Here is a 284,978-nt window from a genome sequence, read left to right on the forward strand (position 1 = left end):
TTATTTGTATTATTTAATTTTTTGAATTATTTATACTTTTAGATTATCCAAGGCTGTATCAAAGCAGGTACTGTAAAGTTGATTCAAGAAGAGATGTTGCCGTCATGTAGTTCTGACTTTTGTAACTTTGCTTTTTCTGGTATTCTGGTAATAACAATAGCTACTACCTATATATGCTAGGTACCATGATAACAATTTTAAGTTTGCATTTCATTTAATCCTCACGATGGAGAGGGAATTGAAATTTAGTAAAATTCAGAGACTTGCTCATGATTACCCGACTACAATTTGGACTTCGATCTGTCTAAATCTTAAATTCACTCCTTTTCTGTTTGGTAAACATGTTAGATGTATTTGCTGTTTAATAAAATATGAATGTCATCAAAATCAAAGTTTTTTTTTCTTTTTTCTTTAGAACCCTTAAAATAGATGCCATGATACACATCTAAACCTTAACACAAAACTTTTAAAGTGCTTATAGAAGAGCTCATTCTATAAAATTATATATTTTATAGATTTTTCTACCTTTCCTTAAACAGAGATAAAATTTTACTTTGATAGGGTTCCCTAACTAGCATATTTAATGAACAATTACATCACCCTCAAGACTTTAAAATTAAAATTATTAAAATGTATAATTATTATGAGTAGCTTAGTTATCAGAAATAGGTAATTTTACTGTCTGATATAGGAAAACCTATAGATATATTAATTACCTGGTTATCTAAGTAGGTTTTCTACATAATTCCATTTTGTCCCATTAGTTCTACTAGAAATTGAATACAATAAGTCTTCAATGTCATCTATAGCTTCTTAAAAAGTACAACTTTGGGCAAAACTACATACAACAAAAGCAATTTTTTTCTTATCAACATTATAATTAAACAACGATGAATGAAATGCCAATATTCAAGAACCCACTGTATGTCATTTCACTTAAAGTCACAGTTTCCACAGGACTCACTGTACATTGTTTTGTCAACTGAAGGCAAATTGCTTTTTAATATTAGAGTAAAAATGCAAACAAAGAGGATACAGAAATAAACCTGTTGATTATGTGTGAAGAAAGATCTACTAATTTAATTTGGCTCTTTAAGACACAGTTCACTTTCAGTAAACAAGTCATAGATATAATTTTTTTCCATCTAAAACAGATGAAGGGAAATTTTTAGAAAATGGCTAATTACATTGAAAGGGAATGTTAGGGAAAAAAAGGATTTCATTTGGCCACTGGGTGTCAATCTTGATCTATATTTATAGGTAGTTACGGAAAGAAAAATCTCCTATGACTCCAGCTTTTCAATTTTCTCTCCAGAGAGTGAGAATGATTTTATTTAATAACAAATGGGACACATTTTTCTCTTTTAAAGCTTTTGTGATTTCTCTTTCACCACCATGAAGATTTTAATCTTCAAAAAATTTGAGAAGGAAAACGAGACTGAAAATAGCAAAAGAAGACTCTTTAACAAAAGTGGACTGATATTTGTATTTTTAAAATTATTCTGGGCTAAGCTTGACCAGTTGTGTAATCGGGTGACTTGATTTCTGTATACTACTAACTATATAAAATTTCAAAGTTCCACAGGTCAAACATTGGTCTGGAAAATCTAGCTCTCTTAGTAAACTAGTACATTTTATTTTACGATTACCTTTTAAACTAGGAGACAAGGTAAAACTACAAAAGTTTGTATAATATAAGGGGACTTCTTAGCCTCTCACTCTACTTACTATTGCATTCTTCTAGACCTAGATATACTCTATGCATACATAGCATTTATGTATACATAGCTCTTCTCTTTTTTATATACAAATGGCACTGAGACTTTTTTTGCACACTTAATGTATCTTGGACATTGCTTTGTATGAGGTAATATAGATCTGCCTCATTCTGAATTGAGATCATACCTTTTCAAAAAGATTATGAAGAGTGCTCTGATATTCTCATCTTTTAGGATTTTAAAAGTGGCACTGAAGGCAAGAATCTGGTCCTACATGCCAATCCAGATTAGAGGAAATGGAACACAGAGAAGCTGACATCTTCGCCTCTGATGGTCTGCAAGTCTCTGCTGCCCCCTCTCCTCCTCCTCCTTCCAAACCCCTCCACCAATCCTGAACATACATCTGACTTTTGTTTATCTTACACTTGCTGATAAATCTTAGAAGCTGGTGGTCCACTTAAGCCAAGCCACAGCCATATCATGGTCCCCAAGACACACCACAGCCTTATAAGGGTGCAGGAGAAAACATACCATAAAATTAGATAAAGCTGAATATTTGCAAATACACTTTTTAAAAATCCTCATTTGAGTAAAACAATGCAGTTTGATTTCATTCATTTCTGAGCTATTTAACTGGATTGAGTGTATTTCTATTTTTCAATATTTAGTAGTTTAGGACTTGAACAACGATGCCCCAAATAAATCCCTGTGATTATTATGAGTTTCTGTAGCCCCAAATTCACCTTTCCATTATGTTGGACTGACACTGAAACAGTTCTGGACAAAATGCTACTAATCTTTCTAAAACCAATGTGATTATGATGTGTTGAAATATACCTTCAACAGGCGGCCGATGATTCCTAACTCTCTGGAGTTGTTGCACTCTGCTGTTGGGTTTCAGCATCCCCTCCCATCCCAAGCACTGTGGGCACCTATACCTAGGTTTTGAATTCATTTGGTTTTAAGCACTTTCACAATATTGCTTCATATCCCTGGGGACCATTAGACATACCCCGGCTGTTAAATGCTGGGGATTACCTGTCACCAAGCTGTGTTCTCTTTCTCAGCACAGTATTTAGAACCCTTGTGCAGTAAATGGACCTTCAAAAAGCCTCAGGGTTTTGTAATTCTACAAATGGTATATAACAGTCCCCTCTGGAGCGACTCTGCAGCACTGCCTTCTGACAAGAGAAATGGTGGGTACTTCTGTCCAGAGGAGAGTAAGCACTGGATGTTTTATGTCCTGGTAGGATGTGCAGAAGCTTCACTTGATTTGCAGCCGAAGTCCTCTTGGCTTCAGACGCTTCAATAACGTCTTAGCTAGGAGCAACTTTAAGTCAGGGCTGCTGGCTCTTCTGCTGGCCTTCCTGAGCAGTATTTCAATGCACCTTTAGAGGCTAGCTGCTGTTTAACTTACAGGGTCATGAAAACATTACTGCAGCATCTGAAGGTCCAGCACAAAGGAAGAAGGGCAAAGGTGCCGGCAGCACAAAAAGGAAGGGCTGTTCCTTGCCTCTGAGACCTTCACCACCCGTGACCCAGAAGAATGAGTTCCTTTCCTGGGTCCACTCAGGGAACTTTGGTCTCTAGTTTCTACTTTTGCTTTTGGCTGGTGTCTGCTGCTAAACCCAGTGTCAGACCGGCCTTTGGGATGGGCAAAGATGGGATTTAGTACCATTTGTTGTGTCCCCTTGGGTTAGAAACTAACAGTTTCTTCATCTGTGAAATAAAAATGATGATAATGATACTGCCTGTGGAAAGAAATGAGATGATGTATGTAAAGGGCTTGGCACAATGTTGGCCCATAGTAAGTGCTCAATCAGTAGTGGCCACCAATATTGAGAGAAAAGGTTGCTTTCGTGGTTACCTGCAAAGGATGATTTTAGTTGTTCCTTATGTAAGAGAGGACCTACTCTCCTGACTCTGACACGTGAAATTCTATAACTAGAGATTACCTCCTTAAAATCAAAATGTCTTGGTAAGTGTAAATACTTCTGTGAAAGAGAACATTCAGGCTTGGTAACCATTAATGAAAATAAACTTATCTTAATAACAGATTTCAATGGGGAGGGATAAGGGTACTGAGCACTTTGGGAAGAGAAAGAGTTCCCGCTGAGTAGGGGAGAAGTGAAGATTATTAAGGCTTAGTACACTAAGGGTCAACTTCCTCTACTTTGGAGTTCTAGCGAGGCCAGTCTGTCCTGTTAAGTAAGCTCCTCTATTTCCCTGGGTTTGTGCTTCTTTGAGAATTGTCACCTAGTGAACCATATATATTTAGTCCTATGGGTCCTTCTCTCCACTATTAACCATTTATCGATTTCTTTGCTTGACTTAGGTAGAACAAGACTGGAAAGAGTATGAGGGCAGGAACCCTGTATGTGCTCATACTACTGCATGCGCAATGCCTTAATAAATACTTATCTTGGAAGGTAAGTAGGTGCATTATTATATAAATAAAATTGAAAGTGATACGCAGTTGGAAGTATATATCCTTAATATTTCCATTCTGATGAGCATATTTTTTCAGAAAAGAATGTATAGTTTTTCTTGTTTAGTGTACTTTTTTTAAAAAGAAGGAATTCAAGGGCCAAAATGGGGAAGCGACTCCCTCTAGATTTCACAACTAATTTGTTTAGTTGTTTGTTTTTTGAGAGAGGGATCTCACTATGTTGTCCAGGCTGGTCTCAAACTCCTAGGCTCAAGTGATCCTCCTGCTTCTAAATCTGGGGTCTTTTGTTCCAAAATGGTATTTACTATGTAGGACTCAGTACAGCCAAGTAGTCAAATAATGAATGTCTGGGACAACTAGGTTGATCCAATACATACCTGCAGATTTTATCTGGAGCCAAATATACAAAAAGACACAATTCAATTATGTTAAAAATATATTTCCTAAAATGAATCTACATGGTTATAAGTCAGAATATCAGTTACCCTTGGGAATGAGAATGACAAAAAGGGTCGTGAGGAGAGTTTCTGGGATGTTGGTGATGTTTTGTTTCTTGATCTGGTGCTAGCTGCATGGATTAATCTGTGAAACATTCATCTAACTAATGAATTGTGTATATACTTTACTTTTTAATTTTAAAAGTATACTTAAAAGTATATATATAGGCTAGGTGCCATCTATATGGAAGACTTTGAGGTTCTATGTTTTATCCACATTAAAGGCAGGATTGAAACAAGTAGTGGTAAGACTCACATTTTAGAATGGTCATATTTAATCGTGTACCTTGGTCCTTTCACTTCTTCCAGGAAACTCAGTTTCTCCAAAATCAGCAAATTTATTTAAGACTGTAACAGATACAAATCTACCCCATGGGAATCTTTTGTTCCAATTGTGTGGAAAAATACAGGGGGCTTATAGGCTTCTGGTTATTGCTATGAGCTCAGGGTCAGAAATGCTTGTACCCTGTTTGGTCACTGTATAACCTTTTTATGTACCCTTATCTGATCTTCTTTCCACCCCAGGCAGTAAAGGGAATGATAAGTCCTCCTCAGGGCCTTGTGAGAACCTCATAGGTGGATGGAGGAGGGGCGGAGGTGCCAGATGCATCATGGAGTTGAACAGAAGTATTTCAGATGTTCAGTGTGTTTCTACACTTCTGCTCCTCACAGTGTGAGTGGCATGTAGGTGCTAGGCAGGTCCAAGCATATTTTTCTTGAAATGAATGTTAGCACAGAAGGGAGTGGGAATTAATGGGTTTTTATCTAGAAATAGAAGGAGGAGGCGGCTGCATGCTATTGATGTAGAACTGACCACAGGTTACAACCTAGTTCTCATTCTTTGATCTTTTGCCATGATTTCTACCTTTAAAAGTTTCAATTAAGGCTTCATTGTGGAAAACACAGCATGCTTAATGGCCCACCAGAGTAAATGCAGCCCTTGCAGTTTTATAGATCTTTAAAATATAAATTAATTATAGAAAATCTGGGCCATTTTATATTTAAAATAGCTGTCAGCTTTCTAGAAATATAGTGATAGTTGTCTCAGAGTTCTGTATTTCCATTCATTGTATACCTCTTTTAAAAAAAATATGACAACTCACCACATGAAGTTATTCTTTTTCTGTGTATCCAGAGTTGCTCAAAAATTCTTTTGAAGTGTATTAACAATTCCTTCAATTTTGCCTCTCCTTTTCTGGTTGGAATAAAAAAGTTATTTTTAATGTATAGGTTGATTCTAGGAATGCAAAAATGCTCTCCTTACATAGTTGAAACATTAAGAAGTGGCAAGAACCCTTATGAACATTTTAATTTGGTTCATATAATCATTTACTGACTTTGGCTCCCTATTTAAGGTGCGCAAAAACTTCTAGGTTCCAGCTCTCTGCATCTGAAGGCGGCCAAAGATACCTATGAGTAGATAAAACTAGACAGAAATTCAAAGAGCAAACATTTGAACTTAATACTGTTTAATAGTTAGACTTTACAAAATCTTTGCCATACAATTCAGCAATTCCTACTCATGGTCTACTCATTATGTATCAAGCTCCATGTTGGGCATTACAAAAAATAATGACTTCTAAAGTTGCATTTTTGGATGTGATTCTTCCTTAACTTGAGAATGAAATTATTGTATTAGACATAAATTCAAAGGGAAAATGGGTCTCCAAGGCTTTTTTGTTCTTAGCTTTCACTCTTTTAATCTTTCAGTATATATTATTTGAAAGCCATGCTTTTACAATTGCAGTGATGCATCCAAAATAATTTAAGTTATAAAGCTTCAAACACAACTATGGTTTAAAAAATTATAGGTAGCTGAGAGGAAAAAACAAAAGAGACAAACAAAAATACTATAGTTACTAATGTGAGTGGCTGTGTAAAGGAAATGGAGACACAAGTATTGGCTCAGTACTTATTTTGAGGCCCAGAGGTTAAATAATACATTCTTTTCCCCATTGAGTGATATTGGGAAACATCTTTTTAAAAGTCATATGCTTAGAAGCACATCCATTGAATAGATTCTGGCACTACTACTCCCAGTCCACATCTACATTCCATCCCTATCTCTAGTTCAGAGATCTGAGAGCCAGAGTTAAAGAGAGATTTTAGAAAATAGGAATTTTTTTCTTTTTGCTGTAATGCAACCTGAGGGCTTTTCATTTAAGTTGTCATTCCTGGGGGAAAACAAAAACCTACCTCCAAACCTGATAATGCTTCCCTGGCTAGCTGCAGATAAGAGAGCTTTTGCCATAAAGGAATTTGTTGATTTTCATTTAGCTTTAAATTGCTCCAGTGAATTTGTTGTCAAAGGAGATAGTCATAAATTTCATATAATACCTATATTTGCAGTAATTGGTACACAGTATTTTTATATGCTAACCTTTGCCATCAAGGCATAAAATCTGATTTAAGATCATCAAAGGTTATCTTTCATGGTATATGTATAAGCAAGGCTCGGATTAATTAATGAACTGACTTTTTTTCCCTAACAAGGACTTGTGGACATTGCCCCTTTCTTTTACTGTGCTGTCTAGAAAGTCATTTACTTGCACCTAAACCAACTGACGTCTGTCAGAAACCAAAAGACAGGAATATTGAATGTCTCCTTTTTTCTCCCAAACTATGGGTCACGTAGTTTAGCCTGCTCAGTGTTGTCCCATGTAATGTTTTTTAAAAAGCAATTACATTTATGGCCAACATTTAAAAATTGGGGTGTTTCTCATAAAAATCCAAATTTCTGTCTTCTGTTACAAGATTAGCAGAACCGGTGAACTAGGATTAACTTCTCCCAGGACAATAACTGGCTGAGGCTGAGCAGTAGGCAAGTTACACGCTGCGGAACAATGTGAGTTTTTTTCTTCTATATGATCCATATTAACTCATTTGTGTTACCTGCCAGGCCCCTGTAGGTCTTTGAGTTTGGACTCCTGTTTAAGGCAGGGCTTGGGTTGGGTGAGATAAGACTTTTAAAGGAGCAAACGAGTTTTGGTGCTGTTGTTCAGAAAGTTAAAAGGACCCTAGAGCTTCATGGTCAAGAGTGTAAACTTCAAATCAGGCAGGTTTGGGGTCAGTCCCCGTTCTGCCAATTCCTACCTTTTGGAACTTGGGGCGAATTGTTTAAATGTTCTTAAGCAGCTTCGTCTTGTGTAATTTAAGCCACTAACAGCTCCCTCAGAGGATTGTTGAGGGGAATATCAGAGAGTGATTATTTCCAGTACAAAAAGTTTCATTAATTAAGAGATCTCTTAGCTACTTTTAAGAAATTGTTTATAAACATTTACTAAAATTTTGAGAAGGGAAGTACATTTGTATATTTTAGACACTCATCTAAATGTTACCTATATTATCTGATTAGCTATAATCAATTAAGTAATTCAGGATTGTCCTTTTTAGTCTTGGAGTCAAATTTTTTTTTTTGAGACAGAGTCTTGGTCTGTTGCCTGGGCTAGAGTGCTGTGGCGTCAGCCTAGCTCACAGCAACCTCAAACTCCTGGGCTCAAGCAATCCTCCTGCCTCAGCCTCCCGAGTAGCTGGGACTACAGGCATGCACCACCATGCCTGGCTAATATTTTTCTATATATATTTTTAGTTGTTCAGATAATTTCTTTCTATTTTTTAGTAGAGATGGGGTCTTGCTCTTGCTCAGGCTGGTTTCCAACTCCTGAGCTCAAACGATCCTTCCGCCTCGGCCTCCCAGAGTGCTAGGATTACAGGTGTGAGCCACCACACTGACCCCTTTCAATATAATTTTTCCGAGAGAGTCACAACAGTGGCTTTCAGGCTGAATAAAGACTCTTACATTGTTTGGCTAGATTTCTGCATTTACTATAAGCATGCTTAAAAGTCACGGGAACTTCAGAGGTCATCTCTAGAGTGGATAGTAAGAGAAATGTTAAAACAAACAAACAAACAAACAAATACCACAAGGAAGTATTAAGAATCCTTTGTTATGCTGGCAAGCAATTGCAAGACAAAGAGAAACAAAAACAAAACAAAAAAAAAAAGGAAGAAAAAGAGTAAAAAAAAAAAAAAAGAATCCTTTGTGTGTGGGTCAAAAATAGGGTGAAATCAATTTCCCCAGACTAGAAGAATAGACCTGACCTAAAGAAAACCCCTTTCATAGGTACATATTTTACAAATGAAATTCATAACAAAGCCAACAGGAATCTTACAATAATTGTTTGAAAATTCAACCTGCTTCAAATCCTTCCTTTAATATCCTGTCTGCACAGCCCTATGAGGTTATTAATATTGTCTAAGCATCCCCCAAATCAGAGTTCTCCACTGGCTGCACATTGGAATCATCTAAGATATTTAAAAAATTAGTACTGCTGAGTCCTTACTCCCAGAGACTCTGATTTAGTTGGTGTGGGGTGAAGCTTCTGCTCCATGGTCTTATGTTAGCATTGGGTGTCCGCGTGCGGAGGGAAGGTAAATTTCAAAAGAGCAGAGGCTTGTCCATGGGTCTGCCTCCTTTTCCTGACATTCATAAAACTACTTTTGCTGGCTGCAATAAACTGAGCCTTCACTTACTGGAGTGCAAAAGAGACAGATGACGGTGGGGCAAGTGGTTAGTCAACACTCCAGCAAGGCAAGGCAGGTCCGTGCTAACCATGTCTAAGGGTATCTATAATAGCATAAGAAATATGTGAAGCACTCTTTACACTCTACACAGTACATCTCATTTTGCCATACCAATAATTTTTGGGATGGATACTATTATTATTATTCCCATGTTGTGGGAGAGTAAAAGAATCTATAATAGCCATGAATTTTTCCATAACAATTTGCCATTTTGTTTTGATTTTTTTAAATAAAATTGAATCTACTTCTGAATTTCAACTTGTCAAGGTTGACAAACAATTCAATATAAATCATCTACCTGCCATTGGCTTGCACAAGAACCCTGCCCTTATGGACATGGTGGGGAGAGCTGGGTCTTTGAATCATAGTGGTCACCACTGTCAATCTATTCCTTCCACTGCTTGATGTCCCTGTCATGTCCTGGTCCTTCACTGTTTGGCTCCAGGTAGACCGCAGAGGTAGCCTTCACCAAGGTCATCTCTAACTTCTACAAGTTTGGCTATGGAAAGCCTCATTGTTATTCCCAAGGCTCGGGTCCATCCGTGTGCCCAGCCCCACCTTCCACATCCAGAGCACTGCGGGAAAGCTGGTGTAGGCTTCCCTGCCCCAAAACCTTGTTCCACTCTGCCAGTATTGCAAGGGTCCAACTATACTTGAGAGTCCAGGGGAATGAAGCTTCCTTGGAAGCATAGAAGCTTTAACTCCATTTCCTTGGATGGGCTGGGCTTTTCCAAAAGAATGTTTAGGAAACACACAAAACACTGTTATCTCTCCTAGGGCAAAGGAACCCAAAACTCAAAACTCAAAGACCTGGCTGTATTTTTTAAATGGAAATCAGGAAATAGCATTCATTTTCTTTTTTGTTGCTGAGTTCATGGCAGCCCAAACGGCACAAATTATTTATAATTTATTCTGATGTAGTGCTAGAAAGCTTTTAAAGCAAGTGAGACTGCTTTCTGGGAGGTTTCTCTTTTCACCAGAATTAATCCATTAACCCAAATGGATCTTTGACACTTCATAAGTCGAGAAAAAAAAATGACACATTCACTGAAGAAGTTTGAAATGATGCTATATTAGATCTCTGATAAGGAAGTATAAAACCTCAATCTTTAATGAAGCTCCTTTGAAAAAGTTGGTTTTTTATGGACAATTCTTCAACAAATCTCCCCTGCCTGCTTTTTAGCTTTATTTTTATGAGACTTTTTGAGTATTAACAGTTAGTGGCCTCTGTCATTGATTCTTATTCAAATAGCCACATATCTAGTTTTTGAGCCAGAAGAATATCAGCTTAGTCACTAAGAGCTTAGAGATTTTGGGACCTTTGGAAGATCTGAGAGCATGTAAGGTCCCACTCTCTGTTGTGGAGACCCCCGCTGTCAATATAATATAATTCAGATGGCCTCTAGCTTGACTATCCAGTAATAGATAGGTAACTCTAATAATAGACATCTAGTCTGTTCATCCTTCTTGCAAATTAAAAGTGTAGACCTTTCCTGAGGCTGAAGTTTTTACATCTCACAGAGGACTCCATGGGGTTGGATGAATGGTGGTAAGAAAGAAAGTCCACAGAAATGGAAGTTTATACTATATGGTGAGACATGTGGAGTCACTAACATAATGGACCCTAGAGAAGACTGAGGACTCCCTGACAGGAAGAGAAGAGTGAGTACCTTGATTTTCTAAAGGCTTATATGTTGAAGCCATTGATAATAACTAATACTTATAAAAACCTATGGGGTAAGCACTATTATTATTCCCATTTCATAGATGAAGAGACTGAGTCACAGGTAGGTTATAAACCAAGGTTGTGTTGCCAAGGTTACAAAGCTGGGGTAGTTGAGTTGGGGTTTGAAGTTAGGTAGTGTAGCTCTTGATTGTGATGGTTGTCTGTGATAGGCTCATTGGCTTTATTATTGGAAGGATCTGGAGGAACTTGTTGAAAATATCATCTTTCTGTGACACCAGCAGGGCCCCCTGTAAAGTGCTGCCCAGCCCCAGCACTGGCAGAGCTGCACAGCCAAGCTGGCCCATGAAGCCCTGTACACTTACTGTGCACAAAGGTAGCAGCAAGAGGTAAATATTGCCTTTTCTAACCTCCTTCATGGTTTATCAAGTAAAACAGTTACCTTAATCGTCTCAGGGTCCAAGGTTTGGAACTTTGCTTTTTCCCTAAGAGATGATTTTCTGGGAAGGTTCTTAACTAAGAAAAACACCTTGGCAAAGGGGTAAAAAATTGACTACCTTGTGACCATCAAACTGGAGGGGCGGCTCTCGACCTTTGGATTACTGACACAGTTCATCTACTTTGGCAGTCATGTAGGATTTCTGGAAACTAGCGCATTTTTATTAACTGTCTTTTAAGCCACCAGACCTGCAGATACAGACTTGACATACTAAAATATGATTATAATCCTAGCACTCTGGGAGGTCGAGGCAGGTGGATCATTTGAGTTCAGGAGTTCAAGACCAGCCTGAGCAAGAGCGAGACCCTGTCTCTACTAAAAATAGAAAGAAATTATCTGGACAACTAAAATATATATATAGAAAAAATTAGCCAGGCATGGTGGCGTGTGCCTGTAGCTCCAGCTACTCAGGAGGCTGAGGCAGGAGGATTGATTGAGCCCAGGAGTTTGAGGTTGCTGTGAGCTAGACTGATGCCATGGCACTCTAGCCTGAACAACAGAGTGAGACTCTGTCTCAAAAAAAAAATTTTTTTTAAATAAAAAAAAAAATACGATTATAAAATGGTGGGCATTTTTTGGGTAAAGTGGAACATCTGAAGAAAAAAAATCATAGAGGTTCATATCCATTTTATTCAAACCACCCATAGTGTGGCTATCAACCAATCCAATCTAAGTACATCCTATTCTCAGACTATGTAATTTTCAATGTGCTTCGTTCTAAAAATTCTTAGAATGCATGGAATTCCAGATGATACTGTTGAGTGAGAATTAAAGTGGTACTATATTTAACATTTGGTGTTTGTAATTATTAATAATTTGTAGCGTGCAATAAAGAAAGAGTAACAACTGGGCTATTTACATTCTTTGCTCCCAATAATTCCTTTTGACTGTAGAGTTGGGATGTCTTATGCCCAGAGCCTTTTCTGGCTTATACTTTTCCTTCTTTCTCTGTGCAAACTCTCCTCTTTGTTTAAAATCTTCTTTTCTGAATTGTCACTTACTGAAACTCTCTTTATCCTTCAAGGACCAGCTTCATGATGCCTTCTTTGATCACTCTGTTCATTGTAGTCCCCCAACACTCAGCACAGGGTGGGCGTCACTGATGTGGTGTTTACTGCATCCTCCCTGAATTTGCTGTTATTTACATATGCATTTCACTTCACCTTCTAGATCAGGGCTTTTTGTGTAAACAGCCTAATGGTAAATATTTCAGGCTGTGTGGACTATATGGTCTCTGTTGTATAATAACTATTCAACTTTGCTGTTGTAGCATGAAAGTAGCCACAGTCAGTGAGTAAACGAATAGGCGTAGCTGTGCTCTAATAAAATTTGATGTGTAGAGACATTGAAATTTGAATTTCATACAGTTTTAATATGTCATGAAATATCAATCTTTTGATTTTTTGGAATCACATAACATTGTAAAAACTATCCTCAGCTTGTCTGCTGTATAAAACAGGCAGTTGGTGGATTTGGCCCCATAGTTTGCTGAATTCTATTTTAAGATTATTGGTTCCTATGGCTGGGCGCGGTGGCTCACGCCTGTAATCCTAGCCCTCTGGGAGGCCGAGGCGGGTGGATCGCTCGAGGTCAGGAGTTCGAGACCAGCCTGAGCGAGACCCCGTCTCTACTAAAAATAGAAATAAAAATTATCTGGACAACTAAAAATATATATAGAAAAAATTAGCCTGGCATGGTGGCACATGCCTGTAGTCCCAGCTACTCGGGAGGCTGAGGCAGAAGGATCGCTTAAGCCCAGGAGTTTGAGGTTGCTGTGAGCTAGGCTGATGCCACGGCACTCACTCTAGCCCGGGCAACAGAGCAAGACTCTGTCTCAAAAAAAAAAAAAAAAAAAAAAAAAGATTATTGGTTCCTGGAAGGCAAGAACCACATATGAGACAACTTTGTGTCTACCCCTTACAATGCCTACCACAAAACCTTTCATTTCATAGCCAAGTCAATTGTTATTTGTTGAATTGATATGGAATAAAAAGAAGACACACCCACATCATTGAAAAAAATCAGAAAACTTGAGTTTTCATTTATTTTCTTAGTTTTCAATTATATACAAGGAAGTTTGGAGAAATAAACAAAAGTAATGGATTTTGCTTGTGCCACTTTATATGAACAGAGTCAACTCATTGAAATACTATTGCCATTTAAAGAGCTTAATGGATAAGGTAGTCATCCTTGCACCTGGATGTTTACCAAAAAACCTCCTGAGTTCATTTGGAGTATAAATGTTTTAAATTACACATTTGCTTTTGAAAAGTGGGTGAGTATGGGTTTGTCTTAGTTTGCAGGAAAAAAGCAAGAAATTCTGAAGCCCCTAAGGAGGACAAAAACATGAGAAGTTTCGAATGTACTTTTTAGTCTATGTTGATTGCCAAATAGATCCTCTACAAAAAGAAAGTAGGGTAAAGCTGGCTGTCTATTGTTGACTTCCATTTTATTTTTTGTTGTTGTTTGAATTGTTTTGATTGTGTTAAAGTATACCTAACATAAAAGTTCCCATTTTAAAATATACAATTCAGTGGCATTAAGTACATTCACAGTGTTGTGCAATCATCACCACTATTCATCTTCAAATTTTTTTTCTCATCCCAAATCGAAACTATGTACCCATTAAGCAATAATTTCCCATTTCTCCTTCCCTGCAGACCCTGGTAACCACCATTCTATTTTCTGTCTATTCTAGATATTTTATACATTGCCTAGTCTAGATATCTTATATATAAGTACAACCATGTTTGTTCTTTTGTGTCTGACATTTCACTTAGCATAATGTTTTCAAGGTTTATCCACATTGTAGCATGTATCAGAGCTTCATTCATTTGATGGCTGAATAGTATTTCATGTATGTAATATACCACAATTTTTTATCCATTCATCTGTTGATGGACATGGGTTATTTCCATCTTTTGGCAATTGTGAATAATACTGAAATGAACTTCAGTGTACTAGCATTTGAGTCTCTGTTTTCGATTCTTTTGCATATATTCCTAGAAGTTAAATTGCTAGGTTGTATTGTAGTTTATGTTTCACATTTTGAGAAACCACCGAACAGTTTTCCACAGGGGCTGCACCATTTTACATTCCTACCAGCAATGCACAAAAGTTATAATTTCTCCACATCTGGCCAACAATTATTTTCTGGTTTTAATTCACTATTATATGATCATCCTAATGTATGTAGCAGAAGGTCTCGTTCTGTTGCCCAGGCTGGAGTGCAGTGGCGTGATCATAGCCCATCACAATTTCGAACTTCTGGGCTCAAGCAATCCTTAGCCTCCTGAGTACCTAGGATTACAGGCGCATATGCCACCACACTCGGCTAACTAAAAAAAATTTTTTTTTGAGAGATGGAGTGTCACTATGTTGCCCAGGCTGGTCTTGAACTCCTGGCCTCAAGCAATCCTCCCACCTCAGTCTCTTCTTTTTCAAGGTTGTTTTGACTATTTGGGGTCCCTTGCAATATGAATTTTAGGGTTGGCTTTTGCATTTCTACAAAATATGTCATAGGGATTTTGATAGGGATTACGTGGAATCTGAGGATTGCTTTGGGGAGTATTGTTATCTTAATAATATTGTCTTCTCTAGGAGTTCAAGACCAACCTGAGCACCATAGCAGACTCCATCACTACAAAAAATAGAAAAATTAGCTAGGTGTGGTGATGCATGCCTACAGTCTCAGCTACTCGGGAGGCTGAGGAAATAGGATCCCTTGAGCCCAGGAGTTTGAGGTTTCAGTGAGCTATGATTATGCCAATGCACTCTAATCTGGGCAATAGAGCGAGACTCTGTCTCAAAAAAAAAAAAAAAGTGCTCTAATCCATGAACACAGAATGTCTTTCCATTTATTTGTGTTGTATTTAATTTTTTTCAACAATATTTTATAGTTTTCAGTGTAAAAGTTTTTGCCTCCTTGATTACATTTTTTTGTCAGTATATTTGTGAATTTTGTCAAATGCTTTGTCTGCATCAATTAGATGATCATGTTGTTTTTTCCCCCTTCATTTTATTAATGTGGTCTATTATATTGATTGACTTTTGTATGTTAAGCCACACTTCCATTCTGGGGATAAATCCCACTTGGTCATGGTGTGTAATCCTTTTAATATGATGTTGAATTCAGTTTGCTATTATTTTGTTGAGGATTTTTCTGTCTATATTCATAAGGGGTATTAGCCTGTAATTTCCTTTTCTTATAGTTTAAGATGGATTTGGTATCAGGGTAATGCTAGGTTCACAGATTGAGTTAGGAAATGTTCTCTCCTCTTCAATTTTTTGGAAGAATTTGAGAATGATTGGTGTTAATTTTTCTTTAAATGTTGGTAGAATTCACAAGTGAAGGGTGAAATTGTCTTTGTTGAGAGATTTTAAATTATGAATTCAATCTCTTTTACTTGTTATAGATTTATTCAGATTTTCTATTTCTTCTTGAGTTGATTTTGGTAGTTAGTATGCTTCTAATAATTTTTCCATTTCATTCATTGCATTTTTTTTCCAGGTCTAGGAAATCTACCAAATTTAGCGAGAAGCTAAAATGACCATAATATATAAAAGCCATTGCTTTAGGAGTCTCAAAGTTTTCTAATAATGTTAAAAAAAAAATCTCTTGAATAGGTAGGGAAATTTTGGACTAAGTAATATGCCTAGTGTATAAATATTTAGGGTGTTTTTAGGTTGCCCTTTTACAGAACTATCATTTTCTAAGACCTTAACTTTTTGGGATCTGTTAAGTATCTAGTAAATACTTTTATCAATGGAATATTTTTTTGAGGGAATCTATAACATTGGTTTCCAAAAATAGATTCAAGATAAGAACTTGGATATAAATAATATGTAGCAAAAATATTGTGGATGCATCAAAATACCTATTACATAAGGTTGTTGACAACTATGATGCACTAAGTAAATGATTTTTATTATGTTCCTCCTTCCTCATTTTCAGCCATGTGAATTATTTATCTTTTAATATTCAGCTTATGGATATTTTTTTCTCCAATCTTTCTTTTTTCCTCCAATCTTTCTTTTTTCCTCCTATAGGAGAGTTAAGTGTTCCCTCTATATGCTCCTAAAATACTCTGTGAATATATTGATTATAATATTTATCAGGCTGTATTGTTTTATTAGGTAAATCCTCAAAAATCCTCAAAAAGGGGGGCAAATTTTTATTCGTCTCTCTAACTTCAGTGCCTGTCACATAGATAGTCGGTAAATATATACAGGCTAAATGTAGGGCCAAACAACTTTAACCATCTTAAAAGTCCTTTCCAGCTTGCTTTCAGGACTTATTTATGTATTCTGTGAAAACCCATGTCTTTATGCCTTATGAAAATTTTGTCAAAAAATTTTTTTTTCTGGGGCTGGGCGTGGTGGCTCACGCCTGTAATCCTAGCATTCTGGGAGGCCAAAGCGGGCGGATTGTTTGAGCTCAGGAGTTCGAGACCAGCCTGAGCAAGCGAGAACCTGTCTCTACTAAAAATAGAAAGAAATTATATGGACAACTAAAAATATATAGAAAAAATTAGCCAAGCATGGTGGCGCATGCCTGTAATCCCAGCTACTCAGGAGGCTGAGGCAGGAGGATTGCTTGAGCTCAGGAGTTTGAGGTTGCTGTGAGCTAGGCTGATGCCATGGCACTCTAGCCCAGGCAACAGAGTGAGACTGTGTCTCAAAAAAAAAATATTTTTTTTCTGAAAGAAATAAAGGATTTTTTATGACGAATATATAAAATGTACATACAAGTAGAATGAAAGATATAACACCTGAGCAAATGTATTAAAAACCCCAGATTCTTTGCTTATTCTGAGATTGCTAATACAGTCTTTCTATTCCCTGTTAAAAGTGTGTTTCTGAAGGATCATAGGCCAGAGCATGCCTATATGTGTGGGCCCTTGGTGACTACCATTTGTTGTTGCTATAAATTACGGAGTCAGGACAGCCATAAAATAGACGAAGAGGGTTAAGGGGGTTCTGATGCCAAGATCAGTTGTAGTCTATTGAGAATTAAATTCAGAACTTATATTTTTGCTGTTCACATTGGTTTGCGTTCACTATAATGTGTCTATTGCTGAAGACTAGGGTCAATCTATTATCTAATGGGAAAAAGAATTAATACTTTCATCCTTTTCCTCCATCAAGGTGCCCCGTATTTCATCTTAGGAGAGATTTAAATGACTTACATGTGACTTACAGAAAAATGACAAAAATTAGCAAAGTGAAGATGTTATCTTAAGGAGAAAATGTCAATCCTATGGATCTTTTAAGAGAAGCTCTATAGTGTCATAAAATGTCAACCCAGGGACTTTGGGGAAGGGCTTATTTTTATTTCCTTAGGGTCCTGGAAAAGTCAATTTCTGCAGTAATTTCCGTTGCAGTGCAAAAACAAACAAACAAACAAACAAACAAACAAACAAATAACAGAACAAAACAAAACAAAAAACCCAGCAGGAACATATTAAGAACCCCAGTTTAACTGCCAGAATATCTGTATTTGGGTTCTGGCTGTTTCACCAACTTGTTGGTGACTTTAGGAAATTCCCTAAATGATCTTGAGAGTAAGAGTAGGATAGGTGACCAAATAAACTTTGGAAACTATATGATGGACTCTAAATGTAATTTAATTGTTTTCTTTTTTCATAAAGAGAACAAGTATTCATTGTAGATAAGTTAAACAATATAGAAAAGCTTTAAAAAAAATCATCCCAAATTCCACCATTTGGAGCTAAACTCTTATTGTTTCAGTGACCATTCTTTCATAGTAGAGCTCAGTCTTGGCCTCGATCTCATGCGCCTTTCTCCCTCTCTCCACACATAGACACCACCCCTCCCCACACCCCATCTAACAGAGTAGTGCACATAATACATGCTACTTTGGAAAATGATTTTTTAAAACATTATTATGAAGAGAAAATAATGTTTAATGTTTATAAAAAGCTAACCTTTAAATTAGTTTCTTTCTTTTCTTTTCTTTTTTAGAGATGGGTCTCACTGGAGTGCAGTGGCATGATCACAGCCTTGAACTCCTGGGCTCAAGTGATCCTGCTGTCTCAGCCTCCCAAGATGGGACTACAGGTGCACACCACTGTGCCTGGCTAAAGTTTTGTAGAAACACGGTCTCCCTATGTTTCCCAGGCTGGTCTTGAACTCCTGGGCTCAAGCAATCCTTCTACCTCAGCCTCCCAAAGTGCTAGGATAACAGGCATGAGCACCACGCCCAGCCACCCTTTAAATTTCTAATAACTGAAATGACATGGCAAGAAAATTAGAGCCAATTTACAAATAAGGATTTTATAAGAGGTAAACAAAGTTTTTTAAATTTTAATTTATAAAGTTCTAGTCCCAATACCCTTTCTCTTCTTTTATAACTGAGGCAATTGTCTAATTACTGGTTGAAATAACTACATGAACAAGAAGGGATAATAGGGAGAAGTCTTCCCATGGCTGGTGAGTGAAGACAGGAACCCAGATGAAAACCAGCCAACTCAGGCAGAGGAGGCAAAGGCACTCAGGTATGGAAAATAGCCTTATCTTAATCTGCCCACTCAAAGGGGCTGTGCTAAAAGAAAAGAATTTGCAGGGCTCTTTTCTAAAACCTGTGCCATGAAGCATCTCCAGTTTTCCAATTTGAGAAATAGTAAGGATTTTCATTATAAAGAGTCACATAAGCAATAGATCAGTTTTAAAGAATGAATTGTGGAGCTACTTGGTTAAAAAGTTTTCTGTCAATTTACTCACAATTACCATGGTCAGTGAGGACAGATGGCAGGAGGACCCATGTTCCTCTGTTACCCACTCTCCTAAACACTGTTAATGGTACATGGTATTTTATTTTTACTCTAATTTAAAAATCTTCTCTATGTAGCATGATTTGCCTTTCAGGTTGGGGTATTTCTAGGGTGAAATATTACTTTAAAGTTGTCACCTTTATGTTGATAGAATGTACAAATTCTATGATATATTATCCAAATGTTGTCTTGCAATATATTCAAATATAGCAGGGTTTTTTTTGACATATATTTGTTACTAAAGAGGTTCTTTTTGGGGGGGTGGGGTGGACAGTCTTTCTCTGTTGCCTGGGCTAGAATGCCATGACATCAGCCTAGCTCACAGCAACCTCAAACTCCTGGGCTCAAGAAATCCTCCTGTCTCAGCTTCCCCAAGTAGCTGGGACTACACCACAGGCGCACGGAGACGAGGTCTCACTCTTGCTCAGGCTGGTCTCGAACTCCTGAGTTCAAGTGATCCTCAAGCCTTGACCTTCCAGAGTGCTAGGATTGCAGATGTGAGCCACCGTGCCTGGCCTCAAGGAATTTCAAATTTGTAAGTTACATTACTAAAATAAAGTGGAAACTAAGATGTTAAAAGGATTAATCAGAGCTTTAAGTAGTGTCATGATGCTGGTGAGATAAACACTGGAGTTTAGAGCCTACGAAGGAGGAGGAGCAGTCCATGTTTTCTACTGAGATACCTGAGGGATTATACCCGAGTAGAAAGGACGAACAGGAAATAGTTCAGCTCTCTGAAAGACTGAAATCTAGTTTTAAGACAACTCATTCTGATTGGGTCAAGGATTGATCTCTATTCTAACTGCCTGCTGGAAGGAAAATAAATCCTCTTTGGAGAAGATGGCATCATCCACGGCTTACGTAGTTTTTCATATTCAATGTAAATTATTCAATTAAAATTTGCCGGGCATACCAGAACCTAGGATGAAAGGATTGAAAATAAAGACAAATAACAGACACAGACAATCTATATCTTAGAGTTATCAGGTACAGACTTTAAAATAATCATGATTGACATGTTCAAGAAAATAGATGACAAAATGAGAGAATTTCACAGGAGTGCTGAGCTCTTTAAAAAATATTTGAATAGAAATTCTGGAACTGAAAATATAATGACTGAAATAAAAAATTAATGTAGATGGATTTGATAGTATTTTAATATACAAAATCCTAAGTGAGTAGAAAGAAGGACATAATAAAAGAGAAGATATCAATGAATATAAAACAAAAATGTAATCGATTGAAAACAAACCCAAAGTCGGTTCTTTCAAAAGACCAACAAAACTGATAATATGTATAAAGATAAAACAGAAATGGCAGCAAATAACCAATATAGCAATGAAAAGAGTGATAAGGTTGGACGCGGTGGCTGATGCCTGTAATCCTAGCACCTTGGGCGGCTGAGTTGGGAGGATCATTTGAGCCCAGGAGTTTGAGACCAGCCTGGGTAACATAGCAAGACCCTGTCTCCACAAAAAATGAAAAAATTAGCTGAGCGTGGTGGTGTGTGCCTGTAGTCCCAGCTACTTGGGAGGTTGAGGCAGGAGGATGTCTTGAGCCCAGGAGTTTGATGTTGCAATGAGCTATCATGACGCTCCACTGTACTTTTAGCCTGGGCAACAGAGTGAGACCCTGACTCAAAAAAAAAAAAAAAAAAGAAAGGAAATGTAAAAGAAAAAGAAATGCCAGAGGGATAATGCTATAAATCATGTAGATTCCAAAAAGATAACATGTAATGGAAAAATTTATGGCACTGTATCTGAAATTTTGGGTGAAATGGAAAAATTCCTAGAAAAGCACAAATGTTCAGCACTGACATGAGAAGCAATAGAAAAACCAGCCTTTTGGTGGCATGTTGATTACATTGGACCCTTTCCATATGGAGGGAGAAGTGATTTGTCTTTACTAGAATCAACAGATATTCTGAGTATGTGTTTGCCTTCATAAGCAACTCACTTATAGTGAAAGAGGTGTAAACCTAGGTGTATGACTTTGGAAAGCCTTGGTCCTTTTATACATCTCATAATTAGAAATAGCCACTTAAAACAATGGAATGATAAATTCTCATTTAAATCACCAGTTCAAGAGCAAAACTGCGGGTGTCCTCTAGGATGCGGTATATGAAGCTCTGTCTTCAAGAAGTGAAAGAGAGATTGGTGCCTCTCGCCATCAGCTCAGGAATTTGGTTACTACTCCTGCCATTTTAGGCTCTGCTGGATTAGAAGTCCTGATTCCTAAGTGGAGCAATTCCACTAGTAACAGTACCACAAAACATTAAGGGAAGACAATTGCCTGGCAAGTTGGCTCCTCATATGGGCTTCAACTCACCTTAGACTGAAAGCGTTAAGCTTCAGTTGCCCGTGGGATATACTTTCTTTTTCTGCCCAAGAGTGTCTCCATTGCTGTAGACAGTGGTGGGCTCAATAAGCACACATGCATACCCCAGGATACAGAGAAGCTAATGTCCTGAAGATAACTCTTAACCAATAGAGAATGGGAACTGATGGGTAAATACTTCTGGTTGATCTTCAGGTGGACACTTCTGAGAAGCATTCTTAGAACTAAGTACCATGAATATAGCACTCCTATCTAGTTTCTCCTCCTTCCCTATCTCACTGTATCTGGTCCTTCACTATTGCTCTTTGGTATTATTTCCCAAATAAATGACATCCACCCAAGTCTTTATAGCATGGATCTGCTTTCAGGGAAAATACAAGCTTTGATACCCTGGAGCTGATAAGACTGAGAGACTCAAATTCCAGGTCTGCTACTAACTAGCTGTGTGACCTTTGGAAAAGTCACTTAAATTCTCTGGGCTTAGTTTCTTTTTTTTGGGTGGGGGTGGGGGAGTGGGGGGTGGGGTGGGGGGATCTTCTGGTGAGGACCGGAAAACCTGTTATACAAATTCTAAAAGCACTGTAACACTTGGGCTTAGTTTTCTAATCTGTAAAATAGGAGTTATCTTGGTAACTACTTCATTGGGTTGCTATGAGGATGATAAATAAGATGATATTCATGAAGCACTTTGAACTGTGTCTAACACATAGTATTAATAACTGGGTCTATTTTTTTTTTTTTTTACTTTGTTGTCTGTCCCAACTTGTCCTAATAACTGGGTCTAACACTACATAAATGTTAGCTCTAACTGTGTTTGCAGATCATTCTTCTTTTTTTTTTATTTATTTAATTGCTAATCTTCTCTGTATAGTTCCAATTTTAGTATATGTGCTGCCAAAGCAAGCACTGCAGATCATTTTTCTACTGCGGTACTCAATTTTTTTATTAGTTTCTAAGAACTTTTCTATATGAGTAAATATTAACCCTTTTTTGGTCATTGGTATAAAAACTATTTTCTCAGCTTGTCTTTCAACACAGTTCATTGTGTTTTTTGCCTTATAAAAATCATTTGATTTTTATATAGACAAAACTAACAATCCTTTCCATTCTTGATTATAGCCTTCCTTAGGCAGGCTTTCCTATCCTAAGATTATAAGATAAAATGTTTCCCCAGGCAATTCATTACAAACAAGGTCTCTCCATTACACTACTTAGCTGGAATTTTGTTTGATGTCAGTAAGTAAGTATATCCATGTAAGAATCTTAGCTCATGTCTGGCATATAGTGAATGTTCAGTAAATTTTGGTTATTATGTTCATGCTTCATAGAATGAAGAGTAAAAGAGGAAGACCTTGGCTGATTCTATGACCGCGTAGGAAATATCCAAGATGAACCTGGAGAAAGTAAGGAAGTGTTTAAAAACAAAACAAAAGAACAAAACTAAAACCCCACAATGATGAAGGTGTGTCAAAGGACATAGGAGCCAACTGAAAGATCTCCCAGTGGCCAAAGCGGGAACAATTTGGGCAACAGAATAATGTACTATTGGGATATAATTCAAAGTAAAATAAATGTCCACAATTCTGTATTGATATAAATAAATGATTGAACAAATAAATAAACGGGAACAGACTGACAAATCTATCCATGCAGGGGAATTCCCTCACTGTGCTCTCAAGGAGGTGGAGCCTAACTCTCCAGTTCTTAAGTGTGGCCTGCACAGAGCGACTTGCTTATAAAGGGTACAGAATGAAAAGGAAGAAAAAGGAGTGACTGTTCGATGGAGAAACCTGACAAACACTACTTCAGCCAGGTGATCAAGGCTGACATCAATTTGTCAGAAGTCATGTTGATAATATGTACCCTTGATACAATGTAAGGAGAATGGCACTTTATCTCTGAGATTTTGCCCCCAAACCCTATAAGCCCAGTCTAATGAAGAAAACATTAGCCAAATCCCAAGTGAGGGACATTATACAAACCACCTGACCACTTCTTTCCAAAGCTGTCAAGGTCATCAAAAAAAAAAAAAAAAAAAAAGCAACAAAAGGGCAATATCCAAGAAACTGTCACAGCCAAGAGGAGCCTAAGGAGACATGATGACTAAATGTAATTGTGGTGTCCTGGATGGGATCCTGGACCAGAAAAAGGACATAAGGTAAAAACTAACGAAATCTGAATAAACCATGGACTCTAGTTAATAATCATGTATCAATTATGGCTCATTAATTATAACAAAGATACCATACTAATGTAAGATGTTAATAATAGGCTAAACTGGGTATGGAATATATGGGAATTCTCTATAATTTTTTAGTAAATCTATTCCACAATTAAAAATGTTATTTAAAAAAGAAGACCTCAAGGAGTATCAAGTTTATTGGGGGAGACATGAATGTAATCAAATAATTTATTCCATCTGGTGACAATCCTAATGAAGGTAAGTGTTTGGTGGGATAGAATTACAGAAAAGACAGAGGCTCTCTGGGAGAGATGGAGGAGGTTTTACCATCAAAAAGGAAACACTTGAGCTGGGGCTTGAGTTAAAAATAGCAGTTGGTCAACCAGAGAGGAGAGGGGAAAGAAGTACTTTTCTTGTTTGGTTTGTATTTAAGTATCGCTGAAGCGCAGAAACACACATGTGCCTTCTCCATTTTAAAATGCTTTTTGGCATGCTTCATCTTTGTCTGTTTCTTTTGACTGGAGTTTGATCTATAGAATTATAGTTCTTTGCCATTGTATTGTCCAGTTATTGGAGAGAGGAAATTTAGCAGAAGTGGTTTTTTTAAATGGGTTTTATGATTTTGTTCTTGATCTAAAAGTCTGAAATACAACTGAAAGATTTTATTGTCAAAATCTTAAAGATTTGATTGTTGTATTTCAGGGTTTCTTCACCTTGCACTATTGAAATTTGGGGGCAGATAATTTTTTGTCCTGTGCATTGTAGGATGTTTAGCAGCATCCATGGCCACTTCCCACTAGATGACAGTAGAACCCCTCAGTTGTGACAGTCAAAAATGTCTCTGAATATTGCCAAATGTACCCTACGGACATTAGAGAAACACTGTTCTATTTCAACTCACATTGCACAGTTAGTTGTAGACCCTACAGGCAAGTATTACTCAGAAGAAATTCAAACTCTGAGATACCCTGAGGATGATTCTCCTGGAACTCAAGATCTCAAGATCTTTTCAGCATAAGTTGTATCCTGTAAGGTCAGTGAAATATTTAGATTCTGACTTGGGTGAAATGCCAGAAGCCAAATGCGGAGTTTATGCTGTTTCATTTCATTCATTCATTGACCAGACATTTACTGAGGGTCTGCCATGTATCTGGTCCTATGCCAGGTTCTGGGAATTTGGTGGTGAACAAGACAGACTTAGCTCTTTAGACAGGGAATGTGGCTGAATTCTGGTGCATGTCGCCAAACCTGTGAACACTGAAGACTAGATTCACACGTAATGGTGACTTGAGGTAGTTGTCCACATTGCTTTTACTCGAAGGATCATATACAGATGCTGACTTTATATAGTTGTTTTCTTTGTGCATATACTACTCCTTATCACATTACCTTTCTACAACCTCCAGCCCTTTCACAATCTCTGAGATAAGAGAGGAACTGTGGGACTGATGGAATCATATTGGTCTTCTGGCCCTCAAGACTCATTATCTAGCCAGGTGTTTCCACTGACCTTTACCTGAAGAAATTGCTCTTAGGAGAGAGGAATTTAAAAACAGTGAGGCTGACCATTTTGACCCTGGTATTGTATTGCTAGCCTTCTTCACTGTGCACTATGATGTCTTCCTGCACAGGTTCTTGACTTTAGTGCCGGTGGTACTGGCCTGATGGGAACATTTGTGGCTGCCTTAGCCCCAGGTGACTCCCAGGACTTCCTGCAACGGTGTCTTCAAGCCTGAAATTTCTTTTCAGGAAAAGTCCTAATTTTATTTAACTTTTTTCAGTCAGTGAGACTTGTTAGAATCTGTTTCTTTAAACCTTTGCCAAGACTTTTTATGTGACTTTACTTGCAAATCAAAAGGATTCCCTTGTAATATTTGTAACTGATGTCTTCATTTTTGGTGTGCAAAATATGGCTGCTGTACTGTTGTCCCTTTAGGTCTTGCTGTGGTTTTCCTGGCCCTGGCTACACACCAAGAACGTGCAGCTAACTTGTGGCTCAGAAACTGGTCCTGAAGCTGGCAAGTCCAGAGTTATTTAAAAAATAGGAGGGCTTTAAGATTTTAAAAACAAGTGTCAAAATACTGGGGCTGCCTAGTAGGTGAGATGCCTTATGATGTCTTTTTGGCACTTTTTGATGGTTTCAGTCTAGCTCCATTTTGCAAAGGGCAGAGATCCACTCTAGCTCACTCAAGCAAAAGGGGAATTTTTGTAAGGATATACTAGATTAGTATCTAGACCTGGAGAGCTGTGGGGAACTTAGGCAGCTCTCTGAATCTCTACCTCTTTCTCTTAAGTATCTTCATCTCATCTTCAAGGGTGGGAAAGCACATTTGAGGAACCAAGTGGAGGCCAGTGTGACCGAACTGTCATGTAAGGTTTGAGAGATGGTAAAGGGCCAGATCATGCAGGGGCTTGTAGGCTACGCCAAAAGTTTTGGATTTTATTGCAGAAAAATTGGAAAACTATTGAAGGGTTGTAATCAGACAAGGGATGGTCTACATAATAATTGCAAAAAAATCATTCTATCTGCAGAGGGAGAAGAGCTTTGAGAAGGCCATAAGCACTCAACAGGTGCAGCAAGTGCTGGGTTGAGGGAAGTAAAGAGAGTTATGAGGGCATATCTGATTTTCCCAATAAAGTCCTTTCTAGTTCAAGATCCACCCTAGGGTCACATACTGCTTTTAGTGGTCATATCTCTAAACAGGTTCCTCAGCCTTTCTTTGTCTTTTATGACCTTGCCATTTTTTGAGAAGAGAGAATATTCTTCAAATACTATACTTCAATACTAGAATGTTCCTCAGTTTGGACAGACTAAAAAATGAGGAAATGTTGGTTTTTCTGATGTTTTCTCATGATTAGATTCAGGTTATGTGTTTTTGTCAGTAGTACCACAGAAGTGCTACTATATCCTTCAGAGTGTGTCATATCAGGAGGCACATGATGTCAATTTGTCTCATATTAGCTTTGATTGTTATGTTAACTTTGATTCTTTGGTCAATGTGGTGTCTGTTATATTTACCACGTTTCTAGCTTTTATAGACTTAATGCTTTAACATCTGTCCTGCATGCATGTGGCAGATGTACTTTGTTCTGGACAACCTGTTAATATGCCTCAGTCACCTTGCCTTGACCTCCTGCCTAATTTTCAAATACAGATCAGTCAATCCTAAACCTACTTACTCTGCCTTGTCTGTTCCTTCCCATGGAAACCACAGTAAAGGAGCTTGCCCCACCGTTCTCTTTCCCTCTGCCTCCCTGCATGGTCCCTTGTGGCATGATGCGTACCCCATCTCTTGGAATCTGTGAGTATAATAAACTATATATTCAATGGCAGTTGTTTCCTGATCTGTTGACCTTACCATACTTAAAAAAAAAAACCTATTAAAACATCTGCCAGATTTCACTGCTTAAAGTTACTTTCCCCCTTTTTTAATTAATAAGTAATTTGTGGTGAGATACCTCAATTTTTTTTGACTGAGATTCATATGAGAAATATATTTTACATGGTGACACAGTGTATCACACACACTGAAACAGTAGTTTTATGAAGCAATACATATCCTTTCCATATGAAATTTATTTTAGTTTCTATTCTGTTCTATTTCATTTGAATGTAATTCTTGCCTTGACGTCCTAAATTGATTTCATAATCCTCTAATGGGTAATGACCTTTATTTGAAAGCGAAGCACTAGTCTCATAGAAATATCACTTTGAATCATATGGTTGCAGAATGGAAAAATGGGAGGGCACAAAACTGATAGCAAGGAGCCCGTTATAAGGCTCTTGCTATAAGTCAGGTGAGAGAGGTTGGTGGCTACTGACAATGAGGTTGAGAAAAGTGGGAGGATATGAGAGAGAAGTGAGTGGATTGAGGAATTTGAGTTAGTAGAATTTCATGATTGATTGCATATGGGGGTGAAGAAAAGAGGGAGGAGTCAAGAATGGCATAAATTTTGGCTTGGCCTCGGGTGGACAGTAGAAGCTTTATGGTTCAGGCTCCATCCTTTTGAGTTTGAGGTCTTAGGAGACTGTATTGGAGCTACTCAGGGGGCAGTTGGCTCTATAGCACTCAGGAGGAAAATCTGGGTTGGATTAACAGCAAGCTGAAGTTGGATTTTACTCAAGGAGATTTTACAATTTAATACCAACTGCAGGAAGTTGGTTCAGGATAAGAACAAATATTCCCTGGAAATATTTCCAGTAATTTGGTGTTGAGATGAGTAAAATAATATAAATAAGCAAAAAATATATCAAGGAAGTCAATTAACACACATTTACTAGAATGAATTTCACTTTTCAGCATTTTCCCCTGTCTCTTTTGGTTGACTACTCTGAAAAGTCCTATATACATATCTGGAGAGAGAAATGTGAAAAATAAAGAAATTGTCCATTTGCATTACTGAGGAACAGTGCTGGCTTAAATCACAGCTGAATTCACCTGGGCTTTTCCAGATACTGGTCTATGATTTAATCCCTCAAATCTAGCAACAGGCATTCTCAGGCATAGATGTGGGAGATAAACACCTGCATGGTGGAGGGGTTTTCAAGTGTCACGAATTTGGGATTGCATTGAGAAAATGGGTTTTCTAGTGGAAAAGTGTGCGAGTCTACATACACAGTGTTGAGAATGATGGACCCAGTTCCATTAGTGTCCCCTCCCTCCCGTTCTCTCTCCCTTCTTCCCCCCCTTCTTCTGCGTTATTCTGGGATTAACAGCGGGGTCGGCCCTATACACAAATGCAGCTGGCTAGTATGGTCAGCCTGAGCCCTGCTGTGCAACCACGTCAGGAATTCCAGTAAGTTGGCAACACTGGAGCACAAAGACAACAACAATGAGGAAAACTCTTCAGTGCAGAAAGGAATGTTTGGAGCCCCGGCTGCTACAGTGAAAGGACACACACACACACACACACACACACTCATACACGCTCGCGCCTGCGCGCCCACGCGCGCCCAGGAAGGAGCCCAGCCCCTCCCGCACTCTCGGTCCTCCCTCCCGCCCAGGCTCGCGCGCCTCCCCACCGCCCGCGGCGGCTCTTTGTAGCTCGGAGGTGCGGGGACGTTCTTTGACTGTGCAGCGCCGCCCCAGCGGGCGTCGGACCGGCCTGACCCCGGCGCGGTCTCGTACCATCGCCCCGGCCGCCTGGAACCGGCATAAATCACCCGCGAAGACTGAAGGGCAGCATCGCGCCCCCCGCCCCTTCCCTCCTCCCACCTGGGTCATCCCCTTCACTCCCCAGCCCCCAACCTCCCCACCTCCGGTCCCCAATCCTGCCTCCGCCTCAGCGCAGCACATCGCCGAGCACTGCAGGGAGACAGGGTTCCTGCGACTTTGGCCAGAGCACAGACCTACAGATTTCCCAAGCCAGAAATCTCGCAAAGAAAGCCACGAAATCTCTCCCGCCTTTTCCCACAACCCTACGTTTTCAAAGTCTAAGTTGTTTCTTTCTGTATCTATTTCTCTCTTTTTGTCTTTGGAAAGTAGCACTTATCTTGTCCCCGCCCCCCCAAACGCTGCACCAACCACTAAAGCCCACCGAAGCTTCGCGATCTGGACTGTTGCGGTCGGCGGAGCCCCAGACGGTCGGTGCTCCCGGGAGACCGGGCTGGCAGTAACTGGCAGGTTCTCGCCCCAGGCGAGGGGAGGCAGCGGGGCCCTGCCCAGGGACCACGTGCGTACAGGGCTTCGCCTCCACGAGCCACTCACCTGAAGGAAAGCGCTCCAGACTCCTTGGGTCAGGACTCGACGCCTGAGGCCCGCCGTCGAGCTGGTTCCGAGGCCCGGGCAGGAGATTACAGGACAACCTCGGGCCCGGAAACAGCCCCTCCTCATACAGGGCTCCCAGTGGCACCAACCTTCCTTTTTTCTGTGGACTCTGGTGTCACACACGGACTGAGGACGGTGCGCTGGGAGCGCGTGTAAGGGTCACTCGCAGTGCTCCTGGGGGCCGGGCCCCGCCAGCCTGTCTGATGCGGCCCTGAAGAAGGGACCCGCGGGCTTCTCCGAACCCCTTGTGTTGCTCCCTCTTATAAACGGTCAAGTGTCACCACAGAGAAGACGTTCATTCCTTTTAATTTTTCTTCAAAATGAACAAACTTGTAAGAGGCTCTACACCTGTAGATATGATGCTTAAGAAAAGCTAAACAAGGATACAACTCCCCAGTGATCCAACTCTCTCTCTAATTTGTAAAAACACAGCCCTCCCTTCTCAGCAGCTGGTACCCTATTAGGGGAAGCCAGGGGAGCCCAGAGAGTTCAGGCCAGGAGTGAGGGCCACAGATCTCTCCAGCAGGCTCTTTATCCCTGCCCTTCCCCTGCCCCTTCCTCTTTCCTGTCCCTTCTCTTCCTTTCTCTTTCCTTCTTTTCTTATCTGTCTTGCTTTTCTTTCCTTTTCCAGTTCTTATTTTTTCTTCCTCTTCTCCACTGTCGACTTTTCTCCCTCTCCATTCCTTTCCACTGCTCGTTTAGTTTCTAAGACGATGCCGGTGGCAGATTTCCCCGTCAGCCGCCTAGCCGGCTTCCGTGCCGGGCAAATCCTGCGGAAAGGCGAGGGCAGCGCGTGTCCGCGTGCGCGTGGCAGCGAGAGAGTGCGCGTGTGAGTGTGCCTGGACGTGTGCGAGAGAGGGACTGTGTGTGTCGGTGCTCGAGTGTAGCTGTGGCATGTGCGCGCGTCTGTGACTGAGGAGTGTTTGAGCGTGTGAGGCTGTGGCAGTTTGTGTGACAGTAAGGAGTGTGTGCGCCTGTATGAGTACGTGTGAGTGTGCGCGCGCGTGTGGAGGGTGCATGTGTGAGCGCGCGTGTGCTCGAGGGCCCACTCCTCCCCGCGCCGCAAAGTTCAGGGGGCGGGCCGGGCGGCAGGGGGCCTGCCCTGCTGGATTCCCGCATGCTAGTTCCGGGGCGGTCGGGTCTAAAGGGCTTTACGCACTGTCTGGAGGGTGGGGACTGGCGCGGGTAGAAAACGGGATGCCTCGGGCGCGGGGGCCGGCTTTCTGCCTCTAGGAGCGGGCCGAGGCGCACACCTAAAGGAGCGCTAGCGAGCCACGGCTGCCGGCGCGGCGCGACGCGCGTCCACTCCCGGGGAAGGAACGGCGAGGCCGGGGACCGTCGCAGGGATGGAGCGCGAGGCGGCGGCGGTGGCGTGCACGCTGCTGCTGGCTCTCGCCGCCTGCCTGGCTCCGGCCAGTGGCCAAGGTAAGCGCCTGGCGGCCGCGGAGCGCCGAACTTCCTGGGCCGTGGCGGGGTCGGATCCGCGGGATGGCGGAGGGGAGCGTGCTGGCCCGGGAGGGGCCGGGGCAAGGCGGCGGCGCCGAACCTGCTCCCGCTGGGGCGCTCAGGTTGCCCCGCGAGCGGCGAGCGGCAGCGCCCCTCAGCGCGCCCGGGAACTGAGCAGCCGCAAACTTGAGAAAGCAGCCCCGCCGGTTTCGGTGACAGCGCACCCCACGGGAACTCTTTCTTTGTTCCCACGGGCGTTTGTCCCGACCCTTCTGAAAAGCACTTGCAGTACTAACCGGGAAAATGAGGTTCTCCCCTCCAGTCTCCAGCCTGCTCTCTCCCACGGATTTCCTCCGTCCGGGGCTGAGGGGTCCCGGGCGCTGCTCCGAGCGCAGCCGTCCACCTGCAGCGCCCCGCAGGGGAGAGCCCTGTGCGCGCGCGGGGCCACGGGCCAGGGCGCCCCCCCATCACCGGCGAAACTTGGTCCCGCGGTGACCCCCGAGAGACCGCATCTCATGATACAGATCGTTTACGAGCCAAGATAAGGCTGGGAGGTGGGATTGGCGGAGAGAGGGGCTGTTAATACTGGAGTATTTTCTTGAAGGGTTTCCCTTTCCAGCCGGGAGGTGGGGGGCTTTTGTGTGGATGAATGGGGCCCGTCAGAGTTTTGGGGCTCGAATGCATAAAGTTTCTGGTATGAAGTGCTTTAAACTTCTCTCACGTTGTCGGAGGGTTTATGTTTTTACAGAAACAGAGACGAGGGAAAGAGAGGGAGGAAGAAGCGGAGAGAATAAAACCAGTAAGAGGGGAAGAGGAGAGGGAAAGACAAGCAAGTAGAGAGGGACGGGGAGAGGGAGAGAGAGCGAGTTTAGAGAGAGAGATCGAGTGAGCACGGGGTGGGGAGGGGAGGGAGAGAGACCCCAGAGATGAATGAGAAGGGCGAGGGGCGGCTGGAGAACCGGCGAGCTCTCTCCCTGGCTTTGCGTTGCTAGGTAGCGGCCGGGAGCTGCGTGTGACCGACCACCAGACAGACAGAGCGGACGCTGCTGCCACCGCGGGGACTAATCTGTCTGTGGGGACGGGAGAGTCCCCCCTGCTCCTTCCCTCTCTCCGACAACCTAATTGTCCTACAATGAAAATGAAACACCTATTGTTGTAGGATTAGCCAAAGCAATAAATTGATTTTCCTGGATCACATATTGGAGTTGACGAGTGGGGACTGTGGAAGCCCCCATTTACGGAGGAGAGGGGGAGGGCCTGTGGATGGGCCGTGGCATGTATTCAAATGGTTAATCTGCTTTCTTTCCTCAATTCTTAGCGTAAGCTCCTTAGAGAGAATCTAGTAAGTATACAGCAACTCCTAGCAGCACCCATTTTAGACTTCCTGGGAAGTTTGGAAACGCTAACAAACGCCACTGGTCTTGCAAAAAATCTTTGGAAAGGGATGGGAGGCAGCGGGAGGCCGTTAACAATTCTTCCTTTGAACACCTTTTCTCAGTGTCTGTAACACAGAAAGTTTATTATTATTGTGGAGAGTTTGCACAGTGCTTCGGGTTATGTATATCTCATGTCCTAAATAAAGCGATAGGATTTATTATATGTTTTGGTCAGTGCCTGGCAAAAGGAAATCTTGCCTTGATTCATCTACAAATGTCCCTGTATAGCCAGAACAGATATTCTCTTTCCTGGGCTGAGGGTTTAGTCACTAAATAACCAGTACCTACTCTTCTTGGTAGTTTATTCCATCCATCTTCTATTCTAGGATAATAATATAATAATATGTATGTTAATAGCAACATATATACTTATATAATGTTATATTTATATAGGTGGCAGGCCCTGTTCTAAGCATTTTACTTAATGACTCATTTAATTTTCATAATATCCTTTTGAAGTAAGTACTCTTAATATCCCTATTTTACAGATAGAAAAATGGAGGCACAGAGCTTAAGTATTTGCCCAACGTCTTAGCGTTAAAGTGGCAGACCCAAAAGATTCTAAATCTAGAGGCCTTAATTTAACTGATACAGTATGTGGCTCTTTGTGTTTCTCTTTTTTTGGACTGAAAATGTCATGTCTCCTAAGTTACTATCTGTGTGTGAGGTTACTAAAGATGCTGAGGGGCATTTTCCAAGTCTTTATGGTTTAAGATAAAATCCACTTGCTGCTTTATAACTGTGGATGTTTTGTCAGAATTTCTTTTCAGGTTTCTGAGACCTGGACCCAAGTCTCTTGATTTCAGTTTTCCTAAGATCATTTTTAGATTATTGTTCTCTGAATATGCTTAGCCTGGTAGGTTGAGGTTGTTTGTGGATTCCTGTTGTAATTATATCCTGACTTATATGAAGTAAAGTATGATGACATTGTAAATGCCTTTATTAGCACATTTTAGGTAGGACCCCCTGTGAACTTTGCATCACTAGAAATTGGAAAATAACTCTGTTCTATGGATAGTCTTTTTTTTTTTTTTTTAAGAATTTTACCACATCTGGGCCAGGCGCGGTGGCTCACGCCTGTAATCCTAGCACTCTGGGAGGCCGAGGCGGGTGGATCGCTTGAGGTCAGGAGTTCGAGACCAGCCTGAGCAAGAGCGAGACCCCGTCTCTACTAAAAATAGAAAGAAATTAACTGGCCAACTAAAATATATATGGAAAAAATTAGCCAGGCATGGTGGCGCATACCTGTAGTCCCAGCTACTCGATCGCTTAAGCCCAGGAGTTTGAGGTTGCTGTGAGCTAGGCTGACGCCATGGCACTCACTCTAGGCAGGGCAACAAAGCGACACTCTGTCTCAAAAAAAAAAAAAAAAAAAAAAAAGAATTTTACCACATCTGTAGTTAAAAATTATTTGCATTTTTGTTATATTTTGTGTAATGTTTTTCAAGAAAAATTTGGAAGAGTCTGAACTCTGGAGTCAAGCTTCTGCATTCCAACGATGGCTTCACCACTTCCTAATTGTGTGAGCCTGAAGAAGTCATCTAACTTTGCATAGCTCAGATTGTTTACCGTGTCTCTAATTATCATGTCAGTTGCAATATTGAGAGACCCTATCCCATGGTATTTAGTGAACATAAAGAGATAAGATATGTAAAGTGCTTATGATGATGTAGACAATGAAAATAAACTAATAGTTATTTTTATTATATTTATCAACACAGAAACTAACATGTTTTTGCTTACTATTCATATTTCCAATTTTCAAATGTCCATAGGAAAATCTTCTTTAAGCATTTTTCACTAATAGTTCTTTGATGAATTCCCAGATCCCAGGGAAACTAGGATTTGGTGGTTTTTTTTTTTTTTTTTAGAGATAGGGTCTCACTCTGTAGCCCAGGTTGGAATGCATCAGCCTAGGACTACAGGCACACGCCACCATGTCGAGCTAATATTTCTATTTTTTGTACAGGCAGGGTCTTGCTACGTTGTCCAAGTTGATCTTGAACTTTGTTCTTAAGTGATTTTTTTTTTTTTTTTTTTTTTTTACCTCAGCCTCCTAAAGTGCTGGGATTACAGGCGTGAGCCACCAGGACTGGCCGTGGTTAGAAGGTTTTTTTGAGAAAACAGTATTGACCTGAAACAAAGGTATATTCTTTTTTTTTTTTTTTTTTGAGACACAGTCTCACTCTGTTGGCTGGGCTAGAGTGCCGTGGCATCAAGCTCACAGCAACCTCAAACTCCTGAGCTTAAGCAATCCTTCTGCCTCAGCCTCCCGAGCAGCTGGGACTACTGGCATGTGCCACCATGCCCGGCTAATTTTTTTCTATATATATTTTTAGCTGTCCAGCTAATTTCTTTCTATTTTTAGTAGAGACAGGGTCTCGCTCTTGCTCAGGCTGGTCTTGAACTCCTGACCTGGAGCGATCCTCCCGCTTGGGCCTCCCAGAGTGCTAGGATTACAGGCGTAAGCCACCTCGCCCGGCCAACAAAGATATATTCTTTAATCCAATAAAATTCGGTAATGTCCTTAAGAGTTAGTATCTGCTTTTATGACAATTATATCTTCACATGAAGTTTATGTATTTAACAGGATTGTGGGAGCAATAACAAACATGAAACATTTTTGTTTCATCACACATCTGGTACTTCGCTGCTGCTTTTATTTCATAGGACTTGGCTTCTCTCTCTTTGCTTGAAAAAGTTCTTTGCCAGTCTTTATAGGGCTCCTGTATGAACACCATGAGCCTGGTATGTAAAACTTAGAATTTTTACAGCTAGAGGGGAACCTTAGCTATCAACTAGTCTGCTTGCATTATTTTACAGATAAGCAGTTAGCCCAGGAGGGGGCGATGTCGGGGTGGGGGGATTTAAGGAGTGAAAGAGAAGGGAGTTAAGTGCCTTGCCTAAGGGCATGTGGCCTGTGATAGAGCTAGGATATGAATTTGCAATTGACCATTTTTAGATACATGTCCTCTGAATGTCCCCAACCTCTTTGGTTGAGGAAATTTCTAGATTCCTTTTGGCCTATCTTGACTTATCAGATGAGGCACAGTATGATGAATAGATAAATCTTTAAATATAAATTGGATGGATCTCCAGTTCCAGGCCAAAGAGGAATCTTGTGATAGGTTAATACAGTCATGCACCAAATGCTTTCGGCCTGGGTTTTGTAGTGCAGTCTGTTATAGGACTAGGTTTTTAGTCTCTTTTTTTTTTTGAGACAGAGTCTCACTTTTTTGCCCTGGCTAGAGTGCCATGGCATCAGCCTAGCTCACAGCAACCTCAAACTCCTGGGCTCAAGCAATCCTTCTGCCTCAGCCTCCCGAGTAGCTGGGACTACGGGCATGCACCACCATGCCCAGCTAACTTTTTCTGTGTATTTTTAGTTGTCCACACAATTTCTTTCTATTTTTTTTAGTAGAGACGGGGTCTCTCTCGATCTTGTTCAGGCTAATAGGTTTTTAGTCTTATTCGAGGTAATTATTAGGTCATGGTTAATTGTTGTCCATGTTCTTTAGGCAGCCACTCTAAGAACACTGACAGGTTTTTAAATTCTTTTAATTAAAATTTTTTATCATTTTAAAATAATAATATCAAGAACCTAGATGTATTTCCTGTGTGAATAGAAGCAAGCACATTGTCATATTGGCTTTGGGATTTCTATTAAGTCATACTAGCTAGGGTAAGTTGAAAGTAGACAGTGCTTACACAAGATTGTTGAATTGATAGGAAAGGGATTCTCAAGGTTAACTGCATGAATATAGAGCAACTAAAAATGTATTAACTATGAAGCCCCATTCTAGTATGAGGAAAATGAGTTTGATGGATTCTTCTTTGGTATAACTCAATGGTTATATCATATCTTACTAACTTTATGATCTTGAATTTTTATTAGCACCACGCTCTAACCAACTGAGCTAACCGGCTGCCTGTAGGAATTTTTAAAAATTGTTACCACTGTGATATATTCCACATTTATTTTATTTTTTTCCATAAATATTAAGTGTCTACAGTGTCCTGGTGAGTCAATAGTAACGATACTACAGAAAGATTAAGGAGGATGAGAACTGAAAAGAGGAGTCTAGATTTCACAATTAAAAGGGACTGCAGTTTTGCCTTTAAGATTCTGAGATAGTCATTCACTAGTTCCTAATAACCCTGCCCAGGATTTCACTAGCATTAAAAATATTTGACATGTTTTAGTACAGAGTTTTGGGATGCTTCAGAAATGATCTGGTTGGTAGCTTTAAAATATCAAGAACATTTCTTTGGTGCTTCATATGTTTCCAACGCAAGTGTTTCCTAAGTAATTTCTTTTTTTTTTTGAGACAGAGTCTTGCTCTGTTGCCCTGGCTATAGTGCCCTGGTGTCAGTCTAGCTCACGGCAACCTCAAACTCCTGGGCTCAAGTGACCCTTCTGCCCCAGCCTCTTGAGTAGCTGGGACTGTAGGCACGAGTGATGATGCCCAGCTAATTTTTCTATTTTTAGTTGCCCAGCTAATTTTTTCTATTTTTAGTAGAGATGGGGTCTTGCTCTTGCACAGGCTGGTCTCGAACTCCTGAGCTCAAGCGATCCTCCCACCTTGGCCTCCCAGAGTACTAGGATTACAGGTGTGAGCCACCATGCCCGGCCTCTGAGTAATTTCTTGACAATTACAGCATCAGAGACAAAGTGGGACGAGCTTGAGATTTTGGAGTTAGAGGATCTGGGTTTAGTTCCAAGCTCTGCCATTTATTATCTGGGAAAACCAGTACTACATCCTCTGCGTGCTGTGGGTCAGTTTTCTTATCTGTAAAATGGGCACATATCTAACCTCACAGGGTGGTTATGCAGGTTAAATGAAGCAATGACTGTGAAATGCTTAGAAGACTCTGATGTCTCATGTAGGTTTATATCCATCATTATTACCGTCTTCAAGAATTTGACTTTCCAAATTTGAGGGGAGGAAGATATTGTCATATCTTGGTATCTTCTTCAAAGTAGTTCTGTGAGTGATGTACCTGTGCATGTTGGTATATCCTTTTAGAGGCTGTAATAACTTTACATAGTATTCAGGACTCAGGTTTGTAACTGACAGAAATCTAAGTTAAATTGGCTGAAGCCAAAAAGGAAATTTATTGAAATACATAGTTGAAAAGACACAGACATTAGGTTGAGATTCCCTTTTTTTTCTAGGCAGAAATAGTCAGATACCAGCAGCTCTGAGATGACTCCATTCTTAAACCTGTTCTTTGGTGTTGTAAAACGGCTGTCAGCGGCTCTGGAGCCACATCCTAATGTGTCATGTCTACTAGGAAAGAGCAAAAGCTTTTATCTTCACTGTTCCCCAGCAGAAGTCTCAGTTATATCTCATGGGCTCTGCTTAGATCATAAGCTCTTTGGAGAACCATTGAGTATCTCGGGTCATGAAGTGTCCCCATGTCTTGGGCTTGGGTTACATTCTCTTTCCTTGAGGTCATGTACTCAGGATGGACCCATCCAGAGGGAAATTGGGTAAGGCTACCAGGAGAATGGTGAACAGATGCTAGGCTGCAAAAATAACATGTGTCCATTACACCTTATCAGATAAAATTGAGTGATGATGTTATTTTCATTTTATATGTGAATATAGGCTATAGAAATTTCATAAGAGCTGGCAGTTCTAGGTTAATTCACAGAATTGAAGGGAGAAAAGTATTGGAAACATCAAGATAAAAGATATCGTGCTTTGTGTTTGTGTGATCACACTGCAACTTTTAAGTTTGGAAGGAGAACAGGAGAAAGAAGGGCTTCTGGAAGATTTGTTTGGAGCCTAAAGTTTTTCTTCTTTGGAGCAGACCTTTGTGATAGACAGGAAAGTTCTGGAAAATGAACTGAGAGATCAGAGTATAGGAACTCCTGAGTCCATTGTAGGATTTGATTTTTCTTTCTTTCTTTCTTTTTTTTTTTTGAGACAGAGTCTTACTCTGTTGCCCGGGCGAGAGTGCCATGGTGTCAGCCTAGCTCACAGCAACCTCAAACTGCTGGGCTCAAGCAATCCTCCTGCCTCAGCCTCCTGAGTGGCTGGGACTCCAGACATGCGCCACTATGCCCGGCTAATTTTTCTATATATATTTTTAGCTTTCCATATAATTTCTTTCCATTTTTAGTAGAGATGGGGTCTCGCTCTTGCTCAGGCTGGTCTTGAACTCCTGACCTTGAGCGATCCTCCCACTTGGGCCTCCCAGAGTGCTAGGATTACAGGCATGAGCCATTGTACCTGGCCAGGATTTGATTTTTCTATGAATATTAAGCCCTTGTCCTTTTCTAACTTACTTCATTGCCTTGTTCATGTTGCTAAGACTTTGTCCCTTTTCCAAGCACTAGTCCTTGGCTGTGAGGATGGGGTAGAGAGAAAGAGTGAAGAGTTTGGAGATGGGTTAAGATGCTTCTATGGAGACAGAACACATCTTGGTGCCTATGTATGAGTCCCTAGCGCTTCTCCTAGGGACTTCTTCCATAAATGGTAACATAGGTATCTTTCACACCTTACTGAATTAATTCAGAAATGCCAAATATATGCACTTTATGCTGATGGTTACTTTGTTCATCTTTATTTCTTTTTGTTTTCTTTCTTTCCTTTTTTTGAGACAGAGTCTCTCTGTCTTCTGGGCTAGAGTGTGGTGGTATCAGCCTAACTCACAGTAACCGCAAACTCCTGGGCTCAAGCGATCCTCCTGCCTCAGCCTCTCGAGTAGCTGGGACTGTAGGCGTGCACCACCTTGCCTGGCTCATTTTTTCTATTGTTAATAGAGATGGAGTCTTGCTCTTGCTCAGGCTGGTCTTGAGCTCCAGAGCTCAAGCAATCCTCCCAACTGGGCCTCCCAGAGTGCTAGAATTACAGGCGTGAGCCATCGTGCGCCTAGCCTAAGATGGTTAATTTTCCTATTAGGGCACTTCTGATTTAGGACAGCACTGAAACACAATGCACGGAAACACAAGTGTCTCCCAGAAAATGACAGATTAGACAATTTGAAGTTTCACGTTGAAATCTCAGTACTTTTGGTCATTAGTCCTCAGGTCATGCCTGACCCCAAGGTTATTGCAAACAGTGAGAAATGAATGAAAGGAGGAAATGTAATTACCATTCTGTGCATTGAAAAGTTAAACCACTGTTACCATGGATACAATGGCTTGTTTATTGTCCAGACCTTGAGATCCAAATTTGTAAGCAATACCCAACGTCTCCTTTAAGTTTATATACCATCAGCCAATAACACATGAAGATTCCTTGTAACTTTAAAAATAAGCCTTTCCTCACTGATCTACTTATTCACATTAAGTAACAACATGTCTACTTTTGAGGGCTCAACGAATGTTGAGGAAACCTGAAAAAGAGAAAAAAGTAGCTACAATTCTATTATGCCAGACTTTCTTGAATTCCCAAATAAAAACACCCTATCTTATAGTGTCACACATTTGCATGTCACTTTGGGCCCGATTCTTTGGTTTTTGTCTCATTAACAAGGGGAAACTTTTCTGAGTAAAGGCTGAAAAAATCAAAATCCTTTATTTCATAGGGAGATCCTTAAATAAAGTTGTATTTAAGAATGGAAGTATTTTATCTGAAATATGGCAATCTTACCCACATTTTAATTTCATTAAAGGGAAGGAGAAAAATGCTAACATGTACTTTCCACACTGGTTTAATTTTGACATAGGGAAGGGTGTGGAGGACACTTTTTGTTGCAAGAAACAAGAAACAGAAAACCCAGCTCAATTTGGCTTAAACAATAAAGGGTATTTATTGGCTCATGTAAGTAGAAAATCCTGAGGCAGAGTGGGGTTCAGGTGAGGTGCAGTCAGGGCTCCAGTTCCCTTTCTTTTTGTTTTCCCTGACCCTGCTCCCATGTAGGGTTCACCTTCGTTTTCAGTCTGGCTTTCCATATGGTTGTAATATGGCTGCCAGGGCAAATGGGGCTACATGTTTCCTTGACCATCAATTCAACTTTGAGAAGGTTCCAGTTATATTCTCAACAGCATTATCTTATCACAATAATTTACAAAATATTGTAATTTGCAAGGACCCTAGATGGAAGTTAGCTAGCTCCCCAAACTTAGCATATCATCATATCATCAAAATCAGCAGGGAAGATTTAAAAATAGAGTCTTAGGTCAACACCCATACTTACTAAATCAGAGGTATGGGAATCTCTATTTTTGAGAGTTTCCAGGTGATTCTAAGGGTCAGACAATTTGGGAACAACTGATCTAGGTAACCCCTTTTACTTTTTAGTTTGTAAACTGGGACTTAGAGATGAACTGACTTGCCATTGCACATTCCTTCAGTGGCAGTTCAGCAAATTCTGTCAGATCTAGTTTTTCTTTTGGATGAGAGTGTTACAAGGTAGCTACAACAAAAAGGAAAACTACTATGTCTGAGTGTGATATGAAATTCTGGCCCCATTCCTGCCCATCTCCTTTCCTGGCCAGTATGACAGGTCCTTAATCCCTCCCTATATGTGTCACTGTTTGAGTCTTAATTGTATTCTTTGCTCTTTCCCTGGACACTCTTGAAGCCCTTCCTTCAACCCTGAGAACCTTAGATTCACTGAGGTGAGCAACTGTTGGAGGTCTAATCCTTTCTCACCTAAGTCAGGAATTCATCTGAGAGCATCCCAACAGAGCCATCAATTCCATGGTTGGAATGGGAGAATTGGAAAACTATATTCTAACCCCAGCTCCTTTTTGACCTCACTGGGACTTACAGTTCATTGATCCTACTACCTCTTCACTACCTTCAAATACCTCCTGTATTTACTTTCTCAGGTTATATTGTATGGCCCGTCATTAATATCACTTCCTTGCATACACCCTCAGCAGCCTGGCTCCTTTATCTTGCTCTGTTGTGCTCTGCAAAACCCCATTGCTGGTTAACTGTAATTCTCCATGTCTGCATCTCTGTAGCTAAACACAGCAGTAGAAAAACACAAAACTATGCTGACTAGTCTCGCTTTAAATTCATGCAGCTAATCTCAAGCTTAGGACTTGCTTCCTAGCTACTCCATTCGCTTTCCTTACATCTTCTCTTTCCTCAAACCTCTGACATCACCAGCTCAGATGTTGAATTTGCTTTTTATAAATGTGAAAATAGAAGCAACCAGAAGAGAGCTCCACAAGCTCCCATAACTCAGCTATCATCACTTGCACTTCACTCTATACAGTCTATCTGTCCTCTTGCTGCTCTGGAAGCACTTTCCATACTCCAACCAGTTCATTCATGTCCTTGATCCCATTCCCTCTCACCTCTCAGCAAGCGCCTTTACAAAATTCTCTCCTTTCCCCACATACCTTTCTAGCTTTTACCCTACTTTTTCTGTTCCTCTTTACAGTAAAATTCTTTGACTAAAATTCATCTATATCCACTGTAATTTCTCTCCAGGTTTCCTCAAATCCATGCCATTCAGATTTTTGCCCCATCCCTGACAGATAATTCTTTTGTCAAAGTAACTGTTGGCCTCCGTGCTGTTATATCCAGCGATCCATTCTCAGCCCTGGTCTTATTTAACTGATTAGCAGCTCCAGACACAGTGTATCCTGTCGTACTCCATCAAACACTTAATTAGGTTTCCAAGAAACAAATTCCCCAGGTTTCCTTCCTTCTGGCCTTTCCTTGGTATCTCCTTGGGATCTCATGCTTGCTGCTGAATCTCTAGCTACTCTACTTCCTTGGTGGCCTCCTCCCGACTCACGGCTCTCTTTGAAGAGGGGAGTGGTTTCCCTACTCAGGGAGGTGGCATTGACTGGTGGAAAGAGCATCATATGTCAAGTCAGGACATTTGCGGGTCTTGTTCTTGAGGAATGAAGGAAAAATGGGCCAAACCAAAGAGGGCCCCAAACTGCTGAAAAATGCCCATGGTCGCCACTTGTCTCCTGGGCACAGCCTTTCTCATTTCAGTCCCCATTCTTTTGAGGACTCCATATGTACCATCTGTATGCTGACAACTTTCAGATTTATGAATCTAATCCAGACCACTACCCTAAACTCCATACCCATATATCCACCTGGCTGTCCAATAGTAATCTCAGACTTGACATGTCCAAAATTGAACTGGTCTTCAAGAACGCCCCAAACCTTTCCCTGTGGAGTTCTTCATCTCAGTAAATGGCTGCTCCATCCTTGCTTAGGCTCCAAACCTTGGGTTTTGTTTTGACTTTTCTTTTTCTTTTCTACCCGATGTCTCATTCATCCAAAAATCTAATTGTTTTGATCTTTAAAATATATCTAGAGTCCAATCACTTTTCATCATCTTCACCTCTGCCACACTGATTCAAGTGACCACTGTCTCTTGCCTGGATTATTGCAATGGCTTCCTTAGTGGTCACCCTGCTTCCCTCTGTCCCTCTTTTGTCTGTTCTCAACACAGGAGGTGTAGCAACCCATTTAGAGCATCAGTCAGATCATGGCATTCTGCTCCAGAAGCTCTCGTGGTCTCTGTCACACACAAGTTGGGTTGTCCAGAAACAAACACAGAGGTGGAACTTGGAGTACAAGATATTTATTAAGATCAATGCTCGTGAAGGGAAAGGGAGAATGGGCAGAAGAAAAAGTTGAACTTGACAAAGCCTCGGTCAACCCTGTGGAAGCTCTGGAGCAAGAGTTGCCTATCAGAGTGTCCTGTGTCAGACTGAAATGGCCTTGCTTAGTCACTGGATTTGGCCTGCTCTGGGAAGGACATGACTTTGGATAGGTGGCTTTCTATAGCTGAGGCAGACCCCAAGGGAGCTGAATGCAGGAAGAAAGTTCTTCCTTGCAGCAGGTCCTACCTTGAAGGGGAGTTGAAGTGTTGCATGTCCAGGTGTACCACTGCTTCCTATCTCATGAGGAGTCCAAGTTCAAGTCCTCACAATGGTCTATAAGATCTTAACCATCTGTCCTCCATATTACCCCCCTGACCTCATCTCCTCCTCTCTCCGCTCACTGTGCTCCAGCCACCATGACATCCTTGCTTCCCCCAACACAGTGAGCACTTTCAGGTCTGTGCCTGAGCCTTCTCCCTCCTGAGATCATGCATGACTTACTGCCTCACCTCCTGCAGGTCTTGGCTCGTAGGTCACCTCCTCAGTGTGGCTTTCTCTGATTCTTTCCTGATTTCCTCTTTCCTAATTTACTTTCTCCGCTGCACTTATCACTATCTGACATAAGGCATATAACTTAATTAGTTGTTTGTTTATTTACTTATTGTCTTCTTTTCCCTAAGATGTAAATTCCATGAGGGCAGAGATTTTCATCTCTTATTCATTGCTTTATCCTTAGTGTCCAGAATAGGGCTAAATAAATAAAGTTGAATGAATGAATGGATAGATGCCACCATGGGTGCTAAGAAGGGGCATCCTCAGCTCATCACCATGGCCCTGGAACTGCCAGCCCTTAATTCCCCAAGGCTTCTGGAGGCCCCGTCAAAGTCCTGATGTAGAAAAAAGAAAATTGCTGTCTCTATCAAAGCAAGCGGCTTAGCAACGCTGTTTCTCTCCATTTGATTTCCCCCTTTTCTCCACCTCAGTCCCCCCTCCCCCGCCCCACTGGTGATTCTCAGTGCGTTTGAGAGTAGCTGATTCTGCATCAGTCTTTTTAACTTCCATCCCAAACACTTGGTTACCCTGTGAGAATTCCCCTGTACATACAGAATGGGTCATTCTGGTATTTTTAGGACAGATTTGATACAGTAGCTTTTACAAAAAGATAAGCCAAAGTTTTTAGCCCTGATGTTAGTGGACTGTCATTCTGTATTTAAACAGAGCACAAAAGAAAGCTGTCTGAGCCCATGGCACAGTGAAAACAGCCTGGATCAGACAAAAGGCCCTCTTTGAAGAGGGGAGTGGTTTCCCAACTCAGGGAGGCGGCTTGGACTATGGTGGAAAGAACATCACATGTCAAGTCAAGACATTCATGGGTCTTGTTCCTGATGAATGAAGGAAAAATGGGGCCAACCAAAGAGGGCCCCAGACTGCTGAAAAATGCCCATGGCCACTTGTCCCCTGGGCACAGCCTTTCTCATCTTAGTCCCCATTCTTTTTAGGACTCCATATGTTACAAATAGGTTATAGACAGGGGAATGACTGTATTCTATGGTGGGTGGGTAGAGAAGTTGGGGGAATGAGTTTAAATATAATGACTGAATTTTTCTCAGCGCTTTCTGTGTACCTGGCATTGGCCTAAGTGCTTTACAGATATTAGTTTACCTACTTCTTTAACAGTGCGAATTTTATGGACAAAGGACCAAGGCAAAGACAGGTGAGGTAATTTGCACAAAGCCATTCAGTTACTAAGTGGCAGAACCTAAGGTTTGCACCCAGAGCCCTCATTTTTACATGTTGTTACTGTGGTTAGGTAGGAGCAAGCAGAAGATAGTTCCTCTGAACATAATCAAACAAAGCCTCATTTAATGGTTCACTGTGATGAAGTGACTTCATTTTAGAGGCTGGTACATTTGCAGCCCAACTCTTGGACATTTTTGTACTACTTTTGGCAGTTCATTCATTCATTTAATACGTGTTGATTGAGGCCTTGTCATGCTTCAGGCCTGATGTAACTAGGTACTACAAAGTGTAGAGAGGTTCCCTTGACATAGTTCTGTCCAAAACAGCTTAGCGTTGAACAGGGTACATTTCAACTTTAACCTAGTCTTCCCTTTTTAGTATTCCTGATTCTTGCCTGCAGGGTTTCTCCTATACTGCCGTTCCATTATCTGGGAACATTCTTTTCTCTATAATTACATGTGTTTTAATTCAAAGGACTGTTACCTAATCAGAGAATTCTCTTCTAACTTCCCATCAGGGAGGGAAGTGATATATAGATTTTTTTTTTTTAAACGTTGTTGTTGCTTAATGTTGATGGAAAAATTCCCAAGTTCTTTTTAAGTACTTGAAGAAAATAATGAACAACCAAATGAGAGCTGAGTTTCTTTATATCCCAGAAGATACTGTTCTTGCAGAGATGAAGAAGATACTTCCTGTGTGGTGGGTGTGCTTAAAGGTCTCTTGGCCCCAAAGTATCTCTCAGTGTGGCCAAAGATGTCTGCTCTGTCTTCATGGAAGCCATTTCTTCAGAGTAAGACATTGTTTCCCTCTGAAATTCCAGTTACAATGCGGAAATGTTTACTCTTGCAAAGTATTAATAAGTTAGTTGAGATAATAATGCACAGTAAATGTTTGTAGAAGAAACCAACTTCCTTTTCTGGCAAAAAAAGATATTAGTGCTTATACTTTTTCTTAGGATGGTTTTATGGGGAGTTTCTCCTGTGATGTGTTAAGTGGGCCTCAAAGATAGTACTTCTAACCCTCTAGTGTGGCTTTCTTCCCTCTAGTTAGCTTGATTGAATTAGGTTTGTTAGAACAAATGGAGAGGTTGGCCTCAAAAGCAACAAAGTTGTAAGGCTCTATCAATCATTCCTTAGGGATTTATCGAGGCCTAGTAAGTTTGAGAAGAGGCTCTTAGATTTGAATGTACATGGCAGCTATAATTTTTCTATACCATAAGGATTACTGTTATTTTAAAATTAAATTAAATTACATTGAATTTTATTTTTTGAGTCAAGGCCTTATTCTGTCACCTAGGCTAGAGTGCAGTGACGTCATCATAGCTCACTGCAACCTCAAACTCCTGGGCTCAAGTGATCTTCCTGCTTCAGCCTCCTGAGTAGCTGGGACTATAGGCCCACACCACCATGTCTGGATAATTTTTTTATTTTTTGTAGAGACAGGGTCTTGCTATGTTGCTTAGGCTTCAGGGCTCAAGCGATCCTCCTGCTTCAGCCTCCAGAGTAACTGGGTCTAGAGGCACACGCCATGGTGCCTGGCTCTGTTTTTTTTAAGTTAGTGTATAATGTAAAAAGAAATTGCAAATGAATAAAATAAAATACACACATGTCCCAAGTGAATTGCTAAATGGTTAATTTTTATGTACCAAAATTCTGAATTCTTTTTCCAGGTCACTTCTGACATACAAATTTACTTCTTCCCTAATATTTGGTGCAGTGAGGTGTTGAAAGAATTTGCTAAGTAATCATTCAATACTGAGATTCTAGTGAAAAACAAGATACATGGTTTAAAGATTGAATGTACTAACTAGAAGACAGTGAAAGTTAGATGCTTCTTGCTGTAAATAATTAAACTCAACAGTGCAGGCAGGAGAGAACATGGCACCAAGAGGGACTTGAGCTAAGAAGGATCATATTGTATTGAACATTTTCACTTCCCTGTAAAGGAAATCAAAAGGGTCTTTAATAATTGTTGCTGATTGTGAATATGTGCAAGAAAATCCCACTGTAATCCAGATTTATTTTTCAAGCATTTTGCAGTGATTGAAGGAATGAGAAAGGGAAGGGAAGAAGGATGGAGTTTTATTAAAGCCCTAGTACTCTATCCCTTTATGAGGTCTAAGTGTGACTTGTCACTGTGACCTGGGATTTTGGTTTCCTCCAGGGCCTTCTTGCTCTATGGGCTCATTGGTAGATCAAAGACAATGGGCTTTATTGTTTTTTAAGGGAAGTAGTGGTTCTACTAATTGAGAACTGGATCAAAAAGAGACACATAGGATATATTTCTGATCTTCTCTAACAGTACTTTTTTTTTTAACCACTCCCATTTTTCTTTTGAGGCAGGGGCAAGTGGTTGGCCTTAACTTTTCTATCTGTAAAAAAGAGAATAAGATTTTAGAGTTCTCACAGGGGTGGGTTTTGAGTATTGGCATTGATGAAGTGCTTTATTTTAAAAATTAACATAGGCTAAAAGGGGGGTGTGTGTGTGTGTGTGCATTTCTGTAAATTTTAATACATGTATATATTTGTGTAACCACCACCACAATCAGGATTAGAACAGTTCAATCACCCCCCAAAAACTCTCCTGTGTTATTCCTTTGTAGTCACACCCTCCCAATAAAGTGTTTTTTAAGTTTCTTTTTTGAAAACTCACTTTCCCAGATGAAAGTCTCAATTGCTTTTCATTTGTTCATTTTTATTCAAAAAGTATGTCTTGCTGATTTTTGAAGTAATTCAAAATGACAGGAAGGGTAAGGCTGCAAACTGCCTTTCCTTTATTATAATGGAGGGAAAAAAACCTTGGAAAGATGGCAGCTCTTTGAGTATACAAGAAAAAAATTTCTCCAAACTTGGCTTGTTGCTAGATTGGAGTCTACAGAGAAAACACACTCAAGAAATCTCCCTTGAAGAGGAGGACAGAGGTTTATTTTTTATTTAACGATTTACCCCTTGACACCTGGGAAATGATTAGTTGATGTTTTCAAAGAAGATTAAGTCAGTGTGGTTAATTAACTGTAGTAATCAGGTGACTTAAATCAATTAACTCCTTGTTAACAATTTCCATCAATTTTGTAAATAAATGACTAAAACAGTAAATTGTACTGTTAAGATTAAAGGCTATTTATTTTATTGATGACAAATTAGAGATTTTCTCCTTCTCCTCCCCTCCATCACCCTTACTCTTAATAACAAGCCAGTTTTAGTTTGAAAGTTACACACCAGGGTAACTTTTAATATATGGTTTTAAGGAAAAGTCAGGCTTAAGGACACCTTTGCTCCCTCATCTCAGCACATTTTGAAAGAATGATTTAGGGAAGTGAACCTTAATAAGTAAGTGTGTACAGAGTAACACTAAGGGAGAATAGGGGTGGTAAGTAATTCTGAAACGCATTCTAGGATAAGCTTTTGTTATTGCCATTTAATGTTTTGTTTTCTTTCTTTTTTCTAAGTTAAGACTTGATGAGGGATATAATAAAATGAAACAAGGTTTGGCTCTTAGCTAAAAATGAAGTTTAATGGATATGTTACATGTTGTGTTTAGAGGGAATTTAACAAAATACTGAGATCTATTGACTGGATTCATCTGTAAAGCTTGATTGCATTTTAAAAATCTCATATATAATTAAAATGTTGTTACTTTTTAGAATCTTTATAATTGAAAAATCTCTTCCCTGCTTACATGACTTTATCATGTCCTGGTCTCCAGTGAAATGTGAGCTGGAACATTACAAAACTTTATCCCATACCCTCAAATAATGCCATTGTACTTTCTGAGGATTTGCATTATAGGACGGGTTATATAGGGTTGTTTAGGACTGCCTCAGGAAGGAATATTTGGCCTCTCAAATAACTTTTGAGGAGTCAGTATTAAGAAATATTTACATATTTGTAAAAATTCTATGCTAAAATCACATTTTATAATGAGAAAATTCCTACAGTTTCCTTTAAGGTATAAAAGGTAGCTTAAATTATGGGAATGAGCTGAAGCCAGGGATGCAAATTTAAACCTTTGGCTGCCAAGCCAAAAACTCTGGGCTCTTCCTACTATATAGAAACTTCCTGGCCATGCCTCATTGCCCCTTCCCCACTTGCCCAAGGACAGCCCAGCAGGGTCTACCCTGGACATCCTTAACCTTTGGAACCCTTTCTGGTTCTGGGACAGCCTGGAATTGGAGTTTGGAGAGTTAGCTCGCTGCTTTCCAGATGTGTACCTCTGGGCCGCTTGACTTCTCTTGAGTTTCAGTTTCCTGGACTATACAACAGGTGTTAGTAAATTCTACCTCACAGGTTCCTGGGAATATTTAAAGGACACTGTGAACATTCAAGGTCTTGGCACTTGGTGAGCATTCTGTAAACATTTGGCCCCACAGGGAACCTGGCACTAAATCTTTCATAGTTGACTAGCTTGTGGTTAGGTCAGTACAGCAGAGCAGCCACCATGCTGTGGCTTTTTGAAATAAAGAAACCACTTGTCAAATTCTCTATCCATAGAAATTGCTGGGGAAAAATACAGCTTTTTTAAGGAGATGAAACTACCAGACAAGGAAATGCTAGAAGACAGGCCTTGTAACCTTCCTCTCTACCCCCAAGAAGTTTGGGCCTTCACCTCTCTGGTCTTGAAGGCACAGATCCAAATGTCAAGTTGCTGAGAAGTTCAAACTTCTCAGTGGACCTGGTGTTTCCATTTTATGTGCTCTGTGTACATGCTTCCTGTAAACTCGGTTTTATGCAGAGCTCACTGATGATGTGTCTGTAACTCTGAGAACAAGAATGATGGAAGCACAGAGGTCAGGTGCGTCTTCTGGTCAAGGAGAAGGAGCTCCATAGGGAAGGGTGCACTCTAATTGATTTTGTGAGAGGTTTTGGGCAGAACATGTTAGAATCACAGTCGATGAAGAGTTATTTCTCTTATAAGAGTTCCTTATTATTGAATGAAACTAGAGAAAAGTCAGTGAGAAGTTCAATAGGTGAGAAAGCTATCACTCTAGATTTGGTTAATAATCATGGTTAAAGTGATCACTAATGTGTTTGTTCCACAAACATTTACCAAAAGCCTATTTTATCAATAACTGGTTTTACAAAGATGAATAAGACATGTAAATAAACAATTGTGCCGCAGGGCGAGAGGTGCCATCACAGAGGCTTGGGAGCGTGGCAGAGGGAATGGTGGAGTTAGGGAGGCCTGAGGGAGCCGGGGAAGATGGCACAGATTTGCCACTGGAGTCTTGAAGGAAGCTGTGTTGTGGGAGATGGAGCTGGGAGAGTGGGTGGTAGAGGATTTTGTATGTCAAGCTAAGAAGTTTCATGCCTTTGAAGAAATGTAAGCTGGGGAGCACGATGATCAGACTTTCATTTTATAAAGATAATACTTGCTGCAATGAGGAAAAGCAGATCAGCCCGTGAAGTCAGGGATTACTGGAATTATCTGGGTGACCCCTGATGAGGGTCGAACTAAACTCGTGCACCTGGAGGTGATGAGAAGGGGTGAGAGTCACCACGGAATGTGGAGAAAGCTTTTATGTGTTGATGTTTTTGATAATTCTCATTTATTTGTTTTACAAGTTGATTTGTTTTATTTATAGGAATATTAGACATGTCTTTTCAATGTACATATGTTACATTCACAAAGACTCAATGGTATATTCTTAAATCTTCCTGTCTGAAAAAGTTCTAACATATTGACTGTCTGGGTCAATGGTATGTGACATTTTCTTTTGTTTAGTTCATTGATTCCTAGTTGGTTCAGCTCCCTTAAGGAGCATCTGGAAATGTGTAGGGGCATTTTTGGTTGTCACAATGCCTCAGTTTCACTACTAGCTTTTAGAGGGCAGAGGACAGGAATGCTAAACCCGTTGCAATACCCAGGACAGTCCCACACTACAAAGAATTGTCCAGGCCCAAATGCCAGTAGTACCTCTGTTGAGGGCCTGTCTTGGTTGATAGGAAGTGAACAGAGAGGCAGGAAGGGATCACACTGGTTATAAGAACTGTTGTTGGCCAGGCACGGTGGCTCACGCCTGTAATCCCAGCACTATGGGAGGCCGAGGCGGGCGGATCGTTTGAGCTCAGGAGTTCGAGACCAGCCTGAGCAAGAGCGAGACCCCGTCTCTACTAAAAAAATAGAAAGAAATGATTTGGACAGCTAAAAAAAAAAAAAAAATATATATATATATATATATATATGTATATAGAAAAAATTAGCTGGGCATGGTGGCTCATGCCTGTAGTCCCAGCTACTCGGGAGGCTGAGGCAGGAGGATCTCTTGAGCCCAGGAGTTTGAGGTTGCTGTGAGCAAGGCTGACGCCACGGCACTCACTCTAGCCCGGGCAACGGAGTGAGACTCTGTCTCAAAAAAAAAAAAAAGAACTGTTGTTTACTGAAACTTCCTATATCCCTGGTGTACAGTCACCCTAACTATAGCATTCAGTCCCTGTGACAGCCCAGGGGGGTGGATAGTATTACTGTCCCCTTTTTACCAGTGAGCAAACTGAGGCAGAGTAGGAAGTTTGGCTCAAGGCCTTGCATACTTAACTCTAATGCTCCATTATTTCTACATGCTTTATTTGCTTGATTCTGTAACTTTTACTGAGTATATGCACTCAATTTAATAAATTAATCAATTATAAGAGGAAAAGGAAAACTACATTTCCTTTGTGCATTTATAGTTCTTTAAATATCAGGCTACAGCTCCTGGAAACATTTTTGCCAGTGCAGGAGAACATTGGCAAGTTGTCACCTCCAAGTGGTTTTTAAAAGATGGAAAATGTTTGATGACATTTGTTTAATATTAGCTTTGTGGATTGGGAGAAACTTTCATTTGATGGAAAAACAGTCGGTGCCCCATAAATGCCTGGGGAATTGAATTGGTGCCCCATAAATGCCTGGGGAATTGAATTGACTCCAGGGAGGCACTCAGTGGCTTTAAAGGGTGTCATAAATCTTGCAAATTTGTTTTTTTTACTTCACATAAAAGGGAATCTGCCTCAAGCATGGTCTTGTAATTTGAAGACATGTGTCAGTGACATTGGATCAAGAACCTGGGCCTCTTTCTTGGACATGCCTTGCATTTTCCTACCTCTGTGCTAGTTCCAGTCTGTTCCCTCTGGGAGGCAGCCCCTTTCCTTAGACCCACATAGTTGTTCCTTAAATATCCCTTCCTCTGTAGGGCCTTTCTTGATCTCCGCTACATGTTATCTGAACAGCACTTATCATCGTACCATGAATTATAATTATTTATGTATATATTTTATCTCTTTCTCTACAATAGGACCACTGATGCTAAGAGTCATGCCTGCCTCCTCTAGTCTCCTGTGTCTGGCATAGTGCCATGCATAAGCAGGAACTCAAGAAATCTTTGTTTAATGGAAAGTTAAAAGAACAACATGAGTTATAGTAAAGCAACTCCATCACTTAGGGGAGACAATAGGCATGCTCTACTCTGGCCTGCTGTTGCAAAGAGAATTTCATTTGGCTTGAACAAGATAAACGCTTATTTCTCTCTTACCTAACCAGCAGTAGAAGGCTGGTTGTGTACTCCATAGGATCATTAGCAACCCAGGCACCTATATTCCTGCCCCAGTATCCTCTGCTGGTGGCTTCCTTTCCTAAAGTCACCTCATTGACCCAAATGGCTGCTACTGCCATAGCCATTCCTTCTCCATGCCAGATGGTGGGATTGGAGGAGAAAGAAGGGCGTGTTTTGTCTCTCTAAAGGAGACTTCAGGGTGGGTGCGGTGGCTTACACTTGTAATCCTAGCACGCTGGGAGGCCGAGGTGGGAGGATCGCTTGAGACCAGGAGTTTGAGGTTGCAGTGAGCTATGATGATGCCGCTGCACTCTAGCTGGGGAGACAGAGGAGGACCCTGTCTCAAAAAAAAAAGAAAAAAAAAAGAGACTTCATAGAAGCCCTACATGACACTACTGCTTGCATTTGATCTCATCAACCAAGACTTAGTAAGTCGCATAACCACATGTAGCTGAAGTTTGGGAAATGCAGCTTTGTAGCTGAATACATTGTTTACCTGAATAAAACTGGGATTCTGTTACTGCAGAGGAAGGGGGAGGTGAATGTGACTGTATACTACCGCTGGTCCTGGCCATCCATGTTCAGGTGACACTGGGCATCTTTTATTCAGCTTTGAGTACCACATTTTTGGAGAGACATAGAAAATGTGAAGTAAGTTTGGAGGAGAGAAACAAGAATGATGAGAGAACTGGAAACAATGTTATGGGGGAATGATGGGAAGACTGGGGATGTTTCTTTTGGAGCATAAAAGAGTAGGGGGAACATCGTTAGCTCTCTTCTCAGATATTTGAGGGACTGTCACAGCAGAAGGATAAAATTTGTCCTAAATGACTCCAAGAAATAGGAAGGAAATTGTAGGTACATAGCATGCACCAAAAGAATGCTGGAATTTGACGTTAAGGCCTCTTAACCTTTGACCTTTTATAGTATAGATGTATACCATATAGATGCATTCTTGAGCCTGATTTTGAGATTAGAAATATTGCTTATTCTCTAGGTTTCTTCATATTGGAATCCCTTTACTCAAGGGTGATGATATTATTAACAGCCTACATTTTGAAAACCTTGTGGGACTTTTCCTTTTGTGAGAAGTGGTCTCTATGTTTCCTCCATGGTTGGTGTTTTTCAAAATGTCATCAATTCAGAAAGAATTCCCAAACTTAGCAGGGAGAAGTGAGGACAACTCTTAAATTATAGACACTAATATCAGGGTTTAGGAATTCCATATTAACTGAGTGATTCAATAAATATTGTCACTATCAACTTCTTTGCATTAAGATAGTTGTGTTTAGGCAACCAGTTAATGCTATTTAGTTGAACATAAATTCTTTTTTATTATTACTAAACTTTTTAAACACCCTTGAAATGTGAATGTTGAAAATGTCTTAAAAACAGAGCTATTATATTATCAGCCAGAGAAATAATCTAGCAAAGAGTTAATTTATTTCACTAAGTAGTGGTATGTTTTTGAAAGTGCATAGAATGTGTGAACCGAGTTCCATTTTACTTTTTTTTCTTTTTTAGTAGAGATGGGGTCTCATTTTGTTACCTAGGCTGGAACTCTTGGGCCCCAGTGATCCTCCTGTCTCAGCCTCCCAAGTAGGTGGGACCATAGGCGCGTGTCACCTTGCCCAGCTAATTTTTAAATTTTTTGTGGAGACGAAGTCTTACTATGTTGCCCAAGCTAGTCTTGAACTCCTGGCCTCAAGTGATGCTCCCATCTCGGACTCCCAAAATCCTGGGATTACAGATGCGAGTCACAATGCCTGGCCTAAGTTCTATTTTTCTACTTCAGTTTTATTTTGAATATAGATATGTTTTCCTTTTGTGAACTTCAGTTATATGTGATATATAGTTAAGAAGACAGTATAATTTAAAATGAAAGTGACAAGTTAGTAATATTACTCAAATTTCTGTATTAAATCAGCTTTTTGGGGAATAAGCTATCATTATAATTAGGTTACTTAAAAAGGTTCTCAAATTGAGCTGGAGATTATGAATATAGAAGAGCTAAAGTGTGAGCAAATATGTAATATATGAAACAGAAAAATAACTGTTTAAAGGGAGACAATATTTAGAGTTTAAAGGATCAGAAAATACTTGCCCCAAAGTAGTAACAATAGCTATGATGTGCCAGGCCCATGGTCCTCACTCTATCTTCACATTAATGTTATAAGAAGGAGCTCTTATTATCTCCATTTTTAAATGAGGAAACTGAGGCACAGAAATTAAAATAACTGCCAGAGTTAGTAAGAGGTGGAGCTATGGTTTGAACCCAGGGCATACGACTACAGGGACTTAACTCTGGAAAGTTGCTTGACTTCTAAGCAGTTTTCCCATCCTCTTTGCCTTCCTGGCCCTACTGTTCTTGTATAGTAAATTATCTGTAGTATGCAGACATCTGCTTACTCAGACTTTGTCTCTTAACCTTCTATGGAAAAGCTGTTGGCTTTTAGTCATGCTGGGCTGAATGGAAGAAGGAAAATACTCTTATACTTGAAGAAATAATGATTTCATATGTAGCAGCAGTTGAAGGGACAGGGGGCAAATTTACTGAAATATCTTGAGTTAATCCAGTGATGGTGAACAAATGCATGGCCAAATGAGCACTCTAAAAAGTGCTCCTTTAGGAGTGAATATCAAGCCCATTCCTTGGTCAGTAGGCCTGGTAACACTGGGCTTCCTTGTGTATATGTGTACATGTGTGTGAGTGTACATGCATACATACACATATTCCACTTTGGGTGGAAATGGTGAATCTTGTATTTCCAGTAGAAGGAGTTCCTTGAGTTCCAAATAGTAGAGTAAGGGGTTTCAGTTTATGAAAGAACCCCAACTACAGTGTTTCAATAAATCATGTTCATTTGTTAGTTGATTCTTTTGAGGCCCTTGGGTCATTGCTTTTTCAGTATTTCCTTAGGGCCTTTTTCTTCAGTCCATGTGAATCTAAAACACATTACACTGATCCAGAGGTGTCACCAAATTCTCTTGGAAAGTCCTTTGACTATATTTTCAACTGGCCTGTGCTTTTATGGAAAAATGCTATCGCACTGCTGATGAGGTTTCTGGCATCAATAAAGATGGCCTTGTACATGTACCACAACCTGTGTGGCACGATAGTAGGAGCCCTGATAAGATACTCTGTTGCCCTACAGTCTGCTCCATCAAGCCGGTGAGGAAGGTATTTGGGCATTAGGAATGCCTCAAATGCCACAATTAGAAAATTCATTCCTTTGAGGGCTTCCTATTTTTCTGCTGAAAGTGCAAATACCCATGGAAGGCTTTAAAAATCACTTAACCCTGCCTGTGAATACGCTCACCTGGGAGCAGTTTGGGGGTCAGGCTCAGGAGCCATGATGAACACCCTGGCTATGTTGTGGAGAGCCAAGGGAGAGAGAAGGAAAGGATTTTTAGACAGGGGTTGGGGAAATGAGGTGGAGGTGGGAACATTTAATAGATAAGGCTCTAATCACCTCATTCCTGGGCTATCAGAGCAGCCTTTTAAGTTTAAGTTGCTTTTCCCTGTTTGTAACTTTACCTAACAACATTAGTGAGGTGTTGAGTGTTCGTAGTAAACAGAGTGAACATAACTCTTCTCAGAAAAAAACTGGCTTACTTTAGTTTCTTGGTTTCTAGGAAGGAGATGGAATGGTTGTATTGGCTTGCTTGAAGACAACCAAAATGTTGTGGGGAAGAGAGCTTGTTTCCTTGTTTCCTGATAATTGTTATTTTGCCTCTCTAAGAGAGCAAAGATGAATGGATGACCCTTCAATACATGTTTGTTAGACTAAATTGAGTTTGAAGTGTTTGCTGTGTGCAGTGGAGAATACTTAGGAGGGTGGTAAGATCTCTCTGTTTCCTTACCAGGTAAGCATAAAGGTGGGGTCATGGCAACTGGATATTTCATGCCTTCCTTTGGAGGGGCTGGATGTCTAAGTTTACGGAAATCTATTCTCATTCAACCAGAAGTAAGGTAACTTGAGATAATAAAGTTTTCCTTTGAATGTATTGTAAGGGCATTATCACATTATTTTAGTCAAAGAATATTTTTGCATTTGTTGCATTTTTCTATTATATGAGAGAAAGTTTAGAGAACTAGGATAATGAATATTTTTAATGCTTTTAGGAAGAATTTGAAATTTAATTCTCTTAAACCCAGGAGCTGGAGAATCTCTGAACTTTCTAAATGAAAAACTTTTTAACTTAGTTTCAGTTGAATAAAATCATGAATTTCTTTATGTCCTCAAGTCCATACCTTATGTCAGGGCATGAGCTGAGGTCAATAGGAATCCCTTTATGATTACAGAAAGAAAATCATGTCTAAGTTTAATGTGGAGTGTAATGATTTGAGGTCCACTCTGGGAAAGCCTTTATATTTATCACCAATTTTTTTGTTGTTGGAATTATATACTTACAGTATTTCACATAAAACTCTAGAAGATCACCTGAGATAGAGTGATTTATAATAGACAAAATAATAAAAATGCTCGTCGTAGGACAATAGAAAAATACATAAATAAGAAAATAGGAAATTGGTGGTAGGCTTGGTTTGGCTCCGGCTTGACCTGTGTTTCGTAGAATAAATCTTGCCCTTGATCCAACACTGGGCCAGTGGATACTTTGTTCATGGGCAGGAGGTAAGGCAACTGCCGGAGTCTTTGCTTTCAGTGCTGAGCCTCCTGCCAAGCAAGGTGGCTTAGATTTTGAAAGTTGTCTGTCAGATGGGAGGGGAACAATTCAGATGTCAGAGTTGGACGAAGGGTGTTAATGCCTGGAGGGAGGGCTATGCTTCAGGCATGGTGCTAGTGGTTTACAGGGACCTCTTTAATCCTCATCATAACCTGAGTTTTTGCAGCTCAGAAATTTAGTAGGTGAGAAAACTGTGTACTGTATCAGTTTAAATCCAAATTCATGAAGCCAAGTCAGTTAAATAACAAATATTTATTGAGTGAAGGTTCAATAGTGCATAAGATGAACAATTCTTGCTCTCATGGAACTGTTTGGAATGATATAGGGACAGAGTCATTGCTATTGCCAGGGTTGAAAGCCATGTGTCTCTTGGCTCTTAGGCTAGTATTTTTTCCATTGATATCTTCTTATTTTAGCCCTTATTGAAAAATCTGAAGTGCGTACTGAATTTAATTTAAATTTTATTTAATTATTACAATTCTATAAAAAGAAAAAGAAAAAAATTATTATGATGCTCACGGACCCATATTCTAAGTATCAGCTCATTCTTCCATTAGCTAATTCAAACTGTAAGTATTACTCAATTCCAGAATTGAGATGGCCACTGAAAACTTCATTTTTGACTAAATCTCTAATACCAGTTTATTTTCTTTAATTGCCTTTTTAAAAAGTGTGATATAAACAAAATTCCAGTAAGCAAATGGTTTTAATTATTTGTGTGTCAGTTAGTAGAGATTTTATTGTCTGTATTTTCTGGTATATTTTATTACTATGAAGCCATTACTTTTTTTCCAGCATTAAATTTCTAAGATTCTATTTTAATGCATGGTTAAAAATTCATAATAGTGACAATAGATTTTCATTTTAATTACTTATTGTAGTTTTTTTCAAAATTTCTTTTCTTTTTTTCTGTTTTTACATTCTGTACCAAAGCCAATACTTATGGTACTTAAAACACAGATTAGGCAAAATCTTAGGAAATACACTCTACCTTTTCTTTTTCTGTTTCTGACAATCATTGCAGAGAAATTTATAATTTTATTTAAGCTGCTATTAATATTGGGACATTATACATTCACCATATATGGGCAGAAATCTGAATATCACTTCATTGCACATAGATTCAGTTGGTGACAATACAATATTGTTGATTCTGTGTCAATAAGCTATGGAGTTGTTTCAGGTCATCACAATCACATGATAACACGAAGTGATGACATTTATAGAGCCTGGAAGTGATTTGGAGACCTATAAATGCCATTTGAGCCCAGGCATAACAAACCAGGGCCAAAGGACTCCTGGTGCAATAGATAACCTGCTGGTCAGGCATATTCTGAAATTCTTTTGTTTAGTTTGTTAAAATCAATGTAGTAGAGAAGACACAGGAAATTTAATATCAGTCTACCACGAGAGTCTTTGCAAATATGAGAGGTCCTATTTTATAGATTCACAAGTTAACAAAATCACTTTTACCTTTGCCTCTGTATAGGGAAGTTAAAATCATTATTATGCTATGTTAGCAAACTGATTATAATAAAAATTACAAGTTTTGACTTGTGGAATCAGATGTACTCTTGTAGCATCTCCCCTTTCCCCCATTTTTTGGTGCAGAGTAGTCCTTGCTCCAGAGTAATTCTGGATATAAATGCAATGTTTTAGAGGTCCTGCCCTTAACTGAATTAGCAGAGAATGACCTGAACATACAAATAGGCTCCGAAGGATGTATTCACTTCCTAGAGTCTCACTGGCCGCCCATGTAGGACAGCTTTAAAGAGAATTGTTGAATTGTTGATTAGATTGAAAGAAATAATGGCTCTAAGTAAGCAGGATTCATTATGTAAGTTCACAAATCATCAAGATCTCTTTATCGTCTTTTGGAAATCATCTTGGCTTTACACATACATTCTAACATCATATATTGTTCATTTATTAAGAGTCAACTGGATTCTAGGGGATACTGTGACAGGCACTGGGAATATAGAGGTCTTCATTCCTGCCCTTAGGAGCTCACAGGCAAGGCATAACTTGTCACTAGAAAGGAAAAAATATAAAAATATTGTGTAAAACATCAACAAAACCAATTTTTAAAAATGGGAATGATATAATACATTTTTATTAAAAAGGTTGACTTCAGTTTACTAGATGATTAATTATCAGTACTTATTGCCCAAGAAAATGCTTTTAAACTTATTGTTGGAAATCTTTTGGCATTCTTGCTGCACAGTATTTCTTAATAGTTTAAGAAAATTCTTACTTTGTTAGCAGAAGCCATACATGCCCATAACTAAATAATCAAGGTTGAGTCATGCATGTGTATGCACCTCAATTGTACATTTAACAAATGAACTGTTGACAAAGCTTGCTGTTTGTGTGAGTAACAATGTAATGATCCCCACCATTACCATAATCATAAACATTCCTGATCAGAGTCGTCATCAGAGTTGCTTAATGATGTTGAAGCATTGGCTGTAAAGTAATCTCTACTTTTCTGAGAATGTACACATTTAGAATGAGAGGTTATTTAGTTCCTAGCAAATTGGTGGCTAATAAACTGGTTCGTTTAGCAATTACATAGTGGTTCAGTCTGGATTTGGGCCACAGCTAAATAAGGATGAGTTGCCAGTTTGTACCAAAGTGAAGTTAAGGTGCAAGATGCCAGGTGTTTAAGTGCCTTCCTTTAAACAAAGGATAGGGTGCCAGATACGAGGTCTCATTAAATTTAGTGTCTTGGACACTGATTGTTAACCTTGACAGCTGACCTTTTAGCTCTCTCTCTTCCTCTCTATCCTTTTTTCTTTTTCTCCCTCTCTATGTCTGCCTATTCTCCCTCTTTTCATGTCTTTAGAGCTTGTTGTAAGTATTGTGATAGTCAAGAACTAAATAACATGGAATTAGGGAGAAGAAATAGCAAGGTGTTTATATGATTCAGTCAAGAAGATCCATTTAGTAGTTAATTTAGCCTATGACTATGGTGAATTACCAAATCCACCAATTGAGAGTCAATTTCTATTCCTGCTGCTTTTGTAATAATTTACAGTATCAAGCTATTGTTCATCTGATAAGCTGGTAGTCTAATCTAATTATTAAGATGACCAAAATAAAAGTGATGCTTGCAACGTTAACACATCCGTATCAGTTTGATTTATGGTTCAACATTTGGTCGTAATTAATCAGAAAAACCCTGGCTTGATGCTGTCTATAAATACTGTCTTTACATTGAGAGCTGGTCTGTCACACCATTTAAAAGCCTTAGGCTGGAAAGCTGCCTTCCTGGAGATGTGTGTAACCACTTGTTTCTCATGAGTGTCAATTTAATTTTTAGTGTTTGACTCCATTCAACCATTTTCCAATAATTTATACTGCTAATCAGGAAGCCATATATAGGAATCCTTTGGGTGATTGGGATTGGAAATCAGTTCTTAAATGGGGGGTGATTTATAGTTTTTTACAGGGTATATTAAATCATTAGGTGCTGAAGGGCATTTTACTCTTAAGTAGTTTGATTCATTGGGTACTTATTTACCCAGGCAGACAGACTATCTTAAATTTTCTCCTGCTTGGATACTATTGTTTTCAACATCCTGTAAGTGTAGCTTTTTTGCCATTAAAAATATAAATAACCAGTTAGTTCCTAGTAGGGGTAGGGGAGGGCAGGAGAGAAGGTCTTGGGCTTAGTTTTCCTCGTTGTATAGGGGAGTACCTCTATAGGAACCTCAGTCCTAGCTGGTAGAGAAACCACTGTGTGAATTATGTGGGGGAAGTACAGAAAAGAGTACTACAAATGCAGTTTCAGTGTTTCATTTCTGGCTAGCAGGAAGTTTTCATTGCTGAGTGTTCTTGGTAAAAACTTGGAGATTCTTTGGAACGTTTTGGGCACTTAAGTGACTGCCAATTTATATTTTTATTTTTTGTGAGTGCATACGGTAGGGTGTGGGGAGAGGACATTTTGAAGAAATTATTTTTTTTCTCTGATAATTAACCAGATGGGAAAACGCTGCACCATAAACAGATGTGTTTATGAATTTGTTTTCCGGGGTAATGATCCTTTGCATTAATGAAGAACTGCTCGAGAATTTTAGATGTTCAGTTGTTTTTTTCTGGAGTGGCCTCCCTCCCCTTGGACGGGTAAGCCCATGGACGCAGTGTGGAGCATTCCAGGGTGAAGCAGGCCTCCCTGGAACTTAGATTCTTTATCACACTCCCAGGGGAGTTCAAGCTGTTGGTACCAGCAGCTGCAGCGTGATATTGCCCAATCCCCGGTCTTCTTATTGATGGGTGAGAAGGAGTCAGATTGCTGTTTAAGAAATTTTATTATCTTTAGAAGGAAAGGATTTATTATAGGGGTTTTTCTTAGATGATCTCTTTCATGTGGGTTAAGATGCTTTGAGCTCTGACAGTCCGAGCTGCTTAGAGATTCTATGTTGTTTTCTCCTGAGGGTGGTACTGCCACTCTCAAGGGGTATTTGCACATGTATGGAAGTGTTTTTTGTTTTCACAGTGGTGGGGCACTTTGTCCTGGACAGTTCCAAGATGAGTAATTGTCCCACCCTAAATGCTAATGGCATCTTCTCAAGAACCTCTGAGAAATGTGTGGCTTTGTTTATAATGCTCTAGTGCTGATTGACAGCCTGGTTGTAGGCAGGCAGGTGCTCACTGGAACATAAGTGGGATGTAAGAGACTGTGGGCAAGGTGAGATCCGTCTCTGCTAGCAGCCTCTTGGTGAACCACCCACCAGCCTGCTCACTGGGCTTCTGCTCTGGGGGAGGTTCTAGGGATTAAAGTGAGCTCCAAGCTTTTCTCATGGCCAAAGCATGTGTGCTAGTTCAAGCTTGCACCTGTCCAGAACAACCTTTAGTTTTAACACAGTTATTGGCACAAGTGATCACTCTCACACCCATTTGATATTGTCACTCTTGCTTGGCACTCAAGGCTCTTTTTCCTCCATCTTCCTAGCCTTGTTGTCTACCATGCTCTAAGAGGTTTCCTCTGCTTGGACCATGGAGGCCTGGTCATTAGACACTCATGCTGGGCTTCTTTCCAGTTGCTTCATCCCTACACACAAAGCCTGGTCCCCCCGTTCACCCACATAAATCCTGCTCATCCACAAAGACCTAGTGTAGCCCTATTCTTCTTCATGAATACTTCTCTGATCACTCCAGTTTACAGTGTTACTTTTTCCCCACAAGGCCAGTTGTATCTTCTCAGGTAGACCAAGTACTTGGAAAGACCAGTATGTGTAATATAAAGAGGATCTAGCAGGGAAACAGGATTTGCCATAGAAATTACCTTACTCTGTTATCTTTGGACAGTGTACCATTGACTACCACTTGCCTTTCTCTTCTAAGAAGAGAATTCATGGAAGGGAAAAGAAACTCTTATAAGGAAAGGATAAAAGAATGAAACTGGTATTAATATAATTCAATATTTTTTTCTGCCTATTTGGAACCAGCTTTGGAGTCAGATTGCATAAGGGTGAATCCCTGCTTCACTACCTACTAGCTGTGAGATTTGGTCAAGTCTCATTTTCCTCATCTATGAAATGGGGCTGTTAATATTATTGCACAAGGTTGTTGTGAGGATAAGCAAGAGAATGCATGGAAGACATTTAAAATACCGCAGGCAGGTTCTAGGTGAATAAAAGCTATCATTTGTTTTGTGGGAAGTGGGATGATGAAGAGAATAGAATCACACAGGCCTTGGGTCTCAATCAGACTTTGACATTTTCTACCTTTGTGGCCCTGGGGAAAGTTGGTTAATGTCACTGAGGCTCAGTTTCCCCTCTATTATGTAAGTATAAATCTCACTTCTTATAGTTCTAAGAAGATCCCATGGATGTAAGGCTTTATGTATTGTCTAATGAATAATAGGTGCTCAATAGCAAATATTCTTGTTGCATGAGTATTTAATTTATAATGTGTAAATAACTTTTGCCCCCAATAAACTTGTAAGCTCTGAGTAAAAAGATCATATCTTATCTTTCTTTTTTCTTCTGCAAACCCTAGACAATGTTTTGCTCATAGTGGTTAAGAATTTTTTTGTGGTTTTAGTGAATCATCATATTTTTTTTGTCATTTGTTTTTCAGTTGTACTTAAATGATGTATCTACATGACAATACACCATAAATATCAGAAGCATATTTATCAATGCCAAAGTAATTGAAATTAAGTACAGAAAAAAGTGAAGCAAAAATTATGGATAAATTAAGGAATTGCCTCTTAAATTTGTTTTTCTGAGTTCAGTGAAGGTAGGACTATTAAAATGTGATTTAGTTGTACACATTTTTAAAAGGAGCACATGTACCTTCTCAGGTAGACCAAGTGTTTGGAAGGACTAGTATGTATTAAGAGGATCTAGCAGGGAAATAGGATTTGCCATAGAAATTACCTTACTCTGTTAACTTTGGACAATGTTCCATTGACTACCACTTGCCTTTCTCTTCTAAGAAGAGAATTCATGGAAGGGAAAAGAAACTTTTATAAGGAAAGGGTAAAAGAATGAAACTTATTAATATGATTCAACATTTTTCTCTTTGTGTTTTTTTTTTAAGACTCCTACATATTGCTCTTATTTCAAATTATTCCAGGTTTCATTTTTCTGTCTATGGATTTGAGATTATAAATTCCTATTTAAAGTCTCGTTTGCTCTGGTAGTTTTATATATCTCTGATATATAATGCTCTCAAGAGACTGAGTTTTACAAAGAAGAATCTTCCTTACCTGATGTACTCGTATGTGCATTAGCCATCCCACGAGTGCCCAGCGCTGTGCCAGAGGCTATAAATGGGATGTTCTCAGTTCAGTGATATTCCCTGCTCTGGAAAACAAACAAAGGACTTCTTCCCTCCTCTGGGCGCTGTTACTCTAGTATCTTATCTTAACACATTCTTAGTCCAACACTTACACCAGAAAGCTTGGGATATGACTCTGAAGAAAGGATTACTCTTTTTTTTTTTGGTCCCCCTAGCCCTGGACTCTATAAGGTTGGAAAACAAGTTTATTCCTATGCCTTAATATACATTTTCCTGAGGAGATCGAAACCCTTTCTTTAAAATTTTCTGTTGCTTTTGATTGTTGCAATTTTTCCTAAACCCAAGAATTTTCCACAAGTAGACTACTCTTTCTTCTCTGACTCCAGTACGTGAGCTATATGGATTCCATACCAACCCAATTAATGGACTCAATTAATGTTATAGCAGCTTTGGAAAAGAATCAAATTTTTACATTCATTCTTGCGTTTAGTGGAATAAACATTTTTATTTTTTGGCCAAAGGGAACAGAGCAGTGGTCAATAAGCACGGATGCTGGAACTAGCTCTGTCGGCTTCAAATCTTTGCTTTACACATATTTGCTATTGGATGTTGGGCAAGTTACTGAACTGCTCTGTGCCTCAATTTCTTTATTTATAAAATGTTCAGAATAATGGTATCTGTCTCATAGGGTTGTTATGAGGATTAAATGAGCTAATGTTGGCAAAACAGGATGGTATTTTTTTTCATCTTTGCACCATCTATTCTGATTCATGGGAAAGGCAGGGGCTAGTGGTGGGGAGAGGTGGTTCTGATGGTTCCTTTTCAATAACTGGCTGGTTCTTAACAAAAGGTTTTTATTTCAGTATGGATTATTATGTTTTCCTCCTTGTTTTTTATTAGAGGAAAAATGTTTTAAGTTATATAAGTGATTGTTTGCCATATTACCTGTTGGGTAAAACTGGATTGGTTGACTATGGGTGTTTAGAGACACTGTTGAACAAAGTTTTAAAGCTTGTTCTACAAAAGGGAGAAAAATCTACATTTTTTTCCTCCCTTGAATTCTGTAGGTAGGTGGCTCCACTGTATGAAATTATCCCCCCATTTTTTTTTGTTTTTCTTCAAATAATTAAACAATAAAGCACAGATAATATCCAGTAACCTTTGGAGGGCTTTTAAGTAAAGGCTACTTGCTTAAAACAGAAAATAAAGTGCATATAGACCCGTTGAAGTCAGGGGCACCTGCAATCATTATCAGATCTAACCTAGACCTTTTCGCTAGCAGTTTGTTTTGAAACAACGCATATTCTCTTTATAACAGAATGAATGACAAGCTTTTGACTCCAGTGAAGCATTTTGGCTAATTGCTGGTAGGTCACCCAGCAATGATAAAGTATCAGTTTGTTTTTTCTGGAGAGATATTTCCAAACAATAGTCATCTGGGAGTTATAACAGGCATGGAAGTTACTATTGAAAAGGTGATTTTGACAAATGAATTATCATGGATCTGTTGATAAATTGAGTACATTGAATTTGATATATTACTTTAGATAATGGAGTGATTGGGAGATCAAATGTGAAAATCACTACCTATAAAATGTTACTTAATTGCAACATTTCCCCATCAGTTTCATTTTTTTGTATGATTTTAAACAATTGACTTTGAAGTGTTTTAAAAAATGACTTTTGAGTCTCTATATTTTGTGCTTTTCATGATGTGTTTAACTGGTTTTTAGCAAAAACAAAAAAACCCCTCAATTTGACTTGTAATAAAAGTTGCTTAAGAAATAGCATTAAGTATGCATATTTTCAAAGCAGGCAGTATATTGTTCTGAGAATTTTCTTCTAAATACTCAGTTTCTAAGTTTATGCTTTTCTTTTTCCCATAGCAACATGAAACTCTGTAAGTGGTCTGTTCTTTATGATTGTTATAATTTTTCAGCCAGAAATTATTAGAAACTAAGAGAGACACATGTACTGAACTAATAAATGTATTACGTTGGATTACTAACAATAGACCTAATTGATAAAAGTGATTTACTATATGTTGTGTTAATAGCTAAACCTCCAAAGCCCCTAATCTCCCATGGAAATATTGCTTTGTAGAACGAAATCCAATGAGAAGTTCTGGGATTCCAGAGTGAATTTGTACATTCCTTAGGGGCATTTTTGCAAGGGAGGTTGTTGTGTTTTAAAGGTAGTTGATAAGAGACCTGCACCACCAACCCCAGACCTGCACCACCAACCACCATCATGCATTAGTCTATAGAAGGTATTTGGGTGTACATACTCCTGTACCACTCGGTACCACCATTTAGCCAAGGGAAGCTTCTGACCATTTGCAGCATACATTATAAATCAGGATGTCACTACCAGACAATCAGATTTGAACATTCCGTGAACAAAATAGCCTATATACCCTAGGAATAGATCACTTAACTATGTTTATGTCATGCTGTTGATATGCCTGCATTTACATAAGTCAGGATAGCATATTGTTTATTTATTTTAGGAGTAGGTAATTGATTTGTATATTTACCTAATTTGGGGTTAATTAGCCAAAAAGTGCTTAAATCCATGGGGAAAATGCAATTATTCTTCCAACCCCGAAAATTGCTCCTTTATTCTTGGGTTTGTGAAAGAATAATTTTGAGTCTTCTCCAAGTTGGGCTGGTATTGGCCTCTCTCTTTTAAAAAATTTCCTACTTGGCACATAATGCTTGGGAAGGTCACTGGCCAGATATTTGGGGGAGCTTGGAGGATTTCCAACTGCCAAATTAGTCCCCTCGGGAGACCCAGGAAAATCACAGGATATATTTGTGCAATGAAATGAACTTGTTGAAGTTTATTCTCCTTATAGTATCACTAGGGGATATCACTGCCACTTGGGAATGTGGCAACCTTTGATGCCAAGTTTGTACACTCTGGTTGGCTGCAGAGATTTTTTTCTTTTTGACTCTTTTGTTTGAAAAAATTTGTTTGCAGAGATGAGCTTAAAGATCTGGTAACTTAGAAATTAGTTTCAAAAAATAAAAGCCAAAATATTGGTCTGAATCTAAGAATGAAGGGCCATAACTTGCTATATAGGACTTAGTAATAAGAAGTCACTTCAAACAAATACAGGGTGGGGAACTCAAAAAAGCACAGTCAAGCAAATGAAAAGTTACTCATGATGTTATTAATCAGAGATAACCACTGTTAACATTCTGGTTTTTTTTTTACACTTCTCTTTCTTTTTTGCCTATGTTGTTAAGTAAAAATTTGCATCCTTGTCTTTGTTACATTATATTATAAATATTTCTCCAAATATTTAGAATTTCTGCATACGCATTTTCTTAAGTTCCTGGTATGTCAATATATAGATATAAGAAAATTTGACCCTTTTCTTATTATTGGACATTTAGGAGGTTTGCAGTTTCCTTTACTATAAATAATGCTGTGATAAAAATTTTTGTACTACATACATCTTTGTCTAGTTCTCTGGCTAATTCCTTAGGGAAAAAACCCCTAGAAGTAAAAGTACTAAGTCAAAGAATAAACATTTTAAAAAAGCAAGATACATGTCAAATTGCTTTCCAAATCGGTTACCTCAAGGTACACTCTAATCAACTTTGTATGAAAATAATCTTCTTCCTGCAGACTTCCAAACACATTTTTTTTTGAAGAGATGAGTTCTTGCTCTGTTGCCCCAGAGCGGTGTCAAAGCTCACTGCAGCCTTGAACTCTTGTGTTCAAGTGATCCTCCCACTTCAGCCTCCTGAGTTGCTGGGATTACAGGCGTGTGCTATCATGCCTGGCTAATTTTTAAATTTTTCTTTTTTTTTTGTGGAGACAGGGTCTCTCTATGTTGCCAGGCTGGTCTTGAACTCCTGGCCTCAAGTGATCCTCCCACTTCAGCCTCCCAAAGTGTTAGGCATAAGCCATGTCACTTAGCTCAAACAAATATTTTTGTAGTATTATTATGAAAATGTTTTCCTAATTTTATAAATAATTTTCATTCCTTTGATTACTTAGTCAAATAATTTTTCATTTTTATAAAAAATTTGTGAAATTTCTGTGGCATTTTTTTTGAATGTCTTTCTATTGCTTGTTACAGGATGTAACAGTCAGCAGTTTCGCTGTGGAAATGGAAATTGTATCCCGGCAGCCTGGAGGTGTGATGGGACCAATGACTGCTTGGATGACTCGGATGAAAGTGGCTGCCGTAAGTGAGGAGGGGACAGGCTAAGCTCTATTTTGAAGGACATAAGTGTTTCGTGGTGATTTCAGCTGTAACAAAGAGAAGAGCTGCCCCTTTAGGGCTAGATCCAGGCCTGTGCCCAAGTCTTTTGAGATCTGTGTGGTTGAATACAGAACTGATGGTGTTAGTAGTTGTTTTAACTCCTTCTGAGATAGGGGTTAAATTCACATCAGTTTCTGTTTCACCCTTATCCCTTGACCATGACTTTGATATGAAATAAATGATATGTAAACAAATTTGGTGCAATTTTCTGAAGCTTCTATTTCTGATACTCATTCTATAAGTTTTGTGCACCACCAAGAACAAACAAGATTTAACTAATTATAAAATCACTTTCACATACATTCGTTCATTTTGTTCTTTTATCAATATTCTGAGGTAGGTTTCAGATTCAGAAACTGAGATGTAGAGAAGTTAAGTCATTTATTAAAGGCCTCACAGTTGGTGAGTCCATGCACAAATCCCAGCCCTAAGTCCATTGCTTTTCCCGACTTGCCATCGGTGATCAATCATACCATCATAATTGTACTCATTCTGATACGTGAACAGAGGAGGGTTATCATCCAAACACCAGAAAGCAGCTGAAAAAAATTAATTTCATTTTGTATTCTTGGCCATCACATGGCACACCAGAACAGTGAAGCTTGGGTGTATTGTTTAGATGATGATGCATTTGAAAGTGGGTGACTGGGTAAGGAATAGGTCCTGTACGGTGCTTCTAAAGCTTTCATGCACAAATGGATCATCTGGATTCTTACCATATGTTTGAGGTGTGACCCTAGATTCTGCATTTCTACTAGCTTCCAGTTGATGCAGATGCTGCTAGTTTGTGGAGCGCTTTGAGCCAGGGAGTAGCTACATTTGTAGAGACATGATCACGTGCTATCTATTTGCTTCCTTAGGGCTCATTGAGTTCATTTTTGGTTAAACAATAGGAGCAAAAAGGCAAGAATTCTGGGATAAAGGAATAAATGAACAGTTATACCAATAACTCTTCGGAGATTATTCCCTGTTTTACATTTTATTGACCTATAACATTAATCACAACAATAATACCAATGACAATAGTGATAGCAACTAACATTACATGGCACTTTCACATTTGTTATTTAACTTATTTTTTACAACAAACCATGAGATAAGTGTAGTCCTCATTTTGTGATGCATGCATTGAGGTTCAGAGAAACTGCCAAAGATCCTAAAGCTAGCAAATTATGGAAATAATAATTATTTGTTTCTGGGTCTTCTTTTCTAAATCTCATGGATTTTCCAGTTCATCATGATGCTTCACTATCAGTTATTACAAAAAAATAATTTGACAGTAACTCATGGTTAATTTTTACTTACGTTAAAATTTTAATTTTATATTTTTGTTGTAAATTTGTATGTATGTGTGTTTGGGCTGTTTGTTTTATTCTCTGTTTTTATATTGCTTTGGATTATCAGTTTGTTATGATACCGTTGCTGAAGTTATTTGGCAGTAAACTCTGGTTAAGTCTATAGACTAGTATAAGGGTTGTTTACTATTTCCCTTCAAATAAATTGAGCAGGAGTTGACATACATTCTTCTGAAACAAGCATTGCTTGCTGGTATAATGGGGTGAATGCTTGCCACAATGAGTTCTTTTTTGGTTTCTTTTAGCGCCTACATCCTGCCATGCGGGCTACTTCAAATGTCAGAGTGGTGGGAGTTGTATCCCTGACTCCTGGGTATGTGATGAAGATCAGGACTGTGACGATGGCTCAGATGAACGTCAGAATTGCCGTAAGTGTTTGGAGACACCTAAAACCTCACCTGTCACAGACAAGTTACACACAATGGGATGATTCTTTATAAATGCAGAGTGGGGCCTTAAACGACAAGGGAGCCTATCTATGCCAGTAATCTTGTTTAGGGGTTGGATGATATTGAAAGTGTGAATGTACTGAAGAAATATAAATATACCCCAGCAATTTGGAAATGGGATAGGTTCCCAGTCTTTAATGTAGATTATGTTATACTCAAGAAAGAAACAAAACATTGATTGTATGTAAAAGTGGGGGATCTTCATTTGTGTGGTTGGCAGTTGGATGAATCCTTCTGCTCTTGTATATTTTGCATTCACACCTTTCACCCCTTCCATCCCAGTACTAATTAGACTCTCCTCTTTCTGATTGAGTGGAAGTAGGTAGGTCTCTTGGAAGCATTCTTGGTTGTTAACTTCAGTGACTTCTTCTACATCCACCATAGGATGAACTGTAGCCAGAAAGAAAATGGTAGCAATGAAGTGGACCTTGGCAACTGCTACATTCCTGGACATTGAGGGGGTCTGGGACAGTAACCTGGAAGAAACCCTTAGATTCTAATTTCTTTGGGATCAATCTAGAAAAGAGTATTTTATTCATTCATTCATTCATTCATTCATTCTTTTTATATTCTGACCCAGTCCCATCCCTTCTCTCGCCTTTCTCCAGGAGTGTTTTAATGCTTTTAAAAATAATTTTAGGTAAGACAGCAATCTTGGGTAAACATGAGATGACATGAGTGAGCAATTTGTCTATCATGTGTATCATTCCATTGCATTCTCTGTTAAGGATTTTTGTATAATTTAAAATCATTCTTGTATCAATGTGGATGTTTTTGGCTGCAAAGAAAGAAAAAAACACAACTCAAAACAGTTAAACGAAAAGGAGATTTATTATCTCACATCATAAGAAGGCTGACTGTAGGATTGTTGTAGGGTTGATTAATTCCCAGCTCAATCACCTTATCCAAGTTTTCCCCACTTTTCTGCTTTGCCAAATTTATCCTACTGACTTTTCTTTATTGCATAAAAGCTGCTACTGTCTTGAATTTTACATCCCCACAATGCACCTTTGAACATCTAAAAGAGAGAATATCAATATCCTTCCCCCATGTTTGTTTTTAAAATATATAAAAGCAAAACCCAAACAAACAAAAAAAATCCGACCTCCAAAAACCTTTCCACAACTCTAGGCTGAACCCAGGTGGACCCAGGTAGATGCTGGAGAGAAGATACCAGGCTGGAATGAATGGGTCGGGCTCTGGACCCCAGCTGCCCTCTGGAAGAGTCTGACTCTGACCCGTGTGCCATTCATCTTTGAGCCTCACCACACTCTGCTTCATTAAACACATGTTAGACAGATTATGGACATTTATCATCACTCTGAGCCAGTTTTAAGATGTTAGCCGAGATCCTATTAGCATTTTCACATAGTCATTGTCCACCAAGATCAAAGAAGAAACAGGCATTTTTTTTTTTTTTTTGAGACAGAGTCTCACTCTGTTGCCCAGGCTAGAGTGCCATGGCATCAGCTTAGCTCACAGCAACCTCAAACTCCTGGGCTCAAGCAATCCTCCTGCCTCAGCCTCCTGAGTAGTTGGGACTACAGGCATGTACCACTTAAGCCCGGCTAATTTTTTCTATATATTTTTAGTTGTCCAGCTAATTTCTTTCTATTTTTAGTAGAGACGGGGTCTCACTCTTGCTGAGGCTGGTCTCGAACTCCTGAGCTCAAATGATCCACCCGCCTCAGCCTCCCAGATTGCTAGGATTACAGGCATGAGCCACTGTGCCCGGCCTAGAAACAGATGTTTTTGACGGTGCTTCATATGGAAACTCATTTAGTCTTTAGATGCTGACAGTGGAAATTCCATGGCCTTCAAGTGGGTCTTAGATGTGTTTGTAAAAGACTGGGAATTTAGCTCAGGACTTTTGAGTTCAATATAGAGTATGAAGTCTGTTCAGTTGGGCCAATGGATGCTAAGACAATAGAAATTTTCAAAATGCCCGTGAATTTGGCTTTGGTTTAAATCTACAGTAAAGTCTGTGTAATTAAATAGCCATCAAGGATGGCTGTGGGGTCTGCCAGCAACAGAGGGATGGTGATCGTTGGGGAAAGGTGGTTAAGGGGAAACCAGCCAGCTATGTAGGGCTGTGGAGGGTGTTGATGGCGACAAATGGCAGTCCTGAGGAAGACGTGGACAGGCCACACAGGGGCATGGCATATCCAGATCAGGTCCAGTTATGAGTCAGGATTTGAGGTGGAGTGACAAAAGGGGATGGCCACATCTGGAAGAGGGAGATGGGGGTGGTGGTTCAGAAGTACTGAGGGGAGGAAGGAAAAGTGCCAGCCACAGTAGGGGGCAGGAAGAAATCCTTCTTTCTAGGAAATCTTTCTGGCTGGGCTCTCAAAGGTCCTAGGGTGACCTGCAGAAAGCAGGTGCTCAGGCGGAACAGAATGGGGCTAGATTGTGAGTCTCTGGAGAGCAGTGACTGCTTTATTCAGCTTTGCATCCCCAATGCCTGGCATTCTGTCCAGTGGTGAGTAGGTTCTTAATAAGTAGATTCTGAATGCATGAATGACGGGTTATTCATATTTTGGTTAGATAGGCTGCTTTGGTTGCATTTTCCCTTACTTCCCACACAGAGTGGGAAGAAAGCAGAGCTTATTATTATTAGAAATGATCCTGTGGCTAATGGTGGTACTACTAAGAGCAACTGTTTGGGAAAAGAGACTGGAGATAAGTTTATAATAGTCATTTAACAGCAATGTTACGTACCATTTTAAATGAGTATGGATTTCATAAGGCAATTCTGAATTTTTAATAATAAAAATTCTTTATTAGATATCCTTTAACTACAGACAAAATATGCTACCACTGTGCTCTTCAAGGTCACCAGAGAACTGCTGATTGCCAAACCCGATGGGCACTTTTCGTTCCTCATTTTACTGGATGGACCTTTCTTTTGCACTTGACTCTGGTGATCACCCCCTCCTCTCTGACACTACTCTTCCTTCCACCGTGACTCCCAAGTGTCCCTGCTCTCTTCTTAACTGCTTTAGTCATTCCATTCTATTTTCTTCTTCTACTCAGCCCTTGAGTGTTGGTGTTGCTCAGAACCCTGGCCTGAGCAGTACACTCTCTCAGGATAATCTTGCCATTCCCATGATTTCAGTCACCTGTGGGCTGATGAGACTCAAGTCTATGCTTAGAACCCAGATTTCTTGCCCTCACTCAGTCTTGTGTATTCAGCTGCCTGTTGTATTCACCTGTTGGCAGCTGAATATACAAGAGACATCTCCAAGGTGCCTAAAACTCAAGGTGCTCCAATTGAAAATAATCATCTTCCCCCTTGCACTGGCTCTTCCTTCTACATTTGCTTGTCTACATGTTTTACCTTATTAATAGAAATAGCATTTATCCCACCATAAGGTATTGGCAGAAAATCCAAAATCAGTCTCAAACTATCACAAATAGGCAGATTGAGGCTTTTACTTGTTGAACTAGAATTTCATAAAACATATTTCATAATGAAAGTATTTTATTAGATGAAAAAGAGAGACTGCTGCAAGTGACATGAAAGATATAATAAATTAGCATGAGAAGGATGTCACAATCCCCCAGGCACCCAGCCTAGAAACTTGGAAATCGTTCTTGATTCTTTCCTCTTCTTCGCTGCTCACATTTAATCACCAACTCCTGCCTATTTGCAATATAAACATTTCCAAAGGTCATCCCTTCTTTTCCGTTTATGCTCCCACTGCCAGCATCCCTTATCTGGTGCCAACATCCCTCATCTGGACTAGCCTCCCTGGCTCATCCTGCACCTCCCGGGGCTCTCCCAGACACCTAGGCTGATCTGTCTCAGAGCCTTGGGTAGCTCTCTGTCACCTCCAGGAGAAAGTTCCAAGTACCTAACACGGTTTACAGTGGCCTCCAAGATGTGGCTGGTGCTTCCCCCCCATGTCTGTCACTTTCCTTTCCTGCCTGGAAGTGTCCCTTTGGGGCACAGCAGTCCTTACAGTTCCCTTGGGCATACCATGCTGTGTCCCAGCCTCCTGCCTCTAGGCATGCTGCCCGAATGCTCGCTGCTTGCTGCCGGACAATCCTTTCCTTTTGGCCTCCCTGGCTGCTACTTCTCCTCTAAGACGCAGCGAGGTGTCACCCCGTCAAGTAAACTGTCCTGTCCATACTCTTATCCCAGAGTGAATTAGGCACCTCTCTTTGATGTTTCTATAATTCCTGGGTGTCTATAATCCACTTTCATGCGTGTTTTCTAATTATTTCTTAAAGTCTCCCCCAGAAGACTGTTTGCTCCTTGAAGGTGGGGATTGTGCCTTTTTCATCTTTAAGATTCCCACGTTGGTGTACTCTGTGGTACATAGTAGGCCTTCAATAGATGTTTGTGTAATGAATGAATAAATGGATCCCAGCATTAGATTGGCTGATAGGACTATATAATCTTAATTTATTCTTTATCTATGTTTCAATGAGTTTTTAATTGCTCCTTCATAAACTCTTTGAAATCTTAAGCACAAAATAAAGAATTATTTGGGCTTGGCTTTAAGAAGAAAGCTGAGGTAGTTGAAATAATACTGGCACCTGATTTCATTTCTTTTCTTATTTTGTTTAAAACTACTCATGAGTTGCCTTTTCAGGAATAAAAGAAAGTTCTTTAATTTTGTGTGGAAATTGGCAATATATACTTAAATAAATTATATGGAAATTCAATGAGGAAGTATTAATATTTTTAACCTTATTCAGATAAAATTTCATCTCTGCTATGGGCAGAATTCAGACATTTAAATGCCTTCTAGAAAAATCTATTTATTCTGCCTTTATTAATATAAGTAAAATTTAAGCCACAGATATAAGGTACTAGGGGAAAATATGAAATCATATCGTCAACATGTCAGAAATAGGCTGACTAGAAAAATTTAGTTTGCTGTTCAAGAATTACATGACACATTCAAAATGGAATCATTTTATTAAACAGAAGGAAGGAACAAAGTGACAAGAAAGATATAATCAATTAAGCATGGAGAAGGATAGTAATTATGGTTAATATTTTTTACATCTTATCACACAATAATCTTTATATATTTGAATTTTCAAGTACCAGCTCTAAAGCTATCATTGTCTACCTGTCTTTTAAGAAGGCTTTTCTTGCTAAATTCTGATGACACATCCCTTAACAGACATCTAATTTTATCAGAAAACCAAGTTTTGCTGAACCTAAATATCTTTACTATGTAGAAATGTAGGAAGCTCTATAAAAATTCAAGGGAAAACTTTTTTCTTCCATTAGAGGATTATATTCTTTTTTATAGGATCATATTTTCCCCAAATGCTTTTCTTTTTATGTGGACATGTTCTAAAAAATCCCATGATAAGATAATGTTACTATGTCATGGTAATTTTTGCCTCAGATTTATAAAATGGATTTTACATCATGCTTGTGGGCATCAATTCATTTGATTTCATCTGTTTTATCCAGAGGCAAACTTAATAAACTGCTGATGCTGTGTTTTCACCTATACGAATCAACATAGGATAAAATCAAGTTAGCTTAAAAATTTTTTTTTCTGTTTATAAAATTGACACATGGTCAGTGTAGACAGTTTGTATACTATAGGAAACTATATAGAAAAAATTAAATTACTCGTATTCCCACCACTCCGCTCTTAACCACTTGGTATATTTCCTTCTTGATTATGTAAGGATTTCAATGAGGGGAACCTTACGGTTAATACCTGTATCTGCAAAATTTTTATTTCACTCATCCACAGCTTTCCAATATATATTGCACTCTTAACACATGTTGATAATGTAATTGTCTACACTAACGTGCTTGAGTATTGATGGTATTCTGTGGACATTTTGATAATATTATACTTTGGCATTGTAAGCTCAGCTTGGTGGCAGCTGGGTATTTGACCGTGTGTTCCCATGAACTTTATGCTTTCCAATATCCTCATTAATATTTGGTAAATGTCAATAGATTAGTCTGTGTCTGCCAGTAATTATGAATTAAGTAATATTTTTCTCTTTCATAGCTGGGACAACATGCTCGAGTCATCAAATGACATGCTCTGACGGTCAGTGTATCCCAAAAGAATACAGGTGTGACCACGTCAGAGACTGCTCAGATGGAACTGACGAGAAAGACTGCCGTGAGTCTGTTTCAGTCTTTGCACTGTATTTGGTTTCACCCTTGTCCCTTTGGCATTTTAATCAATTTGTTAGATTTGTTGATGGACAGAAATGCCTACAATACACCTCTTGTTATTGAAATCTCTTGGCAGATTCTTTTGTGGATTAGGGGTGATGTTCTGATAGGAGTCTATTTTTAATGAGACATTGTAAGTGTGTTCTGCCTCAGCACATCAAGTTTCTGTACTTCTGAAGTAAGAAACTTTAACATTAACATAGAATCCAAAAAGATTATTGAATATATTGAATATGAAATCCAGTTTGGTCAATTTTAACTTTTATTACACTGCTATGGTAAGTTTGTAGGTCAAATTTCTCATTAGTTTTTCTGCTCTTGTGGACTCAACATTTTCCAGATTACCTTTGGAAAACTGTTACACTTTGAAAATGGCTTTCCCTCTAATGGCAGCATATTGTATCAGTTTTTAACTGTGCATCACAAGATAAGGCATATTAGTCTCAATACTCCATGTATAATGTATAAATATTACCTTACCGAAATAAGAAAGTAGAATCATGGTACATTACGTACTAGCAAACACGTAAAGAGTAATTAGTCTGTCTTGAGGTTTAATAGGTTTAACAAGAATATACGAATTAGTTGGCTGGGTCAGTCCTATAGTCCTGCAGTCCCTAAATCCCAGACTGTGGCCTAGTAGCTGTCTGTGGCCTGTTAGGAAATGGGCCCATATCACCACCTGAGCTCTGCACCACCTCCCCGCAACCCATGACACCCCACCTCCTCACCCTCGGCCTGTTGAAGAATTGTCTTCCATGAAACCAGTCCCTGGTGCCAAAAAAGTTGGGGACTGCTGCTATAGTCCATGTATTTCTATCTTTTTTTAATTTTATTTTTTGAGACAAGGTCTCACTTTGTTGCCCAAATGGAGTGCAGTGGCACAATCATAGCTCACTGTAACCTCCAATTCCTGGGCTCAAGAGATCCTCTTGCCTCAGCCTCCTGAGTAGCTGGGACTACAGGTGTGTGCCACCATGCCCACCTAATTAAGAATTTTTTTTTTTGTAGGGAAGGGATCTTGCTATGTTGCTCAGGCTGGTCTTGAACTCCTGGTCTCAAGTAATCTTCCTGCCTCAGCTTCCTGAGATACTGGAATTACAGATGTGAGCCACTCTGGCTGGCCTAATTTTGTCTTTAATCTCAGACATACACAGTGTCTCTTAAAAGCTCTTATATATCTATCATTTATGAATTTATCTAGGACTGCCTTGTTTTTAATTCATTTTTTTTCCTGACACTTCTTTTAGCATACTATACTTTATAACTTTACTATGTGCCTCATAGAGGTACATTCATTGCTTAATGATGGGGACTTGTTCTTAGGCAATTTTGTTGTGCGACATTATAGAGTGTACTTACACAAACTAGATGGTGTAGCCTACTACTACATACCTGGGCTATATGGTGCAGCCTATTGCTCTTAGGCTACAAAACCGAAACAGCATGTTATTGTACTGAATACCATGGGCAATTGAAACTCGATGTAAGTATTTGCGTATCTAAACATATCTAAACATAGAAAAGGTATAGAAAAGATATTGTATTATAATCTTATGGGACGGACCACTGTTGTATATGTGGTTCATCGTTGACCAAAATATCGATTATACAGTGCATGACTGTACTTTTTTTCCTCTTAAATTTATATTTCAAACTTCAAGGAGTTATTCCAGTATTCTAATAATTGGTTAACAGATTTTGTGTACCTTAGAAACCTTGATCATAAACTTTTCAGTTATTATGTTTCCAACTGGAGATTTAAGTTTTAGTCTGTTGTCATGGGACACCTCCTCTACTGTTTGATAATTCTGCTTTAATTTTAGTTCTCTGGGCTATCCTTAAATTCTTTCCTTTGAGGCAAATGGTATATTCTGTTCTTTTTGATGAAAATACTTCTTCTGTAAATGTTGATAAACTTCCCAGTATGGTGCCATGCCCAGGGTAGGAGCTAACATAAATTGGTTATGATGAACAAATTTTTCCTATTTACTCTACTGTTCAGACTGTACTGTTAATTGAAGAGATACTTGTATGTGGGAGAAGGAAAGATCTGTGCCTAAACAGGCCCAGAGTCACACTGTAGCCATACTGCCATTACATGGCACATTTTTAAAAATGACATTTTCCTCCAATGCTTTCTCCCCTTGCATGTTATTTTTCTTTGAGAGAAGAGTCTGTGCTATTTTTCTTTGTCTCCCATTCGCTAGCAGAGTTCTTGATACAGTTGTTTTGGTATAATTTCCATCTTAACTGTTCACTTTTTTTTTTTTTTTTTTGAGACAGAGTGTCACTTTGTTGCCCTGGCTAGAGTGAGTGCCGTGGCATCAGCCTAGCTCACAGCAACCTCAAACTCCTGGGCTTAAGCGATCCTACTGCCTCAGCCTCCCAAGTAGCTGGGACTACAGGCATGCGCCACCATGCCTGGCTAATTTTTTTTTTTTCCTATATATATTTTAGTTGGCCAGATAATTTCTTCCTATTTTTAGTAGAGACAGGGTCTCGCTCTTGCTCAGGCTGGTCTCGAACTCCTGACCTCGAGTGATCCACTCGCCTCAGCCTCCCAGAGTGCTAGGATTACAGGCGTGAGCCACCGCACCCGGCCAACTGTTCACTTTTGAAAGAGATTATGATGTCTCCAATTTGTTTTTCCTTCACTTTGGAAATTATGTAGAGAATTGAGACTCAACACTGGCAAGTTCAGAGATGATAGTGTGTGTCTGGATGCCACAAAATAGCAAGTTCACAAGTCAAGGATTCTCTGTTTAGTCTTTGTAAAGCAAACAGTAGGTTCCTCATTCACTGAGGCAAATGAAGAAAATATTTTTTTTTGAGACAGAGTCTCAGCCTAGCTCACAGCAACCTCAAACTCCTGGGCTCAAGCAATCCTCCTGCCTCAACCTCCCTAGTAGCTGGAACTATAGGCATGCGCCATCATGCCCGGCTAATTTTTCTGTGTATATTTTAGCTGTCCATAGAATTTCTTTCTATTTTTAGTAGAGACGGGGTCTCGATCTTGCTCAGGCTGGTCTCAAAAGGAAAACATTTTTGATTAATAATAAATCATATCTTATATTTTGTAGCATTTTCTAAATTTCAGAGCATTGTATAAATTCTAGTTGCTTCTCTTAGGTTCGTCAATGAGAACAATAAGGTAGGCATTATTATACTCTCTTATAAATAAAGAACCTAAAACTTCAAAGAGTAGAGTGACTTCAAGGTTGTAGGGCAGAGCTAGGGCTTAATCCGTCTTCTGGTTCCAAGGGTGGTGATTGCTCTTCATGAAGGACTTTATTTACAGAAGGGAAAAGTCCTACCTTGTGCAAGTTTAAGAGAGCTACAGAGGCCTGTTCCACCAGCCAACAGTCTGTGTCTTTATCCCTTATTTACAAGTGGATAAAAATGAGCACTTTATTGCAAATGCAATGGGACTGAAGGAAATGCTACTTTGGGAAAAAAGAAAGGCAGCTGAAACAGACTGTTTGGATTTTTTCCATGTGAACACCCTGCAGCCAAGTCTAAAGTCACTAGTACAACTGCCTCACAACTTTGCCAACGGGTCTTCCGGAAAAAAACCTGGCAAGATACAAGCATGCAAGTAGCTGTTATAAAAGGGAATGAAGGAAAGGAAGTGAGCTAGCTACATAGATCATTTGGGCGGGAATTTTTAATCATTTTTTTTATTAAAATTTTTTTTAGGTACAAGTAATCAGTGAAATAAGAGTTCATTAAGGAAAGAGAGCCAGATTTCTAGCTCATTGCTTCTGGAATCATACAAGTCATGATCCCTTCAGGGCACATTGTGGCCCTAAATGAATGTCACACATGTTAGGGATTTTGCAACGAGACAGCCTTTCTTATTTCCTTCTACCTTGTTTACTTACTGCTATGTTTTATTTATGGCAGAGGGTGAAAAACAAATCTCAAAAACAGAGGAAATTAAGAAAAGAATCTTCATACTTCCTTGTTAGTGCTTTGCTCTGCTCCCAGCCAGATACATACAAGAAGGAAATGAATGGCCTGGATCAAAGTCCTTAGAAAGTGCCAGTATGCAGCATGGGGTGTGGGGATGCGCATTTTGTTTTCCCTCTTTGTTTCAAGCTTTGTTTAAAGCTCTTGTGAAAGTGGGAAAGGGAATTACCATTCACCCAACACCAATCACTGTCTTAGGCACTTCTCCAATCAGTGCTGCTAGGTAAGTGTGGTGACCATCTCTTCTTCACAGAGATTGTAGAGATTACCAAGAAGCAACAGTGGAAAAGCCAAGATTTTAATCTAGTTCTAAAGTATATGTGATGCTCTCAAAATACTTTTCTATAGCAATGGAAGATTTTTTTTTACAGTGACGTCATCATAGCTCACTGCAACCTCAAACTCCTGGGCTCAAGCAATCCTCCTGTCTTAACCTCCTGAGTAGCTGGGACTACAGGCACTTGCCATGACACCCAGCTAATTTTTCTGTTTTTTGCAGATGGGTCTTGCTCAGACTGATCTGGAACTCCTGGCCTCAAGCGATCTTCCCAAAGTGCTGGGATCACAGGTGTGGGCCACCGTGCCTCTCCAGTAATGGAAGTTTATAAAGTATTTTTGCCTAACCCTGTTTCATTATTTTTAAATATTATTACTTAAAGCTTTTTATTATGGAAGTTTTTAACATATACAGAAGCAGAGTGAATTGTGTAGGGAACGCCTTTATACTCACTGTTCAGTTATATCAATTATCAACTCATAGCTAATTTTGTTTTACCTACATCCCTTTACTCTCCCCCCATTATTTTGAAATAGTTCTTAAACATTGTATAATTTCATCTGTAGTATTTTAGTATTTATCTCTAAAATATAAAGTCTAAAACATAATCACAATATCATTATCACACCTGGAAATTTAAAAACTTTTAAAAAATAATCAGATATTGGCCAGGCGAGGTGGTTCATGCCTGTAATCTTAGCACTCTGGGAGGCCGAGGCGGGAGGATCGCTCGAGGTCAGGAGTTCGAGACCAGCCTGAGCAAGAGCGAGACCCCGTCTCTACTAAAAATAGAAAGAAATTATATGGACAGCTAAAAATATATATAGAAAAAATTAGCCAGGCATGGTGGCACATGCCTGTAGTCCCAGCTACTCGGGAAGCTGAGGCAGAAGGACTGCTTGAGCCCAGGAGTTTGAGGTTGCTGTGAGCTAGGCTGATGCTATGGCACTCACTCTAGCCGGGGCAACAGAGTGAGACTCTGTCTCAAAAAATAATAAATAAATTAAAAAAAATCAGATATCCAGTCACTTTTTAAAATTCCCCAATTGTCTTGTTATCATTTTTTATAGTTTGATTATTTAAATCAAAATCCAAATAAAATCTTTATGTTTGAGTTAGTTGATTTGTCTCTTAAGCCTTTCAATTTGTAAGATTTAAAAAACAAATTTTTTTATGCTTTACCCCTTACAATTTATTTGTCAAAAAAACTGGGCTGGGCGCACTCACACTGTAATCCTACCACTTTGGGAGGCCAAGGCTGGAGGATCGCTTGAGTCCAGAGGACTACTTGAGGTCAGGAGTTTGAGACCAGCCTGAGCAAGAGTGAGACCCCGTCTCTACTGAAAATAGAAAAAATTAGACAGGTGTAGTGGTGTGCACCTGTAGCCCTAGCTACTCAGGAGGCTGAAGCAGGAGGATTACTTGAGCCCAGGAGTCTGAGGTTGCAGTAAGACATGATGATGCCACTGCACTCTAGCCCAGGCAACAGAGTGAGACCCTGTCTCAAAACAAAACAAAACCCACGCTGGAATTCATATGAGCAAGAAATGCTTATTGTAGTAGCCCTTGAGCTTTGTGGCATTTATCAGTTGAGGCACCTACCTACTTGTCACACACTGTCCTTTTGGGGTGCTACCACTTAAGCCAGCCCCTCCTCCATTTCTCCATCCTGTGCTGATCCGTAAGAACTCTTGGGATCTTTTACCCATGATCTCCTCTAATGCGTCTCATTTCCAAACTCCTCTTTTCAGTGATTTGATTAATAATAAAGTAGAATTTATGTTTAAAACAAAAACAAAACAAAATAACAACCCAGTTTGCTCATCTTTTAATTTCCTATAGTCTGGATTTTGCTCATTGTATCCCCTGATGTCCTTTAACATGTTCTGTCTTCTGTATTTCCTGGAAATTAGTAGCTAGATCTAGAGAGTGGTTTTCAACTTTGCCACCAATGACATTTGGGGCTGGACAATTCTTTCTTGTAGCGGGGAGGCTGTCTTGTGCATTGTAGAATGTCTAACAGTATCCTTGGCCTCTATCCACTAGACGCCAGAAGCACTTTCCAGTTGTAACAAAGTCTCCAGACATTGTCAAATGTCCTTTGGGAGTAAAATCATCCTACCCCTCTTTAGTTGGGAGGGGGAACAGGGGTGGCAAGAATACTTTTCATATAAAGCATATTTCTATTAGTAGGCACATAATATCTAGCTGTTTCTTTGTGATATTAGCAGCCATTGATGATCATTGCTGAGATCCATTTAGTTATAGTGGTACTTAGCTATTTTAAATGTCACTTTAGATACATTAGCAGCTGTTGTTAGTTGCTTTAAATGAGACTGTTTCCACATGATCAAGGATTAAGTGAGGCTTGGCCAGAAATCACCTTCATGAGACATGACACTTTCTCCTATTGTTTCCAAAGTCGTGTTGCATGGAAATCATTACTTGTGGACAAACTTAGAATCAGCCTATGAATGCGACTTTTGTTTTCCTGTTTCTCAGAAATCAGGTTGTCTATAGGAATGGGTCTTAATATATTAGGCACCTGGAAACCATCTAAATATAGTAATAGATGTCGGAAAAGCTCCAAAGAAGGACTTTATTTTTTTCTTCCCAATATTTGGATCAGGGAGCTTGACCCTGTAGTTTGTAGTCTGGCCTGTTGGACCAGATGCCTGGGTTATACTCTCTACCCTTTCAAGCTTCTAAAATCAAGACATTGAGCTCTAAGACAGAGCACCTTGTGTCCATTCCAGGCATTCCTTTACAGAACAAAGAGTGGTGTGTAAGAGTCCTCTCAAGGAGGCAGGGAGAGAGGAGGTGAGAGAATGGACGAGATGGTGAGGGAGGCAAGGGTATTAAGGTCCCAATGAAAAGATTATTTTTGAGATATATTGTGACAGATTCTTATTGGATTTAGTCTTTTTGTCTGCTGTGTCCTTATGTGCATAAGGTATTTTTGGGTATTCTACAGCTTAAGAAATATTTCTGAATATATATACATATATATTTTAAAAACTTGTGAAACAAGTAAAAGCTCATTTTTTTCCTAAGTTATTTCATTATTCAATCTGGCCATCTATAAAACAGCACCTGATATTAAACAGCTTGTCAATTAATTTTTTTTTTTAAGGAACAGAGAGATTCAAAACTGCAGTCCATTTTACTTCTAATGGGATTAGCATCAAGGAAAAACCACTCATGCAGAGTCTAAGATAAACATCGGAACAATGCCCCAATTATGGGTCATTCAATTAATATATTGAAGTGACTTTCAGTTGCTCAAAAATAGTACAGCTTTTTTTTCCCTGTGAAGTAAAAAGATTATTTTGTTTTATTGACTACCCTGTTAGAATGATTTTGGTGGGAGTAAAACTATTGCTAATTATCGTTGATTTGCAGCACTTCTCTTTTGTTACTTAGGAATGTCGAATAAAGGGTCAAATCCCTGTTACAATGAAGGCTTTCTTGCTGGTAATCAGCAGTATTTGGTCTGCTTGCAACTGGGCCTGCTTTGTCCCTGAAGTTTTATTTCTATTGACTTTCTGTTCTTTAGAATTTAAACATTTTCCTTTATATCTCTAACTGCTGAACCTCCAACCGGGGGAGCAGTTCGAGGGGAATACAGAAGATGGCTAACGTCATATTATGGCCGTGGGGGCTCACGAAGAACATGTTCTTCACATGCAGCTCCACGTTTAAGCTGCCCGATGGGCCTTGCCTCTACTCTCCTCTTCCTACTTGAAGACAGAAAGAAGCAATGGGAGACCCTCCAAGGACCCCATCTGACATGTCACAACCCAGACCTTTGTAGGATTCCCACGACTGAGATGAGATTCAGAGCCCTGAGATCTGCAGGAAAGAGAGAAAAATCTCTTTTATTTAGTCTCCATCATCCAAGCGTATTATAAATATCCACCATCTTTAAAAAGATCTCTGTCGGCTATTAGTTACTCGGCTCCCTTTTATATTGAAGTTTCACAGAGTTCTCTTTAAAGACTGTTGTCATTTACTCTCCTCCTTTCTTTCTTGAACCCTCTGAAAACAGTCCTTCCTCTCCACAAATCCCCTGAAAACCTTCAATGACTGCCATTTGGCTAAACCTAATAGTTGTTCTTCAGATATCACCCTATCACGGAACTGCTCCCTGCTGTCACTCTTTATTATTTTGCTCTGCTCTATTTTTGTAACATTTTTTCCTATGGGACATTTACTTTAACATCTGTCTTGCCCCTCTTCCACACAGAATATAAGTTTCATGAGAGCAGGGATTTCATTTCATTGCTTTATATTTAGTACCTAGCACATCTATAGGTGTGCAGTAATTATTTTTGAATTGTTTAAGAAAAAGCTGTGGGAATTTCTACTTCACTTGTAATTTTGTTTTCCTTCTTATTCCATTCTTAGCACAATATCTAGGAAGTCAGATTTCAATAAATGTATGTTGAATAGAATGGAATTCTAACTGCCAGGAAGGCAGCACTCTGTAGAATAACTGGTTCCTAGCAGACTGACATTCACCCAGCAGTGCTTTGCTGATAAGTATTCAAATGACCTGGGGCCAGGTGTCCGGCAGAGGGGCTGAGCCACACCATTTCTAGTGATTGGGAAGTGGCCACTCTCATAATCCTGGGGTGCAGCTTGTCTTCCTGTCTCTTTGCTTAGATTTTGCCAGCTTGTTCTGCCCAGGGGGTTCTCTGGGAATAACCCTAAGGAAGAGAGGGGAAGGGGACCAAGGTGTTGTGTGGCCCTAAATGCAAACACGTGGCCCCATAACTCCTAGTTAGAACCAGTACCACTAGATAAGGTGCACATTATAACCATCTGTTCACCCACAAGAAGGCATTTTACTTCTTTGCACTATGCCTTGGAACATTTCATGCACATTTTTCCTTCTAGTTGCTCAGTCACTTTTGTATTAGAGCTTGTATGAGATTTATTATTATTATTTTTTTGGAATTTAGAACTATGATACCTCTCCTGCTGTTTTTGGGACTAGCCCTGCATATGGGAAGACAGAGGTGCTATAGACCTAGAATCCTTGGTGCAGCCTTCCATTAGGAATGTGCCTGGTCGGCTGGTCTCCATCAGGCCCATTTCTTTTTCTTTACTTACTTATCTATTTATTTGTCCATTAGGCACATTTTTAATTTAGGTCTAAGATCTGGTCACTGCAGAGAGAGACCAGATAGGAATTTGGGGCTTAAGACCCAGCTAGTACAAAAGGGAGAGGGGTAAGGAAAACTAGGTAACATAACATGTTTCCCCTTTTGGCTTTGGCTTCCAGAAAGCTGCTCAGACCAAACTTGAGGTTAGTTTGATTCTACTAGCCCTTGGAGGGGTGACCATATTTTCTTTCTCTTTCCAAGGTGCTGAATTTCTATTTCCATTTTATAAATCTGATTATGTATAGCTTTTTATTAAAGCCACTTCAAATTATTTTTGGAAAGAGGCAGGAAACACTCCTCTGTTGTTCTCTTACATATTACCACTGTCTCTCGGAGCTAGTCCATGGTGGCAGCCGCTTCAGGGACTTGAAATTGAACAGGGGTGGGGGTGTGAGGAATGGGGTGGTCCCTGCTACTTTATGGTCTGGTTTTTGGTATTGACTGTCCTGTTTGTTCTGGTACTCCTTCTGGAAAGCTATGTTTGCTAGCATAGGATTTCCTAGAATTCCTAGATTATATCAAAGTCCTTTGTAGAATATGTCATAAATTGTGGGAACCTAGAGTTGGCTTCACTTCTCCCTACTTCTGAAAGTGGATGGGAAACTGACTGGAAGAAAGAAACCCTTTTTTCCCCTCCCTTGGGTTACTTGTTTTCTTTTCATACTCTTTTAAAATTTTTCTTGTCCCATTTCATTCAATTTCATTCTTGTGTAATTTTTCACTTCTTCCTATTACTCAGTCTGAAGCCTGTAACTGGTAGTTATATCTATTGTAATGGTTAACAACATGGGTTGTGGAGCCAGAGTGCTTGAATTTGTTTTCTGGCTATTCAACTTTACCAGTTGAGTGACCTCTTTCAAATTCCTTAGCCTCTCTGTGCCTCAGGCTCTTCATCTATGAAATGGGAGTAATCGTGGTATCTACCTCTTGGGATTGTGATAAGAATGAAATGATTTTATACATATTGAGTACTTTGACATGTTCTGGCACATAGTATTCAATATATGTCATTGATAATGATGATGATGATTACTGCTTCCTTAACTTTGTGAGTAGGACTCACAAGAAAGTGCTGGTGGCCAAACTCGTAAACTTTTTCTGGCAGTAAACTTTTTCTGGGCAATCATTGCTTTGACTGGATTAACCTGTCTTGGAGCCAGAGTGAGTAATATAGAGTAACTTACAAAAGATGACTCTAAAGACCTTGAAAAGTTCCAGGTTTCTGGGCTCAACTTGGTATTAGTAACTTCTTGTTTTATTTTTTCCAATATTGGCTTAAGTTTCTTAAACTACCTTTGAGATGCCTTCTCTTTCTCTATAATAATTTGTCTTCATTTCTATGTTCATTTTGGCCATTTTGTCAAATTGTGAGAATAAAACGTATTTACAGTCTTCATATCAAAACAATAAAGAATAGTGTCTTATATTTGTATTTACAATGCTGGAAATGATTTCTATTCTGGGAGGTCTACAAAGTCCTCCAACTACTTTCTACACCTTCCTCCCTGATAATGTAAACAGAACTATAGCATGAAACTTTCTTGCTCCAAACCAAATCATTAGCAGGAAAAAAAATTTTTTAAAATCTTGTATGCATATTTCGGAGCAGCTCCCAATGGAACAAACCTGAACATATATCATTTGGAACTGTGAAAAAATAAAGAAGGGATAAGGAAAGAGTGGCATGAGGAAGGGTATTCTCACATTTTTGTTTTAGATAAACCTCAAAGGTCTGGGGCTTAGTTAATATATATTTGTTGATCTTCCACTAAAACAAAGCTCAGAAGGAAGCGTTTTCTTGGTGTTCTGGTATATGGTCTCTTCCCATATTGCACTTTCCCTATACTTAAAGGCCTGCAGGACATTTCAACCACATGATTGATTTGCTCAATGGGAAAACATTGTTAGGGTTAGACTCAGGCTTGCCAAGCAAATATACCAAAAAATACGATTTTAGATATCTCCCAATTGGAAGCTCAAAGGATTGTGCCTTCCTGTTTTCGGGGGGTAGATTGAAACTCATTAATTAACATCTTTAGCAAGAGAAATCGAGTGCATTCATTTCCTTTGCTCAGTGTGAACAATTTGAACCTGTTCTGTGTTGGTCTCCATAGGGGGAGAACCACGTGGAAACAGATTTCTGAATGTTTTCAGTATTTAGCGGAGCTCCGTGTGATCTTTCCTGTGAGTACACACCTCAGGTTAAACGTGCACAGAAAAGATCAGAGGTGTGCAGGGGCTGAGGGGGGTCCTCTGGTGAGTGAGGGAGATTCATTATCAGTGTGGATGGAGACAAGAAAGCTGTTCATTCGTCATTCCAAGTGTTGAACCGCTGACCTCTGGCCATCACAATACCCTCTCTGATGACATCAAGCTGTCCTTGTTGTTTGTTGGAGGAATGAACCATGCCAGTAAACTTTTAGTCATGTCAGTGGATACTCACCTTAAATGAGATTATCACGATTCAAGCCCAAATAAATTTTCCTCCTTAAAGGTAGCTTATCTGTTGCAAAGAGCTGGATTTTTCTATGATTTTTTTTCTTTTTTCTCCTACTTGCTACTGTTAAAAGGCTAGATGATAGGCTGACTTTAATAGGTGTCCAGCACACAGGGGGAGGGAATTGCTGGCTGGCCTCACCTGGCCTTTTGCATCTCTTGAAGGAGGAATTAATAAACAGAGTTGTGTGACCAATTTGAAGGTACTTTTGTAAGGCATATCATCTCAATGGTGAAAAGATAGCAACAACCCTAAGCACTGGCTTATTTTTGGACTATTCAAAAATAAAGTTCAGAAAAAATTTAAAATTTTAGTCAGCTATTTAAAAATACCGTCCATTTTAATATATGATTGACTATATGTAACTTTTAGCCATTTGGATATTAAAGGACACTTCACAGACTGGTTTTGAACTTCTGCAGATGAGGAGATTTAGGCTTATTCCTTTAGTACACAAAAAAATAGAAAAAGATCATTTGAGAGTCCATCTTTTTAAATGTGTGAGTGTCAACATGGCACAAGAATTTTGTGTACTGCTTCTACTTGAAAAGACTGAGATTATGCAAAGAATTATCTTAAGTATCTTTATATTCTGTAAAATCTCAAATTGGGTTCTTGAATGCAAAATTGAGCCTCAAAGTGGGACTGTGCTGTCTGATCTTTGAAATCTTAAGTAAGACATACCTTTTCCTTGGTTAAAAAAGAAATCTGAAGACAATTTGAGAATCACTATGAAAACAATCTTTATTGAAAAAGATAGTCACACCAAGGAATATATCACACTTGTAAGAAGGAGGGTATTCAAAGACCATAAAAAGCAGAAGTTCAGAATATTTTTAAAAGCTGAATGAATTAAAATATTCACTTGTGATTTAATGACTTAATAGCTATATTGAACATTTCTTGAGCACAGTGAGTAACGTCCCAGTCCCTGTATGACGTGTTGGGGATTCTAAAATGAGTGAGACAGGATCTCTGATCTCAGGGGCTTCCACTATGCCATGGGGGAAACAGATAAACAGCCAATAGAATAAAGCCTACAGTTAGGAGTCATGAGGGACACGTGTTCTGAGTCTGAGGAAGCGCAGAGAAGGGAGAGACAGTATGTTATTCCTGTAAGGGACATCTTGATTTCCCTTTAGAAAACCATGTCCAGATAAGAGCAGTGAGATGTCCATATGTATATAATGTGGCAACAATAATGTGTGCTTGTAGAGCACACTATGCTTTTCAAAGTACTTTATTAGGCCCCTCTACCCTGTGCAGCAGATTATCCAAATGTGTGGCTAAGGAGGTGGTGACATAGAACAAGCAGCTCGAGTCAGAGTAAATAGCTGCTGAGTGGCACCCCTGGACTCAGGCCCAGGTCCCCTGACCTCCAGGCCTGTTTTCTTCCTTCTAAGGACACAGCCCTTCATTTCCCAAAGCATGTATGGTGGGACCTTAGTTTCCTGGGATGTTCTTTGTGTTATGTAAACGAAGGTTCCATCCTGAATTGAATTAAATTCTTTCTCTTCTTCAGCTGTCAGCTCAAAAGTCACTTCTTCAGGGGAGACTTCCCTGACCCCCAAGTCCTCTGTTCAGTTTCACAGCCCTGTGTACTTTCCACATTCACACTTAACCCAGTTTGTAATTTGCCATTTGTGTCATTATTTGATTACTGACTCTGTCCCCTATCCAACTGTAATCTCCATCAGGCCAGGGACCATGCATGTCCCTGTTGTGTACCAATATATGCTCAGCATTTAGTGCCTAGCATATAGTAGTTACCCAAGAAATGTTTGCTGAAGGAAATTTAAAGTTTGTTTGCTATTTCTGTTCTGTTCTTTTTTTTTTAAAAATAGAATACCCAGTATGTGAGCAGCGTACCTGTGACAATGGAGCCTGCTATAACATTAGTCAGAGGTGTGACTGGATAGTTGATTGCAGGGACTACTCTGATGAAGAAAATTGCAGTAAGTAATGTGCATGAGATGGGTGGTGGTGTGCTGAAACTGGTTTATACTGGCTTGGGAGAGCCAATTATACACATCTGTTCCCAAGTTCATGTTCAGCGAATTCACATTGGTAATTTCAAGTGAGCCACTGGTGATAGAACTTACACCATGAAAACTGGCATACACTGCAGACTAGGGCCTTTTTGTTCCAGGAGGATTGATCTTTAAATATGTACCAGCACACCACTGCCTAATCAGAATCTCTTTAAACTTGAGATAGAGTCTTCCTATAAGATTAAATGGCTACAATGGAGTTAAATTCTCTCTTTTCTTTCCCTTCTTAACCTTGTGTCCCAGCTGAGGTATGTTTGCACAACGAGTTTCCATGTGACAATGGAGAATGTATCCCAAAGGGCTATGTCTGCGACCATGAGCCTGACTGTGAAGACGGAAGTGATGAACATTCTTGCAGTACGGTGATTTCTTTATGCTAGGTCATGTTGTTAGGAATGTTTTTGTTTTTGTTTTCCCACCAATGTACCACTTTTTTCAAAGAAAAGAGTTACTATGCTTGATGGCAGATGGAGCCAGAAGATCATTTAGGGGCTATGACATGAGCCTTTGTGGTGTTGCTGGACCTGGGCTCTTTTATCTTCCAAGAATTTGTGCAGAGTTGAAAAGTTGCTGATGGACAGTGTGCATTCTTTCCTTAGGGTACAGAGTATATTCTATCACTGGACTCTCAAATTACCTATATCTCAGGAATGGGTCTGGTAACTTTGATAGCTAAGTGAGAGAGTGGCTTGAAAGGGAAAGGAGGGTCCCTAGCAGCAGTGGGTCTAACTCTCCTCTTTGAAACTCCTACCACATTAAAGTTGAAGAGTCAGGGAAGTTCCAGTGTGACATAGGTGGCTTTTGTCACCTCCACTTCTTCACTGACCCTACTTTTACTTCCATGCTGTTGCATGCAATGCTGTCTGCATCTCTTATTGTTGCCACCTCTCGACTCATTTTTTTGGAATGTGTAAAGTTAGAAGACTCCATGAGGATTTTACTAATTCCGGTAAGTTGGCAGCTTTTTGTGTTCCTTTATTTACTGGAATGTGTCATTTTTGTCCACACCTGTTTTGATTGGTTCACGCCCATGCCTTAGGGTGGTGTTAAATATTTTCTATATCACCCCAATTTTCTGTGAGCCATGCCATTTCCATTCTGGAACCTGGGCTTATTTCAGTAACTGTATTAAAGAGAATATGACATTGTGGAATGGCTGACTCAGAATCATTTGGTCCTAGATTAGCAATTACAGTGCTTGTAGTAAAAGAAGAGAATGTTGGCCATCGGCATGTCTGTAGCATCTTTATTCAGTCTGCAACCTCTTTTCTGTGTCAACCTATTGCATACCATTTTGTTTTTAATCTTGAGAAACAGAGACTGACACCTGAGTTCATTTCTTGGACCTAAAGCTGCTGTTATCCTCTCCTCCTCTTTCTCTTTCTCTTCTTCCTTTTGTCATTTTTGTCAAGATACATAAGGGATTAAATTGACATAGAAAGTTCAGTTTCTAGGAGCTCTGTTTGGGCAGTAAGGTGCACACTTTGATTTTTTCCAAGTCATTTGTGTCTTTGGAGTGCAGCTGTTGTTTCCTTCCAGACTATCAGACCTGCAGTGGGAACCAGTTCACTTGCTCCAATGGCGAATGCATTCATCAAAATTGGGTCTGTGACGGAGACAGCGACTGCAGAGACGGTGGAGATGAAGACGGATGTGGTAAGGAGGGGAAGAGATTCCTATTCAAAAGTGTTTTCTTTTTTTTTTTTTTTTGAGACAGAGTCTCACTTTGTTGCCTGGGCTAGAGTGAGTGCCATGGCATCAGCCTAGCTCACAGCAACCTCAAACTCCTGGGCTTAAGCGATCCTCCTGCCTCAGCCTCCTGAGTAGCTGGGACTACAGGCATGCACCACCATGCCCGGCTAATTTTTTCTATATATATATTTTTAGTTGTCCAGATAATTTATTTCTATTTTTATTTTTATTTTATTTTATTTTTATTTTTTTGAGACAGAGCCTCACTTTATTGCCCGGGCTAGAGTGAGTGCCGTGGCGTCAGCCTAGCTCACAGCAACCTCACACTCCTGGGCTTAAGCGATCCTACTGCCTCAGCCTCCCGAGTAGCTGGGACTACAGACATGCGCCACCATGCCGGGCTAATTTTTATGTATATATATTTTTAGTTGGCCAGATAATTTCTTTCTATTTTTAGTAGAGACGGGGTCTCGCTCTTGCTCAGGCTGGTCTCGAACTCCTGAGCTCAAACGATCCGCCCGCCTCGGCCTCCCAGAGTGCTAGGATTACAGGCGTGAGCCACCGCGCCCGGCCTATATTTCTATTTTTAGTAGAGACGGGGTCTCGCTAAGGCTGGTCTCGAACTCCTGACCTCGAGCAATCCACCCGCCTCGGCCTCCCAGAGTGCTAGGATTACAGGTGTGAGCCACTGCACCCGGCCGAAAAGTGTTTTCTTAAAGTGTTTTCCAGGACTTGCTTTTCCTCCTTTCCTTTTCAGAAATTTTGTGTGACAAGCAAGCCTCCAGATTGGCTTTAGTTTAAGGAGTTGTTTAGGCACTTAGTGAGTGAGGACGAAAGAGGTTATTCTACTAGCTCTTCCTAAAAAGATTCCGAACTCAAATATGTTATAGATTAATGTATTGTTAAGGCAAAATAGGTAGGACCATCCCCCATCTGTATCCCACTCTGACATTCCCCCTTTAAGACTGCCTATTTTAATTGGATTTACCTATATAAGAGCAACAGGCTGGGCAATAAGGAAAAATAGGGGAAAGTGTGATTTGTCTTAGATCTTATAACCTTTAAAAATGACTTGGAACTTTGGTAACAGTTCAGGTTTTTTTTTTTTTTTGGTTTTATTTTGTCTTCTTTTAAATTTTATTTTGATTTTCAAATGAGTCACTGACATGCAGTGGTGAAAGAGAGGCCACATTGGGAACAAATGGGATGGAGCTAGGGATTGGTAGGTGTAGGAGAGGCTACCATCCAGGGAAGTGTTTAAAGATTCTGAGAAGGAAATTGCCAGCAATATCCACCCCTTCACACTGCTGATACCACCAGCAATACCACCAGCAGTTCAGGAGTCACTGACACCCACACCCTAAAGAAGGTTGCCTTCGCCGTTCCAATTCCAGATAGAACAAGGGAGATGCTTGTTCCACTGGTTTTATGTTTTGGTGTTCCAGGAAGTAGTCTTCCTATATTTGGGTTATGGTTTTTCATAAACTATTGACATTTCACTAAATAAACAAAACAAATCAAACAACCCAAACACAAACTCAGGTGTCCTGGAGTTATCGTTATGGTTCTACTCCTATAATTCAGGATTTAGATAACCGAATCTTCTCCTATAGGGTTATGAATCTAGTTTGTTGACCATTCAGGCCTATATCTGCTTCTTACTCTTATTACCTGGCTGAGGGCTGCCTCCCAGAAAGACTGGAATAATTCCATTGTGCTACTCCTTAGACTCTCAATAAAAGGATAAAGGTAGGGTTAGAAACTACTAGTTTATTTTAAAATGTAAGTCATTTGTAGATTTCTATTGCCTACTTGGTCTATATCCTCTCTTAACCATTGATTAAAACAGAGCTGGCTCTACCTCTCACACGGCCTGTAACTCTCCCTTTCTCTCTCTTTTTATCCCTCCACAGAAAGCAACCCTCATCATTTTCACAAATGTCCCCCAAGACATTGGGTTTGTCCAGAGTCCGGGCAATGCATCTCTATTTATAAAGTTTGTGATGGGGTTTCAGATTGTCCGAGAGGAGAAGACGAAAATAGTACCACTACTGGAAGATACTGTGGTGAGTATGGAAATCTGGGTAGCTTTCAGATACAGATATTTCTGTTTTCTAGAACAGATTCTCAAATACAGTGTTTTATCAGTTGACATTTGCATAACAAACTACCTCAAGAGTTAGTGGTTTAAACCTACAAACATTTACTGTTTCTCACAGTTCTGTGGGTTGGCTAGATAGTTCCTCTGGCCCCTACCAGCTCACTCACATGTCAGGATGTTGCAATAAAAGCTTGGGCCAGCCCTGGCTTGTTTGCACAGTGGTAGCAAAGGCAAACCCTAGTGCTCAAGCACTTCTAAGGCTCTGTTATGTTATGTTTGCTAACGTTGTATTGGCCAAAGCAAATCACCTGGCCAGGCCGGGAATGGATTGAAGAAGTAGACTCCATCTCCTGATGGAAGGAGCTTAAAAATTTGTGGCAACCCTCCCACGCCCCCACCTCCGATACACACACAGGGAGAATTATTTCATTGGCAATTTTGATGGTTCTAAAGGCGTTCCAGAGATTTTATTCCCTGGCTTATACTTATGCAAAAAGGTCTTGTCTGGCAATACTTAAAAAAAAAATGCTTCTGGTTCCTGAGTTATGTACTTTTGAGTTATTCTCCAGTGATGAAATTGAAGTAGCCATGAACAGTGTTATTTGATGATGTCTTGCCTGACCACACTCATTTATAAGGAAACTGACTAGAATTAGATTTTTTTTCTTTTTTTATGGCTTCAAAATATTCCCCCACCATCATTCCATCAATTCTGTGGACAACTGACTATCCTGTAAGGGAATACAATTTACGACCCTGATTTCATTAGTAGTGTACTCTCTGACTAGCGTAGTGGTTGCCTGGAAGTGCCCATGTAACTGTGTCCCCAAGGTTATTTTTTGTTTCCTTGACAAAACTTGAACATAATATTTAAATATGCAGAGACTAGTATGGCATTCCTCCTCCCTCCCCATTTCTTTGGGAGCCCTTTTAGAAAAGCTTGAAAAATTAACAAGAGACATGTAGTCATAGCACAAAATTTAGAAAATAAAAATTAGCAGAAATAAAAAAGTATAGTCACCTGAAATGCCGTCACTTGAAGCTAACCACAGTTAACACTTTTAGGGTATATTCTTGGGCCAGTCACTTGGGAGTTCTTAGCCCTTTTATTATGTAGACACAAACACAGACCTATGACCTGATTTTTTTTTTCATAAATAATACTTACAATGACTTATACTTTCACAGAGTTATAACTTTGGAAAGGAGTTTTCTTTTTCTTTTCTAAAATATGGGTTGAGCTTTTATTGCGTAATATTGCAGTGAGGTTTGAATGGTGACAGATTTTTCTGTACCTCTGCTACATGCCTACACAGCTTTTACTTATGGAAAAAAAAGCTATTAGGGAAACCAATCCTGTCCAGAGGTCACCATTCATTTAACAGAGTTCTTTTCTCTGTTTAGGTATTAGTATGTGTTCTACCTTGAACTGTGAGCACCAGTGCCACAAGACACCATATGGAGGGGCGTGTTTTTGTCCTCCAGGTTTTATCATCAACCGCAATGACAGCCGTACTTGTGTTGGTAAGTGACTGGTGGGGCTTCTGGTCTTTCATCACGTGCATTGATGGGTTCTGTGATCTGTGACATCAAAGAGTGTGCACTTACGGGATAGGAGTGACGGTCTGGCCTAATAAAGAGCAACATAGTCCTCACAGAAAACTTGGAAAATGTGAAATTTTAACTCTGAAGAGCTTTTGTGTGGTGCACAAGGCAAAAGAGTGGTTCTGTGATGTGTGAGTTGACCAGCTATGCGGAGCCTATCCACAACCTGATTATGGAAGTCATCATTTTGTGTTTTCTTTTTAAGTATTTGGAATCAGGGTCGTTACAGCCACACTGGTTACTAAATACCAAAGACTTCCATGAGGTTAGTAGATAGCTGCTGCTTTGAACCCATGGAGCACCTCTACTCTGCTCCCCTGGCCTCTTCTCCAGGATGCACAAACGTCTGCAGGATGCAGCAACTAAAGAGTTCCACCTGGCACAGTGGAGGATCACCAGGTCACTGCTTGGGTGACTACACTAGTGGGTCCTTGCCTGTGTTGTGCTGGCTGTTCATTCCACTGGTTTTTACCTCTACTTGGAACTAACATTCAAGACAAGCAAATTTTTTATCATGATTCTGCCAGCTGGTGGCTGGTATTGAACTAGACTCCAGTGCAACAAATATTTCCCCACATTTTAACTTAAAAAATGATTTCTCCCACTGGGAGATTTTTGATTCTGGTGCCAGCTTTACTTCCCACTGTGATGAGGATGGGGCCTTACCAAGGGAGAATTAGACATGGTCAAGTATCATCAGTTTTCATTTTCTTAGAATTTGAACAGTGAATTTTTAATGTTCTGATTTCTTTTTTCTTCTTTCTGATTTTTAGTACACAAACAACAAACGTATTAACAGAAAGTGATCACAGAGGTTTCACAAAAACTGTTTTTCTTAGTGTTGGGAAAAAGCATCTGGGAGGAAATTGAAACTATTCATTAAAATTTGTTTGGTAGTCATCTATGGATTTCTATAGATGATTCAGAATTTTCCCAGAATATTTGTATTCTTTTGCTATTCCTTAGAAATTTGGATAAAAACCAAACATCACATGCCTAAGACATATTTTCAGAAAAGTATTTCTTCTGAAATAATTTCTAAAATATTAATATAATTTGGCAAAAAGTATTGAATTTGGATAAACCTAATGAAGTTATTCAGTCCTTAGTCTTAGCTCATGGGCTTCCAGCATATCTATACTTTAGATACAAATATAGATGATCTTAATAACTACTCATAGCCAGAAAAACATTTTGGTACCAGAAATAAATTCTGGTTTGCAAATTAAACTAGGAATTCTTGGAGAACTATAATAGTGGGATTCAGTACCTGTCATATGCCAAGAAAAACTGGATTTTTATATCCTGATAAAGCAGTCCAATCGAGGTTGTCCTTATGGTGTTCCAAGTAGGTAATTTTAGGTTTTTTAACATCAGGACCATATCCTAAAATTTGCCCATGATGTCATTGCTCCTCTTAAGTAACTGTATTTGACAAGGTATGTTAAGATCAAGATACAAGTCAGCCTGAGAAATCCTGGAGACTGAGAGAGAACTTTGAATTATTTAAGACAGCTTCCAAATTTCTAATCATTTCAAAATATTTTATAAACAAAGTGTTATGATCTGCAACTAACATTAGATTGCAGGACACTTTTTGTGTTTTATTATTGTTATTATGATTATCATTACCTTAGGGATGCACTCAGGTCAATTACTAATACTTTTCACACAAATGTCCTTACTTGCTGGGCTCTGACTTTTGGAGTCCCTGTCTGTGCTTCCTGGCGTCCCTGCAAAGGCTGGTGCTCCTCTGTGGGTGTGAGGCTGCCTCTTTGTCTTTGGCAAATGTCAGCCTCCTCTGTCCCCCTTTACTGCCACCCAGCTGCCAATCCTATCTCTAGCCTTTTAGTTCTCTAGGCATTTCCTTTTTCTCTTAGCAGAAAAGGAATTCCAAGGGAAATACCAGAAGCCACATTCTCAGTATTACATCAGCTTTTCTCTCTTTTTCCTTTCTTAAGCCTAAAGAGGAGTTGGGGCCGAGCTGTCTTGCAGTTGAAACTTGACAGGCTATGAAGTCTTTTCAGTAAAAGTGATGTGTTCTTTCAGAATTCCTAGTTCAGTCTTGTGATGCCCTGCAACTTGTTCTCTGTCTTTTTTCCCACCCTTAATCCCAGATAGCACATTTTCCATCTTTTCCAGTATATGTTATATTTCCAAGTGTCTGGGGCTTCTTAAATGTCAGAGGTTCAGGCCACTTCAATTTTTTGCCGCTTCCTTAAGAAGTGAAAGGCTGTCATAACAAAGTTCTTGATTTGTAAAATTTTACATTGAACCTATTAATGAATGTAATACAGAAAATTGCAATATTATACAAAAGATAATTTCAGGATGTAGAAAAACATTCGACTTATATCACATTGGAAGTAGTGTGGTCCAATATTGGGGACTAGTTTTAAGTTCCACAATGACATCTCCTTTCAATCCCCACAGTATGTTTCTGGGGCTTTAGCACCGACAACCTCACTTGGAGATTATCTCAAAAGTCTACATTTGAGGGCCTTTGTGAATGTGAGGCTCCCTGCCACCTGCAAAGACCTTTTCTGTGACCTTCCCTGTCCTTCAAGAATGTGTCATTTGCTCCTGAGTTTTGAAGCTGGGTTAACATTTATTTCACATTTGTTTCGAAGAAATCTATGTTTTTCTGTCTTTGTAAAGAGAACTTAAATACATGACATTATGAAACCAGTTACTCTTGTTTCAGCTGAGCAGAAATTTTAGGGGGAATTGTTTTGGTTTGCTCTCTCAAACATTTCAATTCAAAAAATGCTCTCTGCATGAATGTAACCCTCTGCACGGCTGACTCCTTCCAGAGGCTTCAGGTATTCCAAGCCTATGCAACATTTGTTATCTAAGACGGGGCTCCACAGGGAACACCTGGGTGGTAATGAGGAATAGCACTGAATAATCCTGACATGAAATCTTTGTCTTTCTACCATTCATCTGCCTCTGGTAGTCTTGACCTGGCGGTGGAACCTCTGCAGCATGCTGAAGCAGTTTACCAGGCGCATTGTTTCTGATTGACAGGACATGCTGTTTGTTGACAGAATGACATCGGGTGCAGAGTGAGGGCAGGGAGGTCATTCAGCTTGGTGGGTTTCACACAGCCAGATGGATCAGAGGGTGTCCAAGGGCATCTAAGCTAAAAGGGAGTTTTGCAGTATTTGTTGGTAGGAGGAGACAAAGAATAAAAAGGAAAGAAAAATGGGTAAAGGTATTGGAGTGAAAGAGGGATTATAAAGCAGTGTTTCAGTGTTTGATATAGTTTCTACTATCTTTTCTACTTTCATAAAAATCCTCAATTCCACTTTCATTTTTCTTGTCTTCACTTTGGCTGATGATGGATATTAATAAGTCTTCATTTTTCTCCATAGTGATCTAAAGGATACAATCTTATTCGGTCATTACAAATGACAGTGATTTTATGTATTCATTCTGATCTTTAAAGCACTTGTAGCACAGGTGATAGGAAGGGCATTTGTGTCTAAGAATTCCTAGTTATGACTTTTCCACCCTTAATTTCCTTCTGGTTGACATCAAAACTCCTGCTCCCAGAGTTACTCCATACCCTTGGATATAGTCTCATGGAGCTTGCATTCAAAATGAGGTCATGACATTCTGCGTGTTTGAGGGAGAATGTCCTGTACTTCCATCCCTACTGAGGCGAAGCCTTAGGTGCAGCTTTCTCAGGGCTGAGGTGAGGGCACAGAAGAGATTTCATCAACGAGTGCAGTTTATACCCACATGGCCTTTTACCTGATCATGTCCAGATTAGACTGTTTTTCTTTGATTAGTCACAAAGAAAGATATGTTGGCTCATGTTATGTTTGGCCTGGAGGCAAAACTGAAACCATTAGTTTGATCCCAGAATCTTCTTGGGCTTTTCTAGTTGGGGAGTCATGGCATGGTGGGCCCACCTAGCAGGGATGGCCGAACCCAATTCAAAACTCTGACCGTTGCTGCAAATGTAATCAAACTCTAGAAGTCTGGAGAATTCTAGACTTGGGTGCAATGGTTTCAGAAATTATAATCTACTGAAAAATTTCCTGAAGCCAGAGGGCATGGGAACCCTGTTGGTTTAGATGTATAATTATGAATTCACGCAGTGTTGTGCCATCCTCCCAGGGAAGAGAGCTGGGTAGGGATGATGGAGAGTAGATGTGGACTTGGATCAGTGTACCAAGGATAGGTCAATTTCTGCACCCCTTAAGCCTTACAGTCTTTAAGAAAGACCCTTTTTATATATTGTGTTCTCTCCACCCACCATGTTATATTGTTTATATCAATTATATTGAAACTCTTTTTCACACAGTAGAACTGTGTGACAATGAAATGCCATGCCATGTAAGGGACTTTCAATAAACACTTATTAATGAATGAATAATAAGTAGAAGAGAGGAAATTTTTCATGTCTTGAAAATAATTTCAACTTAATTTTGCTTATGATTTTTTGACATCAGAGGAAAGACAACTGGGCAAATAGATCTTTCCAAACACTTTATTGCAGTCAGACTTATGCCTTCTTGAGGGCCTGAGTATAAGGCAAGTCTTACTTTATTCTGAGATAGTGCTGTCCAGTGGAACTTTCTGCAGTGGTGTAAATGTTCTATATCTTCGCTCTCCAATATGGTAACCACTAGACATATGTGGCTATTGAGCACTTGAACTGTGGCAAGTGTGACTGGGAAACTGACTTATTAATTTTATTTTATTTTGATTAATCTACATATACATTTAGGTAGGCACAAGGCATTAGTGGCTTCCATATTGGAAAGCACAGTGTTAAAGGGAAGATTTACACCAAAATTCATTTATTTTGTAAGCCAACATTAATAAATGAAATGCAATACCACAAGACTATGAATTCAAGCAGTGTTGTGCAATCTTCTGTAAAGTTATCCTTCATGTAGATTTAAAAATATGATTTAAATGCTCTTTTCCCTTGACCGAAGATGGCTGTTCTGAACTCCTATTTTTTATCATATGCCTAGAGCCTGGGCCTATTTCCAGAGGGTGCTTATTTAGACATTAACAACAGCATATTCCTGGCCATCTTATCCAGGACCTTTGTCATTGCCAAGAAATGCTGGTAAACATGAAATACATAAAATACATAAAAATGTGTATTTCCCATGTGGCAGAGTTTGATGATTGCCAGATATGGGGAATTTGTGACCAGAAGTGTGAAAACCGACTTGGCCATCACCGGTGCCTCTGTGAAGAAGGATATATCTTGGAGCATGAGCGGAATTGTAAAGCTAATTATTCCTGTGAGTAAATTTTGGACACCTCTACCTCTGAACGGTAAATTCTAATATCTTCCTTCCATAGCTGATGACAAAAGAATTAATCAGCATTTATGCTGGTGGCAGGGTTTTATCATCACAAATCAGGAATGGTCCCTGCTGCCAGGGAGAATGGATCAACATTAATTTCATACTTTGATTATTAAGGACCAATTTGTGTATTAATGGTGACCACTATTAATATTTTTTATGGGTTGCTTATTTGCTTTGGCCTAAGCTATTACGTCCTTCATATTTAATTGTGAAACAAATGTTACGCCCACATTTGACTGACTTGGTCATTTAACTTTTGATTAATTTACCTACCATAAAACTAGGTGACAACCATCTATAGAAATAATTTTGGCATTGTTCCTGCAAAACTTAGGGGTGTTTCAAAACACACATGCTAAATTTGTATTAAAATTTGTGTGAATGCCCTCATTCTGGGTATTCTGTTGGAATCAATCTAAGGGTACTGCAATAGAGAAAATTTATAGGGAAAATCTACTAAAAAAAAGATGAGCTCTCCAAAGCATTTTGTAATTGTGGATTTCTGGGTAAGAAGGGCTCAATTTAACTCCTTTTTTCCAATTTTTATTTCACACTTGATTTTGAAGTGCCTTTGGTGCCTACTGAAACTTAACTGCTCCCATGATTGATGAATGGCCCATTTTCTAGTTGTTTTCACATAGAAATACCTGCTTTGCTGTGTACTAACTGTATAGTTGATTTTTAACAATTCATTTTATTTATTTTTGAATAGGTAATAGAGTCATATGTTGAAAAATTTTAGATTATAAGAAGATATATAGTAAAATGTCTCCCTCCATTCCTGTTCCCCTCTGCTTGGTTTCCACTTCCTCTTTCTCATGGATAATTGCTGTTTCTTTATTTCAATTCTAGAGATTTTTAAATGCATAAATAAGAATGTACAAATATATATATTTAACACTATTTTTACATATGTGGTAGTAAACTATATGCACAGTTCTACATCTTGCTAATGTCACTTAATATATTTTCAAGAGCTTTCCATATCAGTATATAAAGCTCTTCCTTAGTTCTTTTTAAATAATGGCATAATATTCCAGTTTTCAGGTATTTGTAATTTATTTAACTAGTCCCCTATGGATGGACTTTTATATCATTTCTTATCTTTTGCTATTGCAAATAAGACTGAATAGATAACTTTATTCCTGTGTCATTTTGCATACTTGTGAGTATATAGACAGAGCAGATGTGGAACCACCATTGCCGTGTTTTAAATGTGTTCTCTGTTTAACAGAGTCTAAAGTTGCACATGGAGGTAAGGTGCCCGTGTCATCAAGGAGTCTTGAAAATACCTGATGTATTCTCCTCAATGTCATTGAAAGTACTGGACTGGCAGTCAGGACTCGAATTCTTGCCAAACTCTTCTTAGCTTACTGTGTGATTTTTGAACACCTCGTTGAGCATCTTTTGTGCCTCAATTTGTCTTTTGTAAAATGTGTAGAATGATAGCTATCTGCCTGCCCCAGAGGTTTTAACATGTTAAAATCAGGCAAGATAACATAGAAGATAGCATTGGAAAAAGCAGCAAGCATATCAGTTGTAAGATACTTCACCATCCTTGCCCACTCTAAGGACTGGTAACACCTTCCTCCTTCACGTTTAGTTGGCGAGGCCTCCATGATCTTCTCCAATGGTCGGGATTTGCTAATTGGTGATATTCATGGAAGGAGCTTCCGGAACCTAGTAGAGTCTCAGAATCGTGGAGTGGCTGTGGGTGTGGATTTCCACTATCGCCTGCACCGAGTCTTTTGGACAGACACCGTTCGAGATAAGGTAAATAGAGATTTCAGGAGTGTAGCTTGGGAACTGAATAGAACCCCAAGCACAAAGTGTTGATAGTTTTTCATTTTTTGGGGGAGTAGAGGGGAAAGTTCCTTTGTTTTCTAACAAAAAAGGCCCTTGAGATATTTTATGTTAATCAGCACCTTTTCCATGCTATACTATTTCATGTGACCCATTAAACAAAGCAGTCTATTATATGGATTAGCCTTGAGCAACTTTTAATTTTATTCGAAATGGAGTCCAAAAGCTTAATTAAAAGAAATAGTAGACATTCTTTCAAAACTGGATAGATATTTGGTAGTAATTTTTGAAACTTGATCATTTTAAAATGTAAAAGTATTCTGCTTTCCTGGGTGATAAAAATCAGATTTTTACCTGCGTCTTCTAAATGGAACTGTAATTGAGGATTGAATAACAAATATCGACAGGATGTTGTTTAACAGCCAAAATTTTATTACACTGTCTTATTTGGAAAGTGTGATTGATTTAACTTCAACTTTGAGAAATGCAATGGAGATTTTTGAAACAAATTTTAGAGATGCTTAAAGAATTAAGGAATTTTATTTATTTCTTCCTCTTACATTTTCTTGTCCCGTAAATAAAATTCTAATTTAGTTAAATGATAACTTGTGTAAAATTTCTAAAAGTTGAGAATTTGGATTATTAGCAATTCTGATTTGATTACAGCTAAAAATCAAAACAAACCACACAGTTAGTTATGCTTAAGAAGTATAATAATTTTGGTTTTTCTTTCAGGTTTTTTCAGTTGACATTAATGGTTTAAATATCCAAGAAGTTCTGAATGTTTCTGTTGACTCTCCGGAGAACCTGGCTGTGGACTGGGTTAACGATAAGCTCTATCTGGTGGAGACCAAGGTCAACCGCATAGATATGGCAAATTTGGATGGAAGCTACCGGGTTACCCTTATAACTGAAAACTTGGGGCATCCTAGAGGACTTGCCCTGGACCCAACTGTTGGGTAAGTGATGTGAAAACATACTGATTCCTGTATTTTTAGTTTTCTCTCTGCCCCTATATATTGACCATAGGATTGATTAAAGGTTAATTCTGATTTCTTTTAGGCTTTGTATTTTAGAACCCATATTTATTTTATATCCTTATTCATAGAAGCTTTAATTAGTTAATTAATTCATTAATTTTGAGGCAGGGTTTCGCTCTGTTGCCCAGGCTGGAGTACAGTGGCACAATGATAGCTCCCTGCAGGCTCAAACTCCTGGGCTCAAGCAATCCTCCTGCCTTAGCCTCCCAAGTAGCTAGTATTATAGGCATGTACCACTGTGCCTGGCTAATTTTTAAATTTTTGTAGAGACAGGGTCTCCCTATGTTGCCCAGGCTGGTCTCCAACTGCTGGTCTCAAGTGATCTTCCTGTCTCAGCCTCCCAAAGTGCTGGGATTACAGGTGGGAGCTACCACGCCTGGCAGTAGAAGCTTTTAAGGAGTTGGTTAAATATAATTGCATTTGAGAATATGTAATCCAAACACAACTACTGGTGTGCTAAAAATACTTGATGTTTTTGGGATATGAATTTTATTTAGTGTTTGCCACATTTGCCTAGCCAAGAGATTGGATTCTATGTTCTGACTCAATCTAATAATATTATTACAACAAAACATTACATGTTTCACTGTTATTAAGATGAGCACTGTAACATTAATTAGCAGTAAAGTTTTTTAAGGAGGGGAATGGAAGTTAGAATGATTCCTTTCAGTGCTTTCTTGTTACAGACTAGGGTTGAGATATCAATGCCAATATCTTGTTACAAGTTGTTTGGTGTGAATCAACCCAGCATAACTAGTATAGTGCTCTTCTTTAAGTTTAAATGCAAATTTTCCTGTTTGCCACATTTGAGAAGAGTTATAGGAGACTTAGCTTTCTTCTAGAATTTCACAGTTGGATCTTAGGACCCTTGAACGTACTTTAGGCTTCTTTAGTTTTGGTGAATGATGATTATTCAGTTCTACTTCATTGTATCAGCTGTTCTTCCTTGAAAATGATGGTGATGTTCTCTGGGCTGTGCCTCAGAATGGAAAGTTGAGGAGGGAAATGGCTTCATAGCTTATGTTAAAAGATATTTGTAAGTTTCCATGGGTGTGAAAAAGAGAAGCAGCCAGGCACAGTAGCTCATGCCCGTAATACTAGCACTCTGGGAGGCTGAGGTGGGAAGATTGCTTGAGCTCAGGAGTTTGGGGTTGCAGTGAACTATGATGATGCCACTGCTGTATAGCCAGGCTGACAAAGTGAGACTCTGTCTCAAAAGAAAAAAAAAAAAAAAAAAAGAGGAAGCAAAAGACAGATAAAGGGAACACAGGAAAAGTTCAGGATGTGAATATGAATTTGTGTTTTTAAGATAGGGTCTTGCTATGTTGCCCAGGCTGGCCTCCAACTCAGGTGCTCCTGCCTCAACCTCCTGAGTAGTTGGAACCACAGGGATGCACCACCACAGCCGACGGAATATGAATGTTTCCACCATGTTAGTGCATTCTAATAGTTGCTGTTTGTTATTGTTGACTTTCCTGATTTGCCCTCACAGTCTCTGTTTTTTTAAAAATACTTTTTAATTTCCCTGTTGTTTTATACCCCCAGAGTCCTCTAATCAGCTGGAGAAAATTTCCATTGATCCAAACATACTATTTATAAAAAAAAAAATATTTTCCAGGTAAACTTGTAAAATAACAGATTCTTTCATCTTTTGTTTTTCTTCTGTAGTTATTTATTTTTCTCTGATTGGGGGAGCCTTTCTGGGGAACCTAAGCTGGAAAGGGCTTTCATGGATGGCAGCAACCGTAAAGACTTGGTGAAAACAAAGCTGGGATGGCCCGCCGGTATAACTCTGGATATGATAGCACAGCGTGTTTACTGGGTCGACTCTCGGTTTGATTACATTGAAACCGTAACTTATGATGGCATTCAGAGGTATGAACTATGTTTTATGGCTTTATACGTTTGGGGGAAAGTGCATAAAATGGAGAGGGATACTAAAGGACCAAAAGTAAAATATCACTTTGCTGGTTGACATGATAGCTTGAAATGACCATCGTATTGACATTTGCATGAAGTGACCTGCTCTGAGTTTAAACTTTTCTTGAGTTCTGTAATGACACTCATTAAACATTACCTCAAGTGTTCGTTCTTTGATTTCTCCTCTCCAACCCCGTCTCCAGTTCCAGATGAAGCACATTATTTTCTTTCACTCCTGAATCTATTTTTCTCTAGGTCCTTTATGCTTTATTTCTCAAGACCACTTTGCCTTTTAGTTTTCTAACTTTACCCCAATAAATAAAATAAGTTTTATTATGTATTTGATGTTATCCACTGGGAATTAATTGGATTTTACTCTACTCTTACATATTTCAAATTTCAGGTAGAAATTCTTTGTATTGTATTTTTACCTAGCATACTTCAAAGGTACTTAAATAACAGTATTTCAATGTAGAATACGGCATAGTTTTTTCTTCATCTTCTTAGGGTGATTAGAGCTAACTACCAATTAGTTAACTATTTTAGATCCTCTCCTTTTGGTATTTTCAAAAATTGGGTAAAACACGTCCTTCAAATTTTGACCAGGAAAAACTACTCTTTATGGATTCAGCAAATAAGCTGGCCAATTTAATTTTTCTAAATGACTTAATCTTATTATTTTCTCAATGAAAACAATATTATAGTTTTGTTTTCTCTTGTATCTCTATTTTGTAAGGATGATATCACAGTTTGTTACTGGATTATATATCCTTAGAGCAATCTCTGCTTGGTTAAATGAAGTGATTGGGTATTAATACTATGATTTCTGTCAATGAAACTGGTTTCCATATGAATATGAATTAATTGTCTTAAAAATTTAGTCCATCGTATAAGTCATATAAAACAATTGCGAAATTGCCTAATTTTTTTTCTCTTTCAGTGGGGTATTTTGGCATTATATTATATAGCCTCAGTATTTTTATGCTAAGGTTAAAGCAAAGCATAAAAGATAAAAATCAGTGTAGTGTCAGAAAGATTTGAGTGGTTTGCTGGCTGTGAAGAAACTTCAAAGAAGTATTAAAGCTCAGGAGTTAAGCTGAAATCATGAAGTCATTGCCTCTTGCTTTGCCAGCAGGTGGCATTCAGGATTCTGGAATTTACTAACTGAAAAAGAAAACCATTCTCTAATCTTAATGTACCATGCCATTATTGAGTGTTTCAAAGTGTGCACTAACTGGCCACCTTAGGTTTCTTTGTTTTTTCCCCGTCAATGTGTTTCTCAGCTTTAGTATCTTCAAGTCTTTTCTCAGAGCTCTGTTGTGCTTTTTAGTTTTCAGGGGCTGCTGAGATTTTTCCTTGAGACCTTTTTTATTATGCCAAAAGAAAGAAAATAAGAGTTTTTTCCTCATGAACCATCCTCTATGTCACTGTATTTGTGTGTTTAATGGAATCATTGTCCATGTGGCTGTAGTCATGGCAGGTGTCGTTGATTTCTTGCCCTTGCTTAGTGCCTTTTACTTCTATTTTCTTCCAGTGTAAGTAGCTCTGGGCACTCTGCGCTTCCACTACCAGTATGATCAGTTGACAGTTTCATCAAGCAGATACATAAGAGTGGTAGCACTGCCTTTTGGTCTCCTCACAGTGACATCAGGAACTGATCTGGGTGTTCGCTGTGGGTTGAACTCTCTACCACTCACTGTCCTACTCCCTAATTGCTGAGAGGTGGTCAGTGGCACAGTGGGAAGTAATTGTTGAAGGCATTTCCGGAAAACCAGATTTCCAAACCCTTGTTACGCTCTTTCACCCATGAAGTTCAAAACTCTATTTCACAGCTTAGGCTTTTATATGTGGAGCAACCTTAAAGGAATGAAGAGCAAATGAGAAAACAGTAATTTCCAGAAAGGTCTAGGACAAACTGAAGTACTGGGACTAGGACTGGAATTTAACTCTCTAGGGTCTTTTTCAAGAGACAACATGAAAATTCTTCTATTAAATGTAGATGGAAATACACATGCATTTGCATATATTCTATTTAATATATTTGTAGCAAGAAATTATTTAGCTTTTTCAGCATTTACTTGAACTAACTATACCTTTAATCATAACAAAGCAAAACAAACAAAAAATTGAATAATATATCCATATCTTTTGTAACAGGAAGACAGTAGTTCATGGAGGCTCACTTGCTCCTCATCCCTTTGGAATAAGTTTGTTTGAAGGTCATGTGTTCTTTACTGATTGGACAAAGATGGCAGTGATGAAGGCGAATAAATTCATGGATACCAACCCACAAGTGTACTACCGCTCTTCCCTGAGGCCCTATGGAGTGACCGTTTACCATGTCCTCAAACAGCCCTATGGTAAGCCTCAGAACAGTGGGAACCGTGCTTGTTACCAGACTTGGTATTAATATTAATAGAAAGATTTTCTTAAAGTTATGGAAGTTAATAATGAGGGATCTCATGAAATTTGGATGGTGTTCTCAAATATACGAAGGGTTATCTAGAACGTTAAACTCTCTGAAATTGGCTCTACAGATCATTGAGACTCTGGAGAAATGGATGTATTTCAGAGTTAAAATGCCAAAACTAGAGGATTTTAGAGACCTATTTAGCAGATATTTATTGGTACCTGCAATGTCCCAGGTCTTGTCTAGATGCTGGGGGTATAGCAGCAAACAAACCAAACCAAAATACCTATCCTCATTCTACTGATAAAAAATCTTCTATTTCAAACTTCTGATATTATAGTTAAGGAAACTGAGGGCCAATAGAAGAAAATGAGATGTCTAAGTGCTCATTTTAGGTAGTATCAGAGCCATTTTTTTCCTTCTCTGTTGCATATATAGGGTACTTGTCCTTTGGTTTCTGTTAGGTCTATCACATGCCAACTGGGTTTGATGTCTCTCTGGCTGGTCTCTTATTAGAGAAAAGAAATATTTAGATTCAGACACTATTTAGTCTTCTGTTATTTTATAATAAGTTTTATTTATGTTTCCAGGTTATAGATTAAGCTTTGACACATATATCTGGACTGCATATGGCTCTTTTCTGTATTTCCTTGTAGATCAAAGAAAAGAAATAAGATAAACTAGATTATATTGGTAGAAAGCTTAATATTGGTGAGCAGTAATTTAGAGAAAGACAGATTTGCTTTAAAATGTTCATGTTAAGTGATGGATCTGTTTAGGATGGAGAAGACTATGGTTTTTTTTTTTTTTTTCTTTTTGAGACAGAAGGTCACTCTGTTGCCTGGGGTATAGTGCAGTGGCATCCTCAACCTCAATTTCCTGGGTTTAAATGATCTGTTTGTCTCAGCCTCCCGAGTAGCTGGGAGTACAGGCGCACACCATCACACCCGCCTAATTTTTTTATTTTTTGTAGAGATGAGGTGGGCTGGGGGTGTCTTGCTGTTGCCCAGGCTGGTCTCAAACTTCTGGCCTCAAGTGCTCCTCCCATCTTGGCCTTCCAAAGTGCTAGGATTACAGGCATGAGCCACCGTGCCTGGCCTATTTGAAATAGTTTTTAGACTTAATTCACAAGCTACTAAATTCATACCTGCCCTTACTCAGTTAAATCATCCGAATTACTATTTCTGTTGTTTGGCTCAGAATGATATGTCTGTTGTTTTCCCAGGTCAATCCACCTGAGAAGGTGAAGAGAATATTGTAAAGAATATTTGAAAGGCTAAGAAAACAATTTCAAAAGCAGATATAAAATTTTTAGCTGTGGCAGCCTTGTGTGCAGTGTACAGTGAGCTTCCTGAGGTCACTACTTTGAGGGTGGCTTTTGGAAGTATAAACTGGTTTGCATTGCAGACATGTATAATTTTGGAATTAGATCCGGATTTGAATCCTACTTTAGCCATTTAGCTGCTGAATAATCTTGGGAAAGTTGTCTAACCTTTGAAGCCTTCATTTCTTCTTCTGTAAAACTGGGAGAGTAATACTGACTTCTTAGAGCTATTGGTTGTTAAGTTGGCTTATTTACAAAGTAAGCATTCAGTGAGTAATATTTACTTATTATTGGGGAGAAAGAACTCCATAGTTATCTAGTTGTAGGAGTCCCGGTTTTTACTGCCATCAGTTTGAGAGTGGATGGGAGAGTAGCAGTGAAACTGGGAGGGTTGGTGCAGGCAGATGTGGATGTACACAGTAGTAACTAGTAGTGGTGTCTCCAGCGAGTTGCAAATCCATTACTCTATGTCTTGTTTAAAAACTTATTTCTTAAAAAAAAAAAAAAGAACTCTGTCACCCAGGCTGGAGTGCAGTGGCACAATCGTAGCTTACTGCAGGTTGAAACTCTTGGGCTCAAACAATTCTCCTGCCTCAGCCTCCTGAGTAACGGGGACTACAGGAGTGTGCCATCATGCCTGGCTAATTTTTTCTGTTTGTACTAGAGACAGGATCTTGCTCTGGCTCAGGCTGTTCTCGAACTTCTGAGCTGAAGCAATCCTCCTGCCTCGGCCTCCCAGAGTGCTAGGATTACAGGCGTGAGCCACCGTGCTTGGCCTATACATTTCTAATTGCAATTTATCCCTGTGCATTTTTTCCTCCAGTTAATAATCCATGTAACGATCTCAATGGGGGCTGTGAGCAGATCTGTGTCCTCAGCCACAGAACGGATAATGATGGTTTGGGTTACCGCTGCAAGTGCACATTTGGCTTCCAGCTGGACACAGATGGGCGCCACTGCGTTGGTAAGAAATGTTTTGGACTTTTTTGACAGGCAGCACAGGTGTGTTTGTGTTCTTTCCTTTACCCAGACTAACTGCTGCTCTTGGACTGGGCCAGCTCCCTGTCTGACATCTTCACAGCAAATAAGCTTTCTGTAGCCCATGGGTGTGTTCTTGGTAGGCACCACTTCCTTTATATTCGAAGCTGTGTTTGAAGATGTAAATTTCTGTCCTTTAGGACTTTCCTTTAATTCTACATCGAGGGTTTTCTTGACTCCCTTTCCCCTTTGTTTCCTGAAACCGTTTCCCCTATTAACTATGATCTCGAAATTCTATATGATTGAATTTTGAGCTCTTTTCTATACTATGTATACCTTTTTCACTTTCAATGTTAGCCTTAACTTTGGAGGAAAGGGCTGTACTTCTCATGGTTTCTGATTTCTCCTAGACCACAACTCATGCCCCTTTCGGACAGGTAATCACATCTTAATCCCAACTGGTTTTTGTGCTATATTCCAAAGGAAACTCCTGAGCGTTTTGGTGGCTCAATTCCTCATCTAGTTTTTCACCTTTCAGTTCAAACTTTCTTTATGTCTATCTGCCTCTGTGCTCCTGGTTTCATTCTTCCCTTGAAGTTTCCTTTCTTCCTCTTTGGTTGCCTACACATCTATTCCTACTCAGGCCGTTGCCTGGACCCCAGCTGATGATGAGATGCACTCCTACAATATTTGTTTCTCTTCTTTTCACTTCTACTCCTCTCATTTTTATGCCTTTGACAAATTTTTGCTCCCCAAATGTTACTGTTTCTGGCTTAGTATTATTCTAACTTATTTTAACGCACACAGATTTTTTTACTTTGTTAGGTAATCTCAGATTCAGAAAAATCAGGCTCATTTGAAGAATAACCATGTACTTATAACTATTATAGCAAGAGTACATAGTCAAACAATTTTGCTTTTAAATTATTTCCTGCAATTTTTACCTTTGTCTTGGGCATCCCTCCTCTATCTTTTTGATTTCCTGACATTCATTCCTCCCCTCCCTTCCCTTCTTTCACTCCTTTATCTCTTTCTATTTCTGGTTGCTGTTAATTCTTCTCCTCTTCCTGCTCTTGATACCTCAAAAACTGCCATAGGATTCTTGGTGTAGATCTTTATACAAAAGTTAATCTAAGTTGAGAATTTTGATGGAATTGCAGTGGAGTTTAGTTAATACTATTTTAGAAATTAAGCACAGGGACATCATTTTTTTCTATAAATGTTAGAGATAAATTTGTAGGAAGAAGATTCTAATACTGTGTCACCCTTATAATTACTTATCTTTTTCCTCCCCTCCATTATGTCCAACTATGTTTTCCACTCATTTATTTTTTATGTTTCAGAATTATATTTCACAGTTGTAAAGTTTGCTTTATGGATGTCTAAGTGATTTCTCTGGAGTTTGTGGGGAGGACAAGAACCATGCTGTAGCTGACTGTGCTGTGTCCATCTTCCTACAGCTATTCGGAGCTTCCTGATCTTTTCATCCCAATCGGCTATTCGTGGGATCCCATTCACCTTGTCTACTCAGGAAGATGTCATGGTTCCAGTGACCGGGAGTCCTTCTAACTTTGTTGGGATTGATTTTGATGCCCAGAATAGCACTATCTTTTATTCAGATATATCAAAACACATGATTTTTAAACAGAAGATTGACGGCACAGGTAAGAGAGAGAGGGAAAGAGAGAGAGAGACTGTGTGTGTGTGTGTGGGGGGCTTGTTTTACCTATTTTCAATAATAATACTAACAATTTCCTCAGTAAAACTTTATATCCACTTCTTAAGCAGTCTTTACTAAGCTTCCTAAATACTTTTAGATTGGGAAAAGTAACCTATTGCTTTTTTTATGAAGTAAGTTAAAACAAACTTTTCTTTATCTTCTAAATAAGTTATAAATCAGGATTATTTTAATGATGACAAATATTAACATAAAAGGAATGTGAAGTGTATGGAAGCCATTAATAGATTAATTGAGTAGAAGCTGTTCTGCACACTCAAGCAGCCAGATTGATTCCATGGGATGACCTCTCCTTCGGGATGCTGAACTGCCTAAATGCCACTGATGGGCTTGGAATAATAATGAAATTGGTAGGCAATATAACATAGCAACCAAGAGGGCCTGCTTAGGAGCTAGATTGCCTGGTTTTCAATCCTGGCTTACTACAATATCTAGCTGTGTAACCTTGGGCAAGTTATCTAATTTCTTTATGCCTCAATTTCCTAATCTGTAAAATGGGAATAATAATCCAGGTAATATTAATACATAGCTCATAGGTCATTGAGGGAATTTTAGGCTAGTACAGGTAAAGCACCTAGAATAATGCCTGGAAAATAGTAACTATTCAGTAAATGTTAGCTATCATTATAGCTGCTATCAATAAAAAACCATATTACTTCCCTTTGGTCTCCCCCAACACAGACCTGCTCTCCGGAGCTCACTGCTTACCATTCTCTTAGTTGTTTCTTCTATTGTTTGTCTCCACATTTCTAAATGCTTCGTTTATACTATTTCTTAAGTTATCATTTTAGACGTTTACTTCCTTATTATAGATGAGCATTTTGTTCTCTTATGTTCCTTCCTCTCCCCCAACTCCTCCTTCCCTCTCCCTATTCTCCCTAAAAAGCTAGATTGCAATTTTTGATTAAATTAATACTAGGTGTTTATATTATTAATATAATATAAATATAAATATTGGTCACTGCTTAGCCAAGTAGTATTCTATACGACATTTCTTGACAATTTTTGATTTTTTTTCTGGAATTAACAATTGCCTCATATTCATTTAGTTACTTTTCTATATAAATACGATATACTTTCCCCAAATGCTCCAACAAATCTATCAAATGCCTACTTAAAGGCAGCAAATGACCTATAATTTTTCCCCTTCCAAGACCTCTGTCACCTGTTCTAATTGGGACTTGTTTCTCTCTGGACTCAGTGCACAAGTCTTGTCTTCAGACTTCCCTTTGCCACCTTCCTGTGCTGCATCTCCTGCCTGTGGCAGGCCGTTTATTTCTCTTTCTAGATTTATTTCTTCATTTGCTGAAACACATCATATAATATTAATAGCTTCCTAAGAAGGGTAAGTAGGGTGGTATATATTTTGAGTCTTTGAATGTCTGAAAGTATTTTGTTTTGTTCTCCATCTTGACTGTTTGGCTGGGTATAAAGTTTTAAATTGCAGAATTAATTTACCTCAAATTTGAAAACATTGCTCCAGCGAGTTCTAGCATCCAGTGTCATTCTGAGTACCATTTCTATGTGTATGAGCTTTTTTGGGTTGCTATTATTGCTGTTTTGTTTTCATTTTCCTCTAGATACTTTTAGGATTTTTTTGTTATCCCTTTAATCTTGAGATTTATGTCCTATTCTGGGAAATTTTCATGCCTCGGTTTTTTTTTGCCTATTCTCTGTTTCTGTAATTCTTAAAGTTAAATGTTAGATGAATCACCTATTTTTTCTTATCTTTTCTAAATAAAAATTTTTTAAAATTCATGACAACTCATGGCATCCTCTAGTTTTAATCTTTACCATTTTGTTCTACTTTCTGTGAGATTATTTTGCGCTTTAGTTTTCAGCCTTTCTATTCAATTTTTAATTCAGTTTACATTATTTTCAATTTTGAAGAGCTTTTTGTTCTCTAATTATTCCTTTTTTCATAATAACCTATTCTTATTTCATAAATTCAATACCTTATTTCTCTGAAGATATTAATTACATTAAAAAAAACTTTGTGTCTGTTTTCTTTCAATTCCTTTTTCCTTTTGGTTTATTTTCAACTTTCTCTTTTGTGATGGAAGCTTTCTCCAAATGTTTGTGACCCTTGCTTGGTACTGAGGGTGAGGCTACAAAAACCTGACTGGAAGGTCTGTACGGTGGGTGGGCCTCATCAGCTGCAGCCCTTGAGGTGGTTGGCGGCTTTGTTGTTGGAGAGCTGCCCGGTGCCAGTGAGTCGTTTCTGGAGATTCAATTTCTGCTTAGCAGATGCCTCCATTCTCCTTCTTCAGGTAGGGGGCAAGATGCGGGGAGCTGGCTGTCTATGTTCTGAGAGCGGGGCCAATGCAAAGGAGCTGAGGGCTCTTCTGTTCAGTGGTCATGCGACCCCCCTCTACACAGTCCTGTGTCCATCTCAGTTCTCGGTTATGCACTGTGCCCTGAGCCCACAGCCTTTCTGCTTCAGTTCCTCCAGAGAAGATCATCTCTGGTCCCTTAGAGGAGATAGACAGAGGGGAGTGACATGATGCTCAGGATCTGGGAATGACCTGGGGGTTTGCTCTTTATTCTGACTTTTAACTAAGCCCCTCAGTCCCTCACCCCGGCCTTTCTCAGAACCAGCTGCCTCTGGGCGTGAACGTGCTGAGGCTGCTGCGTGTGTGGGTGTGTGTCTCCCCTCTGCTGGTGCTTCGTTTGCGGTGTTCTCCCCACCCCCGTTAGAGAGTTACCACTCCTCCAGTCCCTTACGCCTTTGTGGAAATTGCTCATCTGCTCTTCTTTTACTATCATGTAAGTAGAGGTTGGGAGGAAGAGGAGATAAACATGTGTGGTGGGTCAATCTGCTATTGAACCAGAATTTATCTTTTTTGAGGAGAATTAGGTCCACGGAGCTTGGAGAAGTCCAGTAAAGCTTAGTTCTCAGCAAGAGGCAGTATTTGGTTTCTCAGCTGCACACAGGCTAAGTCTCCTGTAGGTGCTGCCACAGGTCAGCTCTGATCTGTTCTGTGGATCGCAATTCTCGTCATCTTCTTGATGAATTTCAAGTCCACATGCTAAGCAAGTTACCTTTTAAAACATTCTTATAGTCAGTGGTTAAACTCGCCATGCTGTGGTGAGGGAGGCATTACATTGTTCCGTTTCTCAAATGAGTACACAGTATATGCAGAAAATGAGTTGTCAGCAATCAAATTAAAGACAAGATTATGAACAAAGCCGTAGGGAATCGTTTTCCATCAATTATCCCTTTTCTTTTCCAACTTCTCTTCTTGTGCTGACTTTTCCCTGTCATCAGGTGTGCTAAAGTCTCTCCCATCTTAAAAAAAATGCAACCCACCCTCCACTCGTGTTCCTCTCTAGTGACAACCTCTCTCTCCTTCCTTTAGTGGACAAGCTCCTTGAAAGATTGATCTGCACTTTCCTGTCCCCTCTCCTGTGCTTCTTGCTGATTCTTCACCTCTTTGCAATCCACCTGCCACCTCACTGACACCCTCCCATCCCAGTCACCTCCAGTCTCTTTGTTGCTGAGCTAAATAATGCTTTTCAGGCCTTGTCTTTGGCACTTTGGTCATCTTCTTCTCAAAAATATCTTCTTCCATGACAGCACATTGCTGGATTTCTTTCTGTTTCTTGACCATGTTTTCTAGTACTCCCTGGAAGTCTTTTTTCCTTCGCCTGTCCTATAAATAACTGTCACTCTGGTGTCCAACATTGATTCTCTCCTCCTTCTGTATGTCTACGTGGGCACCTCCATCCCATTTCTAACATGCCTTAAGGGAAAAGCGTGACCACTCACCCCTTCCTTGGTGCCCCTGTCACCTGGTGGTCACTGTGAACTACTCTCTCTGATTTGTCTTCTTTCATTGACTCATTAACCTCCAGCCATGCTTCCAGAACATGTGCAGTTCTCAGTCTGTCTCCCTGTCCACCTCTCACCTCCACTTTGCCATGTGTGGCACAGGGAGTCTACGCTGTCATACCATTCATGCAACCTCCATCCTAGCACTCATCACTCTTTCACTTTTGTCACTTGGCCTAATGGCCTCCTCCTCTCTCACTACCTCATTATATAAATTACATTGAGGGCAGTGTCCACACTTCTTCCTAGATGCTTTACTTTTCTTTGACTCAGTTCCCTCATCTGTAAAATAGGGACAATAATAATGCCTACTCCATTGAGTGACTGTGAGGATGGATGAATCCATGTAAAGTACTTGGTCCAGTTTCTGGCTCATAGTAAGTGCTCATTTAATATAAGCTATACTTATTAATACTATTAGAAATATTATGTTTTCTAAATATGTAGTAGATTGTCTAGTACATAGAGGACGTTCTTTTCACAATTTTCTTTTTTCCCTTTTTTCTTCTTTTTCTGTCTGTGCTAGTTTTACTTTAATTCACAGCTAAGGTAGGAATGGCTGAGTGAAGACAACTAAAGAGATGATGAGCCACTGTATGACTTTTTTTTTTTTCAACAGAAGCTTATTCTTAAATGTACAATAGGCTCCAAGACAATACTTCAGTTTAGCTATAGGTGGCAAAAGACGTCATGGCAGGTAATATAGATGTTTAAATAGAGATCCAGGGCCACCATCGCCTCAGGTACGAGGAACAGCTTACTTTCTGCCAGATTTCTTAATTTCACTTGTGGCCAGGAGGCCCTTCTGCATGGCCTTGGCTTTTAGCTCCTTGAGTTTTTGCTGCTACTCTTTTTGTTTCTGCTTGTCTTCCAAAGGCTCTTTTCACAATTTTCTGAATAAATGAATGGAAAAAGCACTAGAATTTTTTTCCAACTGTAAGAGAGGTGTGATTGTTTATTTTGATTCAGATTTTCTTTTAATGAAAAAAAGAAAAAAAGAGGAGAAAGACATAAGAATTTCAAAAAGAGGAGACTGATCTTCTCCTGTACCCAGTTCTGATTTCCTTTCTGGTATCTTTGCTGGTTTTTTCCAAACTTGGCAACTTTGTGGCTGTTGATGAGAGGGTTGGGCAGTGATACCTCAGGGTTGCCCTCCGGTCGTACCTGGCAGTGTCAGCTTATCAGAGCCGTCTCTGGGTAGTAGTAGGTGAACTCGGGTATCTCCTCTTCAGATGTTCCGCAATGAGAAATCTTCTTCTGGAAGGTTGAACAAGGGAGTAAATCTGGGCCATACCACTCCTGGTCCTAGTTATCAGCATTATATCTATTCTTTGAAATTCAAAGTTTGGGGAATGGATAGATTCTAGGTTTATCTCATGCTGTTGCTCAGCAGTTCACAATTTTTTAAAAAAGATTTCCACATATTGCTGAAATATGCTCTTAACTCAGCTACAAACTTTAAATATACAGTAGTAGGAAAATGTATGTCATATAAAAATGCTTAGTTGAAACCATGTCCCTATATTAACTTATAGGAAGAGAAACTCTGGTAGCTAACAGGGTGCAAACTGTTGAAAGCTTGGCCTTCGACTGGATTTCAAGGAATCTCTATTGGGCAGACTCTCAGTTCAGGACTGTCAGTGTCATGAAGCTAGGGGATAAATGGAGACGCACAATAGTTCGGTATTTAAATAACCCACGATCAGTCGTCGTTCATCCTCTTGCTGGGTAAGTGTGTTCATGTTTTCCTAAGAACTTGAAATGTTTTTGTCTTTTACAGTCACTGAAAAGTGATGAGTTCAGCAGATATAAGATTGAACTGTATAACTTGAAATCACCGTAGATTTTATCCCTTTATGATAAACTTGAGTAATCACTTTATCTTTTTCAAAAAACTTTATTCTAGGGGAGAGGGATAAAAAAAATAATAATAAAAAAAGACTTTCTTCTAAGTTTTGATTTTCCTAGTCTTCACTGATGTGTGTATGTGTGTCTGTGTGTGTGTGTTTCTCCACAATTTTAGAGAACCAAACAATATGATACAGATTTAGCAGGGAAGGACTCAAATTCTTTCCCTGCTTTAATGTATTGATAGAAAGTTTAGCAAAACTTGCTTAATCATTCAGTACTTTTCAGAGAAAAAAGTTTTTCAGACCAAAAAGTTTCCTGTCCTACCATTCTATAATTGGTGGGGCCAGATAAGAAAAGATGACACAGTTCATAGTATTCTTTTTTGGTTCTTACATTTTGTATTTAAATATGTTTAATAGCTAACATGCTTGTTTAGAACAAATCTGAGCTATGAGATTGTATTTGAATGGAATAACTAAAAAGATGGCTAGTAATTCACTGAAGCCCGATTCACTCAGAGCACATAGTGAGCACTTTACATATATAATCTCATCTACTCCCAAAACTAGTTTGTGAAGGAGGTATGTATAATACCCATTTTCGAGATAATGAATCTGAGTCTCCGTGAGGTGAAGTAACTGTGGATGGGCCCAAAACTATTAAGAAACAGTCAGTATTCAAATGCAGGCCTGACTCTAATGCCTGTGTGCCTGACACAGTCTTTTTAAGCCTCTAGAGTGTCTGCTCTTTGTAACATGAATTAAAAAAACATATTTTAAAACTGATGACATTATTGATAAGAAATTCTGTTGCCCTATAGAGAGTTAAACAGTTGATTTTCTAATGAATTTATCTTAACCCAAATCTTTGGCGTTTGGTTTCAAAAAGCTGTTAAATTCCTTTCCTAATGACTCATTCATTTGAAGTGATGTAATTACATTTCAGAAAGTTACATTTTGGAAAAGATTAATTTTGATTCTTAGCTTTTTCTCACTCCTCAGAATGTAAAAAAATATCTTGGGAAGATATTGTTTAATCCAGAGAGAAAGAGAGAGATTAAAATCTGTTTTCTTGCTCATGGTTTATTATTTGATTTCAACAACATGGAATATTTAATATGTAACCTGAATTGTGTCTTTCTAAATAATCTATTGGGTGAAAATGGTTTTAGGTCCTAAAGTCTAGGACAGTGGTTCTCTGCTCTGGATGCCCATTTTAATGCCATTTGTATTTGTGACTTTGGTTGCATGTTGATAACGGAACTTTTAACTGAGAATTAGATCAGTTATATGTATACTAATTTTGCTAAGCTCAATAGCAAACACAAAAAATGAAATTAATTGCACTCTCTAGAGAATCTGTGTTTGTGCTAAATCTCTCTACGTCATGTCATTTGTCTTAAAGCTAACATCCTTGATTTATTACCTCTTTTTCTAGGTATATATTCTTCACTGATTGGTTCCGTCCTGCTAAAATTATGAGAGCATGGAGTGATGGATCTCATCTTTTGCCTATAGTAAACACTACTCTTGGATGGCCCAATGGCTTGGCCATCGACTGGGGGTAAGCAGGAACCATCTGTATTCCTGAGTTCCCTCTTACTGTGGAACACACATAGGACAGGTTGGGTTATATGATGGAGGAAGGAAACTGGTATGCTTGCCCTCAGAAATTTTTTAATCATTAACTATTGATGGGAGAAGGATGTTGAATGTTATTTTTATACAAAGAACACAAATATAGTTGGCCAGCTACTGCTGGGATGAAAGCTAATGCATTTATGAATACTCTGAAGAAATTACTAGAGGAAGCAGAATGACAGGGTTAAGTCAAGCTGAAGGAGGTGGGTCCCAAACCCCATTAGAAGTACCGCACAGATTTGATGAAAGGCAGGCTGTATGTCTTGAGTATAGTCAATCTGTGGAGTCAATCAACAAATACACAGTTGCTTATGTGTACTTTGGGAGAATTTTTACAGTATAAGATATAGTTCTCAAGAACTTGGTGATTTATCTAGGAATATAGGAAAAGGAATAGGGTAAATAAGCTTATAAATATGATAATGGCAAAATAATTTATGGGAGAGAAAAAGAGAAGAAATGTATTTAATCTTTTAAACATAAATTACTACCAATATTTTTCTTAATTTGTTGATTTCACAAGGAGATAAATAAAATTCCTAACTCAGATACAGCAACATTTCAAGTTTGCAAAGACAATTGAAAGCCACATCATGAAAGTAGCTGTATCTTTCTGGGGGGGCATAAAGCTGTTAAATTTGTAATGAATATATGTTAAGTTAAAAAAAAACTTTTTAAATTAAATGTGTCAACTGAGCCTACAGTTTTTGAATGCCTTCAGTGTAAAAGATGCTGTGCGAATTTGTGGATAACAGATAACTGTTTTATTGTTTTAGTGCTTCACGATTGTACTGGATAGATGCCTTTTTTGATAGAATTGAGCACAGCAACTTTGATGGTTTAGATAGAAAAAGACTGGGCCACATACCGCAGATGACACATCCATTTGGACTTACGGTCTTTAAAGGTATGTTTTGAAGCAATAACAATATGTGTTGTTTTTATACTTTGCAAGTTGCAATAGTAAACATCCTCATTTGGCATTCTCACAATTTCAGAAAAGCTAGTCACTTTAAAATAAAAAATATTAAAATGGTGCTGTTATATATAGACAAAACATTGTGTTGGTTGATGGAGTATTTCACTTTTAGAGTGTTGTTTTTCTTTTGAACACATTTAGATAATACTATTGAAAATTTACATGGGTCTAGCACTTTGTAGATTACACATACACAATTCAACATCCCGAGTACTCAGTTATATACGTATCACATGAAGAAATAGTAAATTATTGCCTTCATTTTCAAGAATAAAATAGCAAGAGCTGTTTATAGTAACTATTGTATCATTTTATTGTTCTCTGGTGTGCCCAAGAATCCCATCAGAAACCTTGTATAAAAATGGTTATGCATATTAATCAAGTATATATTCACTAATGACCATTGAAGCCTTTTAGTTAAAATATTGGATTACTGTCACCATCTTTGTTATACAGAAAGTGTTAGGTTATGGCTTATGAAGAACAGCAAGACATAATTGTTTTTTCAACAACCTTTCTAAATAATTTCATGCTACTAGTAAAGATTGCTGGGAAACGTGGAATTCTGGGAAGCTGCAGTCACATGATCACAGCCAGTGTTTGCTTTCCCTTTAAGTATAGGCATACCACTGTGAGTTTGAGTTGCTGGGAATAAGAATGTAGCCTGGCACCATGAAACAAGTGGTTTGTTTAGGCTTGGAAATGGGGTCTCTGTGAATGGTTGGGTAGCTTGTATGCTACATAAAAGTGCCAGGACAAGAGGGTGAGGAGAGACTGTTTTGCTTGGTAAACCATAATTAGTCCAGTTAGAGGGATCACTTTTTGTATAGGGCTACCAAAGGACCTATGTCTATGCTAGTTGTGTCCCTGGTTGAAACCTCCTACTTTGATTATTAGCATAGTACTTTAAAAAAAAGCTAGACATTGAGTATAAATCAAAGATGTTCTCATACACATCGAGTGTGGAATGAATAGTTAGTAAGAATACTGCATATTCCATCCTGCTATCTGTTTATCTGTGGAGGAGTGTGTGGTATTTAAAAATGTTTTTAAAATGCTCTTCTGAGATTTTTGATGAGTTAATTATAAATACTCTTCCCTCTCCCACGCATTTACTCCCTTTTCACTAATGATGTCAGACACATGCTATTTGCTGTCACATAGAAACATTATAAGGGCCGGGCGCGGTGGCTCACGCCTGTAATCCTAGCCTTCTGGGAGGCCGAGGCGGGTGGATCGCTCGAGGTCAGGAGATCGAGACCAGCCTGAGCGAGACCCCGTCTCTACTAAAAATAGAAATAAAAATTATCTGGCCAACCAAAATATATATATACAAAAAATTAGCTGGGCATGGTGGTGCATGCCTGTAGTCCCAGCTACTCGGGAGGCTGAGGCAGTAGGATCACTTAAGCCCAGGAGTTTGAGGTTGCTGTGAGCTAGGCTGATGCTACAGCACTCACTCTAGCCCGGGCAACAAAGTGAGACTCTGTCTCAAACAAACAAACAAACAAACAAGAAACATTATAAGAATGTTAAATTTTCTGTACTCTGTGCTGGAATGTTTTGGGATTGAACAAAAATGCAGTTTCAGTACGCTTTGGTTTCATCAGTATGAAAAAAAAATTGAATGCATATCCCTGAGAGCAACACAGCATTCCCCTAACAATAATAATAATAATAATAATAATAATAATAATAATAATGATAACAATAATAATGATTGTAATAGTAAGTTTCTTTCAACTCTGCCTTTCATTGTGAATTTCTTGTGGAAAGTTCTTTTATTGTGCAACACCATAGAAATTATGCACCTTTTTACTGAAGGGCTAGATCTGTGTGTAACACATAGGACAGAAACTTTTACTGAAGTCCTTATCTATTTAAGTATATTAAGAGACCTTCATGAGTAGTGGAACTGAGATTGCCAGTCTGTAGAGATAAGATATAGTGAGTCCAATTATTGAGTAGTCATTGATTAGACCACAGATAAGGACAACCAGTCTAATGATAAAATTTGTGACATCTTAAGCATTTTCGGACTAATTGTGATTTCTAGTTAGTTAAACTATTGTTAAAGAGAAAATCCATTACTTCCCTGTTTCAGTCATTAGTGTAAAGTGGACATGATTAAATTTTTGCTGTTTTAAATCTTACATTGCCTCTCTCTTACCATTTTGAGAAGCATGAACATTAGTGTGGTTGTAGGTGTATGTACACTAGTGTTGACATTTTTTATTGATCCCCAATCATATACTGAAAGTTCCTTTTTGGACTAGACATATAATTTTCCTTCTCAATAACTTCTCATTAAAGTTGAGTATTAAAAAAATTTGTGTTCTCATTAAGATGTAGGATATGGAATGTTTTTCCTGGAAGGGATCTTGGAGATGATTTAGTCTATTTCCTTCAAACAGTTAAGTATTTGCCTGAGAGCACTCAACAGGTTAATTCTTCAGTTGAGATAAGAGCTCAGACTTACGAGGTCTCATCTCATACTCTATAGAAGAATCCTAAGATTCTTATTTTTATTACTACCTATGGAAGACTAAACCTAATTGTTACTAAATGCCACTGTGAAACTCCATATATGCTTGCCTGAACTTGAACGCTGGTATTATTAAAATATGGGCTTCCAAAGAGCATTTCTAGAGAGTATCATGTTATGGAAAATGGTTATAGAAACATATTGGAGATATCTATGGGATAAGATTCTCACATTTGCAAAAAGCACCACAAACCTATTGCATTTTCCCAAGTGATTTATTTATAAATGAGTTGCAACTGAAAATACTCATCACCCTTGTTTCTTCTTAGAGCATGTATTTTTTACTGATTGGAGACTGGATGCTATTGTTCAAGTCAGGAAAGCAGATGGTGGAGATGTCACAGTTATCCGAAGTGGCATCACTCATCCACTGCATGTGAAATCATACGATGTCAACATCCAGATTGGTGAGTGGGATTACCAAGTTTTTTTTTATATGGATGTATTTATTTGATATAGTGGCTCTTCTTCTCTTTAAGTACTTATTTGTTATAGCTTCTGGTAGTCTTATATTCTTTTTCCCACGTAATGTAATAATAGTGTAAGACTCTAAATCTCTGTTCAACACCGCTAACCCTAAAAGCGTTGTCAGGGAAAAACACATTTTACGACTGTATCTAAATGGAATGTTATGTTTGGCAGGTTGATTTCTAAGAGGAAGCTACTTTTTAGTATTGGGTCTGAAAAATGTTTTTTTCCATTTGTCTTTCTTCACAAATCAAACCTGTGATCAACCTCGTGGGAAGGTACATAATTTACTACCTTGGTGCTTTGCTTTTGCAGGCTCTAACTCCTGCAATCAACCCACCCATCCCAATGGTGACTGCAGCCACTTCTGCTTCCCGGTGCCGAATTTCCAGCGAGTGTGTGGGTGCCCCTATGGAATGAGGCTGGCTTCTAATCACTTGACATGCGAGGGGGACGCAACCAATGAGCCACCCACGGAGGGGTGTGGCTCATTTTCCTTCTCTTGTAACAATGGCAGATGCGTCCCCAGTTACTACCGCTGTGATGGATACGATGACTGTCATGATAACAGTGATGAGCTTCAGTGTAACACACTTAGTAAGTAGCTATGCACTGGAGATATTTTCTGGAATGGATAGAGTTCTATTGGTGGTCTTTTAAAAGAATAAATAAAAGCTTGGATTATTCTTATAGAAAAAATATCTTTTAGAATTTTAGATTCTTAACAGGTACTCCAAAGGCTTTTAGGAAGCTAAGCAATAAATTCCGTTCATAATGGTACAGATGGTTTCTAGCATCGATGTAGACTATCTTCAACAAAGTATCTTTTTAACATTGGATGTTTGGAACAATGCAGTCATTATGTGTTGGCAAGCTCCTTAAAAAGTCGAATCAAAATAAATTGGACATAGTCTTTAGTATCTGAGAAAATAGTATCACAGAATAGGTACTTGCAGTCATAGCCTTTGAAAATCTCCTGTGTTAGATTCATTTTTTTCCGCATTTTGGAGTAAAATAAATTAAGGGTGAAATGATAGTCTTAACCTTTACATTCTTCTTTTCATGGTAATCAGGTCTATAAAGTTTGAGGCCTACTAAATGCTGTTGCAGAAGGCAAAAGTATTACATTAATATTTAAAAAAATAAAGGTAGAGGACAGTTGAAATCTCAGAAATCTCTATCAAGGTGAGATTAATAGTGATCATACATGTCTTTTTATAGAGAAAGAAGAATAACAGATTTGAAAGATGAAAGGCCCACTTGTACATTTTTCTGAAATTTCTAAAATTTCCAACTTTTTATATATTTTCTTCTTGTTTCTAAGAACACATATTTTTACCTGAATATTTTATCTATTTGTGTTTTTAATATGACACATTTTCAAATTTTCTGTAGTCTGGACTTGAAATTGTGATTGGAGGGAAATACAGCTTAGAAGTTAAAGGTGAGATTTAGAATCACTCCAGTTACAGCTTGAATCTTAGGCAGATTGTTCAATCTCTCAGAGCCTCAATTTCCTTATCTGTAAAATATAGATAATTATATGTACTTCATTAGTGTTCTTGTGAGGATTTAGAAAAGTGCCTGATATACGATCAATGCTAAATAAATGTCAGGCAATAATGATGATGTTGATGAAGATGATGGCATCACTTGATGCACATTTCTCCTTATTTTGTGTAATGCTCCCACTGAAAAAAGAAAAGAATTGGGCCTTTCCAAGGCTTAAAAAGGCTGTAAAAACAAATGGCTTCATGACTAGTTTGTTGCTGTTGTAGATCATACCTGTTCACCTTCGGCGTTCTCCTGTGGCCATGGAGGAGGGTGCATCCCTCAACACTGGCGCTGTGACAAGCGCAACGACTGTGTGGATGGCAGTGATGAGCAGAACTGCCCCACAGAAGAACCGTTTTCCTGCCCTGAGTCCTACTACACCTGTGATAATAACGAGTGTATCCCAAGGGACTGGCTCTGCGACACAGACAATGATTGTGGGGATGGATCTGACGAGAAGAACTGCCGTAAGTTTTGAACTGGTGTCTCTTGTTTGATCAGCCTAGTAAATAGATCTGAACAACCAAATGGCCATATAATCTTTCTTCTAAGGCTCACTCAATTTTCATTGCATTTTAGGCCCTTCTATTCCACCTGTCAGTCTCTGTGTCAATAGACATGTGCCTGCACATGGGGCTCTTAGAGCCCTCCTGCAAATATGGAGTTCTATGGAAGCAAAACAAGAACTGTCTCTGATGCCAACCATCCAGATAGAAACTGAAAAACCAAAAATCCCTCAGCAATCTATTCAGATACTTAAAACAATTTTTTTAAAAATATACAAACATCCAGTCACTTGGCTATTGGTTTTTCTTTTCATTTGATGCAGGCAAAAAGGTGACAGAATAAAGAGGCACAGAAAACTAAAATTTCCATTAATCTTACCGACCTGCTTTTCATCTTGCTACCAGTTCTGATTTCCTTTAGGTGGTTGTTTATTTTCATGTATTCAATATTCAATAATAGTTTAAGGTGGAACAAAGTTCCTTGGACTAAGTTCTAGCCCTAGTTGCATGACTAGGCAAGTTACTTCCTTCTGGGATAGATGATCTCGAAGATTCCTTCCAAGATCCCTTCTATTTTTCACATTCTATAAGCCTCTAATGTAACTTCGTGTTGCGGATGGGGCAGCCAGCACTTCTGACTCCAATGCTGTAGTCTTTATTTAATATAACTTCATGTTGCGGATGGGGCAGACAGCACTTCTGAGTCCAAGGTTGTGGTCTTAACAGCAAGGTAGGACCCTGGTTTTTAGAATTGTTCTGTATACAGTTTGGATTAAATCCAGTCTTTGTTATCTGTCTACATGCGGTTTCTCCTAGGCATGTGGGTCGTGCCGCCTGCTTGGTTTTGGTCTAGAGTCATGGACTTCATAGTATTCATGAGATGTAGTCAGTCCCAGTCAAAACACATGATCCTCACTTTCTAAATGTAGTCTATTTTTCAAGGTATAATCACAGTTTCTGACTCTGCCCTGTAATCTTTTTATTCCTGATTCGAAAAACTATCCTAGGTTTGTTTTCTTGCTGGGCTGACTTTGACGATGTGGTTGTTTTAAAAGAATTTTGAACACATGTACAACTGAGATAACTTATGTAGCTACTTAGCCTTTTTCTGTTTGGCTCTGGTACACATTGAACAGGAAATAAACTTGTTTGGTTTTGTTTTTGGATGACATTAGAATGGACAGAGACATGCCAACCTAGTCAGTTTACTTGCCCTGACCATCGATGTATTCACTTATCTCTTGTCTGTGATGGGGATAAGGACTGTGCTGATGGATCCGATGAGGTTGGTTGTGGTAAGTACATTGCTTTGTTTTTATTCATGATGTTTAGAAAAATCTCAATGTCTAGTCATTTTTTCCCTGAGCTAATTTCTGATGCTTTTCTGTTTCATTCTTAGTATTAAACTGCACTGCTTCTCAATTCAAGTGTGCGAATGGGCATAAATGTATTCGCTACATAAATCGCTGTGATGGTGTTTTTGACTGCAGTGACAACTCTGATGAGGCAGGCTGTCGTAAGTACCACATCCCCAGCATGTTTCAGACAAAGGAGCCCTGTCATTTTTACCAGTCTTGATATCAGCGCAAATTTTCTCTAACTCAGACAAACTGGGGGAAGGACAGCCTGAATTACAAAATATTCTCAAATTGGGTATTGTCTACTAGTTAGCCACATAGAAATATTTCTATGTACCACAATATAGGAGAAGAACCTATATTATTTTAGCCTTCAATATTAATTTTGTCATAGTCATTATTATAAACCTACTATTGATCCGAAGTCATTTCCTCTGACTTTAGGCTCTAAAAGGAATTCTTAATTGCACTCACAAGCTCATTTTTCCCATGCTTTTATTCTAGCAACCAGACCTCCTGGGATGTGCCACTCTGATGAATTTCAGTGCCAAGAAGATGGTTCATGCATCCCAAACACCTGGGAGTGTGATAGGATTTCAGACTGCCCCTCCGGGTCTGATGAGCACAATGGCTGTGTCCCCAAGACCTGCCCTTCAACTCATTTCCTCTGTGACAATGGAAACTGCATCTACAAGGAGTGGCTCTGTGATGAGGACAATGACTGCGGGGATAGGAGTGATGAGAAGGACTGCCCTACTGAGGCCTTTCACTGTCTCAGTTGGCAGTGGCAGTGTCCCGGCCATAACATCTGTGTGAATCTGAGTGCAGTGTGTAACAACGTCTTTGACTGCCCCAATGGGACAGATGAGTCCCCACTTTGCAGTAAGTTTCCTGACCGTAGTTTAATGGCTATAAACTCATTTTGAGCAGTAGCCTCGTGTGTATAAACATTGTCACAGTCACTGTATAGCTTTTTAGGAAGGAATTTCAGTTCCTCTATGCGTTCAAATCTGTGTAGGGATAACCATAATTGAACTCAAATAAATCACCACTGGATAATACTTCTCATTAAATCCTTTGCACTTGATTATGTGTTTTTTTTACTTCTTTTTATGTCATTGTTTAGAAAAATGAGGCCATTAGATTGTCAGATTAAATTTGGTTTTGTTGGTAATGTGCTCATTAATTTTTCTAACTTTAATATTTTCTAATTTCAATCTGAACTTGCCACAAAACAAATGAAGTCTAGGGATTTGTGTTTGCTGTGATTAAAATGCTGTGATTGGCATGTAATCCTAATTACTGTCCTTTCTTTCTTTCCTCTTTAATCAATGCTCACTCTCAGATGAACCCCAGCCAGGTATGATTGTGAAGTATTTTAGATTCTTACGATTTCATATGTGTTATGTTTGTTCTGAAAATGTCCTAACTATTTTGATTTACTTCCCCTTGTAGTGCATGTTCTGTATGATGACTCTTATAAATAAGTTAGGGTACGCATGGAAATAGGGTATTTTCCTCCCCAGCTGTGTGAACTGTCTTTGGGTGGCATCAGGCATTGCTATTTTGGCTCTGAAAGTAAGGCATGACGGTATGTTAGTGGATCTGTGCCCTTTAATGTTCTAATTACCTTTCCCCTTCCATTTATTCAGTTTCATAGATCTTCTAGCCTTTTCTCTTAGATGTTTGTCACATCTTTCAAGAATTTCAGAGTAAGCAAGTGAGAAGCATGCTTTATCAATGAAAATTTTGTTTCTTAATGTCAACAATATTTCATCAAGGTTTCCTCATTGCACTAAATGGAGTTATACTAGCGGGTTGTAGTGAAGAAGGTGGTCCAAGTCTAATGGATATGAAGGATGGTAAATCCTCAGGCCAGTCAGAACAGGCACTGAACAGCCTGTGGAACTCATCCAAGTGAATGCTGCTCTTAGCTCTTGTCTGGGCATCACACTGAAGGTGGCACAAGTCTACATGATAAACATTACATCAGAGTGCATCAAAGAAGCAAAGGTTCTTGACTTTTTCTTTTCACTATTCCCTTTCTTTTTTCTAGATGAGGACAGCTGTTCACATTTCAATGGTGGTTGTACTCATCAGTGTGTTCAAGAGCCCTTTGGGGCTAAATGTGTATGTCCATTGGGATACGTACTTGCCAATGATTCTAAGACCTGTGAAGACATAGATGAATGTAATATTCCGGGCTCTTGTAGCCAGCACTGTTACAATATGAGAGGTTCTTTCCGATGCTCATGTGATAAGGAGTACATGTTAGAAAGTGACGGGAGGACTTGCAAAGTTACAGGTAATTAATGAACTTGAAAGTGAACTAACCCCAGCCAGTTTAACAGCACACACCAGAGCTTAAGATCAAATGTCCCATGTAGGCATTTGACAATGTTTATTAGGAGTCAGATCGATTTGAATCCTGGACAGGTTATGCAACCTCCTTAATCCTCAATTTCTTGTGAAGATGAAATGAGGTAATATATATTAAGAGGTTGGTGTATTTCAGAGAATAGAGGTTAAAATATGTATAGGTAGAAGATGATATTTTTGTTATTTAAAATAATATCAAAATGGTTTTCATTATATATTATTTAAAAATGATTTCTATATTATATTTAATCATCTTTACATAATGCTTAATGAATTCAATTTCTACTATATGAAAGTGATTATATTATGTATTAGGATATTGCTTTGGCTGCTTTCAAAGTAACCAAATAAAGGAGGCTAAAACAAAATAGCAAGTTTTTTTTTTTTTTTTTTTTTTTATAAGTAGGAGTCTGGATGTTAGTCCAGGGGATAGAGCTGGTCTGTTACCCTTCTCACGTGGCTTCCATCAAGGGATCCATCACTGTTACTCTGGTCTTTGCTTTCTCTCAGAAAGTAGGAAAGGGAAATAGAAAGTGGACGGCAAGAAGCTTCCTTTTAAGAATGTGACCTGGAATTTAATTTCTACTCACATCCTACTGGTCAGAACTTAGTCATGTGGTCACACCAAGCTTTAATGGAGGCAGAGAAGTGTCTCTAGCTGGTGGGCCATGTGCCAAGCTAAAATGTGGCATGCTTTATTACTGAAAAGAAAATAAGGAGAGGGAATATTGGGAGATAATTAGAACTCTGTGACACAGTCGAGTGCCTCAGGGAAAACTGCTGTCAAGAAGCCTACAGTGTAGTAAGGAAGATATGCAAAGCATAAAAACATAGTGAAAGGAAGAATATAAGTATAGTTCACTACAAACTGGCATTTAGACACGTATTGAAGTATAATTCAAGAAAGGAAGTCTATTTTAAATACTCATGAAAATCAGCTACCTATTAGGGTTAAGAACGAAGTGATTACAATCATTCTTATGGGGCTTCCCCCGAACCCTGCCCCCTCTGAATATTTCAGAAATGCTTTAATTGTGTTTTCTCCCAGAATCATTGACATTTTTGCATTTTGTTCTTGGACAGGATCTGAAAGTCTGCTGTTACTTGTGGCAAGTCAGAACAAAATTGTTGCCGACAATATTACCTCCCATGTCCACAACATCTATCCATTGGTCCAGGATGGTTCTCACATTATAGCAGTGGATTTTGATTCAGTTAGTGGTCGTATCTTTTGGTCTGACGCGAATCAGCGTAAAACCTGGAGTGCATTTCAAAATGGAACGGACAGAAGAGTAGTAAGTACATTTCTGCTGACCTTTGATCCTGAGTAGTTCCCCTGTCTTGGGTCTATTTGCTGTTATTCACCAGTGAGAGAGGGCCCTGTCTCATCCTGGGTAGTTCTCGTATCTTCTTCTGGACCACGTTATGTCCAAGAGGCCTGGATGTTCATCACTCCTAGTTTATAGGTGTTTTAGAGAAGAGTGGCCTCTGAAGGCAGATTCATGATTCTGAATTGCCGGTCATTTGATGCAGAGACTTCACAATGTCTCTGAGGTCCCTTTTGCAGTTTTTTCTAGTGGATGCGAGCAGAAGAAAATGCAGAAGAGTGAAGGCGTTGCTTTTCTTACCTTTAATTTAGTTATAGTTCTAAATCCATCTCTCAAGTTTCAGTTTCTGGACCCCTGCTAGTTATGTTTCCTCTGCTTCTTACAACTTTATTTTGTAATTGTTGATGCTTAATCAATAAAGATAGTTTTCTTGGCATGCAAACACACTATAAAGTTACATAAGATTGCCAGCTTAATGACTGGATAGAGTTTTTGTTTAATTGCAAAAACTTTTGAAACCAAAATGAAACCACACACTAATCCAACAATAGAGTTATCTTAGAATATTCAATGCTACAAAATCTTGTTTACTTTTCCCAGAAAATGCTACTGTATGCTAGCTACATGGGAAGACAAAATTTCCTAATCCCTATAATTAATTATCAGACAAGTTCAATAGCTTACTCTAGATTTTCATATAATTTCCATGTTTGCTTTCATTTATTCTCTTTAGAATTCACCCTTTATTCACTTTTGTCTTTAGGTATTTGACAGTAGTGTTGTCCTGACTGAAACTCTTGCAGTAGATTGGGTAGGTCGTAATCTTTACTGGACAGACTATGCCCTGGAAACAATTGAAGTCTCTAAAATTGATGGGAGCCACAGGACTGTGCTGATTAGTAAAAACATAACAAATCCAAGGGGACTAGCATTAGATCCCAGAATGAAGTAAGACTTTTTTTTTTAATTTTTAAAATTATGTTGTCTTGGCATGGTTATAATGTGGGAATTTGCTTAGATTCTATAACTTAGATTCTTTTCTGCAGGCTGGTAAATTGGGCAAGTTATGTTGAATGTGATGCTGGATTCTAGCTACTGTAAAGTATTACATACCAGTGAAATTTATGGTGAATCTCTAATGAAGAATAAATTGATTCCCTTATCTAAAACATGACAGCTTAGACAAACAAGGACAGAAGGATTTTTCTTGATCAACTATTTGTCGGTTGTACACAAATATGAATTGGCATTGAGAAATTTGAGTGTCATAATGTACTGCATGTTTTATGAACATTCTAAAAACATCCAGATAGCTTGTGATTGCATTATGATTACAATTTTACTTTGTGACACTCAGAAGAAATAATAAAGTCTATGTGGATATTCTGAATTGGGGATGATTTATTTTAAGCAGATCATAAACAGGATGTTGTATTATTTAAAGTGACAGCATTTTTCATATTGAAATATGTCCCCTGCAATTGGTAATTCCTTTCTTTTCACAGTGAACATGTATTGTTCTGGTCTGACTGGGGCCAACACCCTCATATTGAGCGAGCCAGCATGGATGGCACTTCACGAACTGTCATTGTCCATGACAAGATCTACTGGCCCAGTGGCTTGACTATTGACTACCCCAACAGACTGCTCTACTTCATGGATGCCCATCTTGATTACATAGACTTTTGTGATTATAATGGACACCATCGGAGGCAGGTGATGGCCAGTAATTTGGTAAGTTGGTAGTGAGGACAACCAAATGAAAACTACTCCTAGCACTCTGGGATGCCAAGGCAGGAGGATTGCTCGAGGTCAGGAGTTGAGACCAGCCTGAGCAAGAGCGAGACCCTGTCTCTACTGAAAATAGAAAGAAATTAGCTGGACAACTAAAAATATATAGAAAAAATTAGCTGGGCATGGTGGCGCATGCCTGTAGTCCCAGCTACTTGGGAGGCTGAGGCAGAAGGATCGCTTGAGCCCAGGAGTTTGAGGTTGCTGTGAGCTAGGCTGATGCCGCAGCACTCTAGCCCAGGCAACAGAGTGAGACTATGTCTCAAGAAATAAAAAAAAAAAAGAAAACGAAAACTACAGTAGTGGATAGGTAGAAAGTAGATGAGTATCAAGAGAGCTAAGAAATTAATTTTTGTGTCATAGACATTATCAGGTCAATCTAGGAAATACCAACAACAGTGAGGGGCCACCTATCCTCTATTACTAATAGAAAAATAAATATTTTTATTCCAGTTCCTGGTCAGATTGTGTCATGTCCAGGAAGGATTAATATTATAGGTTGTGTGATTTGGTTGAGCTGTAGATGTGATTCTGTTGCTTCTGTACCTTTAAAGATTGCATTAAGCAAAATATACATTTAATTTTTTTTATTCAGTAAGTTCTGTTGAATTTATGTTCACAAGTTAAATGGGAAAATGCAGAAAATGTGCATTTTACCGAAGAGCTGTTGTTGACTTTGATTTAAAATTGACATTGTTTATAGTTCCTGGGACTTGAAGAGACCCTGGGAGGGCCTCCCTACCTTCAGGAAATAAGCACCTAAACTGTAACAGATTGGTGTGAATCAGAGAGTGGCAGAACAAAAGGGTTGGAACAGCCTTGGACAAGGAGCGGTTGGAATGGGGTGTGAGCTGGGGCTTGGCGGGATGAGGAACCTCTAACTAAGTTCTCTAGTTGCATCTAACCTCTGACTAATAGGTGATGCAGATACGGCACCTTACTTTCTGTGCTGCAGTTTTTCGTTTGTAAAATGGATGCCCAATTACCAGGGTAAACATGAAGAGTAAATGACAGGTGTATGTGAAAGTACTTTGAGTGCAATCATGGGATATAGGACAATGGGAAAATTTTTGCCACTTTCTTACACAGTGACTTCCCTGTGTTTTTATTAAATAATGACATGCTAAAGGAAATCATCTTCTCAAGCAGACATCCTCTTTGACTGGGTCCACCTTGGCTTCTATTTCCGGGTGAGGGCTCAGTGTTGCATTCTGCCTCGCAGGTTCTGCGGCATTCCTATGCCCTAACTCTCTTCGAGGATTTCGTGTACTGGACTCACGGTACTACTCAAAAGGTTATGCAAGCCAACAAGTGGCATGGGGGCAACCAGTCAGTTGTAATGTACAATGTCTACCGGCCCCTTGGGATTGTTGCGGTTCATCCTTCGAAACAGCCAAGTTGTAAGTGATACAGAGATATTTCCTGCCTGGGAATAGCTTGGAAACATTTATTCTGGGAATGCTAAGTGCACACTATTGCAAATTCGTTTGTTTGGGAATAAATTTTCCTTTTCCCCTTACTGCCCTACTCCAGCCTTTCCCCAGTCCTAACATTGCCATTACTTTTATTTACCATGGAAAGCAAACCTTGGATGTAACAATAGCACATCTGCATTTTGTCATTTTCTTCAGCAGTTGGCCACTGCCTCTGACTTTTCTGAGTCTCAATTTCCTCAGTTGACAAATATAGTATAGACCAGATAGTACCTTAGATGCTCCTATTGCTACCACTCTGTGGTTTAAAACAGCTTATTTTTAGGACTCATTTATTATGCACCATTACCCTGTAGGTGCTCTGCTATGGGCCCCCTGAGCCATCCTAAAGTGTGTGGTGTGGTGATGTAAAGATTTGGCCTTAGTAGTGTACTTTCTAGTGGAAGGGAGCGGTAAATCACTTAATCTTCCCTTAGTCCTCTCTACTCAAAACCCTCCTATCATCTTTTATCACACTTCAGAATCTGGCTCCTTCTACTTCCCTGTTATTCCCACTGCATTGGACTTCACTGTGGTCTGGAAACACACCGGGCACCTCTGAACTTCTGTATTGGCTCTTCCCTCTGTCTAGAACATCTCTTTTCCAGATCTCTGCATGAGTCTCTCCTTCATGGCATTTAGGATTCTGCCCAAATGTCACTTTCTCAGAGAGTCCCTCCTGAAACTGCCTAACCTAAAATAGCTACCCCTCATAATTCTTTTGCTCTTTACCCTCGGGTCCTGAAATCAGACTCTCTCTCTCTCTCTCTCTTTATGAGTGTAGTTCTGTCTCTTTTTGCTAGAGTATATACTCCACTTTTATAGCATCCTCTGTGCTTAGCAGGGTGTTTAATATGTAGTGAATACTTAATAATTTGTGGATGAATGAAGGGACTAATAAGAATACATAGGATCTAGGGAATACCCTGTGAACATGTTAAGGGGATGTTAAGAGCATGCGTACAGGGTCCCTCTTTTCAAGGAGCACAGACACATGGAGATGTCATCAGTAGAAAAATAAAAGATTATTATCTAACCCAAACCTGGGCAACACGAGGTAAATGTCAAGGTCACACAGCAAACACACAACTTTCATTTAATGCAAAAAGACCTCTTTTAGGTCAGACAAGGAGACATACTATTTAGCATCATATTTCTATTACTAAATTCCAGATTACTCAGTGGCTGTTTGTTCATAATCCAGTTATAGACTGGATTGATCTGTGACCTTGGGTAAGTCGTTCCTCTCTCTTGTGCCTCTTAGGAATTGTATGCTGAAAGCATAATGCTAGGGCTGGGTAAAGTAGTTTAAGGAAGACAAAACAAAAGAAAACAATGGAGATGACTTAAAGTACTTGAGTCTCCAAATACTGTGGGCTTCCGGGAGGACGCTAACAGCATGACTCCGTTTTAATTTTAACCCAGGAGATTTTCCGTTCACCAGTGCTTACTCCTCTTCTCTTTCTCATATAGCCGTGAATCCATGTGCCTCAGCCCACTGCAGCCATCTGTGCCTGCTTTCCTCACAGGGGCCTAATTTTTACTCCTGCGCTTGTCCTTCAGGATGGAAGCTCTCTCATGATTCTGTGAACTGCTTGAGAGGTACAGTACACTCCTTCAGTGTGCTCCGAAGATGGAGCTTGTCATAGTTTGTGCCAAGCAGCGAAAACGCTAAACCCACTCGCGACTGAGCGCGTACTGTGTTCCTTTTGATTGTGCACGTGTCTGTGGAAGGTGTGCGTGTGGGGTGGTTTGATTGAGTGCCTCAGTTGTAACATAGTTTCTGTATGCGGAACTAATGTTGTCTGTGCATGTCACTAGACAATCTGTGCCTCATGTTTTCTTTCACCTGGCTGCAGTTAGACATTGCTGACCAGCTATTGTAGTGGGAAGTTCCACAAAAAGTTCTCAATATTTGTGTGTGGCTTCATTTTTTCATGTCCATTGTCTTATTTTTATTCTCATAACCAGTAGTCAGTGATGAGTGTTCTGGCCTGGGTCTTCTGACTTTGCTATGACCATGTGATACTTTAAGGAGAGCTGTCTCTGTATGAGATATTTTGTGGTTATTTGAGCAATTTAATCGTCATTCCATCCTAGAGACATTTTACTGAGTCAATTGTAGAGCATGCGGAGAATTATACTAAGTACTTTAGGGAGTAAGAAAGGAAGGAAAAGATGCTATTTCTTTCGGAGTGTGTATTTGTGTATAATAGACCCTTCTTAAAAATCATTCTTCATTGCTCAAAAATCTAGAAAGAACTCTAAACTCAAGTTTCTTTCATTTCTCAGTGAAAAAGATTGAATGTGTTTTGATGCTGATAAAAATACCTGTAGGCAAGTTAAAATGAAATGTTTAATGACACCATATTCCGAAATTAAGAGATAATAGAGTCCTAATCTAGAGGGAAATTTAGTTTTCAAATGGGAAATATATACTGAATCCAAGAAATTTATACTGTTTACAGATTATGCAGACATAGGCTTACTGAAAATCAAATTCCATCAGCATGTAATGTTGTGCAATGATACTTTCATGATGAAAGATTTTAATTATTTGTAATGCTTACAAAGGGATTGGCATTTGCCATTCTTCCTCAGAGACTTATTATGAACCTAATCTTTGTTGACATTGTTTAATTTAGTATGTCCTTAGAGTCTTTCAGGAGAAGATTATACTGGATTATAGACGTTTTGGATACAAAGCATTCATTCACTGCTGAAAGATTATTGAACTGTGCATTGGGGATTGCTGTAATCAATATTACTATCTGATGATGATTGATAAGTATAAATTCTAAATAGTATCTTTTGTTGTTTCACAAATAATTCCACTAGTGGTTTTTCCATGGCTTGAATTCACTCAGGTGGAACTTTTCCAGTATTTCCCAGTTGAATTCTGAGCACCAGTTAGGTAACTGAGTGCCAATATACGCTAACTAAAAAAAGGTTACACATTTTTTCCCAACAAGAAGTTTAGAAGAGTTTTTAACATTTATAGATGCAAACATTTTACTTGATTTAATTGTTCAATAGCCTTTAAAATGTTGTGTACTATGTGTCTGGAATATAATTGGAAGTGCTTGTATGAGACAGTTAAGGGAAAAAGCAGAATTGTCCAATATCAGCTTTGTAAAAACATGCAGTCAAAAAGTGGAAGAAAACACAGACAAATGCCAACAGTGGTTACAGTTGGAATAAGGGATTATGAGATATTTCTACATTTTTCTAATTTTATGTTATACAATTTTAAACTGAGAGCTTTCTCTGTATGAGACATGATTTTTATTCTTCAGAAAATATGTTCCCCATAATGCCAGAACCAAATAAACAAAACTTGAGTCAAACATCTCCTCAGCACCCCCTAAAATAACATCAAATACAATATAGGTTTCTGACTCAGTCTAAGGGACCAAGGTGCTTGCTTCAGTGATTATGTACAAAATAAGAAGAAAACACTCCTTGGCCTATTCCAAGAAAGGGTGCAGTGCAGGTCAGTTATGACTTAAGGATGACCTAGGCTAGGGGGGTTGTTCATAGATGTTTCCCTTTAATTACTACATTGATCTCTCATTCCTGGCTATAGTCTGTTTATTTCTCTGCTCTGCTAACACTAATGTTAATGGGATAATCTAGTGAGGAAGACAGACACTAGTTAAATAACAATTGATGGGATTATAAATTGTATTTATTTATTAAAGTTTCTAGGCAATGCTTTATGGTGTTGTTTATTTTCTGAATGTGTTTAAAACTAGTAAACTGCTGTACACCAAGAATAGTCTAAAAGTTTTCTTTCAGTTTTTTCCTTTTTTTTTGCAAAACCCAACTCTCCTTTCGTCGAGTTCAGTATTAGTGAGGTTTGCCTGTGTGTAGAAATGGAAGAACTTCCTGACTGTGAAGTTTAGCAAACATGGATGGTATATCCGTGTAAGTAGAGAATTGATGAAAAGTAAGATAAATGCCAATCTGCCTTGGAAAAATCCAGACAGTATCGTATGTGGGGTTGGAGGTCTTGTGACTCAGCAACCCACTAAAACCCTATGGAAGACCCATGATTGCCTGATGAAATATCTACTATACATGTATTTATCACTACAAGGCTGCAATGGCATTTCAGCCTGTACAATGGTAACAATCTACTACCTTCCTTTACTCTAAATGTCTTGGAATAGTGGGATACAATTTTGACTGACATTCTGCTACTTTCACAGATGATCAACCTTTCCTAATAACTGTAAGACAGCGTATAATTTTTGGAATCTCCCTTAATCCTGATGTGAAGAGCAATGATGCCATGGTCCCCATAGCAGGGATACAGAATGGTTATGATGTTGACTTTGATGAAGCAGAGCAATTCATCTATTGGGTTGAGAATCCAGTAAGTTCTGAATAACATCGAAGTATATAATTTATTCTTGAAGAGCCTGTCTGCACTGATACCCTCTTATAAACAAACTTTTGTTGGAGGGGTAACAGGGAAATAGTCCAGAAATGTTTTTTGATCCAGTGAGGGATGTAAATGTGAACTTGGCCTGGAGCAAAGATCAAAAAACTCTTTAGTTTTAGAACAATAAACAAACTTAAGCTATTTGTATTATTTATTCATTCAGCAAGTATGTAATTAGTGCCTGTAATTTGCCCTGCACGGAACTCCCTGCTCCTAACTGCAGAATACATGCCAAGAAGCAGCAGTCACAAAGCTTGCCCAAGATGAGTTTTAAGCTAATAGAAAATACCAGACTAACTTGAAAATGACCATAATGCAAGACAATAGTAGTAGGTCCCTAAGGGAATTCCAGGAAAGCATTTGATGTGGCTGCTGGGCTTTGTTCAGAATCTGCCTCCAGGGTAAGAATAAACACTTCTCCAATTCCCTTCCCTTGGGACCTTTTCTTCCCCCTTCCAGCGATGAGGAAAGGGCAAGGAGAATATAAATGAGGAAGAAAGGAAAGATTTTTGTGTTTGATGTTTGTCACCCTTCTGCAAAATATACTCCTGGCTGCTGTGAGCTAGGCTGACACCACGGCACTCACTCTAGCCTGGGCAACAAAGCGAGACTCTGTCTCAAAAAAAAAAAAAAAAATATATATATATACGTATATGTATATATATATATACTCCTGGCTTCTGATCCACATCTGTGACTTGGGTTTTTTTTTTTTTTAATGATTCTTATGCCTGTGGTTGTTAAGAAATATCTCTGTAGTCAATACCAAAGGTAGCCTGAATGGTAAGCCTTGTGTATTCCTGTGACACACTTAGAAATCAGTGTTTTTAAAATGTTGTTGGCGTTAGCATCATGCACGTTGAGCCTACCCAACAGTGCTGAACCTTTGTTTGCTAAAGAAACGCAGCAGCTGGCGGTAGCCACCACGAAGCAAGTGCTTTTATGCAGAAGCTGTGATCTTGAAGCACCTCACCTCCTGTCTTTCTTCCCAGGGTGAAATTCACAGAGTGAAGACAGACGGCACCAACAGGACCGAGTTTTCTTCTGTATCTATGTTGGGGTCTTCTACAAGCCTGGCCTTAGATTGGGTATCAAGAAATCTTTATTCCACCAACCGCGGAACTCAGTCAATCGAGGTAACGATTCCATAATACTATTTACACACACGCTGGTTTCAGATTCATATAAAACCTATTCTCAGTAAATGCTCTCACGGATTTCGGGATTATTTTTGAGCAAGAAGCAGAAGGTAAGAGATGTTAGTGTTAACTATCAAGGTGTCTAAAGCTAAGAAGGAAAACCACCTTAAAAATGAATTCTTGAAACTTGCTGCTGCCTTATTTTGTTGCCTCCTCATTATCTATACCACCTTGTTCCTATAAAACTACAAAAATACTACAAAAGTATTTTAGGTAATTTATAAAATAATACATAGGAAGATAAGTAAGAAATTATGTAAGGTATTCAACATGAAGGGAAGATTATGGTAGGCAGGGAATTTTCATTATTTTTCCTCATCTAATCATTATTTCAGTTCTCAACCAAATTTATAAGTTACCTCTGTTCTTAGATGGAAATCTTTTTATGACTCCAGTATAGTTTTTCTAACAGTGAAACAGAAAGTAGAAACATGATTCTAATTTCGTTGATACTCTCCTCTTTGAGATAAGTGTTCTTTTTTCTCTAATTCCGAGAAGAAATTCTAGATGAGATGCAAGTATGAAATCACATGGTGTAAGTAAATCAGAAGTAACTTGATTAATATGGGTTTGCTCCACTATGGGACAAGGATAAAACATGTAAGGGATTATTAATTCATAGTAATTTTGAAAGTGAAACCTCCTAAAGCAAGGAGAGGGTTTTGTGAGAGGGACAGTTAGTAAAGCCCTGCAGAGTGACAATCCACTGCTTTAGGTGGGCACCAGCACATAAGCTGGCTGTTCTTTGGGACATTCAGACAGATCCTGAAGATGAAGAAGGCACACAGAAGCCTGGTGGCTGATTTAGAGTGGTTTCTACAGGAGGAGCTCACACTGGAACAGGTGCTTTATAAGGGTCTTTCGCAAACAAGACGCCATTTCATCTTCACAACATTCCTGAATAGCCTACTCACAATGAGAGGGAATTTGCAAGATGCACAAATGCTAACTCACCGAATATCTCAAACTAGGTAGAATTGTCAGGTGTTAACACTAGGGGACCCTTGAAGGCTGATCTGGTTCAAGCCCTTATTTTTTTATGTAAGAAACAGGCCCACAGAAGCTAAGAAATTGGCTTAAGTGGTCGGCTTCACTGCCCTGATTCTTGGACAGTGTTCCCTCTTTGCTCTGTTATAAACTGCAACTCCGATGATCCAGACTGCTTTGACCCTCTTTGACAGGGGCAGAAGATATTTTTCATAATTTCAACTAAAAATATCATCCTCCCATCAAAAGATAGGCAATAGTTGCTGCCTAAGACCTTTTTAATACCAAACTCACATCTCTCTCAGTGCAAAGCAATCTTAATTCCAAATGACAGTTAGTATGTTCTTATACTGTCTCTTAGTCTCTTGCTTGGTAAATGGGTTTTTTTTGTTTTAACTTGATAGTTTTCAAAATTAGAAAACATGTCTTCCCGTCAGTGTTGGGTACAGTAAAAAGGCAGCCAGGTGGAAACTAACTGAGCATGTATATACGGGTATGTACTGGTAAGGCCACTTTAAGCACATAAGCCACCAGTCTGCATTTGTGCCTCAATACAGTGTCGTACAGAGAAAAGATAATTATATTTCGAGCTCAAAGACCTGGCTTTGTGTCTGCTCATTTTATTCCTTCATTTAACAAGCACCAGTAAATGCTTTCTATGGATCAGTCCCATGGTTGGTCCTGGATATTCAAAGATGAGTAAAACGCATTTCTACCTTTAAGTCGCTCACAGATCTGAGAGACAGACACATAAACAAATACCTGTGCTCCAGTGTGATAAGAATGGTAAGAGCAGTGCCTAGAAAGTGCTAGTGATTTGGGGCAGAGGTAAAAATGAGGGAAGGTTGAGAATGCAGGCTTCCCACTAGTGGGTATTTGTGAGCAGAGTCTTGAAGGGTGACTAATAAGTCCCCCCTTATCTGAGGGTTTTGCTGTCTGAGGTTTCAGTTACCTGCAGTCAATTGTGGCCTGAAAATACAGTACAATAAGATATTTTGAGAAAGAGAGAGAGAGAGAGAGACCACATTCACATAACTTTTGTTACAGTGTATTATCCTTGTTCTATTTTATGATTGGTTATTGTTTATGAATTAAACTTGATCATAGGCCGGGCGCGGTGGCTCACGCCTGTAATCCTAGCATTCTGGGAGGCCGAGGCAGGTGGATCGCTCGAGGTCAGGAGTTCGAGACCAGCCTGAGCAAGAGCGAGACCCCGTCTCTACTAAAAATAGAAAGAAATTATCTGGCCAACTAAAATATATATAGAAAAATTAGCCAGGCATGGTGGCACATGCCTTTAGTCCCAGCTACCTGGGAGGCTGAGGCAGTAGGATCACTTAAGCCCGGGAGTTTGATGTTGCTGTGAGCTAGGCTGACGGCACGGCACTCAGTCTAGCCTGGGCAACAAAGCAAGACTCTGTCTCAGAAAAAAAAAACAAAAAACAAAAAAAAGTTGATCATAGGTGTGTATGTACGGGGAAAAAACAGTATATACAGAGTTAGTTCTTCAGTACTATCTGAGGTTTCAGGCATCCCCGGGTGGTCTTGGGACATATCTCCCATGGATAAGGGGGGATAGCTGTATTTATTTCTGCCAGATGAATAAGTAGGGAAAAGGTATCCCAGGCAGAGAAAAACACTTGAATAAAGTCCCTGAAATATGGAAATGCATTTTGTGACTGCAGACAGCATTGTATTTTGTATTTTCTACACTCATGAGCTACTTGACCTTGGACAAATTACTTAACTTCTCGGAGCCTCTGCTTTCTTATCTATAAAATGGGATTAGTAGCTCAGTCAGTAAAAGTACATCGTACTGTGGTGTCCTTTAAATACAGAGCACTATTTCCCTCAAATTATCAGTATATTTAGAATATCCATAAAAGACCTATGGAAATAATGATCCAAGGGTAAATTGTCCTCTTAATGTTTTTATTGGTTTTTCTACTAGGTGATATAAATTGTAGACAATTCTTCCAGGTGATTTTTAGATTAATTAAGAAAATAGGAATAGTGTCCACTCACTGTTTTCCTGTATAATATTACTTCCAGCGTAAGAATAATTCACATTTAATTCCTTGAAAATAAAATACACTTTAAAATAAAAGAGAAACATTGAAGAAATTGTTTTCCACTAGGGGTAGCTGTGTGCCCATTCACTAAAAGGAATTTTGTAGCTGAAATGTGAAGCTTGCTGAGTGGCTGTGTGACAGCAAGAGCTTAATACATTCCAGAAAACAAGGAAAGGAACTTTCGTTTCAACCAAAGAGATCCTTAGGCCTAGGAAAAGGAGAAAGCTTGTAGCAGAAAGAGGCAAATCAAAAAAAGAAAAATTATCTTATTCCAAGTGGGAGTGAAAGGTGTCAGAAAGGCTGGGTGTGGTGGCTCGTGCCTGTAATCCTAGCACTCTGGGAGGCTGAGGCAGGAGGATCACTTGAGCTCAGGAGTTCAAAACCAGTCTGAGCAAGAGTGAGAGAGACCCTGGCTCTACTGAAAAAACAGAAAAATTAGCTGGCGTCATGGCAAGCGCCTGTAGTCCCATTTGGGAGGCTGAGGCAGGGGAGGATCTCTTGAACCCAGAACTTTGAGGTTGTAGTGAGCTGGGATGACACCACTGCTCTCTACTTGGGTCAGCAGAGCCAGACTCGGTCTCAAAAAAAAAAAAAAAAAAAAAAGGTACCAGACAGGCATGAGAGAGAAAAATTTAGAGAGAATATGTAGAGAAGAAGGTTGTATATGTGTGTATGAGAGAGAGAGAGAAACACAGACACAGATACACAAATAATCTATTTGCATTGAACTGTAATTTTATAGATAAACCTTAATGCAAATGAACAGGCCTTTTTCTGATATCCTATTATTTGTGTCTTTGTCTCAGGAGCATATTAAAATAGCCTCATTCCTATAAAAAAACTTGCCCCTTGTCCAATAAACCATATTTCTATGTGCTGTATCAGGGTTCTGTTAACACTGTGATTATTATAATAATAATTACAAATAGATAATTGGGAAAGCCGTAAACCTCTCTAGGCCTGTTTTTCATCATCTGTAATACAGACATAGTAATGGTGTCCACGTCACAGAATTATTTGTGAGGATTAAACACAACAATGCTTAGTCTGATGTCCGAGACATAGTAAGTGACCAATAAAAAAAAAGGGAGACATTTATTGAGCACAGTTGTGCTGGGTGCTGTGCTAAGTGCTTTCTCTGTATTACCTTTTAATCCTGTGAGCTCTAGGCAGAAGGCACCACTATCACCCACACTGTACTGACAAAAAAACTTAAGTTTAGAGAGGTGACTTTAGTTGCCTCAGGACACATACAGTCAGGACCTGGCAGAAGGAGATTTCAACTCATGTGTCAACAACTCAGGTTGTTGACTTGGAGCAAAATGCGCTGTAACCCTGAGTGAATTTGTACGGTTTTGATGAACTGTGTTGGCAGTGATGGGGCCTCTGAGTGCTGTGGCCTAGCGGGTGGGGTGCAGGAAGGCTAAGGGGTTCCCATTTGTCTTCTGGGGGTTTTCTCTTAGCTTTATCTGGGGGCATTTTTTGCGGTTTCTTCAGGCAGTGGTTCTGTATGTATATCTGTTTGAATCTTTGTTTTATCTGTAAAATTCTTCTCTCCTGAAATTTTAGCTGAATTGAAAGTAGGAATTTGGGAGGTGATTTTGCTTTTCTTACTCTTATTTTGTATTGAGCTGATTTCCTCATAGCCTCGAAATGCAATTAGAGATTATCTGCATCTCATGCAAACTCCCTCTCATTCATCCCTAATCGTGCTTTGGAATTTGTTGTGTATGTAAATTCACCTTCACCTCAGCTTTCTTTGTTTCCCCATTATGAAAGTCAATTCTAATAAGTGATTTTATGCTATAGGTCACAACACTCCGGGGAAATATCAGGTACAGAAAGACACTGATCACCAATGATGGAACAACTCTTGGAGCTGGCTCTCCAGTTGGCATAACTGTTGATCCTGTTCGTGGGTGAGTGTTCGTAGTGGCATGTGTCTTCTATGCAGCACCGTTCTTGTTAATGCCATGATCTGATACAATGGAAGATTTCAAGCTTAGGACATTTTCTTATTTCACATGTCAACATTTGTAAAATATCAATCTCAGTGAGAAAGAGAAATAGCTCTGAGCTGTATTTAATGTGAAAGATATAATTTGCATCTTGCTTTATGTTCTTCAGTGTAATAACACTGGACTTAAATTTAATCCCAAACAAGCTAGAATTTCAGGGAATTTAAAATAGAATTATAAGAATGAGGCCATGTGCGGTGGCTCTCAGCTGTAATACGAGCACTTTGGTAGGCTGAGTTGGGAGGATTGCTTGAGGCCAGAAGTTTGAGACTAGCCTGGGCAACATAGTGAGACCCCATCTCTACAAAATATTAAAAACTTAGCCATTTGTGGTGGCACATGCCTATGGTCCTGGCTACTTGGGAGACTGAGGCAGGAGAATCGCTTGAGCCCAGGATTTTGGTGTTGCAATAAGCTACAATGACACCACTGCACTCCAACCTGGGTGACAGAGCAACTGTATCTCAAAAACAAAATTATAAGAATGGACATTATATTCTGATGTTGAAAAGACACAGGAAGCTCTTAGGGAGGATATAACATTTGCAGATAAACCTTGAAGGATGAGAAGACGTCCAGTAGGTGGAGAATGGGTTGGAACCAGGGAGTGGTACTGGAGGCCAAGGGAGCAGTGAGGGAATAGAAGCGTGGTGGTGTTGAGCATGACTGTGAAGACTGTGGAGAGGACCCGAACCAGAGGCTCTGAGTAGGCGCAGTTGACAAGATGGGAGATATAGCAGCTAAGGTCATTTGGGGACAAATCATGGAGGATCTTTAATGTCATGCTGAGGAGTTGGACTTTATTCATTGGAGTAATATGGAGCCAGCAGGGAATTTTGAGGAATGGAATAATAAAACCAAATCTGTATCTCAGAAAGATTGGTCAGGATTCGAGTGGAGAGAGGCAAGAAGCAGGGAGCCAGTTAGGAGAAAATGGTCTTAATGGATATAGGCTAGCGTCCTCTGGTCTGTTTGATCAGCTATTCATTTTGTTGAACTACTATACTGTATTATAAACCAGAATAATAAATTATAAAATAAGAGCATTCATTTTTTTTTTTTTAAGAGATTGTCATGTCATTCCAGGCGGATTTTGACTTTCTGCTTGAAAATCATTAGATTCTTAGGCTTGGAAGGGAATTGAAGGAGTAATTTTTATGAGCTCTCTGCTTTAAATAAGGATGACATGCAAACCAAATCCAATTCTTAAAGGGTACACAAAGCAAAAGTTCCATTCTATTCTTGCTGGCTTGTCCTAGTTTTCAGTTATTCTTTCTAGAAGAAGGAACATCTTAGATTTAAAGTTCCACTTTTGAAACTTAAGGTTGCCCACTATTCATTTTTCATTCATCAAAGACATTTCTTTATTGTGCACCTGTTGTTGGGTGGTGTATTAGTTAAGATAGGTTAACTGTTGAAGCAAATAAACTCGAAAATATGTAATGGCTCAAAGAAAATAGAAATTTTTATTTGTCTTTCATATGGGTATAGGGTTTGGCCAGAGGATGGGAGGAAGTTTTACTCTACATAGTCATTTGGGGACCCAGGCTGATGGGGGCTCTGCTATCTTCAGTAGGAGGCTTCTGAGCTCATTCTGAGTGTCAACATATTTTGAGTGGTAAAGGGAAGAGCATTCAGGAATTTGCTGGGAAGTTTTCATGGGGCCAGGCCTAAAAATAGTCCACATCACATCTGCTCACATTGCTTAAGCTAGAATTCAGTCACATGACCACAACTAATTGCAAGGAAGGACTTGCAGTCCAGCTTTTTACCCAGAAAGAAGAGGTAGACATTGATTTTGGCATGTGGAAGTATTCTTTTTAATGGAGCCACAGTGGGCAATTTAGGGGGTGGATACAATGATGATTAAAGATCCAGTTTGTAACCTCAAGAATTTATACCTTAGTAAAAAGGGTAAAACCTAGGTATGACTAACAATAGTCCAGGTTCATATATGCTTAAGAGCTATAAGGGAGTCTAAAAAAATTGGGATGATAGTGCTGCAGAGAGAAGACTTTTCAGCTTGGTGGAAGTGATGTCATTTGGACTGGATCTTAAAGCATACATAGAATTTCACAAGGTAGAGCTGGCTTTGAAGATACCACCCATGATACGATGGTAGGAAAGTCAAGAGCAAAGGGGTAGAAAAATAAGGGGTTGTTCAAGTAACTAAGAGCAGCCCCATTAGGCTGGGAGGCAAATGAAGAGCTTAGAATTTTGTCAGAGGAGGTAGGAGGAGAAACAGGACAGAGACTTGTATATATAATGTCTTGGATGCTCAGCAGAGAGAAAGTCTTGAGAAAGCCTTGATCAATGCTAGGGAACCAGTTGCTGCAGAAAAGTATCTCTGTAGATGATCACTAATAAGGGACTGAGACAATTATAGAGTCTCTGGTGACATTTGAGCGAAGATGTTCAGTAGAGATAGAAGAAGTTAAAGAGTGAAAGGAAGATGATGAAATGTGACTACTCTTTTAATTGAAAAGTTAAGGAAATATAAACTTGTAGATCAAAATGTAACAGAAAAATACCTTTTAGAATAGGGAAATCTGAGCATATTTTTAGGAGCAGATGAAAGATCAATGATGAGCAAATAATTGATTGAGTGTGAAAGTTATGGAGAAAGAATTAGAAATTTATGAAGAATAGGAATAACTTGAATGAGCCGATTTGGGGAACATTATATAAAGTCAGCTGGGGATGAGAATGCTCAGCTAAGATTAGGGAGCTTACCTTTTCAGTGAACTCAGAATTCACATGAGTTTTGTGCTATGTGCAGCAAACACTTTGTTGCCTGGAATGGGAGAGGAGAAAGAAAAAACATGGCAGGAACTCAGGGTTGGAGATTAGCAAGTTATGCACAGTGGGAGCCCAAAGGAATAAATAAGAATATTATTGAAATGGTTACATATGGTATGATGTCCAGATATAGAGGGATTGGTGGTTTGGGAGCTCAGGCAGCATTTAAGGGCAAAGAACAAGTTTAATAGGAAAAATAAAATTGGAGCAAGGAAGAGATGGGAGACTTTGGTCAAAGCAAAGAATTTCAAAGTTTGAGAACTTAGAGGCAGAGAAGTTTAGAGTTGAAGATGAAGTTCATGGGAGGAGTGTGTTGATTTGGTGGTGGAAGAGGTATGTGAATAAAGACTATTTGAATTAAGGAGTTTGAGGACTTTTGAGAAAAGAGAGTAGAATGATTGTCTATTGAAGCTGTAGCAGGAGGGGAGATCAAAAGGAATTAAAACTTGTCTTCAAGTCTAGAAGTTATATCTTCAGTGGAAATGGAAAGCAGCCCTTTGTACATTTTAATGAATTTTCATATATCGTGGACTGGGCAATGCTGTGCGGTGATTTATGGTTCATGTGTACATATGTATTGAGTACAGTTCATTGGTATCACTTTGAAATAGAAAGAAAAAAATAAGTCATACATATCCCCTGTCAGCTTGCTAATGGGATATCTCTCTCTTAGTGAAGTGTTTGTTACTCATTATTTCTCCTACTTTCTGCATTCGTTTTCAAAACTCTGCATTTTTCATCACAGAAATCAGGTTAGGTCATTAAGCAGCAGGTCTTGTGGTTGATGGTGATTTGGAGAAGAATTAAATAAGAGGTCTGATAAGTGAACAAGGAGGTACTTGACAACTTTTCGCATTGGCTTTGGCCTTCCCAGTGTAATCAGAATATGCGATTCTCTAAAGATGTTGCTGTAGGCTTATTCTTTGTCACATGTTTCCTACATGTCTGACCAAACTAGAGATTCAGTCGCCAGTGGAAACCTGAGCTTCTTGTTTAGACACCATTTAAAATGGCCTCTACCCCAATAATAACTAGGAAATAGATGTTGACAGAACACTGGTTAAGTTCTCCTCCACACTGTATGCAATAAGGCATTGATGTTTCAGACTTTGTGTATTGGATGAGAAGCATCTTGAAGACAAGAAATACAATTTTTTTTTTTTTTTTTTTGAGACAGAGTCTCACTTTGTTGCCCGGACTAGAGTGAGTGCCGTGGCGTCAGCCCAGCTCACAACAACCTCAAACTCCTGGGCTTAAGCGATCCTCCTGCCTCAGCCTCCCAAGTAGCTGGGACTACAGGCATGTGCCACCATGCCTGGCCAATTTTTCTATATACATTTTTAGTTGTCCAGATAATTTATTTTTATTTTTAGTAGATACAGGGTCTCACTCAGGCTGGTCTCAAACTCCTAACCTCTAGCGATCCACCCCCCTCGGCCTCCCAGAGGGCTAGGATTACAGGCATGAGCCACCGTGCCCGGCCACAAATTTTTGTTTAAATGTTTACCTTATAAATGTCATTCACTCTAATCCACCTTCTGTTTTGTTAAATGCTGATGTTTCTCATGGTTGTAGGAAACTGTACTGGTCAGACCAAGGAACTGACAGTGGGGTTCCTGCCAAGATCGCAAGTGCTAACATGGATGGCACATCTTTAAAAATTCTCTTCACTGGGAACCTTGAACACCTGGAGTTTATTACCCTTGACATTGAGGAGCAGAAAGTCTACTGGGCAGTCACTGGAACAGGAGTGGTATGAGCACCCTTTCAGTATTTTGGTCTTTACTGCTGAGCTTGTGTGATTGATACTGAGTGTTCTCAGTTGTCTGGCAGTGGTTCTTGAACAATCTTACTTGGCACCATGTACCAATGTTTTATTGCCGTTTCTCTGATAACTTCTCTCCCTTGAGCAAATCTCGCTCTAGTTGAAGTCCAGTTCTTTATAGCACATGCACAGTTTAACTGGTCCTGGTCACCCCTCCTTCGGCAGCTCCCCTCCAAGCTCATTTCCCTGTGCCCTAGCCTTCTGGAACTTCGGTCAGTTTCTGGGGCATAACACGCTCTTGTAACCGCTGGGTTCCCTTGTCGAGGGAGGCGTGATGCCAAACCTCGCTTGTCTCTTTCACCAGTACGCAGCTCAGATGCTGGCACAGAGGGGGCACTTGAGATGGGTTTTTGGAGTGAAATTAAACCAGCTACATCTACATTTTGTTCTCCTTCCAGAAGAAGACTACTTGTCATTTCCTTCAGGAACTTTATTCTTGTGAACTCTTTTCTAGTTTACTGAAGTCATTTGGACTAAAGTTTGTTACCTGTTCTAATATAACAGCGCCATCCTTGGCCCACTTCCAGCCTTGCTGTCTTCTGTGATTGTGTGGGGCATCTTTCCTATCCTCATTACAGAAATTGTTAGTCAGGATGTTAAACTCAGGGTCAGTCAGCTCCTGTGTAATGGGGCTACACTCACACGTTTAAGTATATCCTTGCTGAGACTATCACATGCAGGGACTAGTGGTTTAGTTCCTTTGTCTTCACCATGCCACCTGAGTAAGTCGACCGACTGACTTGAGCTCTATCTTCCTTATCAGTGATAGGGGCATAATATTTTCTCCGTGTAGTTGTGACTATCAAATCAGAGAATAGGTACAGAAAAATCTCTGTAAAGGAAGGAGTGATATGTAAATGTGAGGTATTATAATTAGGAGAATATTAGTTTTAAAGTGTTCTCTTCTTTCACTACAAATCAGTAAAACTAATGAAACTTCTGATTCTTTAGATTGAAAGAGGAAATGTGGATGGAACAGGTCGAATGATCCTGGTACACCAACTTTCCCACCCCCGGGGAATTGCAGTCTTTGGTTCCTTCCTTTATTATGCTGATGCACAGTTCGAGGTCATTGAAAGAGTTGAGAAGGCTACTGGGGCCAACAAAATAGTCTTGAGAGACAATGTTCCAAATCTGAGGGGACTTCGAGTTTATCACAGACGCAGTAAGTATTTGTCACTGAAACACATTCATGGATGTGTAATGCACATTCACACAGCTACACACTTACATCTGTAAGCACACGCCCACACACAGTCCCATGTACACACACATGCATACAAATTGAAATTACCCAAAATAGTTTTGAAAACAATAACCACATCTTAAGCAAGATTAAGTGTCAAAGGCTGATCTGGCATCAGAAAGGCCAGATTCAGAGTAAGTTTATTTTCTTTCTTTTCCCAGCACTTTAATTCCTAACTTTGCTTTTGCTTTATAGCACTCCCTGACATATGATCTACTTGTTTGTTTGTTGTCTATGTTGCTTATTAGAATATAACCTGCATACAGGCAGGCATTTTGTCTGTCTTGAACAGGAATAGTGCCTGGTACAGAGTAAATGTTCAGGAAGTATCTGCTGGACGTGTGCTAACAGGATAGGATTTTTTAATCTTAAAAGGAATACTTTTGGATGTTGCCTATTTCACCATGTTATTCTTTCAAAGATGATCTAACTTTTGCTTTACCCCCTTAAATTAGCATTATGATATAGGAATTATTTTTTTTACAGTGTTGACATATTTTACAACTTTTAGTCTCCAACCAAAGATTATCAATTTGTTTCCTGTCCTATAACCTAGATTTGTCACTTGGTATTTATTTTTATTGCATGTGAAAAAAGGCATGTTATAAAAATTAGTATCTTTATTCTTATAAAGAATATTCTTATTTTATATACTTTAAAACAAATGCCTATCACATTGTTGATCATGTAATTAGAGTGATATAATTTTAAGTGCATAGGTCAAGAGGGCAAAAATGAACAGATTTGTATACTGACCTCCCTAATCCTTGCATGATTTTCAGAACAAAAACAACTGAAGCCCCATTCTCTATTATAAAATAGTTAGGGTACTGTTTTAATACTGTTAAGTGTTATTGTATAGGCTCTAGTCTCTCTAATATAGTTTTTAGTTTGTTAACTCAGCTATGAAATGTTTGTTATTAATTTTTGTAATGAATTATTTGGCAACCAAATTTTAAAAATTTGAGATGGAGTGGCAAGTAGGTAGGGTCAAAAGTTACAAACTGATTTTTGGTTTCATTTAGATGCTGCCGAATCCTCAAATGGCTGTAGCAACAACATGAATGCCTGTCAGCAGATTTGCCTGCCTGTACCAGGGGGATTGTTCTCCTGCGCCTGTGCCACTGGATTTAAACTCAATCCTGATCATCGGACCTGCTCTCCATATAACTCTTTCATTGTTGTTTCAAAGCTGTCTGCAATCAGAGGCTTTAGCTTGACAGTGTCAGATCATTCAGAAGCCATGGTGCCAGTGGCAGGTGAAGGTATGCCAACTCCAATAAAAGTGAGATTTGACTCCAGCTGGTGCTAAGTTGAAATCCTTTGTGTCATGAAAGCATTTCTTCATGTTTGACTTCAGCAAATAATGAGGCTTGTCTTTGTCTTTAAATCAACTGGCTCAGCTTACAGTGGTTCTCAAACTTTAGTGTGCATCCTAATCACCTGGAAGGGTCATTACAGCACAGCTAGCGGTCCCATCCCCAGATTTTTCTCATTTAGTAGTCTGGGCTAGGGCTAGAGAATCTGCCTTTCTATTATAACAAATTCCCAGGGTGATGTTGCTGGCCCACAGACCACACTGAGAAGCACAGACCTTGAGCAATATAGAATGTGGCATGAGTTTGCAAGAAGTGTTAACAGAGCTGGTGTTCAAAAGAACTGTGTTCTGACTGTTCAGTGGAGATGTAGGGTGGAAGGTGTACTACTAGTTAATATAGTAATGACATAGTCCATATTTGGTGAATTGAAGTAAAAGAATTCATAGTATTGGTGTCTCATTAATAATCATATTTGTGCAGCACTTTATGCTTATGAACTGTGAGTATATAAAATGATAACTTGCCTCCTAGGTGAACCAAGGTTTTTAGGTATATGTTACCCTAAGAGGAACTAAGAGTTTTCTAGCATCACAACGAATATGTCACAGGCTAAAGACAGAGAAAGAAAGAAAGAAAGAAACAGAAAGAGAGAGAGAGAAAGGAAGGAAGGAAGGAAGGAAGCAGAAAGGAAAGAAAAAAGGATGAAGGTATTGAAGGGATGGAAGGGATGGTCAGAAGAGTCAGAAATGAATCTGGAGAAAGGAGTCGGCTTCTAGCACCATACGTGCTCCTGCTTGATGGGCATATGAATATTTACATGTACTCATTACTCATGTTTATTTTTCCATATCTAAAAAGTTATGGATCTAAGTTATCATTTTGTAAAGATATTAAAAATTCAGTGTTTTTTTCCTCCCAACTTTTTATTTGAAAAATTTTCAAACCTGGAAAAGTTGAAAGGTACAGCAAGCATTTTTATACTCTTCACCAAGATTTGATAATTGCTAACATTTTGCTATATTTTAGCTCTCAATCTGTGTATACATACACACTTATTTTTTATGAATTTTTGGAAATGAGTTTCAGATATCATGACACTTTACCCCTTCATACTTTAGTACACAGCTCCGAAGGGCATTATTATCTAATATTCATATTCATATTTCTCCAGTTGGTCTCAGAATGTTTCAGTTAGTTGTTGTTTTGTTCTAGCCAAGATCTAATCAGGATCCATGCGTTGTATTGGGAACATCTCTTTAGTTTCTTCTAATCTGGAGTAGTCACCCCTAGCTTTTTGTTATGACAGCGATGTTTCAAAGAGGCAGACCTGTTGTCTCTTAGACTCCCGCGCTGAGACTTTGAGTATTTCCTCACGGTGTCATTCAACCTTTCGGTTTATACCCTGCATTTCCCATGAAATGGAAGTTAGGGCGAGTTGTTTGTTAGATAAAGGTTAAACACATTTGGCAAGAATACTTCATAGGTGATGATGCTATGTACTTGATACAGAATCTTATCAGAAGGTACATAATGTCAGCTTGTCCTGCTCTTAGTGATGTTTGAGTTTGATCACTTGGTTAAGGTGGTCACTGCTAAATCCTTGCTTTTTAAAGGTATATTTTTCCCTTTTTTAATTTGTATGAAATCTGTGGAGTCACACTTTGGTCCTGAAAATATCTTGCTTCCCAAGCACCTTTATCCACTGGTTTTAGCAGCCATTGATAATCCTTGTCTGAAATGATTCTTTAATTGGGGGTTGCAAAATGGTGATTTTCTTATTCTATCATTCCTTCTGCATTTATTAGATAATATTCTTTTATAAGGGAAAACTCTCTTTTTTTCCCCAGTTTATCTTTTAAGAAAATTTATTATTGTGGACTCAAAGTTTTTATTTTTCAAATTCAGTATGTTACAATCAATTGCTCTTTTGGTGTTCCAATTGATCCATTTGGCCAGGGAGAGCCTCTTCATTTGGCCGCCTGTATACTTCTGACTCGTTCACATCCGTGTTTGAGTGCTTCCTTGCTTCTTTGTACACAAGCTGTTCCATGCTCACTTGGCACCTTCCCAGCCCAAACCTACAATCAACCATTTCTCCCAGGAGCCAGAGCTCCTTATTGTGGGAAATGGTATTTAGAAACCAGGATCTGGGTGGTAGTGTGCTCATTGCATCTGGGAAGAAAAAGAGTTTTATTTTGTAATGGGAAGATGGTCAGAGCAGGGGGTTGGGAATGAGGGTTTCAGAGGAAGTTCAGACATATGAAAGTTCTAGTTCCAGCCAGAGCATTATTTAATGATCTTTCCTTAATTGTTCCAGGACGAAATGCACTGCATGTGGATGTTGATGTGTCTTCTGGCTTTATTTACTGGTGTGATTTTAGTGTGTATGTTACGTCTGATAATGCAATTCGTAGAATTAAACCAGATGGATCATCTTTGACAAACGTCGTCACAAATGGGATAGGAGAAAATGGAGTACGGGGTATTGCAGTGGATTGGGTAGCAGGTACGTAAGCTGTATAGTGATTTTATTGTGTTTGCATCTCTGTTGCCTTATTTTATGCTAGAAAGTTTAACCTAACTACATGTGTCACAGATTTGTTTTTCTAGACAATTATTGAGATCATTTAAGATAATTTGAATTGTACATTTAGATTAAGCCATGTATCTATTGAATAGATGATAAAGTGTTTCATTGACAAATTCATAACTGATTAATCATTTTCTTCTATTATTAACATAATGAAAACTACAGGCAAAAATAGCTAAAAATATTAAATTTTGTGGATTTTCTTTCTACTCTTAGATAGGCACACTTTCTCTATCAGTAGTTATAGTGAAATGCCTGACCCAATACTGCATTAACTTAGTTATATTGATTCATGGACACAAGCTTGAACTACCACTCATTTTTAATGACACATTGGGAGAAAAATGTATTATAATTTTTGGAATGTAATCTAATTCTATATAAAATAGTTATTGTATGTTATCAGGCTTGGTAAGTAGGCATCTCTTAGAAATATTAACATGTATTATGAAATCTAGATATTGTAATAAGAGTTTATTATTGCAAAATGTAAATATGGTAGTATGGTTAAATAAGGCTTTAATTGGATTTCCAAACCCCATTCCTGATTACACATTTACTATTTCTGAGGGTATAGATAAAGCAGAGGTCAGCACACTATGACCTGTGGGTCAAAGGCAGCCCATTGCCTATTTTTGTAAATAAAATTTTATTGGATCACAGCTATGCCCTTTTGTTTATGTACTGTCTATGGCTGCTTTCATATTACAATGGCAGAGTTGGGTACTTATGAAAGAAAACATATGGTCTGCAAAGCCTAAAATATTTACTCTCTGGGCCTTTACACAAAATGTTTGCCAACCCTGAATTAAAGGGTTGGAAATGAATATATATATGTGTATATATATAGTGCTCTCTCTATGTGTGTGTATGTGTATATATATATGCATATATATATGTAGCAAGTAGAATTAAGTTATGAAAAAAATGTATCAGTAACATTTCATATTGGCCTGATTTCTCTAGAGGTGTTTTGAGTCAGATATAGGAACAAAATATGTAGGCCTTGGTAGCAGTATTGATAGTTCAACAACAGACTTTCAACTACATGGAATGAATAATTTTGGATCAGTCTCTATTCAGTATACCATTTTCATACCATTATCTTTGTAGTCTAGCATTTATATTGTGCTATCATGCCCAAAGGGAAATGGACTTTTGTTTTGGTGACTTTTAGAAAGTCCACAGAATGAAAATGTCTAGAATGTCTTGTCTTAGAAAGACTAGAGAAGAACCTCATGTTAATCTTAAACACAAAGAGCATTTGATAACATCACTGCAGTGTGAGATTGTGCTAGCTCTCCCTCTTTGCTACTTTCATCAAGTTATGCTATGGTAATGTATATTTAGAGTCTTTGGAGTAGACATTCAGTGCTTCAGGTAGAAGAGGAAGGACATTCTGGAAAATATTTCAGTAGAACATGGGCTATGAGATTTGCTATGAATTGTAATCTACTTTAAAAGTTGAAGATAGGCACATTCTGTCTAAATTTGAAGAAGCAATCTCTTTCGTTCCTAAGACTATTTATCTAAGCCTAAACTGAGGCATTTATTTATCATCTTGGAAAAGACAAAGTATAGAAACCAAACTTCAACCTTACATATTTTGTTCTGAATTTCAAAAGGTATCCCCTTTTTTCTTCTTGGTTTTCCATTCATTAGCATGTTCTTTCATTTTCCTGTAGGAAATCTTTATTTCACCAATGCCTTTGTGTCTGAAACGTTAATAGAAGTTCTTCGGATCAACACTACCTACCGCCGTGTTCTCCTTAGAGTCACAGTGGATATGCCTAGGCATATTGTCGTAGACCCCAAGAACAGATACCTCTTCTGGGCTGACTATGGGCAAAAGCCAAAGATTGAACGTTCTTTTCTTGACTGTACCAATAGAACTGTGCTTGTGTCAGAGGGCATTGTCACACCACGGGGCTTGGCAGTGGACCATAGCAATGGCTACGTTTATTGGGTTGATGATTCTTTAGATATGATCTCAAGAATTCATTTTGATGGACAGGAATCTGAAATGATTCGTTATGGCAGTCATTACCCAACTCCTTATGGCATCACTGTTTTTGGAAATTATATCATATGGGTGGATAGGAATTTGAAGAAAATCTTCCAAGCTAGCAAGGAACCAGAGAACACAGAAGCACCAATAGTGATAAGAGACAATATCGACTGGCTAAGAGATGTGACCGTCTTTGACAAACAAGTCCAACCCCGGTCACCAGCAGAGGTCAACAACAATCCTTGCTTGGAAAATAATGGTGGATGTTCCCATTTCTGCTTTGCTCTACCCGGACTGCACACCCCAAAATGTGGCTGTGCCTTTGGAACTCTGGAAAGTGATGGCAAGAGCTGCACCATTTCAACAGAAAATTTCCTTGTCTTTGCCTTGGCTGATTCCTTGAGAAGCATACATTTGGACCCTGAAAACCATATCCCACCTTTCCAAGCAATAAATGTGGGAAGAACTATCATGACTTTAGACTATGACAGCATAAATGATAGAATCTACTTCACAAAAAATGTAAACCTTGACCGTGGCCAGATTTCCTATGTCAGCCTGTCTTCAGAGACGCATACCCCAACTGTCATTGCTTCAGGTAAGTGCACTCCAGGTGCTGCTTGTCTTAGAAATAGAGACAATGGAGTCAGCACACACAGATGACTGCATATTGAGACTCTAATGCCTTTGCGTGTGTGTTGTGTGTGTCTGCTGGTGTGTGTCCAGATATAGGAACTGCTGGTGGCATTGCCTTTGACTGGATCAATAGAAGAGTTTATTATACTGACTACACCAACCGGACGGTTAATTCCATGGCTGAAGATGGGACTAAGCGGACTGTGATAGCCCGTGCTTCAAAACCAAGAGCAATTGCGCTAGATCCCTGCCGAGGGTATGCCATCATCTTCTTTATTGTATTTCTGTCTGCTTATTTCTGGAAAGAATGGGGCCTGAAATTATTTTATGTTCATAGACAATGTTTTATGGGTGTATAAAACTATGGCTATAGATTCAAGGGTGAAAGAGTATTGAGTGATTTTACCTGGGAAGGAGGGTGCAGTACATACGTCACTCTGGCTCAGTAAATCCGTTTTGGGCCAGTTGTGTGGGTGGGAATGGAGTAGGGTTTCTTTTGCCTTATTAATGGCAATTTGCAATTAAAGCATGCTGCCGTTTTTTTTTTTTTTTTTTAAGTAATGAGGTCTGTGAGCTTCATTGTGGTGAATTAAATATGATTCCTCTTTTATGGCTAGGCACCTGTACTGGTCTGACTGGCAGATTAATGCCAAAATTGAGAGAGCCACACTGGGAGGAAACTTCCGGGTACCGATTGTGAACAGCAGCCTGATGTGGCCCAGTGCACTGACCCTGGACTATGAGGAGGGCCTTCTTTACTGGGTGGATTTTGGTCGGTATGTGTCTTTGATTACTCATGTAGATGTTGATGAGAAGCGTTTTCCTCCCATTTCCAAAGAAGAGGGATTTGCGTAATGTAATGAAAATATAATATGCCAGATAGACTTTGCTAAAATGTAGAATCACAGTTTTAGGAACTATATTATATTCTTGCTTGGTGAACATACCTGTCAAAATTTATCTATATCATAAATTGAATAATTATGAACTGAAAGACATCTAAAGATGCATTACTAAGTACATTTATAATTTTAACCATAATTACAAATGCATTTACTCAATTTATAATTACAAATGTAGGACAGGCACAGTGGCTCACGCCTGTAATCCTAGCACTCTGGGAGGCCGAGGCGGGTGGATCGTTTGAGCTCAGGAGTTTGAGACCAGCCTGAGCAAGAGTGAGACCCCGTCTCTACTAAAAATAGATAGAAATTAGCTGGACAACTAAAAATATATAGAAAAAATTAGCCAGGCATGGTGGTGCATGCTTGTAGTCCTAGCTACTCGGGAGGCTGAGGCAGAGAATTGCTTGAACCCAGGAGTTTGAGGTTGCTGTGAGCTAGGCTGATGCTACGGCACTGTAGCCCAGGCAAAAGAGCAAGACTCTGTCTCCAAAAAAAAAAAAAAAAAGATTACAACTGTAATTACCCAATTTATAGTCTGCAGGACCTAGGTAACTACCATAAAATTTGAATGAGTTTTATTCATTTTTATTTATATTTTTAAGAGACAGGGTCTCACTGTGTTATCCACGCTAGAGTGCAGTGGCACAATCATAATTCACTGCAACCTCCAGTTCCTGGGCTCAAGCAATCGTCTGGCTTTGGCCTCTTGAGTAGCTGGGACTACAGGCACACGCCACCATGCTCAGCTAATTATGTTTATTTTTAATTAATTTAACAGAGATGAGGTCTCACTATGTTGTCCAGGCTGGTCTCAATCTTGCCTCAGTTGATCCTTTTGCTTTGGCCTCCCAAAGTGCTGGAATTACAGGAGTAAGCCATTGCATCTGGCCTGAATGACTTTTAAATGCACACTGATATTAAGTTTTTTCTGAGCTTTAGCATTCAATGTCTTTTGAAAAATGCTTTTCTGTAGTCTTTTTTGGTTATCTTTTTAAATAGACTCTTCTCAAGCAAGCTTCTCAGCAAATTTCTTAATATTTTTTCTTTTGTCAACTCTAATTTTGTATGTAACTTTTCCAAGTAATGCCAGAATGTCGCACATTCCAGTCATCCTAAGGGATTTTTTTAAAAAATTATGGTTGGTGTCTACATGTCAGGAATCTTAACTTTTCTTGCTTATTTCCCCATAATTTTGGTCTTGTGATGCTGTGCACCTAACATCCTGATCTCTTTGTTGTTCTCTCATTTGAAACAAAGCAGTGATACTTTGTTTCTAAATTGGGGTCATTCTAGGCAAACACCTCTAGTTACCCAATAAATGTCATATCCAAAAAGTTACTAAGGGAGTGAAATGGAAAGGTAATTAACATTTATAGAGAGTCTACTATGTGCCCGACACTGAGTTCCGTGCATTACATGGATCATTTCATAATGTTCTCCGATTTCTAATGTCAACCTGGTTTCTTTTGTAGGATTACCATTAATATTTGGAGGTCAATGATTTATATATGCCATTATTTGATAAGCAAACAAGCCCTCTCATCACCAGAAGAAACATTTCTAGCTGTCGTATAAAGCAATGGTTAGGCCCAGGATTGGGCTGCCAGTTGAGAAACTTATTCATTCTAGATTTTAGCCTTTTTTAAAATATTTTTTATTTTAGGCAGAGGATTGAACGCAGCACTCTAACAGGCACGCAGCGCGAAGTCATTGTCAGCACAGCTTATTATAGTTTAGGCTTGGCTCTCTATGGCCAGTATATTTACTGGACTCAGTTGGTCACAAAAAAAATGTACCGAGCTAACAAATATGATGGGTCAGGTCAGACTGCAATGACCATGAAGTTTTCCGCCCCGCCTACGGGTATCAGCGTTGTTGTGAAGAACAAGCAACAGCAGTGCAGCAATCCTTGTGATCGGTTTAATGGGGGCTGCAGCCACATCTGTGCACCAGGTAAGGCATTGACCGTGAAGATTAAAACGTGGAAAATGATGATCTTGGCAATCAATGACTGGTAAGGAAGGCTGAAGGAATATTCGGTTCTAACAGGAGGAAAGAAATCCAAATCCTCCTTGTTTTCCGGATAATTTATGAAATAGATACGGGGTTGTATTTTGAGAGGAAGGCTTTGACAGATTTCTATTCTATTCAATATAGAGCCTTTTATGAAGGCATTTAAAATTCCTCCTTGGTGGTTGTATAAAGCAAGATGAGAGATTTGTCTGCCTCTCTTCATGAGTTGAGTAGGAATTCTGTCAATGAGCTTACCTTCCTTAGAAAGGAGTTTAACTTTTCTGCTTAGGAGGTATTATTTATAGCTTGAAATATTTCCAGTGATATCTGAAGTTGTGATCTTGTGTGTATCGTGGTGTATTTTACAGTAAATTCATGGGAAGATGTGCCTTTTGATATTATTGATTTGCAAATTTTGCTGAGAAGAGAAATTCGTTGCTATTTCAGATGAGAAATAGTTGTTTAAAGATTAGAGTGAATTAGAACATTTGTTAGAAATTGGTGGTTACTTTTCTTGATAGGAAAATGACTCAGAACATAGTTTAAAGGTTAATGGACAGAATTTCCGTGGCTTGTCTTGGCATTTAACGCAGAAGCCATTGCAGGTGTTATTCTAGAGGAGACAATGTAATGATTGCTATGCTAATCTTTTGCTTCTTCTGGGCTTACTTTTCTTCAGGTCCAAATGGTGCCGAGTGCCAGTGTCCACACGAGGGCAACTGGTATCTGGCCAACAACAATAAGCACTGCATTGTGGACAATGGCGCACGATGCAGTGAATCCTATTTCACCTGTGCCAACGGGCACTGCATCGTGGAAGAGTGGAAATGTGATGGCGACGATGACTGTGGTGATGGCAGTGACGAGGTGGAACGTGTCTGTGGTGAGTTGGGCTCGGCACTTTTGTGAGGAGCTAATGACATCTTTATGCCATGTGTTTAGTACAGGTCCTGCTGTGTGTAAATGGGCTTGAAATTTGTGCCTAAGCATCTTATTAGAGCTGAAAAACATTTACCCTGATAATCCAAACTGCATTTTTTTCTTTAACATCTTGCTCTGTCGCCCTGGGTAGAGTGCAGTGGCATCATCATAGCTCACTGCAGTCTCAAACTCCTGGCCTCATGGGAGTCTTCTGCCGCAGCCTCCCAGAGTGCTAGGATTACAGGCATGAGCCACTGCACCCTGGCCTGCATTTCTGTTAAATTATCTCTGTAGTGGTTAAGAACTAAAGCACTGGATTAAACTCCTAGTTATTCCATTTACAGTCTGTATAGCCCTGGGAAAGTTACTTAGCCTTCCAATCCTCAGCTTCCATCTGGATGGAGTGAGTAAAGCACAGTGGACTCAGGGAATTCTGAGTTTAGTTACCTTTTTCCAACAGACAGCTACAGGAGCCAGGAGTTTTTATTTTCTCCAATTAAAACTGTATTTGCATGTTTTTCTGTGATTGAGAGAAACTGAGATTATAGAGAAGCAGAGTGACTGATTTCTGCTTAAATACTTCATTTATTTAAAGAAGGTATGAACATATTTTGCTTAATCAAACTAATTCAAAGTGTTATCTCACTTTGCATGCAGTCCGATTTGCAACCGTTTTTGTCTGGAAAGGTAAACACAAAGTGTCCATTTTATTTAATTCTATCTTTTTAGAAGTTAGGATAATGCTTTAATGAAGGGGGATTTTTCAATATTTTTTCCTTTTCTTAGCACTTCACACCTGCTCGCCGACTGCCTTCACCTGTGCCAATGGGCGATGTGTCCAATACCATTATCGCTGTGATTACTACAATGACTGTGGTGACGGCAGTGACGAGGAAGGGTGCCTGTTCAGGGACTGTAACGCCACCACAGAATTTGCTTGCAGTAACAGGAGGTGCATACCTCTTGCGTTTGTCTGCGATGGCAGAGACAACTGCCACGACAATAACACCTCAGATGAGAAAAACTGCCGTAAGTTTATCTCAAATGCTTGTTGTGCTTTTGGGTCTGAAGTCTTAGATCATGGGAGATAAAATTTTTGTATACAAACAAAGGCTTTAAATTAAATATTCCTCTAAAATATCAATTTTCTTTTAATATATTCTACTAAATGGTTTTACAAACAACTCTACCTAACATTTGAATTATTCCTTTAAACTGATGGATCTATACAACCATTGAATATTTTAACCTTGAGTATTTTGTCCTTGGCTTGTATATCTGCTAGATTAAAAAATTCCCCTGATAAAATTTTTGATTATTTTAAAGGCTTAGCAATAGTTACTGACAAAAATGGTTGTATAAATGCATTGTGGTTAATGTTTGTTGTGCAAAAAGCTATATAATACTGTGTTGATCAAAATCGTTTTTCTCTTTAGTTTTTCTGGTAAATAGCTTTTTAATTAATTGATTTTTCCAAACTTTCTGGGATTTGTACCTTAGCATCTTGGGAAAACAAAAGAGTGGACTTAGCCACTCATCCAAGAAGACCTCGTTTTGTGGTATTTAGAAATTACAGTGTCGGGTGCTCATTCCTATCTGACTTTCATTAATTCTAGGCCTTTCCCAATGGTTAGAGCTAGAAAATACAGTTTTTAAAGAAAAAATAAATTTACATTGATATTTCTGATTTAAATTTAAGATTACAGGTTATTTACTTTTTAGATTTTATAATCACATCTCTTCTCATGCTTAAAATTTTGGGTCCTAATGACATTACCACAGTTACTTATTTGTTTTATTCTACAGTAATTTCAAAATGCCTGTAATAATTTTAAATTATTATAACCACACAGATAACACTATTAATAATACTCAATGCAAGGTTCTTGTTTTTAAATTATGTCCCCCTAGAGATATGCAGTCAAAATACAGATTTTAAAGACATTTGAATTTTTTTCTCTGTAGGGTTATGCTATCAACTTGATATACAGTTGCCTTCATTTGTTACTTTTTCCAATTATAATTTTTTTCCATTTTTATTTCATTGATTTTTATTTGTACAAAATAATGTTCATGGTTCCAAAGTTAAAACTATACAACAGAAGTACATATCCTAGGTCACATGCCTGCCCCTGGTCTGTTCCAGAATGTTGATAGGGAGCACCTGCAGCAGAGGGTTCCAGGACTCTTTCAATTTCTGAAGTAGGAGGGCAGGACTTGTGGGTTACCAACCTACAAGGGCCACATCATAGTGGGAGATAATTCCTCCAAAAGGCATTTGGGTTTTTGTTAGAAAGGAGGAATAGAAAACAGGTGAAAAGAAAAGAAGAGGAAAAAGAATAAAAAAAAAACCCTATACAACAGGTGCGTTTGCAGAAGTCTTTCATCTTTTCCTCTCCTCTCTGTTCCCTCCATGCTCTTCTCAGTCTGTCTAGAGGGGTAACAATTTTATTCGTTTATTTCCATTGTTTTTAATATAAACTTCTGTCTCTTTCCCTCTCGCTACACACATACACACACTTGTACACGCACTCATATCATCCTTTTTCTTACACAAAACATAACTTAGTGTTTTGAATCTTGCTTTCTTACCATTTACCATATATCCTGGAGATAATACTGTCATTACTTATCAATATATAGAGATCTTCTTTATTCCTTTAGCAGCCACATATTAGTCCATTGTGTGGACATGCCAGTTAATTTACCCAAGAGTTGGGACTCTTATTGTTATCATTAATTAATGAAATCAGATGATTAAGTTACAAAGCAGCCCCCATCTCCCCCCACCCCCTGTATCAGTTGGAAACATCTCTTTTTGCTGTAGAATCTGTAGGTCCTGGATCCTGCCTCACTGATAGCAGGATCTATCTCTGAAAATGCCTCCCTTCCAGGGCTTTGAGTTCTGCAATAGATTTGTTAGCACGGACATTGTTTGCCATACATATTTGGTGGATATGTTCTCAATGATTATCTTGTTGTCTTTTTCAAGCTGATCGCACTTGCCAGCCTGGATACACAAAATGTCAGGGTACAAATATTTGTATTCCTCGCCTTTACTTGTGTGACGGAGACAATGACTGTGGAGATATGAGTGATGAAAACCCTACTTATTGCAGTGAGTAAGATAAAACTGCCTCTCTTTCAGTCATGCCAGAGATGCACGTCTTGAGCTAACACAGATATATAGCATGGGTATTTGGGCTAATTTCAATTGTCATCTCAAATTGACCTTGTAAGTAGATGCAGCAGGCAATTGCTTTAGGATGTGACTGCAGGGTTATGAGAAGCTCCCTCTCTCTGTTCCCTGGCTGGAATCCCCAGACCCCAAATATTTCTTCCAGAGATCTGCTACACTCAGAGAGTCACTTCTCACGCTGATGCACTTTTATCTTCTTGGACTCTAGGCAGAATCTGCTTTAAGCCCTTATAATTTACTCCTAATATCATTGTAGTAGCCATTAGGAACTGAAAAATTTAAGAAACCTTTATTTGGTTTATTCAGACAATTTCCTATATTTATAGCTCAAATGAAAAGGCCTTTATTAAGCTTGATAATTTTGAGACTATTAGTGTAAATAGATGGATAAGTTAAGAATTTAGTAATTGCTCTTCCCTGTTAGGGATATATGTAATTAAACTCTGATCACTGGTCCCCTCCCAAGGAAACCAAATGGCACGGCAATAATTTGTCACCAGGCCAGGCTACAGTCCAAGAAGAGGAATCCGTTGTAATAACCGCAGCGTGAGGAAGCAGAATTCAGGTTGCAGCGATGAGATAGGGTTAGGCAGATTGGAGTTATTGCAGACCTTTCAGGGACCTCTGCTTCCCTATCCATTTCCCCCTGGCAAATCATCAGGTACCGTGAGCCAGAACAGGAGAGCCTTAGAGACCAGAATAATTACAAGACTTGATTCAGGTTTGTACCTGTGTAACAATTTAGAAAATACATATGACCAGAGCTCCCTAAGGTTACTTGAGGAAAGAATCAATGTTCAAACATAAGCAGAGTCCCCCATTTGCTCAAATAAAAGTACCATATTATAAGGATGAATAAGAGGAAAACTTTGCTACCTCTCTAGAATCACGGTCTAACATGGCTAAAAAGTTGTGTGTGAGGTGTGCTCAGATATGGTCGTACTATTGTTTTTGCTTTTAATTATTATTTCAATATAATTTATTTATTTAATTTTATATTATAGTGGGAAAAATAAAACCAAGACTACTTATACATAATTTGTGATTTCATTTATCATAATGATAGTTCTTCAGTATTTCTAACAAATAACATTTTATTTTTTGGATTTCTTGAATCCAGAAAAAATTCCTGGAATTGGGGCAGTATTGCCTTCCTTCTTGCTCCTGTATTCCTCCCTCCCCACAGAAAGTTCACACAAAAGTCCATTTTCCAGCCTCACTCTTCCTCTCTTTGGTGACTATTATCTAGTTCGGAGATACAGGCAGATAGATTGTTAAGACTGAGGAGGACAGACTGTGTGTTTTGTTCATGGATTTTATCTTCTTTCTCACCTGCAGACATGCACACGTGCAGGAGCAATGAGTTCCAGTGCACATCTGGGCGCTGTATTCCTCACTTCTGGGTCTGTGATCAAGAAAGAGATTGTTCTGATGGGTCTGACGAACCTGCCTCTTGCGGTAAGAGAATAAGCAAGCATGGAAAGCATTATGATGCAGCTACACAAGCTCAGTCTCTTCCAACCACTTCAAATGCAGATTAGTGTTGCACTCACTGCCCCAGCTCTCAGCTGGGTTGCTGAAACCACTCAGCAGACATTTATTAAAGACCTGTTAGTGCAGGGTGCTGTGTGGGAAGCTGATCAGGATATGGAAGTTGCTGATTGATGCTGATGAAAAGATATTATGTTGGTGATACAGCCAATACAGTGGCTGGCTGATGTTAGTTGACTCTCAGTTGGAATTTCTGTATTTGTCTGAGTTGTAAGACTATTGGAGGATGCGAAAGTGATTGGAATCATCACATACACGGAGAACCGGCATATTACGGGCACCCCTCCTCTTTCTGTTGTCTCTGTGCCAGCTTATGAAGTGAAATCCCATGGCCATCTGAGCTTCCCAAGAAGTTCCAGGAACCCTTTTGTTATATTCCTGGATGCAGTTGTGCCCCGTTTGTATTTGGAGGCTGCTCTTTGCTTTTGCAAATTCTAATCTGCTAGGGCAGTCTGGAAAGTATACAGCCATTGTTAATATAATGAGAATGGTTACATGGCTGGATACTTTCTGGACAGCTCTCACATATCCATGCACACTTTTTTACATTATTGTAAAAATATAAAGGTACGATTTTCTTCATTGATTTTTTTTATCTGTCAATAAATCATATTGCTCGGTAGGGGTCAGAAAATTATGGCTGTGGGCCAATTGCCCACCTTTATAGGTAAAATTTTATTAGAATGCAGCCACGTATCGTCTATGGCTGCTTTGCTGAAATGTCAAGTAGGTGCAACAGAGAATTATGGCCTGTAAGCCTAAAATATTTACTATCTAGTTAAGAAGTTTGTTCACCCTTGTTATGTAGTCTTCATATTCCTTTTTAATGACTACAATATTCCAGTGAGTGGTTACATTATCATTGAGTTAACTGCCTCTATTATTAAGCATTAGGTTGCTTTTATTTTATTCCTCTATTATAAATATTGCTGCTGTAAATGTCATCATATATAAAATGTTTTATTTTAGGAATATTTTCTTAGGACCATTATTCTAGTTTTATAGCTGAAGTCAAACTGTTTTCTATTCCTGTTTTTCCTCAGGTTTAAATTCTGGGGCTAATAGTTGGAGAGTGGTATTTAGAGCTCTCCATTAGGTTCTTTTTCCCCAAACCGAAAGTTTTGTAGAAAGCAAATGGCACATAGAGTTTTGAGGGTGTGTAAAGGAAATAATAACTGTGAAGTGAGTAGAATAGTGTGAGAGATCCGTTCAAATAAATGAATTATTGGTTTAAACATACAAAGAATGAATACAAATTTCCAAACTTCTCCATGGCAACCAAAGTCATATTAATAGCAATTAGAACCAATTGCCTGACATATTTAAATAAAAATAAACAGGGAACCTATATATGAATACATTTGCATGGTAGTAATTCAAGCAATAACATGTGCAAGTCTGTGTGTATGTGTGTGTGTGTGTGTGTGTGTGTGTGTGTGTGTATTTGAGACAGGGTCTGGCTTTGTCGCCCAAGCTAGAGTGCAGTGGTGTCATCATAGCTCACCACAACCTCAAACTCCTAGGCTCAAGTGATCCTCTTGCCTCAACCTCCTGAGTAGCTGGGACTACAGGCGTGTGCCACCATGTCTGGCTAATTTTCCTATTTTTTTTTTTTTGTAGAAACAGGTTCACATTCTTGCTCAGGTTAGTCTTGAACTCCTGGCCTCAAGCAATCCTCTCACCTCGCTTGCCAAAGTGCTAGGATTACAGGTGTGAGCCACCATGCCTGGCCCACAGAAGTATATTTTAAAGGAATAAGATGTATACAAAAATGTAAAATTCACATTTCTTCATCCTTTTCCAATTCCCTTACTCCTCAAAGATAATCAGAATTAAGGATGGATGTGAATTCTCCTTACCTTTAGCTATATATTGTGATATATAGTTTTTAAAAACACAAATGCAACCTTATTGTACATATTTTTCTGCAATTAGCCCCCCCCCATTTTTTTAGCTTAATAACATCTTATCAGCATGTCAGAAAATACAGTCCTACCTCATTCCTTTGCACTGCCAAATGCTCTGCCAACTGCATCTAAAATATGGATGTTCTGTGTGTTTTTATCCTTTTCCTAACTATTGGACATTTAGATTGTTTCCATTTTTTCACTATGAAAAATAATGCTGGAATGAACATCCTTTTAGAAACCTCTTTGTGCATATGTGGGAAGATTCTTATAGACTAGATTTCTATAAGTGGTTCTTCTGTGTCGACGGGGATATGTCTCTTCAAAAAGTCTGGCTCAATGTACACACCTTTCATTCCAGCTTCTGAAAGGGCCTCTTTCTCCTTACTGGTATCGTTGTGCTATGTCTTTAACAGCTACGATTAAATTTGCTTTTGTCTTGGGCTAATTTGAGGGAACCCTGGGTTTTGGGGCCTATGACAACTTGATTAGTTAAATAGGAACATGTGGGGTTAAGATTAAAGGATTTGGATCAGTGATGGCTAATTTGAAGTAGAAGAGTGACTTACTTTAATTCAATAAATACTTATTAAACAGGTATGTTCTAGGCACTTTGGGGCTGCATCAGTGAGTGAGACAAAGATCTCTGTCCACATGGAGCTAAATATTCTAATAAGGGGAGACAGGCAGCAAATAGGTAAATTGTATAGTGTGTTGAAAGTGGAGATGGTTGTACGAAACAAAATGGTTTGGGATGAAAAGTAGATTTTATTAATAAAATAGAAACATGTGAAATAGTAGGTAATTTATATCATCCCTGGGGAAAAGACTGTTATTTCTCTCCCATACCCAATGTAAGGGAATATTGAATCTCATCCCAGTCACCAAAAATAATTAAGGCTTTGCACAGTCAGTCAACTAATTTTACCTCCAATCATGGGTCACTGGTACGAGTCTCACTGGAGGACCTGCCCTTGTGTACAGCTAGGTAATGCTCTGTCTCTAGTTTTCTAGACAACCCATGTATGGCCAGCTTCTTTCCAGATTCCTGGACTGCAAACCACTCTTCTCACTGAGTGTGCGTTTTATCTTTTCAGCGCACCCTGAGCGAACCTGCGTAAGCGATGAGTTCAAGTGTGATGGTGGGAGGTGCATCCCAAGAGACTGGATCTGTGATGGTGATAATGACTGTGGGGATATGAGTGATGAGGATGGAAGACACCAATGTGGTAAGCGAGGCTGATGAATTCCTCTACAGAGTCACATTCCAGGGAAACATAGTACAGTTGTTTTTCTGTGTTTGGAGAGTCTGATTGAAGATAGCTCTGTAATTGAATGGACACTGGCAGAATGTCACTTTTATTTCTTCTCTCTGGAATTGTTTGATATCATCCAGTTAAATGCTTTAGAATGATAAAAAATGACTTTATATTTGCTTCCTTTCTTCTGTGTTTGGCTAATGGAAATGTCCTACATTTCAAGAATAAATAAAGAGAACGTGGTTGCTCACCTTTAATAGTAGCTTTAACAGTGAAACAGTTAACTGTGTCCAGTTTCATCTGTCACCTTAAAGCTGTTATGGGGGGTTGTTATTCCTCTTCAGTGGATTATGGAACACCATTTCCATTACCAAAGGAGTATGGAATTCTTAGCTAAGTTGTCTTAAAAGAGTCATTCCATGGTAGGACAATAAAATCAATGGCTCCCAATGTTTGCATTTGATGGTAGCCTCATGTGTTGTGACTTGGTGGTGGTCCATAGTGCTGCATATGCTCTATCCACTGAAATGGATGGGTAATGGTTGCACATATGTGGTTCATATTATGTTCGTTTCTTCCACCTCCTCTTACCAAGACATCCCTCCTTCTTTTGTCTCCTATGAGATTGGATAAAATAGCTTTTCTTATTCTTCTGTGGGCATTAATGATTCTATGTCAGCATCTCATCTCTTTCCTCATAGTATCATGGTTTCTGACAACTCTTGTTGACATATGCCTCTCCTATCTACCCTAATTCTGCTTGGAGTGGTAGCTATAATGTAGTTGAAAAAGCACTAAATTTAGAGGGAAAAGAGCCAGGTTTGAAGCCCTAGCTCTTTCTCCTTCTAATTCTTTAACTTTCAGCCATCTAGCCATTTTGAGCTTCAGTTTTCTCATCTGTAGAATTGACATAAAAATACCTTTCTCACGTTGTGCTTGTGTGATTAGACTTTGTAAACTAAAAAATGTTACCAAAATATAGGGCATTTGGTATCCAATTAACAAAATGGGAGTAGTTTTCTGAAGCTCTAGAGAGAAAAAATATGATCGTACATTAATTTTATGGAAAGCTAAATGAGGTGTTTTATTATGTTGATTTCTCACTTTGAAAAAGCATAGGTCCAAAGCAATTAAAATGGAACTTTTGCGAGGCATTTTTATTATGATCTGTTATGACTATAGCAATGTGATTTGTTTACCCATTTTCCTTTCATTTCCTTTTATCCCTCAGAATGTTAAATAACATAAAGCAAGAGAATTGACTGCTACACTGAGCCCTCATATGGTTTTTGATTCTTGTGTGCTTTGGTTTCAGAGAATCAGAACTGCTCGAGTTCCGAGTTTTTCTGTGCGAATAGCAGACCTCCGGCCAGGAAATGCATTCCCCAAGCTTGGGTCTGTGACGGCGACGCGGACTGTTCCGACGCCTACGATGAGCGTCAGAACTGCACGCGGAGGTCCTGCTCTGAAAACGAGTTCACCTGTAGTTACGGACTGTGCATCCCGCGCTCCTTCAGGTGAATGGTCCATGCGGGCAGGTCTGACTTATCTGTTAGGCACAGTGGCCGCAGTGCCTAGGGCCCATGATGCTTCTGGTGGCCTACGAAAATGTTTGGATTTCTTTTAAAATCAAAAGCAAAAAAAAAAAAAAAAAGAACTTTTAGGTCAAAGGAAGTATTTTAATGTATAGTATTAATATATCTGGCTTTATACCAATGTAGTCATTCAATATAATTCTTAATATTTTTTATGGAGGAAGGGGCCCGAGAAGACACAAACGCCTCGGGCCTATGGAAGGCATCGGGTGGCCTCCTTACACAGAGGGCCAGGAAGGTGGGTAGAGTGGGCTGCATATAAGAAAATTCTTTCTTAAGCTGGTGACCTTCTTAGTTTTCCATTTGGAGTAGAGACATGGGTACAAGAAATACTCCATTTGCCTGTCTCTGCTATAAGAAAAGCAGCAGTTCAAGCATGATGATAAATAGAGCTTAGGCTCAGGGTCAAGGAGACAACAGGGAGAGGCAGGTGGGGTGAACTGAGACATATGTTCCAGTGAAGGATGCAAGCGTTGTTCAGTATCATGCAGGAGAGCCAGATGTTCTGGTGCTCTGTTTTTTGAGAGAAGTTGGAAATGTGGATTTTGATATGAAATATTATGATTTTAAATGCTGGCAACAAGTTTTAAAATTTCTTAAGCACTGTGTGAGTCTAGCAGATTCAGCTCACAGGCTGCCAGTTTGAGAGAGCTCTCCTGCAATGTTCTGCTGTTTGATTCCTTACCTCTTTCTTCAAATGGACCACTTCAAATGGTTTCTATACTTTGTTAATGCCCCAGCTTCTCACCTTGACTTTATAAATGTTTGGATATAGAGGGAGACAGAGAAGGAGAATGATCTATAAGTTTCAATCCTGCTGGACTGGAAAAATAGTAAGAGCATTCACAAAATTAGGGGAGCTCAGAAAGAAGTTTTCTGCAGGTGGGAGATGAATTCGATGTAGTAGGACTTCTTAGGTGAAAGTATGTCTTGGGCATTTGGACACGTGAAACTGAAGCTAAGAAGAGATATCGCATGTGCCAAGGACTGTCAAAGGACCCACAGGCACGCTGAGAGCAATAGGACCTGTCAGCTACGGCTTGCCAGCAAAGAAGATGGGAAGAGAAAGTATGAAGCAAGCGCAAGAGCAGAGCAGAAGATGCTGGGCTATTTACTTTAGGGGCAGGCAGCCCAAGAGCAGGTGCTGAGGTACCACTGGAATACAGTGTGGTGTAGAACTGGGTGATTGTGGTGTGGTCCTGAGGAAGGAAGGGGAGGCTAAGTCGTGTTCTATGAAGGCTGCAAAAGGAGCAGGGACTCAGCATTACGACCAAAAAAGGACAGTGATTAAAGAAGTTTAAAGATTAAAGAAGTGATCAAAGATTAAAATGTTACCAAGAAAATGTCCTCTGTGGAGTGACTCATGACCTGATGAGGCCCGAGTAGACAGGGCAGAGAGGTAGTTTGTGCACTGACAGTCCAAAGATGCCCAGGAGCTGGGGCTGTCTCCTTGCATACTGAAGTTGCGTTTGAATACGCTTTGTCTATGTTTAACTGATATGGATGTGAGCTGTAGATTTATATTTTTGTAGTGAAAGTGAATAATCCTTTATGTATGTTTTCTCCCTACCTGCTCAAGTGTTCTATCATGTTATACTTCTATTTAGTTTTTCTGAATTCAGTAAATAGTTGAAACCATTAATCTTAGATATCAATATATTCTGAAAACCTAGGCATAGACTCTAGGAGCTAGACCTGGTCTTAATTTTGATCAGACTCTAGGTTAGATCTCATTACTCCCTTTCTGAGCTTTCTGAGTTCTGCCTTCATCATTACTATGATCTCAGAGCTGCCTTACCCCTGCCTGACCAGACTTTTACTGACGTCATTCATCTTCTCTTTTCTTTTCTTTTTTTTCCTTTCCTCCCTCCCTTTCTCTCTCTCTCTCTCTCTCTCTCTCTCTTCTTTTCTTCTTTTCCCCTGAGCTTTCCGCATTGCTTTTGCCAAGGGCTATGGCAGAAGAGGGAAAAAAAATACTGTTTGTGTGGAAACCTGACCTATAGGGTTTTAAATACCCAAATTCTGTGTGTCTGAAGTGGCCACCAGCCTCCACTAAGTGTGCTGTTAGCGCGTGTCCTCTTGCTTGCTTGGCAGAACGTGTGCTCCCCCATTTGGTTCAGTGGGACAGGAGATCATTTTTCCTGTTGACTTTTTTCTCTTGGCTCATTACTGATGCTGCTAAAAAAAAAAAACATGGGTGATAAGACTGAGTGGCGAGCAATTCTCTGCAATACTGCCATGCAATTGTGCCTGAAAGTTTGGTGATTTCCTTGCCTAATTGACTTTTTTTCCCTTTTGGGCTGGATCTAAATTAGAGTAAGGAAAGCATTGGAGTCTCAAATCTTTTGGAAATGAGTTAAATAGCTCCCAGGAGACTGAATGGGGCTGAACCAGCTTGCTTTGACCATAGCTTTGTTTACAGTTATGTGCACATATTTTGGTGTACGTCATGTTGACAATGCCCTGGGTTTAGGGATGGCAGTGCTGGTGAGACCTGGTGTAGGTCTCACCTTTGGTGCCTTAACATGTTGTAATGCTCTGTGTCCCACTGGTACGCCCTCTATGGTAAATTGTTCCATGAATTGTCAAGTTAATGCTTGTCCATCCTCATCCAAGCTTTGTCCGTCTTTAGCCAAGATTCTTTTATACTTAAGATGAGTTTTGTTCCTGTCAGCAGGACACCCTTGATTCATCCTGAGTTTTATTTATGGGATCTTGGAATGATGTAGAGAAGAAAGACCAGTTTGGCTCACAGAATTTCAGGGAACTGTATTGTCCTGATGATGCTTGGGAATGTTGGGTCCTAAGATAGCTTCTAATACTGTAACATGCCTCCTTCCTTTGCCAATATTCCATGCTAATCTACTAGTTTGCCCTCCTTCCCATCACCATAACTCACAACAGATGGCAGGAATATTATAATGAAAGATGGAATAAGACTGCCAGTACAAACATTATTCCAATGGAAGATATGTGTTGTTAGAGGACACAAGGAATAATCTTATCATTTCTAATATAAAGCACTCACCCTGTGAGTTTCCACTTGGGTATGGACACTTCTATCATATGGTTACCTAGGATATGGCTAGTGCCTAAGCTGTCTCATTAACTGATGAAGAGATCTGATGTACACCAAAATTGCCCAAGTTGTATTTAATTAGTTTATCAGCTAGGGGAAAATATGAGTGCAATTATTTCTAGTAGCTCTAGCACATTTCTAATGGTAGCACCAGGACCTGGGAAAGTTGTGTGGAATGCTAAATGTTGAATTCTTCTAGAGTTTGGGATTAGTGGGGTAGGTGTAGATTCTGGGGGAGAGAGGACTAAGGACACTGGTAATCTTGTTATTGAAATGGTTGACCTGGCATCCAGCTGGATAGAGAAGGAAGCGAAGGCCAAGTGGGGGATAGTTGAGGTTTGTTGTCAACCTCCCCAAGAGTGGTACTGGGTCTCCCAACACAGGTGTGACCGGCGCAACGACTGCGGTGACTACAGCGATGAGAGGGACTGCTCATACCCGACCTGCCAAGCGCAGCAGTTCACCTGTCAGAACGGGCGCTGCATTTCTCAGGACTTTGTCTGTGATGATGACAATGACTGTGGGGATGGCTCTGATGAGCTGGAGCACTTGTGTCACACCCCAGAAGCCACGTGCCCCCCTCATCAGTTCAAGTGCGACAACGGGCGCTGCATCGAGATGGGGAAACTCTGCAACCACCTAGACGACTGTTTGGACAACAGCGACGAGAAAGGCTGTGGTGAGTATAACGGAAGATTTGGGAAAAGGAAAAAGGGGAGACTCAATATGGATCCTCAACCCTTTACCACTTACCAAGACTTCCCCATCTGTCTTCTAACTTGAGAGTTACCAGAAAATTACTATTGCTGGTATAGCAAAAGGCAAGGATTTTTTGGTATATCAGGTAGATATGCAAACATTTTTGGACTAATTCGTTGGTTAGTCTGTCACTAGAGAGAACAAAAGGTGAACAAATATTCAGGTCATCATTTAACATCATTGCCAAATAAGGTGCCCAAGAATCTAGAGAACGGCACTGATTCCCTTTGAATCCTTGGGATGACTTGTTGCCCGAAGCCTCCCTCTGCTAGGACTCCTTAACCTGTTCTTCATTTTCTTTCTTGGGTGATTGAATGGGAGAGTTTTAATCTCTCTCTCACCCCCATCACCACAAGGCAAGCAGTCGTGAATTTATAATACATGTACTGTTTGCTTAGCACCGTCTTGACCTCCGTAATATTGGCAATTCATGCTTTGTGGTGTTTAATCCTTGCCACCATTATTTCATGTATGTTGTCATTGTCTCTATAATAAAAATTTAAGTACTTGAGTGAGAGACCAAATGTTTTCATTTATTCCACTGGTTCCCTGTCATCAGGAACCATTAAATGTATTTGCCTAATTGACCCAGAAGTGCATGGTGGTTTCTGTTCTTATAGGAAAGATCAGACTTCCATGAAACAACATTAAAAATCAAATGCTAGACAGAGAAACTCAGACAGACAATGCTATGGAAATTTAGAGAAAGGAATGTCTATGTATAATGTTTAAAAAATCATGCAAAAACTGGTTATTTGCTCTACTACAAGGAAAACTTCCATAATTTTCTACCAAAGTTTCAAAAACAATAAATAAATTAAGAAAAATAATATGATTACTTATACTATTCATTTATAAAAAATTATAGAGAACTTTCTTATATTTAGTCCTAATTAAAATAGATTTTCATTAGGTTTTACTTTTGCTTTATCTAAACTATAGGAATTAAATTCTTACTTGTACATAATTCAAATTTAAAATTTTAGTTTGGAGAGAAACTGATCTCATTAGGTTTCTTTCAAACCTACTAAACCTCCACTCTTACGACCAGAAGGATTCCTAGTGATCTTATAAACTCTCTTCCTTTTGCAAATAATAAGACTGTAGCCCATAGATGTGAAATGAAGTGTAAACTGGTGGCAGAAGTAGGCCTGATATTTGGATCATGGATTTTGCAGTGCATGAGGTAATGTTTAACCTATTGCTCCTTGCTGAGTAGAGAATTAATAAGAGCTGCTCTCTTCCTACTGTAGGTAGTTTTGGGTGAGCTTGGCCATGTGTCTGAGGACCAGCCAGAGGCTCACCTAGTGTTGTATTGCACCTGGTGTTGAGCTCATGCCATCTGGAGAGAGGCAAATGTGTGCATCTCTTTGCAGCTCTGTGTTCAGTGATGTCACTCTGGAAGCTTGAGATAGGCCATGGTGTGAATTGTCACACCACTGAGATGGAAAATGCTACAAAGCAGAGCATTTTCTTTTCCCTCAAAGGCCTGTTTTACCAGCACACTGGCTAGGCTCTTTTCTTCTCCTCTACTTTCTCCACTCTCCTGTATTAGTTGTTAAAACCACCGGTGAAGAGAGGAACTTGAAAAATAGAGACTTCTGAATAATCTCCAGCCTTTGGAAATCACCATTGTCTGTTTTCTTTTAGCATGAGTCATTAAGAATTGGCACTGTTCAGTAGCAATATTGACTTCCACCATTATGGTGGGTGGGTTGCTGATATTTTAGGCTCTCTAATAACTGCCTTTTACCCACAGGCATTAACGAATGCAATGACCCTTCAATCAGTGGCTGTGATCACAACTGCACAGACACGCTCACCAGTTTCTATTGTTCCTGTCGTCCTGGTTATAAGCTTATGTCTGACAAGCGGACTTGTGTTGATATTGATGAATGCAAGGAGACGCCCTTTGTCTGTAGCCAGAAGTGTGAGAATGTAATAGGCTCCTACATCTGTAAGTGTGGCCCAGGCTACATCCGAGAACCAGATGGAAAGACCTGCCGGCAGAACAGTAACATCAGGCCCTATCTCATATTCAGCAACCGTTACTATTTGAGAAACCTAACTACAGATGGCTACTCTTACTCCCTCATTTTGCAAGGACTGGGCAATGCTGTGGCACTAGATTTTGACCGAGTAGAAAAGAGATTGTACTGGATTGATGCAGAGAGGAAAGTCATTGAGAGAATGTTTCTGAATAAGACAAGCAGGGAGACAATCATAAGCCACAGACTACCAGGAGCAGAAAGTCTGGCTGTAGACTGGGTTGCCAGGTAAGAAAACACTGATGAGCTTTTTAAAAGTTAAAAAAAGAAAATTGGAACCATGATTTCATCTTGATAGGAAATTAATTCTTTTCAACTTGGGTTAATATGCGGGTGCACTTAATGCTTCTGCATGCTTTTTTTCTGCTTTGTATTTAATACTCAGATGGGATACCATAGAACTTAAATCTAGTTATTTATACAATTTATGGTATTCTTTTTATGGAGAGAGGCATCACAGGGGAGGAAAGAGCTCCGTTACTCCTCCCCTCAGGTAACTAGAGATGATATTGAGCGATGACTCATGCATTCACTGGTGCATTCAGTCATTCAAAACTTCTTCCTGAGGCCGCGCATGGTGGCTCACGCTTGTAATCCTAGCACTCTGGAAGCCAAGGTGGGAGGATCACTTGAGGCCAGGAGTTCAAGACCAGCCTGGGCAATACAGTGAGACCCTATCTCTAAAAAAAAAAAAAGAAAGAAAGAAAGAAAAATTAGTCAGAAATTTTGGCAAGCACCTTAAGTCCCAGCTACTCAGAAGGCTGAAGCAGAAGAATCCTCCAAGCCCAGGAGTTTGAGGCTGCATTGAGCTATGATGACACCACTACACTGTACTTGGGGCAACAGAATGAGATTCTGTCTCAACAAAACAAAATAAGTCCTTTGTCTAGGGCCTGGCATTTAGTAAGTGGTTAATACATAGCTACTATTATTGCTGCTATTCTTAGCCTCTACAGCGATGGAATCTAAGTTTGTAGCCATCTAATTACTCAAGATTTACTCAAGTGAATTCACTGGCAGGGCGTGTACGTTTGTGCGTACTCATTCCCTCCTCCTCAGGCCTGGAATAATGCTACTGTCCTGACAGCTAAATATTCAGATGCCCAGCATGGTTGGATCAGGGCTCACCTCTTGCAGAGAGACATTCAAGCCTTTCAGAAGGGAAATCATTCTCCTTCCAGTTGGAATCGATTATCAGATCCTACATGACCGTCTAATTATAGGGGCATTGAACCCTTTGTAAAGTTATGGATACTTTAAGACTCTGGTGGAACCCAGGGATCCCTTGCTGGATAACAGCACTTATATATTTACACTCTCACAATTATATATTAGTTTTAGAGGGTTCACAGGCTTCCCTGATGTCAAATAAGGACCTGAGGTTAAGAACAGTTGCCTTATAGAAAATAAATGGATTTTATTGAATAGCAATATATTTAGAACTGAAATATCCTTGAGGTAGGAGTGTCTAACAGATTCTAATATATTTCTAAAATTTCTTAAGTTTCAGTAAAACATGTCACAGGGTAAGAAACTCACTTTGACAGCCTTGTCTGACAGAGCCAGGGATGGGGGCTTTCTCTTTACCTTAAGGATGTCATAATTCAGAATTCCTTTGGGCAGTCTCAATGAGACACTTAGATAAATCTGTTTCTTGACTCCACCATTTAAACTGAAATTCATGAGACTCATTTCTGCTTCCCTGTTCCTCTAAGTTTTTGCATTGCCTGGAGAGGATTCTTTATGCTGCATGAAGAAAGTAAAACCAGACTCCTGGTGTGAGGTGTGGCCCCAGAATTTCCTAGGTGACAGCACCTTTAAGTGGGGATTGCAGCACCCACTCCTGCATCCTCTGTTGCCTTGTTGCAGGAAAGCTAACTCCCTGTTTCCCCTGCCTGGGGAAAGGTGTCTGTGTGATTCTCAATGTAGTGTGGATAGGAAATAGGGTGGCTAAACATGTACCATTTCACAGAGTGACCATGTTGGTAACTCCTGGCTCTCCATTTTAGAAAGCTCTATTGGTTGGATGCCTACCTGGATGGCCTCTTTGTCTCTGACCTCAATGGTCAACACCGCCGCAGCCTGGCCCGCCACTGCGTGGATGCCAACAACACCTTCTGCTTTGATCGTCCCAGAGGAATTGCTCTTCACCCCCAATATGGGTATTGTCTCTCTGTGATCCTGGGCTTTTCTTTCGTGCCCTTATACTGTTCATGTAGCTATCTCAGGGGTGCTTTTCCTCCCTGGTAAATGGTTTAGTGTAATGGGTAAAAGCCTGGCTTCCTCAGATGATATGCATCAGCTATTCTGCTGTCTTTGCTGTGACATACCTTTTCACTTTTTAAGTCACGGTGTTTCGGCTGCATACAAAGAAAACTGTGGTTTCAAAAAACCCACTTCTTTAGTGGACTTTCCATGTCAAAGCCACAGTTAATCATGTTCATTCTTGAGCATTTTCTGTACATTGTCCCCCTTTCTCTTTTAGATTACTTCCTATTAGTTCTCTTTCCTTTCTGAGAGTCTCTGTAGAATGTAAACTCCATTTCTTTAAATAGAGAAAAGTTGTGTCTTTTGGCTACTGACTTCTTTGGGCATCAGGGACTGACCCTTCGTGTTTGCTCCAACAGGTACGTCTACTGGGCAGACTGGACTCGCCGCGCATACATTGCGAGAATAGGCATGGATGGAACCAATAAGTCTGTGATTATCTCGACCAAAATAGCGTGGCCCAATGGCATCACCATTGATTACACCAATGATCTACTGTACTGGACAGATGCCCACCTGGGTTACATCGAGTACGTACAGAGAAAAGAATAAAAAAACGGGTAGCTGTTTACTCCAAACTTCAGGGCTCATGCTTCCAGTGTATTAGTCCCATGCGTCTTCTAACTGGCCTGTGTACTGGAAGTCACTCCAAAGTCACTCCTAACTAAAAGTCCTGGGCTGCATGATATGGTGCAATATAGAGAGAGTGTGAATTTTAAAGTCATACAGATCGGGGTATCGCCTGGTGCTTTCACTTATTATTTTTTTCATCTAGAAAATGGGGCTAATAATCTCTTCCCTATGGTAGTCAGCTTATTGGTCAACTCATCTTAATTTTCTTATCTCTTTACTTCATTCTCCCTTCCCAAATATATGATTAATAGATTTTAGTGTTTGAGAAAAAGAAAATAGCAAAAGTGTTGGTAAGAATTTCCCTAAAATATTTTGGTGCATCTATGATTAAGTACAAGGTAGTGTTTTATGAAGCAGTAGAGTCTGTTTGCATAAATTCAATATGATAATGCATTCACATCTTTCTGGCGATAGGATAATTTTTTAAAGTATGTTAAATATACTATTCAATGAAAAAGTCATTGTAAAAATGATAATATACTTTATTAATCAACCAGTACATGTTTATTTTGGGGCATTGCTAGTTATGGCTTAATTGGACCATAGTAATGTCTTCTGGGAAGCATTTATGAATACGTATCTAGGTACAGCCTATTGTGTTCAAAGGCATAGAAGTACCATTAATTCAGTAGAACTATTTCAAAGGCTTTTAGAAATTCTGTCATTTTATTACACTTATTTTTTCTGCCAAAGTCACCGTAGAAAGTTTTGAAGTTCTCTAACCCTATACTTTTTTGGAACATGCCACTGAGAAAGAACGAATACCTGGCACACAATGCTAGTACTCTTTCTTCCTGTGTTCATAGCAGACATGGTTAACTCTCTTTTGTTGAATTGGTTCATTTGATATACTAAGGTAGCCCTTAGCATTCTCACTGCAGAATTTACCATAGGAGATACAAACTCACTCTTAGGGTAGAGACCAACTTTTGTCAGAATCAGCAGAATATTACAAATTAGTTTATTTGTATCATTGTAATGTGATACACTAATAGTGAGACCCTCAGTCCTTCCCCAATATGTGTATCCTCTCTTGAAAGGAGTATCAAAGAGCTGAGTTAGCTTCCCATACAATTTCATCTTGTATCAGAATTATCAAGATGTTTAAAGAAGCTTCAACAACTTCCTCTTTGGACTTGCATTGTCCTTTGAGTCTTGTAGACTATTTTTGGTTTTGAAAGCTTAGTAGGTTTAACTGAAATGGACAGTGTACATATAGACAGTGTTTTTGAAAGCATTAGAAGCAAGAAAATTTTCTAGCTGCTTAATATTCTGTTCACTTATTGATAAGATCTGACCCAGATTATTTGCATAGCTGGATTCTAAAATTCAGGCAGTTAAGTTTCAGTCTAAAAGTAAAATCATAATATTGGGCACTGTGACCTGGGAATGAATGATCCTTTGATATTCATGTACCCATGTTGACTTGACCTCCTCTTGGAGAGGTAGCAATGCATTCAGAAATATATTTCACAGGCTGGGCACGGTGGCTCACACCTGTAATCCTAGCACTCTGGGAGGCCGAGGTGGGCGGATCGTTTGAGCTCAGGAGTTCGAGACCAGCCTGAGCAAGAGTGAGACTCTGTCTCTACTAAAAATAGAAAGAAATGATTTGGACAGCTAAAAATATATATAGAAAAAAATTAGCTGGGCATGGTGGCACATGCCTGTAGTCCCAGCTACTCGGGAGGTTGAGGCAGTAGGATTGCTTACGCCCAGGAGTTTGAGGTTGCTGTGAGCTAGGCTGACGCCACGGCACTCCAGCCAGGGCAAAAGAGCGAGACTCTGTCTCAAAAAAAATTAAAAAAAAAATATTGCACAGAATACATAAAGCAATACATTTTTATAGAGCATCCAACTGCTTCCTTATACATCTTGGGATGCACCGACATATCATTAGAGCTGTGCCTGTGGTTCTACTCTTGACAAAATATAATCATAGAGGTGTCTGAGATCTCTACACAGATCATGCAAGGACTGGAAGGGAAGGTCTCAGGACTACTTTCTGGTCTATGATTTTAAAAAAGACAGTTGGTGACTAAGTTCTGGTCATTTACGTGCATTCTTAGCAACAGAGGCCAAGCAGGTCTTCACATTTTCCTATGGCTTCTATAAGTTACCATAAATTATGATATTTTGGGAAATATTTTTAACATCACATAGCTAACATTATCAAGTTTCTTAGTTGCTAGCTCATTCTACCTCTTGTTTGAGTTTTAGGTTATGTTCCAAAACTTTTAAATATTAAAATGTCAGTATTTTAGAAATGACTTCTGACATAGACTCGTAGTAATGAGACATTAGGACTTGGAAATTTGGCTGTGGATGTTCTGTATCGTCTTGAAATCAGAGAACCTTCCCTGGAGGTTTATTCATCTGGAAAAATGTTCATTAATAGTGCCCATGGCATGACTAATAATAAACATGCTGCTGGTGTATGCAAAGTTAACTCTCTGCAGGCCTGTAAGTTGTGTTCCCCTCAGGTTGTACTGAGAACCCACCTATCCTAGAATAGCTTCTCTCCTGAAATCTTCATGAGAAGTTGGAATTCCAGCTCTATATTGCTATCCTCTGCTTTATTCCAGTGACTTAGGAAACAAGAATGGTGTTCACCCCAGGATTTCAGAAGGGTGCTTATTGGAGAACATCAGCATAAGCGCTTATAAACCTACAACAGCCATACTAGCTGCATCTGCAGGAAAGCAGCTGTGGTTAGGAATTAGATATTGTTGAAACTCCTGTGGCTACTCCTATGCATTTTGAGCACCCTTTCAACTTTTGCATCTTTTGTTCAGTTAAAATAAATCCTTTAAGTTTAGGTTTTGTTTTAATTAAAGACTAAGAGTTTTGGGGAGGAACTGAACTTCAGTTATCTCTAGGAGGTAGAATTTTATTTATTGATTTGTTCATTCATTTGTCCTGAAAGTCATTAGAGGAGAGGGGTTGTCTTCTTCATCGAGTGACTATTTCTTCCTACTGCCACAGGTACTCCGATTTGGAGGGCCACCATCGACACACGGTGTATGATGGGACACTGCCTCACCCCTTTGCTGTTACCATTTTTGAAGACACTATTTACTGGACAGATTGGAATACAAGGACAGTTGAAAAGGGAAACAAATACGATGGATCAAATAGGATGATGCTGGTGAACACAACACATAGACCATTTGATATCCATGTGTACCATCCCTACAGGCAGCCAATTGGTGAGTGGATGATTGAGGAGACTGGCACCATTGCCTCAGGTTATGTGCATGTCATTCTTGTCTCTATAAGCATGGATATTGTTATTTACAAAGGGTTTGTTGTTACTTGTTAGTGTTTTCTCTAAAACACATGCTGAGAGTTGAGAGTATGCAAATATCTTTAGAATTTATTCCCCATACCCTGGAAAGACTACTTAGAACTCTTTCTTAAATCTTACCCTGTTCTTAAAGATCAATCTGTGGGGTTTTTTTGTTTTTGTTTTTGATAAGATTTAACACTTTTTATGTTGTCATGTTTACTTTATCCATTTTGGTGGGAAGACTGAGGTGTTTTAAAGTATGTTAAAAATATGACATTTCAGCCCTAAAGACTTAGGAAAGCACCTTTGAAAACTAAGGGCATTTCCTTATATAACCATAATGCAATTATGACACCTAAGAAATTAATAATCATTTCTTAATACCAAGATCAATCTGCTTTAAAAGAAAATTACAGTCATTATAAAACATCTATTAAATGTCTATTTGTGTATGACATTGCATTATATATCAAATAGATGTTATTCTCAACTTCTAGAAGATAATAACATCGAGAGTAATGCATTTTAGTGTCTCATAAGTTGGAGAATCTAATTTTATTTGTTTGTGAACTTATATTCCTGTTCATGCAATGAAAGCCATGTTAGAAACTTAGAGATAATCTAGCAAAGGTCTGGAGTGTGTGTTGGGGATAGACTGGCTTTTGTGGGTCTGCTTTGCTGTGGTGTTTGGCTAAAACATGGTAAACCTGGGAGTAAGGAAAAATGAGAATTAGTAAAATAGAGATGTCTAGTATTTCTTTCTGGACATTAATATTCCTCATATCATTAGAAGTTCAAGTTAATCTTCACCTCTAAGTGTTGACCCAGAAAATGAGTAAAGGTGTTACTTAGTTTATCTATTCCTATTAATCTTGGCCAAACTTCTGTTTCCTGTATCCTTAGAATGAGGGGATGAATATAGCATCTGCTGGAAACAAAAACTTTCACTTAGATTCTGGGCACATAAATGTAAGCTAAGTTTACTGCCTGCTTTCCCAGGACTTTAAGATACACATGTTTTTTAGTCAAAAACACCAGTGGATGTGCCTCACTTCTGGTAGCACATAAATGAGTTTTCTCAAAGCATAAGGTTGTTGTTTATATAGCACTCTCATCTGTCCCATTTATGAGCTTTTAGAAAAAGCATAAAACTTGGATAATTATTTTTATTTTTCACTAAGAGGTGATGATCATCATGCCAAGGTGGGTAATCAGCTAATCTGTGCTTGATACTCCTTTTAAGCAAATGAATACATATTTTCTTTCTTTTTCACCAGTGGACAATCCTTGTGGTACCAACAATGGTGGCTGTTCTCATCTCTGCCTCATCAAAGCAGGAGGAGAAGGCTTCACCTGCGAGTGTCCAGATGACTTCCACACCCTCCCTCTGAGAGGCAGCAGCTACTGCCAGCCCACGTGCTCCAGCACCCAGTTCCTGTGTGCTAACAATGAAAAGTGAGGCTCTCTTTTCCTTCTCCCCAGGGCCTTTTTATCCCTTGGACAGATGTTGAACTTCAAGGCTCCAGGGGATGGGAGTTTTCTAATGAACCAAGATTTTGGATTAATTAATTCAGTTCATGTGGAACACATCAAGATTGTCAATCTCCAATTTTAGATAATTCTTTCCATGAATAGAAGGAATTTATGGCCGAGCGCGGTGGCTCACGCCTGTAATCCTAGCACTCTGGGAGGCCGAGGCGGGTGGATTGCTCGAGGTCAGGAGTTCGAGACCAGCCTGAGCAAGAGCGAGACCCCCTCTCTACTAAAAATAGAAAGAAATTATATGGCCAACTAAAAATCTATATAGAAAAAATTAGCCGGGCATGGTGGTGCATGCCTGTAGTCCCAGCTACTGGGGAGGCTGAGGCAGTAGGATCCCTTAAGCCGAGGAGTCTGAGGTTGCTGTGAGCTAGGCTGACGCCACGGCACTCATTCTAGCCTGGGCAACGAAGCGAGACTCTGTCTCAAAAAAAAAAAAAAAAAAAAAATAGAAGGAATTTGTTAACAAAACTGTCAGTCCTATTTTTGCAAGCATCCATAGAGAGGAAACAAACTATGTTTTTCTTCTAATAAATTGTCCTGAGTGTCAGGGCCAGAGTATATATGTGTGTACTGAAAACTAGCCCTTAGGAGTGATGGAATTTCACTGTCTTTTCCACACCTATGGGAGCCTACCTCCCTAGTTACCCGTGCCAGAAGATCTAGGGTTTCACGTTCAAGTCCATTTTTGAGCATCTGTCTCTGCTATGAAACATGGCCACAGATTATTTCTCTAACCATGTCCACAGGCCATTAAAGACTTCGGGAACTGAGTCAGAGAGTGGGATGGAGAGAGACGTTACTAGATCATAGCATCTGAGATGCAAGGTAGATTATTGTGGTGATGGAATATCGGAGATTAAGAATCTAACATGCACCTATCATGACATAGGCACTCAAAAATTGTTAGTGCCCTCTAGTTTCCCAACCAATACCCGTATGTCTTTGATAATATCACCCTGCAGACAATCTCAACCAATCACTGCTTCTAGAACCACAGCTCAAAATACCAACTCCATTGTTTGTTGTAGAAGGAATTTAATCATCATACTCAACACATATTTTAAGTATGTATTTCGGTCTTAGCAAACCTGTTCCATCTCATCAAATTATGTTTTCTCTGAAAATACACCACAGTAATTGAGATTGAATTGGTCCTCTTCTAGGGTCATGAGAGAACTCATGCCATTACTTGGAATTCTGTGTTGACTTCTTCTCCTCAGATAGCTGTCTTCCCCCCGCCCGCACCACGCTTTGCTAGAAAGTGCTCTATTTTCTCTGTGCAGGTGTATTCCTATCTGGTGGAAATGTGATGGACACAGAGACTGCTCGGATGGCTCTGATGAAATGATCCTTTGCCCGCAGCGCTACTGCCGACAGGGCCAGTTCCAGTGCAAGGATGGCAACTGTACCAGCCCGCAGACGCTGTGCAATGCTCGCCAAGATTGCCCCGATGGCTCTGATGAAGACCCTTTTCTCTGTGGTGTGTTGAATTGCTTTATGCCTCCTTTGCCCACTTCTGTCTCATTGTGAACCATCACGATTCTGAGGGGGGATTTCCTGACTGTCATAAACCAGAAACAAGTTCAAAGTCCTAGGAGAAAACTCATGGTCCCCTCTATCTCCTTTTTTATAAATTGTTTTAAAAATCCTAAGGTCTTTACAAGGCAGATGGTTGAAGTAGATCATAAGTTGTCTGTATTGGTGGTTCTTCACCTTGTGCTAGGCATTGAATCCTCCTTAAGAGCTAACACTGAGGATGAAGTGAGGGTTTCCCAACCCCATTTTACACAAGGACTCTCAGCTGTAATACTGATTTATGTTTCCATTTTAAAAGGCACCCCCCCAAAAAACCCTCCAAACTAAAAACCATATATCAACAACAGCAATAAACACAAAGTTTGAAAACCAGGTCCAACAGGGGAACAGGGACAGGACAAGGTGTATTTAACAGAACAGGGGATTTAATCCTTATCCCTCAATTATGTATGCAAGAAAAAGATACTTAAGAATTTGGGAGACAGTAATAATGAAAGGAATACCTGCCCACGTAGTAGTACTGGTTGATAATAAGCACATTAGGTCCGAAGTCCCCTAAAATAAATTACAGTCAAGTTCTCCAGGATTCATCAGCATAAATTAGGGCCTTCTATTCTGGATGGCTTCGAAGCTGATAACCAAATGTCCCTGCTTGCAGAGAATCACAAGTGTGAGTCCAATGAATGGCAGTGTGCCAACAAACGCTGCATCCCAGAATACTGGCAGTGTGACTCAATGAACGACTGCGGGGATAACTCAGATGAAGACAGTTCCCACTGTGCCAGCAGGACCTGCCGGCCAGGCCAGTTCAGATGTGCCAACGGCCGCTGTATCCCTCAGGACTGGAAGTGTGATGTAGACAATGACTGTGGAGACTACTCGGACGAGCCCATTCACGAATGCAGTAAGTTCTTGTGGGAGGGACAAGGCATGACCGGGGCAGGGAGACATGGAGAACCTTCATGTGGATTGAGAGAGGACGTAGAGTCCCCTGCTTCAGCCCCATGGGATGCTCTCTCCTGGCTCTCTCTGCAAACTCTGGCATTGCAATGCAAAGTGTAGCTGTATGGCTGGCAGGTTGAACCAGACCCTGTTTCAGAAGTGGCGAATACCTCCTTCTGAGACACGAAATGTCTAACCGTCCATAATATGATGCCAGGAACGTACATTTTGTATATCTAGTGCTTTGTTATTTGAGCCTCAGAGAAACATTATGAGGTAGGGAAGGTGGTTACTAACCAATTTCCATTTTGCTGACAAGGAAATTGAGGCTCCCATTAAGTGGATGGTCCCATTACTATTTAGTGGCAACACTAACACTTCAGCCCCAGGCTTTTTACTTCAAATCCAATCCTTTCTCCCCCGACAAAGTTATACTGCAAAACACGTGAGTGGTGCTGAGATAGTAAGGAGGCTCAGGACTCTGTTTTTCTGCTCATGGTAAACAGATCACATCTAACACAGATACGTGTTGCCAGAGTCAATTTAACTGGTAACAGGGTAATTGTTACTTGTCAGCACCATGTCCTCGGTATGACAAGATGTGACAACTGCAGTACCTTCTGATGCCTTCAGTTCTGACTTTTCTGTTTTTTTCATTTTTTTGCTCACTTTTCAGTGAGCCCTGCCTATCGCTGCAACAACATTACAGAATTCAGCTGTCGAACAAATTACCGCTGTGTTCCCAAGTCTGCCCTGTGCAATGGTGTCGATGACTGCAGGGACAACAGTGATGAGCAAGGCTGCGGTAGGAGGGCTGCAGGGGGTGGGGGAATGACAAGCAGACTATTAAATGAGAGAGGAGAGTGGACTTGCTTTCCTATGTCGTCTTTTCTTTGTTTACTTCTGTAAAAAAACAAAAAACCCTTTTGTTAATTCTTCTAATAACATGTTATATTTTTGTAGCATTTTTCAGGGTTATTGGGGGAATTTAATTTATATCATCTTCAATGACATTCCACCCCAAAGGATGCTATAGTTGAGGAAGACACTGTTAAGATGTTAGAAACTTGTGTAATTTCTCCCAAACATAAAGTTCTTATTCATACTTGACAAGTTTAAATTGTTTGTCTAATCTTATAGATTGATTGAAATTGGCATAAGGGAGGTAGAGAAAAGACTTGGTATCTGTCTCTAAAAAGGATATTTCTAAATCAGACTATTTGTTATTTGGGAATTTTCATATTCTGAATGTCTTTCCAACTTTCCATATCATCTATTGGATAGCCGTAGTCCCTCTGACAACGTGGGAAGATTTTAGGGACAAAAGACTAAATATGGAATTTGTCAAGATCAGGCATATACTCGAACTTAAAACCAAAATGTGAGTGTGTGTGTGTGTTGGGTTTAATTGGAAGAGAGACAAGGAAGATGATGGGTTATTTTAATAACACTGAGTCTAATCCACTGAAGACAATGTGATAGAGATATTGTATTTGTTGTGACATCAATTTAGCCTATCTTCCCAGGCCTTTGTTGCAAATTACAAATCAGATACCAATTCATTTTTTGAACAGTTTCTACAGAAGGGAATGAATCTAGTTTCAAGCAATAAGGTAGGTTAGGAATATTGGCAATGAATCTTTCTGGCATTCCTCTCTCTGGGAGCTTCAGGAATGTGGTGACATAATTCTCAGACTGTCTCACAAGGAAGCCAGTGCCACTTTGTGCATTTCTTGACCATTGGGTTATGAAGTCTTTGCAATGACTGCTTTGCAGAGGACGTGACATGCCATCCTTCAGGGGATTTCCGCTGTAAAAATCACCACTGCATCCCTCTTCGCTGGAAATGTGATGGGCAAAATGACTGTGGAGATAACTCGGATGAGGAAGGCTGTGGTGAGTGTTCAGAGTTCTATGATCCTCATGTGTCACCAGAGCTTTGACATTTGCTGTTTGTACGTAGTTCAACTGTCTATGCTATTCATCCTTGGTGGGCAAGATGACAGCTCTTTGGACTCTTTCTGCTGGTTGGTACATTTCTGCTTTCTCTTCCACTAAAGACATAGTCATTTTCTTCTCAGATGCTTAAAATCGAGCTCTGGGAAGAAAATATTTACAGAAGCATATCTTTTGTGTATTGAATTTGTTTACACACAATTTTTTTCCCAAAAAGAACTTGATGTGACTCACAATAAAGGACAAATATAGTAAGAGAAATAGAATAGAAATAGAAAATCAGGATCAAAGACCCAAAGACCCTGATTCTTCAGCTCTTTCCCCAAAATGACCTTAATAGCAGAAGAGAGAACTTGTGTTTGGATGATTATCCTTCCTGGACTAGCTGATTATTTTAGGAGGGCTAATGGTTAAATAACAGGACAGCTTTGATTCCTTTCTCCCAGTTGAAGGGGGCTGACTACAAAGCATTGGACAGGGAGCTTGAGGAAAGGAAGCCAAAGGTCCAGATCACATCAAACCAGATGGACAGTCCTGAATAATTGGGTGTGTTTTGGAAACAACTTTAATGAAGTCCTGCCCTGAGCATTTATCATTGACTCATGCTATGTGTCAATTTCCAATGGACTAATATGAAATCTCTTCTAACTTAAGTTACCTTTTGGAAGTAAGAAGTGATCACCATTTGCTTTAAGCAATTGAGAGAATTAGGATGCTGATTATACCTGCAAATATCAGTCAGCTAAGAACATCTTACACAAAAGTGTAATCCAATTGGCATTTTATTTTTTATAAGGAAAGGTTCATGTTGAATCCTATAAGAGGTTATCTAGAATTTTTTGAAATAAATTATCTTAAGGGAAGCGGGGAGAGGGGCACAAAAAAAAAAAAAGAAGAAAAAGAATTATCTTAATTTAAGACCAAATCACCTTTGGACAAATCTTATAATAAAGGCCATTCGTTACAGACTCAATTAAGGTTGAAGGTCTAGTTTTGGAGGACGAATGATCTATCCAAGCACAGCTCTGGGGCTTGGGACACAGGAGTGCATTGGCCACTGAGGGCTCTTTGGCCAGCTGGTAAAGGTGTCTCCAGTGTTTGATTCCTGGTGCACACTGATGGCTTGGTGTTTTTCTTTTCCAGTCCCCCGGCAGTGCACGGAGAGTGAGTTTCAGTGTGCCAATCATGAATGCATTCCCTCTCGTTGGCTCTGTGACCATAACAACGACTGTGGGGACAACTCGGATGAGCGGGACTGTGGTAACTATCAGAGTTTTCTGAGAAGCTTACCGTAGAGTCTTGTACTGTGACTGAATGGGGACTTCAAATTAGTGTTTATACAATTCTTTACAGTAAAATTATATTCATGTAATTTTTATGATAGATAGCCTTCACATAACACAGTATCTTCTGCTGTGTATTTTCTATGCTTTATTCTTAACTCCCAGCAATTCTAGATCAATCATAATAGGGGTAAATAGTGAGGAACTTTTAAAAATCTGATTTTAATGTCAACATTTCTTAGGAGCAGACTTTAATTTGCATTGGCCTTGTGAACAAATGAAGACATTGATCTTCCTGCCATTCCACAGAAAGTCGCCCTAAGAAATACACTACTCTAGCTCCCGGGGGTAGAGGTCCGAGCATTGGGATAGGAATCCTAAACCCCAAGTGATTTTTATAGCTCCTTACAGATTAAGTGTTGGGTCTGAGGAAAATCAGCAAACATTAAAAATTGGGGAATTCTGATTTCTGAGGAAAAGCTTAAGAGCTGGATATTATTTACTAGAGGGGAGATAGGTACTTCATCTCCGTGTGTTGAGTGGGGAAAGTGTGAGTTTTCAGGGTTTGTTCCTTTGCTAACCACAAACTGTGAACCAGCCATAGGGCACAGATAGGAATGTGATGGGCCACTCACTATACTCCAGATACCTAATACCTGTCTGAAAATGACAAAGCCTTCCAGGAATGACAGTCTTTTCTCTTCAGAGATGAGGACCTGCCATCCTGAATATTTTCAGTGTACGAGTGGACACTGTGTGCCCGACCAATTCAAATGTGATGGAAATGCTGACTGCCTCGATGCCTCTGATGAAGCTAATTGTCGTAAGTCCCTAGACACCTGTAGTGCTGCTTACCTGAAAGTATAGATATAGTAATTTGGACACTAGTCAGCTACCACTTCTTAGATTAAAGGGCCACAGGTATTTTCTGTTTGGCATCCATTGATAATTATCAGTTCACCTGGGGTCTGAGTCATCACATCCATGTATTTCACGATGGTCATCCAAGTACAATTTCGTTAACAGTATTTTAAACAGAGAATGTATTAAGTAGTCCAAGCTAACAAAAGTATTTATATATCATCAGCTAATATACAAATCATTAATTGGATGAAAAATATTTCGGGTCACAAAAAAGAATATTCAAGCCATATATAAGCTAGTATAAAGAACTTGGGTTGGGTATTAGAACATGTTGAATTTATGGCATTAAAAATTTTCAGAATGACATGATGGCATACAAAAATTATTAAAAATGTAAAGGTAATATGATCACTCAAATTTTGGTCTTTATGAATCACTGAAAAATTAACTGTTGATGATTATCCATGATGGTTATTGTTGATGGTGTGGTTGCCACGTCTTAAAACCTGGTTTCAAAGAGACTCTATGAATGTGTGTGGGTAAATTCAGTCCTGCCACAGCTGAAGAGTTGCACTTGCTTGCAGAGACAAAGTCCAGTGCTGTCCATGGGATGATTCATGTCATTGAGAAGCTGAGCCTGGACAACTGTTCTTAAGACATAGTCCATCACACCCTCAGAAAGGTTAAGGCCGCAGTACATCCTGATGAATAAGGAAGAGCAGCCTGTAATGGCAGGAGCCAAAGGAGAAATAGCCAGAAAGCTTTCCAACACTAGTCAATTTGCACAATAATTTGAATGTGTCTCTCCCCCCACAACAGCCACTCGCTTTCCCAACGGTGCGTACTGCCAGGCTACTATGTTTCAATGTAAAAACCATGTCTGTGTCCAGCCGTTTTGGAAATGTGATGGCGATGACGACTGTGGCGATGGTTCTGATGAAGAACTTCATCTGTGCTGTAAGAGGAAGAGAAATGGAGTGAATGGGAGCATGTTGTCTGGCATAGTCTCAGTGTTTCTTACATACAGCAAGTAATCCTGGGGGCAGTTGTGTAATTTTTGAATTATTAGCATTGTTGTGGTTTTACTTGGTCTTCCCGCTTCAGTTCTTTCTCTGTAATTTGAGAAGGTTGGGCAAACCGCCATGGTTTTAAATATTTTATAGCCTTAGAAAACAGTTTATTCTAGAGAAATCTTGCTTGGAAACCCGGTGTGCATACATAGGGGCAGGTCTACGGTGGTTGAAGCCCAAGGAGGAGTATGGAGGAGGTTGTACCCGTCCTGCTCCGTCCTACTTTTGGTTTCCCTCGAAGTCTCCTGTCCAAACCCCTAGAGCTTCCTGGAACACTGTCAGAAAATTGTAAGACTGACTTAATCTTTAAAGTCACTTCTCTTTAACATCATAATTTAAGGCCATCTAACTGCCTCTTGTTGAATGATGCATATTTATTTTTTAAGCCAGTGAATCTCAATGTGGGTACACGTCAGAATCAGTGGGGGAGGAGTGTCTCAATCACATGCCCTGGTCTCACCCTATGGTTAGACTTAAAGAAGCAGAGTCTCCAAGGATGGGGCCTGTGCATATGTATTTTTAAAAAACTCCTTAGCTTTTTAGTTTAGTCCCCTGGTCAAGAACTACTGATTTTGACAAAGTGAAAGAAAATAGTTTGTTTCAATCATTTTGCTATATGCTTTGAGTCACTGGAGAAACTCTGGTGCAATATTCTCAGTGGACTAGGAATACTGGTATCCTTTGGGAACATGTTGGAAATGCAAATTCATGGGCCGCACCCTAGATCTACCCAGTCTGAATTTCTGGCAGTGGGCCCAGCAATCTATGCATTAGTGAGCCCTTCAGGTGATTCTGATACAAACTAAGGCTTAAAGATTTTATATAAGTACAAGCCTTCAACACAGGAGAAGGGGCCTCTAGAAACAATGCTGCTGAAACTCTTAGCTCCCAGTCTGACTTGCTTCCGAAGTTCACATTGCCTTTTGCATTCCCTTTCCGAGATTCATCACTACTCATTTTTAGCCCAGAGACTTGACTCATGAAAATGATAGGTCAGAGTATTCCCCTTCCTTCCCAGAGAACTTGAATTAGTGCACAGTATATATTCACTGTGGCATCCCAACATTTTTCTTGCCACCTCTTTACTTGTTAGGAACTAGTCTTGTTGTTTTGTTTTTAACTTAATGAATCTTGAAAAATATCTTAGGCATATTTAAGTTTCGAAGAAATACTTAGGAAGTTGCTTCTGTCCATAAGATAAAATGCCCATAGCTAGTAAAAATAAACTTTGGAGAGTCAGGGACACAGCCATGTTAAGAAATGACCAACACTGTTTTATAACGTTGTGCTGGGCTTTCATGGCAAATAATTCTTACAGTAGTAGTTCTATTAACAATATTTCCAAGAGCCAGCCCTGGGATCTGATGTTTCACACTAATCAACCCCAAAGGCCATGTATAGTCCTGCCAGCCTCTCTAGCCTCATGGCGCCCATTGTCCTCCTCACTGCAGCCGCAGTGAGGTCCAGAAACCTGCCTTTCTAACTCAGAATCCATAGGAAGCCTCTTCCAACCCTTCCTCCCCTGATGTATATCAGATCCCCCCAGTAGGTGCTTCACAGCTATAAATGGTTAATTTGTAAAGTCTGTTTCTCTGCTACAATGAAAGTTCCACGAGGATAAGGAACTTTGTTTCCCATCATATCTAGTACCTACCACAGTGCAGTGGTGTATATGAGATATTCAAGATGTATCTGTTGATTGATCAATCAAATGAGTGAACGAATGAATGAATGAAGCAAGCCTAGGAGTATTTCAGATATTGACACTTACATTCTACTCTTAATTTCTAATTTCATTTTCCTGTCTTTCCTTTCAGCAAGTGTTCCCTGTGAATCACCAGGCCGTTTCCGGTGTGACAACAATCGCTGTATTTACAGCCATGAGGTGTGCAACGGTTTGGATGACTGTGGAGATGGAACCGATGAGAAAGAAGAGCACTGTAAGTAAAAGTCAAAAGGGAGACGGAAAAATGAAGGCCCCCAATTGTCTGCAGTTTGCAGAATGTACTGCTGGGATTTCAGTTTGTTCTACAGAGGCTTGCGTTGGACCCATGACTGCAGATGTCTGTTGACATAACTGTTTACAAGACCATAAAAACACATGCTCTACTCAGATACAACCCCATCCACTTCTTCCTATCTCATTTGGGTGGAAATGTTGTCGCATCCCTTACTTTTTCAGTCTTTGTATAAACATTTACTATGCTTTTTCCCCTTCCTTTTTTATAAGACAGTGAGAACAAACACTTAATACTGGTTGAGTCACACTTGACAAATGAATGGTTTGTTCTCCAAGATGAGGTTTGGTCATTATTCAGACTAGACTTGCTAATTGCTTATCTAGGCATGTGAATAGATATTCCTGCTTGATGCCCAATTGCAAAAATCATGTTGAGTAAGACAGCAATGGTGTTAACAGAGCTTATCGAATATCCTTCTTGAAAATGAAAGTTTATTTCCCAGAAGAGAAAAATGATAAATTAGTTTAAGATAGAAATTTCAAACTGGCTGCATTTAATATTTTAGGTATTAAGCTATCTGTGCTTTTCCTGTATGTTGAGAATATTTTAAAGTCTATCCATTGAAGAGGAGAGTTGATCAATATTCTGGGCAATTTAATTTGCCTAGAAAAATGTCAGTGAGGAAATTTATTTCCCTTCCCTCCAATTACTTTCCCCCCCAAAAAGATATTACTGTGTTAGGAAGTACATTGACACTACTGCAGCATTCAAGTTTGTACCCAATTATTATTAATTATTATTGATAGAGATGAATCTGTGGCCATAGCATTGTTAATATGCTTATTTGAGGTATAGCACAAAAGGATGAAAACCCAGAAATAAAACATTTTTTAAAAATTTGAGCAGGTTTTCCCCTTACCAGTTCTCTTTCCTTTTCCCCTACTAATAATGCCTTTTTTTTTTTTTTATGGAGCAAGGCATTTATAGCACATACTCAAATCTCAGAGTGGAAAAAAGGAGCAGTAAATTTTTATTCTTTCAGGAAACAGGGTTTTAGTTAGAGGACCCGCTGCCAGCCATCACAGTAAGCAAACTGCAACATTTCAATGGCTTAACAGCAAAGGTTTCTTCCTCACCATGTGAAATATGATGCAGGTCAAGCAGCCATCCTCCATCCTAAGCTTATGCCATCAGAGACACATAGTCTTCAAGACAGGAGGAGAGAGAAGTGGTGGAGGCACCGAAGTTCTAACTTCCTGGGCTGGGAATTGACAGATATGGCTTCTGCTCACAGTCCATTGGTTGGAACTAGTCACATGGCCCCAATCTAACTGCAAGGGAGACTGGGAAGTACAGGGAAGTGCCTGGATATTTAGTGAGCACCAATTCTTTCTTCCACACTATACCCTTGTGTCATTAAATATCCCTTTATGCTTTTCTTCTCTCACACAGAACACCCTCAGCCCCTCCCTGAGGGATATAGCTCGAAGTCCCATTCAGTAACTGAAATCTAGGATGTCCGGGTGATGGGCGGTATTCACTCCATCAATTCCAGATATGGTTCCTCTTGGTTTGGATATCTGTAAACTAATAGACTAGTTTTATCTGTGCCACCTGCCCCCAGTACACAGTGGTAGAACTTGGGCAACACAATAGAAATAAACACTCCCAATGGAAAGAAAGAATTAGAGACACATCGCAGTCACCAGTCTGTAACAATTTTGAAGTGCCACTGGGCTAGGATGACACATGTTGGCGTAGGACAGTCCTGGTTTATGTTTGTTGTCCTGGTGGAATAATTAATAGCACTGCCTTCACTTTCAAAAGCATACTGGATTGGAGATAAATTATATGGCCACCCTGTGCAGCCATTGTGAAGGCCCCTACTATGGGGAGTGGAGGAAATTTATTGATTAGGTCATCATTCTTCTCTGGAGAAGAACCCGTGTCCAATTGTCCCTCATTGTCTCTTACTCTACCCTTTGAAAAGTTTTTCCTTGTTTATCATTCAGAGTAATTAATACTAGCTCCTGCAACCAATAAATCCCAAAGTGTCAGTGGTGTAACATAACAAAGACTTATTTCTCACTCATATAAAGGCCACATAGGTTGCACAACCCTCCTCCATCTTGTAACTATGCCACCTGGAGCACATGGCTTCCAAGCTTCCAAGGTTGCTGTGGCAGTGTCAGAGACATGGACGAGGCATGTGGGCATTCAATGTTTCAGCCCAGTAGTGTCACATGACACTTCCAACTCAACAGCCCATTGGCTAGAACCAATCACATGGTCCTAACCCAGCTGCAAGGGAGACTGGGAAATGTTGGGAAGCACTTGTTTATTTGGTAAGCAATAACTATCTTTGTCACAGAAGAAAGCACTTTGTTTCACAGAAGAAAAAGTTTTGACATTAACTTGTTCTTACGTTACAGGTAGAAAACCAACCCCTAAACCTTGTATAGAAGATGAATTTAAGTGTGAAAATGGGCGTTGCATTCCAAAGGACAGTGTATGTGATGATATCAATGACTGTGGTGACTTTTCTGATGAAATGGGTTGCAGTAAGTAAACACTTATTTTTATACTTCATGGTAGGAACTCAGGTTTACCTAATTAAAGTATTCAGTAATATAGAGTAGATAATGAACCCATATTTCTTTTTAATTTGCTTTGTGCTCTGAATTTCAGTCAAGCCCATAACTATCTGTGATTGAGCACTTATTCTCTACCAGACATTGTGCCAGATGTTCTATGTGGGTTATTGCACTTCATCCTTGTGACGATCATATGAGTTAGGTGTGTTATTATCTTTTTTTAGTATATAAATGAGGAAACTGACTTAAAGGTTAAATAAATTGACCAAGTCTTACTGTCATTAAGAGGTAGAGTTAGAATTTGAACTCTGGTCTGCCTAACTGCAGAGCATACCCTCTTCCCAGTTCACCAGGTGTCTCATAGCACCTTAAAGCTACGTATTTTACTAGTCTGTACATTTTTTAAATCTTAAGCCAAATGCAGTATCCTTGGCACTTGGAAAATCTTCTGAGTTGATCAAAATGGGAATGCCACAGGGGACCTTAGTAGGAACATTTATTTTTATTTTTAAAGTAGAAGGAGAACGTTGTGTAGGAAAAGGATGATGAACATGACCGAGGAATAGTTTCTGCTCAATATTTTGATGGAAATGTTGGAATGACATGTTAATAACTCAGGCCTTTGTAGTTTATTTATGGCTCATGAAGTGCTTTCAAATACATTATCTAAGACGTTATCCAAGCTAGCCACACTGGGTTGCTGATTTTGCCTATCTATATAATAAAGCTCAGGGATCTTAAGTGACTTGCTTGAGGTCACCCAGAATGGCAGAGGTAGAACTTGAACAGTCATGTGAGTCCAGGCCAGGAGAGCTGGTCTCTAGTCCCTCTGCCACAAGCTGTGCCACTGGTGACCTCTCCAGGCCTTGGTTTCTTCACAGGAAAAAGGAGAGAGTTCTTCAAACTCTAGAAGCCTTTGACTTAGTCATCTTAATTGGCTCCATGTGCTTTCAACTTCTCGGGCTTTAATCAATTTTTTCTAAGGCAGCTAAAGGATTTTCTGTCAACTTTTTTCCTTCGTGAGTTACAAAGGGGTGTGAATAACCAGCCATGCTGAGTTGGTTTGCCATTTATTATATATACCTTCTCAGTGGGCCTTGGAGTTATTGACAGAATGAAGTGACTTAATTAAATACTTTTAAAGCATGAACATGATAGCATTTGCAAAGCTGGATGGCAGATTTGGGTTCTGACACCCAGAGACTGATATGTGAAAGATCCCAGGAGTTTGGAGTATTTCCAGGTTGGACTTGGGTCAAACACTGGTTTCTCTTTTAGTTGCCTGTGGCAGTTAAAAGGTTTAAAATCAACTACAATACTCTTATTCAAATGGCATTTAATTAAAACCAAGGTTTACTTAAAGGAAATAAGCACAGATATTAGTTCGGGTATGGAAGTAGCTTATCTTTTCATGTATTTAGTGGATATGTGATATGGAATTCAGTCTTTTGTGGGCTAACAATTTTTTTCTTTTTTTTCTTTTTAAACCCAGTTTTAGCAAAGAATGTGGGCTAATAATTTGAGGCATAAGATTCTTATTTAAAATATCAGTTCTTGGGTGCTGCTAATCTATTTGCCCTTCTTTTTTTTTCCTCCTTCCTCCTCTTCCTTCCTCTTCTTCTTCTTCTCCAAAAGGATCCCTGTGGTGTTTGGGATACATGTTTGATTTTTTTTTAAATTTAAGGTGTACAGCATGATGTTTTGATATACATAGTGAAGTATTACTATAGTCAAGCAAATTAACATATCCTTAATCTCACGTAGTTACTGTTTTATTTTTATTTTATTTGTGGTAAGAGCACCTAAAATCTATTCTTTTAGCAAATTTCCAGGAAGAGAAAGACATTAACATTTTTCTAGCACCAGTCAGATATAAAGAAAAGCAAATCTCAGGTTGCAAATATTATTTATGTGACTATAAAGATATATCGACTTGCTGTTTCTCTGTCTAGTAGTTCTTATTCCTTCTTCATAAAATGAAAAATAGAGAATTTCTTTTATAAACAGTGTCTGATATCTGGGCTTGGGGAAATCAGTTGTTATGTGGATTAAAATGGTGATTGTTTTCAAATGAAAATGTTACAAGAAATTCCTCAAATTTGAGGAAGAATCCCACAATGTTATGTGGTTTCTATTCTTGTTAAGGATTTTTGCTTCACAAGATTATAACTCACTCAAGGGAGCACTTGGTCCAGACGTTTTTGGTTCCTGGGACCCTTAATCATATTGTAGATTTTAGAGCCGGGAGGAGATTACCAAGTCTAATTGTGCACACGAAAGCTAGAGAGGTTATGTGGCTGGCTCAAGGATGTCCAGGTTAATAAAAATAGGTCACATTTATTTAGCAAAGTAGAGATGACGTCACTACCAACCTTATAGAAATGTAAAAGATAATAGGGAATACTATGAAAAACTTTATGGCAATAAATTAGACAACTTATGTTAAGTGGGCAAATTCTTAGAAAGGCACAAAACACTGAAACCGGCTCAAGAACAAATAGAAAATCTGAGTAGACTTATTTAGCAATGTGTAGTTGTTAAGAACTCGGACTAGATCTTTATAAAGCTTTCACATGTACAGTTTTGAAGTCTACTCCCAGGGCATTATTCCATTGAATGTCTTTGTGTTTATTTTGTGGTTATTTTTCCTTTTTAAACTCAATGTTTTTAGTCTATTTAAACCACATTGCTGATACAGTCATGGTGCCCTAAGAGACTCTGAGAGGTGATTAAGTTCACCTTGTTGCATAGTATAGAATTGTGGTCTCTGACCCCCACGCTGGGCTGCAGCCCAGAACTGGTATGTGGCCTGCTAGGAACCTGGCCACATATCACTGCCTGAGCTCCAGCCCCCATACCCAATCCCACCCCGATCCATGGGAAAACTGTTTTTCATGACACCAATCCGTAGTGCCGAAAAGGTTATGGACCACTGGTATAGAAGACAGGTAGATATAAATCTATTTTGATTTGAAAGAATTGAACTGGGAAATACCACCGTCTCTTTGGCTAAAATATTCAGAAGCCTGTGACTAGGAGACATTTCATTTGAGAGGTAGATGAAACTTTAGTCCTTGATGGAGATAACCACTTCCCATCCCTCTCCCCTTGATCACTCACTGTCTATTACTATGTTCATCTTCGTCAGCTTCTCTGTAAGACCTAGGTTTGGGGCTAGATGGAGAGTGAGGATAAAAGAAGCAAACTGATAAGAATGAGAAGAATGAAAGCCAGGTGGCTTGTATAGATATTGGTAGGGACAAGAGCTTAGGGCAATGATGAGCAATGAAGTGTTAGGGTAGGCTCTGAGCTGTTAAAAGTCTACCCTGGAACATCTGGACCCAAAGAATAGCAGGGATAACAAGGACCATTCATATGGGCCCTACAAAAATAAACTATTGATTGATTTTTTTTTAACTATGAAAGTTACAAAATCTAGAAAACACATGAACACTTGAAAGTAAAGATCATTTGAATTCCATCACTGAGAGAAAACTAATCTTTAAAGTGTGGGGTATTTTTGCTGTCTTTTTTTTTGCGTATGGATATACAAAAAATGTTTCTTAGTATTTAAAAAAAATTTAAGAAATTTTTCATACTAAATGGAAAAATTTTCAATCTTTTTCTTCCTTTTATTATAGATATTTCCCATGTCAAAGTATCATTTGAAATCATGAATTTTAATGATTGCATAGCAATCCATCATATAGATAATCATACCTCATTGCTTCTAAGATACATATTTTCACATTTTAACATCTCTGAAATGAAGGTGCATCTTATAATTGATAATATGTCATAATGTGAGTTCTGAACATTTCTATTTTAGTGTTACATAAAATAATGGTACATCTGTGGCATCTTAGATTTGATAAAATATACTATAATATAATTGATTCCCCATTATTAAATGTACATTCAAGTTGTTTTCAAAATTTTCTTATTCTAAATAATGTTATAATCCTTAAACATAAATCATAGTGCATATTTTTATTCCTTCCTGAGGGAAAATTCATTACCACGGAATAATTGGGTAAAAGAATATGAATATTTTTAAAGCCCTTGATACACACATTCATATTATAAAATTCTTTTCCATGTATACCAACTTATGGCTGTAAAAGCAGTTGTATGACTTAGGACTCTGCACCATGCCCAGCGCTTGACTTACATATATATAATCAATTGGTGAATGTTAGACAAATTATAGTCTTCTTATAACCTTATAATTCCCTCCTATTTATAACTTTGTTGTAACCTGTGTCGGTGTCTTTTATTTATACTTGTGTCTGTTTGTCTATCTACCTATGTATAATAAGATTAAGATAGTAGAGCAGGTGGTAACAGTTGTAGAGGGTCTGGCTTCCTAGTTCTAGAGTCCATAGGATGCTCTGAAGGTGAGCCTGTCAGTGCTGTATATAATGGGAAAATTGCCTCAAGGGCTTAACATTACATACATTTGTGCCATTAGCAGAAATCAGAATCCAGGTGCACTCTAACCTCTCAAAGGTTTATGAAGAGAGGTCATCTCAAGATGTCCTATGGTTGGTCATGGCTAGGTGTTCCTGTTGATGTACCACTTGACTGTTCATTTGTGGCTGATCTGGTTTGTAATGCTGATAATTGTGTTTTTCAGATCTAGGAAAAGAGAGAACATGTGCTGAAAATATATGTGAACAAAATTGTACCCAATTAAATGAAGGAGGATTTATCTGCTCCTGTAGAGCTGGGTTCAAAACTGATCTATCTGACACAAACTCCTGTCTTGGTAGAGTATATTTCCTTCGATTCCTATTAGGAGAATCTGATACTATTTAGGTTCTTAACCTATTCCCTTTTATTAAATAAATCACTATTTAATTCCCTTAATGGGGCTACAATCAGGGTTCTAGGTCATTAAAATACTCAAGAATGCCAATTGCTTTTGTTTTTCTCTGCATATGTGCTGTCTTACCAGTGCCTGGCAAAGTGCTTGGCAGATAGTGTGTGTTCAGTAATGTCTGTGGAATTGACATGAATGATGAAGGTTGCTTATTGTACCACTGTGTGAGATGAAAGTTTTTAACAAAACAAATACAAGATTTATTTTCCTCATTTTAAGCCAAACAACACATATTTATTATACATCAACTGATGCCAGACATAAATGAGTTCTAAAGTATGAAGTTGGAGACTAGCTTATCAAGATGGTAAGGGATGAGTATAATTTTAATTATGTTTTATTATTTGAATTTACTGTTTCTAACTCATGATGTGTTTGTACCCGCATGATTATAAGAGTTCATTTGGGAGTGGAAGCTTAAGAACCCCACTGAAAAACCAAATTGATGAGTCTTCTTCCTGAGACTAGCTAGCAGAAGGGAAGTGGTACCAAACACCACCACAGCAGATGTGTTCTGAAAGGGCGAGTTTGCCCTGCTGTTACACAGAGCAATGATGCTTCAGTTTAAATCCTGTCTCCATTGCTTACCAGCTTTGAGACATTGGGTTTAATAATAATAATCCATGCCTCTTACGAGTTTTTTGGGAAGATTAAATGAGGAAAAAACATGAAAAGCATGTGAAAAAATATCCAAAACTTAGTAAGTGTTCCACACATGTTGATATCGTTGCTTATTTTCATCTGCGCTCTTCTCAGTCCTCATTGCTTGTGAATATGGGTTATAACAGAAGCAGGGTCTCTAAGGTATGGATGGGACCAGATGTTGCATATTTGGTTTTATTTTGCCTACAGACATCAATGAATGTGAGCAATTTGGGATTTGTTCCCAGACCTGCAAAAATACCAAAGGAAGTTATGAGTGTGTCTGTGCTGATGGCTTCCGGTCTGTGGGGGACAAATATGGAAAACGATGTGCAGCTGAAGGTATGATGGGTTCATGTCGGGATTAATCGACTTTTGGGGATATATCAGGAAATAAACTTTAGACTCTCAGAGTCTTATTTTTAACCCACTGGCTACTTCTCTTCCAACACCTATTCAGTCTCTCCTCTCTCCTCCCCTGCCAGCTTAAAACAATGGCTATGTCCTCCAACAAATATGTCAGAATTAAAACAAGAGTCAGATGTTACTTTTCTGGATTTAGCCTCTTGTCCACCTTGATGAAAACTTCAAAAACTGGACAAGATATCACCCTCCAGAAGGTTCAAACAACAAAAGGTTTCCTGTGGGATAGTCATCAGCAGAGGAAATTTACGAGGCCCTCTAGCTCCTACTCCCCTGAGATCAAGGTTTGAGGCCTGTAGTTCACGATGGCTCACAAAAACCAGTCATTTTGAATCGGGTCAAATCAAGGACATTCTGCTGACATACCCCTTTTTAGTTTTCATGGGCTACTGATCACAGACAGAAAGAAGTCTGGTGCATTTATGACTTCAATCATTAGTTTTACATTTTAGGTTAATGCCAGTATCTGATAATCAGGCCTGATAAAAAGCAGTAATAAAGACTAAATAGAAATGACAAAAGAGAAAGAATGTAAGTCATAAATATTATACTCCAAATTTCAGAGGTCTATTCTAAATCATCATATCCTAGTTAAGAGGTATAGGTCTTTATTTTGAATTTGAAGTTTGTACTAGAATTTAAGGAACTTGATAAGGAAATAGCATCTTATTTTGTAAATTACAGGTAAATGGACAAAATAGCTGTTCAATTTCTTCATAAAAATTGGGCTTTTAAAGCATATGTTTGACTGGCATACTTAAATATTTTACCCTCCAAACATTGTTGACAGTGAGTGAAAACTAGGGTGAAGGAAGTTGAACAGTTGGTGTGGTAATTAAGCAGCTAACTTAAAAATGTTTAAATCTTTTAACTCTAAGGAGTTGACTGAAATAAATTAGAATATTCATATAAAACATAATGTCAGGATAGAGGAAATATGTAAAATGAACTTTTAAAAGTTACTCAAATTGGATTTGATTGACATTATGCAAGTAAATTCAGAAAATTCTAGATAATACATCTTGGGATGAGTCAACACTTGGAATAGCTGCTTTAGGTTAAAAAAAAATTTTTTTTTTAAATCAAGAACAAACTGGGTTTCTTTGTCACTAACTAGAAGATAAATTGGGTCTTGGAGCTGATTACCTGCTAAAAGAATCATAAAATCTGCCAGTAAAGAGTGAGGACTGAGACGTTCCTGGTAAACTGTTAGTAAGGCTATAAATGTTGTATTTCTTGTGTACGACTGAATGTCTACGTTCTTGTCTGTTTTAATGTCAGTGATTAAAGAAAGAAAAATTGAGTAAAAATGAGGACTCTATGTAGGCGTCTCAGTCTTGCTTTGCTCTAAACCACCATTGAGGACAAAGAATAAAGAACTGACAATATCCCTAAGAGAAATATTAGTTTTCCACTTGAAATGGAGACAAGAATGTTAAGTCATGGACTTTGCAACTCAGTGGGAAAGTCAGCTTTATTGATTGACAGAGTCAGATTCCTGTAAAAACTTATGTTTTTTGAAAAGGGGGTGGGTATTTGCTGTGAATTTTATATCCTACTGTATACACAAAAAGTTCAGGTAGAATTCAAACAGGTAAAGTAGCCCCTCTTTTGTTTACAGGTAACCCTCCTTTGTTGCTCCTGCCTGACAATGTTCGAATTCGGAAATACAATCTCTCCTCTGAGAGGTTCTCAGAGTATCTTCAAGATGAGGACTCTATCCAGGCTGTTGATTATGATTGGGATCCTGAGGGCATAGGCCTCAGTGAGTATACACTTTGGCATCTTTCATTGACATGAAGTGACTTTCTGGAATTTTAAGATGTTGAATTTTGAAGAATTCAATTTTTAATGCATGAATTTTGTTGCAAGAGTGGAAGAGGAAGTTCCTTCTCTCCAGAATGCTCCTGACACATTAGCATGCCCTTGGGTCCCAGCCAATCTTTCCTGACTTCTCTCCAAACCTCCTCCCATCTCCAGGGATTATCCTTTCTGGATCACCTCACATGTCCTTGTCTTTGCTCATGTAGATCCTGTTCTTACCTCCCATTGTACACTTGGAAAATTTCTGCTTAGACTTCAAAGACCCAGTTCAAATGTCACCTCCTCTGAAACATCTATAATTCCTCCTGGCAGAGTTCCATGATCGCTCACCCCTGACCCTGTAGCATTTTATACATGCTTTTAGTAAAGAACACGTGACATTGACCACATTTTTTTCTCCCTACCTGCTAACCTTGTGCTTTTGGGAAACAGGGACTGAATCCGAACACCTCTATGTGTCTAGCACCTGACCCAACATCTAGTACAGTATACGTGGTAGGTGATCAAAAAATTTAGTTGAATGAAGGAAAAAATGAATAATACTTATTGTTGAATCTCTCATGGCTCTATGTGGTGTGCTAGGAGTCAAAAAACTTGTCTTCTCCAACTATAAACTTATCTTCTATGCCTGTCTTCCTCATTGACTAGCTTTATAAGCTTAAATTTTTGCAACAATTCTCTGATTCTCAATTTTTCATCTGTAAAGTAAGAGTAGTAATCTTGTTCTATCTGCCTACGTCTGAAAGTTGTTTTCAAGATTGAATGAAATAATAGATGTGCGAGGCTTTGCAAACTATCAATAACTATGCCCATGTAGGATTTATTATTGTATTTTCATACTTAATCATGCAATACAATCATGTGCTTACCTAAGAAAGCAGCAAATTCCCAATATATGTCTTCAAAGTCACAGTCTTCCTGTGCTTTTAAAATGCCTGAGGTCTACACTCCTTCAGTCTGTACATAAAATAGGCTTCTCATCGACACGGCTGCTTTATTGCCATTGATCTTGAGTGTGATTTTAAATTCTTAACAGCCCTGCCCTCTCCTCATTTATCTATATGTTCTGTTTCAGAAACTAAACTTGATTTTAATAAGAGTAAATAAGCTCTTGGCTGAAATATATTTAAATGAATTACTTTTAAATAGAGATGACTAAGTAAATCTCACTATCAGTTGAAGCATTTGTAGCTAATAGCTCAAGTATGATAGGTTTTAAGGCTTGATCATATTGATATAATTGAATAATTCATATTATAAGAACAATGAGGAGAGAGAGATGTTAATAAATGAACAGTACTTCCCCCGATTAGACCCCAGTTCCCTCATTACCTGATGCTCTTAGCATGCAACTGACCTGAATGTCTTCCCTCGTAGGTGTTGTGTACTACACTGTGCGAGGGCAGGGCTCCAAATTTGGTGCTATCAAGCGTGCCTACATTCCCAACTTCGAATCCGGCAGCAATAATCTTGTGCAGAAAGTGGACCTGAAACTGAAATATATAATGCAGCCAGATGGATTAGCTGTGGACTGGGTTGGAAGGTAAATTTGCTGCACATTCCCCTCTTGCCTATTCCATTTTCCTGGCTAGAGTTCTCAAACTGCTGGGTATGGCACATGAGTTAAGCTGGGCCCAGATGTGGATAACTCAGCCGCTGGTGCCTCTGGGCAATGCCTACGCTGGCTCTAGCTCCAGCAGCTATCTCCACTTACCCCAGTGTGTCAAGGAGACACTATCACTTCCTGTATTCTATGCATGTCAAGGAAAAGTTTAGGAAAGCACCCAGGTCAAGTTTCCCTATTATATCTAGGAGAGCATTCTTGCCAATAGGGTTCTGGATTCCAAAATTAACTTTCAATGTGCCAGCACTGTTCATTTTGTGAATAAATGAGATGGCCTCACAATTCTCCCAGCAAAGCAGTCGAGATGAAACATTTTTCTCTATGGTAATGATTTTGGGAAGAATAATCCACATCTTGTGTTTTTAGCAGGCTATATAGTTGGAATAAGTTTCCTGCTTAGTCTTTGGGGTTGAGTTAATAGAGTTGTCAGCTCTGTTCTGTTCTTCCAGACCTTCTAGGACCCACACATTTTGGATGATCCCTAAGTAAGAACCTTACATAGGGTCATCATCAGGTAGGTGCATGAGAGGCAGACTAATGAGGAAAAGTTATTAAGCTCCGCCTTCAAGGAAGAGCTTTGCACTGCAGTGACATTGGCGGGAAAGTGATTCCTTGCAAATGAATTAATAATGGAAAAACTATTTGAGAGGGAAGGGACAGGGACTCTCCTGGGGAATAGAGATTTATTTGCAGTGTAAATTCATTTTCACCTTTTAACCAACTTGTCTGGTGTTCCTGGAAGACGTGAGTGTCTCTGAAGAGGTTAACCGGGTCCCACTGCACCTGCAGGCTAACAGGAGACTCCTTTCAGCATTTTCTGGAAACAGGGCCTCAGACAACTGTTAGTGGAGTCAGGAACTTGAAACGCCAGACATTAACACTTCCTTCTGAAAGCCAACCAACTCAATGGCAGATCTGTCTTCTTGTTTGAAGTTTTACCTCTTTCTTAGCCTTTTTGAAGGAGAAAATTAAGAAACTGATGGAACTTTTTCTGCTTGAAAGAGACGGAGACCTGCAGCCTTAGATGTGGAAGTAAGGGCAGGATGGCCTTGCCGAGTTCATTTTGAAAAGCTGTTCCCACTCATCTTTGGAGCTGATGCCAGATTCCTATTGATTCCAATGGGGCTGTTTGCTGAGGAGCAAATAGACTCTTGGGCAGTCAGATTTAAAGGACTAGCCCATAGTGCAGAAGCACATCTCATAATCGTGCCAGATGTGAGCCAGTCTCACTGCTCTGTCTGCCACCTTCACTGGTTCTGGCCGACTCAGCTGCTTTGGCTGACTGGGCAGGAGTCCCCTCCATCCTTGACTCTTCCAAGTGTAACCTGCCAAAGATGTCCCTTTGGCCGTAGAGATTGGGCCAAAGGAGAGAGGGGCCCATGCTCCAAAGACAGGTATCTGAGTAGCTGTCCCACCGGCCAGAACTTTCAAACAAAATGCTCTCCTCCTCAGACCTCTTCCCCAGAAATGACTAGTCTAGACTTTTCAGTTGTTTAACCTTGTCCCTCTGAATTTAGGCATATTTACTGGTCAGATGCCAAGAATCAACGCATCGAGGTGGCCAAACTTGATGGGAGGTACAGAAAGTGGCTGATTACCTCCTCTCTGGATCAACCAGCCGCGGTTGCTGTGAATCCCAAACTAGGGTAAGTACTTGAAGGAGTCTTTAATGTTCTAGATAATTTCTACAGGATTCTCATAAAATTTCATGTCTTTAATGATTTTTTTCCTAATTGTACTGAAATTGTCCTTAATTTTTTTTTTTTTGGAATAGCATCTATGACTGTTTCAAGAATTATAACATGCCCTTGAGATCATTTAGGACCAACCGTTTCTGATGGAGAGAGTCCTTTGAGAACATAGCTGAGAACCTTTCTGGTTACATGGATTCCTTGTCAAATCCGAGCTCTGAACTTTGTGGATTTAACTGTTTTAAGTGAAGGTTTTGTCAGAATTGTTTTTTCTTTCATTTGGATGTTTTAAACTAACTCATTCATTGAAATTCAGCTAGGGATTTGGTCATATTGCCAAACATTTATATCCAAAATATGCACATATTTAAAATAATGCATATAAATACATATTATCCATTTGTAGGAATGTTTCAATTTATAGTTTATCTGTAAATCACCTCAGTGTAAATGAGAACTAGTTTTGTCATTTTTCTCTATATTTTGAGACATTTATTTGGATAATCACTAAGCTGAAATGACTGGGTACTTACATATTAATGTAGTCTCAGAATAGTGACACTTTATTTTTTAAATTTTGAATAAGCCCAAATACTTCGCCTATTTGGGCAGGACCAGTATGGCCCTTTGTAGATATGCCAATATTGGTATATAGAACACTACAAGCTATTATTACTGTGATTCTGTTATATTTCATATGTTAAATCATACTCTTCAGAAACTCAGCAATGACACTTGAAATATACTTGCCTGATAAGATTAACCTGTGTTGTGGACTTGTCCTCAACCTATACAATATCTTAGAAGCAAAGAGATGCAAAGTGTTCTATGGTATGAATGATGTGACTATTTTCTGTGTGCCATTTAATTTTTTCCTCTGTAATTAATGTTTATACCCATCTTTTTATTATGATCACATTCTGATATCTCTCCACTGTTTTTTCAGAGAAGATCTTCATTTGATTCTTTGTAAATTCCTTTCTCTCTGGAATGGCTCAGTGTAGTCCTGGGAGAGAGAGGAAGTAAGAAATGAGATAGGAAGAGTTTAACTGCCTAAGGCCTCAAGACCTGCCATACAAAACCTTCTCATTCCATGATGCATTTGAGAAGCTAGCCATCCCTAAGTCTTAGAAAGTGTTTGTGATGTGTGAAACTTCTCATAGTCTCTATGGTATCAGATTTGCCACTGGGTCTGAAGGATGATGACGATAATGACTATAATAATATTAACAATGACAATAAAAAGAGCCACCATTTATTATATTCTTACTATGGGCCAGCTACTGTGCTAAGTGTCCTACATATATAAACTCATTTGAATCATACAACAGGCTTATTAATTAGTTGTAACTTTCTATCCCCTGTTTACATAGGTGGATAAAATAATACCATGTTCCTTTGTTGACTATGATGTAAGGTAGAAAAGGAGGATTGTCATGAGGACACTACTGAATAAACACTGTGAGAGTTCTACTGCCTTGCAGGGGTTCTGGGGAAGCTATGTGTAGAAAGTAGCATTTGAACTGAACACTGAGGATTGGGATCTATTGGTAATAAAATACGTGATAGATCAGTGTAGGTGTGAGACCACTTCTTGGAGAAACACCTGGAAGGATGTCTTGGGTGGAGATAGACAAAGGGGAAAAGTTCATAAGCTCAGAAAACAGCATGAACAAAGTCAAGGCCAAAAAACCAAAAAAACCCAAAAAAACCCATTCTGTGTACTTTTTTTGAGTTTTGAGTATTTACTACCTTTTTTAAAAAACAGCTTTACTAAAATATAATTCACATACCACACAATTTACCCATTTAAAGTGTACAATTCAATGGCTTTTAGTATATTCAGAGTTTTGTGTCTATCACCATGATCAATTTTAGAGCATTTTTTTACCCTAAAAAGAACCCTGTACCCCTATCCACCCCCCCCCAACCCCCATGTCTCCCCTTCTGCAGCCCTAAGTAACCACTGATCTACCCTCTGTCTCTATAGAGGTGTCTGTTCTGAACATTTCCTACAAATGGAATCATACAGTATGTGGTCATTTGTGGCTGGCTTCTTTCATATGTCTATCTTTTTCTTTTTTTCTTTTTTTGACACAAGGTCTTGCTCCGTCACCTGGGTTGGTGATGTCATTGTAGCTCACTGCAAACTTAAACTCCTGGGCTCAAGCAGTCCTCCTGCCTCAGCCCCCCAAGTAGCTGGGACTACAGGCACACAGCTAATTTTTCTTTTTCTTTTTCTTTTTTTTTTGTAGAGATGGGATCTCACTCTTGCTCAGGCAGTCTTGAACTCCTGACCTTAAGCAATCCTTGTGCCTTGGCCTCCCAAAGTGCTAGGATTGTAGGTGTAAGCCACCACGCCCAGCCATGTCTATCATTTTTAATGAAAACAAAACGAGGTAGTATTTGCCAGCTGTTAAGACTTTAAAGGCCTTTGGCCACGTTTTTCCCAGAGCCTAGTGTGTCTAAAATCCAAACATTCCTCCATGGGATTTAAGGATTGGTCTACACCTGATGATTGGTTTAGACAAGAGACTGCAAAGTGGTGGCCAGTGGACTGAATTTGGTCCATAGACATGTTGGCTTGGACTACACAGAGCTTGAAGTTTTTTTGTTGTTGTTGCTGGTTTTTGTTTGTTTTTTGATTTTTTTTTTTTTTTTTGAGATGAGGTCTCTCTATGTTGCCCAGGCTGGACTCAAACTCCTGGCCTTAAGTGATCCTCCTGCCTCAGGCTCTCAAGTAGCTGAGATTACAGGCCTGTTCCACCACACCTGTTGGCTCAAGTTGTTTTTTTGTGTTTTTTTTTTTTCTTAGTTAAAATTTCAAATTAAAAAAAAAAGAAAATCTATATTTCTGGCTTGGAAAATCAGAGGAACTGATAACACTGGCATTGGCAGGGGCTCTCCCACGGGGTCTTGCTCTCCCCATCGCCTGGTATTCATAATTGGGCTGCTCTTCTCCTTTATCTTACCTGCCTGGTCCTTTTTAGGTATTTCAAGTGTTGTGATCTCTGGCCTAGGTAATTCTTCAGTGTCAGGTCACCTTTGCTTACATAGACTCTTTCTCTGTAAGTAATTATTAATTGGATGCAGAGCATACATTTAAAAAGAGTTAGAAGTAGCTCCACGAGGGTAGAAATCTTTGTTTTTTCCTCTGATGTATCCCAAAGACAGAACAGTGCCTCTCATGCGGTAGACCTTCAATAATATCTCTTGAAGAATGAGCAGCTTTTGTAATGTACCTTTTAAAGGCTTCCAATGTGCATCCTTCAGCCAATTTCTGTTAGGAAAGTATAGTTTTCAGGAACTGAAAGCACACATGCTCCCCCATTTTGCTCCCTACCTTCTATAAAGTGTAAAAACGGGGCCACTTAGCTCCCAGGTCTCTTCGAAAAACACTTGCTTACCCTGTTGGTAATGCTCCATGCTCTGCCGTAGTGGAGAGGTCCCATGCGGTAAGATGCTTCAGTGAAGAAACCTTCTGTTACAGGCTTATGTATTGGACGGACTGGGGAGAAGAACCTAAAATTGAATCTGCCTGGATGAATGGGAAGTTTCGCCGTGCCCTGATTTCTCAAGACCTTGGTTGGCCAACTAGCCTTACTATTGATTATTTGAACAACGACCGGATCTACTGGAGTGACTTCAAGGAGGACGTTATTGAAACCATGAATCACGATGGGACTGACAGGAGAGTTGTTTTATATGAAGGTTAGAAATGAGTTAGAAATTGATATATTAAATAATTAATTAATATATTTCTAGTCTCTTTGCCCATTTTCTCGAGAAAGAACCCTGATCTTAGAAGACACTTTATATAGTTTTTTAGATACCCACCTCCCCTTCCAACTCTCAGTTGCTGAATTAAATGCATATGAATGCATCAGCAATAATTAAACCCTTTTTGTCCTTTTTACATAATTTTAAAAAATGCATCTCAGCAGCAGATATTGAAATAACTGAGACTCCTGTTAGATCACCCTTACAGAGGTGGCATTCAGTGTACCAATGTTAGTATCGTCTAACCACTTTTGGACACATTCATTTTTGCTGTGCTAGATAGCTTATTATGTACAACTGGAAACATCTAGAAGGAGAAGAACATTTTGTTTTCTTATCCAGACTGCAGAATTGTAATGATTCAGCACATATCACATTTTTCTTATCTGACCGATAGTATCTTATGTTCAAGGGAAAAGATAAAATCTGTGGCATACAAATTGTTTTCCAATGCAATGAATCAGCAGCATGAAAGTGAGCTAGGGCCCTGTAATGGGTGTCAGACGGTATGCATTCATCTGGTTTAATTTCCATCCTCTTGATCGATTCCCAGTGCAGCAAACTTTCATAGTCCCATGTGCAGAAAGTCTGCTTGAATGTTCCTGGAGTTTCAAGGCATTATATAATAATTCAAGCAGAATAATATTGGATATAGAAGTGGTGCTAGGGTATTTTTTTATCAATAACCTTGTTTTGTTTTGTTTTTCCTCTGTGGGTGAGCAGCAGTGCGCCCTTACAATCTGGACATCTTTGAAGACCAGATATACTGGATATCTAGGGAGAAGGGAGAAGTATGGAAACAAGATAAATTTGGGCAAGGACGAAAAGAGAAAATGGTGGTAGTGAACCCCTGGCTCACTCAAGTTCGAGTCTTTCATCAATTCAGATACGATCAGTCAGGTAATCACCAACTTTGAAATAAGATGTTCCTCACTGTCTGAAAACCTTATTTCAAAATAATGGATATATTGTTGGAGAATGCAGTGAATAACAATAAGCTAATCTCTTGGTACATGAAAGTGGGGTGTGTGGGTGTTTGTGTGCATGTGTGTGTATATGTGTGGTGAGAGTGTTTTATCCATTCTGAGCAAAGAAAGATAAAATTGGAGGTTGAATGAAATTATGTAAAATGCCAGCAGATATGAAGAAAAATATTTCACTCCTCATTGTCTGGAGTTGTGGATATGTACTTCTAGGCCATAGGATCCAGTAAGCATTAGACCCCTGCTAAGTGTGCACTGGGTTAACAAGAAACAAAATGTGTTTCATGGACAAAAGAAATCTTTTTATTATTATTATTATTATTGATTTATTTATTTATTTTGAGATAGAGTCTCACTCTGTTGCCCTGGCTAGAGTGCTGTGGCATCAGCCTAGCTCATAGCAACCTCAAACTCCTGGGCTCAAGCAATCCTTCTGCCTCAGCCTCCCGAGTAGCTGGGACTACAGGCATACGCCACCATGCCCGGCTAATTTATATATATATATATATTTTTTTTTTTTTAGTTGTTCAGCTAATTTCTTTCTATTTTTTTAGTAAAGATGGGGTCTCGTTCTTGCTCAGGCTGGTCTCGAACTTCTGAGCTCAAATAATCTGCCCGCCTCGGCCTCCCAGAGTGCTAGGATTACAGGCGTGAGCCACCTCGCCCGGCCTTTTTACCATTTTGAATACTTTCCTTTTAGCCAATTTTCATCTATCCCATTTTTAAAAGGAAATGTATAAATTAAGTATGTCACTCTTTCTTATTTTATATCTGATATGTACAGAACTCATTTCTTAATGAAAATTACTAATGCAGAAATTTTTTTAATGCTAAAGAATAAATAAAATGATTAGTCATATGCATTTCTCTGCCTTCCTCTTGTTCTCATTTTCTTAGTTTTGGGTCCTGCTTCATCAGGTTGCTTTCAGCAGTATATGGAGCACAGTGAAAGGGAAAGGAAATGTTTTCGATGAGGAAAGGAAATAGACTTTTACTGAGTTCTGTATGTCAGATTCTCTCTTCAGTGCTAATCTGGACATCTGTTATTTCAGTTAATCTTCTGCAAAATCCTATAAAGACATTTTATTCTCATCTCTAATAAGGAAACTGAGGCTAAGAGAGATTTAGTAACTTGAGTGAGTATGGTTTTTAGGTTCAATTCTATCCAACCCAAAGCTCGGCGTCTTTCTGTTTTGGCCCAGAGGTCAGTACGCCTAAATCCCAGGTTGAATTCTATGGCCATGTGGCCTTTGACAAGTCCTTTCCATTCCTATATGTGAGTCCAGGTTGCAGCCTGAGGTCCTCTTGTGTTCACTGATACTCTGATATTCTTGGCAAACTGCAACTCAGAGCTGACACCCCCAGGAGAGTATACTGGTGGCAAGTGCCTTTTCTAGGGAGTAGCTCCCTTATCACCTCTCTCCAGCCCGTCTTCAGAATATCCCAGGCCCTCCCAATATAATGGCTCTTGTGTGCGAAAGTGTTCTTGAGGCCCTCACACTTGGCAGTTTTAAAGGCAAGAGAGGAGAGAATGATTTACCTGGAGAGGCCCCCCTGTGGCCCCTGTGGGAAAGTCTGGAGACAGCCCCCTAGGCAAAGGCTTCTTAGCCAGTGGATGCTCTGGGGCCCCTTTGGAAAATAAGAATGGAGATGGAGGCCAGAGCCTCAGCCCAGCTGGGCTAGATTAGCATCTACTTTGAACCAATAGTTCTCAAATTTTAGCATGCATGGGATTTCTGGGTCCCATTTGTGGGATTTCTGATATAGTATGGCTGAGATGGCCTAAGAATTTCTGTTTCTAACAAGTTCTCAAGTGATATTGTTGCTGCTGGTTCAGGGACCACACTTTGAGAATTACTGCCCCAGTCCCTTGCTATAAGACGAGGATCTCGATATCTTGCACAGGCTGATCTCAAACTCCTGGCCTCAAGCGATCCTCCAGCCTCAGCCCCCCTAAGTGCTGGGATGACAGGCGTGAGCACCACACCTGGCCCTGGTTGGGGAGGGGGATTTCAATGCTGATGGTTTAGAAATAAGGGACCACGAATGACTGTAGACATCGCTATCCAAGAAAACTTTTTGTGCTGGTGGAAATGTGCTACAAAAGTGCACTGTCCAATACAGTAGCCACTGGCTACATGTGGCCATTTTAATTATTCACAAATAAAATTTTTAAATGAGTATAAGATTTTTACAAGAACAAGAAAGTGAGGTTCAAAATTTTTGTCAAGTCTTTTAAGACCATGTCAGTGCCTACAGAGTCTGGGGGCCCTGGAAGTAGCCTTTTATTAAGCTAGTGAGTTAGAAGAAAGAGACTGTTCTCTCCCTGGTGTTTTGAGCCATCTCAAGTTGTTTAGCACTGATTAGATTTTGAGGTTAGGCAGTGAACCAGGCCGATACCCACTTTCCAAACTTGCCAAGGCAGTAGAGAAGAAAAGTGATGCCAATAGAAAATGTGAACGGTATAGACATGGGAGGCAGGCCAGAAGAAGGGACTGGGCCATTTTGATGGGGTGCAGGGTTGGTAATGTAAATGAGGATGAGTAGCCAGGTGACATGGGGCCTAGAGGTGTTGGGGTGCTGCCTGGGCTCTGCTGTCACCTGGCAGAGCCACACCCTGTTGTTGGGTGTCCCCTTGGTCGGCGTGTGCATTCTCCCATCAGGACCTAACTGCTGTTCCCATTCTTCTTTCCAGTGCGCAACCCTTGTAAACAGGTCTGCAGCCACCTTTGCCTGCTGAGACCTGGAGGATACAGCTGTGCCTGTCCCCAAGGCTCCAGCTTCCTAGAGGGCAGCACCACAGAGTGTGATGCAGGTAGGGGCACTGCCCGGGCAGCCCAGGGGCCTGCGGGGAGCTCCTCTGCCTCTTTAGGAGCCCGAAGAATCCCTGTACACTGGGTCCTTCATAGAAGAGAGTGAGGATGGCTGGAAGGAGGGATGAGAGGTGTGGGAAACAGAGCTGAGTGGGGCTTCAGGGGCCAAACAGAACTCCTGTTCCAATGATTCTGAGAATTACTTGCTAAGATTGCAGAGATATAGCTCCAGTGCTCCCAAATCTACTGTTGTGTGGTTTTGTAAAGACATTTTAAAGAGTGAATTTTCCATGAGGCCCATGACCCCAAATGCACTCAATGTAACTGGAGTCCCCCGGGGTGGAGACACATGTGCCTGAGGTGGGAGGGGCTTATACAGCGCAGAGGGAGGGCTGGAGGAGGTTTGCTGTTTTGAAATGTCAAAGCATTTCAGAGCTTTGACAACTGAAAAATGGCCACCTTTTGAAAGGGACCTTATGTTGTTGGGAGATGAAGGCTAGATGGCTCACATCCTTGGGCCCCAGTTTTAGCTGCCAGGGAAATGAAGAGGCTTAAATTATCTTCTACCTCCAGGGGAAGCAAGCACTTAAACAAGGCACAGCCCTTTAACTCAGGTTTAGAGATAGAGCTCAGAGAAAAGACTGCTTCCTTCCCCTCTCCTCCCTACCCCTACACTCATCTCAAAGCTACTGGGGAAATGTGGCAAGATTCCAACATTTTGAACAAATGGCAGTTTCAAGCTTTTGAGATTTGTTCTATGCTATAGCTAGATTATTCCGACATTCATTGCAATTTCACATCGTAGGAGAGATGACGTCAAAGTTGTCACCTCATCTACTCCTTTTCTCCTTTAAATTTTTTGCCAAGTGGATTATATTAAGATTCTTGTTTAAAAGAACTGTAACCAAAGTTAGCGCACTAATGAAGGTAATCATTCCATATAGGGCCTTGGGTTGATATATTAGTTAATTAACCAATTAGTTCACTTAATTCGATTTCCTGAGCACCCAGCTATGTACTAGGCACTGTTCTAAGTGCTGGAGATAACAGAAGGGAACAAAACAGACAAATCCCCTACGCTCATTGAACTTATATTCTAGTAGCACAATAAATAGAGAAGCCAATAACTATGCAATAGTTTTATGGAGAAAACTAAAGCAGGGAAAGAGGGATGAGGATGGGGTAGGTGGAGTTGCTCTTTTCAGTGGTGTTCAGGGAAGGCCTCTCTGATAAAGTGAACTTTGGCTAAAGCCTCAAATCCAAGGACTGTGCCAGGAGGATATCCAAACTTCTTAAATAAAACGCACATGTGCCAAATACTTACTAATCATCTTCAAAGTATGAGACCTTGGAGCACTAATGACCCTCCAAGCACATCCAGGGAGTATGTGTGGGGTGGGCAGGAAGCAGGGACCCAGAGCAAGGGCAGTTTTGGAGGACTTAAAAACTGAGATCTGTAGCCAGCTGCCTACGAAGGCAGCTATGTGACTGCCCAGGGACTGATCAATTACTGATGCTTTGGAGCCTTCAGCTGAAGTTTCAGGATGTACCTATGTTAAACTCTTGATTTTCACTGGGTTCACAGAGGAGAATTCTAAAGATTTCAAATGAGAATGGAAACATCTTTAATTCTTTTACCATTGGTTCTTATAACTATTAATATATGCTCTGGAGCCTAGTACTTCTCCACTGTTTTTCGGGGGGAGAATGCTATAAACTGCCCCTGTCTTTCCACTAAATGTATGTTTCTCTCCGAGATCTTATTACTATAAGGAAATTCATTTGACTTAGGGGGAAGGTGACGTTTTGACAGGGAGATTAATTAGCTGGTCTGCCCCCATCCCCACCCCACCCCTACCCCCACCCCGGGCGGGTTTGCATGGTGTGGGTGCTCTGCTGAGCCCGGCTGACTAACACTTGCATGGCTTTCCCTTTCTGCAGCCATCGAACTTCCCATCACCATGCCCCCCCCATGCAGGTGTATGTACGGAGGAAATTGCTATTTTGATGAGAATGGCCTCCCCAAATGCAAGTAAGTCTGAATGTTGAGGTCCAAGCTGTAGGCCTTGCCTCTTCTGGGGGAATTTGAGTCCTTAAAGTAGCCAGGAAAACAAGTATAGGAGCCTTGCCGATTCACTAATTTTTACATTTTAACCAGCTTGCCCTCCCTTGGGGGAGTCCATAGAGAACTAAAGTGGTGCTTCTCAAGCTATAATGTGCATAGGAATCTCCTGGAGGCCTGGTTCAAATGCCCATTCATTCACAGAGATTCTGCATTTCTAACGAGCTCCGGGTGATGCTACAGAGTCATGGACCACAATTTGGGGAGTAAGGAATTATAGAAATGGCAACAGCATTTTCCTACTTACCTGGTATTGTTAATTTACAACAGCACTGTGGACGGACAGCTGTCGGCAGAGCTGTGTTAGTACAAGGCACCCTTGACGGGGTTAAAGATTTGGAAAGAAGATGACTGTACTGAGAAAGCTCTAACACGGAGAGATAAATAGATGTCTTTAAAAACTATTTAATGAAAGGATAACAAAAGAAAGGACACAACCATGGTTTCCATTTTTCCTCTCTGAAGAAGAATTGCATAGGTTAGGTAGAGAAGACACCAAGGGGTTTATTTGATGAGGCTGACCCTGTAGGTACTACACCTACTCTGCTGAAAGCAAATTTCTAAAGTCAGATCACTGTTCTTTCTGCTCATCATCTTTTGGTAGAATAAACAAAAGTCATGCAGGATACAGTGTCTGTTCAACATGTAATTTATTCAATCAAAGCTCTCTACCTCAGGATGTGCTTAGAAAATTGCAGTAGAAGTCTAAGAAGGTGACAGCTAGTGAATGATTTTCCTTTTCCTTTCAGGTGTCTTAATGGCTACACCGGAAATTACTGTGAAATCGCCTTTTCAAAAGGCATCCCTCCAGGAACAAGTAAGTTTTAAGAATATGAGCAACTTGAAAATATTCATGGCCCCTAAACTACATGCTGTCCTAGATCTTCTATTTAACCCAATCTCTTCTTTGAAGAGTGCATGGTTCTAGCGCCCGGCTTCTACCAGGTTTGTTGGTCTCGTGTACTGATAAGTTCGCTTCTCTTCCTCTTCTGTAGCCGCAGTGGCCACGCTGTTGTCAATCCTCTTGATCATCATAATTGGAGCTCTGGTAGTTGTAGCATTTTTCCACTACAGGAAAACCGGCTCCCTTCTGCCTGCTCTGCCGAAGCTGCCAAGGTCAGTTTTATTACATGTAATGTTGATGTTCAAAGCCTGTGTGCCGGGACCATGTGAATAACTTTCTTTTATTTTTAAGTTAAAAAAGTACAATACACACTCCACCTATTCTGCAGTTCAGAAACAAAAAGGAGTGTGGATTTAAAGCAGTCATTGCAAATCACAACTTCTTAATTGCATGCTTCTCTGAAGCCTGAATGACAGTGACATTTTATAGTCCAAACGGTTGTGCCTGCTGGCGGGCTCTCAGGCCGGACTAGAGTATAGAGTTGGCTGTGCGGTGGTCCAGGCTTTACTCCTGTAAGTGCCTGATGGGTTTTCTCTTAGATCTCAAGCGTTCAGGAATGTGCATTAATGTTTCCAGGTAGCTAAGGGAACTTATTACCGTGTTAGACACGTGTAAATTTAGAATGGGGATTGAGCTTTTCATTTAAGTAAGATTTAGCAATATGGAGGAAAGGGTACTGTTGCAAAAGTTTTTTTTTTTTTTCAAATAATAATAAGGCACTGTTTTGGTTACTTCCTTCCAGCTTAAGCAGTCTTGTCAAACCCTCTGCAAATGGAAATGGAGTGACCTTCAGATCAGGGGCAGATGTTAACATGGACATTGGAGTATCTGGTTTTGGGCCTGAGTCTGCTATTGACAGATCAATGGCAATGGTGAGTATGGTTCAAAATGATTATTTGAAGGTTGTCATTTTTACTATTTTATAAAAGAAACACTTTTTATAAAGAATAAAATTAACCTAGAAAATATTGAAATACAGTAGTAGGCCTTTCAGCAGGAAGTCTACACTACACAGGCCAAGTTAGGAAACATTAGGTTTGTTGCAGAAATGTGTCTGAAAACGTTAGCTCTAAGCCACATTGTTGAACTGAAATCATAAACAATCTTAAGTTTAATTGGAATCTTAAAGAGTTTCATGGGTTTTTTGGGGTAGGGAAAAACATGATATTTTTGTTTTTATTTGATGACTTTTGTATGTATAAAAGGAGTGGGAAACTATATTTTTCCACCAGTGTACAGTGATGGAATAGTGATTTTAGAGTCACTGTTGGTTCAAACCATGGCTCTACCACATACTAAGTATGTGATGATAGGCCTGGAGCTTGATAGCCAACCCTCACTGTACCTGTCTGTAAAATGGGTACAATACTCTCCTGTGAAGACCAAATGAAATACTGTATGAGGGGACTAGCACAATCTTAGCACAGAAAGAACTCTCTACAATCAGTATTGAGAAACCACTTTCAGTATTTTGTCTCCCCCAAATCTCTCATTTTTTGTCTTGCCCAAAAGTACAATATTTTCCATTCTTTCTTCTTTCTTTCTCTCCTTATTCTTCTTCTTCCACCACCACCCTTTTCTCAGTTACCCAGACACAATCCCCAAGTGAGTTATTTATATTAAAGGGAGAATTAAGTAGAGAATTTGGATATAGGAGGAATGTTTCCATCTCCTTGAACTGATGAATTAGTATAGCAGTCTCCAGCCTTTTTGGCACCAGGGACCAGTTTCATGGTATGGAGCTCAGGCGGTGTGATACGCAGCCATGGACAGGTACTGGGCCTCGGCCCGGGCATTGGGGACCGCAGAATTAGTGCATTTATGTTACTTTAAATAATGATTTGCCATATGGAGGCCTTGGGTCTTGCTGGCTTTTTTTGCAAGTTTTCTTTTTGGTAAGTGTGACATAGCAACTGGCAAACCTCCAGGCATGAAGAAGGCACCTTTCTCTGTGTGTGAACCAGATTGGCATGGTGTGGTCTCTCTCTCTCTCTCTCCCCCGGCCAGAGTGAAGACTTTGTCATGGAGGGGAGGAAGCAGCCCATAATATTTGAAAACCCAATGTATACAGCCAAAGACAGTGCTGTCAAAGTGGTTCAGCCAACCCAGGTGAGAAATCACTCAATTACGGCTGTTGCTGGATCTTGTTCTATTGAGTAATGTCCTCTTAGAATCTCTTAACCTTCCCTCCAAATGGAAGGAAGCTTAGTGAGTGGTCCATGCCTCAGCTTCACTATCTGCAGTAAAAAGACCGACCAAAGGACATAAGGCTTGAAAACAATCAGAATCCTGCTTTGTTGCGCAGTTGTTGAGGTTTGGCAGATGTGCTGGGGGCACTGACCAAGAGCCTTTTCATTCTGAGTGCTGTCAGCAAGAGAGCTGAGTCCATTCAGAGGCCTGGTAAACACAGTGCGAGACACACCACAGGTTCTTGATAAATACTTGGGAAATGAATGAGTGAAGGATTGTTAGGACATTATACAGGCATTTTGGGGACTGGGTCTACTTTCTAGTTCTTACTGGTATCACAAAAATGTGATAGGAGGTGGGTTAAAGGACGAAGGACCTCCTATGCTCGCTTTTCTGAAACTTTTCTGAAAAGTACAAAGGTCTCCAAAGGTGATGGACAGATACCTAAATATCCTTTGGTGCAGGTCTGTTAGTCATCTTTAAGAGGAGCTGGGAGATGAAATAGGAATATGGATGGAGGGAAAGAACCTTTCAGTAGGTCTGCATCAGTAGCCTGAGCACTGCTCTCAGTACTTGCCCACTGTGAACCTGTCTCCTTTGTCGAAACAATTATGGCATCAGTGACAATGAATAATTTTCATTGTTAACACCTAAACTTCTTTTGAACTCAAGATATGGCACATTTTAACATATAAGGTAGAAATGTTTATTTTACAGATAGCTTTCTTAAGATCAGAGATGTTTGAATCTTGAAAGCATTTTGCCTTATCCTTTGATAACCAGATAGCAAAACTTTAATCACATGATGAAACAGGTATGACATTTCATTTGACAGTTTCACTTGAAATAAAATGAGGCCAAGTATACAAATATATATGCAAGTTTGAGAAGAAATAAAGTGGTGAATGTAAAAATTTAGGAAAGGGAGTGAATTGTCTACCTTGTAATTTATTATATATTCATGGTAATTTGGGTGTAAGAGGGAACCTGGGAATTATATGAATATTATAGAAAAATGTGTAAAGGAGTATTAATTATATTATATCCATTGTTTCAAAAATTTAACCTCTTTTTTAGCAGGCCTATGAAATTATTAATTTTCAAAGATAAGATTTATTAATATCCAAAGAAATTATTAAGATCCAAAGATAGGATTCTCAGTTCACCAATGAGTTTGGGGAATTATTTATGCTGTTATTCTAGGATTTGGCTGCCAATATATAACCAGAGTATCTTTTATCCAAAAATGTGATCAACAGTGGGAGTAAGGGGGTATAGAGAATACAATTGAAATTGTTATTAATAAATAAAAGTGTGATGAGTGACGGATTTGTTTGCTTCCCAGGATTAAGGCATGAGATGACTTAATGGCTGGTGCTCTTGGCTTTGGGGAGGTGGGAGTAGTGTTTGGTCCTGGCCTACCGGGTTGGCTCCTACAAGAAAAATGGTACCTGGCCATGTCTGTTGGGAGAAAAAGGTGGTAAAAAGAACCAAAGAGTTGATAACAAACTTTATATCAAATCTATTTATTACTGAACTCTTTCAAAACTGGATAAGGGCCTTCAATGTGTCCACAGGTGACTGCATCTGGAAATGTGGATAATAAGAATTATGGAAGTCCCATAACCCCTTCTGAGATAGTTCCAGAGGTAAAGCCAACTTCCCCGGGTGCTGACGAAGCTCAGGTAAGTTGCTAACTGCTGAAATGATGTGAGATTTGGAAAGAAGTTTGGAACAGCTGGGTTGTCATTAATCCTCAACAAACTAGGGGAGACCCCTACAGGCTGACAAATCCCAAGATGTGTAGGCAGTTAATAAAGATAATTTAAAAAAAAATCATAGATTGAAAATCTTTCTACCAAGTAAAGCTACATTCCAACATTGAGTTGGGTATAATGTTCCTTGTGACTTGGGAGACTGCATCTTAAAGAAGAGCAGACAGACTTCTGGATTCAGTATCTTCAGACCAGGGACATTTAATATGAGAGATTGACTTAGTATGAATAAAGAATTCACTGTATCAAAGATGCATGAAAAAGTCCCTTGTCTGTGTGATGCAATTTTTCTACACTGTGCATCTTTATTCCTTTAATAACGTGTATGTTGTTCATAGTGGTTACCTATGTTTACCACTAGATGGCACTAATTTACCTCCTCTTTATCCATCTATCTGTCCTTTCCTCATCCATCTAATTGTCCAGCTAATCGTTACTGCCTTCAATGTGCCAGGCATGCTGTTTAATACTGGAGATTAAAGATAAAAACACCACTAGATGGAGCTTGTCTGCTATGCTTGCAGGCCTTTTGCAATTTGTAGACTATTTGGTCTACAGAGAGAAATTCAATCAATATATCTGATGTAAAACTCTGTATTAATGTATAATATTTCACTAGTTTTAATGCATACGTATGCAGGTATTTCAGATCTAGCTGTTTGATCCTGGACAGACTGTTTTACCTCTGAGTGCAGGAGTCTTTAGCAATGTTCCTCACAGGGGTAACTACTGGCATACTGGGTGGGGCAGTTGTTTGTGCTAGAGATTTCAGTATTCCTGGTTCCTGCCCACTAAATTCCAATCATGTCTCCCTCAATTCAATGTGAGCCCAGAAATCCCATCCCCACACACATGCACATGTACACTCCCCGTCGAGAACACTAGGATCTGGAATGTCTCAATTCTAAGATTCTATGACCACTTTTGTGAAGTAATATAAAGAAACAAAAGTCTAAGGGTAGTTAGAAATTTTCCCATTTTATACCTTATTTCTCAAATTTCATAATCTGTAAATACACTGGTGTCTTCAAGATTGACTTGGAAGTCTCATTAGATGTTTAGCCATTAACCACCTCAGACATTGGTTCCTGTTCTGCGTGTTTGGATTAAAATAAAATTTGAACTAAATTGATGCTGATGAGAAGAGTTTATATCAAGGTCTCTGTCCACTTTTTCACATTCTATTACTTATTCCTTCTATTGCACATACACAAACGCACATGAATGTTGTCTAGAAAGGAATTTTCAGTTTCCTATTTTTTAAGGGACTAAAATTTTTTTCTTTAAAAGCTACATTAAAAATGGAATTTGAAGATTAATTTTCCATAGACAACTGAATGCTTGAGTGTCATATATTTGGTTACCCAAATCTGAGAACCCCAAGTCAGTGCCAGATTTATTTTATACTCTCAACATGTTTTCTCAGTCCATGTCAAGTCTAGTGATCTTCTTCACTAGAGAGAGCCACGTCCCAGCCGAGCAGGAAGGGGAATGTGGTAAGGAGGCTCTAACCTCTGACCTGCACATTTGTCATCAGAAACGAAATGAACACTGAAAGGCTTTTTCAGAGGAGAGCAGATCTTCACCAATTGTAGTCCTTTCTCATTCCATCTTTGCAATACCTGGGTTCTCCCTCTTACTTTTCAAATCAGTTGAGGCTGAGACCCTCTAAGATTTGTTTTCCATGGTATGTCCAGGGACCCTCCGGCGTTTGTTGCTTTCTGGGCACTGAGGTAACAGCCAGTGTGGCTTAAAAGCAGTGGAGGTGCTTGGGTAAGATCAGCAAGGATGACATTAACATGCCTATGAGTCTCACAAATGTACCTTTCATCAGTAAATATGCTCAAAGGACTAAAAGTTAAGAACATGAACTCCTGTGACTCAGTTCTATTGTTTTCCAAAAGTTTCGTTGACATACATCTCCCAAGGAGACTTGACATACATCTCCCAAGGAGACAAAAACGAGTCACCACACCCTTTCTCTTCTTAGTAATTGCTTAACTCCAGGTAGCCATTCCATCCCGAAGCAATGATTCTTGAGAATTTTGGCCTTCCCTGCTCAACTATAAAGCTCCCAGGGGCAGGGCTCTGGCCTGAATGTGTCTTCATCTTCCCCTTGGTGGCACCAGCTACAGAGAGGGCACTCACTTAGATGTGGGTCAGAGTGGAGTGGGTGACTTCTTCTGCTTCTCCTGCAGTCATGGGCTCCCCACTCCTTCACACGTTGTCCCTACTGTCAGAGAGTAAGGGACACCCCATAACCCACGGGGGCTACCTCGGCTCCCTGTTGGAGTCAGCTGTCTGTTCCTTTCGGCCAGGTTTTACCCGGCAGCCAGGGCTGTGGCCAGCACTGCAGGCAACTTTTCAGTAATGGGGTTGGGGGGGGGCACACACCAGGGTCCAGGGTGATTCTCTTTGGGTTCTTTGGTTTAGGGGCCTCTGAGTCCCCTGAGGAGTCACTGCCTGCTCTTCTGCCTACAATTTAGGCAGTTATTCATCTCACTGTGACTCAGCATGTGTAAAATAGGGGTAATAATTGTACCTACCTCAAAGGGTTGTTAAGAAATCGCCGTCAGAAACCTGTAACACCCTTAGAATAATTCCTGACACAGAGTAAGCATTCAGTAAATGTTAGTTGCTTTTGTTATCACTATTATTATGATTATAGAAAGGAAGTGATGAAGGGAGAAAGGATACTCCCGAGTTGGCCAAAGGTTAAGACATTACTTTAGAAAAGCAGAGTTACTATTTGGCTTTTCCTCCCAGTTTTCAGGCAGCCCTAGAAACTTCTTTTTCTCCAGATGCATCTTGCGCGTCTCTGTTTTATTTGTCCTCTTTGTACTAAGGTAGTCAGAGTGATCTGCTGGTTGAAGCTTGTAGATACTGTGGCACAGATTCTGTGAACTATAAATTCCAAATCAAGGGCCGGGCGTGGTGGCTCACGCCTGTAGTCTTAGCACTTGGAGGGCTGAGGCGGGAGGATCGCTTGAGGTCAGGAGTTCGAGACCAGCCTGAGCAAGGGCATGGCTCCTTCTCTACTAAAAATAGAAAAAAATTAGCCGAGCTTACCTATAGTCCCAGATACTCGGGAGGCTGAGGCAGGAGAACAAACTGCTTGAGCCCAGGAGTTTGAGGTTGCAGTGAGTTATGATGATGCCACTACACTCTAGCCCAGGCGACAGAGTGAGACTCCGTCTCAAAAAAAAAAAAAAAATCCAAATCGAGGAAGTATTTTTAGGTGAAAAGAGCCCAGAGAGTTTCAGTTACTGCTGTTCGGGGACCAGCCTACCACATGGGTCAAATCACATGGTCCCAGGTCCCAAATTGCTTTATCCTTCAGTGAGAAGAAATTTTTAAAATCTACACAGGGGGAAAGAAACCCACAAAACATTCCATTACTGAAAATTTTTTTGTTTTCCCCTTTTCATTTAGGCGACAAAATGGAATATCTTCAAACGAAAACCTAAACAAAGTACCAACTTTGAAAATCCAATCTATGCAGAGGTAATTTTTAACAACTTTTCTTAGCACAGACATTCTTTCATAGAAATCATTTGCTTGGCTAGATTGGAGACACACTTAGATTTTTCTGAGCAGATGAACCACAATTAGTCTTCTTCATGAAAAACTGTCTCTGGTCATGTTGGGGGAATAAATGGCTGATTCCTGTGTTGTTGTGGTCTTAGATGGAGAACTCGCCAAAAGACAGCGTTGCTGCGGCCCCACCTCCATCACCTTCTCTCCCTGCTAAAGCTTCTCCAAAAAGAAACCCAACTCCCACCTATACTGCAACAGAAGACACTTTTAAAGACACCGCAAATCTCGTTAAAGAAGACTCTGAGGTATAGCTATGCCAGCTACTTAGGGAATAATTAGAAACACACTTTTGCACATATATTTTTTACAAACAGATGAAAAAAAAGTTAACATTCAGTACTTTATAAAAATATATATTTTTTTCCCTGTTTGCTTATAGTTGGAAATGTGTGCCTTTTTTTTTTTTTACTTATGCCATCTCATATTTTTACAAACAATTATCATGATGTACTATATGTATATCTTTGCACTGAGACTGTCTGAAGGTAATGCTATAAATACATTGTACATTTGTAAATTTTGGAAAGATTATCACTTACTGAATTTGCTAATAACAGTGTCTACTGATTTGGTTGGTGATCATTATAGTAAATGATCTGATGAGGAAAGGAATTGACTTGGGGCCTGTAGCCATGTCTAAAGAAGAGGCACCACTAATATTTCCTATAAAATGATCCAGGAAAGGAATCCGGGCCTCACTGTTGGGTCCATTTTTACACGAGCACTTAATTAATATTCAATATTACATGTCAACTCGATTCATAGGTATATTGATAGAGGCTACTGTGTTGCATGGATACCTTGATTTGACTGTAGACACCTCAGACAATACAGAAGGTAGAAAAAGCAATTCATTTTCACCTTTCTGCACATTTGTGGTGTTAAACCAGAATACTCCATTTCATATGTGTTCTCACTAGCTGCCAAGTCAACATTTTTATCTGTAATGTCTGTGAGGAAATCCCATGTCATTAAGTGCAAGTGTCCTGCGTAGAGTTTGTATTTAATCGAATGATCTCCTTCTCTTGATGGACCCCAGAGCAATTTCTGCCCTTGCCTGGCATCTCAGGTGGTCACCTACCCTGGTAACTGGATCTCCGTATCTAAATTACTAAAACCAAATCTGTGTCTTCATAAAGTAAGGTGCAAAACAAATACCAGTTGAACAAAGCCTCAGCTGGGTTCTTGTTTCTATGTGTGAAAATATCATTATAATGACTATTTATTTCCTAAGTTGAACACGAAAGGGAAGCCGTTCTTATTGAGCCTATTTTTTAGGTCCTTTGGCTAAACCTGTGCATTTGTATCGGAATGTACTGTGCAGCCCAGCTCTTCTCTTGAATAGTTGCTATAGTCTCCACAACAGGAACCGTGGCAGGAATATACAATTTCCATAGCAAGTAGCTTCCCTGGTTCTCTGTGCTAATATTGCACATTGGCTAAACAATGAATGAATGGATGGACGGATGGATGAATGAAACATGTACTACTGATTATTTTATTCCTGAGTTCTCAAAATATTTTTTGCTCATATTTTGAGTACTTTGAAATGTACTTTGATTAGAAAAGCAACTGGAAATGATGCTGCTGAAAAATTTCTAATAAAAGTGTATTTTATCAGATGTCTCCTGTGTGCTTCGTAAGCCCTGCTCATAAATCAACTGTATTTTGCTGTGTAGGCAGCTCAGGGCTTTGATTGCTCTCAGTCACCACAGTGCTGTGCCACTCCTTCCTGGAAATGAATGCAGAGCAATTTGTTTGGAAATCAGTGAGCCTCTGCATTCATTTTGTTTGTGTCCATGACATTCTGGAATAAGCTTTAGGAAAGAAAACAAACAGGTCTCCAGAAACTAGCAGATGTCACAGTCCCACGTGGCTGTCAATATGGCCAGCCCTTAATGCTGTGTGTGGCTGATGCTGTCCAGGGAGGAAGGGTAGCTGGTCCTGTTCCTCAGATAACTAGCTTCCCCTAGTGACGGTCATTTGCCAAGAGGACAGTTTCCCAGCCAGCTCCTTTCAGCAAAGGGGGTAGGCCATCCTCCTGCTGTTCATCCTCTGAGCCTCACTGCTGCTTCTGTAAAATAGGGAGGTTGGTTGTAAGAGTCCAATGTGAAAAGGTGTGTAAAGAGTACAGGCCTGGCATAAAGTACACCCTCAATCAATAGCCATGACTAGCATCATTTACAAAGTAGCAGGGAAATGGAAGAGCCATCTATGTTTTTAAAAACTCCTTGGGTGAATTTAATGCACAGCCAGGGCTGAGAACTACTATTCTAAATATTCATGGAAATAGCTGCTCTTCTTTCTCAATATTACTGGGGTTTTTTGTGTTTTTTTTTTTTTTTTTTTTTTTTTTTTGAGACAGAGTCTCGCTCTTTTGCCCTGGCTAGAGTGCCGTGGCATCAGCCTAGCTCACAGCAACCTCAAACTCCTGGGCTCAAGCAATCCTCCTGCCTCAGCCTCCCGAGTAGCTGGGACTACAGGCATGAGCCACCATGCCTGGCTAATTTTTTCTATATATTTTTAGTTGTCCAGCTAATTTCTTTCTATTTTTAGTAGAGATGGGGTCTCGCTGTTGCTCAGGCTGGTCTCAAACTCCTGAGCTCAAACGATTCACCCTCCTTGGCCTCCCAGAGTGCTAGGATTACAGGTGTGAGCCACCGTGCCCAACCGTACTGTTTTTGGTTTTATTTTTTATTTCAATAGATTTAGGGGGCACAGGTGGTTTTTTGATATGTGAATGAGTTGTTTGGTGATTAAGTCAGGGCTTTTAGTGTACCTGTCACCCAAATAGTGCACATTGTACCCGATAGGGAAATTTTGATCCTTCCCCCTCCTCCCACCCTCCCCACTTGTGCGTCTCCAAAGTCCCCTATACCACCGTGTATGACTGTGTGTCCCCATCATTCAGCTCCCAGTTATAAATGAGTACATGCAGTATGTTTTTCTGTTCCTGAGGTACTTCACTTAGGATATGGTCACCAGTTCCATCCAAGTTGCTGCAAAAGGCATTTCATTCTTTTTATGGCTGAGTAGTATGTTATGGTTCATATATAATTCATTTTCTTTATCCATTCATCCGTTAATGGGCACTTAGGTTGATTCCATATCTTTGCAACTGTGAATTTTGCTGCAATAAACATAGAAGTGCCTGTATCTTTTTAATATAAATGACTTCTTTTCCCTTTGAGTAGATACCCAGTAGTGGGATTGCTGGATCGAATGGTAGGTCTACTTTTAGTTCTTTGAGGAATCTCCATACTGTTTTCCATAGAAGTTGTACTAATTTACATTCCCACAAACAGTGTATAAGTGTTCCCTTTTTACCACATCCGCACCATCTATTTTTTTTTTTAATAATGGCCATTCTGACCAGAGTGAGGTGGTATCTCACTGTGGTTTTAATTTGCAGTTCCCTGATGATTAGTGATGTTGAGCATTTTTTCATGTTTATTGGCCATTTGTGTATCTTCTTTCGAAAGATGTCTGTTCCTGTCTTTTACCCACTTTTCAATGGGGTTATTTGTTTTTTTCTTGCCAATTTGTTTGAGTTTCTTGTAGATTCTGCATATTAGTCCTTTGTCCAAAGTATAGTTTGTGAATATTTTCTCCCATTCTGTAAGTTGTCTATTTACTGTGATCATTTCTTTTACTGTGCAGAAACTTTTTAGTTTAAATCCCATTTATTTATTTTTGTTTTTGTTGTATTTGTTTTTGGGGTTTTAGTCATAAATTTTTTGCCTAGGTCAATGTCCAGAAGAATTTGTCCTAAGTTTTCTTCTAGAATTTTTATGGTGTCACGTCTTACATTTAAGACCTTAATCCATCTTGAGTTATTTTTTGTGTATGGTGAGAGATAGACATCCAGTTTCATTCTTCTGCATGTGGCTCTCCAATTTTTCCAGCACCATTTGTTGAATAGGGTGTCCTTTCCCCAGTGTATGCTTTTGTCTGCTTTCTCAAAGATCAGTTGGTTGTAGGTATATGGCTATATTTTTGGGTTTTCTATTCTGTTGCATTGATCTATGTGTCTATTTACATACCAGTACCATGCTGTTTTCCTTATTACAGCCTTGTAGTATAATTTGAAGTTGGGTAATGTGATGGGTCCAGATTTGTTCTTTTTGCTTAGAATTGCTTTGACTATTCAGGCTATTTTTTTATTCCGTATGAAATTTAGGATTTTTTTTTTTTCTAATTCTGTGAAAAAAGACATTAGTATTTTGATGGGAATTGCACTGAATCTCTAAATCACTTTGGGCATTATGGACATTTTAACAATATTGATTATAATGGCTTTTAATACCCAAGCCCTTCATTAAAAGAAATCCTAGGCCAGGCGTGGTGGCTCACGCCTGTAATCCTAGCACTCTAGGAGGCCGAGGCGGGACGATCACTCGAGGTCAGGAGTTTGAGACCAGCCTGAGCAAGAGTGAGACCCTATCTCTACTAAAAAAAAAAAATAGAAAAATTAGCCTGGCATGGTGGCACACGCCTGTAGTCCCAGCTACTTGGGAGACTGAGGCAGGAGGGTCACTTGAGCCCAGGAGTTTGAGGTTGCAGTGAGCTATGGTGATGCCACTGCACGCTAGCCCACGTGACAGAGCGAGACCGGCTTCAAAAAAAAAAAAAAAAAAAAGGAAATCTCGTATTCTAACCCCCTCCCCTCTCACACAGTGAGAAGCTGATCTGTGAGCTGTGCCCCGACTGCATTCCCTGGCCAGTTAAGTAAAGCCTGACCTGCTCAACACCCACTTTCGGTTTCATATATGGGCTTTGTGACACGTAACAGGAAAGAAACCCATCTTTTGGGGAAAAACTGATTATCTTGGTAACACCTTAACTTGCCTTGTGGGGAGCCCTGTGAGGTCTTTATTATGCAAACAGGGCTCCACACTCTCCTGCACCCCCAAATACCAAAACAAGCCCCAATTTGTCTGGATTCCAGGACAGGGCACAGAATGAGTTTCACTCTGAGACCTGGGCCATTAATCATCTGTCTGGAATTGAGAATGAATTTCTCATAGGAACGACGTGTCAACTGGTGGTTCAGATCTCTTTCCAGCTAGCAAGAGCCCATTGAATCCAAAATGTGGCCCTGCTGTAAAACTATAGTAGGCTTGGTATGGTGATTTGGTGATAGAAGGTCACCCAATCCGGAGAGAGGAGAAAAAGCAAAAAGAAAATGAGAACGTCCTCGTCTCCTGGGTACAGGGCTGGTCCTGGGAAAGTTTCTGAAACAAAGCACGTTGTATCTCTGGCTTCCCGCCAACTCCCCCATGCACGCCTTCGCCAGCACCCGGTGGCTTCTCCTCAAGCGTCCAGGACCCCTGCTCTGTGAAATCCCTCAGCCGGCCTCCCGCCTGGGCCTGGCCTGGCCTGCCCTCGGCAGGATCCATTCACAGTCAGAGCACCAACATCAGGGGCTCCAGGCACCAACATTCTAGCTGCCACCACAACCCCACGGACCCCCGCATGCATCTGCATAAGGGCTCCATGCAAGGACTCCACGTCCAGATGGGGATGGAAGCAGAGTGCGGGGAGCATCTCTGGCAGAGGTGCATCAGCCGTGCTGCTAGGAGCACGGGCTCCAGCCCTGTGCTGAGTGGCTCACCTACACCGTCTGCTCAGCACAGGTTTGAGCACCAAGAACAAAGGTGTGGGCGCTAGAGTTACAGCACCAGTGAACCAAACGTCCCCGACCTGACGGAGCTCACACTCTAATGCACTCTCCCAGCTAGTTCTCAACAATGACCCCAGGGGCTGGCCCTGTCAGGTCCCAATCTCACTCAGTAAAATAACCTGAGATTAAATAACACGCCCCAGGGACAGAGCTAGTTAAGTCATGAGACCAGCCCCACAGCAGGTCCTCTGTGACGTTCGAACTCGTGACTTCACCACGGGGCCTGCTCACTGGGAGCCAGAGCTCTGGGACTCCCACTCCCAGCACAGAGGGGGTCAAAAATGCGGTCCCAAGTTATTCTTGATTTTCTCAACTTCTTTCTTTTTGTCTTCTTAACTTATGGATTCTTAAGAGACCCCAGATTTCCCCCAAGCCAAGGGGAGGGTGGGGAGGGGCAGGAAGGCTGGAACCAGGGTTGTGTGCAACTTGGGGGCTGTCTCTATAACCACAACCTCCACGTACCTAATTAGAGGAGCCTCAAGAAAGTGTACTTGTCAAAGGGATGAGTCATTGTGCAGATAACCCCATCTTGAAATAAAACATTTAGAATAATAAATTCCTTCAATGGTTATTACCTGGAATCTGAGCAACTGGTATATTTTACATAAAAAATTATAAAACATAAATTCCCCTTTGCAATCCAGTGTGAGACATGGGGCACTCAGCAGTCAATGAGTTAGAGACACAAGTCAAGACATCTGGAGGGGGGCGAGGCTCTCATGAGGTCTGGAAAAGCGGGCTTGTTAAGTCAAGGCCGGCACGATCTCAACCGCCCCAACCTTTCTAGCATTGAAGATCCATTTAGTTCTTTAGGATGACTCCCTGTTCTGTAGAGACAAGTACAAACAGCCCACGATGCTCACCTTCCTCTGCTAACGACTGAGCTCAGAGCAATGCCGTTTTCATCTGCACGATCAGAGTGCAGTAAAAGCTTTGGGTTTTACTGGCTCAGTGTTAAGTTCTGTATACTCACAAGACTGTTGGCCATCTCCAGCTATCACGTGTATAACTCTGGTCAGCAGAAGGATTCCAACTCAGAAAGAGGACTCCCCCCCCCACCGCGTCTCTCCATCCCTCTACGATCCCCAGTCCCCACTCATCACCCCAGCCCCAGCCCTCCCTGCCCCCTCAGCCTCCTTCTCCAGGGCAAGGCTGGAAAGACCAATCTCATGCCCCTCAAAGGCTGCCTCTCCCAGCTTAGCTCAAGAATACAACTAACAGAGAAGAGAAAAAGAAAAAGAGAGAAGGTAAGAAAAAGGAGGGGAGAGGACGGGAGGTAGGGAGGGGAGGGTGAGGAAACCTTCTTCTAGTGCTTAGTCTTGGGGTGGTTGCTCTATCAGAAAACCTGGCTATTGAAGGGCCGAGGCATTTTTATTTGTAGGGCAATTCCTGCTTTGCTAAATGCGACAGAGTTGCGGCTAGGCAAATCGTGCCGTTCTGTTCCATTCTGGCAAATCAAGTATTCTAGAGTATGGTAGCAGTGTCAGACGAAAATTGAAGACTTAGCGTGATGCCCCTTTTGGGTTTCTCTTTAGAGCCTGTGTTCCCTTCACCCAGCTACTGAGGGCTCCCTGCTTGCTCCCAGATGGACGCACCCCCGGCCGGGACACTGCCTCACCTCACGCAAGGTTATGGAGTGGTCGGTCGCCAATGCCTGGCGTGTGTGGAGACCACAGACTTGACTTTCACTTTAATTTTGGACAACTCAGAAGGGTCATTTCCATCTTTAAAATAAGGCATCGTCATGGCCACATGAGGTTGTTGAGAAGATGATATCAGATAATGCATATAGCACACACATTCACATAAAATGTATCCAATAGATGATACATCTTTCTGCTATTATTCATTCACATTTTCTTTCTGTATTGACTTACTCTGGGTTCCTAATGTACCTGTTGCAAGCTTCCTTGGCAATTTACAGAAGTACAGTGGTCTTACTTCACTTCCTGCTGAAATGGAAGAGCAATCGCTGGCTTAACCATCTGGGGATGAGATGTAGAGATCTTATGCAATCTCTACGTGGCTCTGAAAACAGAAGGTGCTCAGGATAAGCTTGTCACCCAGCTTGGAGCCAAATAAAATGCTAAGTCTAGGAAACATACCAGTTCTCACAAGGGCAGGCATCCTCTTGCGTCCCCTCCCCAGCGGACTGCTTCTGGGAGCCACGGGCATCTGGCGGGGATGCCCTGGTCTTCTAGTTTGGGTTTAAGTAGAAACATCTGCAACCACGAGCCATAAGTCAGGTCCAGTCTTCCTCCAATAGTGTTTCTCATGTCATGCCTAGGCTTCTTTGTCACCTAAAGAAGGACCAGGACCTCTCCATTATGTCACCACCACCCTTTTTTTATTCCACGGTACCCTTGTCGCAGTGTTCAGGCCCAGGGTGATAGCTGAAGTTCAAAACCTGACCACAGTATTTCCTGCGGTTGCCACTGCATTTCATTACACGGTGCCAGAAAAGTACAAGGGGAAATGCTCCTGTCATTACCCAGGGCGGAAGCAAGGATTTCTGCAAGTTTATAGTACAACAAAAGCAATCAACACCAGACCCAAATTCACCAAAGATTTTGCAGGAGAACCTGTTCTTTCACCAAGCTGATTGTGGTAGTTATTTTATTTATTTATTTTTTTGAGACAGAGTGTCGCTTTGTTGCCCGGGCTAGAGTGAGTGCCGTGGCATCAGCCTAGCTCACAGCAACCTCAAACTCCTGGGCTTAAGCGATCCTACTGCCTCAGCCTCCCGAGTAGCTGGGACTACAGGCATGTGCCACCATGCCCGGCTAATTTTTTTTTTCTATATATAGTTTAGTTGGCCAGATAATTTCTTTCTATTTTTAGTAGAGACGGGGTCTTGCTCTTGCTCAGGCTGGTCTCGAACTCCTGACCTCAAGCGATCCACCCACCTCGGCCTCCCAAAGTGCTAGGATTACAGGCGTGAGCCACTGTGCCCGGCCGTTATTTTTGATAATGGTAGTTTTCATAGTTCCAAACCTCACATGACCAACTGAATAGACTTCACTGATAAAAGACAAAACTCATTGCTGTGGCTTGGAGGTTCTAAAAATATATAATCACAAAGCAAGAAGGGCCCTTAGCAGAATCTGTTGCTGGCGGCTGCCTCTAGGGGGCTGTCTGGAGTAAAGACCGGTGGTCCCAACTGCTACCCGCTAGCTCTGAGATGCCAGGTGAGTTGTGTCCTGTCTGAGCTCTGCTCTCTTTCACAACCATCTTGCAAGGCTGTTGTGGGAAGACTAAACCAGGTAACCATCCATGCAAAACAACGAACACAGTTTAATTAATAATTAACCAATTAACACACAATGAACACTGCTACTTAACAGTTGTTCAACATTTCTGCAACTCTTCAGGGGTGAGGATGTTGGGCCCTTAGTTCTCTATTCTGGTCAGTCTTCCTGCTGTGTAACAGAACTCTCCTCTTTCTTACAAGAGGAAGCTCATTTCTTCTTATCTCAGTCTTGCTCTGTCCGGAATCTGACATAGTGTTTAAGTCTCCCCATCTTTCAGGGCCTGTGTTCTCTTTTCTTTGAAATGACCTGGTGGTAATGTCTTAGAAACTATGAGGTGGGCCTGGCAGCTCTGCCCCTCTGGACAGAAACATCCCTCTGGTAACTCAAGGCGTTGCCAGGCCAACCTCCATTTTCGGCTGTTCATCTGTAGTCACAGCACCTCAGGTTGGACTCTCTGCTGAGCAAGTGCTGAGAAAATGGTGACGAATGGATATTTTGTGTGGCTGTTTTTTTTCCCCTCACAGGTCTTGGTTTTTCTCCCTTTCATCATTCTGATCGTCCCACTGTGGACCCAATCCTTTCTTGTCACACTAACTTATAAAATAAGGAAGAACAAAAGTCAGAATATTGCTCTTGTCCTTGTTTCAGCCAATCCATTCAAATAACAGATCAGGGGAGCCGATCTGTTAGTGTGTTTGCCGTGAACCTAAGCTAAGCTACTTTGAAAAGTGCCAACAAAGTGGATGATAACAGCTAAGATTTATTAAGCACCATGCAGTGCTTTGACATGCATTCACTTGGCTAATTCTTAAGACTGTCTGCAGTAGGTACTCTTCTTATGCCCATTCTACAGATGAAGAAACTAAGCTTTAGAGACATTAAGTAATTTGGCAATAGTCAAGCCCATGCAAAGGGCAGAGCTGGGCTCTGACTCCAGCAGCTCAATTAATGAGTCTTTGTTCTTGATCACCTATGAAGCACTTCTAGACAGATTTCTCACAGTTAAAAAAGTTCTTGGCCAGGAGTGGTGGCTCACACCTGTAATCCTAGCACTCTGGGAGGCTGAGGTGGGAGGATCGTTTGAGCTCAGGAGTTTGAAACCAGCCTGAGCAAGAACGAGACCCCGTCTCTACTAAAAATAGAAAAGAAATTATATGGACAACTAAATACATATATAGAAAAAATTAGCCAGGCATGGTGGCACATGCCTGTAGTCCCAGCTACTCAGGAGGCTGAGGCAGAAGGATTGCTTGAGCCCAGGAGTTTGAGGTTGCTGTGAGCTAGGCTGACACCATGGCACTCTAGCCCGAGCAACAGAGTGAGACTCTGTCTCAAAAATAAATAAATAAATAAATAAATAAATAAATAAATAAATAAATAAATAAATAAATAAATAAAAAGTTCTCATTTGGGAAAGAAGCCTCAAAAGCTAGGTGAGCTTCTGAGGGTTGATTTCACTCCATGGTCCTGCCAAACCAAAGCCACATTAATGTCACAGGGCTCTTGTAATAAAGGGCCACAAACTGAGTGGCTTAAACAACAGCAATTTATTGTCTCACACATCTGGAGGGTAAAAGTCAGAAATCAAGGTGGTGGCAGAGCTGGTTCCTTTGAGGGCTGAGAGAAGGATCTGCTCCAGGTCTCTCTCCTTGGTGTGTAGATGGCTGTCTCCTCCCTGTGTCTCTTTGCATCATTGTCCTTCTATGTGTCTCTGTGTCCAAATTTCCCCTTTTTTATAAGGACATCAGTCATATTGGATTAGAACCCACCCCAATGACCTCATTCTGACTTGATTACCTCTGTAAAGATGCTGTGTCCAAATAAGGTCACATCCTGAGGTCCTGGGGGTCACGACCCCAACATTTATTTGTTTTGCTTTGTTTTTTGTGGGAGGGATAGATTTCAACCCATAACAGCTCCCTTCTGTCATTTCAAGGTAATAATCAACATGACGACTCCATTTCCCCACAGCAGGGAAGTGGTTTACTTAACAGGGAACCGTCAAAGAGGTTTAGCTTTTAGAATCGGACAGGGCAACTTTGTGAATGCCTCATTTGCTACTTTTTACCAATAGTGAAGTAAGTGGATCTCTGGGTACTCATCTACAAAACAGAAAGAACAGGTTTAAAAAATAAAGAAATAAAAGGAAAGTTTCAATCAATGTCTCACTTTTAGAAGCCCTGACTGTTGATGTCGTGGAATTGACTCTCAGTGAATCAAACACTCTTTGGGAATTAGACATTAATTACCAGGGAAATGTAACATTTTCTAAATAGTTTCCTAAAAGAATTAATTAACTTTACATGGAGGAGCAACTTCCTGTTAGAATAATTTATTAATGGATTGGTGATTCCACTTGTAACTGCTATTGTTGATAAATGACATTATGCTCTGTAAGAATTGCTTACAATCAACACAATTATCTCCTTTCTTATTTTATACAGGGTAATTGCTGTACTAAATTAGACAGGAAACCAGAGTATAGGGAATACTAATTTCAAGATGTATTTAATGAAAGAACAACAGCATCATTATTAATATTTAATGACTTTATATTGTGAAGGTGTGAGAATCAAAATGGAGTCACTTGCGTTAAAACAAAACCCTGACAAATAGAAATATGAAGGCTATGAAGAGAGGGTTCTCTTGCTTGTATACCTGATTAAAAAAAAAAAAAACTATCACAAAAGATGCCACAAAAACCGCAACCTTGCACAAAGGCCATTGCAACCTTATAAAAAAAAATACTTCTGTAAGGACATCTGTCCAGCAACTAACTGCCTGCCCAACCTCGGACTGGCATTACCCTTGTTACTGATCTTTGAAGCCTAGAATAATGACTTCAAAACAATTATGTAATCCTCCTTATTTCCTTTAGAGACCTTTGCCTTCCTTTCCCTTCCTGAATATGCACACAGTTTTTTATGGCACTTGTATTCCCATCACAGAGCCCTACCCTCAAGGAAAACATCATTTTCTTTTAGAGAGCCTTCCTCTGTTTGTTATTTAGGTTGACAATATGTTGGTTTGTTAAGTCAAGCACTGAAGAAGTAAAACTGATGGAATCACAGCCATCTATTGCCTAAGGTGGGCCAGATTTGAAAAGGACAACTGTGAACATTATTTTGGGGGGTTTCTAGTCTTTTGTTTATTAAAATTTGAACATGTTATAGACCAAAATAAAGAAAAGTGTGCAGAGTCTAGCTCTGCTACCATTTGTGTAAAAAAGTGTGCGATGAGGTTATGTACACATCTTTAGCTACACATCTCAGAAAGGAGACGGGACAAAACCTGGCTGGGGACTAGAGTTCTGGCGAGAGGAAGACTAAGTGCTCACTGTATACCTTTGCAGAGTTTGATTACCCTGTTTATACCACATCCATTTATAACACCTATTTGAACAAGTCAGCACGTGTTGCTGATAACTACACACACATAGCTAAACTAGCTAAGGATGTCCAGGTTGCTCCAAGAATCCTCCCAGCCTCCTTTTTCCTGTACTAGCCCAGGGTCTGCCGCTGGGCAAGGTCTGAAGTTTAACTTAAGTTCATCTTGATGTCTCTTTCTTCCTCATTCAGCACCTGTCTCCTTTACCCTTGTCAGAGGCTAAGGCAGTCTTCCAAGTCTTGAAGAAATAAAATTTCATGCCTCGTGAGAACTGGAGTGAAAGACATTTAGCTTGTTGTTTCCTCAGACTTTAGAAACTAGAAATGCTTTGCTGTCTATGTACTGGTATGGGCCATATCTGACGAAAGCCCCTGTCCCCAATCATAGCATCTGAAGGCTTTGAGAGCCCTCAAATGTCAACCAAGTCAGCAAGCTCAGCCTCATATTTCTCGAACCCCTACTCTGGCAGCCCTTCCCTAAGGGCTGTGCTTCCTGGGCTTGCCTGCAATGGTGGCTCCCCTCAGTCAAACTCCTGCTGGTGCAAAAACCGTCCTCATGGGGTGCTGAACTTGAACTCTGTAACTTCCACCCACGACCCTGGCCCTACCATTCTGTGCTCTCTGATATGAGTTCAATTCCTGTCTCCCCACAGCCTCTTCTTTCCAGTAAACCACCCCCACTTCTCCATCTCACCTGGTCTTCAGACAGCCTGATCTGCTGCGGCCCAGTCCAGAACGCCTGTGGCCATACAGGGTGGGGTTCCCGACAGTGAAGGCGAATTTTACCAGTGCTCCGAGCAGCTGGGAGTAGACATAGCCATCACTATCCCTACTCTATATGCTGTCAATTTAAACCTTAAGCCAAGGTCAAAGCACCATTTACTTTATTTTTTATTTTTTTATTGATACATAATAATTGTACATATTCATGGATAGATCTGGACGACATTATTTTAAGTGAAATAAACCAGGCACAGAAAGACAACTATTTCATTTTCACATTCATATATGGCACCATTTACTTTTTGTTCCTTATTGGGGGAAAGGGGTGGTAGTTACATCACATGGTTACATCACACTGTTGACTCACTTTGAGCTGATTATTGCGTACAATACCTCAGTTATTTTCACAGCGTAGCTCTGAATCCCATGCTTGCTTTTTTTGGAACCACAGTAGAACCTTGCGTCTTTCCCTACATCATTCCATCTTGTTAGCGCATGGTTGGAACTTGCAGACGCATTTTAGATCCAGATTCTGCTTTCTCATGTGTTCCCCTGGTGGGTTAATAAACCCACCTTTGTCTTCACCTAAATCAATGATACAAATACTTCTCTCGGGGACAGAACTCAGATCAGATTCCATTCCACTTTGGAGGTGAAAGAGTGGCCAGAGGGAGGGGGTCGGGATTCCAAAGAAGACTTGTATGCTTGGAGGGTTTTCTGACCAGAATACTTTTATTTATTTCATTCCGAATGAACACTGACATTTATAAAGCATGGAGATACCTGTTTGTATTTCTGCTCATGAAAGAAAGCACTTGTTAGAGGGGTGCTCGCGGCAGGGGGTGGAGAGTGAGTGGGACACTGAGAAGAGCCTGCGCACGCCGCCCCCCCTCCCCCTCCAGGCGCTGAAGGCCTGGGTCACTGGCCAGGAGGCTTGTCTTACGCTTCCAGCACTCGGAGTTTTAGAATTTCTCATTTAGAAGGGCTCCAGACTTCCAGAAAGAACTTTAAAGAAGAATTTGGGGTTTTAAAATCCATTGTCTAATTTTTCTTTTCTTATTTATTTATTTTTGAGAACTAGCATTTTCTTCCAAGTGGGAATTTAGGAATTTTAGATAATTAGAGATTTCATCTATCTCTGAAGCTTGGATATTAGGGTCCTTATTGGTAAAATGAGACAATAGGAATACCTGCGGTGTAAAAGCTGTCTTTACAGCTCATGAGAAAACACCTCATGAGAAAACACATAGCTGGCACTCTGGGTAGACTCTGGCTCGTTTTAAAGGCTCCATGAATGTGAATCATTATTATCATGATGGCAGCAGAACAACGGCCCTATCTACCCTTCTCCCCTCCCCTATAGATCTTGGGTCAAAAATTATAAAGAATGTTCAAGTAACAAGAGCTAATCAACAAGGTAATTAGAAGGTGGTGACCTTCCATTCTTCAGTGGTATTGGAGCAGAAACTTGTCATATTGGGCATGTTCTTAGTGGAAGTGTGTCTGGGAGACAGACGCGGGGCTATATGACCTCTTCCAGCCAAAGCAGAAAGTCCAGTCACTTACCAGTATTCTCTGAGATTGCAGCATGGTGGTGCTGGGAGGCCCTGACCTCATTCTGCCTAAGATCCCCTCATTTCTCTCATTAGTGTTCCCAGGACTAGCCCTTGCCACAGTGACTAGGACAGTTTGCCCCATTATTTGTTGGAAAAAATGCAGCCATCGGGAAACATAATACTTGTGGGACCCTCGTCTTCTGTCCTTTTTCTTTTTTCTGATCTCAAAAGCTGAAGGATTCCAAGTATTGGTGTTGGGTCAGGACAGTTGATCTAAGACCTTTATTGAGATTAGAAAAAGGTGATTGCAATTAAATTCCTAAAACAACTAACAACAGATAAAACCCGCAACAACAAAACAAGAAAAAAGGGGGGGGGGAGTGGTGTGGGAAGGGAAGGAAAGAAAATCCAGAAATCTAGTTAGAAAACTTCAAGAATCTGAAGAATGAAGTATAAATGCTTTTGTTATTTTATAAGTGAGAAAAATTTAGAGAAAATACAGGAAAACAAAAGAGTATATCTTTGTATATTACTCAAAATTACACATCACACTTGTGCGTAATTATTATTGGCTAGGCAAGACTAATGTCGGATTAATTTAGTAAAGGTCTTGTTTTTGTAGAATCAGAATCAAAGTTTAGAGAAATATTCTGTAAGACTCAGATTCTTTATAATGTAGCACAGTGGTTCTGAGCATGGGCTCCAACAGGCTGTCTGAGTGTGAACCCTGGCCCACGTTCACTAGCAGTACAACCTTGGACAAATTGCCCACTTGTCTGTGACTTCATTTCCCTATTTGTAAAAAACACACCCAACTGAGATGTGGTTAGGGTTAGACAAAATGATTCATGTAACATACAGGAAAATTCAATAGGAACCTGACCTAGCCTCAGTATTAAATAACCATTACTACTATGTTTCCTATCAGACCTATGGGAAGCCAGGTTGTTTGGACTACCTGGTTTATAATCCAGGCACCAGCATTTACTGGGTGGCATCATATTCAAGTTATAGTTGCCATATCTAGGAGGGAAAAACAGACCCAGAGGGCTAAAAGTAAATATTTTGCCTACATATGAGACTGGATGGTTTTTGCTGAGAATTTATGCTATGTATCCAGAGCAGAATCCTTTCTATTTCCAACTTCTCAAAAGGAAATGAAATGGAACAGTTCAGGACAGTTGCCAGTTGTAGAATGTGACAGAATGTTCTATTCCCCTGGCCTGCCCTATTTCAGGCTGCAGTGCTATTTCCAGGGACCAATCAGGCAAGGGCTACGATCTGGCTCTTTCTTGAGCAGGTGATATATGCCAAAAAGAGCTTGGACACTCTGCTAAACCAGAATCTGCATTAAAGCCCTGGCTATTTTACAATGGAAATTACTCATGTTTCCTTTCTGAAAATGAATCACAGAGTTAAGGAAGAATGGTAGTGTTAGGAATATCAACAGAATTGTCTTATTTTTCAACATGCAAAAAGTCACAAAACTGTTGGCTAACTTTGTCCTTATAAACTGTGATCTCTCGTGTTCTTGAGAACTATTGGGATTAATAGTGTGGAGAAGAGCCAAAATTGATCATCTGTCTTAGAAGTTTTCTAGAAGTTTTCCTCATTAAATATCAGTCTGGGCTGCTCACAAAAGTTATGGTGTTTCTGGAGAGGTTTTAAATAGGAGAGATTCTCTTCAGCTTGGATGGTTTAGACATGTCCTGCCAACAGGCAGAGAAATGGACTAAATGATTTCTGATGTTCTTTTTGTTCTGTGACCACTGGACCCAGGATGGCTTAACATGGCGATAAGCTCCTTGTCTCTGGACCCACTGGTTATGGGGAATCACTATGGCAACACTGACCAGTCTCTGAGGGGAGGCTGAGAGTAGGACCAGAGCTAGGGAGCCTTCAGGAAGTACTTAGAAGTTCTGGAACTTCCTGTGAATTGGAACTAACTGTGAATTGACATGTGGATAGCACAACTAATGGGGTTGGCAAGCTTGATCTTCGGTAACAGATTGCCCCTTAGTAGAAAGGCTAATGTAGACTGATTTCTGCATTCATTCCACAAATATTCATCAAATGCTGATCTATGTGCCAGCAATATGCTAGGTAAGAGAATACAAAGATAAGCAAAGTGTCATTGTTCCTGATTTCATGAAGCTTACAATCTGATACAGGAGACAAATATTAACTCATTAACCACACAAAGATATAGTTAAAGCCGTAATGAGATTCTTGAAGCAAATCACAGGGCTCAGAGCAAGCGTACAAGATGGGAACCTACTTGGGATGCGAAGGTGGTGGCAGAGTTTAAAACCGTATGGGCTTCCCTGAGGTCGTGGTGAGAGCTGCAGGATGAGCAATCTAGACAATCAGCCAGGATGGGAACTTGCTAGGGAGGAGGAAGCGGAAGGTGCCGAGGTAGCAAAGTGAAGAAAACAGTGGTCTGAAATGAGGCCAGGGAGGAGTGCTGGGGCAACTGGGCTCGTGTCATGCCTTTTAGTCTTTAGCCAAAGTGCAATGGGAATATATTGAAGGGTTTAAGAAAGCAGTGGTAGGGAGAAGAGTAGAATGATCAGATTTCAATTCTGAGCAATTCTGACTGCAGTGAGAAGAAATTGCTGAAGGCACACAAGGGTGAATATGCTATAGTTGAGATGAGATGGCTGTTGGTAGCTTGAACTGGTGATTGCACTGGAGACAAAGAGAGGTAGATGGACCCGAGGTCTCTGTAGGACATAAAATTGACAGCAGCTGGTGCGGGACGGGGGGAAAGGATAGATGGGGTGTGGGAGATAAAAATTCTAGATTTGAATATCTTATGAACACCCAGATAGAGCCAAAGAGAACACAGTGGAATTTTAGATCAGGTTAGAGGGAAGATTTTGAAAATTCTCCTGGTCCCTCCAAACTAAGTGAGGAAGAAGCCTTCAAGCTAGATGTAGTAGAAGACAACATCTCAGTTCATCTTGGCTGTGGATTCCTAGAGAAGGTCCTCTCTAGGGTGTCCTGAATATTGACCTCAGCCTTTGGATTTTACCCGAAAAACTCTGAAGGAAGGGATCAGACTCAAATCCTTACTATAGGCTAGAACTTAGAGGAATGCCCAACATATTCATAATATGCTTCCTCAAATATTTATAGATAAAAATTTGATAGATATTTTCCCAAGGGCACAGAGAATAAGTGATAGCAACATGGAGAGAAGTGCAGGAACCCATGCCTGGGATGCCTGAAGCAGTGACTTCCTGGTGTCCCTCCCTCCTTCCCTCCCAATCTTGTGCCTTTGTTGAGACTTAACACCTCAATGCTTCCAAATAACCCTCCTTCTCATTTAGTTGAAAAACCTTTTAGGCTGGGAGCAGTGGCTCATGCCTGTAATCCTAGCACTCTGGGAGGCCGAGGCGGGTGGATCGCTCAAGGTCAGGAGTTCGAGACCAGCCTGAGCAAGAGTGAGACCCCCGTCTCTACTAAAAATAGAAAGAAATTATATGGACAACTAAAAAATATATATATAGAAAAAATTAGCCGGGCATGGTGGCACATGCCTGTAATCCCAGCTACTTGGGAGGCTGAGGCAAAAGGATTCCTTGAGCCCAGGAGTTTGAGGTTGCTGTGAACTAGGCTGACGCCATGGCACTCTAGCCCGGGCAACAGAGTGACACTCTGTCTCAAAAAACAAACAAACAAACAAAAAAACCTTTTAAAGTTGCTTGGATGAATATATTTGGTTTTATTTTGGAGCAATTACCATGCTTGGCCACATTTTGTTTTAAGGAGAGAATTTTTTGATTGGATGAAACAGGGAGTCACCAAGTTGTAGCTATGTGAAAGAATGAACAAAGAACTCAGGTCTAGGCAAAATAAAGGAAATAATACAATTAGGTAGGCCCAACAATATGACTGGAATGGTGGAAGTTCAGCAAAGAAGGTTTATTCAGATTCTAAAAGTCTTGGCAGTCCCAGGAGCTCTGGAAAGTCAGGGGGCAGCTTGTCATAAATTCCAAAGCAGTGAAAATGAAGCCAAGATGAGAAAGAGGTGCCCCAGCAAACAACACTGATGAGCGTCAGCTCCAAGGATAGGCTGTAAGATGGTTAACTGTAGCCAGATCCACGGGTGAACTCCCCCTGGTGCCAGGACCAAGAAGGGGATGGCTTCACAGGTAGGTAGTGACAGTAGCGTAGCTCACTTTGCCTGAGGATTCTTCTGTCTCATTCTTGCTGTGACTTTTTTCATTTTCATGCAAAAACAATGAGCACATCTTCTCTCAAAATTATGAAACATATGTCTAGGTAGACTGACACCATTGGTAACTTGATTTTTCAATCATCAATACGTGATACACTTGGAAGGAGGAAGTTACCTCTGAGCAGATGTGTCCAGAAAGGTGAATGAACATGAATGGAACTACTGATACCTTCAAGTGGACATGGTTTCAAGCAGCAGATATTAAATATTTTCTTCACAATACATTAAGTGTGTGTGTGTTCACATGTGCACTACATCATCTCTCTGGCTCTTTTTATACCACATTATTCTGCAAAAAATGTTGAATTTTGCCCCTCCAGCCTTCTTCCTGTAAATATTTAACCAATCTTTGCTAGCAGTACTGGCTGCTAGAATCTGGGGAAACATCTATTTAGGGAACTGCTTCTTTGGATGGAGTGTGGGCCCAGAGTCAATCCAATCTGAAACCACGAATATAAAAAAGACGTGGAGTGTTACAGCTTTTTTACAATTTGTCTAGCAGGTTTTCAGTCCTAACTGGAAGACACCCCCCGCCCCCGACGCATTAAAAAAAAAGAAAAGAAAAAAGAACAAGACGTGGATCTAATCTCACTGTAAATGTAGGCTAAAGAGAGCGTTTTAATTTAGCTCCATATTTTCATGGGGCATCAGAGACATTCAAACGCAGGATTTCCAACCATCTCAGGTGTAAGTTGTGCCACATATTCTGGGTCCTGTGACTTTTACAATCACTGGAATCAACTAAATATTCTACATTTTTCTTTTTTTGGAATGATTAGTTACTCTGTTATTACATCTTTCCACCAAAAAACTGTGTGCATCACTGTTCACTGTAGCTTTGAGTAAGGTATTTATCCTCTATAGCTGCGGTCCCCAATCCCCGGGTCTCCACCGCTGGTCCGTGGCCTGTTAGGAACCCGCCATCACTGCCCGAACACTGCCTCCCCCGACCCTCCCTCCAACCCTTTCCGTGGAAAAATTGTCTTCCATGAAACTTAGGAAGGGGGGCAGCGGGCTGCAGAGCAGGAGGTGAGCGGCAGGTGAGCTAGCGAAGGTTTATCTGTGTTTATAGCCACTCAGCTCCCCATTGCTCACGTCACCGCCTGAGCTCCACTCCCACCCTCCCTCATGTCTTCCACGAAACCGGTTCCAGTGCGGAAAAAGTTGGAGATCGCTGCTCCATAGCGTCCCCTAGAATAGGAAGGCTTGTCTTGAAGTCTCTCCATTTTCATATATATATTCTTTTTTGCAGTCCTCCTATTTCTTTTCCTATCTTTTTCTTCCCTTGCAGTTCTACCTAGTGTTTTTCTGCTCCCTTTAGCTTATACCGGTGTCACATAAGGCTTTATTGCTCTTCCTTTTCTTGTCCCCACCAAAGGTAATCAGAACAGAGCTCCAGGGGGCTGGGCATGGCGGCCCACGCCCGTAATCCTAGCACTTTGGGAGGCCAATGCAGAGGATCACTTGAGGCCAGCATTTCAAGATCAGCCTGGGCAACATAGCAAAACCCCATCTCTACAGAACAGAGCTCCAGTCCTTGGAGTCTTATTCTCAGCAAGATAACAGAGCGTGTCTAAGCTACTTATGAAAATATTCTACTTATCTCTTAATGTTTTGAAAAGGGACAGTATTTAACATCCAGGAGTTATTCTAAATGCTGGGGACTCTAAGCATGGGGCAGGCAGTGGTGGAGATCGCCTTGGATGGGGAAGTCTTTGAGTTTCCCTTACATCATGTCAAGCAGATGAAGTCTACATATTGGGCAGGACTTGCCTAGGTGATGTTCATCCTGGCCCTTCTTTTGAAAAAAGGCTTGAGAAGGAACACTGGGACATCACCAGTGATCATGGGACCTCTTCTTCTATCAAAAGAAGGATGATGTCAATGAGTCCAGGTTGGATTAGGCAAGGAATGGGACTGAAAAGGAGATGAGTTCTTGAAATCAGCCAATCTCATAGCCTGGAGCAGGCATTTGTGGTCAGCTGAGTCACACTGCCTTGGGATTAGCCAGTTGAGTTTTCTGTTTCAGCAATAAAAAGTCTTGCAAAACTGTTGGCATGTGAGACAAAGGTATCCAGAAAATCTTGGCATCTTTTCCAACAGCATAACGAGTCTTAGGGAAGAGACTTGTTAGAGCATGGTCCATGCACTCTACCACGAGAGAGAGGTCCGCATTGAAAAAGTATGTAGTGTTGACTTTCAGTTTACTGAAACCTATAAAAAGAGACAAAAGCACTTTTACTCTTTGGGGGGGGGGGGGAAGAAAAGCAGAGTGGGAGGCTAGGGTGCAAAGCAAAGGGTGTATGTGAGGGAATTTATTTTGAATATGCCATTTTAATAGAGGACCATCATGATAGTTTTCTATCTATTCCTCAGAAAAGGATGCAGCAGCACTTTCTGTAGACCAGCTTGGGTGGTCAGCAGACTCTCTCAAGCTTGGGTGGGCAACCACTTGTTAAAACTCAGATTGCTGGGTTCCACCTCCAGAGTTTCTGGCTCAGTGGGTGTGAGATGGGGCCCCAAAATTTGCATTTCTAACCAGTTTCCAGATGCTGCTGGTTCAAACTTTGAGAAGTACTGCTTTAAAACAGTGAGAGAAAGATTCTACATAAAGCCCATGAGGCCCCTGATCCTGGAAAGTTACAGGTTTTACTTCTAATTTGTTTCAGGGGATCACTGTGTTTGTAGAAAACATGGATATGGATGTGTGCTTATGCCTGTGTGTGCATGTGTGGATGTGAGGGTGCACTCATATACCATATGCCTCTACGGTTCTGTGAATAAAGAGAGAAGCATCCCCAAATGCCCTGACTCAGGAAGCTTGAAATATCTCGGTTCTCATGCAGATAAAGTGATTGAGTAATAAGCCAAGATACCTTTACAGAGGCAGATATTTTGCAAGGGATTGGTAATGGTTTAGGACCTCAGCCCCTTCAATAAATGCTATTGGGAAAACTGGATATCCACATGCAGAAGAATGAAATTAGACCTTTATCTCATACCATATATAAAAATCAAATCAAAATGGATTAAAAACTTAAATGTAAGACCTCAAAGTATAAAACTATTAGCAGAAAACAGAGGGGAAAACTTCTTGATATTAGTCTGGACAATGATTTTTTTGATATGACCCCCAAAAGCACAGGTGACAAAAGCCAAAATAGACAAATGGGATTACATCAAACTAAAAAGCTTCTGTACAGCAAAGGAAACAGTTAAAAGGGTGAAGAGACAACCTATAGAGTGGGAGAAAATAATTGCAAGCTGTTATCTGATAAGGGGTTAATATCCAAAATATATAAGTTACTCAAACAACTCAATAGCAAGAAAATAAATACCTGATTAAAAAATGGAAAAAGGTCTGAATAGACATTTTTCAAAAGAAGACACACAAATTACCAACAAGTATATGAAAAAAGATGCTCAACATCATTAATCATCAGGGAAACGCAAATCGAAACCACAATGAGATATCATCTTACACCTGTTAGAATGGCTACTATCAAAAAGACAAAAGATAACAAATGTTGACAAGGATGTGGAGCAAAGGAAACCCTTGCACACTGTTGGTGGGAATGTAAATTAGTGCAGCTGTTGTGGAAAATAGTATGGAGGTTCCCCCCAAAATTCAAAGTAGAACTACCATATGATTCTCATATACTCTTAAAACATACCTGAGTTTTGTCTTTGTAAGAGAAAATCTATAATTTTCGTTCTTTCTTTCAACTTCAGGCCCCACTAGCTACAAGTTGTTCAAAGAATCTAGTAAGTCTTTATGAATATTTTAGACTTCAGTCTGGGAACTGGAGAAAAAGTGACCTTAATAATTTGTGGTCTACTTTGGGGCTGTGAATTTGGCGGATCTCCAACTGTTGACTAGGAAAACACTAATAAGAAGAACCAGTATAAAACTGGGCTCAGTGCCTTTTGGTATCTCTGAGACAGAACACCTGAACCAGGGACCAAGTCAAAAATAATTTGAGATGGAAGTTGGTAATATATTCACAGGTATTTAAAAAGTATCAATGTCAATATCAAACAGAGAAAGTTCTTTTAAATGAGGAATTTTGTTTCTGAAGTATTAAGTCTGAAAGGTTAAGTTCAGTCTTAGTACTGAATTAGAACCTTCAGAGTTAGTGAGAATTAGGGCATTTAATGGCAATGGTTCTAAAGCTACAGTAACATGTTAGCATTAAGAGATTTGTCAAACCAGACATTTTAGTTGATATATATAATGTCTGTACCTCTGTGTGTGTGTGTGTGTGTGTGTGTGTGTATAAGTGAGTGTGTGTTTGGAGTATAGTGGTGAGTCCATCATTTTAAAAGCCTCCCCAGGTGGATCTGACTTAGCTGTTAGCTCTACCTTGAAAACTCATGACCTTGAACCTTGCCGTAGTTGACTATCTTTTCAAGTCCACCGATGACAATGCAGGATCATAGTTTGGAGGGACAGAGTGACACATAGTTAGGTGGGACCCTGCTCAACTCAAAGCAGGAGTTCAGTAAGTGTTTGAGGAATATCAAGTAAACTTTAACAGGGCCAGGAAGTTTGCAGTGGACGGAGAGCTCTGATGCAGGAAGTTTGACCAAAGTCCTTAATGCTTTGTTCACATTATAGTGCAGTGGCCAAGAATAAATGGCAGTTAGGCTGCCTGGGTTCAAATTTAGTTCTTTCATTTGCTAGCTGTGCGATGTCAGGTAAGTTATTTCTCTGTGCCTCTATTTCTATAAAATGAAGATGATAATACTATCTACTTCCTAGAGTTTATTTGGGGATTTTAAATGAAAGAGTTCACGGAAAGCACTTAGAATGGTGATAAGTACCTAGTAATTGTTACTATATGTTAGTCATAATTATGTAACCTTTGTTATTATTCTTCCATCACTGACTCAATCTCTTAATTTATGTTACCTCTCCTTCCTTCTTCCCGTCCAAGGGTTCCTGCTCCAGAAAATTTCCACCCAAATAATTCCTCCCTGTCCTTTAGGCCTTATTCAAACCTGATCTGTCCCAGTAAGGCTTCTTAACCAGCAACGCTTCTAGCACCACTTCTGGACTGTTGGGTTACACTGAAGTAAAGGATCAGTTTTCTTGTGTGTCTCACAGTCTCACTTGGTTACTTTTTGTTGTCAACTAGATTGTAAATTAATTAAGAGTCAGAGGCTGAATTATCTCTCTCTCTTTTTTAAAGAGACAAGGTCCTGCTCTGTCACCCAGACTGGAATGCAGTGGCATGATCACAGCTCACTGCAGCCTCAAACTCCTGGGCTCAAGCGATCCTCCTGCCTCAGCTTCTCAAGTAGCTGGGACTGTATGCATGTTCCACTATATCCAGCTAATTTTTTCTTATCTTTTTAGAGATGGAAGTCTTGCTATGTTGTCCAGGCTGGTCTTGAACTCCTGAACTTAAGCATTCCTCCCACTTTAGCCTCTCAAAGTGCTGGGATGACAGGGGTGAGCCACCACTCCTGGCTTCCTTTTTTAACCTCCAAAGATTTTTGAACGATGCTGAGTGAGTAGTTGGTGCTTAACAAAAACAGGAGGGGCTGGGCACGGTGGCTTGCACCTGTAATCCTAGCACTCTGGGAGGCCGAGGCGGGTGGATTGTTTGAGCTCAGGAGTTAAAGACTAGCCTGAGCAAGAGGGAGACCACATCTCTACTAAAAATAGAAAGAAATTATATGGACAGCTAAAAATATATATAGAAAATTAGCTGGGCATGGTGGCGCATGCCTGTAGTCCCAGCTGTTCGGAGGCTGAGGCAGAAGGATCACTTGAGTCCAGGAGTTTGAGGTTGCTGTGAGCTAGGCTGATGCCATGGCACTCTAGCCGGGGCAACAGAGGGAGACTCTGTCTCAAAAACAACAACAACAACAAAAAGCAGGAGGTATGTGCAGAGATGAAGACCTTGGGCTCTAGAGTCAGTCTGCCTGGGTTCAGGTCCTGGTATGACCAGGGAGAGTTATATAACTTTGGGTAGCACATTTCACCTTTCTGAGCTTCTACTCACTACTACAACAGTTTTTGAGGAGTAAATGATACAATTCATAAGACACTTAGCATAGAACTTGGCACTTAGTAAATGCTCAGTAAATGTTTATAAACACTCAGAGAAGCAAGAGATGACCCTGAAATTAATAGGGATCCCAGATCCATATTTAAGCTCCCTATTGGTATATTACTCTGGGAACCTTGATTTTTCAGTTTTGTTTGAACCTCCTTCCTGCTGCCTAGGACAATGAATCCCAAAGCACATTGTATTGGCCCAGAAACTCACTTTTTTCAATGTAATCTTCTCCATATTGCTGTTTGATATCTGGAGACAGATGCTTCCAAATGGCGAGTTTTCTTTCAGTTGTCTTTATTGGATCTGACAATTCTGTTTTGAACAATCCAGGTTCGATGCATGAGACGTGCACACCAAAAGCTTTCATGTCCCGTCTGTGAAAAGAACCCATTGAAGATGTTTAATCCAGGTTTGTTTAGAGAATGTTTGCTATTTGGATGACTATTTTCTCATGAATCTTTTCATGCAATCACAGAATTGGACATATTGGAAAGAAGCATCTTGTTCTAACCTCTCATTTTGCAGATGAGGAAACTAAAATTCAGGGTGGTGAAGTGAGGGCTGGGTTAATGGCAGGACAGAGGAGGAATGTGGGTGGACCCACTCCTAGGCCAGTGTTCTCCCTAAGCCATCCTCTCGTCATTGACTTGATGAGCATTCAGGTTAAAGGCAGGTTTCTTCTTAGTACCTAAAGTTCCTTATGGCGGAATGGACTTATGACTGGCCTGTATGGACAAGTTGACCCCATTCTAGCAATGCGAGGAGATTGCAGCACAAATGAGGTTATGCTGAAGGACACAATGTGACAATCCCAGATGTGACTAACCTGCTCCCTATGCTGCTGAGCAAGCTTTTTCATCATGTCACTGCAGAAAACCAAAAGTCTGCTCATTTACCGAACATCAAGTTTTTTGAGGAATCATGGCGCACCTTTCTTTAAAGCAAACCAATGAACAGATGCTCCTCGACTTCAGATGGGGTTACATCCTGATAAACCCATCAAAAGTGGAGCATATTGTAAGTTGAAAATGCACTTATTAATAATACATTTAACCTACTGAACATCATAGTGTTCAGAACATTTGCATAAGCCTTAAATGTGTTCAGAACAGTTACATTAGCCTACAGTTGGGCAAAATCATGTGGCAACACAGCACATCGAGGTAGAGTGATCTCATGGCTAACTGCGAGCTGTGGTTTGCTGCCTCGGCCCAGTAGCATGAGAGAGTATCTTACCACAAATCGCTAGCCCAGAAAAAGATCAAAATTCAAAATGACGTCTACAGAATGTGTCTCACTTTCACAGCATTGTAGAGTAAAAAAATCATGTAGAACCATTGTAAGTCAGGGACTGTCCATACTGCAGATCAGTATGAATAATCATTGCCTAAATTCAGTTTATATTTCTACCAGGAATATATACGGAAGTAATTATTCATTTTATAGAAGTCTTCACCATAAGATTTTTTAAAAAGCTCTGTTAGTGAACTTAAAATATGATTTAATTTACCTTAGATTCTGCTTTCTAGCAACATAACTATTGTGTAGTTTGAAATATATTTTACTAAAAAGGCAGATTAGCTTGGCCTAAAAAGATTTCAAAAGGTATGTCACTTGCATTAAAATAAAAAAGATTATTTTCCAACTTAATCATATTTTGTTCACCTGTTGTCTGATCTCCTTTGGATCTTGGAAGTAGCAGTGTCAAGAGGGTATTTTGGATGACTTGTCTCCTCACCCACTCATGAAAATAACACACAATCTATGGACAAGTGGCTTTAACCCCATCTAAGCTTACTAGGTAAGTTAAACCAGTATGAAATCAATATGTTTGCTGGGCAAATACAGCTTTAAAGAATCCCAACCCTCTCTAAAACCAACTGCTGCCCTTAAACCTTCCTATATATAGAAATTCTGGAGCTGCCACTGGCTCGTGGTCTACATGCGTAATACCTTTCAAATACTAGTTCCATGATTCATAACGAAATAAACACTCTTGATTGATTACTCTTAGGCATGATATAGCTGCATTGCAAATCACACAAAGCCTTGAGTTGAAATCTCTTTTAAAAGTGAGCAAATGTCTAAGTCTGTATACTAAAATTTTATTATGATACTGCTGCTTGTAGAGTGGAACCAAAGGTCAACCAAGGGACTAAAAGAGGTTCTCTATGACCAAAGCTTGATCTCTGGATCATGGGTAGCACCTGGGAACTTGTTAGAAATGCAGAATCTCATGCCCCACCCCAGCCAAACCCACTCAATCAAAATCTGCCTGTTAACAAGATCCCCAGGTGATTCAAATGCACGTGCATGATTTGGAAGCATTGTTCCAATATCATTGTGTTTATTTCCTTGGAGAATCAAACTTGGGAACCTGTTTAAATGGCAAAACAGAGTTGTTCTATCTTTATAAACCTAATCCTTAATAAAAGTTTTAAAGAGTAAAGTAAAAAAATAAAAAAGTATGGTAAACCTAGATCCAAGACATAGATCATAAACTCTAACACATGCCTTCCACAAATACTAGTTGAAAAAGCAAATGGATGAAAGACTATATCTAATGTTTTCTTCTCTCTTGCCTATCGCAGCACCACTCAGCGGAGTGTCTCTGTTTGCATCTCCAGTCCCTTTCTCCACCCTTCTGCCTGCACCTCATCCTGGGAGGCTGACCTGAATTAACTATACTCTGGCTTCTGTCAACTATAGAAGGTACAGTCGACTGGAAGTGCCAGTGGGAGATCAGGAGGAGAGAGGAGAAGAAGTCCGGCTAGTTCTCCTCCTGTGGTGTCAACACTGGTTATTTTACCCCTCAACTGAAGTCAATAGCCTCTATGTCTCCAGGATCTGGAAACTGCCCTGTCTCCTCGTCTTTTCAGTCCTGTGGATAAAAAGGCCTCTGCTGTCATTAGCCCCTCGATTCTACACTATCCTTTGGGATTTCCCTAAAAACTTCCCACATGTTTGGAAATAGTCCTTTAAGCAAACTCTGTTTCCTTTACCCAAGGCTAATGTGCCACTGTTTCCTACCAGAACGTTGACTGAGAGAACCGCTTGCAATTTAGAGACTTTGAACTGATAGTTAGTTGTAAGTTCTGGTTCCAGGTAAGATGGATTAATCACACTCCACCCGCCACGCCCCGTCTCTCTCATTGAATGCAGCTGTAAAACTCAGACAGACTGCATGGAGCAGGTATTGAGTAACTGATACTACTGCATCTGCAGCTGACAGTAACACCAATGGAGAGACCTACCCTGATTTAGCCTCTTCATATGATTCCCTAACTCTTTGCCACACTGAGCAGTTGAATATAAATTCACTGTCACTATCAGCATCACTCATTAATGTGAAAAGTAAAAAAAGAGTTAGATAGACTTGGGTTCAAATCTGAGTTCTGTCACTTATCAGTTGGATGACCTTGGGCAAGTTACTTAATCTCTCTTAGTGGTATCACCTATAAATTGGGAATAAAGTACTAACTAGTCTCCAGTACATAAGCATTCAATAAGTGTTGGTAGCTATTATTTTCTAATAAGTCAATTAATTTGCTTTACCTTAAGCAGTCATTGAAGCCTTCTACTGCATATTTGGATGGGCTATATCCCCCACCACTGAATGCAAGCCGACCCCCGATGCTGGAGACATTGATAACCCTCCCTCGAGCTTTTTTGACCAAGGGAAGCATATTTAATGTCACACTGATGAGTCCAAACAGGTTCACTTCAATAGGTTCTCTGTAGTCCTCCACTGTCAGCCAGTCTGTGGGGGCCAGCACGCCGACAACACCAGCGTTATTGATCAGGCCCCAGAGACCTAGGACAGAGAGGAAGGAAAGGAGGCATGGTAAAAGCTGGTGCTTATTTGGCATCTTTGCTGAAAATACAGCCCCTGCTCTACAAAATGGTGCCTTTTCCTCCTTGTACTTACATTCCTACTCTGAAATTCTTTGCAGTTTTGGGAGTATAGCAGAGAAAGTGGGAGGCTACATTGAAATAATTGAAGGTCTCATCATTACTCTATTGCTGGTTCCAAGTGTCAAATACTGATACTCTCTGAGTGAATCTTTCTACATTTTAATCTCAGATACAGAGTAAATTGGTCTGTTTTTCCTACCTTGCTTGATATCAAGACCAGAGAATACTTATGAAATGTTCTACGTGGACAAAGAGTGATATCAATCTACTTCATGTTCATTTTTGGTAAAAAAAATTCAGTCATTCACTTGGCTTGTTTTATGATGGGAGACATTCAATATTGTTAAAGGTGTTTGGAATTCAAGCATTAAAAATTGTCTGGAACCTTATCAAATCACTGCTTTTGAGCTTCAGAGTTTCAAATATATGTTGAAGATGTATTAGAGAAAAATCACATACATTTTTTCTACCTTTGAGGACCCCAATATCTTAATCCATGAGAATATTTCAGGCCGGGTGTGGTGGCTCACACCTGTAATCCTAGCACTCTGGGAGGCTGAGGTGGGAGGATTGCTCGAGGTCAGGAGTTCGAGACCGGCCTGAGCAAGAGTGAGACCCTGTCTCTACTAAAAATAGAAAGAAATTAGCTGGACAACAAAAAATACATAGAAAAAATTAGTCGGGCATGGTGGCACATGTCTGTAGTCCCAGCTACTCGGGAGGCTGAGGCAGAAGGATTGCTTAAGCCCAGGAGTTTGAGGTTGCTGTGAGCTAGGCTGATGCCACGGCACTCTAGCCAGGGCAACAGAGCGAGACTCTGTCTCCAAAAAAACAAACAAAAAAAGAATATTTCAAACTTCATTCAAAGCCAACAAAAATCTGCGATCATTTGGATTTTAGCATAATCTATTGCAGAATGAGCACCCAATGGCTCTCTACTCTACTGTAACTCTCTAAGACACTTATACTCAAATTCTCAGGCCATTTTCTACCATGTACATTTAAAATGTGTGAGCTCTAGAACAATTTTGTAGTGACAAGTGGGTCCGAGGTAACCAGATGGCAATTTGGTCATTGCCTCCATATTCTTCTGTAAATTTTAGTCCCAAGTTTTGTTTTTTTTTCCCCTGTCTGTGACTAGAGTACCACTTCATGAGAAAAGATGAGAAAGTCGGTACTTTCCTCTCAGCTCTAAATTCACCCACTGGGACTTAAGACTGAGGATAACTTGAGCTGTGTTTCTCGTGCACACAGACAGCCTGCACTTGGAACTACCCAGAAGCTATCCTAAGATTAGACAAGCACACAGCTGGCATTCAGGAGATGTTTTCTCGAAAGATCATTTATTTAGCTTCAGTTACTTCTCCATCCACTCCCCCCATCCTCCCCACTTCCATATCTCTCACCTTTTTCCCCAACATGGTTCTTCACCCACTGGGCGGTCCTCTTGACATGTTCTGCGTTAGTTACATCCAGCAGCACAGTGTGAAGTCTCTCTGAGGTTTCTGCCTTCAAAGCTGTTGATCCTGATTCGGTCAGACAGGCAGCAATTACACGAAATCCTTTTTTATCAAAAGTTCTAGCTGCCAAGTTTCCAAAGCCCGAGTCACACCCAGTGATAAAGATGTACTTATCAGTGATGTCTGTAATCTTTAGTTGTCTTTTATAATTCCACAGAAAACCACAGAGGATTAGGAGGACTAACACCCAAAGGAGCATTCTTTTTTTTCCCTGTATGTGACAGGGACACTCCTTTCCTGTGCAATAAAAGAAAATGGTATCCTGAGTGTTCAAAATTAGAAAGAAAATTCAAATTAGAACCCTCAAGGCATTACAACCCAGGATTGATGAATTCGAAATATTTTAATGCATTTGAGTGGATAAATAGAAAGTTAAAGAAACGATAACTCTTATTTAGTTGTTTGTTGGGAAAATGGCCACTGAAATGATTAACTGCCCCTCTCAAGAAATGCAAAAACTAACCAAGTAATATTCAGAGAAATTAAATGTAAGACAGAGGAGAGCCACCGCAGAGCTAACAGGGTTGTAGGGTTGACGTGGGCAGCTGAAGTCGTGTGCAGTGATGACATTACTTTTTTGAGTGAATTAATTCATCCATCTGAAAGATAGACTCTCATGGCAAAATCTTACCTCTTGCTACTTCACGAAATTCAAGAGCAGAATAGGTTCCAAATCTATTAGAAAGAATAGTTCAATTGTAATTGTTCTGTCAGACTCCCAATTATCTTCAGTCGGGAAAAGGAGACCATTTTGACATTGCCCCTAAGAAAATATTCCCAACTTAGTTTCCATTTTCTTATTTTAAATAAAATGAGAATGAGACTTCAAATGTGGTAAAATGTTAACACTTAAAGAATCTGGATTGTACTATTCTTTTAACTTTTCAGTAAGTTTGAAATTATGTCAAAATAAAAAGTTAAAACTTTGGCAAAGGAAAATAAGGAATAAAGAATTCTTTTTTTCTGAGAAAATGCTTCATTGGATTGTTTTGGGTTCCATGCACAAAATAGGTAAGAACCCCAGGATTTTGGAGTCTGGTAATCTTGGATACCAAGTTGCCTGTCTTCTACTCTTTGGTAAGCTCACCTCCACAACCTCTGGAGAAAAACAAAAGCTTAAACCAAAGCAGTTGGATCCCTCTTCTCTCCCATCCTTTCCACATCTCCCTCAATCTCCTCCTTACCTAACCAAATCCATTTCCCTCTTGTGACAAGCAAACAGAGAGGAGCTTTTTAATTGTTAAGGATGGGCTCAACTTAGGGAGGGGAAAGGGTTGAAAACAAAAAGAAAAGAAGAAAGGATGGGCTCAATTAAAATGTGTTGTCCTCATTAAGCACAGCTCTGGCTGAGGGTCATTCAGGCCTGTAGGTTGAATCCTAGGGACTGCTAACCCTGCCCTAGAATTTTGTAAAGCCTGTCGTTACCCCAAATATTATTGTCCAGAAATGTTGGTTCTTCTTTAATTCCTAAGGTTCACATTCCTCTAAATCACTGGACTAAATAACAAACCAACACATGTCTTTGACCTCTAATGGCATTTTAGACAAGATACCACAGCCTCTGGTTAGAGCCACTAGGGGCATGACCTGTACACAGAAGCCAGCTGATGGCCAGTTGTTTCCTTGACACTGAGGGTAAATGAGTAACAGCCACTAACAGGGCTGCTTCAACCACACTCTGCCAGCTGTGGTCACTTTTGCGTGGCTGCCCAGTCCCAACAGTTCAGAGAATCAGGGCAATGACCTTAGTAGCTTGCGTTGTTTGCCTACCTGCTGTGTCTTCCAATTGATCTCACAACAGACTGCTTGGCTCAAGGGAGGAGGGCAGTGTTAGGAGCCCAGACCTCAGAAGCAGCCAGATCGAGTTCCCATCCCAGTTTCACTACCATCAGAGGGCCTTTGGTCAAATTACTTATCTTTTCTGAGTCTCCATTTTCCTACCTGTACCTTAGAGATACAACATCTACGTTGGAGGTACCTGGTAAAATGAAGTGACTCCATGCCTGCTACATGGGAAGGACCTTGTTACCTTTAATGGCAAGATCAATCACTTTGACTTTGTGTTGCTCTTATCTTTAGTACTTTTAAAAAAAATTTTCAGAATATTATGGGGGTACAAACATTTTGGTTACATGAATTGCTTTTTGTACAGTTTGAGTCAAAGTTTTAAGTGTGTCCATCACCCAGATAGTGTGCACTGTACCTGTTAGGTATGAATTTACCCAACCCCTCTTCACCCCTCCCATCAACTGTAGTACTTTTGATATTTTGGGCCAGATAATCATTTGTTGTGGGGTCAGTCCTGTGTACTGTAGCATGTTTTAGCAGCAACCCAGGCCTCTACCCACTAGATGCCAGTAGCACCCCTCCCCCAGTTGTGACAATGAAATATGTCTCTAGACGTTGCCAAATGTCCCCTGGGGGGACAAAATCGCCCCAGTTGAGAACCACTGGTCTATAGCCTCCTTGTCACGGTGAATCTAGAACTTCATAGCTTCCAGAACTACTTCTCTGGAAATGTAGTCATTGGTTCCTTGGTAGTATCACATTGATGAGAATTTATTTTTTTATGGCCTTAACACAAAAGTTTTGTTCCTTATAAAAATTATTCATATCCTGCTGCAGCAAGCATTAATTTCTATAATTTTTTTTAAAAAAGTCTTTTTGTCATCAGGAGGATAAGAGGCAGTGAACAAAGCCAAAGTCATGTATGACACTATTGTGAATTTAGAAATTACCAAATTAGCACTCACAGAATTTGTGAGGCCTGCATTCTGGCTGAGCCTTTTGAGTCTGGACCACTACAAACTCTTCTGGGGGTGCCCTTCAGCTGGGTGGCCGACTGACTCTACAGAATTCAGAATGCACTCTTAGAAAATCCGTGGTCCTTTGGATTCCTGTTGACCAAGTCAGGCAGGAGTGGTAGCAACTGCTACGGTTTGTTGAATGCTTACCTAGGATCTATAAATACTTATCTTATTTAAACCTTACTGTAAAATTATCTTCATTTTATAGATGATGAAAAAATTCAGAAACTCGGTGTAATTGGCTGAAGATATAAATGTAGTGGTGATTCTGGGACTGACACCCAGCCCACTGTGGTTCCATCACTGCCGCCTGCATTCCCACTCAACTCTGGGAGCCTGGGCCTTGCGTACTCCTCTCTGCATCCCCCGTGCTTCCTTCACATGATACTTGGCATTGAGCCGATGTTCAGTAAATGTGGTGGCAGGAAAGAAGGAAGAGAGGAAGGGAATAAGGAAGTCTCCATTCTAGCTCCAGGCTTCTGTTGGTAATCGGTTAGTCTTTGACACTTCTGACTCATTGGGGCAAGATTATAATAGTAATTATAATAACGTAATACTCATGCTTCCAATTTTGGTAACTTCAAAAAGTTTTGAGAAGTGTTCCTGTAATACTTATCTCATTGGCTGGGTGCAGTGGCTTATGCATGTAATCCTAGCACTCTGGGAGGCTGAGGCGGAAGGATCACTTGAGGTCAGGAGTTCAAAATCAGCCTGAGCAAAAAACACTTTCTGTCTCTACTAAAAATAGAAAAAATTTGCCCAGCATGGTGGCGCGAGCCTGTAGTCCCAGCTACTTAGGAGCCTGAGGCAGGAGGATCGCTTGAGCCCAGGAGTTTGAGGTTGCTGTGAGCTAAGTTGATGCCATGGCACTCTAACCTGGGCAACAGAGTGAGACTTTGTCTCAAAAAAAAAAAAAAAAAATACTTATCTCATTTAACTGTCAAAATATTTTTGGTGTAGTGTAGGGTAGGTATCATAACCAAGGTCATTTGCCAGATAGTGGCCAGAACTAAACTCTGATCTCCGAAACTGTGTGAAAAGAGAAGGAAGAACTGCAAAGAGATGAACACATTATCAGTGGAGAGCAGGAATAAAAAACACTTTATCAAAAAATGTTCTACCATGCCACAAAGATTCAAAAGAAACCAAAAGAGGAGAACTAATTTTCTCTTTCATCTGCCAGAATGCTTGATAGTAACTGCCTGCCAGAAGCTGTGGGAAAATATTGCAACTTGGTCCTTGCTCACTCTGCTTCTTTTAACTTTCTCTTACTGGGTTTCTTTTCATTGTAAAACAGTTTTGAATAAGATTTTTTTTTTTTTTTTTTTGAGACAGAGTCTCACTCTGTTGCTCAGGCTAGAGTGCCGTGGCATCAGCCTAGCTCACAGCAACCTCAAACTCCTGGGCTTAAGCGATCCTACTGCCTCAGCCTCCCGAGTAGCTGGGACTACAGGCATGTGCCACCATGCCCGGCTAATTTTTTCTATATATTTTTAGTTGTCCAGCTAATTTCTTTCTATTTTTTTTCTTAGTAGAGATGGGGTCTTGTTCTTGCTCGGGTTGGTCTCGAACTCCTGAGCTTAAACGATCTGCCCTCCTCGGCCTTCCAGAGTGCTAGAATTACAGGCGTGAGCCACCGCGCCCGGCCTGAATAAGATTTTTTGATTTCACTTCTCTTATTTACCTTCCTCTGCTCTTTAAAAATAAATGATGACAGTTAAAAAGAAAAGGAACAGAAAATGTCTCAATGTTATTGTAAGATATGCTTTTTAGAAGAAATGTAGAGTGCTTTCCAGATAGTTCCTCCTAGCCCACTAGATTTTATTTCCTCATAACTTCACGAGGGTTTCCTTTTAGAAAGCAATACTAAAGCTAATCAACCACACTGATAGGTGTTTGTAGAATCTTTATTTACTTCCAATCTGTTGCAATGGTGGCCTAAGTTGAATCAACAACTATGTTGTTTACCAAAATACATCAAACAGCACTGTGCAACAACTTTCTAAAATATTCTCTTCTGGAGTTCTCTTGCACAAGCTGTCTTAATACTGAAAGCAGCTGAACGTGTATGCCCTTTGTACATTTAAATATTATAAATCTGGTTAACTTATACAAAGTTCCTTTTCATTTTTACCTCTTCCTTGAAATAATAAAGCTCTGTTTCTTCTTAACCCAAGTGGCCTTTTAGAGATTAGTGCTGCACTTTAAGGAAAATAAGCATTGGAACCTAATGATACAAACTAACTCGTATGACTAAAGAATTATGTTTCTGTGGAAAAAATGTTCAAGCTGGCACCCAGAAATCAGAAATTATAAAAAAAAAAAATGGAGCCAAGGAACCCTACATGAAATGTCCTTGCATTAAGCAACAGATGTTCTTTCGAGAGTCTGATTAAATAATAACTATAATGATTATGATGCTGATGATATTATTGAGACGGTATTCCTCAAGGGAGGATGAATTCCCCCTGTCAATGGGCTGAAGAAGCAGCTCCTCCCCTGGTTAGTCACATTTCTCTTCAATCCTGCTTCCCTGAAGGAGGGAGGCAGCCCTTGGTAGCCAGGCTGTGCTTTGCGTAGTGCGACAGTGAGGCAGGGAGAAGTGTGTGCTTCCTCTGCTCACTCGTGCAGCCACCCTTCCCCCACAGCCGCTCTCCGTCCCAGAGCAGGTAGAACACCTTAGGCAGGGAAGACCTGCCACATGTATAGTTTACATTTTTAGTTTTAAGGATAAAAGTATCTCTGATTTTTCTTTTGTCTTCCCACAAATCTTTTAAACTATAATTCACCATAGCATTCATAATTATCATTTGCCAATATGTTTCCTGACAGTTTGGCAGGGTAAGAATTATTGGGAAAGCCATAGTGACTCTATTTATGGTCACTGAATAAAAACTGCTAGCCAGAAAAGATTCTATGTTGGGTGGAATTGTAGCTTGTAGTCACAAGGCTTTAAGGAAAGCTTACAACAGAGAGAGAATATATGTATAGATGCTAAAAAGTGTGTTCCAACCTTTGGTATGTTTCTTTCAGCCATAGTTGTCTGTGAGCAGAAGAAAAGGTTTGAGTTTTTAAGCGCCGTTGCTTAAGCAAGTAACATTTGTTATAAGGATTTTAAAACCAATTCCTATATCCCCCATTTGAAATGTATGAGGTAGTGATTTTTTTCCTTGTATTTAAACATTGAGATTTGGTCTAAAATTTGAGCACCCCTTTTAAATCTTAAAAAATGCGGCTGGGTGCAGTGGCTCACGCCTGTAATCCTAACACTCTGGGAGGCCGAGGAGGGAGGATCGCTTGAGCTCAGGAGCTTGAGATCAGCCTCAGCAAGAGCAAGACTCATCTCTACTAAAAATAGAAAGAAATTAACTAGGCAACTAAAAATAGAAAAAATTAGCTGGGCATGGTGGTGAATGCCTGTAGTCCCAGCTACTTGGGAGGCTGAGGCAGAATGATCGCTTAGCCCAGGAGTTTGAGGTTGCTGTGAGCTAGGCTGATGCCACGGCACTCTAGCCTGAGCAATAGAGCAAGACTCCGTCTCAAAAAAAAAAAAAGAAAGAAAAAAGTCATCTTATAAAATGCAATGCAAAGATGATATAACATTTAACTTTCATTTTAAGCAGTATCTAGCCAAGGATATTTTTAGAGCACCTAATATATGCCAAGAGATATTAAGATAAACAAAACATAATCCCCCCCTTGGGTTAACAATGTAGCAGGACATTTCAGAGCCATTTGTACACACCTAAATTTTTAATTTAAAAACGTGCTTTCTTTAAGTTTTGCCCCTACCTGTGAACAATCAAGTCACCGAGAGAGAGAACCATACCACCATTTGAAATACCAAACCAGTGGATCATAGAACGGGGAGTAAATATCTGAAGCACATTTTTTGCTGTCACCCCAGGATCCAGGGATCAAATGTGCAGTGGAGAATTTCCCTGCTTCCTTATGACCTACAGGGCATTTTCCTCACCAGTTTAGTGTGTGCAAGTCCACATACACTGACATCTGATGACACTGGTAGAGCAGGTAGGCAAACGGATCAGACCTGCAGTTGGTGGCAAATCTGTTGCTCCAGTAAGAAACTCATCTAAGATTCCTGTGCTTTTTGGAGCACTTCCCTCTCCAGTTTCCAATTAACCATAACATTCACAGATGGTGTCAAATAGGCGCGGAGAGAATAACAAGTTTAATTGTGACTCTACGGAGCTAAGGGACATTCAAAGAGAGACCTGGAGGAATTTAAGGCAAGATCCCAGGTCACACTGAGATTTTGGGGGTGAGATGGACAGAAAGGCTCCCATCACTACCTTCTAATATATTACATTAAAAAAAAAAAAAAGCGACAGTTGACCACAGCTGAAAGACTTGAGGATTCCTTCTATAAGAGTGAGGAAAATGAAAGAAATTTTAGATTGACTTGATACATGAAAGAATAAATGACAAAACTCAGTCATCAGTTACCTTATTAAAGACAAGTGGGACACAGAAGCTGCTGGTGGACTCACACGGCCAATGGCAATCTTGCTGTGTGCACGGAGGAAGGAAGGTTGTGCCACCCTGGCCACGCTGGGCCTCTCGCAGTCGAGGTGCTTGGGCTTCCGTGGAGCTCTGAGTCCTATACGTGTGAGGAGTCCTCAGCTGCTCTCCTTGCCCTGTGAGTCACACCCACTGTGAAACGCAGTGATGACTAAGTCTCTCTTCAGTGGATGAAAGAAGCCAAGAAGCTGGAGGAATCAGCAGCATCTTTAGTAAATTAAGTTTAGCAACTTTTAGAAAGGACTTAAAAATGCCCAATGACATTCATCTTACTGTGAGTACGATCTCTTGACCAAGTCCAGCAGCTGAAATAATGTAATCTGGAAGCATTTTGTAAACCACCTGCTGCATTGTTTTAATAATTTAATTTTCAGATTATGATTGTTGTTCATGATCTCCAGGTTTTTTTTTCTTCCTCTTAACCTGCCTTTGTTTATTTGGTACTCCCTCTCTTCTAATGGAGTAAGTAGGAGAAATCAGTCTCTGAGATTCATTTGGCCATTTATTTAAGATTGTTGAGGAAGGAGATCAAAGCAGTTTAATGAAACGAGGTTTTGGAATTATTTATGGGTCTTAATTTGTGCTTTAAGGTGTGACAAGGAGAGCTTACCAAAGTGGCCTCTGGAACTGAGATCAGTGAGAATAGGAAAGGATACCTCCTCTCCTCCCATAGCTGGTCTGTTTCAGAGTTTGTCACAGCTGACCTGGCCTATCCTGGGACTGAAATGGAGAGTACTGAGACTGCAGGTGAGGCGGGAAGGGATGGTGCTAAAGTCCCCTCTCCAGACTGCTATGACCCCATTTAGTCACACAGACACATACAAACTCCACTTCACTAATTTTTTTATTGTCATTTTCTTGTATATTAGTTTATTGCCATACTCCTTGAATTTCCCAGACTCTGAGTTCCTTCTTTGAAAAATGCAGTTATGGCTGGGCGCGGTGGCTCACGCCTGTAATCCTAACACTCTGGGAGGCCGAGGCGGGTGGATAGCTTGAGGTCAGGAATTCGAGACCAGCCTGAGCAAGAGCGAGACCCCGTCTCTACTAAAAATAGAAAGAAATTATATGGCCAACTAAAAATCTATATAGGAAAAATTAGCTGGGCATAGTGGCGCATGCCTGTAGTCCCAGCTACTCGGGAGGCTGAGGCAGTAGGATCGCTTAAGCCCAGGAGTTTGAGGTTGCTGTGAGCGAGGCTGACGCCATGGCACTCACTCTAGCCCGGGCAACAAAGCGAGACTCTGTCTCAAAAAAAAAAAAAAAAAAAAGAAAGAAAGAAAGAAAAATGCAGTTATTATGTATGGTTCAGGTGGGGTGAGCATATGAATGAACATACCTGTCTAGGTAGAGTCCAGACACTGCTATCACTCTTTGAATTAAGTGAGGGATCTTTTTTCTGCAAAGGCATAAAAAACCAAGACTGAAATTTACTCAGGTAAACATTTAGAGTGCCCAAATATACTTTTTCCCCTTTTAACATTCCCCAAGTCAAAAAAGTAAGGCTTAAATATAAAACCTCTTAGAAAAATAATACATTGCTTAAATCCACATAAATAATTAATATTGGAACCTTCCTGCTTGCAGGTTGTTGTGAGAGGTGGAGAGAGCCTCAGGCACGTGGTTGGTCATAGAGTGTTGAAGGGAAAAGGGCAAAGGTTATAGCAATAGTAAGTTTTTCTTACTTAATATTCTTGCCTAGTGTAGCCCTGTTTAAAAACTCCCCAAATAGAATTTTTAAAAAATCAGAGGTTTAGACTGAGTTGCATGTTGGGAATTAGAGTTCTTGCCAACCGTCTGGTGTGTCCCTCCATTCTAGTGGGCCCAACTTCAGGGTTCAGTTTCAGTGTATTGGCACCAGGGTTAGAATGTTCCCTCCCTTCGTCAAATGGTCCCATTTAGGTGATCAGTTAATGAAATCATTGGTTAGCAGTATCTTATCCAGACCATACCCATATCCACATTTCACATCTTAAGTGCTAAGTTGCCTTTCATTCCACCTCTTTAATATGCAACCTTTGAAGGTACTACTTTGTTCCGAACTCTCCCTATATTGAACTTCTGGTCATCAAAGGTGATGTAAAAAAAAAAAAAAAAAAAAGAATTCAGAACCAAAAAATTCCCCTTTGATTTTTTTCCTAGTTCCTTTTTACAACAAAAGGTTGCAATGTGAATTTTATTTTAATGTTGATAAGCAGCCTATAAGTATATAGAGGTAAGGCTAGCTACCACCATAGACAAAATAGCTAAGATATGGCTTTCCTTCTTTTTCTTCTAAATCCATATGCTCCCCTTATTTCTGCCCAAGAGTGTCCTCTCCACCCTTTTCCAAACACCAATACCAAGAATACCCACATCCAAGGCTGTCTCAGACAACATACACCAGGCTTCTTGCAACTGCACCGTTCTGGGGATGGTCTAAGTCACAGATAATTCTAAAATGGGAGTCGAACAGAGGAAATTACTTACCCCAGCACTGCAGGCTGTGGTGGATGCAGCTCCTGGAGTATGTCTGATGTCACCCTTGTAAGGCTGGCCAGGTGGGTAAGGCTGGTTATGGAGCACGCATGGGGACCTCTTCCTTCCTGGCATAATAACAAAATCCCCTCTCCTAGGTTACTGTCAGTGGAGAGTGTTTCCCTGAATGACTATGAATTAGCATAACGACTTCATGTTTTAAAAAGTGTATTTTGTATTTTCTTTCCCCTCCCTTTGTCAACAGACAGTTCTCTAATTTCCACTATGGACAATCTGTCCCCTTGTCCCCTTTTTACACCAATAATGCCTTTGACATGCAAGCAGCTTCTGTGTTGCTAGGCTTGGTCAAAACTGGGAGCTTAGTTTCTCATTTGGCTTTTCATGACTCTCTCAACTGTAAGATGAAGCTGGGCTAATCTTTTGTTTCCCTACACTGTCAGGTCCTTAGATATACTAATAACTAGAGACTGAGTCATGGGAACGTTGGGTAGCGTCTTTGAAGAAAGATTTTTTGTGTTTGCAGAACACACATGCTTTTAACTTACTCAAACAGAAGGTCCTGTGTTGGAAAGTGGGGTGAGGAGTATTATATTGGGGGTTATTGTTCTGGAAAGGTAGATAGAACAAGAGAGAAGATGGGTGAGAATGGAGGTAACGAATGACCAGAAACACTGGGGATTCCCGGCAACCTGGACACTTTCGAGAAAGAAGGGTGGAGGCTTAGAAAGAAAAGGTGACTCCCACAGAGGGAGGGAGGTGGGTACTCCTTTTGGTATAACCATCTTATGCAGAGCATTAAGACGAAAAATTTCCCTGGCTTAAGCATGATTCTCTTGCTAAGTTTCCTGGTTCTTTTCAATCCCAGGCAGCTTCTTTTTTCCCAGAATCTTAACTGACATGGGTAACATATCAAATGAAGTTAAGAGCAGATGCTAGGTACATCTGGTTATGTAACATGCAAGTACTAGCCAGAAAGGATTCGCTGGGATCCAGGAGGTGGGGAGGAGTTGGAGGTAACTCTCAGCAATTAGAGAGTGTTGTCTGCAGACCCTGTTTTGAGGTATTCTGAACTGTTGCTTCTGTGCCAGGCCGATTTGACTGAAGAGATACAAAGATGAACAAGATAGGGCCTTTCCTACTGAGGGATCATTCACCATTAGTTCATTGATTGCTCATTAAGGAATCTCAGAGAGCTTTTCCCTCTCCTTAAATAACCCTTGCTCCTTGCTGGCTCCTTGAGACTGTTTTAGATTGTGGGGAAACGGTGATCTCATCCTTTGCTGATGGTTGTGTAAATTGCTACAGACTTTTTGGAAAGCTATTCAGAAACATCTATTGAAATAAAAAATACATACCACTTTTGACCCAGAAATCCCACTCTTAGCAATCTATCTTATAAAAATAAAGCCAGTGTACAAGTGTGTATAAACAGGATGTGGCAAAAAGAGCTGGTAGCAAAGCAAGTGCCCCCTAGTGGTGGGGTAGCTGAGTAAATTGTGGCACATGCCCACACTGGAGTATTATTTGCAGCCATTAAATAGAACAAATTAGAGCTCTACTACTTGACTTGGAAGGCTTTCCATGACTTCATTTTTGTGAAGCAAACAGGGAATCTCTCTGTGTGCATGTGTAAAGATATTTAAGCAAGCGTGGAGAAAAATATGGAGGGATATGCACAGTGATGTTAATATGGGTAACTTGGAAATAGGTGTAGGCAAAACAAAGGTGAGGATGAGGCAAGAGAAAAAGGAAAAGATATTTTAAAAAGACTGCACAGAAAATGATAGAATCCAGCACAATGTCAGCAAGGAAAAAGTCCTGTCTTCTCCTTGCAAAAAACAAAACAAAAATAAACCCAACACACACACAAAAAAACCCCTGAATCTAACAGAGCCTTTAAATCCAATTGCCAATTTACAGGAAATACAGAAATAAAAACAGAGATAAACAAGATAAACTATACTCTGGGAGTGTGATCAGTAAATCAATGGGGAAATCTAAAGGACAAACAACTTGATTTGTTCAACAAAAATAAATCACACACAAAATGGTGAGGGAATCTATTGATTAAATAAGACAAAAAATATAATGGCCAATTGCAATAAGTGGACTTTATATGAATCCTGATGCAAAGGAACAAGCTTTAAAACAACAACAAATCCATTTATGACAATTCTTATGAGACAATTTTAAATTTAAATAACGGATACTTGATATTAAATAATTATTATCAATTTTTCAGATGTGATGATAGTATTATGGCTATTTACAAAAGAGTCCTTATCTTTTAGGTCAATTAGTTACCTATTTAACCTAAATAGTAATGAATGAAATATATGATGTCTAGGAATTGGTTCAAAATAGGAATGGATGAGGGTGTGGACAGGGCAGGATGAGCCGTGGGTTGGTGGTGGGGCTGGTGCTGGGTACACGGCTGTTTATGATCCTGTTCTGTCTGCTTTTATGTATGTTTTAAATATTCTATTATAAAAAGTTTAAAACATGATATGACTACACTTTATTATTTATAGAAAATATTTTATAAATATGTATGTATTTTAAAAGAAATTAAGTAAATTAAAGAGAAAGACTGATTTTGATATATTTTTAAAATTAACGTTCTCCTGAATTAAAGTTCAAAACTGAATTAAAGCATTGGAGGGGAGGAGGGGGACACAATGAGATTAACTTTAGGTCCCACACCTGTGCCTGGGATGAATGTCTTGTTAAGAATAGGCTGCCCACTCAATGGAAGGTATAGTTTTGCTGTCAGCTCCTTACACTTCTAAGTATCCATTCAAATTTTCCCTGCTCCTTTGCCATCTGGTATTAAAAAAATGAGATACCTCATTACTATTTTGTAAAATGCATCAAATATTTTCCTATGGTTAGGGAGATGAGCCTGTATTTGCAAGGCAGCACCCCCACCCAAATGTCAATTCTATTGTGTTTGGATATTCAGCCACAAAACCAGCTGGGCCCCAGGGTGATCTTATGCAAAACACTTTGTCAGGTGTTATAGGAAAGACAGACACTAACTTGGCCCTCAATAAGCTTGCAATGTCTCCAACAGTTGATGGTTTTAAACCCATATATCCTTCCTTGCTTGAATACAATTAAGTAAACTTGAGTTTATGATGGTTGCTTACTTTATTATAAAATGTGAATTATTATATTAGTTTGAAAGCAAATTGCCCATAAACTAATTTGAGTGCAAAACATCTGATGAGGTTCAGGACATGCTACTCCCAAATACAAACTTTAGCATTTGAGAAAACAGCAGAGGCAGAATGGTCACTTTCACCTTGCTCTTGCCATTTCTCCCGGGAAACATGCCACACAATGTAGCTGACCTTCCCTTAGGTAGGTCATAAAACCCTCATTCCAGAGGTGCCTTCCCTATACCTGGAGGAAAAGAATGTCCCTGTCTCTGAAGACACAGGGTCAGAGAAAAATTTGAACAAACAGGCTTTGCTAAGTTCCCCCCAGTTCATTACCATTAAAGAATAGCCCCTTTGTCCAATCACACTTCTATACAGCTATTCACTCTTCATCAAACCTAAGCATAAAAATACACAGGGTCTTGGGGTCTTCATTTCTAAAGGCTCTCATATTACATAAAACATACATTAAATAAATTTGCATACTTTTCTCCTCTTAATCTGTCTTTTGTTATAGGGGCCTCAGCCATGAAACTTGTGATGGGTAAGGAGAGAAATCTTTCCTCCCTTGCACATCTTGTTCTGGGAATGGCAATGTGGTTGATGAAATCTACCAAAAATAAAGAACATATTGCTATAACTACCTTGTTGAAATTGGTTGGCTGTAGAAAATGGCCCGTAGTTAAGTAGATCCAGCCTAGTATTGGTTAACTTCCCAGCCAGCAGTAGCACTCTGTGTGATAGCAAGGCATTTGTTAAGTAAATGCCCCACGTGAACTTTGTACTTCATCTTCACAGTGTACCAGGGGCACTTCCTGACTGGCAGCTTCTCAGTGCAGGGGCGGTGGTGGTGGGGGTACTGTTTTTCCAACTCCTCTCCGAAGGGAGGAGATCCTCTTTTCTTTGCTGAATCAGGGCTGCAGGACCGTGGTTTTGGCTCAGTCCATATATATGGGGCTTGTTTAACCTTTAAACAAAATCCCTGGAGCCAATAATTCCAAGAAATGTTTTTTGCTGTTCTTTTTAATTAGTTTTGTTATTAAATAAAAGTCATTTAGTCTCATCAAAGAAGAAAGAGGGAAAAATAGAAGAAAAATTAATCCTCATTTAACAAATCAGATTTGTTAATACTAATAATCATTAATTTAGGTTGCCAAGCACTACTCTACAAGCACTATTTTATTTAATCAGCCCAACAATCCTGTGCTGTTGTTCCTGCTCTAATTTATAGTTGAAAAAACTGAGACTCAGAAGGATTAAGTAACGGATCAAACTTACCTAGTTATTCAGACCCAGGTCTATCTTGCTTCAGAGTCCATATTATTATGCTCTTAATCACTATTACAATTTAGAGTATATCCGTTTACTCTTTTTTCCCCTCTACAATATACATCTGTGTGTCTACATATATTTTTTAATAAAAATATTGTATGTATTGTAGGCTGCTTTCTAGAAAAATCACCATAAGCCTTTCCCACTTCTTGATATCAATAAATATACTTTTATTCAGTAATTTTTAAAAAATCATTGTGGTACATTCCATCATATGAACTTGCTTTTATAATTGGGCATTTAGAGTGTTTCTAATTTTTCATTATTATGAATAATGCTTTGAAGAACATCTTTGAATGAACATCTTTCTGTACATCTAATTGTTTCCTTAGGATGAATTCCTAAAATTTGTACCATTTAAGCATGTTTACATGGATTGTTTCAGTAATGGGCAAGCCTCCCTATATCCATGTCCTTGTGTGTAGTCTCTTCCCACATTGACTCTGGTTTTGGCTATGTGACTTGTTTTGGACAATGGGACATCAACAGACATGATACAAGCACATGCTTTAAAAAGGACGTTGGGGTTTGGCCTCTTGGAACACTGCCATGATATTCAGAAGTGTGGGGTGGGGGGGTGCTAGAGACCTGGGGCACAGCCAACAGCCAGCACCAAACCACCAGCAAGGCCACCGCAGACCAGCCAGCCCCAGTTGATTTGCCAGATGTTTTCAACCACATGTGTGACCCTCCAGCGAGATCCCCACTTGGGCCCACCTTAAGTCTTAACCCATAGAATTGTCAGTGTCGGGGCTCAGAACATGATACTCCAAAACATGACACCTTGTTACATTTAATATTTTAGGCTGGAAGAAATTAAGAAAACTGCAGAAGCAGGAAGGTCATTCTATGACCTTCTCCTGCCTTCCTCTTCTGAAGTAGGCCATAAAGGAATCCTCTGACCTACCTTCCCTGAAAGTGGTTCATAAGACCCTCATTCCAGAGGGTTCTTGCCTTATACGGAGGGGCCAAGAAGAATCTGAACGACAGGCCTTAGCAAGTTCCTGAACGAACAAGAGCTTGCTAAGTTCCCTTGGATTTATTACCATTTATCACACTTCTGCATGACTGTCCATGAAAGTACACAGTTTTCCCTGGGTCTTGGAGTCTTCATTTCTGAAGGTTCCCATGTCATGTAAAAGTTTTATTAAAAGTTTGTATGCTTTTTCTCTTGTTAACAGGTCTTTGTTGCAGGTGTCTCAGCCATGAACCTTGTGATGGGTGAGGAAAAGACACTGCTTTTTCCCCTTCCTTCAGAAAATAAAATAATTGTTATTTTAAACCATGAAGTTTTGGGGTAGTGAGTTATATAGCAAAAGCTAACTCATACCAGCTTACATAGCAGATGCTTATTTTTATACTTTGTTATTACAAGGTCCTTTGATGAAAAATGACACTGAGACCACTTGACAACTGAGTATATCTGTGGGTGGTTTATTAGTCTTTTCTAATCAACTGGTCATTTAATATGGATTCTAAGGATACAAAATATCATTTCTCAATTTCCTTGGCAGTAAAAGCCCTCATTTATTCTGCATAAGCAACTGTTTATGTGCTTGAATAATAAAAAAGCAAATATGATTCCCTTGGCAAAGACAGTGTTTTACATTTGCAAGGAGTCGAAAAATTATTTGATCATTGCTATCAAGTTTTTAACATAACAGCCCCAGTAATTTTTTAAAATAATTATCAAACATGGTAAGTGATAATCTTAACGTTTGACCATAGTGGCTGTACAGTTTTACATTCCCTCCAGCAATGTATGAGGGTTTCAATTTCTCCATATCTTTGTCAACACTTGTTATTATGTACTTTTTTTATTTTGGCCATCTTATCTTCATCACCTTGTGGGTGTGAAGTGTATCTTATTATGGTTTGGATTGGCATTTCCCTAATGGTTAATGATGCTGAGCATCTTTTCATGTGCAAACTGGTTGTACATATATCTTCTTTGGAGAAATGCCTACTCAAGTCTTTTGCTTAGGTTTTAGTTGGAATGTTTGTCTTTTTGTTGTTGAGTTGTAAGTGTTCTGTATATATTCTAGATACTAGATCCTTATCAGATATTTGATTTACAAATATTTTCTTTCATTCTGTAGGTTGCATTTTCATTCTTTTAATAGTGTCTTTTTTTCTTTTTTTCTTTTTTTCTTTTTTTTGAGACAGGCTAGAGTTCGGTGGCGTCAGCCTAGCTCACAGCAACCTCAAACTCCTGTGCTCAAGCAATCCTCCTGCCTCAGCCTCCCAAGTAGCTGGGACTACAGGCATGTGCCACCATGCCCGGCTAATTTTTTATGTATATATATTTTTAGTTGTCCAGCTAATTTCTTTCTATTTTTTAGTAGATACTGTGTCTCGCTCTTGCTCAGGCTGGTGTCGAACTCCTGAGCTCAAACAATCCACCCACCTCGGCCTCCCAGAGAGCTAGGATTACAGGCGTGAGCCACCATGCCTGGCCTAATAGTGTCTTTTGATGCAAAAATTTTGAATTTTGATGAAGTTCAGTTTTTCTGTTTGTTTTTTTTTATTGCTTGTGGTATTGGTGTTATATTTAAGAAACCATTGCCAAGTTGAGGTCATAAAGATTTGCCCATATGTTTTCTTCTGAGTTTTAAAGTTTTATCACTTACACTTAGGTCTTTGATCTATTTTGATTTAAATTTTATAGATAGTGTGAGGTAGGGGTCCAGTTTTATTTTTTTTTCACTTGTAGATGTCCACTTGTCCCAGCACCGTTTGCTGAAAAGACTATTCTTTCCCCATTGAATGGTCTTGGTACCCTTGTCAAAATCAGTTGACCATAACTGTGTGAGTTTATTTTATTACTTTGATCTATATGTCCTTCCTTGTGCCAGTAACACACTTTCGTGATTACTGTAGCTCTGTAGAAAGTTTTAAAAACAGGGAGTGTGAGTTTGTAAACTTTGTTGTTTTTCAAAATGGTTTTGGTTATTGAAATTCCGTATGAACTTTAGGTTCAGCTTTATTTCCATTTCTGAAAACAATGAAGAGTGTTGGGGTTTTGATAGGGATTGTATTGAGTCTGGGGATCACTTTGGGGGAGTATTTCCATCTTAACAATATTACGTTTTACAATCCATGAACACAGAGTGTCTTTCTATTTATTTGTGCCTTATTTAATTTCTTTCAGCAATAATTTGTAGTTTTTAGTGTACAAGTCTTGTATTTCCTATATTTATTCCTAACTGTTTTTATTTTTGGTGCTTTCATAAATGGAATTGTTTTTAAATTTTCATCTTAGATTGGTCATTACTAGTGTATACAAATATAACTTTTTTTTTGAGACAGGGTCTTGCTCTGCTGCCCTGGCTAGAGTGCAGTGGAATCATCGTAGCTCACTGCAACCTCAAACCCCCAGGATCAAGTGATCCTCCTGTCTCGGCCTCCCAAATAGTTGGGACTACAGATGTGTGCCATTACGCCTGACTAATTTTTCTATTTTTCTGTAGAGACAGCGTTGCTCAGGCTGGTCTTGAACTCCTACCCTCAAGTGATTCTCCTACCTTGGCCTCCCAAAATGCTAGAATTATAGGGGTGAGACACCATGCCTGCCCTAAAATTGATTTTTACATGTTGCTTTTGTTTTCTGCAACTTTGCTACACTTCTCTCTTAATGATAATAATTCTTTTTGTGGAGTCTTTTGGGTTTTCTATGTATAGGATCTTGACATTTAGAAATAAAGATAATTTTATGTCTTCCTTTCCAATTTTTTTTTTCTTCCTTGCCTAATTGTCCTGGCTATAATTTCCAGTACAATGTTGAATAGAAGTGGTAAAGAGGGCATGCTTGTCTTGTTCCTCATCTTAAGGAAAAGTTTCACCACTGAGAATAACGTTAGCTGTGGAGTTTTCATAATGTCCTTTATCATGTTGAGGAGGTTCATTTCTTTTCCTGTTTTTTTAAATTATAAAAAGGTGTTAGATTTTGTTAAATGCTTTTTCTCTACATCTGTTGAGATGATTATGTGATTTTTTCCCCCCTTCATTTTATTAGGGTGATTTGTTATGCTGATTTTTGTGTGTTGAACCACCCATACATTCCTGGCATAAATCCCAGTTGATCATGACATCTAATACTTTTCATATGCTGCTGCATTCAGTTTTGCTAGCATTTTGTTGGCAATTTTGCATTTATCTTCCTAAGGGATATTGATGTATAGTTTTCTTTTCTTGTGGTGTCTTTGGCTTTGGTATCAGGGTAATGCTGATCTCATAAAATGAATTAAGAAGTATTCCTTCCTCTTTTATTGTTTCAAAGAATTTGAGAAGGATTGGAATTAACTCTTTAAACGTTTAGTAGTATTCATCAGAGAAGCTATCTGGTCCTGGGCATTTACATAGGGCAGTTCTTCCAGCAACAAACTCTCTCAGCTTTTGTTTCTCTTGGCATATCTTAATTTTGCCTTCATTTCTGAAGGATAGTTTTGCCAAATATAGGCTTCTTAGTTGACAGGTTCTTTTTGTCAGCACTTTAAATGTTATCTCATGCCTTCTGGCCTCCATGGTTTCTGCAGAGAAATCAGCTGTTAATTTGCTTGGGAATCCCTTGTATGCAATGAATCGCTTCTCTCTTGGTGTTTTCAAGATTCTCTCTTTGTCTTTGTCTTTCAATGTTTATATACTTATAGTGTGTCTCAGTGTGGACCTCTTTGCATTTGTCCTTATTAGAATTGGTTGAGCCTTTTAGATGTATAGATTCACATCATTCTTCAAATTTGGAAAGTTCTCAGCCTTCACTTTTTCTTTTTCAAAAAAACAAGAAAGATTGTGTTAACCTTTTTCCCAATCTGAATACTCAATATTTCTTGGGTTCCAGATGCACTCCCCAATTCAACCTGGGCCACCACAAAGACAGACAGAAAGTACAGGGATTTTTTTTTTTTTTTTTTTTTGCCTTCTAGTGCAAACCAAAAGAACAACAGCAAATTGTTCAACATCTACATCTGTGGATACAACAGTCTCTAGTTTTTCAAATATTCTTTCTGTCCCTTTCTCTTCTCTCCTGCAACTCACATTATGCATATGTTGGTATGTTTGATGGTGTCTCACAAGTCACCTACTCTCTGTTCATTTTTCTTCATTTTTTTTTCTTTCTTTCCAGATTGAATAATTTCATTTGACCTATCTTTAAGTTTGCTGATTCTTCTGTCTGCTCAAATATGCTGTTGAATCCCTATGGCTCAACTTTTTATTTCTGTTATCAAACTTTTTACTTCCAAAATTTCTATTTTGTTTCCTTTTATAATTTCTATTTTTTGAATTGATATTCTTCATTTGTTGAGACAGTGTTCTGGTTTCCTTTAGTTTTTTTGTCCATTATTTTCTTTAGTTCTTAAGCATTTTATAGACAGTTGATTTAAAGATTTTTTTCTAGTAAGCCCAATGTCTGGGTTTCCTTATGGACAGTCTCTGTTCATTTCTTTTTTTCCTCAGATTGGGTCATATTTTCTTGCATATGTGCATGCTTTGTAATTTTTAGTTGAAAACTGGAAATTTTGAATATTATGATGTGATAACTCTAAAATCAAACTCTTCTCTCACTCTAGAATTTGTTGTCTTTCCTTGCTGTGGGTTGTAGTTTTTTGTTTAGTGACTTTCCTAAGCTATTTTTGTAAACAATGTATTCTTTGTTGATCACTGAAGTCTCTACTTTTTATTAGTTCAATATTCAGCCAGTTATTTGACCAAGATTTACCTAAATACTTGACCCCCCCCCACCCAAAAAAAGAAAGAAAGGAACTAGAAAGAAAGATAAAAAAGAAAAATAGTCCCCAGGTCTTTGCAGAGGCTCTGTGTTGGACACCTGGACACCCCTCAATGCTTAGCCAGGCCATTTACAAGTATAAATTAGTCTTCACTTCCTGCCTACGCTGAGCCTCCAGATTAGCTAGAGGCGAGAGCTTATGGTCTCCTCTGGTCTCCTCTGAGCAATCATCCTGCCTTGGGCTTGCATGGGGCTTTCTAGATTCCCTGGTATACACAGGAGCTTTTCGAAGAAGCCCTTATTTCCCAAAGAATTTCACTTCCCAGTTTTTCCTACCCAGCTTTTGCTATGTCTATGGTTTACCTTAATTCTTGACTTTTGTCTCAGGTGGCAGCAGCTTGTTCATTTGCCTTTGAATGTTTTTGAAAAATGACCTCCACCCTGAGAGAGTTCCAGGTTAGGCAATACAAAGGCAGGCCCATTGTATCAGTTCTTGACAGGCCAAAACAAATGTGATTCCTTGGGAACAAGGCTTTTTCCATTCCCTTCAGGACCGTGTTTCACACTGGGAAAGGCTGCCAAGTTCAAGGCCATTGTCACACCAAGGAGCTGGGTGGGGAAAAGGTAAGTTAAAATTCCACAAAGTTAGTCCTAGTGATCATTATCCTGGCTAAATGTTCTCTTGGTTGCTGTAAACCTTTTTCCCATCTTCTAGAGTTCCAATGAGGGTGATCTCAGATTTTTTTGGTGTTTTCTGGGGAGGCACAGTCCCCTTAAGGTCCCTACTCTGCCATCTTTAGTGATGTTACCAAGCCATTTGAATGATGTTTAAATTTCTTTTGTATATCTCCAGTTGGATAGTAGATTGATCCAAATACTATTAATTTAACCTCTACTGTCCAGCATACGTCCTTCTTTGATGATGTGGAGGACAATGGTGGGTTGTTGTTTTTTTCTCCTGGCTCAATGTCTGGCTGTCTGGTATGCTAAAAAGATAGACTATCTAAAATCTTACCTTCCAGAATTCATTTCTAGAAGCTCTTTTGGTTTCATTCTACTTTTCTAGAAGCGAATTTTTAGTTTCTTTTGCTGATTACCCCTCTTTTGGCCCAGCCCTAAATGATGGAGTTCTTCAGGGATCAACTGTAGAATTTCTTCTCATGCTATACTGTTCTAGGAGACTTTATATTCTCCCAAGACCATAAATATTGTAGATACTCCAATGAATCCAAAATTAATACATCTAGTCCAGAGTTACTTGCTGAGTTCCAGACCCAACTGCTACTCCACATTTCTGCTTAGCTATCTCACAATATTTTAAAATAAACATATTTAAAAACTGAACACTTAGTTTTTACTTTTGCAATTATTTTTCTCCTCAGTTCTTCTCCATCTTACTAAATAATACTTCTACCTATCCAGTTGTTTAAGAATTTTGGAGTTGTCCTTGACTCTCCACTCCTTGTGATCCCCAGATCCTATTAATTTTAGTAATTAATAAGTAATAATAAATCCTGTACATATTTCTTGAAAGTAGCCATTTCTTGCCAAGTGCACCACCAGCACTGTAAGATAAGTTGCCACAGCAAATTTTGCTTGGATCACTCCAACAGGCTTCTACCTGTTTCTCTGCTTCCAAGCTTGCTCCACTCAAACCACCCCACAATCAGAGTGAATATTACAAAATGCAAATTAGATCACATTACTCTTCTGCTGAATTAAAACTCATAATGTGGCTCTTAAGGTCCTGCATGATCAGCCACCACCTGTCCAGCCACAAGCCATGCTGCTCTCCGCCTTTCTCAGCACTCTTCAGCCGCAGTGGGCTTCTTGCAGTTACTCCAAGCTCTCACCTGCCTTAGGGCTTTTGTATGAGCTACTTTCCCTCAGTTGTACTCCTTCTCCCACCCTTTTCCTGGCCAGCTCCTTTAGCATCCCTTCCTTAGGACAGCCTTCTCTAAATCCTCACTCTAAGTTAGACCCCTCTGCTTAACTCTTCCATTGCCTCTTGAACTGTTTCCCATTAGACCTGCCACTTTTTTCATCATGTCTATGGTTGTTTATTTGTTTATTACTGGTTCTCCTTTGGACTATAAGCTTCATGAGGCCACCTCTCATGGTGTTTTGCTCATCATCTTTATCCATAGTGCCTAGCAAGTTGCCAAGTCAGCAATAATTGGTCAAAAAATATTTGTTAAATGAAAAAATGAATGGACTAGGTAGCAGAAGTACTCCTGATCTGCTTCTTCCCAAGGGGTAGTGAGCATTAAGTGTTTCGTGGGCATCTGCCCACATTTCAGTGATGACAGTGAACGCTACTTTTCCTTGTTCTTTTTCCCCCGTGTATTAGCAGGACATGTGGGCTGCTTTCCGAAGATTGTGCTCTAGAAAGGAAGAATTGGATGCCAAGATGAGCTAAGGCCAAGAGGAACCAGGAGTTTCCAATGAAGAAGGAAGCTAGACACATTGGATTGTTTAAGAAGTTCAAAAGGCCATAGGTTTGTAGGAGGAATTCATCAGAAATGTTATGATGATGTGAATAAAATAAAAATGAGAGCAAAGGACACTGGAGTTAAAATAAAATCTGACAACTATGTAAAAAAAGCACAGTTGCAGGCCCTGGCAAGGGAAGTAAAAAATATGAATCCATAGGGAGCGTGAAAAAAAGAGGAAGTGGGTTTCAGAGTTGAGAGTTATAAGGAATTTAGGAGCTTAGAGATTTAAACGTGATGATTGAGAAGAAGCACTGGAGATTATGAGGAAGGATGTACAAACTTAGCACTGCTGTAAAATTTACCTTTATTTTAAAATGAAAAATTTTAATATGAATGTTTGGGAATTTAGGATATAGTAGGAGATATCAGGGGTTTTATGCATGAAAAATGTATAGAATTTTTTCCATACATTATTTTACATTATCTGTAATCAGATAGCAATCTGATTACACATGGTCCAAGAACACTCAAATAATAAACCAAATAATAATCAGATGTTAAAGGTTGGTTTTAAACATTACAGCCAATGATACCATGCTTGCTTCTGATCTCACTAATAGAAAACCACATGCACACCTCCATGTCAGTGCCCACCAAACCATTCAGCACAGCTTCCTTAACTGTGAGCTGTTTAAAGGACCAGTTTGAGCTCTATTGTTTACTTTTTTTTCTAGGCTGTAAGTAGCTGCAGGGATTTCAGCAGGGGTTGGAGGATCCAGCTCAACCTTGGCATAGTGTCAAAATGTGGCCAGTGAAGGTTTCTAGAAACTCACAGCAGTGTTTACCAGCACCAGGCACTTCTCAGTGAGGTTACAGACAGATCCGACCATGGTTCTAGGATGGAATGTTTGTCACTCCAAAGGGCTGGCTGAATCAGGTGTAGATATTGTGTAAGACTGATAATGAGATAAGGGTTCCAGGAAGTAGAGGTGTGGAAGAGAGAAAAGCTTAGTACTCTAACAGAGAATTGGAATTGGCAGTGACACATCAGGAATCCGGGGGAGGGAGGAGAGGGAAGTTGATAATCACTGAGGTGGGAGATCACTCAGAGAAGCCATTGGAATGAAGATTTGAGATGAGTCATTCAAGAGTCACTTAGTTGGACTGTTTTTTCCTTTTTTTTTTTGGAGACAGAGTCTCACTCTGTTGCCCGGACTAGAGCTGTGGCACAGCCTAGCTCACAGCAACCTCAAACTCCTGGGCTCAAGCGATTCTCCTGCCTCAGCCTCCCGAGTAGCTGGGACTACAGGCATGCGCCAGCATGCCTGGCTCATTTTTTCTATATATTTTTAGTTGTCCATATAATTTCTTTCTATTTTTAATAGAGACGGGGTCTCACTCTTGCTCAGGTTGGTCTCAAACTCCTGAGCTCAAATGATCCGCCTGCCTCGACCTCCCAAAGTGCTAGAATTATAGGCATGAGCCGCCGCGCCCAGCCTGTTCATTCCTTTTCTTAGTTACCTTAGTTGGACTTCCTATTTTGCTTTTCATACTTTCTTGGTGATTTTCTAAATTCCCTATGACAAAATCTTTGGAAGATATGAAATTGTATGTGTGTGTGTGTGTTTGCCTATGCCTTCTTGCAAAATAATAATGCAGTTTAATTTCTGAAGCTATCTAGGAATTAATGGATATCAATTGGCATATATTCAGCTGCATATGAAAGACTATCTCAATTATGATAGTTTAAGTAGTAAAAGTAATTATTTCACATTACATAAAATCGGGTGGTATTTGGTCAGGATTGAGTCAGTGGTTCAGTCATAACTTCAAGGCCCAGGTTCTTTCTGTCTTTCCACCCTGCCATCCTCAGCATGTGGGTCTTCATTGTTTGCTGTGTCACCTCATGGCTGTTGCATCTCTTGATATCATATTTGCACACGTGAGTGTTGAAACAGGGAAAAATGTAAGGGCAAAAGAATTTCTCTTGTTAAAACTCCATCTTTTCTTCAGGAAAAAACTATTTCCCAGAAGGACCACAGCAGAGTTTCTTCTTCTATTTCACTGAACAGAACTGAGTCACATGTCTAACTCTGTTCCTTCAAAAGGAGAAGGGAAATGGAATGACCATGACTGATTTAGACTTTGGAGCTGGAACTGGAGCCGGAGCCCACCTTCCAGAATATATGTCTGCCCCAAACCTGTACAAACTTAGGCTTTTGTTAGTAAGGAAGAAAGTACTAATAGCAAACAGTGACTGCCAGACAAGGTATATTAAGGCAATTGGTAAAGATCTTTAAGAAGGGCCGGACGCAATGGCTCACGCCTGTAACCCTAGCACTCTGGGAGGCCGAGATGGGAGAATCGCTTGAGCTCAGGAGTTTGAGACCAGCCTGAGCTACAGCAAGACCCCATCTCTACTAATAATAGAAAAAATTAGCCAGGTGTGGTGGCACACGCCTGTAGTTCCAGATACTCGGGAGGCTGATGCAGGAGAATCCCTTGAGTCCAGGAGTCTGAGGTTGCTGTGAGCTAGGCTGATGCCGCGGAACTCTAACCTGGGCAACAGAGCAAGACTCTGTCTCAAAAACAAACAAAAAAAATCTTTATGAAGCAACTTGACTTTGTGGAGAGGGTATGAGTTTGGAATCTGATAGACTTGAGCTTAAATCCTACTTAGCATGTGTGTGTCTTTGGACAAGTAAATTATTTAACCTCCTCTCTGAATCCCAGTTTTCTCATTAACTAGAGAGATGAATCATTACATTGGAGAGATTAAATAAATTAATATGTAGAAAGCACTAGCCTAGAGCCTGTCAAGCATACGTTGTTATTGTTGAGGTTATGGTTATGGAATTTGTCATTGATAAGCACCATGTGGTAAACATCACGTGGCAAAGAAGCAGAAAGAGATAATTTCTTGGAAGGCAGCTATGCTCACCAGTATACCACCAACACCCTTAAGAGATAATTTCTTGACATCTGACTTGATATCTGTCTATATCTATATCTACATCCACACACACACTAAGGTGTACTAAAAATAAAGATATATACAACAATCAAGAAGAAAAAAGAAAGAACTAGTGGCTGTCGTTAGCACATACCCATAAGGGACATGTGAGGTGCTGAAATGAATTCCTGAGAAGGCAGGAGACCACCCTGCCATACTCAATAAAGAGTCTTGTGAGCCTATGGCAAGTCAACTGGTGTGGAGTGGGCTGTGGTCTAAAGGTAAGGGTGCCTGGCCGCACCCTGGGAGAGGTAAGTGTACACTCTGACATGGGATCTACTGAAACTCCTGAACCGAACTGGGACAGGGTCCCTAGTGTCGTGGCAGCCACCTCAACATGTCTATCAGAGTCAGATGCAGGTTGGACTTGGATGCAAGACCTTTATGTCCTACCTCAGTTTGAGGTTTGGTGCTCAAGACTAGGGTCCCAATAGTTAACTGCTCTTAACCATTGTTGTTTAAAATTGTGACCTTCTCAAATGTGTGCCTAGACAAGTGTCAGTGAGAAGCAAAGCATTAGTGACTCAGGTCTAGGTGGCTCACTGCTTCAGAGCAGTGTTTCACAATTGAAGTTTCCTGGTGTCTTAAGGAGTAACCAGAGACAGCAAGGGTGGAACTGGGAAGCCCTGAACAGCCATTTACAACATAGCAATAAAAATAATGTGTCTGTTTTCATTTTTTCCCCCTTTAAAGCTAAGCATATTAGTTTACCAACATCTCCCTGGATTGAAAGGCTTATATGGAAAACAGGATCTTGATTTCATGAGGGTATTAGATTGTTATGCAAAGACATGTTTGACTAATTCAGTAAAACTGGTTCCTTATTACCTAGGTATGTTACATTCAGTATGAATGGCCTTGCTTTAAGCTAGGGAGCAGTAGACGCACCCACACCTTATTTATAACCACTTGGCATAGGTCACTGTGAGCTATGCTTGACAAGCACACTTCTGACCACCTCCTCTTCCACCTCAACAAAAGACTAGTTTCCAAGACTGATAGAGTACTTTATGAAGGGAGGAGTCCTGGTGAAAGCCGAGATATGAAAACCCAATCTGCCCAAAGCCTCAGGCAGATGTGCCACTCTCCAGTGATAAACAAATTCATCTGACAGTTCAAATGAGTATTCAACACTGTAGGCACAACTACTTATTTAGGACTTTGGTTCTGTAACAGAATTCTCTCTAATTCTGCTCTTCTTTATGTATTTCACCTATTCCTTTCCATTCTGCAATCACTGATGTTCCCTCACACTTTTTATAACTGTATGCACAACGATGAGCCTTCAGGGAAAGATGAGAACCACTACATTCAATAATATGAGGGAAAATGTGCTCATGAATGGAGTCTCTATTTTTGTGTTGGTTTTCCTCGTTAGAGAGGGAAAAGAAAAATAGAAATCTGACTGAGAACTGAGTGCTGCAGATGATATATAGCTTGGAGATCAATGTATTTCTTTTAGGTAATTATAAAGGACAACTGGCTAAGACTGTAATTAAACAGTCTTATTTGGTGCTAGTAATTCTACAAAGGGAGCATAAAACGTCTAAAAATATATTGAGGCTACTCAACTCACTATTTCTAACATTTGTCCTCAAGATCATCTTAAAGGAAGCATGATTTGAAGACCATAATGAAATGTGGCATGTGTCTGCTACTTTATTCTGAGTGCAAACCGGTGGGCCGTGGACAAGTTCCAGGAGCCTTGTCCAGACATGGTACAGGATTGGGACACACTGCGCTCTGAGCCCAAGGGGATCCCCAAGACTGCTCAGCCAAGAACTGGCTTTTGGTAGAAGTGGGCCCAGGAGTGGAAGGCTGGTGTGGGATGGATCTACCTGCAGGCTTAGGACATTAGGCTACACCACTGAGCAGTTCAGGCACCACACTGGGCTGGTTTGCCTTAGGATAAACCAGGATTGTAATGCAGACAAAGGCTTTGAAGACACAGAAACTTTGCCTGTGCTGTCCAGAGGAGGGCCCCATTCTGTCTGCAGAAGTCAGAGCCTTCCAGGCAGAAAAGTAATGATTGAACCACAGCTAATATTTGGAGAACGCCCAGATGCTCTAAATGTATTTTTAAAAATCATTAGTAGTATAAATTTTATTAAGCATCCTTATAGGCATTACCTTTTGGCATACTCTTTATTATTTTTATTTAATAACCTGTATATTTCCCCAAAATAGTTTATTCCTATTGTATACAATTTAGAAGATGCAGAAAAGCACAAGGAAGAAAATAAAAATCACCCATGTTCACATTTTTATAACCTACAGGTCATCACTTCTATATTTTCATGTACTTCTTGTCTTTTTTACATGTCTACATAACAAAATTAGAAATATACTAATTTTGGTAGATATAAAAAGACACAAGATTCACCTAAATGCCTACTTGGGGGAGAATCCCAGGATAAGAGCAAGTGGAAGAGGAAAAATGCACAGGTTATTGGTTCACAGTGTTATCCTACTACCCTAATATAGAATTAGCCCTGTACAAACATAGGGTAAATTTTTTTTAGAGAGAGAGTCTTACTCTGTAGCCAGGCCAGAGTGCAGTGATGCAATTATAGCTCACTGCAGCCTTGAATGCCTGGCCTCAAGCGATCCTCCTGCCTCAGCCTCCCAAAGTGCTGGGATTACAGGCATAAGCCACTGTACCCAGACAAATCTTTTTTGGGTATCGTTGACTTATTGGGAATGGCTTCTAGTTGAGGACTGTTGATAACTTATCCAGCCTCATGGGAACACCTTGACCAGACAGAATGAGACTAAGGAAGTTTATTTTAAAAATCTCAGGAGGGTGGGGGGATGGTGATGGATAAAAAATTACTTATGGAGTAAAGTATACACTACTCAGGTGATGACTATACCAAAACCCCAGACTCCACCACTGCACAATATATACATGTGATACAATTCAACTTGTTCCCCTAAATCTATTAAAATTAAAATAGGAGAAAAGCAATCTTAAAACATGTTACTTTTTTAGGGCAGAGCCAGCCATACCCATGCCTATACAATGTGATTAAGGAGGCCCTAATCAGTGGCTTGGGGGATGTTAGGTCTGGGGTGTACATCCACATACAGATAGATAGATTAAAATCTCAGGCTCAGAACTAAAACTTCCATCTTAGAGTATAATCCCTGGGCGTCGGGTCCACTGGTTGGTGGCACTCGTGCTGGGGGAGAGCCTGCTCTGCCTCCACATCCAAAACGCTGTCCCACCAGCTTCACATTTGCCCAGAGTCTACGGCACAGGGAAGTTCAGCCAGGCCTCGTCACGCTGTGAGGGTGATAGTCCCACTTCTATTTTACAGACGAAGAAACTGAGGCTAATGGAGATTAAATAACTTGCCCCAAGTCATATAGCTACTAAGTGACTTTGTGATTCCGAAGCCCATTTCTTGAGATTGGCTAGCTTTGAACCAAACCTCCTGGGCACAGAGCCAGACCTCATTTCCCAGTCTCCCCTGCAGTTAGATGTGGCCATGTGACAGAGTCCTGCCCGAGGGAATACGGACAGAAGGAAGGAATACCACTTCCAAGGTTGGACCATGGAAACTGTCCACACATAGTAGTCCGTATTTTCTCTTCCCCTGTGGGATGGCTACATGTTAATGTCCAACGAGGCCTTGAAAGCCAAGGGTTGAGGATGGCAGATCCTCTGTCAGCCTGTGTCCCTGAATGACTACATGGAACAGAGAGAGCACCCTCCCCTGCCACTCACTTCCCCTTCTCGAGGTCTATTGGACTTAATATGAGGGAGAAATAATTAGCAAGTATCATTACCTTAACTAAATCAGCTAGCAAGTGAGTGGCAGAACTAGGACATGAAGCCAGTTCTTTTGTGACTTCATAAACCTGTGTTCTTCTCACTATACCATTCTGCCTCCCTCTGCGGTGAACTAAATGACAGAAATTTTACCGTTCCATTCAGCTTGCTTTAGAACACAAAAGCTAGCAAAGAAGTTCTAATCTAGACATTTTTCTGTCTGATACTCTCCAAGCCACAAAAATCACAGCCAATTATATTGTGATAACTGACTCACGCTGCCTTTTC

The 284,978-nt window shown here is 39.7% G+C and overlaps 2 protein-coding genes, 1 long non-coding RNA gene, 2 other non-coding genes and 2 pseudogenes across 7 annotated transcripts; 3 read left to right on the plus strand and 4 right to left on the minus strand.

Annotated features, from left to right (window-relative positions):
* Window positions 1-22,089: 22,089 nt before the first annotated feature.
* On the minus strand, window positions 22,090-22,151 carry LOC123644236. Its single transcript, XR_006737055.1, has one exon. It is a non-coding gene; the product is annotated as a U7 small nuclear RNA (small nuclear RNA).
* A 261-nt stretch (window positions 22,152-22,412) lies between these two features.
* On the minus strand, window positions 22,413-22,468 carry LOC123644222 (annotated as a pseudogene).
* An 8,277-nt stretch (window positions 22,469-30,745) lies between these two features.
* LRP2 (LDL receptor related protein 2) lies at window positions 30,746-226,699 on the plus strand. The gene is made up of 79 exons (XM_045558741.1): window positions 30,746-30,936; window positions 67,731-67,838; window positions 69,517-69,639; window positions 75,717-75,833; window positions 89,648-89,758; window positions 90,098-90,211; window positions 91,394-91,510; window positions 93,460-93,612; window positions 95,052-95,171; window positions 100,394-100,522; window positions 102,195-102,364; window positions 103,130-103,353; window positions 105,103-105,309; window positions 107,512-107,714; window positions 109,912-110,052; window positions 111,527-111,730; window positions 117,172-117,364; window positions 118,925-119,050; window positions 119,904-120,034; window positions 122,921-123,058; window positions 123,435-123,716; window positions 124,898-125,140; window positions 126,355-126,474; window positions 126,579-126,695; window positions 127,042-127,419; window positions 128,594-128,842; window positions 130,000-130,211; window positions 131,008-131,192; window positions 131,750-131,978; window positions 133,258-133,435; window positions 134,981-135,109; window positions 137,719-137,885; window positions 138,947-139,090; window positions 144,022-144,131; window positions 148,605-148,782; window positions 149,806-150,019; window positions 151,126-151,365; window positions 153,737-153,925; window positions 155,695-156,615; window positions 156,744-156,909; window positions 157,271-157,429; window positions 159,222-159,511; window positions 160,251-160,454; window positions 161,279-161,521; window positions 163,485-163,610; window positions 165,030-165,149; window positions 168,247-168,378; window positions 169,724-169,925; window positions 173,466-173,761; window positions 175,601-176,117; window positions 177,899-178,051; window positions 178,517-178,687; window positions 181,776-181,999; window positions 183,357-183,534; window positions 184,905-185,101; window positions 185,816-186,061; window positions 186,776-186,904; window positions 187,876-187,995; window positions 189,199-189,315; window positions 190,045-190,161; window positions 191,022-191,159; window positions 193,090-193,212; window positions 195,666-195,794; window positions 200,464-200,595; window positions 201,562-201,693; window positions 203,396-203,539; window positions 204,976-205,141; window positions 206,740-206,868; window positions 210,404-210,624; window positions 211,417-211,593; window positions 214,372-214,491; window positions 216,431-216,521; window positions 217,361-217,428; window positions 217,607-217,727; window positions 218,258-218,387; window positions 219,523-219,624; window positions 221,283-221,390; window positions 224,913-224,984; window positions 225,167-226,699. Exons 1-79 carry the CDS (start codon window positions 30,858-30,860, stop codon window positions 225,326-225,328), a joined length of 13,965 nt encoding a protein of 4,654 aa, XP_045414697.1. The 5' UTR covers window positions 30,746-30,857; the 3' UTR covers window positions 225,329-226,699.
* Window positions 226,700-244,387: 17,688 nt separating this feature from the next.
* LOC123644233 lies at window positions 244,388-244,450 on the plus strand. The gene has a single exon (XR_006737052.1). It is a non-coding gene; the product is annotated as a U7 small nuclear RNA (small nuclear RNA).
* On the minus strand, window positions 244,423-262,846 carry DHRS9 (dehydrogenase/reductase 9). Of its 3 annotated transcripts, none has more exons than XM_045559203.1 (5): window positions 262,697-262,846; window positions 255,309-255,659; window positions 253,543-253,801; window positions 250,198-250,361; window positions 244,423-246,133 (listed from the first exon to the last, which is right to left on the minus strand). In XM_045559203.1, the coding sequence occupies exons 2-5, from the start codon at window positions 255,619-255,621 to the stop codon at window positions 245,907-245,909; spliced, it is 963 nt and encodes a 320-aa protein (XP_045415159.1). In that variant the 5' UTR covers window positions 255,622-255,659; window positions 262,697-262,846; the 3' UTR covers window positions 244,423-245,906. The 3 variants fall into 3 exon arrangements, with proteins under 3 accessions (XP_045415159.1, XP_045415161.1, XP_045415162.1); XM_045559205.1 differs by lacking the exon at window positions 262,697-262,846 and adding an exon at window positions 256,054-256,090; XM_045559206.1 differs by lacking the exon at window positions 262,697-262,846 and adding an exon at window positions 256,054-256,063 and having other exon boundaries at window positions 255,309-255,428.
* Window positions 248,557-253,362, plus strand: LOC123643608. The gene is made up of 4 exons (XR_006736847.1): window positions 248,557-248,617; window positions 250,318-250,396; window positions 251,687-251,788; window positions 252,579-253,362. It is a non-coding gene; the product is annotated as an uncharacterized LOC123643608 (long non-coding RNA).
* Window positions 262,847-274,577: 11,731 nt separating the features above from the next.
* Window positions 274,578-274,718, minus strand: LOC123644247 (annotated as a pseudogene).
* Window positions 274,719-284,978: the final 10,260 nt, after the last annotated feature.

The sequence above is a fragment of the Lemur catta genome, chromosome 8, assembly GCF_020740605.2.
Source record: "Lemur catta isolate mLemCat1 chromosome 8, mLemCat1.pri, whole genome shotgun sequence".
In the NCBI taxonomy this organism is placed as follows: domain Eukaryota; kingdom Metazoa; phylum Chordata; class Mammalia; order Primates; family Lemuridae; genus Lemur; species Lemur catta.

Excerpts from the sequence above, each read along its gene's own strand:
- DHRS9 (XM_045559203.1), bottom strand. The coding sequence starts at position 255,621 with ATGCTCCTTTGGGTGTTAGTCCTCCTAATCCTCTGTGGTTTTCTGTGG. Across the intron at positions 253,802-255,308 it reads GAACCATGTTGGGGAAAAAG|GTCTCTGGGGCCTGATCAAT; the intron begins GTGAGAGATATG and ends TCTCTGTCCTAG. Across the intron at positions 246,134-250,197 it reads AGAAGATTACATTGAAAAAA|GTTTCAGTAAACTGAAAGTC; the intron begins GTGAGTTTCTGG and ends CTCTTTTTATAG.
- LRP2 (XM_045558741.1), top strand. The coding sequence starts at position 30,858 with ATGGAGCGCGAGGCGGCGGCGGTGGCGTGCACGCTGCTGCTGGCTCTC. Across the intron at positions 169,926-173,465 it reads TGCATCCCGCGCTCCTTCAG|GTGTGACCGGCGCAACGACT; the intron begins GTGAATGGTCCA and ends CTCCCAACACAG. Across the intron at positions 191,160-193,089 it reads TGAAGAACTTCATCTGTGCT|CAAGTGTTCCCTGTGAATCA; the intron begins GTAAGAGGAAGA and ends CTTTCCTTTCAG.